This window comes from Ceratotherium simum, chromosome 8 (genome assembly GCF_057802395.1).
Source record: "Ceratotherium simum simum isolate JZ-2026a chromosome 8, ASM5780239v1, whole genome shotgun sequence".
Taxonomy (NCBI): domain Eukaryota; kingdom Metazoa; phylum Chordata; class Mammalia; order Perissodactyla; family Rhinocerotidae; genus Ceratotherium; species Ceratotherium simum.
Genome location: NC_141907.1, coordinates 2427769 through 2636240, shown reverse-complemented (window position 1 = coordinate 2636240; position 208472 = coordinate 2427769). Strand labels below are relative to the sequence as shown.

Genomic DNA, 208472 nt, shown 5'->3' with positions numbered 1-208472 from the left:
AGGTGGGCGACGCATCCTCGGCGCCCCCGCCGCGGCCGCCCAGCCTCGGGGACCCCGTCCCCTCCTCCCGACTGCCTTCGGCTGACCTTGATGCTCACCCAGACTGCATGCCACCGGGAAATCTTTTCTTTTATGGGAGGGGAGCGGATGGGAAGTGTGGGGTCCCCCGCCTGGCATAGTCACTCCTAGTCCTCCAACAGCCGGGAGAGGCCAGGCAGGCGGCACCCAGCACGACCCCGGCTGCGGTGGAGGCCCTGAGGGGACCTGTGCCCCTCCGCCTGTCCAGACACCCACCTCTGTCCCCCCAGGAGGTTAACTTTCCACTTGCCTCCAGTTGTCTTCTTCCTCAGCAATCACTATTGCTTTGGAAATTCGGTTTCCCTTAGTCACAGTGACCGGCCAGAGCATTTTCAAGAAAGAGTCCAGTGGGCATTTACTGTACCATCTAAGTGTAGGGAAAAATCAAGCCCAGGACTCCTGACCAGTTGGGCCCTGAGTTTCAGCTAGGCAGCCAGCAGCCAAACCTGGCTGGAGCCTCCTGGGGTGTGTATTAAATCATTGTGACAAATCCTCCAGCCATCACACTTCCAGCCCCTCCACTGACTGGACAATCAGAGAATCTAGCTTATGCTCCATATTCCCTCCAATGCTCCCAAAATGACAGCAAGGGCAGTTTTCTCATTACCTGGCATGCTGTCAGTAAGCATCTTCCCCTTATATTTGCAAATAAAATACCTCAACAGCGTTTTGGAATGTGGAACTGGCAGTGGCAGAGTGTGCTGTCATTGGGGTGAGCTGCTCTGCTGAGCAGAGGGCAGGACATGGTGAGCTCTGAGGCACAGGGGCCAATTGTCTCTACAAGAGCACTGCTGCGGACTGAATGTTTGTGTCCCCCCAAAATTCATATGTTGAAACCTATTCCAGGGCCGGCCCTGTGGCATAGCGATTAAGTGCGTGCGCTCCGCTGCTGGTGGCCCGGGTTCGCATCCTGGGCGTGCACTGATGCACCGCTTATCAGACCATGCTGTGACGGTGTCCCATGTAAAGTGGGGGAAGATGGGCACAGATGTTAGCCCAGGGCCAGTCTTCCTCAGCAAAGAGAGGAGGATTGGCATGGATGTTAGCTCAGGGCTGATCTTCCTCACCAAAAAATAAAAATAAAAAAATAAAAGAAACATATTCCCCAGTGTGATGGTGTCTGGAGGTGGGCCTTCTGGGAGGTGCTTAGGTCATGATGGTGGGGCTGCATGATGGGATTAGTGCCCAGTTGTCTTCACTCCCCAGCCCAGGCTGACCGTCAGCCTCTGGAGCAGTGAGAGCCATGCGCTTGCTCCTATGGCACCTGCCCAGCGGCGACACAGCATTCCCACCCACGTTTCATCTGCTGCAGTGGGTCACAGCATCACTGCTGAGTTGGGAAGGTGGGACCCTTCCATGGGACTCCTGGACTTGCTCAACCTCACCTGTGCTCTGAGCCCTCAGCTGCTTGCCCAGCGGAGAGTGCTGGATGCTGCTTATCTGTGTCAGCTCGGCTGCTATAACAGAGCCACAGGCTGGGGGCTTATTCGTCACAGTTCTGAGGGCTGGAAGCCCGAGATAAGGTGCCAGCAGATCTAGTATCCAGTGAGGGCCTTCTTCCTGGTTTGCAGATGGCCGTCTTCTCTGGGTCTCCTCACATGGCAGAGAGCAGAGAGGGGACGCAAGCTCACTTGTGCCTCTTCTTATAGGGCACTAGTCCCATCATGGGGTCCCCACCCTCATGACCTCGTCTAAAGGTCCTCTCAAAGGCCCCACTTCCTAACACCACCACCTCGCGGGTTAGGGCTTCGACACATGAACTGTGTGGGGGACAAAGTCAGTCCACACAGCGCTGCTGCAGCGTCGACTAGCTCCGTTGGTCCTGCCGGCCTCGCAGAGGGACGTCTGGCACATGTGAGCCACAGCAGCTCTGCCACACAAGCCCAGCCTAACCAGACCCCACGTCCAGACCTAGAGGAAGCACTTGCCGTGAGGTGTGGGTCCTGGCTCCCTTCCAGTCCCCGCCCAGGGCCAATGAGAGACACAAGACAGAAGGGTCCTGCAGTTCCACTCCTCACCCTTTCTCTCCCGTGTCAGGCTGCCCCAAGTAGGGTTGTTCCTCACAGTAGTCCAGAGACGTCCTACACTGCTGAGCCGAAGGCCAAGGAGCTGTGGCCGGCTCTAGGGACAGCCTTCCACTGCATTCCTCTTCCCTGCCTGGGGCAGCTCTGCCCTCCTCTTGAACCTCTCAAGCTTGGCCTCAGGCTCTGTTTTCTGGGGAACCCTGGCCAAGGTTGTTGGAACAAAGCACAACCCTTCTGGAAGGTAGATTGTCAGGAAGGGACGTCAGAACTGGATTCCTAACCCATGTGAAGACACCGTGGACCCCATGCTGGTGGTGGGTGGCATGACTGGCATGAAGCAACTCCACGGTCACCACTGAGGCTTTCATTCGTGGTCACCAGGACAAGGTGCAGGGCTGGGAGGTAAGTGGCTGCTGCAGCGGAGCAGGTGGGGCTCCTGGAAGCCGGGCGTGCTGGAACTGCCCTGACACAGTGCTGCAGAAGGAGGTGGAAAAGTCCAAGTGTTTGCCACGTGGGACCTGCGAACCCACAGCTGATGTTCCTAGGGAGGTCTCAGAAGACACTCCTTCCCCGAGACACTCAGTAGGGTACCATATGAGTCAGGGTGCTCTAGAGAAACGGAACCAATAGGATATATATGTAGGAAAAGATTTATTGCCAGGAACTGGCTCACACAAGTATGCAGGCTGAGAAGTTCCACCATCTTCTAGCTGGAGACACAGGAAAGCTGGTGGTGTCATTCCAGTCCGAGTCCAAAGGCCTGAGAACCAAGAGCACAAGGGCAGAAGATCTGTGTCCCAGCTCAAGTGATCAGGCAGGAAGGGTGAGTTCCTCCTTCCTCCACTTTCTGTTCTGTTCAGGCCCTAATAGATGGGATGGTGCCCACCCACCCTGGGGAGGGCAAACTGCTTTACTCAGTCCACAGAGTCAAAGGCTAATTCTTCTGGAAACACCCTCACAGACGCACCTCGTGATCCAGTCAAGCTGACATGTAGAATTCACCATCACAGGTACGGAGTCTACTCTGCCTGGTACAGGCCCCGTCCACGCTGCTGGCTTCATGCTTTGTCTTTATCATTAATAGCTCCCCCTTTCTCTCCAGAAGGAGTCCCATTTGGGACAATAAAGCGTATCATCACCTAGCCTAAGAAATGTTCTCTGAGGAGAGCACCAGCGTATCTGGGGACATGGTGGTGGCTGTCCTCCGCAGGCTAAGGCTGAGAGTGGAAGTGCTGCCACGGCTGATCCCTCACGTCAGCAGGGAGAGACGGTGGAGCTGCCTGAGTGAGCAGCCAGGCGGGCCCGACCCTCGGGGCCCTGTGGTGATGATGTGCCGAGGGCCGAGGGCCGAGAAGGATGGGCGGTGTACTAGGTGCTGGTCATTTTCCATACTTAAAGCAAAGGAGAGCTGGTGAGCAGAAGGCTGCGGTCAGCTGCCTGGGGGGAAAGCCACAACCTCTCCTCCATTTCCAGACCTCAGTTCAAAGGCCCAGAGCCTGACTGAGGGAGGGGGGACCCCTTTGCAGAATGCCCTGGAATGCCACTGTGAGTCTATATAGTAGGCATGCCCCTAGCCTCCCCTTCAGGGACCAGGGGCAGTTTGCCAGGGTAATTTGGTCCCTGGAAGGGGGAATGCCCAGATTTTTTGAGAAGTGTTCCTTTTAGGGTTTGAGCTTACACTGGTTCCAGGATAACCAAGCCCCATCCTGTCCTCTGCTTAGAGTCAGGGCTCACACGGAGCTTGACCAAGTCCATCTCACGGGGCATCAGTGGGTCTGCAGACCCCCGTGGGTGTTTCCCTGGCCCCCAAATGTGAAATTGGACAGATACACTACCCGACAGCTGGCCGGACCCTCCCGGCGATCCCTTGTCCTGTGGAGTCAGGGATCCTATGGGAGGAAGTCCCTGACCTGCTCCCATCCTGGCAAAACCATCCTTCAGAAGCCAGCCCACGTCCCAGATGGAACAGTTCAACAAGGACAGCCGTGCAGTCCGTGCTCCTCCCGTGTCCCAGTTGGTATACATGTCACATGCCATGTTTGGCTCCCTGCTCTGTCCAGAAATTCCCCAATTTACCTAACACTTTGTAATTAAAAAAAGGTTTTTTTCCTGCAAAAAGTAACTTCTCTGCAACTAAGAACGCTGACCTAGAAAAGAAGTCACAGAAGCCTCTTCTGGAGCTGGATCGATCCAAGGCTCCCTTTCCTCCCACAGTCAGATATCTGTGGGGGAGGAGGCTCAAAGGCCCTGGGCCGCCCTCGGGAGCCATCAGTACTGGGGGCTGGGTTACCCATGCTCCTTGAACTCACCTGCCAGTGACTGCAGGTGACCAGCCCCACAAGACACCCAGGAAGTGGCTCTCCAGCACTGAGTGCTGACTCCCCTGTCCCCACGTTGGTCACCCGCCCATCTGACATTGCCCTCTACCTGCATCTCACCAGTGGGGAATGACCACCTCGGTCTGCGAGTCCAGGCACTGGGAGCTTCCCAAAGCCCGTGCTAGGCTGCACCCCCTAGAGGACCCGTGTGGCGCCTCGAGGCCCGGATTCCCCGGCCGAGGTCTGAGTCGAAGACCTGGTTTGGCTCCTGGCTCCGAATCGTGGCTTAGCCCTGGGCAAGGCACGTGATCACGCTGCGCCTGTTTCCTCGTCTCTACAGTGGGGTAATCATAGGGCCCCTGTTGGGGGCTGTTATGAAGACTGGCTTAGCTAGATGGCGTAAACCGTGTAGAAATGCCCCTGGCACATCCTGGACAAGGTGCTAGACAAGCAGGAGCCATTGCGAGCATTTGCTCCCAGCCCAGCAAGGGCCCTCACCAGGTCACATGGCCAGTGGGCCCAGCCCAGGCCCATCCAGCACCAAAGGCAGCACTGTGGCCCCTTGCTCATCTTCCACATTGTCCCCTGGGATGCAGGCGGCAGTGCTGGTTCAAGCCGAGAGAAGAGGCCCTGGCTCCCTGGTGTGCCCTGACTCGAGGCAGGCTGAGCCCCACTTGAGTAGTGGTACGTCTACCGCACCTGCTCCATGAGCAGGAGAGAGTTCACTTAGAACTCCACGCTGCCTCCCCACTTCTCCCTCACTGCCTTCCCTTCCCCCTCACTGCCCCCCACTGCCCCCCTCACTGCCCCCTTCCCTTCACTGCCCCTCACTTCCCCCTCACTGCCCCCTTCCCCTCACTTCCCCCTCACTGCCCCCACTGCCCCCGCTGCCCCCTCACTGCCCCCTCACTGCCTTCCCTTCCCCTCACTGCCCCCCCACTGCCCCCTCACTGCCCCCGCTGCCCCCTCACTGCCCCCTCACTGCCCCCTCACACCCTCCTAACCTCCCCACACCCCCCTCACCGCCCCCTCACTGCCTGCCCCTGCCCAGCCTCTGTCTTTGATAGGCCCGAAGCCTTCCCCTTGGCTTCGCTGCAGGGCACGTACAGCACGCTCTAACATGGATCACATCGACAGGACGTCCTGAGAGCTCATCCCGCGCCGTCTCTGTCTGGCCAGTGTGGCCACTCTGCTGATCCCCCCAGCACTCTGTCCAGGCCGAGCTGCCCTCCAGCCCCCAGATGGGGACGTTCTGTCCTTGACCCAGAAAGGCCCTGGCTGAGTGATCTTCTCACTCGATCACACACACACAGACACACTCACACGCTTCTCTGGAGTCCATTCCTTCTGCCACGTGGATGTCACCAGGTCAGCTTCCCCAGCTCCTGCCCGCCTGCAGGACATCCGTGACGGGAGGTCCCACTCCGCCTCCACCTTGGCTGTCGCCTGCTCTCCCCACTCCCCGCAACTCCCACCTCTAGCCATCCTCCCAGCAACCCCGCTTCAGCCTGAGGCCCCCAGCACCTTCTTGCCCACCCGAGTCAGCCACCAGCCTGCAGTCACCACCTCCCTGGCCACCATGGAGCCAAGGCCCGTGTGCCAAGCTGCGCCAAGAGCATCACCCACGCTGGATGTGCCTGTTCCCCCCGGAGGCTGCCGTGTTAGCAGCAGCTCATTTTACAGATGGAGACTGAGGCTTGAGCAGGGGCCTGCAGGTCAGCACTAAGTGGCGGAGCTGGGATTTGACGCAGAGCCTGACGCAGCTCCACACGGCCCTTCCCCGTGCCCTGGGCCATCACCCAGAAGGCCAGCGGGCACAGACCACCAGTCCCCTCTCGGGCCTGCCTTCCCAACTTCAGTATTCAATGCCCATCTTGTTGCTAATGTGCAAGAGAGGTGCCCACTTCTCTGTTCAGTATGGCCCAACATGGCTATAAACAGAAGAGTAGTAGGCATGCTCTATACTGCAGAGTGCTGCACAGCTGCCACGTGAAACCGCAGTGAATGCGCCGCTAATTTCTGATAACTTCTGAAAACAATCATAAATAAAAATATGAGGAAAAGCAAGACAAATGGACATCAGCACTATCGGGAAACAGTATTTTATTATGCGAAAACTATGGCATTCACTCCCGAGAGGAAGGATTTAACAAACTCGTTGATTTGTCTTTTACCTTGGCCTGAGCACTTTCAATGTGGAGCATAATGAAGGAAAGAAAACAAGACTTCTTCCTCCACATAGGGGGTAGCAGGATGCAAGACATTCACTCCCATGGTAACAATGAGAAAAACCAAAGAAAAAAAATAATTATACTTTTCTATGGGGTTAGTAAACCAATAGATGCAAAGGAACTTTTATGAACTGAATTCCCGAGAAAGATGAGCTCTTCATCGAGAAGAGAGTGTGGCAGCAACATCCATGTCTGGAACAGGAGTCTGGTCCATGTATTAGCAGATTGAGGAGGAGGGATGAAGAGACACTAGCCCAGTCTTCAATGACAAGTCACTCAGCCCCAACCAGTCTACTCTCTCCCATTCAGATTAAAATTTTGCAGAGAAAGTGCGAGGAGAGGCTGGAAAGCAGAGCGAAATCACTTAGTCCTCCACGTTCTCACAGTGCTGGGAGTCCAACGCTCCGCCAGAGTTAAATCTGAGCTGAACCCAATATATCTGAGACTATAGTTGGCATCTGAGCTCAGACACTGACAGGATCAAACAGGCTGCCGCGGAATGGGAGGTGGAGGGTTGTGCTGAACACAGGTGGACTCAACATAATTAAAGCTGTGGCCCAATCCACAGTCAACTTGACTCTTGGAGGAATCTGAATGGTAAGCCCCTCAGCCAAACTGAGGAAACAGTTTACATTCTGTGGGAAATCAGCAGAACAAAATCAAAACGAAACATTACATGTCAGTCTCCACTGTTCATTTACACACAATGTCTGGGATGAAATAAAAAATTACAAGACACGTGAAGAAGCAGACAAATTTGACTTATAATCAAGAGAAAACACAATCAAAAGATGTGCACCCCAGATGATCCAGTAATTGAAATTAGCAGACATATAATGTAACAAAATACTGTGAATATGTAGAATAATTTGCAGATAAAGAGAGAGATAATAGATAAAGAGATGGGGTATTTTGGAAGAGAAATGAAAACTCTAAAATCTCAAAGGAAATTCAAGAACTGAAAATTACAATATCATAATATCTGAAATAAAAATGAGTTGGCTAAGCTTCTGGACACTCTGAAAGAAAATTTCAGTGAACATGAAGATGGATCAATATGAATAATCCAAACTAAATCACAGAGAGGAAAAAAAGATTGAATAAAATGAAAAGAGTGCTTGTGACCTTTGGGATAATGTCAAGCGATGTGACGTATGTGTAACTGGAATCCCAGAAAGATAAAATGGGGGAAATACATTTGAAGAAATAGTGGTCAAAATTTTCTCAAATTTGATTTAAAAAAAATCAATCCAGGGGCCGGCCCGGTGGCGCAAGTGGTTAAGTGCGCGTGCTCTGCTGCGGCGGTCCAGGGTTTGCCGGGTCGGATCCCAGGCGCACACTGATGCACTGCTTGTCAGGCCATGCTGTGGCAGCATCCCATATAAAGAGGAGGAAGATGGGCATGGATGTTAGCCCAGGGCCAGTCTTCCTCAGCAAAGAAAGAGGAGGATTGGCAGATGTTAGCTCAGGGCTGATCTCCTCACACACACACAAAAAATCAATCCATAGATCCCAAAACTCAACAAACCCCAAGCGGGATAAATACAAAGAAAACACACCTAGACACAAATTGTTGAAAACAAACACTAAAATCTTAGAAGCATCCAGAAAAAAAAAGATACATTATATACATTAGTACAATAATAAAAACAGCAGAGTTCTCATCAGAAACAATGGAAGCCCCCAAAACAAAAGAGCAACATCTTTAAAGGACAGGGAGGAAAAACTGTCAGCTGAGAATTCTATATTCAGTGAAAACACCCTTGAAAAATGAAGGCAGAATAAAGGCATTTTCAGATAAATGAAAGCTGAGTGAATCCATTGCCAGCATACTCACGCTGCAAGAAATGCTAAAAGAAGTTCTTTAGTCTGAAGAAACTTGGACCTACACAAAGGAACAAAGAGCACTAGAAATAGTAAATATGTGGGTAAATATGAAAGATTACATTTCCCTTTTCTTCATTACTTTAAAGAACAATTGAACATTTAAAGTAAATATAATAACAATGTACCATGAGGTTTATAACAGAAGTACATATAAATTATATGCAACAGTAGCACAAAAGACGGGAAGGAAATGGAATTATATGTTGAAAGGTCTTTACATTAGACATGAAGTAATATAATATGATTTCAAAGGAGACTGAGGTAAGTTAAGGATACATATTGGAATCCTTAGAACAACCTATAAAAATAATACAAAGAATATTGTAGTTAAAAACCCAAAGAAGGAGGGGCCAACCTGGTGGTATAGCGCACTCCGCTGCAGCGGCCCAGGGTTCAGATCCTGGGCGTGCACCGATGCACTGCTTGTCGAGCCATACTGTGGCGGCATCCCATATAAAGTGGAGGAAGATGGGCACAGATGTCAGCCCAGGGCCAGTCTTCCTCAGCAAAAAGAGGAGGACTGGCGACAGATGTTAGCTCATGGCTAATCTTCCTCACCAAAAAAAAAAAAAAAAAAAAAAAACGAAGGAGATAAAATTTAAAAATTTTAGATCAGTTAATCCAAATGAAGGCAAGAAAAGAGGAACAAAAGAGCAAATAGCAAATAGGACAAATAGAAAACAATTAGCAAGATAATAGGTAAACTTGAACCTAACTATATCAATAATTACATTAAATAGAAATGGGCTAAACACTCCAATTAAAAGGCAGAGCATGTCAGACTGGGCTTAAAATAAAACAAAACCTGCTATAGTCTGTTTAACAGAGACACACTTTAAATATAAAAACACATTTACATTGAAAGTGAAAGGACAGAAAAAGAAATAACATGGAAAAATGAGAAAGCTGGAGTGGCTATATCTTCAAATATTTGAAGCAAAAATTGTGAGACCTAGAAGAAGACAAATAATAATAGACAAAACCACAATTATAGTTGAATATTTTAACATTTTTCTATCATAAATTGATGAGAAAACCAGACAAATAATCAGTAAAGATATAAAAGATTAAGATTTGAACACCATCAAACAATCTAACCTAATTAACATGTATAGAGAACTACACCCATTAGCTACAGAATACAGATTCTTTTTAAGTGCACATGGAACATTTACCAGGAGAGAACATATGCTGGGCCATGAAATAAATCTTATTGATTTTAAAAGATTGAAGTCATACAGTGTAAGTTCTCTGACAACAGCAGAAATCAATAACAATATCTAGAAAAGCCCTCAACCTTTGACAATTAACTAGTACACTTCTAAATAATCCACAGGTCAAATCACAAGGGAAATTAGAAAAATATTTTTAACTGAATAGTAATGAAAACACAATATATCAAAAATTGTGGTATACAGCTTAAGTTCTTATAGAGATAAATTTATAATTTAAAATGCTTATACTAGAAAAGATGGCTTGAAATGAATGATCTAAGCCTCCATATTAAGAAGCTAGAAAATAGAGAAAATTAAACCTAAAGTAAATAGAAGGAAGGAAATAATAAAAATAAGAGTGGAAATTAATGAAATAGAGAACAGCCAAACACAGAAAAAAAAACAAGAGAGCCAAAAGTTGGTTTTTCAAAAAGATTAATAAATTTATCAACCCTTAGTAAGACTAATGAAAAGTAGAGGGAAAACACAAACTACTAATATCATGAATATTATTACAGAGCCCACAGATATTTAGAGGATATTAAGAGAATAGTATGAACAACTTGATCACAACAAATTTGATAATTTATATAAAATGGAAAAAGTCCTTTAAAAACACAGCAAAAATTACACAAGAGGAAACAGAAAGTCTAAATAGCCCTATATTGGTTAAAGAAATTGAATTAATAATTAATAACCTTTAAGGAGGAGTGTGCTGATGTCTACAACTTACTTGGGAATGCATCAGAAACAAAGATGGAGTGATGGATAGATAGACGGATATCTGATAAGGAAAGTATAATAAAACATTAATCTAAGAAATGGACATGATTGTCATACAATTCTCTCCATTTTTTTGAGTAGTTGAAATTTCACAATAAAATTTTAGGTAAAAAGCCAGCATTTTCCATAAAATTATTCACAAATAAAACCCCAGGACCATACAGTGTTGGAGAGAATCAAACATACAAGAAAGAAATAATACCATTCTTACACAAACTTTTTCAGAAAATAGAGAAAGATGGAATACTCTTGAACTAATTTTATGAGGCCCACACAACTCTGATACCAAAACCTAACAAGGACATCATGAGAAAAGAAAATTACAGACCCATGTCTTCATGAATGTAGGTGCAAAAATTCTTAGCAAAATATTACTCAATTGAATAACACACCATGAACAAGTATGGCTTATCCCAGGAATGCAAGGTTGGTTTAACATTTGAAAAGCAATCCTTGTAATTCACCACATTAACAAAATAAAGGAGAAAAATCTTGCAAGTATCTCAACAAATGCACAAAAAGCATTTGTCAAAATTCAATACCCGTTTATAATTAAAAACTCTAAACCAACTAAAAATAGAAGGGAACATCCTCGATTTGATAAAAGGCATCTATTAAACATCTATAGCTAACATCATACTCGTTGGTGAAAGACTATCTTCCCCTAAGATCAGGAATAGGGAAACGATGCTGCTCTCACAGCGTCTTTTCAACATTGTACTGGAGGTTCTAGCCAGAGGAATAAACAAGAAAAAGAAATAAAAGGCATACAAATTAGAGAGCAGGAAGTAAACTGCCTTTATTCACGGAAAAGACGATTGTTAGTACAGCTAGTTCTAAGGAATTTGTTTACAAAGCTATTAGACTAATAAGCAAGTTTAGCAGGGTTGCAGGCTACAGATACAAACGTCGATTATGTTTCTATATACTACCAACAAACGATTGGAAAAGTAAGATACTGAGGCTTAAATTTAATAAAGGATGCACTAGACCTCTCTAAAGGGAGAGATATACCATGTTCATAAATGCGAGATTCAATATTGACTGAGAACATGTCAGTTCTCTTCAAGTTGATCTATAGATCAACGCCATCTCAATCAAAATTTCAGCAGGCTTTTTTGGGTACAAATTGACAAGCTGATTTAAAATTTTTATGGAAATGCAAAAGATCTGGAATAAACAAAGCAATTTTAGAAAAGAACAAGGTTAGAAGATTTACACTATCTGACCTCAAGACTTTCTATGAAGCTGCAGTAATCTAGAGAATGTAAACATATCGACTAATGGAACTGAATGGAGTCTAGAAATAGACCCAGTCTTGTTTGGTGAGTTGATTTTTGACAAAGGCACCAGAAAAATTCAGTGGTGGAAGGGAAAGACTTTGAACTAGTGGTGCTGGGATAACTGGATGATCACAACCTTGAGGTCTAACTCCCGTCACACACAACGAGTCTGAGGTGGATCGAAGGCCCAGCACAATCACAGCTGCTAGAATAGGATATGGGAGAATGTCTTCCTGACCTTGGGGAGATTTCTTAGGACACGATAAGCTCCAGCCCTAAAAGAAAAGTAAGCCAGACCATTTTGATTTTATCAGAGGCAAGATCCCTGCCCACCACAGACACCACCAATTCCTCTTCCTGCTGTTGTGTCACCCCAGTTCTGGACACACTCATCACTGCCCCCCTCAAACAGCTGAAAACAAGAGCAAACTTGTGAAACGCCTGTTTTTGGGCACTGAACTGGAACTCTGAGATGAGAGCCTCCAGAGGCCCTGGTTCCCTGCCGGGGGCCGGCCCGGCCTCGGTTACACTGGGAACCCCTTGGACTGCAGACCCGCCCAGAGGAAGCCTCTTGTGGGCCCAGAATGTGGGAGGCTGGGGTGGGTGGGCTCCGTGAGCCGGGCTAGGCTGCCTTTTTCAGGGGGGAAATACGCTGAACTTGGGGTCCAAAGCCTGGGATGTAGGTCTGCCTCCACCTGATGGGGTGAGTTCCATCGCTTCCATATCTCCCTTTCCCACCTTTCGGGGTAGCCACAGAGTGTTGGGCTCAGCCTGCTCCCACGGGCGCCCCCAGGTGTCGCTTCTCCCTCGGGCCGGCTCCTACACTGAGGCCGGTATTGCTTGGGGCTCTGGGCTCCGGGCCTCAGTGGAGTATTACTATTCTTGGCTGTACCCTAAGCAGCTGCCCATTAAAATTCCATTAGTTTCTAAGGCTTGAGCTGCAGTTGATATTTCTAATTATTGTGAAATTAAAATTGTCCCTGTAATTTAAGGATAATTGCAGGAGATGCCAGCGGGCCCCCCAGGGAGCCGAACTGTTCCGGAGCAGAACTTGGAAAGTCTCTTGTGAGTTCTCTGAACAGGAAAAGACAAAGGCATTTTGGAAAATGAGGGGGGTGGGGGGTCAGGTACAGAGTTGGAATCTAAATTTCCATGTTAATGGGCTCTGGTGAACTCGGCTTGGGAGCAGCTGGGCCTCCCAGGGGAGGGGCCCGGCTCCCACACCTCAGCCAGCCTGGGCTGTGGGACCTGAGAGGAGGAGGGTAACAGCGGATTAATAAGGAGTCAAACGCTGTGGGGGATAGGAACACAAACAGGTATAAGAAGGCGGGAAAGCTCTAGAGCTGGCAGAAACCTTTGTGGAGCAAGGTGTGCGTGGAGGGAATTTTGTGGAAGTGAAATGAGGGGGGTCCATGTGCGCCCAGGTCCCCCCCTCACACATGTACACCCCCTGCACAGGTGAGGACCAGCCCGCCTCCGCCCTCCCCGTGGGAGCGAGGCCTCGCCTTGGGAGGTGCTCGCAGCTGACCGTGGCCCTGAGCCCAGCTCCCAGCTCCAGCTGGACGGAGCCCAAGAGGAGCAGGGCCGGCTGCGGACCCCACCGCAGGAGGTGCAGAGCTAGCGTGAAGCCTCAGGTCCCCCGGCTCCCCCAGGGCTCCCCCACACCCAGCGGCCCTCCTGGCCTCCCTTGCTCCAACATGGTGCGTGGGGGGCATTGGCCATGGGACCCTGGTCACCCCTGGGCTCCCCTTCCCCTGTTGGGTCCTAACCTCTCTCCACCACCCTGCTGCCTGGGGTCAGAGCCAGGACAGAGGTAAGGGGAAGATGTGCGCCCCACCTAGCCGCCAGCCTGTCCCCTCACAAGACGGGGCCATGATGCTGCTCCTGCCACCCTCACGCCCCTACCTCACTGCTGCCCCGCAGGCTGACGCCGCGTGTGGTCTGTCCAGCCTGCCCCTGCTGGTTGCTCCTCGAGGGCAGGACTGCATCAGATTTGACTCTGTCCCCAGAGGTCAGCACATGACCCCAGCAGGGGCCCCACAGCTGGTGCCCAGTGGAACTCTAGGAAATAAGGTGGCGTGTACCCGAGGACTGGACATCCCTGAAATCACTGCAGTGTGGGGACAGCCCTGCAGAGCTACCCTGAGGAGGCCTGAGTCAGCCCACATGGCAGGCCGCAGGCGGAGCCGGTCCGCTAGAAAGCAGCGTCTCCGACCAGCTTTGCTGCAGGCCCGTAGCTCTACTTGGAGCTTATCTTCCTCCTGTAGACTTTGCTCCATGTGTCAAGAGGGGCCAACACTCACTGGAGTCCGGAACGTTCTCCTTGCCCTCTCCCCTAGTGCTCCATCTTGGTCTGTGGGGGTTCTGCCTGCCAAGGTGGACAGGGTGGCAGTTTGACCACACGATTCCCACCACACGGCATGGGTCACCAGCCTTCCGGCCTGCAGTGGGTCGTCCTCACGGTCCCCCCCACCCCCATTCAACTGCTCCACTTAACCAAGCACTGTTCTAGGAGCTGCCATGCCAGCACCCCCTCCCCTTTCTGGGACTAAATTTGATACCAGCCCTGATATCAGTTCCCCTACATTAATCCCCCCATATATGGGGTAAAAAACAAAAGCGCCCTCCCCTTTCCCTGCTCACTCCTAGGCTTCCTGGCACCAGACTCCACCCTCCACCACGGAGGCAGACAGCCAGGGACGCCCACCTACGAGTCCCTTGTCTCGCCATCCTCCTCCCTGCCAGCAGCCTCACGAGGCCAAACACAGGCTGGCGGAAAAGCACCAGCCAGCAAGGCCACAGGCTCCCCCTCCCTACAAGCAGCCACACTCCTCGCAACATTTAAAACCCCTTGCCTCCCATTTTTCGGGGAGACGAGAGGAATTTGAGGGCTCACTCTTGTCTCCTGGCTGATGTCACCTGAAATAAAAATGCTTTCCTTGCCATAAGCCTGGCGTCCAGTTTTATTTGGCCCCTCTTATGTGGCGGGTAAGGAAACTGTGTTAGTGTCCAGTAACAAATTCTCTGTTAAAAACTTGAGTCTGGCTGCAGACAACAGAGGCTGGAAATAGCTGGCATGGGATGGAATTCTATTTCTCTCTCACATTAGAGAAGCCAGGCCCATGCAGCAGCTCCATGGTGCAGTCAGACCCCAGGGGCTGCTGTCTTTCTGCTTTGGCGGGCTTGCGGCTTTCATCCTCAAGAGCGCCTCATACTCCTGGAAGGCTGCTGGAGAGCCAGACATCTCCTCCATCTCCTCTGTTGCTGGGCAGAAAGCCAGAGAAAGTGTGAAAGTGGCAAGAAAACCCACGTACCTGCTTGTCCCTTTCTTAAGGAGGTTTCCCAGAATTTGCACCCAAATGCCTCAGATTTCTCACAGTGTCTTGTTATGTTAATGAGGTGACTTTTGGAAAGCAGCTAATGATGGAGATGACCAGTGGAGCCAAGCATGCGAGTAGAGGGTTGGAACTTTTGGTCCCACCTGCCTCCCCCACCTCCCGGGAGGGGAGAGCGGCTGCAGATTGCGTCCAGTCACCAACGGCCAATGATTTAATCAATCGTGCCTGTATAATGAAGCCTCCAAAAAAGCCTAAAAGGAGGAGGTTCCAGAGCTACCGGGTCGGGGAACACGTGGAGGTGCAGGGGGAGTGGCGCGCCAGAGAGGGCGTGGGAGCTCCCCACCTTTCCCCACACGCTGCCTCACTCATCTCTTCCATCCGGCCGTTCCTGAGTTATACTGTGGGAGATCAAGATTTGGCCACCCTAAAATCTGTCTCTTTACCTTGGTTGTTTTCTCTGAGGACATTTGACCTCCCCCACTAACTGCCTAAAGAATTTGACATGGTAGCTCCTTCCTGGAACAGATCTATCATGATGGCTGTAAAGATAACCTAGGGTAAATGTTACAATAGGAAAGGCACCAACAAGCCCCTCTTATCAGAAGTTCTGTCTCTCTGGCCACGTTCTCTGGATGACCCTGCGAAGAGTTGCCAGACAATCATTTACATTTATAAGAGAAATCTCCATTTGTAAAGGTATCTCCCTCTCTGTTTGGAGAAGAGAGGGGGATGAGCTCATTTCTAGTGACTTATCAATGTGGAAGGTGAGGCCTTGAGCTACATAATAAACCTTACTCTTGTTTACTGTGCTTTAGTGGTAATCTCCTGTAACTTACTCCCCCCACCCCCAAAATCCTCCTTTGTCATTGGCTGAAAATGATATTTAAGACGAGAATTTCTGCTATTGTGTTGAGAAACGCAGTGTCCCTGCTTTCTCCCATGTATACATGTTATTAAACTTGGTATTATTTTCTCCTGCTAACCTGTCTTGTTGATTATTTGGCCAGCCAGAAGAATCTTAAGGGAAAGGGCAGAGGGAGATTCTCCCTCTCCCCCGACAATACCCTTTTATAATACAGCGGTAAGTGAGTAAATAAAATGTTTGAGTTCTGTGAGCTGCTCTAGCAAATTAATCGGACCCAAAGAGGGGGTCGTGGGAATCTTAGATCTGTAGCCAGTTGGTCAGAAGCACAGGGGCAACCTGGACCCGCGATTGGTATCTGAAGTGGAGGATGGCAGTCTTGCAGGCCTGAGCCCTTCACCTGTGGGATCTGACACCGTCTCCAGGCAGGCAGTGTCCGAATTGAGTTATATTTGTGAGACGCCCAGCTGGGGTTGGAGAACTGGTTGGTGGTGTGTGTGGGGAAACCCACACATCAGAATTGGGTGCAGAATCGTACCATCGACATCCCTAACCACCCACAGCCCCTCACCTTCCGCGGCCTTCAGAGCATCCCGGCCTGTCCTTCACCTGCACCTCCCCAGTCTCACACAACCTCACCCTCGACCCTGTCTACCCCGGAACCGTACAGGGTGAAGGACCCTGGTAAACGTGGTTCCCAGCACACTGAGTATCAGTACAGCACTCCGGAACACACAGCAGCAGAAACCTACCTCGAGCCCTTTGAGGCAGCGCCTGCTGGAGAGGGGAGAGTGGAAGCTCCTGGAAGGAGAGGCCAGGCAATGAAGGCTTAGGAAGGGTGTGCCCTGGAAGACAGGGTGCTACATGGCTCTTTGGGTGGGGATGGGGAAGGAGGTGGCCCTGGGGGACGTGGAGGGCCTGGGCCACCCCTGCCTGGGGTGGGCGTTAGAAACCACAGCAGGGCTCCGCAAGGAGGCAGGAGCTCAGACCCCGGCGGCCCTCTGCTCCTGTGCCCTCCCATCCTCCTCACCTGGCTGGGGCCACCACCCCAGCTGCTTTAGGACTCCGGCTGACAAAGAGGGTACTCGTGGCCATCCCACGTGTCGCCCGTATGTTTCGCCTTCTATTGCATGTCTCCATTTTTTAAAGCTCTTTCGCCACACAACATTTTTGAAATTTTATTAATCAAATTAGACCATTTGTCCCTGTATGAGTTGTCTCCCTCAACAGGTCTCAGACCTTTATATATATTTATATATAGTCTTCCAAAATTTCTTCTGGAAGGTTTCCATCTTTAACATTTGGATCTTGAATCGTCTGAAATCAGCCTTGTAGAGGGCTGTAAGAGCTCCCTCCTCGCCTTCTCACCAGTTACGCCAGCACAGCTACTCATTGCCGAACGCGGGGTCACCGCTGCCATGTCTGTCAAATGCTACGTCCCCTGTATCTTTCCTCCACCAACCATTCGTCCTGTGGAAACTCCACGTAGCCCTGAGTGCGTGGTGCCATCCAAAGTGGCACCACCCAGCGAGCCAGCCCGTGGGCTCGGGCCTCTCTCCCTGTATCTTCTTCCCCACGAGCTGACCCCCTTCTCTTCCACGCTTTAAACGCACTGAGCTCCATGTGGAATGGCATGCATTTCTCTGCTGAGGCAGGGGGCTGGGTGTTTCCTTCACGCCCCTTCACCCCGAATGTGACACCTCAACTTCTGTCCATGCTTACTTTCCTGTTCTTTACTGTGATTGTATTAGTGTCTTCTTTCCAGTCGCATTTATTCATAAGCACTATACGATTATAGATTTGTTCTTATGATAGACGTGATTTTTCCCATTTCTAACTGGATATTAATGATATGTATAGAAAAAAGGAATTTTATATATTTATTCTATATTTTTCTCTTATTAATCTAGTAGGGTTTTTTTCCAATTATTTTATTAAGGTCATAATGGTTTATAACATTGTGTAATTTCAGGTGTTTATTATTATATATCAGTTTCTTTATAGACTACATTGTGCTCACCACCAATAGTCTAATTTTTATCCATCACTACACGTATGTGCCCCTTTACCCTTTTGCTCATTCCCCAACCCCCTTCCCCTCTGGTTACCACTCATCCGTTCTCCTTATCCATGTGCTGATCTTCCATACATGAGTGAAATCATGTGGTGTGTGTCTTTGTCTGGCTTATTTCACTTAACATAATACTTTCAAGGTCCACCCATGTTGTTGCAAATGGGCCGATTTTGTCTTTTTTATGGCTGAGTAGCATTCCATTGTATATATATACCACATCTTCTCTATCCATTCATCAGTCGACGGGCACTTGGGTTGCTCCCAGGTCTTGGCTATTGTAAATAATGCTGCAGTGAACATAGGGGTGCATAAGTCTCTTTCAATTGTTGATTTCAAGTTCCATGGATAAATACCCAGTAGAGGGACAGCTGGGTCATATGGTATTTCTATTTTTAATTTTTTGAGAAATCTCCATACTTTTTCCATAGTGGCTGCACCAGTTTGCATTCCCACCAGCAGTGTATGACGGTTCCCTTCTCTCCACATCCTCTCCAACATTTGTTATTTTTTGTCTTGTTAATTATAGCCATTCTCATGGGTGTAAGGTGATCTCTCATTGTAGTTTTGATTTGCATTTCTATAATAATTAGTGATTTTGAACATCTTTTCATATGCCTATTGTCCATCTGTTTATCTTCTTTGGAAAAGTGTCCATACCCTCTGCCCATTTTTTGATCAAGTTGTTTGTTTTGTTGTTGTTGAGTTGTATGAGTTCTTTATATATTTTGGGAATAAATCCCTTGTCGGATAAATGAATTGCAAATATTTTCTCCCAGTTGGTGTGTTGTCTGTTCATTTTCTTCTTGGTTTCCTTTGCCTTGTAGAAGCTTTTTAGTCTGATGTAGTCCCACTTGTTTATTTTTTTCTTTTGTTTCCCTTGCCTGAGTAGATATGGTATTTGAAAAGATGCTGCTAAGACTGATGTCAAAGAGTGTATTGCCTATATCTTCTTCTAGGAGTTTTATGGTTTCAGGTCTTACATTCAAGTCTTTAATGCATTTTGAGTCAATTTTTGTGTATGGTACAAGATAATGGTCTACTTTCATTCATTTGCATGTGGCTGTCCAGTTTTCCCAACAACATTTATTGAAGAGACTTTGCTTTCTCCACTGTATGTTCTTGGCTCCTTTGTTGAAGATTAGCTGTCCGTAGATGTGTGGCTTTATTTCTGGGCTTTCAATTCTGTTCCATTGATCTGTGTGTCTGTTTTTGTGCCAGTACCATGCTGTTTTGATTATAGCTTTGTAGTGTATTTTGAAGTCAAGGATTGTGATACCTCCAGCTTTGTTCTTTTTTCTCAGGATTCCTTTTGCTATTCAGGGTCTTTTTTTGTTCCATATAAATTTTAGGATTCTTTGTTCTATTTCCATGAAGAATGTCATTGGGATTCTGATTGGGATTGCATTGAATCTGTAGATTGCTTTAGGTAATACGGACATTTTAACTATGTTTATTCTTCCAATCCATGAGCATGGAATACCTTTCCATTTCTTTATATCATGTTTGGTTTCTTTCAATAATGTCTTCTAGTTTTCAGTGGATAGGTCTTTCACCTCCTTGGTTAATTTATTCCTAGATATTTTATTCTTTTTGTTGCAATTGTAAATGGGATTGTCTTCTTGAGTTCTCTTTCTGCTGGTTTGTTATTAGTGTATAGAAATGCAACTGATTCTTGTAAGCTGATTTTGTACCCTGCAACTCTGCTGTAGTTATTGATTATTTCTAATAGTTTTCTTGTGGATTCTCTAGGGTTTTCTATATATAGGATCATGTCATCCACAAACAGTCAGAGTTTCACTTCTTCCTTTCCAATTTGGATACCTTTTATTTCTTTCTCTTGCCTAATTGCTCTGGCCAAAACCTCCGGTACTATGTTGAATAGGAATGGCAAGTGTGGGCACAATTGTCTTGTTCTTGTTCCCAGAGGGATGGCTTTCAGTTTTTCACCATTGAGTATGATGCTGTCTGTGGTTTTATCATATATGACCATTACTATATTGAGGTACTTTCCTTATATACCCATTTTATTGAGAGATTTTATCATAAATGGATGTTGGATCTTGTCAAATGTTTTCTCTGCATCTATTGAGATGATCATGTGATTTTTATTACTCATCCTCTTAATGTGGTGTATCACATTGATTGATTTGCAGATGTTGAATCATCCCTGTGTCCCTGGTATAAATCCCACTTGATCATGGCGTATGATCCTTTTAATGTATTGCTGTATTCGGTTTGCCAATATTTTGTTGAGGATTTTTGCATCTATGTTCATCAGCAATATTGGCCTGTAATTTTCCTTCTTTGTGTTGTCCTTGTCTGGTTTTGGGATCAGGGTGATGTTGGCCTCATAGAATGAGTTAGGAAGTGTTCCATCTTCTTCAATTTTTTGGAATAGTTTGAGAAGGACGGGTATTAAATCTTCTTTGAATGTTGGGTAAAATTCTTCAGAGAAGCCATCTGGTCCTGGACTTTTGTTTTTTTGGAGGTTTTTGATTGCTGTTTCTATCTCTTTAGTTGTGATTGGTCTATTCAGATTCTCTATTTCTTCTTGATTGAGTTCTGGGATGTTGTATGGTCTAAGAATATATCCATTTCTTCTAGGTTGTTCAATTTGTTGGCATATAGTTTTTCATAGTATTCCCTTATAATCTTTTGTATTTCTGTGGTATCCATTGTAATTTCTCCTGTTTCATTTTTAATTTTATTTATTTGAGCCTTCTTTCTTTTTTTCTCAGTGAGTCTGGCTAAGGCTTTGTTTATCTTCTCAGAGAACCAGCTCTTAGTTTCATTGATCCTTTCTACTGTTTTTTTTTTTTTGGTCTCTATTTCATTTATTTCTGTTCTAACTTTTATTATTTCCCTCCTTATGCTGATGTTGGGCTTTGTTTATTCTTCTTTTTCTAGTTCTGTTAGGTGTAGTTTAAGATTACTTACTTGAGATTTTTCTTGTTTGTTGGGCCTGTATTACTATTCATTTCCCTCTTAGAACAATTTTTGCTGCATCCCATAAGAGTTGGTATGATGGATTTTCATTTTCATTTGTCTCTAGGTATTTTTTTATTTCTCTTTTGATTTCTTCAATGATCCATTGGTTGTGCAGTAGCATGTTGTTTAGTGTCCCCCTATTTGTGACTTTCCCAACTTTTTTCTTGTAGTTGATTTCTAGTTTCATAGCATTGTGGTTGGAAAAGATGCTTGATTTGATTTCAATCTTCTTAAATTTATTGAAGCTTGCTTTGTTTCCCAACATATGGTCTATCCTTGAGAACGTTCCATGTGCACTTGAGAAGAATGTGTATTCTGCTGTTTTTGGATGGAGTGTTCTATATAAATCTATTAAGTCCCTCTGATCTAGTTTTTCATTTTAGTCCACTATTTCCTTGTTGACTTTCTGTCTGGATGATCTATCCACTGATGTAAGTGGGGTGTCGAGGTTCTGTACTATTATTGTGTTGCTGTCAATTTCTCCCTTTAGGGCTGTTAATAGTTGCTTTATGTACTTTGGTGCTCCTGTGTTAGGTGCATATATAGTCATAAGTGTTATATCCTCTTCGTGGAACATCCCTTTTGTCATTATATACTGCCTCTCTTTGTCTCTCATTGTCTTTTTTATCTTGAAGTCTGCTTTGTCTGATATAAGTATGGCAACACCTGCTTTCTTTTGTTTGCCATTTGCTTGGAGTATCATCTTCCATCCCTTCACTCTAAGCCTGTTTGTCTTTAGAGCTGAGATGTGTTTCCTGGAGGCAGCATATTGTTGGGTTTTGTTTTTTAATCCATCCAGCCACTCTGTGTTTTTTGATTGGAGAAATTCAATCCATTTACATTTAGAGTGATTATTGCTATATGAGGGCTTAATATTGCCATGTTATCTCTTGTTTTCCAGTTGTTCTATATTTCCCTTGTTTCTCTTCCCATGTATTTCTTTTTTTTTTTAGTTTTAATTAATTAATTAAATTTTTTTTTTTCGATGAGGAAGATCAGCCCTGAGCTAACATCCATGCTAATCCTCCTCTTTTTGCTGAGGAAGTCCAGCTCTGAGCTAATATCTATTGCCAATCTTCCTCTTTTTTTTATTCCCCAAGGCCTCAGTAGATAGTTGTATGTCATAGCTGCACATCCTTATAGTTGCTGTATGTGGGACGCGGCCTCAGCATGGCCAGACAAGCGGTGCGTCGGTGCGCGCCTGGGATCCGAACCCGGGCCACCAGTAGCGGAGCGCGCGCACTTAACCGCTAAGCCAGGGGGCCGGCCCTAATTAATTAATTTTTTTATTGCAGTAACATTGGTTTGTAACATTGTATAAATTTCAGGCATACATCATTATACTTCTATTTCTGCATTGATTACATCATGTTCACCACCCAAATACTAATTACAACCCATCACCACACACATGTGCCTAATCACCCCTTTCACCCTCCTTGCTCCCCTCCTCCCCTCTGGTAACCACCAATCCAATCTCTGTCTCTATGTGTTTGTTTGTCATTGTTGTTATCTTCTACTTATGAGTGAGATCATATGGTATTTGACCTTCTCCCTCTGACTTATTTCACTTAGCATAATACCCTCAATGCCCATCCATGTTGTCACAAATCATTTCTTATGGCTGAGTAGTATTCCATTGTGTATACATACCACATCTTCTTCATCCATTCTTCCCTCTTCCCGTGTATTTCTGACTGCCATTTCAATTTGGTGGTTTTCTGTGATGGTTTTCTGTTTTATCTTTATTTATGATTTGTGTCTCTGCTCTGATTGTTTGTTTAGTGGTTACCATGAGGTTTGTATAAGAGATCTCGTAGATGAGATAGTTCATTTTCTGATGGCCTCTTATCTCCATTAGCCTGTGCAGGTTCCATCCCTTTTCTCTTCCCCTTCTGAGTTATTGTTGTCACAAATGATTCCATTTTGTGTTGTGAGTTTGTGATTAAAATGAAGTGTTTATCGTTATTTTTGATGCTTTCCTTCTCTTTATTTTTTATGTTATACTTAAGTGTTTGCTAACCAGTTCTGATAAAGAACTGCAATTTTCTGATTTTGTCTTTTTATGTCCTTGCTCAAGGCTTTGTAAACCTTTGCCTTTTTGTTTCAGGTATGAGGGCATACATTTCGTGCATGGGAGGTCTAGTGGCAATGAACTCCCTCAGCTTTTGTTTATCTGGGAAAGCTTTTATTTCTCCATCTTATCTGAAGGATAGTTTTGCTGGATAGAGTACTCTTGGCTGAAAGTTTTTGTCTTTCAGTATTTTGAATATATCATTCCAATCTCCTAGCCTGTAAAGTTTCTGCTGAGAAAGTCACTGAAGGCCTGATAGGGATTCCTTTGTAGATTATTTTCTTCTGCCTTGCTGCCCTTAATATTTTTTCTTTGTCATTGACTTTTGCCAGTTTTACTACTATTTGCCTTGGAGAAGGTCTTTTGGCATTGATGTAATTAGGAATTCTATTGGCTTCATATGCTTGTAAGTCCAGTTCCTTCCCCAGGTTTGGGAAGTTCTCAGCTATTATTTCTTTGAACAAGCTGTCTGCTCCTTTCTCCCTCTGGAATACTTATAATCCTTATGTTGTATTTCCTAATTGAGTCAGATATAACTCAAACAATTTCTTCATTTTTTTAGTCTTTGTTCTCTCTCCTCCACCTGAAGCATTTCTATATTTTTGTCCTCTCAATTACTAATTCTGTCCTCCATAACATCAGCTCTGTTTTTTAATGTTTCTAGATTTTTTTATCTCATTCATTGTGTTCTTAATCTTCAGAATTTCTGTGTTGTTTTTTTTTAGAGTTTCGGTCTCTTTTGTGAAGTATTCCTTCTGCTCATCAATTTTATTCCTGAGTTCATTAAAATGTCTTTCTGAGTTTCCTTGTAACTTGTTGAGTTTCTTTATGACAACTATTTTGAATTCTCTATCATTTAGATTGTAAATGTCTGTGACTTCAGGATTGGTTTCTGCAGACTTGTCATTTTCCTTCTGATCTGGAGTGTTAATGTAGTTCTTCTTGGTGTTTGATGAAGTGATCCTTTGACGGTGCTTAGTGGTAGTATCAGGTGGCAGATTCCACCTGCAACCACTGGGTGGGGGCAGGAGCTGTGTTTTCTGAGCCTGTCGCATCTGCTAGAAGTTGTGCCACTAGGGCTCATCTGCATTTGCCCACCAGCTGCAGCTGCTTGGCAGATCACACATGCATGTGTGGGCACACTGGTGTGGAACTGCTGCCTTGGTGGGGGACCAGCTGTGTTGGTGTGCTAGGTGGGGGGGAGGGGCTCTCTGCTTGGTGGGGGTGCTCATGCAGTGGCTGAGCTATGCCACTTGGTGTGGAGCATTCCTGCGGGCCAAGCTGCAACTCCAAAAGCAAAAGCATTCACGCACAGGCCTGTCTGCTCCCCCTCCTCCTCTTACAGTTGCACATTGGCTGCTGGGTGAGGACCTGCGACCTAGATCACTGCCACTGGGGAGAGGGAGGGGATACACACACTTCCTTCCACTGCTTCCTGGGGATCCAGTCCCCCCACCTTTAGATGTATGGCTGCATGGATCTCTCAGATGTCCTATTGTGCTTAGAGGGAATCCTCTGTTGGTTAATGAATATCCATTTGGTTGTAACTTAGGGGGGAGAGACTAAAGGAACAGGTCAATCTGCCATGATGCTCATGTCACTCTATTAGGTTTTTTTTTAAACTTTTAGATTTTCTGGTTTTATAATCATGTCATTGGCAAATAGAGATAATTGTTGCATCTCCTTCTCCAATGTTTACATGCATTACTTTGTCCTAGGCCAAGCCAAGCACAAAAATGCTGACCAACAGTGACAGCAGGTGTCCCACCACATCCCAGTTTTACTGCTTGGCTGTCACATTTCACTGTTGAGAATGACGTTTGCTGGTTGGGGTGGGTAAATAATCTTTGTCCCCCTCTCTGCAATTCCTACTATACCAGGAGCTTTTAAGGGGAATAGTTGTGTAACTCAACCAGATGACCCTTCTGCAGACATAACCTGATGGTCCCCCTTCTGACTTGGTGAATTACGCTAGTAGTTCTCTGACAGTGAGTGCCCTCACTTTCTGTAAGAAGCCCTACTTGGTCATGGTGTCTTATGTTTGCTAATATTTTATTTAGAATTTTCACTTTATTTTTGTTTGTCCTTAAAAAGCATCAGATTGGTATTAAGGCTTTGATTGGTTCATACTTGACCTGGGGCATTGTCATCTTTTTTTAGGATCTGAGATAGTTTAAATAGCATCTTAGGAAGACATTTTGACAATACCTATCCTTTCGATCCTGCAATTCTGCATGTAGGTATTTATCATATAAAAATACTTGCTAGTGATTCCTCAAAAAATTACACATAGAATTACCACATGATCGAGCAATTCCACTTCTAGGTATACACCCAAAAGAACTAAAGGCAGGGACTCAAACAGATGTTTGTACACCAATGTTCATAGCAGCATTATTCACAATAACCAAAAGGTAGGAGCAACCCAAGTGTCCAGCAATGGATGGATAAGCAAAATGTGATATATACATGCAATGGAATATTATTCAGCCATAAAAAGGAAGGAAATTCTGACACATGCTAATAAGGTGGATGAACCTTGAGGATATTATGCTCAGTGAAATAAGGCAGCCACAAAAAGACAAATATTGTATGATTCCACTTATATGAGGTTCCTAGAGTAGTCAAATCTGTAGAGACGGAAAGTAGAATGGAGGTCGCCAGGGGCTGGGGGTAAGGGGGGGCGGATAGGGACTAGTTGTTTAATGTGCACCAAGTTTCAGTTTGGAAAGATGACAACGTTCTGGAGATGGATGGTGGTGATGGTTACACAACAATGTGAATATACACAATGCCACTGAACTGTACACTTAAAAATGGTAAATTTATGCTATGTGTATTTTATCACAATAAAAAAATATGTAGAAACACCAAGGATTTAGAATACTGAAAACCATTTATAAAAAGAATAACACAGTTGAAAGGTTTATCATCCCAAATTTTGAGACTCACAGTAACCAAGATGGTACAGTGTTGACATAAGGATAGACATCATCAACGGACAAAATACAGACTCTAGATATAGATGGGCACATTTTGGGGCAATTGATTTTCAAGAAAGATTCAAAACCATTCATCAGTGAAAGGAGAGCCTTTTCTATAAACGGTGCTGTGACAACAGATCTGTGTGGAAAAACATCAATCGGGACCCCTCCCTCACCTGTGAGCTATGGAGCATAATGTGATGCCCTTTCCTCTCCTCTACAATGTTTTCTTTCCACTAGGGTTAATAACTATTTTGTCTGTTTAAAAAAAATACTGGCTAGTGTGCACAAGTGCACACAGGGCTATCACTGCACCATTGTTTAGAGAAAGCCTGGAACAATCTATCCATCGGTAGGGTACCTGTGACACTGTGTTGCTGCTGCCACACACAGAACGTGATTCTGCCAGTAAAAAGGAGGGGGCGTTCCATCTGTATTAACAAGGAGCAAACTCAGAGGTATATCATGAAAACTAAACAACAGGTTCAGTGCTGCACGTACACATGTCAGAAGGGTTGCGGGGGAGAGGCACACCTGTGCTGGCCGTTCTTCCCTGCAGACCACGTAACGCACGCACGCTGGGTTAAACAGGAAGGAGCCGTTGGAGAACAGCAGTAGCTCCCAGGGTCTCCCTGAGGGTCAGAGACTCAGGCTCAGAGGTACACTCGCCAGAAACTCTTTTCCAAAGGAGATAGTAACCTGCCAAAGATGGCGTGGCCCAGTTCCCAAACTGCAGGGCCTCCTCTGTGATCTCCCAGTACGGGCCCATCAAAGACCCGAGACATCACGTTCCGCCAGCCCGGCCAGCACCATGAGTGCCCGGACTCGCCAGGGCCAAGCAGCTGGGCAGCTCCGTCTCCTCGTGCCCCGCCCACTCTCAGCTGTGGCCCGGAAAACATCCCGACAAGGTCTAACAAGGTGTGTGTCGCTGCCCGAGTCCACGGCTCAGCACGCCCTGCGCCCTGGTCCTAGGGAGTGGCCTTCACTGTAGGGGGCCCCCCTGACACGGCCCAGGCCATTGAAGCCCCGCAAGAGCCCCGGGGCGGCAGGCCCCTCGTTCTCACGGGTTCTCTCCTCCCTCCTCTCCTGAGGTGCAGGTGGGTTTCACCATAGGGCCCAGTGGACCTGCTCCCTCCTGTTCACCTGGTCTGACCGCATGATGGCGTCACTGTGTCGATAAACGTGGCTCTCAAGGATGATGAGACGATGGAGGTCCCTGACGACAAACGGTGGTGCAGAGCGGGCTGCTGAAGAGCCTCGAAGGAAAGCAGTGAAGCTGAGCTAGTGCCCTGCAGGGCAAAACCAAGGGTTAGCCGGCGCTCTCTGCTGCGGGACAGGGGGAAGCGCCGGGTTGATGGTCACAGGGGTGTTGATTTGCTCCAGTAATTAAACCTCACCTGGGAGAGTGGCTGCAAATGGCGTCCCCACTTGGCTGAGCTGATGGGGATCACTATTGGTTTCAAAGACCCGTCTGTCTTGCACAAGCCAAACTGAGATGTGCCGAGAATCCCCACCCCTGCAGGTTTCAAAGCTTTTATTTTGGAAGGTAGGGCAGTTCCAAGGGCCAATTGGGGGATCGGGCCAGTTCTTTGGCCTAATGATAGCTTCAGGAACTGGGTAGGAACCTCAGGCCGGGTGCAGTGGGCCCACGTGAGATGGACTTGGGCTGGGACTGCGTGTGGCCCCTTCCCCCATCAGCCCCACTCTGCGTGTCTCTCTGTGGTGTTGAGTCCTGGAGATGGTTGCTAACTCAGAGCAAGCACCCGGTGGTCTGGGTGTTTCTCCAGCCCCGCCAACGCCAGGGCCTGTGCCCATCAGCGTGGGGATTCCAGGCTGTCACCTGGGACTGCACCCTCCCAGTGGAAACCAGGGAGGTCATGTCAATCCTGCTTCCCTGGTCAGGGAAGACGCTGGCTCCCACCACAACAAATTCCCACCCCAGATTTGCTCAAATGACATTTTCGCGAGGCCTCTGCTCTCAGCACATTCTAAAATACAAGCCCAGGCTCCAGATCCCCATCCTGCTTTTTTCTCCCTAAAGCACTCATCTTCTAACTACTGCATCATTGACTGACTTTGTTTATTATCTGTCTGCCACCACCCCTATCCCCCACTGTAAACCCTATGAGGACACAGATTTTCATCTGATTTACACCCAACTATACCCCTGTGCCTAAAACATAGTAGGTGGTCAATAAAATAGTTGTCAGATGAAGGGAAAAAGGGGGCCATCTTCTGGGCCCTCCTGGGGGACACAGCTCACAGGGGGTGTCTGTGATAAGAATGCGCCACCACACGGCAGTGATCCACCACACGACATGGCTCAACCTACTTACCCGATCCCCTGGGGCTGGCCGTCTGGTGGTTTCCAGGATGTGCCAATTACCGAGAGGCTGTGGTGGACATCCTTGTTCATGTCGCCTTGCACACATGTCGCATTTCTCTATGGTGGCCGTTCTCAGGCTGGGATCTGTGGGCCCCTGAGGGTCCCTGAAGCCAAAACCACTTCGTATTATTACGAGAGAAGAATATCATTTGTCATCTTCAGTGTGCTGACATTTGCACTGACGGCTGGGGAGCAGCGGGAGGTCGAACTGCTGGGTCCTTAATGCGATGCAAAGCAGGCCACGCGTGGTTGGTGCCCTGGGTTATTCACATCACAGACTTGCCGTGAAAATGCCAGCTTCACTTGAGTGTCCCTGATGAAGCAGTGCCAATGGTTAATTTTATTAAATCTTGACCTCTGAGCACATCTTTTAATATTCTGTGACAAAACGGAAAGTCACATAAACCACTTCTGTTCCATCCCTAAGTGTGACAGTTGTCTGAGGAGAAGCGTGTGTGCAGCTGTTTGAGCTGCCAGCTGAAATATATATAAAACATTTTTTTTTAATGGAACACAATTTTTACTTGAAAGGACTTACTGGGCCAGCCCCGTGGCTTAGCGGTTAAGTGTGCGCGCTCTGCTACTGGCGGCCCGGGTTTGGATCCCGGGCGTGCACCGACACACTGCTTGTCCGGTCATGCTGAGGCCACGTCCCACATACAGCCACTAGAAGGATGTGCAGCTATGACATACAACTATCTACTGGGGCTTTGGGGAGAAAAAGGAGGAGGATTGGCAGTAGATGTTAGCTCAGGGCCAGTCTTCCTCACAAAAAAAAAAAAAACAAAGGAAAGAAAGAAAGAAGGACTTACAGAAACTCTGGTTGTTCAGACTTGGGTGACTGGCAGACATTTTCTTGAAAATGAACAAAGTGAGCCTGTCCCTTCAAGGGAGACAACCGACAGTATTTGTGACCAATGATAAAATTCAAGCTTTTGTGCAAAAATTGGAATTTTGAAAAGCTGGCATCCACCACCATGAGCTTGACAACTTCTCAAAGCAAAGATGCTCCTGCTGAGATCGACTGCGATACGAACAACAGTGGTTTTTTGATACCGTCTAATGAACGGTGCCAACATTTGGAAGACCTGCATAATTTGGTGAACGAGATTTCCCACAGGCCCAACGTGTGCTGTTGCAAAAGCATGCGTGGATAAACGTGCACTAAAGCGCAGGACGGAGCATCGGATGCTGAGGAGACACAGAAGCGCAAGTTCACTGGGTGCTTTCAGCTGGCACGTTGCGACTAACCTTTAAGGAACCACTACTTGTCGAGCTGTGGTGTAGTATCGAGGAAGAACGTCCACAACGATCCGCAGATGTTAATAAAATATTCCCTTCTTTTCCAAATACCCGTGGGAGGCTGGATTTCCGAAGATGCCTGTGTTTTACAACCAAACAATGTCGCACAGCAGACTGAGTACAGGAGCCGGTGATGAGAGCCCAGCTGACTTGTCTAGCCAGAGAGTTGAGGAAACGTGACACAATGCCAATATTTTCACCAAAACTTTTTGTTTTGGAAAATGTACTTTTCATGTAATTGTTATTTATGTTAACATGAAATGGGTTTATTATTTTGACATGAGTAAATTTTTTTTAATCTTGGGTTTAAGTTATAATAAGGTAATCTAATAGGTACTAATATTGGTAGTTAGAACCCACATAGGGCCAGCCCTGGTGGCCTAGTGGTTTAAGTTCGGCATGCTCTGCTTTGCTGGCCTGGGTTCAGGGTGAATCTTCCTCAGCAAAAAAAAAAAAAAAAAAAAAAAAAGGGCTGGCCCCGTGGCTTGGTGGTTAAGTGCGCGCGCTCCGATGCTGGTGGCCCGGGGTTCGGATCCCGAGCGCGCACTGAGGCACCACTTCTCCGTCCATCCTGAGGCCGAGTCCCACATACAGCAACTAGAAGGATGTGCAGCTATGACATACAACTATCTACTGGGGCTTTGGGGGGAAAAAATAAATAAATAAAATCTTTAAAAAAAAAAAAAAAAAAAAAAGAAAAGAAAAAGAACCCACCCAAACAAAAGCTCTTTGGCAACTTCAACAATTTTAGGAGTATAACACGGTCCTGAGACCAATTTTGAGATCTGCGGCCCTGGGGCGGCACGTGTAGAAATGGGAGGCTGAGCTGGAGCGTGCATTTCTTCAGATTTATGAGATAATGCCAAATTGCCCCTTGAAATGGATGTTTACGTTCCCAACAGCAGTGTCTGTGTTTCCGTTTCCTGATAGTCTTCCCAATTTCAATACGGACAGATGGCACGCCGATCTCACGAGGATGAAATGGCAGGTCTGTGTTTTATTCTGCAGCCCCCAGGCTTCCGGAGACTGAGGTGTCTTTCTGCGTTCATTGGCCTCGGACCTTTTGCCCCATTGCTTTTCATATGAATTTAAAAATAATTTCAACCATTTGAAAACAAACAACACAATGCTACAGAGAGTATAGTTGGAATTACATTAATAAAATGATGACATTCTATTTTATTTTGGTGCATTAAGGAGTATGCTAAGTTTTGCCACATGCTCAGGTGTCATTTTAGATTTTTCACTAAAACTGAATAGTTTTCTTCATATAGATCCTATACTGTTCTGGTTAAAGTCACTCCTGGATATTCTACAGTTTTTAATCATAACTGTGAATGCAATATTTTTCCATTCTCATATTTAACAGGTTTAAGGTGGTTTAAAGAACTCTTGTTCTTTTGTATATTTGGTTTTCTCGGTATACAAAAATATTATCCGAAAATAAAGGTAATTTTCATTCCATCTCTTATTCAGCGTGTTTCATTTGTCTTAATGAGTTAGCTACAAATGTCAAAACAATGTGAAATAGTAACGGTGACAGTAAGCACATTTGTCTGGCTCCTGATTTTAGCTTTCAGTATCAGCATGTTGTTTTGCTGAATCTTATCAAATATTTTAATGTTTACTGATAGTCACTTTTTCCTCCTTAATCGACCAATAACTACAGAAGAAACAGAAAGTTGTTAAAGACACACTGTTTATGAAGGGCGCCATCCAGGTGGTTCTACGCTGAGTTCTGCCTGATGGGCAAAGAGTCTGTCCAGCCCAAGGAAGGGCACGGGCTCCAAGTCACGCGAGGACGCAGAGATAGCGTTGATCCCAAACTCTGGCAAAGAGAGCAAGGGGAAGAAAATTGACCAAATGACCTCCAATACAAATGCAGACATGCTAGAGAACATATCGTGACTGACACCGCACAGCTCCTGAAACACTAATACGTTATCACTGTGATTCTAGGAATGCAAAGACGTTTGAGGTGAAAACCCTGCTCTACAGTCTCATTTTGTCGCCTCCTGGGGGAGCTTCAGGGTGTGGCCGCCCTGACAAGTCACACGCACGGCATCTCGTCTAAGAGGCAGATGAGTGCCTGAGCTAGAAATGACCCAGGGCAAGCCCCCAGGCCCAGGTCTTCCACATGAGGCATCTCCAAGTCCCCACCTTTGCAGCGGGTTCTGGGGCTGGCTGTGGGCATCTCTTCCCAACTACGGGTTCAGTGACGTCATGTTGATGGTGATGGCTGAAACTGGCTTTGATGAGAATACTCACACAAGGAAACGGGCAAGTTCACACATCAGGGCTCTATCCCACCACTGCAGAGTCGGTTAAACATTCACCAGACACACCACTGCCTTCAGTCCCAAAGCAAAATGATTCGAGTCCACAGCACGTGTATCCCGGGGAGGTCTCCCATGTGGCTGAGGAGGGGAGTCCTGCCTGCCCTCTGGCTCACAGAACACCCGGCCTCTCCCTCCCTGCAGGCGGGCCTGGGGCTGGCCTCCTCACCACCTGGGTGACCACCTGAGCAACCATGGGTGGTCAGCATACCTGGAGGAGCCCTGGTTACTGCCTGGCTGACCTCAAGGGCCACTGGAGGGTCAGACAAGCTGGCAGCTCTCACATCAGGATGACCGAACCGTGGCAGCCTCCTGGCGGGACCCCTGCTTCCACTCCCCACCATCAGTCTCCTCAGCAGTAGCCAGAGGGAGCTTCTCTAGACCATGAGTCGAACCATGTCACCTGCTGCTAACCCACCCGTCACATCTCCTCAGAACCTTGCTGTGTGAGCAGCAACTTGATAGTCCCAGGGGAGAATCGGGCACTCCTGTGCCCAGCCTCCTTTGCAGCCAGTGACCAAGAGCCCAAGAAGCCATGAGACTCGGGAGGAATTCAGTGGAGCTTCTGGAAAGGTTTTCCTGCTGGCGCCGGGGCAGTGAGGTGAGCTTTCTCTTGCAGCCCTGGCCCTGCCACCTCCAGCCCCTCCCGCCCAATGCATCCAGATCCAGATCCAGTGTGCGGCAGCCAACAGCTTCCTGGCTGAAGCACTCCCACAGGCCTGGGGAGCCAGCCCTCCACGGCCTGGCCGGGTGCCGCACTGTTCCCGGGGCTTCTGCTGGCTGCACTGCACGGCCCAGCCTCCCCGGCAGTGTCTGGCCCCTCTTCGTCCTCCAGGCCAGCCTGGCCCTTCCCTTCCAGAACCCATCACAACCTGCTGTGATTTTCTGTCTCTATTCACTCATTTGTCTCCCTCGCTGGGGTGTAAGCCCCACGAGGCCAGGCCTTTGTCCCATCAGCACGATATCCTGGCCCGGGAAGTCAACCAGGGCGGGCACATGAGCAGGGTTGCGTTGAGGAGGCAGTCGGAACACCCGATGCTCCAGGGACGTGAATAGATGGCCGCTGGAAGGCAGGGGCTCTCTGGGGATGCTTGGGGTCGGAGGTTACCTCAGGGCGGACGTGGCAGACCCTGGAGAGGGAGAAAACGTCTGTCTCCCCTTTAGGAGACACTTTGTCATAGGCACAAACCTGCTACTAAACTATTTCCATCCGTTTTTGTTTCTGGAATAGCCCAACCTGGTGCATCCCCTCCTAGCCAGTGAAAGTGAACTCCGCTTCCAGGAAGTAATGAAAAATTACACATTTAATATCAAAAGCCGTTTCAAGTGTCATCGATAGTGACTATACTGGAGAGCAGACTCGAGGACGTTCCCACTGGGGCATCACCCGCAGTGACCCCGGAGTCCCCGGCCCTGTGTCCGAGGAAGGCTTTAATGCCGGAGACTGGGGCCTCCTGGGCTCCCAGGGCCTGAGGTCCTCAGAAAGCCCCGTGGAAGGGAGTCCTGATGCAGGAGCAGCCCCCCAGGGGCCAGGAAGGAGGCCGCCCTTCCTCCGGAACCCGGCCAGGCCTGGGCTGGGCCAGCACGCTGAGCGGGGCCCGGGCAGGCCTGCGTCACGTCGCCGGTCAGCCCGGGCCCTGGCGGCCCGCCCGGCGGCCTAGACGTTGGACTTGGCGATGATCTTCTCGAGCAGGCTCATCATGCGCTCCTGCAGCTGCAGGCTCTGCACCTGCAGGATGTGCTGCTGGTCCAGCACGCGGCGCACCTCGCGGCACGTCTCCTCCACGGCGCGGCTCAGCTTGCGCTGCTCCTCCAGCATGGCCTCCAGCAGCCGCAGCTTCCTCTTCTGGAAGTGGCAGCTCTGCACCTTGCGCTTCTTCACGGGCTGCTTGTCCGACCTGCAAGCACAGGGCCGGCGTGTGCGCGGCTGGCCACAGGGCCTGGCCAGGGCCCCACCCGACCCTCGACCACCCTGTGGGACAAGTGGGAAACTGAGGCCCAGGGGAGCGAGGCCACTTGCTCGGGGCCTTGTCGTCCACGCATGCGTGTCCCCTGACAGTGAGAGGACAATGGGGCCGCAGGCACTGCTGTCTTTTGGGACGCAGGTGACCCGCTGACCTGGGTCACAGGACAATCCAAACCTCTGTGGTCTGGAGGGGCGGGGTTCACCCTACTGTGAGAGCGCCCCCAAACCCACAGAGCTGGGCAGGCAGGGGGGCACAGGCCCAGGGGGTGATCAGTAGTGGGGAGGCCCCCCCAGGGAGAGATGAGGAAGGCTGGGTGGGAGGGGTGCTGGGCAGTGCAGCTCCTCCCGGGAAACCAGAGACCACCAGTCCCGGCCAGCCTGAGTGGATGGGGAAACTGAGGCCTAGGAGAGAGGGCCTGGGGCCTGGGCCCCCTTCAGCTTGGCAGCCTGGAATGGGGCCAGCACACTGGGGGGTGGGGAGGCAGGAGCACAGGCGCCTAGAGCAGGGACGGCCCGTAGAGGCCTGGGCCGCCTCCCCAGGACTGGAACCTCTGGCGGACAGGGAGGTGAAGGCAGTGCCGGCCCAGGGCTGTCCCATGGCTCCCTACTGTGGGGTGCTGGGCACTCCTGGTCTAACCGGCCCCCTCTGGTGTGCGGGGAGCTGCCAAATCCCACCAGACCCCAAGGCCCTGTCCATCCCCCAGCCAACCTCAGGGCAGAAGAGCAGTCCCCACATCCCGGCCCCAGTGCAATTCCCAGGGGCAGCTGTGAGTCTGGGAACTGGGCTCAACCCCCGGAAACAATTGGCCATAAATCTCAGGCTTCCCAGCTAATTCCGTCTGGCCGGCAGCAAAGGCATTTTTGTCTGGCGTCTTCGTTGAGAAATCCCACAGGGAAGGGGCGCTGGACAAACCGAGCAGCAGACCCCGACATCGGGGGTGTCAGAATTGGAGCGACCCCGCCTCACCCCACCCCTGTATGACAGACTTGAAGACCGGGGCTCAGGGGAAAGGCAGGGCCATGACTCAAATCCCCTTTTCCTATTCTCCTCCCCAGCTGGCCAACTCCTCTTCACTCTTGAAAGCCCAACCCAAATGTCCTCTCCTCTAGCTCCCATGAGCCCCACACCAGAGGGGTCTGTCTCCTGTGCGCCTGTCTGTGGGCATCTTGAGGGCAGGGTCATGTGGCCAGAGCAGGCCTGGCAGGAAGCGTGTGAGGGACAGAAGAGGGGATGGGCATGCCCACTGCAACCAGGTTATGAGGACACTCTGGAGGTTTACCCCAACACCTCCTCCCTATGCTGAGAGGACCAGCCAGCCTGGCAAGGGCAGGGGGAAGGGGAATCCCATGGCAGGGTCTGCTTGGGGGTGAAGGGCAGCCCAGATGCCAGAAGCCAGGGGGCAGGCTGGGAGGGCACACGGTGGGGCGCTCGGTCTCCCTCCACATGCTGGCCCTGCGCCGAGGCTGCTCTCTCCTGACACTCCCAGCCATCCTTGGGGAAGGTGCCGATTGATCCCCATGTTACAGAGGGAGACTGAGGCCCAGAGAGGTCAAGGAGTTTCCACACAGCCAAAAAGTGATGGAGCCAGGAGCCAGACCCAGTCTGTGCACATGACAGCCCACAGTCGATAACCACCTGCCTTCCCGTATGATGCCTCTCTGTGTGAGGCTGGCCTGATCTGAGGCCTCTCCGTCCGAGGCCTCCCCATCTGAGGTCCCCCCGGTCTGATGCCCCCTGGTCTGAGGCCTTCCTGGTCTGAGGCCCCCCAGTCTGAGGCCTCCCCATCTGAGGTCCCCCTGGTCTGATGTCCCCCTGGTCTGAGGTCTCCCTAGTCGGAGGCCCCCCCAGGTCTGAGACCCCCTGATCTGAAGCCCCCCTAGTCTGAGGCCTCCCTGCTCTGAGGCCTCCATGGTCTGAGGTCTCCCCTTCTGAGGCCACCCAGGTCTGAGGCCTCCCCGTCTGAGGCCCCCCTGCTCCAAGGCCTCCCCATCTGAGGCCCCCCTGGTCTGAGGCCTCCCTGTCTGAGGCCTCCCCATCTGAGGCCCCCTGGTCTGGAAGCCTCCCCGGTCTGAGGCCCCCTGATCTGAGGTCCCCTCAGTCTGAGGCCTCCCCGGTCTGAGGCCTCCCTGTCTGAGGTCTCCCCGGTCTGAGGCCCCCTCGGTCTGAGGCCTCCCGGTCTGAGGCCCCCCCGGTCTGAGGCCTCCCCTGGTCTGAGGCCCCCCCCGGTCCGAGGCCCCCCTGGTCTTAGGCCTCCCTGTACCTGAAGATGCTCCTACACTGCCTCACCCTTTGCAGCCAGCCAGGGATGGCAGAGAATGCCACCGCCATGAGAGCACTGCCCCTTAGCCACTCACGGCCCCCTCTCTGGATGCAGGGCTCCTGGCCCCGCTGGCGGTGGGGCAGGAGAAGGAAGAGGGCACACTACCTGAACTTAAGGGACAGTAAGCTGGAGGAGCTGTCGGAGCGATCGTCCTGGAGGCGGCCTTCGTAGGAGCACTGGTTATACGGTAAGTACAGAGGGGTGGACTTAGCAGACGGCGACAGGGACGCCTCGGTCTGGGACGTGGAGGGCCCCGGCTGCTGGCCGTCCGGCAGTTTGCCATCACAGGACTCGGGGACCTTGGCCAGAATCCTATCAATGGCTAGGTAATAGGGCCAGTCGGGCGGGACGGACTCGCTATCTGTCATGCATTTTAATTTCCTGAAACGAGAGACACAAGAGCCAAGGGTGAGAAACGGAGCTGCCCGGCCCCTGTCCCGCCCGGCCCTCGGCGAGGGGCACTCGGGACTCCAGGACGCAGGGGAGCCATGTGGCATGGGCGGGAGCCCCTCTCGGCCGGACAGGCCTCCCCAGAAAAACCGGCCAGGCTCCAGGGCCAAGGTGACAATGGGCTTAGAAAGAAGTCAGGCTCGGGACCTACTCGGCCTTGGATGTTGAAAAGGAAGCACATGCGCCAAATGTAAGCAAGGTCATCTGTAAGTGCCGGGACCTTGGGCTGATTCGTACTGTTTCTCTCCTTGCTTTTCTGTAGTATCTAAACTCCCCGCAATGAACAAACACTGCTTTTAAATACACTACCCAGCAATAATAAAATATTGAAACATAGTCAAATATATAATACAATACAACATAGGAACACAATACTGCACCATAATAAAATAAATAATGTAATGCGAACATAGAATACTGTAACATAATAAACTTATTTTTCTAAAGTGGATGCCTTGGGAGCGAGAACCGCATGGGCTTCAGTGTCTGACAGACCTGAGTCTGCAACTCACTCCACCACTTTGCTGTGTGACCTTGCACAGGTTCATCATTAACCTCTCTGAGCCTCCATTTTCACATCAGTAAAATGGGGATGATGGAAGCAAGCTCCTCACACAGCCGTAGGGAGGATTTCATAAGACAATGCCGGGTGCCTGCAAACAGCAAGCTGTCTGGATATCATTGTTGGCTGAACGTACCAGGAAGCAGCAGGGCTGGGCCTAACAGGGCCCCTCCCACGCTGCCTGGCATCCCCCATCCCCACTCAGACCCCGGGCCAAGGGTCTGCACAGTGCAGCTCTGCCCACCGTGGGCCTGAGCCCCTCCCAGGCCCAGCGTCTGGCCTCCTCCACAGACAGGCCCGGCAGGTCCCTGGGCCTAGACTGTCTTCTGGAGGTGAAGGACGGGAAGATGGGACCGCAGGAGAGCTGGGCAGCCAGGAAAGAGGCCACAAGGGGGGATGGGTGAGGCTCTCTGCCCATCAGACCCAGTGCCTCCTGAGGCCCAAGGCTCCCCCAGGCCCCCAGCCTCAGCCTGTGGCCCCCCACCTTCCTGCCCTATGCTCCTCCCGATGTGGGGAGGCCTTCAAGCTACAGAGTGCCCTGCGGCCAGATGGCTCCTGTCTCCCAACATGGGGTTCTCTGCTAGGGCATGGACACTGGGCACTCTGGTCACTGGAAACAACGAGCTGGCCATCTGAACGAGTTGCCCCCAGCAAACAGGCACAGCTGGACAGTGAGGGGGGCTGAGACTCAGGGCAGCAAGCAGAGGCCAGCCATGGCAGGAGGTGGCCTTGAGAGCAGCATCCACCAAGTGGAGGGTCCTCAGCATAAAGCCAGGGACAGGTCACACCCAGAAGAGCATGACTGCTTGTCTTCCCAGCCCCAGGACCACTGTCCAACATCCTGGAGGGGTGCGCAGATGCTGGGGGCAGGGGGTGAAAGACTGCACCGGGGGCCCCACACCAGCCCCTCTGGAGGCCCCCAGCTCTCGTTCTGCCCCATTTAAGCCAGCCCACTCCTCAGAGAAAGGAGGAAATGCCTGTCCCCAGTGTGGGAGGCCCCTGAATGCTATTCCAACAAACCACACTCCACAGAACCCAGCCACTCCCTTAGGCTTCCTTAGCCTGACAATCTTAATATACAAAGAGCTATCATGAAAAAATAAGAAAAGCCTCTGCTGTGGGGAGGCTGTCTGGGGGGCACAGATAAAGAATTAGTCAACCAGTCAAAGTGTCACACGGCCTTGTGCAAGTCTCTCTCCTGCTCTGGGCCTCAGTTTACCCCCCGGGACATGGGAGTGGTGAGGTGCTACAGTAGGTGAGTGCTTCATGAACTCTGAGGTGCTGTACACCCATGCAGACTGCAGTGGAGGGAGCGGAGGCCTCCCTGGAGGGTCTAGGCCCTTGCTCTGCCGCACCCTCATCTCCTGTGGCCTCCTTGCCCACATCCCCCACCTCCAGGAATGGAAAAGAATCCCTCCCCTGGGAGACTCTGAAGAAGGCTTTCAGGATAAATAATGAATAACCAGGCCATACAGCAGTCAGAGCCCATGAATTACTGAGTCAGACGGGAGGCTGGTAAAACAGCCAGCATCGCCCCTGCAGCCCCTCCTCACCAGACTGTGAGGGACGTGCTGCGTGAATGGGGGCTGGAGGGTCACGTACGCAGCTGCAGACAACTCAGCCCTGGCATCGTGAGCTGACGGCTTGAATTTAACATCATTTACACTAAGTGACTCTGATGCCTTTGGACCTGGAGCAGCTGCCTCGTTTCCGGCCCCCAGACCTGGCCGGGGGCCAGGGCTGTGGGTCAGAAATGGGCCTTTGGACAGGGCCGGACTCTGGACCAGCTCCTTCAGAGCCAAAAAAAGTTAAGTCGATGCAACTGAAGACAGCCTTTTGGTTGTCAAGGACCCTGCAGAGCCTTGGCCATCTCCAGGATCCAGGCAGGCTGGGAACCGCAGGCCAGGAGGGGTGGGGGGTCATCTCCTTGCCTACTGGTCTGTGGGGGGGTCCTCTTGCCCATGGAGTGTGGCTCAAGGTGCCCAAGGCAAACCGGCAGCGCCCGGTCTATACCCAGCCCTGGCCGCACCTCTGCCCCCTGCCCACAGTGGCCACCAGGAGGTGGCCAGGGCTGGGACCAGCTGGGAGCCAGCACATCCTCCGGGACAGCCCCCCACTTCTGGGAAGACTGAGGCTCTTGGGGGTAGCCCCAGGCCCAGCCCCGCCCGGCCGCCCACAGGGCTCTGTGTTCTTGGCACTGCTTTCCCCCGCAGCTCCTAGCTCCTCTTGACCTTCACCCCAGCAAAGACCCTGGCCCGCCCATGACCTTAACCCTGCCTGTGACCCTCTGCAGATAGGCCTGGGCCCCACGCATCCTGAGGTGCTGGGCATGTGGGGCCATACCTGCCTCCTTCCCTGGATGCCAGAGCTGCCCCCACACAGGGGCCCCATCTTTGGCCCTGACCCTGCAGCTCCCCTCAGTGGCCGGGACAGGGGGTCCACCGTGGGATGGGGTGGAGGCAGAGGTGGACCAGGCCTGGGTCCCCCCACTTGCTTCCACAGACAAGTTCCCTTCCATAAGCAGGACCCCCTGGGCACTCAGGCTCCACGTCAGCCCTGCATGCTCCTCTCCCCAGCCCTGAGGCCAGCGCTGTGCTGCCCTCATGGCCGAGCTCAGCAGATGTGAGAATGACAGCACATCAGGACCCGGCAGGACTTGCAGGCCTGGGAGCTGGGCTCCTTCTCGCCTCTGGCCTCAGTTTCCTTGCCTGCACAGCAGCACCCCGCCACCCTGCTGAGCAGAGCCGAGCCCAGTCTGACGGCCTCAGTCTCTCGGCTGGGGTTGGGGGTGTGTAGGCCAAGTGGGAGCCACCTGTGGGGTTCGGGGGGGCAATGCCAAAGGTGTCCTTGGGGCGGCCCTGGCCGAAGCCCAGGAAAGCAGGATTAGTCCCAGCCCTGCCCTTGCTGGGCCTCAGTTTCCCCACCTCCCCAGTGGGAGGCTGCACCAATGGCTTCTGTAGGCTCCGTCTCACCCAGGAGGGCTCTGCCCATACGAAGCCAGAGGGGACCCACAGGTGGGCCAGCCTGGCGGGGACCCCACACCCTTCCTGACTCAGCTCTGAGGACGCCAGCAGTAGCCCCCAGCAGCCTGGGCTCAGCTGTGTGCACGGGCCGGCCCGGCGGTCCTGGGGCGGGGTGCTGAGGGCCCGAGGCCTCACGGTGAGCTGCACGCCGCGGCCCGCGGCGGCCTACCTGTACTGGAAGGTCATGTTGGTGATCTTGATCTTGATCTCCTCGCCCAGCCGGCGCTCGCCGGTCATCTCCAGCAGCTTGCTGGCCATTTTCTCATATACCTTGGCGTTGCGCTTGGTCTGCTTCAGCTCGTCGAAGAACTCCTCCCAGACGAGCATGAGGCCGCGCATCTCGGCGTCGGTCCAGTTGCGGGCCCGCCGGTGCTTCTCCGTCTGAGGGGACACAAGGTAGCCGGGCACCTCGGCGGCCGCCATGCCAGAGGCACCTGCGGGGTTAAAGAGGCGCGCTCAGGCGAGGCCGCCTGTGCGCCTGGGCCGGAGGGAGCCCTGCTCCAGGAAGGCAGCTCCGCGCTCAAAATGGGGCCTACATCTGACAGGCAGGAATTTAGTTAAGAGCTTTTAAACGGGAAACGTCATTTTGATGTCACGTTTCCATAGCAACAGAGCAACTGCATAAGCTACCACAACAGAAACCTTTTAACTGAAAGCGCAGGAATCAGGGCCGTCCCGACGGCCCATCAATATTACAGCAAGCGAGCCAGGCCCAAGCAGGCGGCCTAGGCTCCCGGTCCTGCCTCCCACCTCAGCCCCGCGGCTCGGCCGCACCGGTCCAGGCCACGCAGAGCGAGGCGCCTACCCTGGGCTGACCAGCTCTAGAAGGGTGGGATCCAGGCCACAGCTCCCTTGTCAGCTCCACCCTGGTTCACACAGGCTGGGGCCCAGGGAGAGCCCAAGACAGGGAGCCCAAGGCAGAAGGGGACGGAGAGACTGAGAGAGGAGGAGAGATGGACAGACAGCAGAGAGAGGGGCAGAGACGACACAGAGAGGGGAGGCAGACACAGGAAGATACCCACAGTGACATATGCAGGCCAACACACCACTGGTGGTGCCCCCTGCACAGCGTCCCCTGGCCAACACGCTCACATTTTATGACAGGACACCTAAGTGTATAAACCCCCATGGGTGAGAGTGGAGCTCCAGCCCCCTGAGCAGACCCCTGGCTCTGCCACCGTCCACCAGCTCCTCTCCTTGCAGTGGGACTGGTTGCCAGCAGGGTGGGCTGAGGTGTGAGGACAGTTCTTAAGGCCAGAGAGCAGCTGGGAGCAGTGTGTGTGTGTCCCTCCCGCCCTGGGCAGCCCCACCACAGCCCTGACCGCCCTACATCAGCACCGTCTGTCCTCAGACCTGCTTCCTCCACCTGGCAGGGCAGGGAGCTCCTTGTATTCCCAGTGCCCCACAAGAAAGGGTTTGGTAAAGGCTTGCTGAGAAAGAAAGAAGTGCCCAGAAAGAAAGAAATGAAAAGAAGTGAAGGGACCAATCTTAAGGAACCCCCCTCCCTTCCCAGTAGATCACTAGACTTTGCCTTTGGATTTACTGGCAAACTCCTATTCATTCTTCAAAACACTATTCTGGTATCATCTCCTCTCTGAAGTCTTCCTACTCCACTTTACTCCACTTTGGTCCTTGCTTCCTTTTTCCCTCCGGCCAATTGGACCTGCCTTGAGCCAGCTTGTTTTATTTTCCATCTTCCAGCTGTGCGACCCTGGGTTAGGAACACTTTCAAAACGGATAGTAATAAGAATTTGAGCACTCTCTGAATGCTGGGCGCTGTTTTAAGCACCGTAGACATGTGACTTCTACTTCCATCCTCATGGCACTCTTGTGAGGGAGGCTGGCACTGCTGTTATTCCCATTTCACAGATGAAAAGCCTGAGGTGAGGTCACCCTGTGGGCAAGGGGCCAGGCTAGACTTTGAACCCAGGCAGGCTGGCCCGGAGCTGGGTATGACCACACACTGTGCCGCCTCGAGAAAGAGCACCTGGTGGCAGGCTCCCTGTGAAGGACACCTGTCACTCTCCTCTGCCCACAGTCCTGGGTGGGGCACACATGGGCCAATGCAAACTGCCACGTGCCTTGGTGAAGGCTCCTACCGCCAACCCTGGACAAGCTAGCTGCTGGCACCGGCTGGGGTCTTGGGCTGTGGGACCTTCACCCTCCCTCAGTGGGCCTCTGCCAGGCCTTACTGAGGCTCATCCCGATTTCGAGGGCCGGGGCCAGTGGACATGGACGCTGTCCTCTGGCAGTGGCTGGGTGGGGGGGCACCGAAAGACAAAGGTGAGCTCTGCACCGAGACAGACAGGAGGAACCGGCCCGGCTCACCAGAGAAGGCAGAAAGGCGCTGCGGGAAGGACCAGCCAGCAGAGGCAGCGAGACAGGACGGCCCAGAGCACGTGAGAGGTGGTGCGACTGTGATGGGTGTCGGGGGAGTGTGTGGCAACAAAGGTGGGCCCACCAGGGCTGGCCAGTGGACTTCAGCATGAGTGTTAGCGGGGGCAAGAGACCACAGTGGTGGAGCCCGTGGGGACTGCAGAGAGAAAGCGCCACCTAAAGGCATCAACTCAGACAGGTGGTTTATCAGCAGGAGCCCATGGCACCTGCTGGACAGGCTGTGATGCCGTGTTGAGCCCCACCCCGCTCCCCGGGCACACAGGCCCAGCCTACCCCATCAGTGATCCTGCCTGGCACCTATGGGATTCTGGTGGTGGCTGAACTCAGGGGAAGGACTTATGAAGTCCAGGCTGAAAATCACCATGGTCAGTAGAGGGACCGGACCACGGATAGAAGTCTTGGTCTGAGCTGCTCCAGGACAGGGGAGCTGACCTTGTGTCCTGAGCGAGTCCTCTGAGACCCTGTGGGTGGGGCCGAGGCCCTCAGGTGATAGGAGGAGAGGCGCCCAGGACGGGGCAGGCCGGCTGGGGCCCTCTCCTCTCTGCAGTCAGAGCTGGAAGTGCAGTGGGAGAGGGCAGCAGGGGCACGTGTAGGCACTCAGAGGGGCCTCTGCATGCCCTGCAGCAGGTTCCTGAAGGCCTGGCCCCGCTGTCAGCTTTCCATGGGAGCCCCTTCCTCCTTGGGCCTCAGAGGTCACCTGGGGACACGGGGACACCACCGCCCCAGGAAGGCTCATGACTGCTGCACTCCTCTGGCCCTGGGTTCCTGGCACAGAGCAGTCAAGTGTTTGCAGAGTAAATGAGTGACTAGGAGGACCACCTCCTCCAGGAAGCCCCCACTCCTCAGGCAAAGGATTTGACGTTCCTGATTGGCCCTAGCGCTGGGTCTCTGCCCCACCAGAGGACCTTCCACTAACCACGGCTCCAAGGGCCGAGCGGGGCTGTCTTATTGCGCCTCCCAGTACATGGGGCAGGGGTCCAAGGGAGAGGCAGCAGGAGCAGAGAGAAGCTCCTGGAGCTTCTGGAGAGGGCAGAGGCTGGCATGCTGGCCTGGCTGGGGCTGGTGAATAACCATCAGGAAAAGTGGCTGCCCCGGGGTCCCCAGCCTGGCTAACACCAGCACAGCTGGTCCCAGTGCCTCCCAGGGGCAGCTGCTGACCCGCAGTGTCACTGCCCATGCTCAGGGCCCTGGCAACCAGGCGGTTCCAGAGGAGGCGTCTACATCTCCTGCTTGCCCTCTAGCCAGCATGTCCAGGGGAGTCAGGGTAGAAAGCTGGCCTCCAACCGTCTCTTCTTAGGTTTCAGTGGGCACTGGAAGTCCCTGGAGAGGGAAGCCCTGTGGGTGCTTCCTGAAGCAGGGCCCCCACAATGAGGCCCCAATGACAGGAACGAGCTAGTCGGGGTGGGGGGGCAGGGCCCTGCACCCACTGCCCCCCGCCGGGAGGGCCCTGTGTCCTCTGTTGGGGAGGGGGCTCCATACCTTGGCACAGCTGCATGGCCTCAGTCTCTGCGGGAGGGGGAGGCAGAGTGCCAGGGGCTGGGCATCCGGCAGGACCTGCAGGGAGAAGGGGCAGTCAGGCCTCAGCAAGAGGGGGCCCAGGGGACGCCTGTGCTTAGGTGAGGCCCCGCCCTCTAGGCCTCTGACTCCCTCTGAACCAGCACTCAGTCCATGCGATACTTCTGAGCACCTGCCCTGCCCAGCCTGGCAGGCTGACACGGGAGCCCAGGGCAGAAGTGGGCATCCCCCATAGGGGCCTCCAGCACCCTCCAGGAGCATGCCGTCGTGAGCTGAGCCTATCACAGTGGGATGGAAGTTGGCAGTGGAAGAACTTGGCCTGGGCAAAGGCAGGGAAGCACACGGGGTGGGAGAGGCATGAGTCCAGGCTGGGAGGGGGCAGGGCAGGGCAGAGCCGTCGGGGGCAGGGTTGGGAGGATGGACATCTTGGCCAGAGGGGGCGATGATCCGTCTCAGGTCAGCCCAGTCCACAGCAGAAGCTCGCACAAGTCCTCGGCCAGCTGCCTAGCCCAGTGTTGAGGGCAGGGGGCCACAGGCCCAGCCTGTAGGCCCAGTGCACCGCACTAGCACCACCTGCATACATGGGGAGCCCACACCCTTAACTTTCTGCCCTCTGCCTCGGTGGGCAGGCCCCAACCCTGACCTGATGGCTCCATTGGACCCACCTACACCTCTAGTGCCCCTGGGGCCTGGGAACCCTAGGGCCCCTAGGGTACATGGCCGGGACAGGGAGGAGGCCATCTGGGGGGCCCCAGGTTTCCTGCTTGGGAGGCCAGGGGGTAAGAGCCATCCAACCAAGTGGGGTTGCTGAGGCCTGAAAGCCCATGGAAACTGCAGGAGGAGACGCTCATGGTTTCCCAAAAGAAGTCTCAGTGACTCCACAGAGCAGGTCCACCTCTGTGCCCACAAGCCCCTGGGCCCTGGCAGAACCCCTCATCCAGGGGCACTTGGGCCCACCGCCAGGCTGCCCTGAGGGCAAGATGGGGCCGGGCCCAAGACACGCACGCCCCACACCCCCAGGAGGGCTCTCAGGTCTCAGGTCAGGCACTTCCTCTGAAGAAATGGAGGTACATGCTGCAGACAAACCCACTCACACCAAGGGCTTGGCTGCTTCTTTCCAGGGGATCTGGGGTCCTTTTCTTTCTGGAAATAACAGGTAGGCCAGGTGTGCTCAGGTGCACCAGCCAGGGTCTGGCCGTCCTCGCTTGGACAGGGGCAAGGATGTAGGGCTCAGGTAGCTCTGAAGGGTGAGGCCATCGAGTTGTGTCACAGAGGAAGAGACAAATTGGGGAAGAAGTGACCCCCATCAAGTGTTTGCAGCAACTGAGGTCAGAACAGAACCCGACGTGGCCTGTCCACCAAACGCCTTCGGAGCACTTTCCCGCCGTCTGCACCTTCAGCACCTGGACCAAGTCAGGAGCCCGTGTCTGCAGGCCAAGACCACTCTGTCACCGTCCCTGTGCAGCCAAAGGGGGTCCTGTGGCAAGAGGGTAGGGGGCCCACAGCTGCCACAGACATTGGGGAAGCCCGCGTGCACAGTCACAGCGCTGCACCCCGAGGGCAAGGGCCAGGCTGCCGCGTGCTCGCCCATCTCTCTGGGCACTCACCGTGATGCCGGCTCCGGGGTTGCCCTGCTGAGGGCTGGCGAGATCACTCTCGCCCACTGATCAGAAATGATGGGACTTCAGCAAATATTTACTAAGTACTCACCCCGAGCAGCCGAAAGCCCAGGGATTTTGTCTGTAGATTGGTGGATAAAATCTCTGCATCCCAAGATTGCTACAACACTGACCGCCATGGCTCCCGAGGAGGGGCTCCCCAGAGCTAAGCAGAACGGCGCCCTGATTAGCTCAGTTGAGAAGACTTCTGGGAGGAGCTGCTATTTTGAGCGGGAAGAACTTACCAGCTCCAACAGACAGGGCAGCACCACCATACGCTGCAGCCCAGAAGCACGGGTGCCAACGGCCAATGAGGCGAAGGGGCCAGCTGGGCAATGAGGGGGGGCTCAAAAGCCAGGTTGTGGCCCCACGTGAACACTCCAGTCCCTGTTCCAGCCCTTACCACCCCTCCAGGGCCCGGGGCCAAACACAGCAGCAGAAACTCAGTGCTGAAATACACGCGGCCCTCATGTGACAAGATCACAAAGTCACTTAAGCAACATAGTTTTGCAGCCCATACCTGCTGGGCAGAAAAGACCACCGCACTATGGTCTGTGGGGTCCTCACAGGAAGCACCCAGCCAGGCCCTGGCCCCCTCCCTCACCCTCGCCACACACAGCTGGCTGGGGGCCCTCTGAGGGGTTGGGCGTTTGCTGGCGTGGCAGCCAGCTTCTGCCTCCCACTCAGGAGGGTCTAGGTTCTCCATAAGCACAGCAGGCCTCAAACAGCAGTTTATGGTTTAATTTTTTCCTTTAATTCAGATGTACAATGTTCGCAGCAGTTTAAAAAATTTAAATATACATCTCACGTCAGACCTCCTCCCTCCTCTTGGAAGTGGACAGTCAGGTCTGGGCCAGGCTCCGGGACGCCCCCATCACAGCCTTGCTGGCTCCCGGCACCATGGGGACAGCCAGTGGTGGTGAAGCGTGACCTCAAACCCCTGCTGACAGCCACTCTGCCACAGCAGGAAGCAGCAAGTAAGGACAGGGGACCCCACTTAGATCAAAGCCGAACCACCTGTGGCAGGTCCATGCAGCCACGATCTTCCAGCGCCGGTGGTCACCCCCAGTTTGCAATGAGGAAACTCTGCAGTGACTGTCCAGGGCCAGATGCTCCCAGAAGCACTCTGGAGGAGGGAGTTCCTTCAAGTGCATTAAAAAGTGACAGGTGCATTTGGGAGAGTGGCTCCTGAACCAGTTGTCACCGCCACCTGAGTGGGCCCCTCCCTACCGAGGACGTGCCCAGGCCAGCAGCACAGGGCACAGCGCAGGGCAGGCCTCTTCTTACATAAGCCATCCCAAGCTCCCCAGCGAGCCCTGGCGGCTCCAGGTTGCTTTCCCGTTCCGCCCAGCGCCCCACCAGAAGGAACGACTCCGAGTCTCACCCTGGCCAGTAGCTTCAGTGTGGGGCCCCCACTGCAGAGGGAGGGACAAGAGCCAAAGTGAGGACGTATGCTAGGAAGGACGCTTATGGTGTCAAGAGGAAACTCATTCCACTCCCACCAAATCACACAGAACCAAGTCCACTGTGGCCTCTACAAGAGAAGGAAGTGTCGCCTGTGAGCTGGCTGAGCTCAGTGACTGCTGTTTAGAGTCCATCCCAGCTGAGCCAGCAGCAGGGCTCACTTCAGCTCCGCAGAAGCTGCCCCGGGGCTCCGGAGATGACCCCAGGGAAGGGGGCGGGGTCTGTGTGCAGTCAGGGCTTTGTCTGATGCTACATGCTGGGTGTCTGGAGGTGTTCCAGTGTCAATCTTTCCTCCTGAAAGGACATATTTGCTAGCAGAGAGAAAACATAGTGAAGGACAGTTGGCAGCTGGAAAAGTCACCTGCACACCCAGTGGGGCCAGCTGGAGGGAGACCCGTTTCTGGAAAAGATGCACTTCAGTGCATCGCCACACAACTCCACCCTGGTTCATTCAAGTCCCTCCTGATATCATCCGCAGGAAAATAAAACCACCTCCGCTCACGCTCCCAAATTTGACAATCAAATTAACATTTCCAACAACATTTGGATTGATATATGATTGGTGCTTGCTGTAAACTTTTAAGAACTTGATAAAGTCTTAATCCCTTCTGCAGAGTTGATAGGGTGGACTATTTTCTCAGTGGGATTTTAATGAGCAAATGACCCCCACTCTTAGATGTCTCAGTCACACAGCCGACTCCATGTGGCAGGTCTAAGACAAGTCAGCTTCTCCCAAGAACTAACACGGCCATTCTTAGAGGCCTTGCATATTTGTGTTCTAACATATATATATAATTATAGATATGTACATATGCACATACACATACCTTCGTCCGTAGGTAAAGTCACTCATAACCTCATACCCATCTCTGGGGCGCACAGGCAAGTCTTTGGGGTGGCACTGTGGCCAAAGCGGGGCTCCAAGCACCCTCGTTAACAACTGACTGTTTTAGGTCATGTCATAAACAAGGGAAGGCCAGCTAAACTCTCAGTTGAGCCCAGTGACAGGAATCCTAAAGAGAACGGGTTCCCAATTTTACATTCACAGTGTTATTTCTCACAAGTGTAAACATCTAACCAGGAACAACATCCGGCCTGTGATGGATCTATCTCAGAGCCGCTGAAATAACCCAGGGGGCGGGGGCAGAAAGTCCTGAAAGCTTTCCCATGTTCACGAACATTCTAGTAGGCTATGGGAAAAGCCAGGAGGAGAAATGGGAGCCCGAAGTGAATGAGGGAGAATGGTGACTTTCCTGCTTCCTACTAAAATTCAGTAGCATCCCTCCCTTAAGGTCCTGCTCAGACATCTGACCCATTTCTACCTTTCACACCCTGCCTTGGTGACGCCTCTGCTGGGGGCCGGCGGGGAAAGCCAAAGGCTGCTCTGAGGAGGGGCCGCCACAGCTCCCTTGTGTGCATGGGCAGTGGGCAGGGCCTGCCCCAGCTGGCCTCAAAGTGCCTCAGCAAGAAAGGGCCGAAGGGAAGCAGCAGCTCTGGGGCAAGTGGGGGGCAGCTTGGGGGTCTCTAGGCAGCTGGCCGTGTGCATTGCGGGGAGACATCAGGCCCCCCAGACAGATGTGATGGTAACTAACCATGTGCCAAAAGGCCCCTTCTCCTTTGTAGACTCTGGAAAATAGCTTCAAAATGATGTCCGTTCACCATACGAAATACCTAAAACCCTGACTGCACTTGAGCTTATGACAAACTGACCAGCGTGCTGGTGACCAAGTGACTGGCTGCCTCTGGGGACCAAGGAGGCAGAGTGCTGGCCGGGTCCCACGGTCAGACAGCAAGCAGAGCCTCACCCATAAGTGCCCCACACACTCCTAAGCAAGGTCAACTGATGGTCTAAGCCTCGTTTGCATTCGATGGTTTGGCTACCGTGGGCCTGGAAACAGACAGCTGCTCCAGGGCCTGGGCCTGGGGAATAAGCAGTGGCTCTGAGGGGACCGTGGGCTGTCCAGTCATTGCCCTGGCCCATCTCATTCCTGCCTCTTCAGGTTGAGCCCCATCACTGGTCCAGTGGGCACAGATCTGTGCTCTCCTTGGCTGTAAGGAGGCCAAAGAGGTGCTGGGGTCTTTCTCTAGCGGTTCCCAGGACACCAAGCTTTGCTCTTGAGCAAAAGGGGCGCAAATCAGCTCATTACACCCTTGGGGCTGCTGGGCCAGGCACGCATCTGGCCCCAACATGCAGGAGGGCCACGTGGGAAGTGGACCCCAGCACCAGCCAGCTAGCTTGGGACGAGAGCAGAGGATGTCCGAGCCAGCGTCTCTGGACTCGACAGAGGCTGCTCATGGCCAGGCAGGCTTGCCTGCCCAGCTAAGGGCCAGGGAAGCCATCCTTCACTGGTGGTGGCAGAGCCTAAGGAGCTACAACGGGCATGGAGAGGCATCTCCTACACACGGGACAGCTGAGTGGGCACTTTTTCAATCCTTAGACTGGGGCTGGATAGAGAGTTCCTGATACAGACATCTGAACATTAACACTCCTCTAAATTTTGATTAAATGTGAACGCATGAAAAGGGTGCAGTGAGCCACAGAAATGTGGTCGGCGTGTTAAGGAGGACTTAGGTGTTGGGTGCGGGGAGTCACTGTGGGAGAGGGACCAGCTCCTGTCCACTTCCACGGAGGCTGGGCATGCAGCACAGACTTTGCAATGCACATACTTTACACGGGCATAGAAAGTTACCTTAAAATTAATCTCTTTACTGATAGAATTAAATTTTAAATCCTGAGAAGAAACAGAGAAAGGGAAGCATGGTGCTGGGTGTCGTGCTCCCAGCCACCCCACCCAGTGCAAACCACACGCTCAGTCCAGACACTGGGTACCACAGGCACAGCCTGCTAGGAGTGGGACCACCACCTCAGGGCTTCCTGAGCCTCGCTGTGGAGACTCGGGGAAGTGCTCTCAACAGCCTGATGGCGTCACCTTCTGCCTAGGGGACAGCAAAAGGGGCTAGTGGCCAACCTGCAAGAGCGGAGGACTTACTTCTGTCCCAGATGCAAGAGCAGCTGTAACCTGGTGACAGCGTTAGGAGGAAGATAAACACCTGGTTAACCAGCCTTTAATACTAGCTACAGCATGAAGGGTTAGCAATGCAGCTGCTCTTGCTTCCTGTGAGGACTCAGGCTCAACCCCGAATAGTACTGCATATATTCCCTGCACACAGCCTCCCTGCAAAACAGCGTGTCTGCCACACGGCCAGGATGGACACTGCCAGACTCCCCCACTGGGTGTCGTGAGGGGGGAGCCTGTGGTGCCTAGCACCACCGGTGCAGGCAGGGCCCTGGGTCCAGTGCTGCCTTGCTGCCGCCCCGTGTGGGTGCTCAGCACGTGGCGACCTTGTGGACATTCCGCAAACATGTCAACAGTTGGTGGTACGGGTTTCCTGGTGCTGCAACCACCTCGAACACAGACTGAAAGGCCCTGCGGTCCAGCTCCTCCTCTATCTGGTGTCTGTAAAAGTCCGTGGCCACCAGGCAGAAGAGGTTAACGTCCACTTGTTCCAGCTTGCCCATCCTGCTGATGACGTGTGGAAGGCTGGTGGGGGAGTTAAGGAGCAAGGCTGCAAGTGAGGGGAGAGCATCTCCTCATCCCCACCTGGGAATGCTCTCCTTGACACAGGTTGAGATACAGGCCCAGGAAGGCCTGAGACTAACCCAAGCAGCGGACAGAGCACACCTGGGCCTTGACAGCAGCAGCAGCTGCCTCCCGCCTTGGCTCTTGCCAGCGAGTCTATGATGGCTCCCAGGATGCCGCCCCTCTGCAGCAGGAAGCCCGGCTCTGCCCAATGGAGCAGGAGTGGGCCGGGCAGAGCTGTGAGGAGGCCGGAGCCCTGCATGGAGGGTGTTCCTCTCAGGAGCACTTACCTGGCCTGGCTCCCCACACAGCACTGGCAACTGGTGCTCCTGCTAGCCCTGCTCCCCCAGAGTGAGGGCAGAACCATGGCCGCCCTGCCCAGGCCCTCCCAGGCACGCCGGGCAAGGCCTGCTGTCAGCACCAGGACAGCCCTCTGCTCAGAGGCTCTGTGGTCTGTCTTGGGGGAAGGCTGCCAAAAGGGGAACTTGTTACGTAAAAGGAACTTCCCCTTTTGGCAGCCAGCATTTTTGGAGTGGGAATTGGATCTTTACTTAAGCCTTTTACTCAAGAGGATGATACAAGGCACAATGACAAAGGACAATAAGCAGCAGCAGCAGTGACATACCTAGCTGCACAGAACCCTCGAGTGGATAGGGAGGAGGTCCACAGGGACCTCTGTGTCCCCCCTGCCCTCCACTCCTCAGAGCCACACCCCGGGCCTGGCCTCCCGGGCAGTCCTAGTCGGTGCAGTGAACATGCTGTTTTCTGTTTCCTTGTCAATGTTTTACTCTCTCAGGGCTTAAGGTAAATGTCATCTTGACACCAGGGTTTTTGCAGACAGTGACAGAAGAGTTTGCAAGGACAGTGCCAAGAGGGAGCTGCTATGTTCCCCAGCCCGGCACCAGCACACAGGGAAGGATACATCGCTGAAACCCACGGGCTGGTGGAAGCGCTGACGAAGAAGCAGGAGAGACTCCACACGGCCATTGCAACCGGGGTCCTCTGCGTAAAGTTGGAGAGGGACAGCATGACCCAGTCCCGGACCATGGATGACTGCCCCGTGCTGTGCAAAGTCTGGAAAACCTGGGAAGGAGAAGAGGCCGGATCATCAGGGCCAAGGGGAGAGGCCCGAAGGAGAGGGAAACACAATTCCAACACCCGATGTTGGGTAAAGAGCTGTTGCTGGTTTTCAAAGGGGAGGAATTGGGCTTCCTGGCAAATCCACTAGGTTAACACATTCAGGCGGTAAAAGGCATCCAGTCTGGAAGGTCTGGAGTCAGCCCACCTCAGGGGCTTCCCTTGCCCCCTGTCCCCTCACCTTGTACACTACAGTAGCCATGAACTGCGGGTACGGCTGCTGGTTGGACAGAAACTCTCCGATGACTTTGTTCATGACGTCCTGGGGCGGGAAGAAGTCATCTAAAAACTGAGGAAGGATCCGCGCCACCACTCTGGCTTCACAGGGAAACCCTTTCCTGATCCTAAAAGGAGGGGACATGGATCAGAGCCTCGCCCCGCCTCCCCGCAGCTCCCTGCCCCTGCCCCCAGAAAGCCTGCTGTCTGAAACTGGGCTGATGACTCGGGGCAGCCTGATGTGGATCCAGGGCTGGGAGGTGCCGTGGACCTTCAGGGGCTTTCCAAGCGGGTCCTGGGCTGGGTTCCTAGAACATTCACTGTGAGAGCAAATAGGCGAACCCCCCGCCCCCGCAAATTTGTTGATGGCACTAATGACCTGCAGATGAAGCGTGTGGGGTCTAACAATCCAAAAATGGGTCTTAAAGTTGTGTAAAGTAATAAGCAGAAATAGTTTGGAGCTGTGACATTACAGAAGAGATTTAAAAACTCATAACAAGGACACTGTCCTCGTCACGTCTCATTTTCGTCCATGTCCAAACATCCATGAAGAACTTTTAGTGTCCCGCGTTCTGACGTTGTAGCACTACGGTCAGCTAGGACGTTTCTTTTCTAACCCAGACCCCATATGCTCCCCTGTTGATTCCTCCCTCAGCAGATCCTATAATGTGCACCAAGCAGTGTCCTTCTAGATGATAGAAGAGAGCCATCATGCATGCTACTTCCTATCAGCACACATAGCAAAGACGTATATAACTAAAAAGCACCGGAAGTGACCCAGAAACTGGTCCCAAGCCTCCTTCCAGGTGTGCCCGGACCCACCAGCTTACAGATGCCAGCTGTTGCCCAGTGTGGGTAAGGCTGCTACTCTAGACGACATCCGCAGCCGAGTTATCCTCTGTCAGCCCAGTGTCCCCCTCGTATTTGCAGAGTGGTCAAGCTGAATGCTTGCATGGCATCGCTGACATGTTTGTTTTGTCAGCACTGGCATGTGAGCTCTTGAGGACAGGGACCTGAGCGTGGGCCCGTGCCCACCACCTGGCTATGGTGCGGCTAGATGAATGTGCGAGAAATGGAAGCAACGTGGGAAACAGACCACATATGCTCGGCTTTCCAGAACACCTCATCTGGCCAGAGCGGACACAGGGAAAGTCCTGCCCAGTGTGCTCTTGTGAAAATCCCAATGGCTTCCCGTTGACTGGAGATGATAGGCCAGGCGGTGCAGATCCGGCCTCCCCAGACCACAGACACATCATGTCACCTGGACTGAGAGGCCTGGGGCAAAACTTAGCACCCTGCCCTGGAGAAAAAGCCCAACACAGCGCCTAACCCATTTTGCAGAACTGGCAAGCAGAGCCAATTCTAGACACAAGTGAACAGAGTGTGGGGAGGCAGGGGTTAATCATGGTCTCTCAGAGATGCTTCTGTTTGCTGTTTAAACACCTTCACCAAGGTCTCCCGAAGACTCTTCTTAAAGCCGTTTCTAATGCTGCTCAAAGGCTGTGCTGCTCCCATGGCCCTGGAGGGTACACATGTGAGCCTGCTTTGACTGGGGAGGAGGGGGTCCCCTCTCCCACAAAGGCAGCAGTGTCTGATGAACGTTTCTGCCACTGGTAAGGGCTCCATGCCCAGCCCTCCAGCCGTCTCCTTAATGAACCCCTCCCAAACCACCACGCTGCTGGGTACTGCCCCGCCTTCAGGAGAGAGGGGCAAGCACTGCAATGGCCTTGCAGCTGGTCAACTGCACTCTCCTCGGTGCTGGGGCCCGAGGCCCGCCCTCTCACACAGAGCCCTGAGGACGCGCGTGCATGGTCAGGGCACAAGCGGGAAGCACTGGCAGGACCACAGTGGCGGCACCGAGAGGCAGACAGATACACTCTCGTGAAGGCAGCCGCTCCCGGCGCAAGTTCCAGGGCAGTTCAAGGCAAAGGCAGCCTTCATTTCTTACCTATCAAAAAGAACAGACACACGCTCCATAGCCACGATCACTGACTCGCTGTCTGGGGTGGCAGGGCTGGGGTCTGAGGTTCTGCCCGGACTGATTTTCTCCTTCCCTGAAACAAAATTGTTTAGTAGTTACTTAATTTGGAAAACTGGACAGGCTTTATAGATAGTGCTTTGAACTCACACAGGAGTTCAATGACTTCCTAGAGATGATGTGAAACCAGGTGACATGAGCCCCTAGAGCCCCTAGCAGCCCTGGGCCCAGCCCAGGTCAGCTGCACGGGATGCAGCGGTCAGTCCACAGACCTGCTCCCCAGGCTTGGTTCTGACACCTGCACAGCGATGTGACCTTGAGCCAGTCACCCTCTGCTCTAAGCTCTGGAATCTCCCTTGAGAACTGGAGGGGGGGCCTGTGGTCTGTCTCCCACGAACAAGTGTACTTTCTCACTTGGACAGGAGACCCGTACAGTCTGGAGCTCAGTCACGTTGACTTGCCCGGCACAGGTGGGCCTGGGTCAGTCCACGGGCCCCACTCTCACCTGTGTACATGCAAGTGAGCATCAGGCCCAGGGCCGCCATGGCCCGGTGCGGGCTGTGCACGTTCACTCTGTCCACACTCAGCTTGACCAGGGATTCTGTGTCCAACCGGGAGAGCTGCTCGGAGAGCAGGAGGCGCTCCAGGCCCCTCAGGACGCAGTGGTAAATGATGGATGGAGTGGACTCCTCACTTCCAGACAGCATCACTCCACACATCTGAACAAGAAGGAAGACTTCCGAGTCAAAGAACCATTTCAGGCCTCCCATCGCTTGTGCTTCTTCACCCAAATCACAACGGACCCAATGATACCATCTCACGGGTGAAAAGGCATGGACGCCCAGTCTCGTTTCTAGAGGAAGACACCCAGCGGCCGCTCACCTGTATTACTGATGCAGAGAATTCTGGCCCTACATCCAGAGGATAGTTCTCAATCAGGTAGAAGGCAGTGGCACACATCACCAGCACGTGCTGTTGGCTGTGAATGTTCACGCAGCTGAAAACATGAGACGACAGCCAAGCTTAGCCACACAGAGCAGGCCACTCCAACCAGACAGCGTGTAGTGTCCTGGTGTCACAGTGACCTTAGTCACCATCTCCATGAGAAGGGTACCTGCCTGGGTTCCCGCTGACCCCTGCCCACAATCTGGCCAGGGTCTGACATACACTTTGAAATGTAACGTCACTCTTCTCACAGCCCATTCCAAGCCCCCCCACCCTTGGCCAGACAAAAGCCCTGGAGGAAGACAGAAGTGGGAGGCCCCGGCCAGCTCCACTCACTGGGCTACTCCTTTGAGGTTGGAGAGGAGATAGTCGCTGATGACTGGGATGAGCTGCTTTGCGGTGTCGTCCAGGAGGTCACACTCCAGCACGTAGAGAACGCCGTGCAGGGCCCCAATCTTGCTGGGCAGATGGCTGCTCCTGAGCGTGCTCTCCAGCAGCCGGCTGACTGGTTCTGCCACGGCCTTGTCCTAGAGCACAGGTATGGAAGCAGAGACTAGCTCCACGATGGAAAGGGAGAGGCCAAGAAGGGGCTGACCTCACATTACGGCAGACGCAGCATGTGGAAGAGCTCTGACCGCAGCCTGACGGCCGGGCCCTGAGAGGCCTGTACGGGCCTGGCCCTTGGCTGGCGTCCGGGAGCCTGCATGTCGGGAGGGTTCCCAGCACCCTAACAAACAGTGCGGTCTGTGCTGACGCCCCTTTCCTCCTGGGGGTCCAGAGCTGGGTACGTGCCAGGCACAGGGACCCACGGGACCAGCCCCCAAAGAAAGCCCTGGTTCTGAGCCTCTGACGGGCTTCCCTGGTGGACAGCACGCCACACGCGTTGTCACAACGTGCTGCAGGGGGAACTGAGCACAACCCCTGTGATGCCACAGGAGAAGATCCTGGAAGCTGGCACCTGTTTCCACTGGACTTCACCTAACTTGCTTTATCCCTTTGCTAACTTCATTTTGTATCTTTTCACTGTGATAAATCATAGCCATGAGTATATGTGAGCCCCTTGAGTCCTCCTAGCAAAAACTCGGGGGTGGTCTTGGGGACCCCCAACACTAGTCTATACTAACTTGGACCAGAATGTTATCAATTTCATTTAGCATCCTAAACATGATGGAGTTAAGTAGAAATCTAACACTCAGCACCACGTTCTTCACCTAAGATTCACTCTGTCAGGGAAGAGACCTTCGCAGGGCAGAGGCGGCAGCAACTGCTGCATTTTATAGGCCATCCCACCCAGGGAGGGGCGACCCTGCCAGTGGACGGCTTGTGCTGCTCCTTGCCGTCTAGCCATGAGACCCGCCACAGGGACTCTGTCCCTGCAGTCTGGCTGAGGGGTGACACTCTGCTGAGGACTTTCTCCTCCTCCTGCCCCATACCACAGAGCTGTGTGGCACCTTCTTAAGGACTGCTCCCACCCATGCTCCAGTTCCCCACCTCTGAAAACACACCACAGGATCTGCTGTGAGGGAGGCAGATTTCACAACATTGGGTAAATATCTCCGAAGGAAAAGGCAAGCTTCGGAATGCTACTGCCTGCACTACTATTTGCATGCATGCCACGACCTTCACAAAAGACGATGCCCTGCAGGAAAAGCGCCCTTCACAAAAGACTCCTCAGGACTGGGGAGTCTGTGTTCATGCGTCATCTTGCCTTAGGATCTTCTTAAAAAATGATTATTACTTATTTGATTTACTGACAACACAACATTTGCCTAGGGGAATCTGGGCCTGAGCACAAAAACACAATTACAATGAAAATGAACACAGTAGCCGAAAATTCCCACAAAAACAAAAGGACCCCTCCAAGTCTAGCTGTCTTTGCATGTCTCTCAACACCCAGAGGGTGTACACTTTGAAGAGATGTGCTCACAGAAGGAAAGCCAACGGACTCACTGTTTCTGCTCCCTAGATGGTAGCACCAGGGCTGCAGGCCACCCAGGATGGATGATACCTGCTCTGGAGCCTTGGTTCGGAAGGACAAATTCTATAGATGAGCACAGTTGGGAAAGGGGTGAGTCAGGACTCTGGGTCACAGACAAGGACTCACACCCCAGCTCTGCCATGTCCTGTGTGACCTGGAGCAAGTTGGCCAATCCCCTGGCCTCAGCCTCCTCGGTTGTAAAACGGATAAGAATGGGCCTTGCCTTCGTCAGACTGTGAAGAGGGCCGTGTACAAGTGCAGGAGGAAGGGCTCTGCAAACGCTAGTGGCTGCTGCAGTGGCGCACAGTATTATTGTCACTGTTAGGACAGCCAAAACTGAGTATGGGACGTGGGAGAGGTGGGCCAGGGCAGGCCCCACCACATCACTCACCAATGGTCCCAAATGCCCAGCACATGGCAGCCACTCAGCGTTTGTTGCATGAATGAGTCTCTATTGTCATCACAAAGATGGATTCAGGAGACGCTTGAGTAAAAAACACCACGACTACTGGCTGACACTACATGGCAAAGAGCAAACAGGTACCAGTTCTGCACACTGTGGAGTCGAGTTATTTTTCTCTAACAGCAGAGCTGACATCCTTTAATGTGCTCGACAAATGGCCGGGCCCACATATAAGTACTTTCACGTGTCAACGTAATGTCTGCTGAGGAAATGCTGTGTGGTGGTGTTCGCATAGAGAACGGGTGTGGCGCTGCACTGCTCAGTCCCGATCAACTGAGGCAGAAGAAGGAAGCACTCAGAAGCAGCAGCCGTCTGCCCTCAAGCTAAGAACAGACTACAGTATCCAGACTTTGGGGGCAGAAATGCAGGGTTACTGTGACAAACTGTCCCCAGGAAGCACAGAGGTCTGCAGTACATCAGAGAAGAGAGTGGGGGGCTGCTGTGGAGGAGGAGTCAGTCACGCTTCCACCACCCACAAACCCAAGCTCCTGTGGGGACGGGCCACCATGACAACGTGAAGGAAAAAGGGGTACAGGAGCCCCAAACCGAGGCTTGCCCACCACAACACGCTCCATGGTGACCTGTGGAAAAGCACCGACATTAACCGAATCCTCCCAACTTATGTTGGCTGTGGAAGTTCAGGATGGACCTTCCAAGGCTGAGGCTTCACCCACAACACGTGGCCAACACAAGGCTGCCTCCGCACCACCTCTCACTTACCATTCCGAGGACGGCGGCCGCCTTACAGGTGGCAGGCACCAGGTACTGAACGAGAATCTCGTCTTCTGAAGGGTGCACCCTCCGCAGCTCTGTCAGCGTCAGATACATCATCTCAAACTGGTTGCGTTCAGTGAACAAGTCTGAGACCACTAGAAGCTAGAGACACAGAACATTTGGACAGGAGGCGAGGAGTTACACCATCAGGAAAGCAAGCAACCTAGTCCAAAACACACGTTCTAACATCCGAGAGACAATAAAGTGTAGGAATCAACAGGAGCCCTGACTGGGAAAAGAAATCAAGAAACACCTGGAAACCTAAAATACAGTGTAAACATGTAACATGAAGACAAACTGGTCACTGGACGTCTTCTTAAAAATGCCTCTGCAAAGCCACACTGCAAGAGGTGGCACCTGATCTCAGTCCCGACCTGTGTGGGAACAAGCCTCCGTGGCAGGCGCCACTGAAAAGCTCTACGTGGGCTTTTTCAAATACCAGGCCCTCCCCACAGCGCAAGGGGACAGGCTCTCAAAAGCCCTGGATAGAGGAACGGGCAATCGTTTCACAAATAAACGCTTTGGCAATAATTCTTTTTGTCTCCCAAAGATGTTTAGTTCCCTACTGTTCAGTTCTTCACATTACACCTAAAAATGAATGTCAACTAGGCGTGAAGGCCCCTGTTCGTTAGCAGCATGTGGGAAGGTTGTGGTTGGCCTTCCTCAGAGGCCACAGGTGAGTGTGACCGACTCAGCCAGGAGGAGTCGGCAAATTGTCTACATCAGCAGCTCTTAAGGCGGACATGTGGGGTACCTGGGAGCCTTTCAGGGCTTCACGAGGTCAAAACTATTTCCACAAGAACACTAAGACCTTATTTGCCCTTTCACTCCTGTTCTCCTCCAACTGTGTGGTGGTGTTTTCTAGAAGTTACCTGATATTAACAGACTGAATGCAGAGCAGATATGAGAATGTGTCTGTCTTCCAATAAGCCAGACATTAAAGAGATTTGCCAAAATGTGAAATAAGGCTCTTCTCACTAATTAAAAAAAATTTGCTATTTTAAAATAAAAATTATCATTACTGTTATTTTAAATAGATTAATAAGTAACTTCTTTTTTAAATTTAAGACCTTTATTAATGGTGCTTATAATTTGTTGACTTTTTTGAAAAAGATCAAGTTGTAAACTTTATTACAAATTAAAAATGAAGTTCTTAAAAATTTCAACTTGACCAGATATGAAACAATTTAAAAACTTTTAAGGGTATTGAGAAAAACCAGGCTTTTTAGGAAAAAAAATACGTTTGTCATTATCAAAAAGAGACGTCTTTAGGTAAAAATAATAAAAGTCCCATGCTGCATAGATAATGCAGAAGCTTCTATTTATCTGGTCAAAGAGCAGAAAGCAAGCACTTAAGGTCTTCAGCTCCAACTTTTTGTTCATTTTTTCTTCTTCTTTTTTTTTTTTGGTGAGGAAGATTGGCCATGAGCTAACATCTGTTGCCAATCTTCTTTTTTTTGTTTGAGGAAGACTGTCCCTGAGCTAACATCTGTGCCAGTCTCCTCTATTTTGTATGTGGGACACCGCCACAGCATGGCTTGATGAGTGGTATGTAGGCCTGCGCCTGGGATCCAAACCTGCAAACCTCGGGCCGCCAAAGTGGAACTTAACCACTACGCCACCAGGCTGGCCCCTGTTCATTTCTTCTTGCTGGAATTTCATCCTCATTTCTTCTTGCTGGATAACTAACTAAGATGAGGCAGAAATGATAAGCTAGCATTTAATAAGTAACTATTTTTAAAACTACTCAGATTTAATTTCCAATAGTGTAAATACCAATAGATACAACCCACATAACAAACACTCTTTGGGGTCCCCATTAATTTGAAGAACGTAAACAAATCCTGAGACCAATACTTTGAGAAGGAGCTCTAAATCGGTGCTTCTCAAAGCGGGGTCCATGATCCTGGGACCGTCTGTCGCAGGCCCTGGAGGAGATACGTATGGAAAAGGAAGGGGAGCCTTTAGAACTCTGATAGCAACATGACATTTCCATGACACTTTTACTGTTCTTAAGAGATCATTCCCCCATGGATTGGAAATGTGAAAAACGGTTTCTTCACTGGTTCGAGAAATACTGCTTTATCATCCTGGATCTGTGAATCTCTACGAGGTCCTTCATAGGTTCCTATGGGGGGTGGGGGAGCATGTGCATGTGTGTGTGCACGTGTATGTGTACCTGTATGAGTACTGTGCACACACAAGGGGAAAGGGGAGGGCAAACTTACAGATCGAACCACTTCACTGATCAGGATAATGGGGGTCCTTCTGGCTGAACTGGACGGCAGGATCCAGCGACTGTACAATTCAAGCAAAAACTGCGAACAGGAGTGGATATCAACCCCAGCCCGGTGTTTCCTGCAGAGTATGCAAGATGGATAATTTTTCCCGTGCACAAGATGAGAAGTTCATTTCAAGAGGCACCCCAAAGAAATCAAATGACTAGTAAAAAATCGTAAATTGCTTTAAAACAAAGGCAGACGGGAGACCTGGAGTTGACTGGAGATGTGGGTGCCGACGAAGGTGCAGGGACATCAGCCTCCTCCTCCTCCTCCTCGTCCCACTCCTCCTCTCTCAGGGGTGTGATGTTGTTCCCCAGCCACACAGAGTGGATGGACACCTTCAACAAACACAAGGCACTTGGTTCAATGCTCGGGCCAGGCAACAGGCTCCTGGAGGTAAGGGTACAGAGCTGCAGCTGTGGCCCAGGTCCTCTGAAGTGAGCAGACTCCTGTCACTTAGCAGGGCTCATTCAGACCCACCAGCTTATGGGCAGAGGGAGAGAGGACCCACAGAGTTGGGGGCGGGGGCTAGAGCATGGCCGGAAAGCTCTGCCTTCAGGATTAACGAACTGGTATGAGGGGTGGTCAACCCCAGGCTGAGGAGGGATGAAGGAAAAAGTCTCTAAGAAAGGACACCTTAGCTCCTAAGGGACATGTGAATGAAGTCCTGGCAAAAAATGGAACCAGAACATGGGATTTCTTTTCAAAACTGGTCCTCCCTCTCTGGTAGTCATTTGTGGTAAACCCCATTTTTCTGAATTACTTAAAAAAAGCCCCCTACAAATGCAAAAGGGATGATGTGCTTATTCTGGAGATGGCAGGGTAGGCGGAATTTGGGAAGCCTGCAGGGAGAATCCACCAGGGGGGGCGGAGCGGTGCTGGGAACAGGAGTTAATCCCTCTGCCACTCTCCTGCCCACGCCCAGCCCAAACGACCACGCTCCCTCGCAACGACCACTCGGCTTCCCACGTGCCTGTTCCCGTGGAATTCCTCGAGCACTCAGCACGGAGCCTCGCACTGCCAAGTGAGGAAACAAGTGGCCGTGGGCTGCATTCCCACATAAAGCTGTTTTCCATCGTCGGTGATGCTAGTCCCAACTCCTGCTCTGCACAAACAGCCATTTCTCTCTCACATCCCACCACCCTCAGTGGAACTGGCAGCAGGCAGGCAGGCTGGAGGCAGCTGCCAGAAGGCCTGCCACAGACAGAAGATAAACTGTGAATCCCTAAAAGCAATCTTCAGACTGGAAAAGAGTAGTCCCTCTGCTCCCCTCACTCCCCACCCCGACCCCCTCTCCCCACCACCAGTGGTGGCTCAGCACAGAGGGATTTGGGAGCCGGCAGACATCCCAGATGGGGCAGGGGTGCAGTCACATCTTAGCCCCACTGTAACCTCGCTACATTCGGTTCTCAGTGGTGAGGTGTGGACGCCGACACTGAAGGAAGGATGCAGTTGGGCAAATGCCAGTGACCCCAGAACAAAGCCAAGTGCCGCCCAGCAAGCCCCAGGCTTCTCACTCACAGCCTGCCCTCAGAAACACTTCCACAGAAATGACATCGAATTCTAATGACCATTTTGACTTATCTCAGGGGTGGAAACTCCTCTGCAAAGGACAAAGAATGAGAGAGCCTGTCTGTGGCTTCTAACTCACAGAAGAATGCTGTGCGAGAGAGAGCGGGACAGAGCGGGGGACACCATTGTGGTCCTGGGGGCTCTGCTGCAAAGGCTGCCGCCTGGAGCTTATGAGGAAGCCTCAGAACTAACAATTACCCCAAATGCTCTTCTGACCAATTTCTTATGAAACAAAAGCTAAAAAGAAAATTGTTTTTCATAATTGCTTTCTAAGTAAACCAGCGACATGTTCAGAGGAAAAACTCAGCAGTGAAGAGAGCAGTCTTCAAGGTTGCCAACACTGAGTCCCCTCCTCCCAGCACTCATGTGTCATTCCCCCTCCCCCACCACTCCTGCGCCACCATCCTCACACCCCGCCTCACGGCTCCACGGCCTGCGCCACCATCCTCAAACCCCACCCTCAGAGCCCTCAACCTGTACTATCATATGCATGACTGTCCACATTTTTCTGATGAAGAAGCACAGTTCAATGTGACCTACCCAGTAAGCGGTTGACCTGGCACCCAGAGCCGGTCCATCCGCCACACTGGGCTGTGTGACCGGGCTTCCTTCTGAGCTGGAAGCTGGGACACTTGTGGCCAAATCTGTGGCCCATCAGAGCAAGAGCCATTCTCTGCATTCACTCACCCAAGCCACTCTCCTCTAACTCCGTTTGATGTGCTGGACACTTGTCCTTCTCTGTCTCATCTTTCTCATCTGAGTCTAACTCATATTATCTGGCTATATTCATACACATTGATATCATTACATACATAAAACATCTTACATCCTTCTTGGAATAAAGAACATAACTAAAAGCAACTAAAAGCAGACCTTTCTTTTATTTAAAAAAAGCTTTTAACTTTTCTTTCAGACGTTGACTGGCCAAAATCTGAAGACAGACAACAGAGACCAAGGAAAACCGAAGGAAGTTGCCCTGAACGTGAGGAGCAGGCGTGACTGACCTGACCGAGCTTATAGCTCATGTTCCCCAGCTCCCGCTCGGGGTTGATCTGCAGCAGAAGCTTGTCGTGGCTGATGAGGGCACCTGTGAAGCAACATCACCATGAGCGCCACCCTGTGCAGAGCCTGCACAGCAGCCGCCTACCCCGAGCCACTCCACCCATGCCACTGGCGGGACAGCACAGCACTGCAGAGCCCTGAGGGTCTCTGGGGTTTTCTCTGTCACTTTATAACCTCTTAAGCTGGCAGGGCCTGTGGGGCAAAGCTGGACTATCACTTTTTCTCCATAATAAAACAGTAACTCCTGAGACACTGCCTTGGTACCTGAGCCGTGCTGCTGAGCCCACCAAGAGCAGGGTGTACGGGGACGCCCCCACTCAAGCCATCTTCCTCAGAAACCCCTCACCACCTTTCATACTCTCCATGCTCCAGACCAATGACCCCCCTCCCTTCCTTCCACTGGGCATCCCCCCCACCTCCAGCTCCCCAGCTGAAAGGCCCCTAGTTAATCCTTTGCCAGATCTAGCATCAACATGCCCTCTTCCATGAGGCTTCCCCAACTGGCCCCCCAGAAGCATCTGCTCTCCTCGGAGCTTCTGGAGCCGTCTGCCTCCACCTGTCCCGGCACCTACTCTCTTCTGCCTTCCACGCTAGTTAGAGATGCCACGTCCTTCTCCTCTCTCCTATTGGCCATAAGCTCTTCCAAGGATCCATGGCCATTCAAGTTCACAGTCCTCAGTTTACTTTAATGCCCTAGTAAATGTTCGGGGGTGTATAACACACTGCACTTCCATATGGAATCTTTTCCAGGTAAAGCTTTCAAGATGATTAAACTTACAGGATCTAACAACTCCTAAAAAATCCTAGAGAATCACAAACACTCTAGGCTAAAATATTGTTTGTTCAACAAAAAAAATGTGTATTTAAAAAAACCCAAACAAACCACAAAATTCCCTTCTTTTAACCCAGGATGACAAACTCCAGTGTTCATCATAGGGCAGGCACACAACCTGCAGGCCCAGATGGAACAGGTGCACCTGACCGCCCAGGGTTCAAGGCCAGGGGAGAGGGTGGGCTTGGCACACCCAGCCTCCAGGGGCTGTCAGAGAATGCTGGCGTGGTCTTGCCACATTGGATTTCTCACAAGAAGCCAGAGATTCACCTGGTTTAGATGAACTCTGTTGATTTCTAACATCAGTGACTAACTCAGCTTTTACAATCCTGTGCAGGCTGCCAGTCTATCAGCCTCTGAGAACTCTTTCCCTTCCCACAACTTGACTGGCGAGAGACAGTGTTCCAGGTCATTGCCAGACTCTGTTTCCTCAAGACTGTTAAAATGTCCCCACTCCTCAGTGAGATTTGTACTTATGAGTTAGGGCAGCACATTTAGTACCACAGCTTCCAAATTAAACCACAATTCGGGTCTTTCTGCCCAACTGGTGTTGTGAGTTCTTGTTTGGGCCCAAGTACAAGTGGCCCCTCGCCCCACAGGTACCTGTAGTAGCCGGAGACAGGGAAGGGACAGGGTCCCATGCTTGGTATAAATGATGGGTGGCAATATTCTCTCTCTTTGAAACCATAGCTTGAATTTCCTGCTCTACAACTCCTCTGATAATGCTCAACTTCCTCCCAAACCTAAAATTCAGAACAAAAGGTTAAAGAATATTTGGTTCCTTCAAAATCTTAAAAGCGAAAAACACCAGGACCACCCCCAGCTTTGCCTAAAGGAAACACAGGCACCTACAATACCCAACAGCCCTTTGTAGGTGATTCCTGTCCACACACCCTCACGCAGGCGTGCTACTGGCTTGCTAATTCTCGCTCTGCTAAGAGTCTGCCATTAAACTCAGATGAGTCTGTGTCACTTCACGTCTCATTTTCATTGCCACTGCTCACCACGTCACTTTTGGACGTGTACCTCTCGCAAGGCAACATGCACAATTTTTGTTTTTAATTTTGGCAGCAAAGGAAAGGGCCCAGGTGAAGCTGCTGGTCCCCTTGGGTGGCGAGGAGGGGCACCTCACTGTTCCCACCACAGCCGTGCCCTGGAGACACTGGGCAACTTGGGCAAACCTGGTGTCGAGAGCCTTCAGGGGCTTGTTCCGGGGCTGCTGCTCCAAGCAGCTCACGGCTGGGTTGCCAGCCACGGGCACAGTCATCGCACTCAGCACCAGGGAGGTGATGGCCTGCACAGCCAGGACATTGATCTGTGTCCTCTCCGTGTCTTCCTGGAAGGAGAGCCCACAAGTTATCACGTCACGGGCAGCCAGACACCCATGTCCCCACTTGCACACAGAACCCAAAGGCTGTGATTCTCAGGCCACACAGCATTGCAGGAAGGAGCCCCGAGTGCCATAGAGGGACATGCCTTCCCGGCCAGGGTCCCATGTGCCTAAGTTCACCATAGCCTATACACATCTGTGACTTGAAATAAATTTCACGGGAAAATGTCTACTTTCCAAAGCAAGGTCTCCTATAGGCACAAACCTCCAAATATGAATTACTTTTTAAGAAACTGCCTTTAAATTTCCTCACTAATTATAGGAACTTTGCACAGACAACTCGTTAGCTTCTACACATGAATTTAAAGACAATCTTGATGATTTTTGACATATGTCTACTCTGTGAACTTTCAATTCTGCAAGTTCATCCCACATCTATTAGAATTAAGGACTTGTATCCCATGACTTTTAATATCTCAGGCTTTGCCTTATCAGAACATGGTTTTTACTTATTATATTAATATAATATGCATTAACACTCCAAGAAGCCTGATAAATCTTTGCAAAACAGTCAAGAGAAATGAACACAGGTACATACGCCTGGCCTTTATAATGTGCCCTTTCATTTTGATTCAACCTACACACTGCACCTGAACACTGATAAACAGAACTCAGAAATAGTTTAAGAAAGAGTATAATCTTACTGACCCTTACCATGTAATAATGCACTACGATAAAATGCACTCCAGCCACTGGCAATCTAGGACAATCAAATCTTGGAGAAATTGTTCCTGCTCAGGAACATCAGTCTAGACAAGATCTGGCTACTCTTTTAAAAATATGGTAAGAAAAAATGAGCCTACTGCCCGCCTTTTTGCCCACCACTAACGATTCAAACGCTGCCAGAACTGCCCGTGTGTCAGCCAGTGAACGGACAGCTGCACACGGCCTTACTTCTGGTGGGCTCTCCTCCTGCTCCATCACGAGTGGCTGAGTCACCAGGACACCAAGGAGGGTGGCCCATGTTTCCTCAAACTGGGTACGGCTGGTCCACCCTAGGAATGCAAATGTTACAAGAGACAGAGCGTCACTCACTCTCAAACTTTTCAACGTGATGTGGCAGTTGGGCCATACAGCTCTAACTGGAACAGGCACTGCCCCAGGGTGTCACATACAGTAGCTCCCTTAACCCTCACAACATTTCTGTGAGGTGGCAAAACGGCCAGTGCCAGTCCATCAGCGAGGACACTGAAGCACCACATGTCTGAGGCCACATGACCAATAAGTGGCACAGGCCGAGTTCAGCCCAGGCACCCTGGTGGAGAGGCGCCCTCTCGACTCCTGCTGTGTAGATGCAGTGAAGTAAAGGGACGTCCAAACAGGCTACACTTGAATGGGGTCAGAGCCACTTCTGCCCTGCTCACCAGAGGGTTCAAAAGTCTTCTAGGAGGTCAAATCATGGGACTGAGTTGCTGGATGCACAACTCTGTGCATACACGACAGACCACTGAACTGCACACTTTGAGTGGGTGAAGTGTGTGCTATGTCAATTCTATCTCAATAAAGCTGTTAAAAATACAAAAGTCAAATCAACAGTTTCTCTGACCCTGTCTAGAAGAAAAGATCAGAAAAGAATGTCATCTAGCTAGGGGCATTCAAGTGTTCAGGGAAGGCACATCTGATGGGCCATCCTCAAGTGTCATCATCAGCTGCACTCGAGGCAGTACGCGATAAATGGTTGTTTCCAAGGGTTCGCTTAATGTTCCTACTCAACGACCTGGGAGGTGGAGGAAGGAGGGTGTTGAGGAGAAAACCAATACCGAACTTCAGGATCTCCTTGGTAAACTGGACATAGAAAGAGAGTGACTGACTTAGATATGGATTAGATATAGACAGAGAGACAGATATAGATACAGACACACGTATACGACAATCTCCACAGGAAGAATAAAAGAACAAACAAAAAGTGGGCAAGAGCAAAGGCAAAGACCAGGAGAGATTGGAGACCCGCCTTGGGTCCCGCAGGTCTGACTGACTCAGACAAGTAAGAACGAGTAAGAACTGGTGTGAGGCGGGGGGAAGCCAGGAGACTGCCTACCACCATCTTTAAGGAGAGGAAAGAAGAGAAGCTCCCTAAGGCAACCGGCTTAGATTGCTGCTCAGATTTCATTTTGGACGGGGTAATGAAGCATCTGCTTGACTGAAGGGAAAAGTAGAGGCAATAAGGTATCTGCTGCCTGAACCTTCCGGGACCCAAGTAAGCACAAAATCTGAGAAGCTCGAGACAGGAGGGCACCACGGCGGGGAAGGAGGGCCGGCACGGAGTGAGGGTGCCCATGCCAGACTCACAAGACAAACGATCCAGGAAACACCCTGGCAGGCCACAGCCACTCTGGACCCACCAATTACAGGCCCCCACCAGATCACACCTCCAGCCATAAAATGGGGACAAAAGGAGGCAACTCACACTGTGCTGCAGATAGCAGAAGAGAATCCTGACAGGAAAACTACTAACACTACTATTTATTGAGATACTGTGCGCCAGGTGCATCTTTTTTAATTTCCAAATTTGTAGCAAGTCCATGAAATAGGCACGATCTCCATTTCACGGACAACAAAACTGGGGGTCCCAGAGGTGAAAATGACTCGCCCCACACAGCACAGGGCCCAGCACTGTGTTATCTAAAGTCTACTTTCTCCCACTCTACCACGCGGGCGCTGTCTCCCCAGAGCTGCTCGTTGTACATACAAGGAAGGAGGCATCAGTGATCACACAAGAAAACATCAGAGAAACTCACTACCACCACCAGCAGAGGTGCATAAGATGGAGACAACCTGCTTCACATTTTCAGTCATAAAATACCTACCCTGACTCCAAACAAGCCTGATATGTGAAAACTTGGGATTAAACTCACAAATACACGTGAACCTGGATCGAATTTTTAGTTTTGTAAATACACTACAAAATGTATTCACATGATTCTATCATGCCCTAAATCTTTTACGGAATAAAATGAGAAGACCCCACTATGGTAGCATTGGGTTTCCCCAGACAGACACGTTTATGATGTCTAGCAATTCCGAAGGAGAGCTCCAGACTACCTAGCACATTGATGCGGTAGATGAACTCTTTGAAGACTTCCTTTTCCTGGAGGAACTCCACGGGGATCTCGGGGAACGCTGTGCCAAAATCTCCTCCTGGTTTGGGTGCCCATCCAAGTTTCCACACCTGAGAGGATGAAAAAGAAATCAAGTCACCCAGTGAAGTCAGGACAGCTGTATTGCGAGGAAACCAAGAAACACCGCTCCTCTAAGCACGGCCTCCCTTCTGACCACTCACACAGACATTCTCGAAAGCAGGCGCACCATCTTCCAGGGAAAACAGCGCCAACTCCTTCGCCTGAGGATCTCCTTCCCCATCGGTGTGCCTCCCACTCCCTCGGCCGCTCCTGATACTGCCGACCCCCCCTCATGCTGGCTGCTCGTGAGGCGGGTTCTTTGGGGTCGATGTCGGCAGCCTCCAATCATCAGAGGCAGGCAGGAGTCAGGGATAGCACCTGGGCCCACAGACAGCAGCTGGCATGTCAGATGAAGGCAGGCAGCAAATGGAGTTCAACCGCACACAGAAGTATTTATTGGCAAGCAGGCACAAAAAGAGCCATGCTATTGGTGTCTGTGAACTCTGTGAAGTCCGGCTTTGTCCGTCATGCGCTCCCACAAGCACCGTGAACAGAAGGCTAACCTGAGGCAGACCCAGTGCTGCTCCAGCAGCAGGGGGAGCCCAAGCTTCCAGCCAGCCAAGCTGACACACTCGGATGAAGTGGCAGAGGATGTGGGACGCCCAGGCTGGGAGCTTGGCTCCACATTCCCGAAGCCTGCCTATGTGGGCCTCTGAGATGCAGCCAGCCAATCTCAACAGCTTCAGCACCTCTCACTTCACCTCAGGAAGACACCTTCTAAGACTCACATTACTCACCAAACCCTCCATGCGTGTCCAGAGGGAGGGTTTGTGGCGCCTGTCAGAGCCACCTCCAGAGTGCGCCTTCCTCATCAGGGCACTTCAGTGCGCTACCCTTGCTTGAGGGTCTAATCTATCAGTATATGGTCTGGGCTGGCACAATCCCGAATCTGCTCCAGACACTGTGACCTCTAGACTGTGCCTTCCGGCATCATCTCCGGGCTCCACTCCAAAGGTGCAGCTGTCTCAAGACCTACAGTGACTCCTCGTGAGCGGAGCACAGGGCTGAGCTGCCTCTGCAGCTGAGACCCAGCCCTGCACGGTGATGACAGCCTGTGTCTCCAGCGTGGCTCCTCCCGCTCTCTTCCCATTGGGCACCAGGCTTCAGAAACGCCCCAACTCCCTGTTCTATGAGGACTTCCAATACATAACCCACCAGGCTTTTCTCAGAACAAGCCCTCCATGTGGAATACCTTCACCAACGACGGCAAAACCCTCTTCTCCCCTGAGGTCTAATGACTACTGCTTCTTTGGTGCAAGCCTCTGCAGAATCTCTCGCACGCACTCATGCACACATGCACAGCACAGGGGCTGTGTTTCATTGGCAGGCACATGCCCTTTCAGGTAGAAACCAGAGCCTTTCCTCTTGGTCCTGGCTAACCTTTACCTACTGATTCCAGCCCATCATCCCATTTCATATCTCAGCAGGCTGTGGAGGAGGTGATGCAATTTCCCTGAGGAGAGGTCAGTCCGGCCTCCATCAACCCTCACCCTTGCTCACCTGAGCTCTTTGTGTTATCTGAAACAAGTGTCCTGAATAATGATGCCTACTTGAAACTGATTCTGAAGGCAATTTGAAAAGAGGACTTGTAAAAGCGGTTGTGCCAAAATGTATGGATAATTTCCAAAGGTGACCTCTTTCAAACGAAAATACTTACTTGAGGGGATATAATTTATGGTCTACCATTAAACAAATTAGTCTACTTACTGTAGAATCACATCCAACATTAAGTATCTATTAGTGGGAGATGAAATTTTATTCCTTGATGTAATGCCTCACCCCATTTTAGCAAATACAGTATTTCTACTAACAGCCACTATTATATGACATGCCTGAGGAACCAGACAAGGTGGCACGACTACATGCAACAAAAGGCTCTGGCCACCCAAGGAAGCAATGAGCAGTCAAGATATCGTCTCGTCCTCTGGGAGTCCCCAGCCCAGGGACTCGCCTTGGCATCTCGGTTATTTTGGTCTTCTGCAAAGGAATGACAAGACTCACCAGGGGAGGGACGCGCGTGTAGCTGTTGACGAGGGGTAAGCGGGCCAGGCTGATGATGATGTTCTTAAGCACCGACGTGAGAAAGGCTGGAGTGCTGCTATTCCTTTTATGACCCAAGGCCAACACCGACGGCAAAGACTCCACCATTTCTGCCACCATCCCACAGGCTGCAGTAATATACTCAGGGTCTAAACAAACACCGTGGTTAAGAGAGGAGTGTTTCCTGAAACACACCCCAAAGCCGCCACCTCTCCTGCTGATCTTCCCACCCTCCCAGTGCGGCAGGCACAGCCCTACAACAGTCACTCAAGCCAGAAACATGGGGGTCCCCTAGATTTCTAGTTGGTCACTGAAGATTTACCTCCTTCATCTCTGTCTAAACCGGCAATCCTCTCCATGTCTGCCAGGATTATCACAATCGTCTTGAAACTGGTCTCCTGCCTCCAGTCCCAGCCCTCCCGCCCACCCTGCACAATGCAGCTGGCACTGCCTAGCTCACATCTAGGAGCAATCGTGCAGCCCCTCAGCTTCAAGAATCCCTCAGGAAGCCACCCTGCATTCTGGCTTTCTCTGGTTTTCCCAGGACCTTGTGCTTGTCCCTCAGCTGGCGTGTAAAGAACCATGCTGGAATCCCTGGTTCATTGTTTCCCCAAGATCAGGGGTTCCCACGGGTGGCGGTGGGCTTCTGACAGGATGCCATGTCCCACCTGAGAACTCCTGAGGCAGAATGCTGAGGAAAACCTCATGCTCTTAAGTGAGACCCACAGCATCTCGAGTTTGGCAGAGAGTATGTGCCAAAGAGTTATTTGTTGAGTTGATAAACATTTAGGGCTGTGGATGGATATTACTCATGGTCCATGAGATTCACAGTCTAGGCAACTTCATCTAGAGAAGGAATTATTATTATTTTTTTTTAATTTTATTTATTCATTTTTTTCCCCCTAAAGCCCCAGTAGATAGTTGTATGTTATAGCTGCACATCCTTCCAGTTGCTGCATGTGGGACGTGGCCTCAGCATGGCCGGAGAAGCGGTGCGTCGGTGTGTGCCCGGGGTCGAACCCGGGCCGCCAGCAGCGGAGTGCGCACACTTAACCGCTAAGCCACGGGGCCAGCCCCTAGAGAAGGAATTCTTATTGGACATAAGGAATCAAGCCCCAAGCTAAGAAAAATGAGGCTGACTTGAATCCTATTTATTGGACAATCTTTAAGAGGTATCATCCTATTGAGGTGATAAAAAAAAGCAAGCTTCTTCCTCTGGCCAGAATGAAATTAACCGGCCTCAAAAGGGCCATGAAGAATGAGCACAATTAACCTAAACTAAATACACTCCAGCCAGTGGGCCTGCCTGCTCTGACTCAACTCCTTGAAACGCCTAAACTCTCTTCAGAGGAATGGAAATTCAAATTATAACTAAAATTATGATAACATTTGCTGAGTACTTATAACAAGCCTGGCAGCTGTTCTGGGTGCTTTACATGGATTAATTTACTTAATCCTTATACCAACCTTATAAGGTGAGTACTGTTCTTAGCCTCATTGCAGAAGCACAGGATAAAAAACTTGCTAAGGCCACTCAGCTAGAGAGTGGCCAAGCAGGGAAGTGAGTGAGTGCATATCCCTCAGGCAACAGCAAGAAATCATGAAATCACAAACTAAGGGCTGACAGAACCATAGAGTTTCGAGATAAACACTCAAAGAAGAGCTTGGCTATGTAATGAAACACCACTGCTTGTAAATGGTTATGCAATTATAAAACCTTGAGCAGGTAACTAGAAGAAAAATTACTATGCTATTTAACACTAACCACAGGAAAACTATCATTAACTGGGATTTCACAAAAGCTGGCAAAAAAAGACACAAATCATTTATACCTGCTATGAAAAAGGCATGTTTCCAACCCAACAGGGCATGGATAAGACTCTGGTATTCCAAGTAAGAGTGTTCCATAAAACAGACAGCCAAGAACTGCCAGGTGGGGCATTTGCTTCCCATCTTTGTGGGACAGGCTACAGGTTGGCATTCCAGCCAGACCCTATGGATAAAGGGCTAGGATGGCCCCAGGAGCCTGGAGGGCCCTGGTGACAACAAGGAGTCACTTGGCCAAGAAGCTTTCCTCCTAATCTGCCTCATCACCACTTTCAGAGTAAAATACCTGAATTGGGACAAAGTACATGAAAAACCACGGTGCATGCCGAAGTCTAGAATACGTTTAAATGAATGGGATGTGGATTTTTTTCTTTTTTTAAGGAAAAGCAGGAATTTTCATTTAAAAATCCACCAAAACACACGGCTGAAAAAGACACTCAGGTTACCTAATATTCATGTGGGTATTTCTACTACCTTCAAGTTCCTCAATATTTCTATTTATTCATTCATTACTCAACAAACATTGTTGATCACTTATAACAGTGAGAACACAGAGAAGGAAAACATGCTCCTTGCCCTCGAGGAGCTCAGAGCCTGAGGTGGAAGACACAGAAAGCAGTAAGTGCCGTGGAGGTCCTAAGTGCTGGATGGAAGGAGAGGAGTGCCTTCCCAGAGGAGTGGGGCAAACTCAGTGTTCCAGAAGGATAGGAGATCAGAGGGCTTCTCCAGGAGCGTGACAGCCCAGCTGAGTTAAGAACGTCAAAGAGAGTCAGACGAACAGGGGCAGGGTGTACAAGCAAAGCAAAGAGCATGGGCAAGGCTCAAATCGCCCTGAAATTTAGGGATAAGCAACAGAACGCAGCTAAATTAAAGTAAGCTTTGAAGTGTCCACACTTACCATTTTAAAAGTCTCTTTTGTGAATGAATTTCAAGCCCCCCACAGAAACCAGGTAAGAAAAAAACAGGTCTTGAGACTTACTTTGTGTGTGTGAATCTACTTCGTCCTCTCTGGCAGCCTCTGGGGTGTTCGTCCTTCTTTCTGGACTAAGAAGCTGGTCCCCAGGCTGCACCACAACTAAAATCACAACAGAACAAACACAAGAAGTTCCAAACACTTTTACCACTCCTTTTTATTCAGGTTTTCACATTCATGCAGCCTCATAATGTTTCGAAGTGACATGACAGACTATGTCAAATGAGGTCTAGATTTCCTAGAATCAATTTTAGACAATACTAGACTCAGGTATCAATCTCTGGGTTAATCTGAAATGCACAAGGATTGGGACTTGGACATTCAGATTTCTAAGACCCTCCACTGCCTGCTGGTTGCCACCTCTAACCCTGAAGGTTTTTATCAGACCGTTCATGATTCATGAAGCTAAAAGCATCACTACAACCCCCAAGGAGTCTGGCTTTGAAAAATTACTCCCCGGATCTTCATTTCCAAGTTGACTACAAATGCACAGATGAAACCAATTTAAACAATCAGACTGCAAAACACCACTCTATAATGTTTAATTTAAAAACACAAAACTTCAAAACACTCTCTAATATGCAGACTATAATGTCCAATTTTTTAAAAATTTTGCCTAATGACCCTTGTTGAGGACACTGTCCCTTGTAAAGAATAAGTCACTTTTATTTTAATATATTACTATTACAATGCAGTATAGAAACAAGCATTTCAACTATCACAGAAAACAAGTAATCTTTTGAATGTAATATTACCTTATGATCATTTAGGACTAAAAGCATGAAATAGTCAACTAAGATCAGAGATCAAAAGAACATAAAATTAGAAGTATTTTTTATGAAAGCTGGAACTCCAAAACCTAAAAAAATGACTACAAAAGGAAATTCAAGTTAAATTCTAGTGTAGACTCCAAAATACTGGAGATTAAGGCAAAGCCCATATTTTATCCACCTCTTCACTCCCAATTCCTAACTTAGCACCTGGCAAACAGGTAGTACAAAATAAACGTCTGTGACTAGATTTGCAGAGCTGATTACTGGTTCAAATGACAAAGGATAGAAACCCGTCATGGTCGTAGACTCACTGGCTTCCAGGAGGAACCGGATGCAGTGAATGAGGGAGCAGGCATGGGTCACCATCTCTGGAGAGGAGAGCACGCTCCAAAGGGCAGGCAGCTGCAGAGCCAGGCAGCAGCAGTCCAGGCCCGCCTGGAGATCCAGACTCAGCGGGATCTGCTCGTGGATCAAATGCCATGACAGGGCCTGAAGGGGAAGGTCTGTGTTAAACAAGGCTCAGACCCATGTTTTCTTCCTATCGTGGGGGCTGTCAGGGAGGCAGACAACTCCTGGCTGTCGAGAAACTGTCCAAAGCTCGAGAGGCTGGCAGGTCCCAATGACCCTGCCCTTCCAGAGGTCTCCAGTCTCTTACCTTCAAGCACCCGCTCCCCAAAGCACCCAGGGCTCCCCTCTCTGCCAGAATGCCCACCCTGATCTTGCTGCCCCTTTATCCTTCAGCTCTGTGGGCTCCTCTAGAAATCCTTCCTGGCCACAAGCCTCCAGGCCAGGCTTTTCCTCGGGGCTCCATAGCCCAGGCCTTCCCACTGCCATAGTCACAGAGGCTGAATTGGAGAGTGTGGATTGTGGAGACAGCCAGACTTGGGTTCAAATGCCAATTGGCTACTTCCTAGTGGGTGAATCTGGTCAAGTCACCGAACCTCTCTAAGCTCTGCTTTCCTCAACCGTAAAATGGGAATAACAGAGCCCTCCAGGGTTGCAGCGAGACCTGAATAAGATGATGCATGTGAAGTAGTTCATCCTGCATACAGCAGGCCCACGAGAGCTGGGAGCGATCACTGTACTCTAACCATATGTTCTCTTGCCAGCCTCCCCACTACACTGAGACCTGCAGGACAGGGGTCACAGCGATCTGACTTGGCCTGGCTCCAAGCAAGTGCTTGTTCATCCTTTCATGAATGACTGCATGAACGTCCTCCCAACATCTCTCTCTCTCTGCTGTGAAGTGGAGATGGAGTTGGTGCTGGATTAGCTGTGTCCTCGCTTAGGCTGGTCAACGTAGCTCTGACCCTCTGGCTTTTTAAGGATGCAAACCAGACTCTATTTTCTAGAAGTTGTATGGAAATGCAATGCACCCACAGTATGTACACCTTAAAAAAATTTTAATGGATGATCTGTCCTAAAATCAAAAGCATCTGAGAATCAAGGAAATAGATGAACATATAAGCTCATGATGGCTCCCCACGTTGTATTCGGGAGATCTCCAAAAGGTTTGTATTTGTCTCTCCAATCACCCTTGCTTCTCTCTGCCTGACGTTTCTCCCTGTCTAGCCCTCCTCTATGACGAACGCCCTCTCCCCTAAGCCTACTCCCCAGACACAGCAGGGCCTGGCTCTTCACAGCCTTCCTGCCTCAGCTGTGCAGCAGGGACAGGAAGTGCTGTGCTGCCAGTCTCACGAGGCAACTGTGAGGAACTGGTGTGGCAAGGGGTTCACTCAGGAGAGAAAGGGATGGACATGACACCTGACAACAAGCAGTCACTGTAGAAAGGAGGTGAAGAGCACCAGATTGGGCACAGCTCTTGGTTGACAGTGCAGTCACACTTCCCTCCGCACAGAAACACTGAGTTCCTGAGCTGCCTCTTACCTCAAGGGTCATGACCACAAACTTCACGGCGTCCCTTTCCTTCTCAGGAGGAAGAAGCAAGTGGCCAGGCAGTTTGGAGAACACCAGCAGGTACTGGGCCAGTGCCCGGGCCAGAGTGGTCAAAGCCCGATACAACACGGCATCCCCTGAAACAGAAGATCTTCGTGGGTGGACGCGACTCTAGCAGAGGCTCGTGACCTTAGAAAGGCAGTCAGGCAATTCTCTGAGAATCTGATGGAAGCGAAAGACATCGCTCCTCAGAAGCACATCTGCACACACACCCAACTGCCGTGGGCGACTCCAGGCCTCACATTCCCCTGAGGTCTATCCTAGCATTCCCCGAGGGCTCGGAGCCCGGACTATGTCAACAAATGGCAAAGCAGCAAACATAGCAAGAGACATGCATAGCCAGGGACCCCAGCGTTGTTTCTCAATTACCTCTGTAAATGCTTTCCATTTATTAGATCAACAGCATTTACTGTATCTTTACTCGGTGCAAAGCACTGTACTGGCTCTGCAGCATTTTTAAAAAACTAAAAGAAGTTTTTATTTTAATTACCAAATAGATCATTCAACTTGCTCCAGTAGGCGCTGGGCTCCACGGCCAGGAATGGTTGGAACACTTGATGGACGACAGGGAGCTGCTGAACCATGCTGGTCACACGGTCCAGGGTCACCACTCGAGCAGCTTCAAACAGGGGACTCTTCTGGCCTCCAGAAATTTCACGTGTGCCCAGGCCCAAGCATGGGGCTAACAGGCTTAAATTGAACTCCTGGGCATGAAAGGTTCAACAATGACAATTACAAGCTTTCAATTAGGAGGCAAAACACAACAGAAGAATAGACACAAATGTTTCTGAGATAACAAGATTAATTTACCATAAAAAATATTTTAAAGAATATTCTACTTCTGATATAAATAAATAAACAACTCCATTTATCATATGCTCAGTGAAATATATTTCTGGTCTCTTCTGGGTACTTTAATTTTATTTATTGTTTTTATTTATTTTTTTTGTGAGGAAGATTAGCCCTGAGCTAACATCAGATGCCAATCTTCCTCTTTTTGCTGAGGAAGACTGGCCCTGGGCTAACATCCGGGCCCATCTTCCTCTACTTTATATGGGACGCCGCCACAGCATGGCTTGACAAGCAGCGTGTTGGTGCGCACCCGGGATCCAAACCCACGCACCCCCGGCTGCCAAAGTGGAGTGCACGCACTTAACCACTACACCAACAGGCCGGCCCCGGCTACTTTCAATTTTAAAGAAATATTTTTATTTTTTATGCCTTCAGATTGGTTTGAAATCAAAAATTTAATATGACAAAATTTTAGTTGACAAAAATACAAAATCGGGCTGATGTGCCATCCAAGAAATCAGTGAAACACCAAACATTCCCAAAGTTTGAAAAAGATAAGTTATGTTCAAAAGCAGCTGAAATAAATCAAAGCAGCCAAATAAATGCCACAATTTTGGTTGGAAAAAAGGTGTTTCAATTTGTATTGTGCTTTGCCAACTTTTTAAAACCATTTAAGGATTTTTTTGGCCAATTTCAGGGGGAATATCAATCTTAATTTAGTTAATATTCAGAAAAGCATACGTCATCATCAGTGACCAAAATTGAACCGTTCTGTTACAGCCAGAACTTTAAGGCTGTTAAAAGTCCAATTAGTGAATTCGGAAAATTCAATAAATTGGTCATTAAGCAAATTGATCATTCGGCAAATCAGCTTTCACTGAATGGGTCTCAAAATGATTTTAGCAAACTGATTTTGGGCCAATTCTCCTGTTTTTTTCAATGTAGCTCTTACATTCAAACTGATGAAGAATCAGTACTTCTGTGTTGCCTCCACCTGGAGTCTCTTTTCATCCACTCCTGGCCCATTCTTTGTTGTCCCCCTCAATTCACCTTGCCATCCCCCCAGGTCTCTGCTGCTTCTTCATTCCCACTTGGCACATATCAAGGCAGTGCTAAAATGCCTCAAGGTTTAGTTGACTGCTCATCCCAGCAGGTCTGAAAACGAACCCACTATGGCTGTGGTTGGACAGTACCGAAAAGGGGGGCTCCACTCCTCACAGGGCCTGCCCAAGAGCTGAGGACAAAGACAAGGAAGCTTTGCAAAGGCCTCCTGGGCCAGCTCTGCATGGCTTACCTGCACAACACTGAGGGTGGGGATGTGGGACCTCATGACATCTAGTGAGGGGGTGAGGGACCTCACTACATGTGTTGGGGGGAGAGGAACCTCACTACTTGTGATGAGGGGAGAGGGACCTCACTACTTGTGATGGGGGAGGGTGACGTCACTACTTGTGATGGGGGAGGGGAACCTCACTACATGTGATGGGGGGAGGGGAACCTCACTACTTGTGATGAGGAGAGGGTGACCTCACTACATGTGATGGGGGAGGGGGACCTCACTACATGTAGGGAGGAGGGGGACCTCACTACAGGTGATGGGGGAGGGGGAACCTCAATACATGTGTTGGGGGAGGGGAGCCTCACTACATGTAATGCGGGAGGGGGAACCTCACTACATGTGGTGGGGAGGGGAGCCTCACTACATGTGGTGGCGGAGGGGAGCCTCACAACATGTGATGGGGAGGGGAACCTCACTACATGTGGTGGGGAGAGGGGGACTTCACTACTTGTGATGAGGGGAGGGGGAATCGCACTACTTGTGATGGGGGAGGGGGACCTTACTACATGTAGGGAGGGGGAACCTCACTACATGTGATGGGGGAGGGGGAACCTTACTACAGGTGGTGGGGGGAGGGGGACCTCACTACTTGTGGCTGGGGGAGGGGGACCTCACTACATCTAGAAAGGGGGCTTACTAAAGATCAATTTCCAGAACACCAGGAGAGAGTCAGTTAAATCATGCACGATGACACCATGCCAATACGTTTCCTCATGACCATGAGAACTAGCAATTAGAATTGATTATAATCTAAGAGAACCTATTTTCTTTAAATGCATGAAATGTTGACTTAAACACAACACGCCTCCTCTTGGATACTAATGTGGTAGAAATAATGTCTTGTCCAGTCTGCATCAGTCTTCTCTCGTCCTGTCCTGTCTGGATTAGAGTTTCTGCCACTAAGGCAGAAAGGTGAGCGGTACACATCATAAGTAGGTCGCATGACAATGAAACAAATCAAACATGAGAGCAACAGAAGAAAGACAGGGTTTTCCTGGCCTCCCGCTCTCCCCACCATACCGAGTTCATCATGAATGCACTCATGTCCCCAGGAGGAAGCCGATTCACCAGCTCTGCTCCTTCCAGCAGTGCAGCATCTGACCTAGTCCAGCACTGGGATTTGACTAGACGTATGTACCAGTCCTGGGAAGAAGAAAAAGGCAGATAATGGAATGCAACTGGGCAGGGCTTTCAAGGGGCTTCGACACTATTGGAAATGCGTTGTTTCTTTGCTCACTGCCCCTCATGTCCTGTGGCCCCAGACCAAAGGACAAGTGGCCTCCCCTGGACTTTGACTGTAGCTTTGGCAAAACTGAACTCTGGCTGGCATGGGGGTTGCTCATCAAACCACAGGAAGTGCTGCGAAGGCTGTGTCTTTGGATTTGCTGTTACCGTCTGGACACCTTCTCCTTTCCTCCTCACCTGGTGAATGTCCAACTGTCCTTCAAACTCCGCTTACGCACTGAGGGTAGCAGGCCCTTCTCTCTGTGCCCTCATCCTCGCCTGGCATTGCACCTATCATCTTCTATTGGGGTTCCTTCTATTGGGGTTTGCTCCTCTCTCCCCAGAGCCAGCACAGCAGAGGCATTGAGCAAATCAAGCCTGAGAATAGAGGCCTCAACTTTGCTATTCTATGCCTGGGCTGCTGGTTTCTGAACTCCAAGTTCATCTTTAAATTGAACTCTCTCCAGGAAAGTAGAGTATCAAGGCTCTACCAAGGCCCCAAACGGCTCCCAGCTCTGAGGTGTGAGTGGTGAGGGTGATAATAGCCAGGGCCCTTGGGGTGGTGGGGTCAATATGCAGGAGGTCAGCAGGCATAAGGAGAGGGAGACAGGCCAAAGGAGCATGCCCTTGAAGGGCTGTGCAATCATGAGTACAGGCCACGGCCCCCCATCTCCTGATTCTCCCATTAACTACCCACCACAAGTGTCCTAAAGTCAACATTTCCTCTCTCAACCCATGCCCCTGCTGGACCTCAGGCATCCTGTCAGTGAGGCGACCCTGCCCATCGCTGGCAAGCAGCAGGGCAGGCCAAGAGCCCCCGGGAGCCACGCAGAGTGCCAGGATGTCTTGCCTCCTTAGCTACCCTGTTGCACACTCTGGATCTGCTGCAGGTGGACAGAGGTACTGAGTGCCCTGAGTGGCCCTGTGCGTCTCATGCAGGCATGCTGGACACTTACTTTGTCTGGATTAACTGTCTCCAGAGCCAGGGGCCCAACCCCATCCAGCGGGTGGGATGTGACCGGAGGAGAGGGGCCACATGACCCTGGTGCAGTGGCGAGACGCAGCCTGTCCAGCAGGGAGTAGAGTCTTTGGTGTCTGGAATCCAATCACATGTGGGTTAGAGCTTCACAGGGAAGAAATACAGCTGCTGCTTACAATGAGAGGCAACATGTCTGAAACTATCTCTTCAGAGCTGCTTCTTATCACACTCAAACAAGTCCTGATGCAAACTCAGGCCCTAGTTTACTCTTAATAACCACAGTTTATGCCTCATAAGCACTTTCCAGAAATTTCAGTTATACTCAAACACTGCATCAGGTAATACACAGTATAATAGCTAATAAAAATATTCTCTATAAATGCAAACTGATCATTTATTCTAAGATCCAAGTGCAGGAAATCTCCCACTTAATCTCCCAGGAAGATACAATTTATACCAATTTATGTTAATTTCATAAAAGAATCACCTCATCTGGTACAAGATATTTATAATCTTCCTCATCTGGGCTGAATACTAAGTCTAGAGTCAAAAAATAAAAGTAGTTTGACTTCCCACCATCTGCTATGAGAATGACAACTTCATAATGCAAATTACAACACAACTCAGCCCAGCATACTGAAAAATCATCCAAAACTGTGTGCTGCCCACCAAATTATGCCCCTTCTCAATCAGACACCATCAACAAGCTACTCTTAAGATTGAAGTCACAGCTAAAGTGTGCAGCCCAGCCCTTCCCATACCAGCTCTGGAGCCCATCAAAGAGATTGCCCTGCACCGTAGTGGGACAGAAGGGGCCAGAGCTCTTCTGGGCAAATGTTATACACTTCAGTCTTTCCTATTTATACCCAATGTCCAACATATACATTTTTAAAATATGAGACAATCAGGAAAATGTGACCCACGATTAAAAAAAAAAAAGTGGTGTTATTAGTACCTCTATGTGACAAAGACTCTCTCTCCGTTGACCACACTGCAGTCAGGCTCCTCTGAGAACTCTTTGAGTAGGCCTCACCCTCGGGTTCTGTCCTTGGCCCATTTAGTCATTTTAGCAAGAGTCCTTATGAATTGTTCCACCCTTAATATCTGATCAAATTCCTCATCCCCCACCCTCTAGATCTTATCACCCTGGCCTGCCTCTGGCAACATCCTGTCTAGTTGGTTTAGCCAGAATATTCCCTTACCCCTGAAGTTTCCTCATGGTAATTTTCCATCCACTGACCCCCAGCCTGTTCCTCAGCTATAAATCTCCACTTGTCCATGCTGTATTCAGAGCTGAGCTCACTCTCTCTCCTCTACTACAAAACCCCATTGTAGGGCCAGCCCCAGTGCCCTAGTGGTGAAGCTTGGCGCGCTCCGCTTTGGCGGCCCGGGTTCAGTTCCTGGGTGCGGACCTACACCACTTGTCAGTGGCCATGCTGTGGCAGCAGCTTACATACAAAAAGAGGAAGATTGGCAATAGACGTTAGCTCAAGGTGAATCTTACTCAGCAAAAAGAGGAAAATTGGCAACAGATATTAGCTCAGGGTGAATCTTCCTCAGCAAAAAAACAAAACAAAACAAAAACAAAAACAAACCCATTGTAGTAGTTGCCCTGAATAGTCTGCCTTACCATCTTAAAAAACAAAACAAAACACTGAAGTCACAGCATAATAAATACATTTTCACACACATTTTCCCACCTGTGGAGGAAAAAAGGTAAAAGCTGCTCTTAATTTTTGCAATCATGGAAATATACTCATATAATAGATGTCATGATTTCTAATAAAGCCTTCTTTTTTTTTTTATTTTTTTTTATTTTTTGTGAGGAAGATTGGCCCTGAACTAACGTCTGCCAATCCTCCTCTCTTTGCTGAGGAAGACTGGCCCTGGGCTAACATCCGTGCCCATCTTCCTCCACTTTATATGGGACGCCACCACAGCATGGCTTGACAAGCCGTGCATCGGTGCACGCCCAAGATCCGAACCGACAAATCCTGTGTCACCGAAGCAGAGCGCACACACTTAACCGCTTGAGCCACTGGGCCGGCCCCCTAATAAAGCCTTCTAAAAGACTTTGCAAACAAAATTAGGTGATAAATAGCTACAAAAAGATAAAATTTTAAGAAGCAGAAGATATAATTCTTGCATGCCACGAACTAGGAAGCATCTTTCAGATCTGCCAACTCTTATTTAACAATTAGATTATATGCCTTGATTTTGCTAAGATACAGCTGATAACCTGTATTCCCATTCATCATCGGGCAGTGAACAGAGGCACTATGAACACTGCTACCTCTCAGCAGCCCACAAGAGCACAGGTGTCCCTCTGTAAATGTGATAGAGGTCAGACTGCCAGTGGTCCTTTCTCCTTATAAACTCATCTATAAAGCACGTCAATCTCTCATCCTGTGAGTTTATTCCGTTACAAATCTAAGTCTTTATATCCAAAAGCAAGGAACACCTGGTTCCAGCATTACCTCTGAGCTAACCCACTGCTCTGAAGGTATTCCTGGATTCTGTTGAGTTCTTCCACTGGCAGCTGGGCCATGTTGCTCTAAAGTAGACAAGAACACATCAGTGGATTTATAGCACATAAGGGATCAAAATAACCTCATGCTCATTTACAAAGGATAAACTGACATGGACGGCTTATCGTAGCAAAGGCAGGCTAAAAGAAAGCACAAGAAGCACTTGTATCAGACATACAAGGAATGACCAGTTTATACAAGTTATACATGTTTCTCTCAGTGGCCACATGAAGAATGTGCCTATAGAGGAAGAAAATAGCCAATTGTTTTGCTTGCCTTGCTTAGTTTTCAATAAAAATTAATTCAAGTGTTTTTTTCAGTACCTGTAAATTTGCAGCCAAAAGCATTTCTACCCGGCGACAAGCAAGGGTGTCAACCATGCGAGCCAGCACACGGAGCGGAGTACACAAAAGCTTGTCCACATACAGCATCAGCACGGCACCCGACTGGCTGAGGTGGATCCCTTCTAAGCACTGAAGAGTTTTCTTCAGAGTGGTGGGCTGACATTTGAGAGAAGGAAAGAAACAAGAGCAGAGTATTTTGCCAATTAGAAATCAGCAGTTTTAAAATTCCAATACTCCATTTCTCAGGCAAGAGAAAACTGTGACTGGCAACAATTGGCACTCAGAAGACTTACAGTTGAAAGATTTTCACAACGAGACTGAATTGCCTGGATGAAAAGGCCACTGGCAGCAGAATTCCGATGGACCGCACTAATAAAATCCTGCACAGGAGGCTCATGGGATAGACTGATCAGATCTTGAATATGATTCACGATGAGCCACGTTAAGTGCTCTGAATCATGTAGGTTCTGACACTGAGGAAAAAGACAATGAAAGACACATTTTCAAGTAGACAAGGAGAAAACAGACATTAATGCCAGAGAAAGGGCCAATAGGGTAGGAAGGGGAAGACAGATTCCAAATTATAATCCTCAGTGAAAACATCTAGTGTTTGACCAATAAAGGAGGAATAAAACTCACTTTACAAAGCCTGTCACCTCCAACCACGCACTGTGGCTGAGGCTGTTGGAAGTCACACCACACTGGGGAAATGCAACCCAGCAGTCCGGCTCCAAAGGGCACCAGCCAATGGTCAAAGGATAGAGGAGGAGAGGCGCGCAGCCCAGGACTGTGGGAGAGTCACTAGGCACCTGCCACGGGCCTGTCTGCCTGGTGCGACCTAAGGGCAGCAGGAAGGCAGGAGTAGCACGGCGCTGCCCTCATAGGTGACCGTCCCGAAGCCGGAATGCATGAGAACAAGCGACACTCCAAGCATCACTCTGGCCTACTGAGCAGTGTTCTCCAGTTACTCCTTTCCCGATTTTGTGACAGGTCAGTGAAAAAAAAAACTCACTAAACTGTCAGTTTTGACAGAATTCCTGAGTCCAAAATATGAATGGATCCCACATATTAAACGGACCTTAAGTGAAGAAATTTCACTTAACGTTTATAAGGAAATAAGAAATACCCATTTTTAAACACACATGTTGCCTTTGCATCTTAATTCATAATCCTTCAAGACAGAAATTATAAAATGTGATCAATTCTTTCACATCTGGTTAATGAGTAATATTTTCCACATGGGGTAATCTGACAATATTAACATAAAATTAATATCTTTCTTACATTTCTGTGAAAATCAGCATTATATAATTATATTAAATTATTTCTCAAAAATGAAACAAGATTGAAAAACTATTTCAACATCAAGAACGTAAAGCAAAAAATGAATATGAATAAAGTGCTATCACAACAAAAAATGATAACATCTGGTTCCGTTGAAGAAGTCTGCTTCCTTTTCCAATTCAGAATGTTTAACAAATCATTATGTTGTACACCTTAAACTTACACAATGTTATATGTCAACTGTATCTCAATAAAACTGAAAAAACAAATGAAAGTAAAAAAACCACCAAAATGTTTAACAATGTTTTGCCAGGTGATAGCAGTATGTATATGATACCATGTTTGTACCAGAGAAATGCATATATTTTTATATCAGTATAGAAAAAGTACTAAATACTGGATAAAATGGAACAACATGTTTCTTTGAGTAATACAATTACAGGAGATTTTATTTTCTTCTGTTTACTTACTTGGTTTTTGTCAATTTTCTGTTAAACATGTGATGCTAGTTTTATGGTCAAAAACTTCACAAAAGCTATTTTCTTAAAAAGAATGGCATTCAAACAGGCATCTATTTTAAAATGTAGCAATGAACACCTAATACCTTTCCAGAGATTAATTTTAAAACATTTAAAATCAGAACCTCACTCCAATCGACACTCTTCGCTTGCTTTTATTATTATTATTCCACTGCTTCTCTCGATATAACAATGCCAGCACTATGAACAGCCCAGAGCAGTCACTCGACTCATGCTGAACAAGCTGAAGGAAATCTTCTACAAACTTAAAAATCTAGTAATCAGTTGGCCAAGTCTGGTTTCTAATCATATAAACATATGTCAGAGCAGGATTAAACATTAGTTTTGGTTTTCCCATTTTCACAGAGTGGCAGGAAGGTGGGAAGTCAATCTGGCTTTCAGACGGTCTATAGAAGCATCCCCTACACGAGGTGTTTCCAGTCCCCCCACCCGCTCCATCACTCGCTTTTACAAACTTACAACATAATCGCAGAAGAGAATGAGAGCTCCTCTTCGTACTATTTCTCTATTGCACATTCCAAGTTTGGCAGCCAAATCGGAATCCTCCTCCACTCCAGACATCTGGGGACAGAGGGACTTTGTGCTGGACAGACTGCGTCGTCTAGAAGGAGCAACACATGCACTGGCGTTTCTGACGGCAGCAAACTTATTTTCAAAATATTATAGATGACTATGTTTAGTTCTAGTCCTAAAACAGTCAGTTTATATATTGCCACATCAGAACGATATGTGTCTAATGTATACGCTTAGTTATCTATTCCTGAGCTACGAGAATGAACATACGGAAAACTAAAGAAAAGAGGATTTAGCAGACAGAAAATTAAAATGCTTGAATGAAAAGCAAAATTCACCATGAAGCTAGCGGCACATTCATTGAGCACTCTTTTTTTTTTTAATTTTTTTTTTTTTTTTTTTTTTTGGTGAGGAAGATCAGCCCTGAGCTAAGATCCATGCTAATCCTCCTCTTTTTGCTGAGGAAGACTGGCTCTGAGCTAACATCCACTGCCAATCCTCCTCCTTTTTTTCCCCAAAGCCCCAGTAGATAGTTGTATGTCATAGTTGCAGACCCTTCTAGTTGCTGTATGTGGGACGCGGCCTCACCATGGCCGGAGAAGCGGTGCGTCGGTGCACGCCCGGGATCCAAACCCCGGGCGGCCAGCAGCGGAGCGCGCGCACTTAACCGCTAAGCCACGGGCCGGCCCTCATTGAGCACTCTTATTTCAGAACTCTTACTGGTGATGTTTGATAAGGTACCAATTGCTTTTGGGATTCCCAGTTTTAGTCTGCCATGAAAGCTGCCAATTGCCAGGAAGAAAGTCTCTACACTTTCATATTTTACTATTCAATCACCAACAAAACGTTACAACTCTACATGTGGCCACAGTGTATACGCTATTATGGAAACCTTGTTTAAAAGCATTTCTGCAAAATTAATTCCCCACTAGTGAAGTGAATATTTCACTTCATATTTACTTCTTCTGACTTTGACTTTTTTCTTTCTCAGTAAATGGGAATTATAAACCTGAGACTCTTGATTCTACCCACAACACTTAAAACACAACTGTTGCCACACTCGCAAACTGTCCCTCTGACTCCAAGGTCTGACCTAGGACAATACCCTCCCCTTGACAGCAAAGAGCTTGTGCATATCTGCTCAGGCTTAGTGGAGACAGAGGTCACGTCAGGGCAAGAACATTCTGAAATGTGTCAACTTTTCCTGTAACTCCTCAAGATTTAGAAGAGAACTGGTATAAAAAATTCTACAGCTTAAAAAAAATTTTTTAACTATCATTTCTCTGTTTCAACTGGTGAATGGATAAGCCAACTGTGGTACATCCATATAATGGAATACTACTCAGCAATCACAGGAACAAACTACTAATACAACATCCTGAAGGAAATTTAAATATACTGTGCTAAGTGAAAGAAGCCAGGCTCAAAGGCTACATACTGTATGATTCCATTTATATGGCATCCTGCAATAGGCTAAATACTAGGGACAGAACATGGATCCGTGGTTCCTGGGGTGTGGGAAACAGTGAGGAGTGACTGCAAAGGGACACCACGAGGGAACTCTTTTGAAGTGATGGTACTGTTGTACATCGCAATTGTGGTGGTGGTGGTGGTGGTGGTGGTTACGACTATATTTGGTACAAGAAGAGTGCATTTTACTGTACTGTAAATTATACGTCAACTAAAAAACTAACAGAAAACCTTCCCTTTCTCAGTCAGCCCTCCTGCCAGCCCCAATGTGACTGACATTCAAGCTGTAATTTTGCGTTTGCAATAGTATGGCTGTAGAGGCAAGAGCCTCTGAGAGAGAAGGGGCAGAGTTTCCAATTCAGATATTAGCAGTAGACATAAAGAAGGTCCAATGTCAACCCAAACTGAGTCCCAACTGTTGCAGCAGGGCAAGCCCCCAAAACCTCAGGACAGGAGCTGCCAGATACTCATGGAGAACAAACGTCCCAAATCCAGGATGACTGCCCATGCAGGCCTCAGAACAGATGCAGGGGAAGTGATCGCCACACCACACCCCCAATGCCATAGCACGTGCAGGACCCTAACAGTCCACCAAAAGGTGGGACAGATCAAAAGCAAATCATAAGCCTATGATGACAAAGTCTGGAAAATAAAAAGCAGACAAGAGCAGACCCCACTGTGGTGGCCATGGCGCTTCCTGGAGCAGTGTAGCCAGGAGCTGGGCTCCTCTGAGAGCCAGCCCGCACTGAGCCCAGTAGGGATCTTCTGTAACAATTTGATAGAGCAGTTCTCTATCGGCTGAGTCTACAAATAAAAAATAACAGCTTGTAGTTTGTATTTCACACTTCTGATAATTCATTTTTATTATCTTTTGGAAATAAAAAGACACTCACCGTCCACAACACAGCTGGACAAACACCTTCCTAGAACAGGGGTTTTTAAGCAGGAACAGCTTTGCCCCCATGGGTGTTTTGGACATTTATGGGGGTGTTTTTCCTTCTAACATAGGGAGATTTTAAGCACTTGGGCACTAAAATACTTTATTACACACTGTCTTCCTTTAATTTTTACCTTTATATTACCATTAAGACATTATATTTTTATGAAATTTAAGTATAGATAGGTTATAGAATCCATTAATTTTATTTCAGGATAACAGAGAGGGACAATACAAAATGTTATAAAAAGGGGAATGGAGTCAGACAGTCCTAAGAAAAACTGTCATAGAGTCAACCATCTGCATTTATGAAAACCTGTACCTTGCCCTCACACAGCTCAATGGGAACACCTGCCAAATTCCAGACTATATTTGCTGCTGGTTCATTTCTTTTAAACACTGACCGTCTAGTCAAGCTAGACGGTCTGTTTCTGTTATTTCCAATTCCAGGGATACAATTCCCAGATCCAGAGGTTTCTGATATAACATCAGAGTAAACAAAGGCACACATATCAGAAAAGGAGTGGGCAGTCTGAACAGGGGCGTCCCAGAACTGATTGAGAGTAACTTGGTAGGTTCAACTCCTACCAACACAAAAAGAACTAAAACACATACAGAAAGGCATAGATGGAGCACAGTGGATCAGAAGAACAGGGACTCTTCCCACACACCCGGCTGGCAGGAAGCTACCCTGGCCACGGGAGACGCTCCACTTACAACGTTCCTGGAGCAAAAGGGGCAACTCTGACACTAATCAGCTTTCAAAGTTGTTTGGATTTTTCAAGCATTTAAGTCTAATGACTAAATCTCTTTTATCTTCTCTGATTTAAAAAGTTAAGTGAAATGTTTGCAATTCATAACACCACTGCAGTTTCTGTGTCTTAAATGCTATCAAGTGGTAAAGTCCATCTTTTCCCCCCGCTACTAAACACCAAATAGGAAAGTTACCCTAGGTAAAACATTCCAAGAGCAATTAAGGAAGAGACATATGTGGACCCCAAGAGAAACACAGACAGAAGGCCAGCACTGTACTGGAGGGCCTGGTCAGTGGCAGAAACAGAAACAAGGGGCATATGGATGGAAAGAAAGAAGTAAAAGTTCTTTATCCATAGATGACATGCTCACATACATAGAAAACCCTAAGGAACTCACAAAAAGGCTACTGGAACTACTAAGTGAGTTTAGCAAGGTCTTATAATATGAGGTCAATATACAAAATCCGAGTGCATTTCTATATATTTAGCAACACACCATGGGAAAATGAAATACTTTTAAAAGTACCATTTAAAATAGCATTCCAGGGCCAGCGCAGTGACACAGCGGTTAAGTCACGTGCTCTGCTTTGGCGGCCCAGGGTACATGGGTTTGGATCCCGGACCCGAACTGATGCACCGCTTGTCAAGCCATGCTGTGGCCGAGTCCCATATAAAGTAGAGGAAGATGGGCATGGATGTTAGCCCAGGGCCAATCTTACTCAGCAAACAGAGGAGGATTGGCATCAGATGCTAGCTCAGGACTAATCTTCCTCACCCACACACACAAAAAAATAGCATTCCAATATATGAAATACTTAGGGACAAATTTACAAAATATGTGTAATACTTGCACACTAAAAACTACAAGATTTTATTGTGGCAAATTAAAGAAGACCTAAATAAATGGGGAGAGAGATCATGTCAAAGACAGGAAAACTCAGTATCAGTAAGACCGCAAATCTTGCCAAATTAATCTACAGATTCACTGCAATCCCAATCATAATCCCAGCAGGCTTTTTTGTAGACATTTACAACCTGATTCTAAAATATACAGATATAAGGGCCGGCCCCGTGGCTTAGCGGTTAAGTGCGCGCGCTCCGCTGCTGGTGGCCCGGGGTTCGGATCCCAGGCGCGCACCAATGCACTGCTTCTCCGGCCATGCTGAGGCCGAGTCCCACATACAGCAACTGGAAGGATGTGCAACTATGACATACAACTATCTACTGGGGCTTTGGGGGGAAAAATAAATAAAGTTAAAAAAATATATATATATAGATATGGACATGCAAAGAACGTAAAAGAGCCAAAACTATTTTGAAAATAAAGAACAAAGTCAGGAAACTTACATTGCCTGAGATTTGCTATGCAGCTAAAGTAATTAAGCATTAATGGTATTGGGGCTGGCCCCGTGGCTTAGCGGTTAAGTGCGCGCGCTCCGCTGCTGGCGGCCCGGGTTCGGATCCTGGGCGCGCACCAACACACCGCTTCTCTGGCCATGCTGAGGCCGCGTCCCACATACAGCAACTAGAAGGATGTGCAGCTATGACATACAACTATCTACTGGGGCTTTGGGGGGAAAATAAATAAATAAATAAATCTTTAAGCTTTAGTGGTATTGACACGATGATAGATAGATATACAGGTCGATGGAAATGAACAGTGAGTCCAGAAATAGGCTCACATATATATTCAATTGATTTTTGAGAAAAGTGCCAAGGTAACTCAATAGAGAAAGGACAGCCTTTTTAACAAATAATGCTGAAAGAACTATCATTGGGGGGGAAATGACTCTTTATCCTTGTGTTTTGTCATACACAAAAATTAACACAAAATGGTAAAAAGTAAAGCTATGCAAGTTCCAGAAGAAACCACAGGAGAAAATCGTCATGATCTTAGGGTAGCCAAAGATTTCTTAGATTGGACAGAAAAAGAATGAAATAGAAGAGAAAATATTGACAAACTGGATTTCACAAAAATTTAAAACTTCTGCTCTTTGAAAGAAACCATTAAGAAAATAAAAAGGCAAGCCAAAGAATGAGAGAAAACATTTACACCATATCTGACAAAGGACTTACATCCAGAACATATAAAGAATTTATAACTCAATAACAAGACAATGAATGGCCAAATTTTAAAAAATGGTAAAAATATTTGAATATCTACTTCACAATAGAAGATAGGCAAATGGCCAATAAGCACGTGAAAACATGGTCAACATTATTAGTATGAGAGAAATGCAAATTAAAACCACAACAAAGCACCACTATACTCCCACCAGATGGCTAAAACTAAAAGCACTCGTAATACCAAGTGCTGGTGAGGATCTGGAGCAACTAGACCTCTCACACACTATCTTTTTTGTAGGACCTCTCTGGAAAACAGTTCAGCAGTTTCTTTTAGAGTTAAACATATCCTTACCATATAACTCCACACTTCCATTCCTAAGTATTAACCAAGGGAAATCACAGACTTCATTATGTCTTAATTCTGGTATATTCATTTGTCAAAAGTCATCTAACTGGACAGTTAAATCAAGTGCAGTTTATTGTATATAAATTTTACTGTATAAAAGATTTAATTAGTATTAAAACACTAATAAGAATTTTAAAATAAACTAGAAAATAAAAAAGTAGAAAAAAATATTAACAATTATGTGATACTTCACTATACATATCAGACTATTAAAATGATGGAAATTACTAGTTCATTAAGAGCTGGGCAATGGGGAAACTGAGTAGTCACAAAATAGATCTTATCCTTGAATCTAATAATATCTTTTGTGGAAATATATTCCAAAAATATACCAGAAAAGAGCAAGAACAAAGATTTGTGTGTGAGTGAGTGAGAGAGAGAGAGAGAGAGAGAGAGGGGTACTCCATATATAGCTGTAAAAACGTTTAGAAACAGCCTACTTGCCCAATCAAGGGAGAAAGCGAGTCTGGTAAAATTGTGCTAAAGCAACAAAATGCAGTTATCGTTAGGAAGGACGCTGTGAGCTGTAACATGTTAAAAGAGTTGAGTCGGGGGATCGCGTGCGCACGCAGATGTGTTATTAACTTGTGATGCTGGGCAAGTTATTGATCTTCTCTTGGAAAGGAAGTTTCCTCATCTATGGTGTGTGTGTATTACTGGAGGTTTTAATAACTTATTATGATAAAAAGCCCTCAGAACAATATCTGGCACTTAGTGTTATATAAGTGGTAGCAATCTACATGTAAAATATAGATTATTATTATTGTTTCCATTATTATGAGGGTAATTAAATCACTAACTCATGTTAGTGCTGGGAATACAACCGGGGCTCTCATGGGGCTTATGGTCTAGAAGGAAAGACAGACGTTAATCAAATGACCACACAAATAAATGGCAGATTACAGCCTTGACACTTGCCACAAAGGAGAGACAAAGACTCAGGTAGAGCAGATAGTGAGACTTAACAGAACCAAGAGAAGTCAGGAAGGCTTCCCTGAGGAGGTGATGACTGAGTGAAGAATGGAGAAGCAATGGATTTCCCATCTCTACTAATACATGGAGGGAAATCAAGAAACTGTATGTTCTACTCCAAAAAGCTAGCAAAAACTAAATCAATATAATAAAGCCAAAGTCTGTGCCCTAGATCCCATCCACTCTTGCCAACTCCAGGATAACCCTCTCTTCTATAAGGGATCACTGTGATGAGAAAACAACCAACCTGCGTTGCTGCCTGGGCGTCTCAGAGTATGACAACCTGCTCGCACCAAGTCCAGACATTCACAGAAGGACCTGGGCTTAGGTCCTCCAGTTCCCATTTTGCTTTTCCTGGGGCATCTTTTAAAATGACCACTTAGACCACGAAAACTTAGTGACCTCCGCCCCAACCACCTTGTAAGTAATAGGTGCTTGCTATCCTGCTTTGTGTCTCCCGCTGGCTCGTCACCTGCTTGTTGCACCCCCCTCCCCGGCCCCCTTCTGGGATCTGTAAGTAATAAATCTTGTGACTCTGCTTCCTCTGTGTGTGTGTACTGAAACTGCACCTTCAACCAAACGACATCATGGGTGTCATTTCCCCAAAGTGGGAGCTCATCTACCTGCCAACCCCGTGTGGATGGCTTGTGTGCCTCATTCATCAGGTTGTAATGTGCATGTTCTTCATTCAATCCACCAGCTCAGGCTTCTCAACACCATCACCTATGCCGTGATTCTTCTCATCCAGAAACTCGCATGATCCCATTTCCCACGTCTCTATTTCTCCCTAGAGCAAAACTCCTCCTAAGAATTGTCTAGAGCTGCTGTCTAAAATGTCTTTTTCCGTGATCTTTTTTCCTTCATTTTGAAAACTTTCAAACCAATAGAAAAGCTGAAAGAATAATTCAGTGCCAGCCATACAGTCTCCACCTAGATTCAACTAATATGTTGCCACCTTTGTGCTCATGCACGCACTCTATACATACACACTCTACATACTCTACACATGCACTCTACACATGTACTCTACCCAAACGCACACTCTACATACATGCATGCACACACTCTACACATATGTACACAAAGACTCTACATACACACACTTTTTTCTGGCTGCACCCTTGAGAGTAATCTGCAGGTCAAGACACTCCACCCATAAATACCTCAGCAGGTGTCCCCTAAGTACTACTCATAACCACAATACAACAGGTTACATAGAGCTCACAGTCAAATCTCTCCCATTATCCCAATAATACGCTTTCTAGCTCTTTTATCCCCCGGAGCAGGAACACAATCAAGGATCATAAAATTGCATTTGTCTGTCATGTCTCTTTTGTTTTTTTCATCTAAGTCAACAGTTCTTTGTCTTTCATGACACTGCCTGACATTTCTGGAGAGTCCAGGTGAGTTCATCCATGGAAGGCCCCTCCATTTGGGTGAGACTGACTGCTTCCTCATCACACTGGGGTCGACCCCCTCACTTCCTCTTGAACCTGCTCTAGGTCAGCTTCTGCCCTCACCATTCACCATCCATCAAAAGGAGGAAGAGGAGGAGAGAAGAGGGGAGAGGAGGAAGGGAGAAGAGGAGGAGAAAAGAGGAACAAGGGAGGAAGACGAGGAGAGAACAGGGAAGGGGGAAGGGGAGGAGAAGAGGGAAGAGGAGTGGAGGAGGAAGAGGTGAGGGAGGAGAAAAAGGAAGGAGGAGGAGGAAGAGGAGGGGGAGGAGAGGGAGGAGTAAAGAGGAGGGGGAGGAGGAGGTGAGATTCACTGGTGCAGGTGCCTGTTTGGGTGGGATGCCTTCTCACCTCTGTCTGCCCACCCAACATCTGCTAGCACTCACAGCTAACTCAAGTCCCACCCCACCAAGCCTTGCCCAGTATGACTCAACCCTGGGTATCCATGGAGTCTCCCGGGGTGCCTGTGAAAACACAAGAGCCCAAGAAACCAATTCCTAAAATGCCCAGCCATCAGGTCTGGCAGTGGGCTGGAACAGTTTTGGTCCTTGGAACAAGCCCCATGGTGGCTCTGGGGCACACTCCTCAAGAACTCAGGGTCTTGTTGCTCAGAGCATGCTCCATGGACAAGGGTGTTGGCAGCACCTGGGAGCCTGGCAGAAATGCAGGGTCTCAGGCCTCACTAGGGATTTCCTGAATCAGAATCTGATTTTAATAAGCTCCCAGCTGATTTAAAGGCACACTGAAGAATCACTGAAGTAGAGACATTGATTTTCTGTTCCTGACTCTTACAGTACTTAGTATGATAGGCTGCCAGTGTTCTCTAAGTATTTCAAACGTTTTCACTGGTCTGTTTTCCCCAACTCAACTGTAAACACTGTGAGGGCAGGAAACAGTTATTATTTTTCCTTTGCATATCCCACAACAGAAAGCACAGGGCAGATAACACCTGATAACGTTGGATTTTCCAGCTGAAAGCAACAGCCTGGCCCAAATGGGACCCACGGCCTCACACAGCTCAGTCTTTCCACACCGAGCAGAGAGGAGCTGACCTCAACCCTTGCCGTCTCTTCTTTCCAGAGCTCTCTCTCCTCGCCAAGGGGCCTTGAGCCTTCCAGAAACTCAGGACTCAGCTGGGGGGAGGCGGGTATCAAAGCTTTTATTTCCACACATGTACAAATGTCTGAACTAGTGAGTGCCTAGAAATTGAGGCTGAAACCTAAAAACTTTTTGCAAAAAGAGGGCCACCCACAATCAGATACTTAGTATTTTTGAATGATAAAAAATAAGGTATTTCCAAGCAGTTTTGAAATGTTGCTAAATAATTACTTCATTATCTAAGAATGACCAGAACCACGTTTAACTTATAACAAGTTAAGACATTGCAACATGTCTGGCTCTGGAACCAATTTAAGGACGAGAACCTAGCAGGAGGGACACCGCACGACCAGAATGACCCACAAGATGGAAGAGTATCAAAGAACTTGTCAAAGCACGTTTGAAAAGCAGCGGCTATTCTGGATGCCTTTAGTCAGCCCACATTTTTTCCCTATAGTATAGTGTCCATGAAAGAAAGATTAATACGCAGAATCTTTAGAAAGCTCATGAAAATGGGGCGAAGCCTCAAGCTGCTGAGTGTCTCAGCACACAGCCCCAGGCTGGCCTCCTGGGCCACCCAGAGAGCACGGGGACGTACTTGGGGGTCTGCTGCACTTCTGCCCACCAGCGGTAGTCGGTGTGGCTGACGAGCAGCAGGATCTGACACCAGAGCAGCACCAGGGCCGGGTGTGTGGGGACCATGGAGCGCACCCACGCGTTCAAGCTCTCCAGGCCATAGAAACTGCTGTCAGTGCTGTCAGCAGTGAAGAGTCTAGAGGCAGCTGCTGTGATTCTCCGGAACATTCCTAGAAACAAACAGAGTAAAACTGATTAAGGGGAAATCTCTTTGCTGCTCATGCTCCAACATTTTGTGGCTATGAGAAGATTTTACATAAAAAAGATACATGCACGGCTCTTTCCTACACTTACATATTCAAAGCCTGTGGCACTTGGAAAATTCTGACTTTTCTAGGCAAAGTAACAGATATTCTGCTTATTTAATGGAGCAGCCAAGGAAGCTAATGTTCTCACTCACCCACGTCTTTCCCCCACTGAGGTTACCAGATTCTCCAGGAGCTCGGAGTCAAGGGCCTCCCTTGTGCTGTGACAGTGGACAAAGCTACACTGAGAAGTAAACGGCCAACATTCGTCACCGCGGGTCACTGCACCCAGGACAGCAGGGCCTCCACAGGACAGAGCCATAGCCACGCGAGTGGGAAGAGCAGGGCCCTTACCACACCCTACTCCTCCCTTACTAAACAGCTCCTTAGCTTGTTAAGAACTCAGAGGCAGAAACTACTAGAGGTCATGCGGACCACGAAGAAGTGCCCAGAGAAAGAAGGCAGTCAGTCCCCAGTTCATGCTCTGCAAGCTACTGAGAGCCAAGGGCCAGGCAGCCTTAGCGCCCCCACGAGGCATTCTGGAGCGGGACAGCCATGCCGTCAGCCACCCACACTCAGCACAGGCACACTATCGGCAGACCCAGATGGACTCTGCCCTCAAGTCTCTCCACAGCATCCTTTTCAGGGCCTAGAAAAATCCCCTCTGGGAATTAATGATACCATTCTATCCCCTTCTTTGAGCAGGCACAAAGCTCAACATGCTTCTCTCTTCACCCTGCGATGGCTTCACATGGGCTGGCCCTCACCCCAAGGACACACAGACACACACACTGCAAAACACAGCAGGGGAGGCAGCAAGACACGGCATGGATGGGAGCTGGCCAAGGGCTCCCTGTCCCGCATATCCTGGCCTCCTGGCATCACTCACTGCTGGACAGTCAAAATCTTATTTCTGTTTCTTATTTAAGTTTCAACATATCCCAAATGTAAAAGGGTCCTAACACAGGCAAAACCAGACTACAGAATTCTTCCTCACTGCTTCATGACTGGTTACACCTATGACCTGAGACAAAGGACGAGACCTAACAAAAACAGGCCTTCAGGAAAAAAATCCCAATGAGAAGATTTCAAATGCTCGTCCTGTCTCTGGCTGCTGCACGGTGAGCACCCCCCACCTCCAGTCCACCCAGCCCTGGCCTGGTCATTCTCTGTGCCCCTCCATTACTGCATGGGCTCCTTGTGGGGTCAATGGACAGAGAGGTACTACCCGGCAGGAATACTGGAGCCAGGGCAGGAGCATGGGGAATGAGAGACCATGAATGTGGGGTTTTACTGAACAGGCAGCAGGAAACCACAGTCAGAGCTGGTTCCAGGTGACTGAGCATCAGCGCAGGCTCTGAAATCAGACCGTGGCTCTACCATTTACTACTTGGTGACTCTGGCCATACATTACTTGGGGTCTCAGTTTCCTCCTCTGTAAAATGGAATTAAGAGCAGTAGCTGCTCACAGGGCTGCAACAAGGATGGAATCGTAAAACCCAAGGGAGAGGCTCAGCAGGGTGCCAGGCAGAGCAAAGACCACTACCTGGGGCTGCTGTTGGTGTTGGAAGGCTGTTAGGAAAGTTCACATGGCCTTTGGCGGTGTCGCAATAAACAGAGAGGAAGAACTCAACGGGAGAGTCTAGGAAGTTAGATGGCTCACTGGGGTGGGGGAAGAAGTTGACAGCGACGCTGGGGTTTGAACACGTCTGATGATAAATGCTGATCAAATGAGCAAGAAGAGGCAACTGGAGAAAAACAGCTATGCCAGGTGATGAGTTCAATTTTGAGCATAAATTTGAGGTGTTTGCAAGACACCAAGTCACATGTCTGGGAGGACGGGAATGAGAGACTGAGGCTGACAAGACAGTAGAGTGACAGGACTACAAAGATAGTTACGAGAGTTATCTCTGCAGCAAAAACTGAGGTATGTCACAAAGGGGACAATCCTACTGAGAGAGAGAGGAGAGCGAGACAGAGAGACACAGAGGGAGAGAGAGACACATAGACAGAGGGAGACAGAGGGGGAGAGAGGAGAGCAGAGAAGAGGTCAAGGATAAAAACCAGGGCCAAGGGGCTGGCCTGGTGGCGTAGTGGTTAAGTTTGCATGCTCCGCTTCGGCAGTTCAGGGTTCATGGGTTTGGATCCCAGGTGCGGACCTACACAGCACTCATCAAGCCATGCCGTAGCAGTGCCCCACATACAAAATGGAGGAGGACTGGCACAGATGTTAGCTCAGAGCCAATCTTCCTCATCAAAAAAAACCCACCAGGGCCAAGAAGACTCAATGGAGAAAAGACAGTCTCTTCAATAAACAGTGCTGGGAAAACTGGATATTCACACACAGAAGAATGAAACCAGACACCTATCTAGAGCCTCTTTTTGTGAGACGCCACTCACAAAAACTAACTTGAAATGGATTAAAGATTTAAGCATAAGACCTGAAACCATAAATCTCCTAGAAGAAAACAGAGGGGAAAAGTTCCTTGACATGGGTCTTGACAATGATTTTTTTTGGATCTGACACTAACAACACAGGCAACAAAATAAAAAATCAACAAGTGGGACTATATCAAACTAAAAAGCTTCTGCACAGCAAAAAAAAAAACCATGAAGAAAATGAAAAGGCAACCTACCGAATGGGAAAAAATATTAGCAAGTCATATATCTGATAAGGTGTTAATATCTCAAATATATAAATAATTCATACAACTCAATAGCAAAAAAACAATCTGATTAAAAAATGGGCAGAGGATCTGAATAGATATTTTTCCAAAGAAGAAATACAGATGGCCAACAGGTACATGAAAAGGTGCTCAACATCACTAATCATCACAGAAATGCAAATCAAAACCACAATGAGCTATCACCTCACACCTGTCAGAATGGCTTTATCAAAAAGACAAGAAATAACAAGTGTTAGCAAGGTTGTGGAGAAAAGGGAACCCCGGTGCACTGTTGGTGGGAATGTAAATTGGTGCAGCCACTGATGGAGTTTCCTCAAAAAATTAAAAATATAACTGCCATATGATCCAGCAATTCAACTTCTGAGTATTTATCCAAAGAAAACGAAAACACCAACTCGAAAAGTTATCTGCACCTGTATGTTCATAGCAGAATTATTTATAGTACCCAAGACATGGAAATAATCTAGGCGGTTATTTATCTATCAATGGATAAATGGATAAAGAAAATGGTGTGTGTACACACACACAATAGAATATTATTTGGTCATAAAAAAGAAGGAAATCCTGCCATTTGAGACAACATGGATGGACCTTGAAGGCATCAGGCTAAGTGAAATAAGTCAGAGAAAAACAAATACTGTATGATCTCACTTATATGTGGAATCTAAAAAGCCAAACTCATGGATACAGAAAGTAGAATGGTGGTTGCCAGAGGTGAGTGGGGAGGTGGAGAGGTGGGGGAATTGGGTGAAAGTGATCAAAAGGAGGTTGAACTTCCAGTTATAAGATAAAGTCCCGGGAATGTAATGTACAGCACACTGACTATAGTTAACACTGCTGTGTTCTATATTTAAAAGCTGCTAAGAGAAAAGATCTTAAAAGTTCTCATCACAAGGAAAAATAAAATCTGTAATTACATGAGGAGATGGATGTTAACTGAACTTAGTGTGGTGATCATTTCACAACATATACATATATCAAAACAATATGTTGTACACCTTAACTTATACAATGTTATGTGTCAATTGTATGTCAATAAAACTAGGCGGAACAGGATAGAAACTAGGAACACATACAATTAAGAGCCTGAAAAGAGAAGACCATAAAAGTGAAGTCAAGCAATGACGGGGTTTCATAAAGAAGAGGGTTGTTCCACAGACTCAGGCAGGGGATCCGGGAAGATGAAGACTCAGGAAAGAACACAGGTGGCCTTTGAGGAGGCATTTCTGGTAACAAGATCAAGAGGCAAACTGCTGTGGACGGAGAAAAGAGAGGGAAAGCAAAGCGCTAGAAGAACAAGAATAAACTCCTGAAACACTGATTTTGAAAAGCTGGGTGGTAAACAAGAGAGGGAGGACAATTAAGGAAGCAGCAGAGCAAAGAAAGGGTTTACTTGTTTTTAATTGTAGGCTGGGTTATCAGCGCCGCTGTAGGTGAGAAGGAAAGACAAATACACATCTTGCTACATGCAGTGTGCAACAGATACTGGACGAGTGGATGAGGGAAAATTTCAAGACACAAACTAGAAGGATGTGATTATGGGAAGAGCAGACGCAAGAGCGGATGGGAAAAAGGACCAATGGTTCTATGTCTCTGTCAGAGGATGAGACGTTAGAAGGATGCCAACCCTGAGGTGGCAGGAAGAAAAACTGGACAAACATAGTGGGAGGCCCCGTTTTCTCTCTGCAGAGCTGGGGTTAGATCCTGCAGGAGAAGTGGCATTGGAGATGATGGAGGATGTATAAAGGCTGGTAAAGGCTCTAAAAAACCCCTCCACCCAGCCAGTGTCCCCTTGGCAGATGGCTCATTCTGCAGCTGTGTCACCTGCCTTGTCCTCCTCTGACTTCCATCACCCTAGAACCTCCTGGTTTTCATCCCTGTGGCTCTATCAGAGGTAGCAAACTGCCCACCAAAAGCTGTGCACCCCCCACCCCCACCCCACCCCCATACAGAGTTGCTGCTGGGAAGCAGTTATTTCTGCTGACCATTTCCCAGCCCACTGTATGGGGTGGGGGCTGCGACGAGTCCTCACCAGAGAAAGTCAAGCAAAAGGGATGTACGTCACTTTCAGTCCAAGGCAATAAAGCCTTGTCTACCTTCCCTCTCCTGTTCCCCAACTGGACAGGCCAAGGGTGCTGACGCTCGGGGACAGCAGAACCCCAGGAAGGAGACCCACCGGGAACCAGGAACACCCTCCTGCAGCGTCAGAGAAACAACAACAAACTTCTACTGTGTTAAGCCACTGAAATGCTGATTTTGTTACAGTAGCTACTGTGACCGTAACTAACACAAGGGAGGAGTGAGCACTTGACTGCGATTAGAAGATGCTGTTAGTGAGGCCCCCTTCCCAGTCTCACGAGCACCAGTCTCACGAGCAGTGATGATCAGCTGAGACAGAGAGAAAGAAGGCAGAGCCCATGGCACTGAGAGTGTCCGGATGTGACTGGGAGGCAAAGGAGGCCAGAAGAGTCTAATGACCTGGGAGAAGAGAAAGGGGCCAGGGGTCCAGACACAGTGACGAAGTGCAGAACAGCATGCCAAGGCAGGAAGACAGACAGAAGGTTGTGCACAAAGACTCTCCTAGCCCTGTCCTTTTGGAGCTAAAAAAGAAGTACTGAAAGGAATAAGGGAAGCAGGAGTCGAAGACAGAGAGTACCATCTTCAAGCAGGCAGGATGAAGTGGGCAGAGCTCAGGCTCTGGGGACCGCGGCCAGGATTTTCACCCCAACCCCACCACCAAGGAGCTCATGCATTACTGATCTCTCTGTGTCTCCATTTCTTCAGCTAGAATATGGGTATAATCGGACTTCACACAGTGCCTGGGCCCACAGGAAGTGCTCTGCAAATGTGAGCTGCTACATTACCATCATCCACTGACCATCCAAGAAGCAGCATGGTATAATGGGCAAGAAAAAATACTCGGGTTTTCATTCTTTGTTTTACTCTATGACTTTTGAGAACCTAAAGTGTCTCACCAGTAAAAAGGGGGAAATATTTCATAGAGTTGTTCTAAGGATTAATGGGGATGATACACATAAAAGGTACCACCTACCCATAAGAGAATACCATTATTTCCAGCATTATAACCATTAGCAGCTCTGATCCTTGCCCAAGCATGAATCTGAACCAATGTCAATTCTATTACTGTAGAAAGAACCATTCTCTCTTTCTTCCAGCATTCCTACTTTGGCCCATATATAAAGTGGGAACACTGACCCTTTTGCAAGTATTGGGAAGAGAGCTCTGCCCAACCTTCCAGCTCTGCCTATAAGAAAGGAAATGAGCATGCAGTGGCACCATTCTGCCTGCTCCCGCTTCCAGGAGGGTCAGGAATGGCGCTATCACCCACTGCCGGCCTCCATCAGGTGTCTGGATGGCAGCGGGGAAGGGCCCACGATGTGGACTTGGAAAACAGGGAACAGTTAGGAAGCCTTATCGCGGCCACAGGCCAGGGAGCTTCAATCCAGCCATGCCTGCAACAAAGCAACAAATACTCTCAGCCCACACCTCAGGCTCCACCATCTGCGTGGAGAGGAAAGGGTATTGGTCACCTAGATCTTGTAAAACGGAGGAGAGGTATCTTTCTTGGCGATTCTGTTTATGTTGGATTAAAACTGAAATAGGCAAACGACTTTGGGAATCATACCCCCTCCCCCAACAAGAGGGGTAACAGAAAACTAGAGGTGAAGGCCATTATTCTGACTAGTCCTCATTTTGAGAAATGGAAAAATTCAAAGTTCTCAATTTTCTGTGGAGTGAAATTCATTGCCTTTGTTTAAGCAACGCATAAATAAAAATTACCAACTTTATATACTAAATGCACCTTATTTATACAAAAGTACAAGATGATTTACTCCAACTCTATCTCAAAACCAACCAAACACAGTAATTCTGCCCCCTAGTGTCTTTAAAAGAAACATAGTCAGAATAAACGAGAAAGAGATAGAAATAGACATTTAAGCACATGCGTACCATACACACCTCTTATTTACAAATATTGAACCAATTGAACAATGTCCAAAGACACTAGCAGCAAAACCCATGTGCCCCAATACCTAGCCCTGGGCTCTTCAGTAGAGCGTGTTGCCTCACAACATACCTGTCCTGTCTAATACAGTAGCCACACCATGTATGGCTGTTCAAATTTAAGTTAACTAAAATTAAATCAAATAAAAAGTAGCTCCTCAATCACACTACCACATTTCAAGTGCCCAACAGCCACATGTAGCTAGAGGCAACTGAATTGGTGCAGACACACAACATTCCCACATCACATTGCAGGAAGCTCTACTGGACAGTGCTGCAACAGACTATAAAAATATTTCCCTTGATTTTTGAGAAAAGGAAGAACAAGAAGTTAGAGCAATGGGTTAGTGAACACCTTGAACGGCACAGAAACTGACGTGCATAAAGATACACAACATATCACTCTTATCCAAAGAAGGTAGAAAGCAGTCCTTAGAGAGGAACAGGTGGCCTTCTAGTGTCAGATCCAAACCAATCAATGGCCAAATATTAAAATGATCAACATACTAAAAATGACCTATTATTCATAAGGCATAATTACTTTCTCAACTTTAAACTTATTATAGGGGGTCAGTGAGGCATAAACAAAAGATCCTCAAAAAGAAAATTCTTTCAATGTTAGTAAATATGGCAGCTTGAAACTACAGTCCATTACCAAAATTAAATTCTGGCCATGCCCGTGCCAAGGCATTAGCAATTACATGAAGTAGCCATGAAGACATGTCTTTCTCCATGACTCCTGGGCCATGTGAGACTACGTCCCTGCTTGCCTCCCAGTCCCCCTCCTACCCCTCACCCCTCATATTCTCCGCTGTTCTCTTGGCCAGAACACTTCTCTCTGAAAGGCTAGCTCCTCACCGTTTAGGTCTTAGCTTAACAGTAGCCCCTCAGAAACCTGCCTCTACCTACCTACCCTGTTTTGTCTGTCACTGCACTATTTGTTTCCTTCTTAGGAGATATCAAGACTTGTGATTACATGTCTGTGTACTGTCTTAGCGCTAGACAGTGAGCTCCACAAAGGCAAGGAAAACATCAGCTTTACTGACCACTGCATACCCAGAGCCCAGCAGGGTGGTGGGCTGACTTGGTAACATCTTTGTCGAATGAATACAGGCTCAAAATGCTAACTCTCTTTTGCTCTAAGGGCACGTACTTTGTGTATGTGTGTTTTAATTTGTATTAAAGTAATATATAGACATGATTTAAAAACCCAGTAGTAGGGGCCAGCCCCGTGGCGTAGTGGTTAAGTTCGCGCACTCCACTTCAGTGGCCTGGGGTTCGCAGGTTTGGATCCCAGGCGCGGACCTATGCACCACTTATCAAGCCATGCTGTGGCTGTGTCCCGTATAAAATAGAGGAAGATGGGCACGGATATTAGCCCAGGGCCAATCTTCCTCAGCAAAAAGAAGAGGATTGGCAACAGATGTTAGCTCAAGGCTAACCTTCCCCCCCACACACAAAAAACAATAACAGAGAGAGGCGTCTGAATTTAAAAGTGCCCTGCCCCACCCCTCTTAAGGTAACTACTTGTTATCATTCTGTTTTTAGTTCTGGTAGTTATCTCTAAAATTCTCCTTGATATGCTTTTATCACTTGTAGCAGACCATCAATTATTTTGTCTGCTCCTCTTTCTTTACTGCTGGGAAGTAACTCTCCCTCTCAAAGGAATGCTATCCAATCTCCCACCTGGCCTAGCTTGGCCACAGCACACAGGGGCTCATGGGCCACTCACAGGACTCATGCAGGGGCTGAGACCACTGGCGGCCAGAGGCCATCCTTTCTGCCATGGTGAAGGAGACCACAAGAGAACGAAGCCAACACAGGATCAGAGCTGAGACATGGAAATACACGATGCAGCAATGGAATTAAACCATCGGAGGCAGTCATACCTAAAGAGAGCAACCACCCCCACACTCCAGCAGCTCAAATCAGTTTCTTTTCTTCCACTAGTTTAGGACAGAGTCCTATCCCTGTAAGTGAAACTGCTGAACACAACAATCACGTCATGACTTACAGGCTCTACCCTATTAGAGAAGAGACTTAGCTCACCTGTGCTAACAATTTAAGTTACATCTTTAGTTCTATTTGGTTACCTTTGCGGCATCCATTTTTTGTCCTGTCAACTTTAGATATTACTGCATCACCTCAACAATGCAAGATGAGAGTATTAGTGCCCCTTCCACCCCTCCACCTCCTTCTCTACCTTCCACGTTCCAAATTAAGTTGGTTTTCCTTTTATATTTGTCAGAACTGAAAACATTTCCATTCTGTTCTGAAACCATAATTAAGTAAATAAGTCTTCAATGTTTTATTCATACACTGATTCTAAAAATGAAAAATCAAACAGCATTTACATTATGACTATATGAATATAGTTCCTAACAAAGCCAAGAAGCCTAGAAAGATGACAGCTCTTTCTATGGGTCCTTGGTCATTACCCTTGAGCCACTTACAGGAGAATGGGTTTCCATCAGATCAACTGTTGAAAATCATGCCATGTTTTGGTTTGCTTCATATTTAGACCATGACTTTCTAGCTGCTTGTTTTTCCTAGAGATTAGAACTGCCTTTCATTTTGTTTGCTGAGAGAAGAAAGATATGCCTGTACCCTATAACTGAAGTCTTCCAGCTTCTCACTTTATCTAAAGCAAGGCATTCTTCTTGAAACACTCATTCCTCTTGGAAAACACTAACTGTCCTAATATGGACTGGTTGCTTCCTATTCTTGCTGCACGGCTTTCATCTGGTGACTTCTCTCTTGGGTTTATTGTCTTTTAATCCACAATCATATTTAGAGGTAACCAAAACATCTTGGCCTTCCAAATCTTTAAAACGGGAGGAAGCCCTCAGGTTTACTCTTTTCACCAACAAAACATTTTCAAATGCACACCGAGTAGAGCAGACCTTGCACTGGACAGCACAGTTCCTACACTCTGAGTGTACAGTGCAGGACAGGGAATATACAGATACTCTATGAAGACTAGTCTGATGCACCTACCAGACTTGAAGATGTGGATCAGACACATCAGCAGCGTGCCTAGTTCTTGGCAATAGAAAGTATGTTGCTGTTCACTCATTTCCACTTTTAGCTGTTTTGTAACAATGTCCTCTAAAAGAATGCCAACTAGTTGTAGCAGGAACCTTCAAAGAAAGGGAAAAGGGTGATGGTGAATTAGGTGACTATTACAAAAAAGTTTTGTGAGGTATATATGTAAAAATATATACAGTAGATATAGGTAGAGTAAAAATGTAAGTAAAGGGCCGGTCCCGTGGCTCAGCGGTTAAGTGCGCGTGCTTCGCTACTGGCGGCCCAGGTTCACATCCCGGGCACGCACCGAGGCACCACTTCTCCGGCCATGCTGAGGCTGCGTCCCACATACAACAACTAGAAGGATGTGCAACTATGACATACAACTATCTACTGGGGCTTTGGGGAAAAAAAAAGGAGGAGGATTGGCAACAGATGTTAGCTCAGAGCCAGTCTTCCTCAGCAAAAAGAGGAGGATTAGCATGGATGTTAGCTCAGGGCTGATATTCCTCACAAAAAATAAAAAATAAAAATAAGTAAAGTAAAATAAACAAAGTGAAATGTTTAATACCATCTCTTTGGATTAAGTCCTTTACCTCTCTGCATGTTACTTTCTTCACTTATGAGATGGCAATAATCACACCACCTTCAAAGGACTGTTAGGAGGATAAAGCAAATGTAGTGTTTCTTTAAAGCTTTGTAAACCATAAAGCGTGCTGATTTCATGGAAATCAGGAATTTCATGTATTGTCCATTTTAGCCACCTGCTTAAATGTAACAGAGGGAGCCAACATGTCGAACCTGCAAACAAAAGTGAGCCATGCAGGTTTACTGGATTTATCTCCACAAACATGCAGGCATCTCCACTGATGACCAGCGAAGGGAGCGCTAAACTGATGTTAACGGTGGATCTGGCTGGAAGGAGCACATGTGCAGAAACTGCACTTACAGGACATCCTCTAAGCAGCTCTAACTTAGTGAGCACCCTGAATCCAGCAAAGATGGATACACACTTGTCTAGGCAGCAAGCATTTACAGTGCCTGAATCGGGACTGTTGCCCTCAAGAAGATTCCAAACAGTTCACGAGAAGAGTCATGATTTGATACATGTTTACCGGGGAACACAGTGGGAGCGGTCCACCCTGGCAGGGAGAAGCATTTTGTTACTGTCTGTTTAGAATGGCCAGCACACGGTGAGAATAAAAATAAGACTGACCTTTAGTAGGTTTTCTCAGGTTTTTAAATTTCTCTGTAGGCAACACACACCCTTACTGCCTGTACTCAGGGCAGGTCGCCCCACCCCCACCACCCTGGTCACCGCTGCGTGGCTTTAACGAGGATACAAGAAAAGATGTGACAGAGCCATAAGAGAGGCATGACCCAGGGGCCACAGGTGAGGCAGAATGGGTAAAGAAAACACACCAACACAGACTTCTTCACCTAACTCACAGAGGTGAGCAAGAGAAGGAGTTACTCCAGACTTACCGATGACCAAACACCACACGACTTCCAGAAGGATAGGGACCAGCCAAAGGCTCAGACATAGAGCATACCTTGAAAATGTTTCTTCTGGCAAATTCCTCATTTGTCTTCCTTCACTGTGTTCTTCCGGTGTTGAGTTACTGTCTCCATCTCTTAACCTATTAATTATTGGACAGGAGATTAAATACGGGGAGAAGGAGAGCTCCTGAATACGAGAGAGAACAATGTCTTCAGTTGACTGGGAAATCAGGACTCTCAAAATGGCTAGGATTCCCGATATCCACAGTTGAACAGTGCTCACAGATGCCTAAAAGAAAGAAAATAAATGAGTTACAGCTAAAGAAAAAAGAGGATTAAATTTTTCCTGATTGCCAGTTTCATGAATGAAAATTATCCCTATTATACCATTCTGCCAATAAATCTCTCTATTAATGGTTCTCAAAGTGTGGTCCCAGACCAGGAGCATCAATAGCATCTGGGGACCTATGTAAAATGCAAATTCTCAGGCTCCACCCTGGCCCAGCAGAGCCCCCAGGTGACTTGGACAAACCCTGCTCTGCAGGGTTGTGGCTCCAAGACACCATCATGAGGCGAGATACTCACCATTGTATCTGGAGTGACAAACATACTTCGTAAAAGCATGTCCACAGGGCGGAGGGAGGAAGGGGCCAAGATCTCAAATAAAGTGTTCAACACTCCAAGGGCCTCATGAGAATCAATGTACATCTGTTGCAATTAAACATCACAAATGTTTTGCCGTAAGCCAATAAAAATGCCAACAGTTATATTTCAATCTAGTATCTCAAGGTCAAATGACCCTGACCATCCCATCATTACCACCTCGCATTTAAATGCGTTTTAACTTTAGTAAGTGAACCAAGCAAATATTTTTTAGAACAACACTGTAACAGCTATGTTTTTTCCACAAGGGAAATCCCTTCATTTAGATTTTTATTATATAAACAATATGCTTTCTGTACAAAATTCAAATATATAAAAGTATGGAAAAAATCAAATGGAATTGCACCACCCTGATACAATCACCATCAACATTTTGGGAACCAGCCTCTCATGCATCTCTGTATACATGTATGTTTTACCCAAATGGGGTATCAGACACACTATGCCTTTTTTTCTTTGCTTTACCTGCACCCCATCCCTACTCCACCAATTAGTAACAAATGTTAACAAACTGGTATATTTCTTTCTTAACTTTCTCCACATTCCTACAACCATACATCCACACACATGTAGAGGATATACGTATTTTAAGTTGTTTTGAAAAATCATATTATAAATGTTTCTGCGTTTTTTCCTTAAAAATACAATGGAGAACTCCCAAGGCAACAGGTTTTAAAATCTAACATTATTTTTAATGGATGCAAAATATTTCAAATTAAGTCTCCACCACAATGTATTCAACCCCTCCCCAATCGATGGGCACTGTTTCCAACTTTTGTCACTACTAACGACTGTGTCTATACATAGTAAAAATCTCTGCAAACAGATGTGATTTTCAAGGTGCAGATCTCAACACCATACAGCGCTCAGCCATACCCTAACAGTAACAATCTGCACCCACCAACTCTGCTTCTCTCCAAGTTCTCTGGGGAACCCACCATGCCCACAGCCGGGACCCACCGGTTATGCAGCCAACCCCACCCTGTGTCTGGTGTCTGCTCAGGGACATCACGACTGCAATTTCTGTCCTGCACCAGCCACTTCTCCTCTTCTTTTGCCCTTGGTGTATACACAGGCCCTCCCCTCTCCCAACTCAACCCTCTACCGACCCCTCTTTCCTCCTCCAGCTGCCGCCCCACATCTATTCCCTCTTATTTATTTATTTTTTTGAGGAAGATTAGCCCTGAGCTGACATCTGTTGCCAATCCTCCTCTTTTTGCTGAGGAAGACTGGCCCTGGGCTAACATCCGTGCCCATCTTCCTCCACTTTATATGGGACGCCACCACAGCATGGCTTGATAAGCGGTGCGTAGGTCTGCCGAAGCGGAGGACGTGAACTTAACTGCTACACCACTGGGACGGCCCCTATTCCCTCTGAGAGTAAGTCTCCTTCGATTCCTCTCACTAACACACTTCAGCCTGGCTTCTGCTCCCTCGGCTCCACCAAACTGCTCCCAGTGACATCCGTGCTGCCAAAGGCAGGTTAGCTCCCAGGGCTCATTTACTTGGCCCATCAGCAGCTCACAGCTGATCCCTCCCTCTTCCACGAAACGCCTTTTTTGCTTGGCTTGAAGAACACCACACCTGCCTGTTCTTCCTTCTCCCGCACTGGCTGTTCCTTCCCCATCTCCTCCGTGGGCTCCCCTGCACCCCTCTAGCCTCTAAGCTGGGGCTGCCCTGGGCTCAGAGCTCAGCCTTCTCCTCCTCCCCAGCTACATGGGGTCTCACGGTGACCTTGTCCGGTCTCAGATGTTTACCTCCTGCCCAACTCTCTCTGGACAACCCCAGACTCATATATCTAAAGGCCTGCTTCAGCCTCCCCATGGTGCCTACTGGGTATCCCAATGGAACAAGCCCAGACCAGGCTCTGATCTCCTCTGGAAACCCGCTCCTCCCACAGTGTCCCCCACCTTGAAGAGAGCACAACCTCACCTTACCCTGAAATCACCTGCAGGCCTCTCCTCTCACATCCCACATCTAAGCCATCAGCAAAGCTTACTAGTTCTACTTTTAAATTCTATCCAGCAGATGACCACTTCTCATCACTTCACTCCACCCCCCCGGTCCACACCACCCCCGTGCCTCCCTGCTCTGCCCTCATCGGCCCCCCAAATCTAGTCTCAACTCTCAAATCACACCATGCCACTCCTTTGTACCAAACCCTCTGAAGGCTTCCCAAAGTCCTCCACACTGGCCAGAAAGATCCTATATGACCCCTCTCTTACCCAGGCCCCTTCCCCTCTCCCCATTGATGCTCCCTCCACCCACATCAGCCTCTTGCTGTTCCTCAATCCTAACAGTGATGTTCCCACCTCAGAATCTGCACTGCTGTTTTCTGTCTGGAAAGCTCTTTTCCCGGGTATCTACTAGGCTCATCCTTTACTTCCTTCAAGTTCACTCACACATCAATAAACTTACCAATGCAATCCCACCGTGACACACCCAGCTCTCTTCTCTCCTTCATTTTCTAAACAGTACTTATCATCTGACATTTTATACACTTTACTAGTTTATTTTTCCGTTGTCTGTCTCCTCCACCCTCCATCCCAACAAAACTTTCACTCCAAGAGGGCAGGGTTTTTTATTGGCTCTGTTCACTGGTGTATCTCTGCTAGTACCTGGAATAGTGGCTGGCACTATTTCTGAATGTAACATGTACCTGTGCTTAGCTACCTGGCAGGTTTTCACACAATTTCACAGTGGCAGAAATTAAGTTGAGCATTTAGCATGCATTCGGCCTCTAACCTCCACCTTCCTCAGATTGCATCCATGATAAGCAAGAAAATGAAATAAAGCTTATAGAGTAGTACTCTGAAACTATTTATCTACAGGCATGGAATCCATGACTACATTAAAACACCAAATCCACCAATTTATTAAAACTGCCATCTGTCAATCTCACCAGAAGCCAAGACTCCTCTCCCTCTGTCTAAGTGGCCCCAGGATAACAAGCCCGTTACAAAATCAGGATGAGGCTGAAGTTATGAAGACAGTAACTACAATGCAGTGTGCCTACAGCTTTCCACCGAATGCCAAGAACCACGAACACTGTGTATTATCCAGAGTACTTGCTTCCCTAGCCAGGATGATCAAGATGAACAAACAGGTATCTGCTGACTGCATCCAAAGCGCTTAAGACCCAGAGTTTTGCCAGCAGCTGGTGAGGTTTCCTGGAGGGGCCACCTTCAGCATGCCCCTGCTGCCCTATGAAGCCCCCACCCAGGTTACAAAGGTGTTGCTGCAGCAGGTACAGAGCATCCTGTCCTCTGACACCTGGGTGGCAGACACGGTTCAGAAACGAGGTGATTATTGGGCTCCACCCTAAATGGCATAGCCAGACCATTTCCTTTCACTGAATCTCTGGAAACAACCAATCGCATCATTTGATTACAGAAATTCTGATTAAACGATGGATAACTGCTAAATTACTTTATAAATAATAAGGAAAAACAAACACCCACAGATCAAACAAAAACGTCTGATTGACCAGAATGAGGGAAGCAGTGTTGTAAAACAGGAGAGAATACGAGCTCTGGAGCCAGACTGGCCTAATCCTAGTCCCAGTACTTTCCAGCTGTGCACCTTTGGGTAACACAGACAACATCTCTGAGCCCCGCGTTCCGCACTTGTAAAGCAAGAGACAATAGCAACCTGAGAGGGTCACTGAGAGAATAAATGAAAAATCCCTTGGCCCATGACCGGCACTGATAACTATCATAAAATGAATCTATTATGATTTAATGAAAAGCCAATCAACCAGTGCCCACCTCCTACAAGGATCTTCACCCACTTACAAATGTGTTGCAATGGCTCCACAACAACAACAACACAAGGCAGGGTGACAAACCTGTTGCTTGGCTAACATCGGGAGGATGATGTCGGCTATCTGTCGAGACAGCCGTTTCCATTTGTCTTCGTTCTCCTTGTGGCACTGCTGCAGGACTAGAATAAACATCTCCAATACCTGCAAGGAGTGTACGGGCACAGTCATTAAGGCTCCCGGCCGAGTCTCCTGTCCATCACCACACACTCCATCTCACACTGATCCCAGCTCAGCTGAAAGACTCCAGGATCCAAACCAACAGGGTCTCCAGTGAGGGCCTGACGAACTGGGTGCAACCCTGGCCCTGGGACATGTGAGATGTGGGGAAACCAGAAGAAGATGCAAGGGGCACGGAAGCAAACTCCTCAAGGGTACGGTCAAGCTGCACACTACTCAGGATGACTCGCTATCATTATTATTTCTATGGAAATTACAAGACTTCACAATCAGAGAAAAGGCACAAAAAGAAAATCACACTCATATTAACCTTTGGCTAAACACAAACACAGCCTGGACTAAACTATTCTGCAGATGCCTCACGACTTTTGTATACATTAATTTCAGGTCTGCGTTCTTTGCAAAGATAATCCCCCACTGAGCAGTACTTACTGTCAGAAGAGTCATATGTGGTTGAGCACGAGTTCATTAGTGCTCATTTCTAAACAGAGATATATCTAAAGGCCTGTGCTTGTAAATCAAGTTTTATTGGCACACCGTCATACCCTTTGGTGAACATACTGACTAGGACTGCTTTTGTCCACAACAGCAGACGTGAGAAGTTGCAGACACCACATCGCCTGCAAGGCTTTAAAATATTTACCTTCTCGTTTAGAGAAAAAGTTGCCGACCTGGTCTATAAAATATAACTACTATAAAGAAAGAGACATACCAATTTAAGCCCACTCTCTCTACAGCCTGCCCAACTGTCCCTCCCCACAGCTACCTTCTTGGGCAGAGCTTCTACTACACGAGGGAAATCTGCACTTAATTCCGACTCCCCTTAACTAAGACAAGCCAACCCTCTCTGTTCTCTCCTAAACCAGGCCGAGAACTCTTGGAAAGCCACTCTCTAGGCCTCCCATCAACACAGCATGTGTGCCAAGAGTCAGCTGCTAGTTTTCAAACCTCTTTACGGTAGCTGTACTTTTTATTGTAATTATGAGATTTAATTAAACATTAAGCACTTAATTAAATATTATCCAGATTAACCAAAATGAGAATGCACAAAGAAAGTGTTTCTATGAGAAAAGCTTGTGATTTTATAAAGATTCAAAGACAAATAGCTAAAAAGAATCATCAAAATAAGTGCAGGCTGGGCAACTGCACCAGCAAAAAGAGAGGAGTCATTGAAAAGCCACGTTTCTGCACTCAGGCTGCCTCAAACTATCTGAAATTCTCGCTCCACCTTCAGGAAAACAAAGCCAGAAATCAGCTCAAAGAAAAAGACCTGGGCCCTACATCAAAATAGTGGTAAATAAATGTATAAATAACAGCTTTAAGTTATTTCAAATTTGAGCTCTTTTAAATTATTTTTTAGAATTCTACCATTTTGATCAATGTTGTCAATTAATTGATTTTTGGTCCTCATTTTGGAAAAGAGGGCCTCCACCATATTTACTCCCTTGAAAGATCTTGTGACTGTCAGCTGGGTGTAGCTGTACTGCTTTACAGACAGACCCCACCTAACCTTCCATCTCCCAGGCGTCTCCCCAGCCTGAGAGCCCAGGGCTGGCACAAAGCAACACTCATGATGAACCAACAGCAGGGCCTCGTGACACTTCCTTCTGTCCTCGCAGGGACAATGAAGTATCAGTGACCATTCCACGTCTCCTCTCACCTGATGGTACTGGATGAGCCTCAGTAACATCGACACCACCACCTCTTTTTGGGTTTCAAGCTCTTTTCCTGCATCAGCTTTATTGGTTCCTCTTAATACAAAGAGGTCGTGGACAATGGGCTGCAGAGCTGGTATGGCTGTGGGTGCAAAAGGGCATGCTAAGAAGGTAGTATGTAACACTTGCATCTGGAAGACAGAGCTTAACATCTCCAAAATATTTTCAAGAAATAAAGAAAACCCTAATCCATACTAGGTTTATGATAAGGGATAAATTAAGGTTATCAATGGCTGTGGAATTATCAGTATACCTTCATGGAAGGCCACGGTCTTCCTCTGATACTTACTGATAATTTTGTGAAATCTTACAAAACAAAATAAAATCAGGGTTTCTGTAATGTGACATCACTTCTGACAAAAAGAGACACAAATTCAAAGTCAAATTCAAAATAATAAAACCTTCCAACTAAGTAAAATAGCAACATTCTATTCTCATACATAACGGACTTACAGATTTACCTGAACAGATGACAAATGCTTCTTCAACAGAAAACATTTAGTCAAAGTATTATCAGATTTCTACGCTGTTTTAAGTAATAAGGTAAAGGGTTTTCCCCACAAGTCTTGTCTTTATCCAAAACAGCAAAGTACAGTCATGCGTCACTTAATGATGGGCATATGTTCTGAGAACTGCATCATTAGGCAATTTTGTCGTTGTGCAAACATCATAGAGTGTACTTACACAAACCTAGATGGTACAGCCTACTACACACCTAGGCTTCACGGTACTAATCTCATGGGACCACCATCATATATGCAGTCCATCATTGACTAAAATGTTATGTGGTACATGACTGTAAATTCTGTGGTCTAATACCACCACATGAATAAACTAAGAAATGCCTTTCATTGGGAAGGGTTCAGCCCAATCATGTCCCCAAGATTAATGACTGGCACGCTGTCTCACCCTAGTGACACGCACCACAGGAATAATCACCCTCAGTGACATGCATCATGGGCACACTCGTCCTCAGTGACAGGCACACAGGCACATACCCTCAGTGACATGCACCATGGGCACACTCGCCCTCAGTGACATGCACCAAGAGTACACTCTCACCCCGGTGACATGTACACACAGCACACTTGCTGACTTTTCCACAGATGACCTAGCTTTCTACCAGAAAGTAGGGCTTGGCTGCCCATCAATTTTCTATCCAAAGATCCTCTAATCCATGAAACCTTATTCATCCCTCTGTTTGACATTTTCACTTTCAACCACATCCAGTGACCCTAAAGTCCATTTATGTAGAAACATGTACTTTCACTGAGGCATGAACTTCAGCCCTTGTGAGGCCGTGGCAAAGGTGACTCTAGCTGGTGTGGAAGTTGAGACGGCACCAAGCCCCAATCTTTCAACACAGCTCGGTTATCTGCTCTATTGCAAGTACCCTGAAAGGAGAACCCTATGTGCGGCAGCACTGTTCTCACATCTGGGGTTTGCAAAGGTCTTAGGAGGCATCCCTGAAAAAAAAAAACGCCTACAGATTCCTGACAATGGAGCCAGAGAGGAGTCAAGAGGAAAATGCTGGAAGATCAGTTTAAAAAGTTCAAAGAAAGATTTACAGCTCATTCTTAAAACCACACGAAGTCATTCCACAGGTTGGAAGGAGGCTGCCTGAACAGCTGACCATTTTCTGTGGTCCTCATTTAAGCTCCTATAAAATAACCAGGCAAAACTGAAGGTCCTGAATCAAGGCCAAACTATAACTTCTAATACCACTGGATAATAAATCAAGTATCCTTACATAAGTTGGATTTTTAAATTTTCGTGTTTTGTATGGATAGACAAGAGTATTTATGTCAGACTCTATCTGTAACTTAGATCATCTTATTGTTCCTTATATTTTTACCTAAGTAGATTATAAACTCCTGAGAGTAAAGAATGTGCTCTCTTCTTTTTTTAACCTCTCTAACCAATGTATGCACACACACACATGCACACGCACAGATCCCACAGAACACAGAGCAGTTGTGCACACGGTGGGAAGCTGATGTACTAAGACTAACACTGTCAAGCACATCATGATTACTGAGGACCACAGTGAAAGACAGGTCCCGTTACCATGTGTCACAGCCTTCCTCCCACTGGCCATGATGCCATCACAGAGCTGAATGATTTTAGGAATTCCAATGATCTGTTTTGAATGATAGCGTTCATAAGATAGTAATACCAGGAAGAAAAAGATGTTCGGAATAATTGCCTCTGATTCCCTAGAAACAAAAACATCCATTTAGATACTTTCTTTTAAAATTAAGATACATAACCAATATAAACAACATGAAATTACTCATGATTCAAAGTTGAGAGAGATCAAGTGAGAGAAAGGGAGAGAGTGAGGCGGGGAGAGAGTGCACATTAAGCTAAAGGAGCCTTAGTGATCTAATTTAGTCCCAACATCATCACGCTTTCCGGTCTATCAAGGACGTCCACCCCGCCCACTTGGAGAGGTTGGGCAGTTGGCAGGGCTAAGGCAGAGCTCGAGAAAGCACCCAACAGCACTGGATACCCAGAGGTACAATCTTAGTTCTCCTTCTGCCCCTTCACTCCACAGTTGAAGAAATTGAGACTAAAAGGGGAAAAAGTAACTTGCCTCCAGTCACAGTCAACATGTGGCTTAACTAGAATAAGGAACGGTCTGCAGACCCAAAGGGCGCTCAGAACACTTTCCTTCTGCACAACATTTCCCTAACTATTCATTCAGTAGTTGAGAAACTAAAGAATTTTAATTTTCAATCATTATATACCTATAGCTGGCATAGGAGGAAATATTAAAACCTTACTTTCTAGCAAGGAAACACTGCAATTAATACAAGTGAAGTGCATAATAATTATTTACTAAGATAACCATATCTAAAAAATGTTTTCTCTAAGATTTACAAAAATTAGTGTTCCATCAGATGAGATTTCTTTTAGCAATTATCATAATTAAATGCTTTGAAACACGAAATGAAAACTGACAACATATGTGATTATCAGATGCAAAACTACTTCTAAGCAAGTCTTCAGATACTTATTAACTTTTAAAAGAAACAAAAATGCACAGCATGTTAATCAGGTTTCCATTAAAAAAAATACCTAGCAAAAACGCCTAACAATCCTTTAAAGTAAATGTTCATTTAAATAATCTAAAACTACACGTAAGTACGTGACAAAGACAAGAAATTTAAAATAATGAAATGCTATTACCTGAACTGGCCCACTTCAATGTATTCAAACTGCTTCAGCACAAATCCAATAAACACCTATAGGCAGGAAAATAAAACCTTCACATCAATAATTAAAATGTGCAAACTAGTTTACTTTTCTTTCCAGTTATTTCTGTAAATTTTTAACAAGTTTCCTGACAGTAGATAAATTTGTTTGTATACAAGAACTCAAATGTATTCTGTCAGACTAGATAATTTCAGGACGCTTCCAGAAATCCCTTTAAACACACTCACTGAACCCTGAGGTGAGACCTCTTTGGAAAAACAAATAATAAATTCCAGGAGACATCAGGCAGTACCCTCTAGACACATCTGGGGGACTCGTTTGTTCCAGTGCATGGCAAACCAAGCAGCACAGATTTCCTGAAACTGGTTTAGTACTAAAATGCCCAAATTAGTCAATCTTCTCCCTCCCACACCCTGACATTCAAAGGAGCCCGATACTGAGGGGGTGCTGAGTGGTGAGAGACGGCCTTGACGAGCACAGGCAGTATGTTAGGACAGGATAGAGCCAGTTTTACATCAAACTCTGTTCCAAGCATTCATCTGCTTTCTCCAACCTGAAGCATGGAACTTTCATCTCCACTCCACTGTTTTCTTTTAGCCCCTGGGCATGATACAGACACACAGCAGGTACTCAATAAATCACACCTGAATTGAGTTCAACAGTCTACCTGTTCTAGTTTTCCATCCTTGTTCATAAAAACTGTCACTATACTGAATCCTAAGAACTGGGGAGAAACGGCATGAGTGATAAAAGCAAATTAGAACAAAGGTGAGGCGAGAGCATCCACAGCAAGAAAAACCTAATGTTGCCAATAGGAGGTTGCTGGGAATTGCTTTGTTGGAATGAGGTGGAAAGTGCTGGGACCCAGAAGAAGCACAAGCTACAGATGAATTCAACCATCTGCAGAGACAAGCATGCGGGGAGAACGCTGAGGCTATCTTCTCTCAACGTTTAAGTACGGAGTGGAGAGTTTAGAAAGACAGAAGAAAGCAACAAAAATTATTCCATTTTTGAGAAAAGGCTCTATGTAGAATGACTAAAGAAAGAATTTGATAAAAGTCAAGTCTATCTGACGATTCTATGCTAGAGTGGGGAGTTGTTTGTTTTCTTTGTCTACTAAAGATAGCCCCAAAAGAGACCTGTCTACAACTATCAAATGAGAAAACCAGTTACTACCTATGATGAGTCAGAACTGGGGAAATGTGAGGAAAACGTGGACTGCAGTCTTTGATGTGTTCTCGAATCAATGGCTCTGGTTTCCCCTTGGAGCTGAGGCTTCTTCCCAGGAAGCCCCGGAAGCCCCCTCATTCCATACGCTCCTGTCACGCACCCCATGCGCCTGCCTCCTTCTCCAGCCCACCGCTTCGGGCAAGGGCTTCTCCTCACCCAGCCTTCTGCCTTGTGTCAGAGGAAAGAAAATAACATCCCCCAGTGAGTGTCTTCCCCAAAGGAGGAAAAGGACCTTTCGGACAATTTTCTTCTGATAACTGGAGCAAAAGAAATATGAGTGAAAATGTCCAGCCAAGGCAAAGCGCCCCCTTCAAGCCCTCTTTCATCAGAAGTTAAACCCCCTCAATACCACTTGTGGGGAAATCAGCATCTTAAACGTGTTTCCTTCTTTCTCCTGGGGAAACAGATCCTTTAAGGTGAGTGACGGTGCTGACAGTATCTATAGACACATTTATGTCTAGAAGGAAATGGAAAATTGTAGTATTTCCTAACTCAAAAAATTTCTTACCTCACATAGGAAAGTAGCCCAAGATCACAGTCCAAAAATGACAGTCACATTTTGATGACTTAAAGGCAACTTTATCTGTAGTGAATTTACCTGCCTTTAAGAGAATATGCATCACAAAGCTGTACAACTCCCCAGAGCGGCAACCCCATGAGGAGGGTGGGCAGCTGAGAGTCCCACCTGATGAAAGTGAGTGCAAATACTTGTGCCAGGGTCAGACAGCCACCCACGAGGGACTCCAGGAGCACAGGTACCAGTTACTGTCTCGTTAGATCACATTCCTTTTTAAAGAGGTGAGCTAACCTTAGATTGCTTGAAAGTGAAAATCATAACTGATAATCTGTTTAAAATAGGTCTCTGGATTTTGCAAAAATGTCCTCCAAAACAATAAATCTTAATTACATCTCACAATTTAAATTGAAATTACCATGGAGCAGGGGAAGGTGAGGGAATGGGAAAAACCTTTGGCAAATTTGTAAAGGCTAACCCTAACACAGCCTAATACAGACTGAGGAGGGCTCGGGTGAGGATGCCAACGCTTGCTGAGGCCTGTATGTGCCAGGCATTCTGCATCAACTAGTGCATGAAACAGATTAGACGCAGCAACGGTGGGGAAAAAACAAACTGTACATTTCTTTAAGGTAGATTTCAGTGTCTTTTTAAGATAATTTTTATTAAATTAAGAACAGGTAAGGTAGATGAAAGATAAAAGTGACAAACCTGATCTGAATCCAGAAGACAGTAATTAACTCGTAACTGAACCAGCTGTGCCAATAAATCCAAAACCTGCTTCTGTAACTGCACAGACGTTGTTGTTGTGTACTGTTTTAAAGCTTTTATAACAAGAGGTTCAAATAAACGAATGTGATTATGAATAGCATTCTACAAGAAAAAAAGAAAGAAAGAATCCATGAGTGAGTCTTCAACTAAAAGCTTCAAGCAACCAACCTGAAAAGTCTCAAGCTCGATTTTCCTTCAAGTATTAAAGCAGCCACGCGTTCACCTGCTGGCTTCCGTTTACCTTGTCTGCACGGTTCTTTGTGACACTTGTGAGGTTTGTCTTCAGTTGGGTAGACACTTTCTGGAGTACATCAAACCACCTGCCGGATAGAAAAAAAAGGCGAGCAAAGAATACCCTTAAATACTCTCCTGTGTACTCAACTATACCCCAGGTCAAACTAATGCATCTTCACAGAATCAGAACACTTCAAAGTCAGAAAGAACTTTCATGGCCACTCAATGTAGCGGCATCATGCTCTTCTTTTAATGAAGAGAATTACAGTAAACTGAGAGTTTACAGTTGACTGACAGCCGTCAAGTCTTGTCACCTGGAGCAGGCTACTCAACACAGAGCTTTCCTCTGCTACAGGAAACTCACCACTCAGCCCAGTCTGTAGTGGGGCTAGAAAGGTGACAGTCATTGGACAGATTCAGTGATTTAGAAAATATCACTTGATTTTCTTAGAAAAAAGTGTCTTTAAATATTTACATCAATTACACACTTCTCTTTTTAAGAAATACATACAAAATTAAATGACAGTAATACACACATTCACACTTGCTTGTTTTTTTTTTTTATACCCCTATGAGTGAACAAAGCATTTAAAGAGCCTTGTTCCTGAGACCTGGATATTCAGTAAGCGCGTCATCAACATAAAGCCCAGAATATGGGCATTTTCCTTGGTTCCTGATTCCACCATTTTAACTGCACCTGTTTTATCACTATATCTATCAAAGGAAAAACAAGGAATTCTATTGTTACCATACCGAGCAATACTTCAAACATCTGCTAATAATTAAGGTAATTTAAGAAACAACTACTGTATTCCAGGCATCAAACACATAACCATAAATTTACATGAAGAGACTTTTAGCCATAAAGTTACAAAATACAAAGTAATATTATCCAAGACTCTTCTATGCCCCCCAAATACCTTTACATACCAGCACCACTGTGCCATGTGGAAGCTGGTCTTTCCCCTTAGTTATAGACCCAAAAAGTGCCACCTACACAAACCACCTCACTATAAAGGAAAAAGTCGTTTATGAGCACGGGGAAATAATAACGTGCTTCAAATACATGAGGACATTACATATGGCCGTTCTGGCTTGTTGAGACCATTTGGCAGTGAGAGCTGGCTGCTTCACAGGGAGCCCACTTGGTATTCCTCTTCCTCCAGCTCAGCCACTCTGAGATGGTATAATCTCCCAGATCCCATCTCACTCACTGGACCACACACTTCTTTGAAAGCAGGGCCATGCCTTCAGCATCTTTGCAGCAACCAAATTTTCTAGAATTCTTTGAACACAGTAGACGACTATTAGAAGATGTTGGCTAATTTATTTTTATGTTTTATAAATTATTCACTGCTTGCTCCTTCGTGTTTCTACCAAAGATGGGTTCCGGACACTACTGCCACAGCCAGGACAGGCGCACTGTTACCCTGAGGTGTCGTGGTCCTGCTCTGCCTGCACCATGTTCCTCAGGCTGGCGTCAGCTAAGGCCTGGGTGAAGTGGGTGTACGGAGCCATGAAGCAGTAGTGGTACAAGCCTGGCCTCACGCTGGAAGAGCCAAGGCGCTGTGCTCGGCCTTGGGACTTGCTGGGGTTAGAAGATAAGCCATCAAACTGGGAGGCCAAGTTTGTCCCAAAGAGAGTCTTCAACAACTAGAGGGAAAGAAGTGAAGCCATCAACATTTGACTTAATGTAGCATGAGCAACACTTTAAGAATCTCCCACACAAATATCAAATCCATCTATAAATAACTAGATATGTTAGCAAAAATTCATTGTGAAATTCTTGTTGAGAAGCACTATTAATCTTATGAGACTGCTGTTGTGAAGTGCTGTTTATACCTTAAACAAGAACCCTTGTAGTTTTAAGTCTCTCTGTGATTTTAAATGAGACTGAGTATTCTTCACAAAAACCTGGAGGGATACTAAGACAACAGTTAAGTAATGAGAGTTCAGCAGAACTTCTAATATCCTCTGCCCTCCACGGTGAGGAGGCCTCCTCCTCCAGAAGAGTGAGGGAAAAGAATCCCTTTGGCCCAATAAGGAGTGAGCAAAGGACTGACAGATGGGGCTGCTGGACACACCACCAGCACCACCTTCTAAATGACAAGTAGCACTATATCATCCTGTCTGAAGTAAAGGGCTTAAAAGAAAAGCACAGGAAACTACTTTGTTACCTGTTGAACACACACAGTCGCCATCATTGGTTCTCGACTGAAGCATGATTTCAGGTATCCCAAAATCTCTTCAACACACTGGGAAAGAGTACGTAGTAAGACATTAAAGTAACTGACTCACAGAAGACTTACTATTGTTGTGAATCCTAGACAGAAATCACAGACAAAAGACAGCTTCCATTTAAATTGTGTATATTAGTAAACATCAGAGGAAAATGAGAGGAAGGTTTTCAATTTATCATTGTGAACAGAGAAAGTCAATAAAAAGTATTGAAACCTAAGTAGCTATATTTCAACCATTCTTCCATGCATTTATATATTCATTCATTCCTTGTCTCAAGCTTCAGCAATCATTCATCACGTGTCTACCATCCACTCAGCATCCAGCCCTGTTCTCAGTGCAGGAATTCAGAGGGTACAAAGGAGTCGAAAGTCCTGCATCTTGGAGCCCCTGCAGATGTTCAGCTGAATGTAATACATAATACATTATGTGTGATTTACTACAAAAAGTCCTAGAAGTGTCTTACAGCAATCTGCAAAAATGACCAAAATGACTGCCTTCACTTGACTATTCTCACAAATTACTTCTACCATCCTCAAAAATGAGATCTAAGGGGTCTGATATCCTCTTTAAGAATCAAGAAGGACGAAGACACGAACTCTCAGGACACCACCAGTCCAGGCATTCCATATCAACACACACCTCCTCACTACCTCCCTAGTCACCAGCCACTGCTCTCATCAGCTTGGCTGAAAATCACACCAACTAGACTTAAGCTGTCTCTCACTTCATTTGTTTGATATAATTTCCCGTACTAAAAAGCAATAAACTTTCGATGGTTTCAAATACTCAAGGATCATATATTTTTAAAATACTGATTTACTCTAAAATTAGAGTCTAAACGTTCAAGGTGGTACTTTGCAGGGTTGAATTTGTCATGTCACTTTTTGTTTTCACTAGCTCATAGCAGATATCTAATATATGCTAACTGAAAGAATTACAACTAGAGCCTCTCAAATCACAAATTTGTCTAACAAAGGACGCTCTCTCTTAACAAACATGTATGGATGGTTGGTACGCACCAGAAACTGCAACAGGCACTGAAAATAGCTGAGAGAAGAATGCTGTTAGTGGCCTTCTGAGAGTATACAGGGTAACAGAGAAACATGTCCCTGGCACAAATGTTAACATATATTATGGAGAGACTTCCACTCCTGGCCAAAACGAGGTAAGAGGGACCAGATTTACCCTCCACCCAATCTACAAAAAGAACCCAGATACAATATATGAAACCACGGTTCCAAGACACTGAACATCAGGGACTGAAGAAGAGTGACCCCATGAGATGTGAAACAAATGAGGTGAGCCCTACGACTGCCCCAGCTCACTGCCCTAAGACTTTCCAGGTCATGGCACAAGGAAGATGGACAGAGCAGAGCCCAGGGGACACCACAAGTTGAGGTGGAGCTGAGAGCCCAGGGAAACTGAGACAGTGAGGGTTCACAGGACAGAGAAACAGAGAGGAGAGACCTGCGCAGAGAAAACCCTGGAGATCTGGGGAAGGACCCCTGAGTATTCAGCAGGGAACTGATCAATAAGCGTGTGTGAGGAAACTACCCACAGGCAGGGAAAAATCATCAGAAAGGGTTAGAAGGAGCAATGCTTGTGCTCACACAGGGCTGGTAAAGGTTACTGTTCTCAACAGCCAGACTGGGTAGAGTACCCAGGAAGTTCTTGCCTCAGTGGTGGGAATAATTAGCCCTAAACTAGGCACTGCTCCAACCATCTAACATCATAAAAAAAAGACTCAAGAGTAAACTATTTCCATATAACTTAACTGTATCTCAGAATAAAGCTCAAGAAAATTTACAGGGGGGCACAGTGGTTAAGTTTGGCGCTCCGCTTCGGTAGCCTGGGGTTCACAGGTTCAGATCCCAAGTGCGGACCTCCACACTGCTCATCAAGCCATGCTGTGGCGGCATCCCATATGCAAAATGGAGGAAGATGGGCACGGATGTTAGCTCAGGGACAGTCTTCCTCAAGCAAAAAGAGGAAGATTGGCAACAGATGTTAGATAAGGGCCAATCTTCCTCACACACAAAAAAGATTTACAGGAATACAAAAACGCCTAGCACCCAACAAAGTAAAATTCACAAGGTCTAACATCTGATCAAAGATTATAAGGCATACAAATAGGCAGGAATACATGATGCATAATAAGGAGTATAATCAATCAATCAAAAACCACTCAGAACGACAGGATTTTAAAATTAGCAGAAAGGACATTAAAAGTTATTACAACTGTATTCTATGTGCTCAAAAAGTTAATTAGAGATATAGGAGATAAAAAGATTCAAATCAGACTTTTAAAGATAAAAAGTACAATGTTGGTGATGAAATATACACTGGATAGGATTAATATCAGATTAGACACTGCAGAAGAAAAGATTAGAGAACTTGAAGACATAGCAATGCAGACCATACAAAATGAAATACAGAGATAAAACAATCAAAAAATTGAAGAGCACATCAGTGAGCTATGGGACAACTTTAAGCAACCAAATATGCAGGTAATTAGAGTCCCCTTAGGAGAGAAGAAAAAGGAGTGGGCAGGGGCAAAAAAAATATTTGAAGAAATAATGGCCAAAAATTTCCCAAACTTCAAAAAAACTATAAAACCACAGATCTAAGAAGTTCAACAAACCCAGGTACAAGAAACATAAGGAAAGATACATCAAAATCAAATCATTCAAAACCAGTAAAATCTTCAAAGAAGCCAGAGGAAACATATGATATGGGAGTGATAAGGAGTTACTCGCAAAAATGTATACGAAATAATGCCCCCAAAATACTTCCACACAATAAATTTCAATTATGTAAAAATTGAGTATGGAATAAACAAGGTCTAAAAGAGCAGAAAAATAAGACAAGTATCTGTCAAGAATGTGAAATTATGATTATGTTTCATTTCTAATGTTGGTATTTAGAAAAACAAACAAAACTATTCTACTTTTTATTCCAAAATCTGTCTTTGCCTTTATCTGTAATACCCAGTTAGGCTCACAGAAATCTGAGGAAAACTTGCTCCCACATTTTGCCAGGCCGCACTCACCTCTTCCAAGCTCTAAGTGTGGCTCAGACCCTTGGTGCTGATGCCAGCACATGTCCAGAATTATGCACAGTGGCAAAGCTGCTTCTTGAGGAACACGGAGGCTCCCACTGCCTCAATCATAACAAAATCACAAATAGCAGGGTGTGGATCTAAAACCTGATCTGGCCACCTGAGCATCTGGACATCTTTCCACCCGGCCCAGCAATGCCATGCAGCAGGAAGGGATCTCAAACCTTGCCGTGCACTGTGATCAGCTAAGGAGACTCCTCACAAACAGCAAGTGGCCAAGTACAAAGAAGGACCGTGAGAGATTCTACCCCATGTACCTTCATCCAAAACACTAGGAATGAAGATTCAGCAGTTAAGCAGGAGAGGCTTCTGAAGTACGAACAAAGGGATCTAAGGAAAGCCAAAATTGGAGCTAAAATGGGCCTTTGCCACAAAACAGCAAAACAGATGAACTCAGAAAAATAGGAAATGAGAAGTGAGCAAAACCACCTTTATCTACAAAGACCCAGGTAACAGGATAAGATGCGGCATAATCTAGTTACTTTTGTCCCAGATATAAAGATTTTCAGAGATGAAGTTACTATACATACCTTTTAAAAAAAGAAACATAACCACACCCCCAATTTCAGGAATATGAAGACCACCTAACGTCAATCTTCCTTAGATTGTGAACTGTTAGTTTTTTACTTTCATATATTTGAATAAATGTAGCTTTTGATAAATTTACTGAATGCAACTAAAAAACAACTACTTCTACGTATGTGTGATAGTCACAATAAAAAGGTAAAAAAAAAGAAACCGCATACAAAAAAATCAAAACATATAAAAACAAGTTACAAGGTCATCTGAAGTACAAGAAAAAAGAAAATTTTACTATTTTAAAAATCCCATTTAGATGTTTTTTATTTCAGTATACCTAACATCCGAATTTAAAACATGTTATACTATTTTGCTAAAATGAGTTATACATAGAGGCCACAGGCCACTGAAGACCTCTTAGTAAGAGCAGTGATTTTTTTTTTTTCTTTTTTGATGAGCAAGATCAGCCCTGAACTAACATCTATTGCCAATCTTCCTCTTTTTCCTTGAGGAAGATTGTCGCTGAGCTAATATCTGTGCCCATCTTCCTCTATTTTGTATGTGGGACGCCGCCACAGCATGGCTTGAGGAACGGTGTGTAGGTCCACGCCCGGGATCCAAACCTGAGAACCCCAGGCCGCCGAAGCAGAGCGTGCAAACTTAACCACTATGCCACCGGGCAGGCCCCAAGAGCAGTGATTTAGAGGCAAAATTGGTAGATCTGAAAGGCTGTGGGATTTAAATCCCAGCTCTGCCACTAACTTATCTGGCCCTGAGAAAGTCACATCTTTCAGCTTCAATTCATGGAGTAAAATAGGCTAATGGCAGCTCCCTTATAGCATGGCTGCAGGATAAATGAGACACTATATATGAGAAGTGCCTCAGAAACTGACTTTTAACAAGAACACCTACTGTTCATTCAACAAATGTGCAGCGAATGCCTACTATCTCCCAGCCACTACTATGGGCAAGAAAAGTCAAAGAAGTAAAATGAGGAAAGAGTATGTTGGATGACGCTATGGTCAGAGAGAGAAATGAACAGGGGAAGAGAATGTGGTGTATGGAGAGACGCAATCTTAGATAGAATGGCCAGGCAGGTCTCACCGAGAAGGTGATGTTACTAAAAGCTTGGACAAGTTTCACTTTGAGGGGACAATAATTGAGTATTAGTGGAGTAGAACACCAGATAGCCTTGAAAACAACAAGTGCATGCAGTAAACTGACACATGGAATAAGCACAAGCAATAACTGAGAGAAGAAATATAAAATAATGTGTATAATGACTAAAACTAGATAAGTTTCTGTGCATATCAAGATAAGAAAAAGATTTAAAGAAATGAAAACAAATGAACTTCATCAGACAATGTATTTCACTCAAGAGAGACACATGTTTAAAGGCAGGGCTATCTGTAACTCACTTTGAAATTCATTAGAAAACAAGATATCCCAGTAGCTGGATATACACACAATAAAGCAAATCCAGTGAAACCTTAACTGTGGAACCTGGGTCGTGAACACACGATAAGGCGTTTACCACACAATTCTTTTAACTCTCCTCTATGTTTGAACATTTCCTTATAAAATGGGGGTGGTGGAGGGAGATTACTGGACTTGGAACCAAAGAACGTGAGTGCCAACCCCAGCTTTGCTGCTTCCTAAGGCACCAAAGCAGCAAGTCATACACCCTCACTAAGTCTGTTTTTGCTCTTTCCACTTGCAAAGGTCAAATAAGAAAAAAAAGGACTCAGTGTAGTTTTAAATCCACCAATTTTCTAGAATAAACTGGGTCTAAGCTAATGTACATTTAAAAAACTGAAAAGAGAATACAAACAGAACTCCCCCCAACTTGAGGCTAAGACAAGAATCAGATTCAGGTGCTATGACATAAGCAGTGGGGGGTCATGAAAGCTTCTCCCCAAGCTGTTCCCTGGGCAGCGGAGTTCCATCCCCAGAGGCACTCCACTCAATGAGAAGAGATGAAACACAAACCTTCCCGATGTCCTGCAGTGTTGCCAACTCTAGGATCTGAGAGAGAACGTCCAAGGCAGAGCGCAGAAACCCCCCAAACTTTTCAGTGCTGTTCTGAAGATCCAAGGTGACCTTGGGAAGGCGGAGGGAGAGAACACGATTACTGGCACCGTCAAACACTGGTTATTTAAAACAAAGACACTTTGTCTGCTGCGGTGAGATGTGTTCCGCTATGCAGCCCCACACGCTCACCATCTGGGGTGTTTCTGTTTGTTTGTTTGTTTTCTTTTAGCACTAGGAAAATGCCTTGGAAAGGAAATTACTCTTCCAGATAGCTATATAAAAGCTGTTAGCTTTCAAAGGCACCTTCCAACTTATACTGACACTACTGAAAGAAATAATTCATAACCTTCTATCATAATGAAAACAAAAATTTAAATGTCCATCATAACTGGTATCTGATAAGCAGCATATCAAAAAATACAAAATACACGTCCTATTCCATATACATTAGGATCCCTGAGGAAAATCATTATCAAATGCAGACACAGTCTTTCAGTCTGGCTACAACAAAATATTAAATTAGTCTTAAGAAGTATTAAATTAAGAATCTAAAGGATTCAGCTTAATTAAGTTATGCAGCAATTCCTCAATTAAAAGACTGAGAGAATAGGTCAGGTCCAAAGATATAATACATAAGAACAAGGGTGAGGAGGAGAGATTGACTAGGAAAATATAAACTGACAAAAAACCTGTAAAAACACTACAATACACAGAAAGACATTTGCTCAGTGAAATAAAATCCAACCACCCACCATGAAAGAGAAAACAGTTTTTGGCCAAAGGCAGAGGAAAGCAGGCAAGAGACAGACACAGAAAATGAAAACGTAAGTGACCTAATAAATACCGTGACCACTCTATGTCAACCTGTGACCACTCTTATGTCAAGCTGAGGGTGTTTTCAATAGGCCAAAAAGGAAGGAAAAAAAAAATCCAGGAGTGAGATCACTGCAGACCCAAGGATGGGTGGTTCCATGATACCACGACCCAAGGGAAACAGGAGGGAGGGGGTTCAACTCAAGCAGGCACTGCCATCCTCTTCGTCCTCCACCACAGGAACGGAGCGTGGGGGGAGGTGGTCAAGGGAGAGTGTGGACAGGGAAGGCCTTTCTTGAACAACCAACAGAGTTCGTGAGGTGAATTAAGATCAAAGGGCTCTAAGGAGAGCAAAGCAGGATTTGGAGACCAAAGAAATAAACCAGGGAGAGCAAGGGCTGACAGGGGAGCCTGAGGGCCAAGTAAACAATCGGGAGTGGCAAGCTTAGTGGCTCAGCAAAGGGAACAAAGGAGAGGGAGAGGTCACTCCAAACACACATAAACCAAGCTAACCAGGGGGTACAATGGGGCTCAGGAGGCAAGAATCTGAGATACTAGGGAGGCCAAAATCAAAGGGGTACATCTGAGAGTTCAGGACATTCAAGAAGGAAAATGATAAAGAAGGAGCAAATGCTGGGAGCACTGGGAGGGGTCCCAGATTGGGGACGAGATGGGCGAAAAGAGGTGGAAAAGAAAGACCTTCTCTGTGCAGGATTTGAAACGTACCCTCCTCTACTTTGGGGCTGACATGAGAAACATTCAGCTAAACAGAGCCTCCAAATCTTCTGTAAAATGTGGTTGAAGATTTTTATCTTTCAAAATTGTTAATATCCTTCAGAAAAGAAGCCAGATAAAGTTTATAAATCGTTTTCCAAAAAATTGAGAAGTATCTATTAGTAACAAAAAAAGATGACTGTCTGGGCACACATTTATCAAGAAATGTGCAAGATCTATGTGAAATAATCTTTAAAAATTCTTTTTAAATTCTTTGAATTTCAGGTGCATCTGAGGTACATAGTTTTCAATAAACAAAAAAGCATCCCACACTCTGGACAAACGGACTTAACACCTAAGATAGCAATTCTCTCTAAACTAATCTACAAATTTAACATAATCCCAGTGGAAATACTCTCAGGACTCTTTGGAATTAGATTATCTTATTCTAGTGTTCACACGAAAAAATAAACAAAAAAGAATATCCGGAAAATTCTAAAGAAGAATGGGGGAATTGATCTCCTCAAAAACATGTTATGAAGCTACAATAACCAGGAAGTATGCTTCTAATAGATGAACAGATCGATGTAACAAAATAGTAAATGAAACTACAGAACCATGAGAATTTAGTATTTGATAAAGGTAGTATTTCAAACCAATTAGTGCAGAAAAAACGGATTATTCAGGAAATAGTGTCAGGGACAACTGGTTAGGCAGCTGGAAAAAATTAAGTTAGATCCATACTTCATATCTAACAAATAGCAGATAGAAAATTTTAAATTTTATTTATTTATTTATTTTCCCCAAAGCCCCAGTAGATAGTTGTATGTCATAGCTGCACATGCTTCTAGTTGCTGTATGTGGGACGCGGCCTCAGCATGGCCGGAGAAGCGGTGCGTCGGCGCGCGCCCGGGATCCCCGGCCCGCTAGCAGCGGAGCGCGTGCACTTAACCGCTAAGCCACGGGGCTGGTCCGAAAATTTTAAACTTAAAAAAATGAAAGAAAAAAAATGAAAAGCCCTAAAAGAAACCATGGAAAATTTTTCCTTTATAATCTCAGAATGAGAAAGTCCTAAGTATGAAACATACCTGTGCAAAGAAGAGTCAACATAGCAGACTGCTCTCCTTCCAGAAACCTGCTTGCAAGGCTGGCCCTGGGGGTGTCTGGGAATCTGGCGTAAACCGTTCTCTATACTGATATCACACTTCCCTAACTGAAGAGGGTGGCTCGCTGTGCCTGGATTACTTGAATAACAACATGTCTTATGCTGAACACCTGCTTTCCTCTTCGAGTCTGCAGTTTGGTCTGTGTTAGGCAAGGGAGCCTCCGCGGTCAGCATGCTGCTGCACTTTCACTGCTGGGGGACGAGGGTGCTCTGTGTGGCCCTCATGGAGGGAAAGCGCATAGGAAGCCTGCACATGGATCCCTCTGACTCCGCCTGTGTCACTGTCCCTTATGGTCTGGCTGTGTGTTCTTACGACACTGCTGTAAAAAAAACTCTAGCTGTGGGTACACTACATGTGAGTCCCATGAGTCTTTCCAGCGAATCTCTGAACGTGGGGGTGGTCTTGGGAAACCCAGACGCAGCACGAATAACCCATAAAGCGATCATTTCTCCAATGAAAATTCTAAATTTTTGTGTGATAGAAGCTACCATAAACAAAGCTGAAAGACAAACATGAAAAAACTAACTCGAACCCACATCCCAAAGGCCTAAATGACTTATTTATATGTATGGATATGCATGTATACAAGCTACAGATCTTACATCAACAATCCACTAGAAATTTGTGTATGTGTGTATTTTTACAAAAGAAGCAGTACCTTGTAGTTAGCGTGAGTAGCTTTCAGGACATCGTGCAATTTGAGGTATGAAGGAAGATGATAGAAACTTCCCAGTGATGAGGATTTATTTGCTGGAACAGGCCCTGAGGTATCTGATTGTCGAGAGGCTTTAAAAACACACACACACAAAATAAACTTTTAGATCAAAAGAAAACATGTGCCAAGTTTAAGAGATTACTAGCAATGATGAGTTTAAAGTATTCTAGTAGAATAAAATCCAAATATTTCCTCTTTTTGATTAGTTAGAAGCAACAAAGCAATTGACTAACAAACATAAGTAGAATCTGAATACCTCCCCAAAAATAATAAAATAAAAGAAGAAGAAAAGCAGTATGATGCTATTATGTGTTTTGGTCTGGTTGCCTGTTTGTGAATCAGAGGAACAACTAATTCCATGACCTGCGGCCAATCACACAAGCGCTCAGGGCCCAAGGCTCCCAGTCCAGGGTCATGGGCCCCTTAAGCAATCAAACAGGGATGACGTGTGAAAATGCCCTGAAAACTGTGAAGGACACACACATTACCATTAAACTGATATTAAATATTAAAATACCAAGCACTATATAAAACTATCCTACTCAAGTTGTAAAGATTTTTGACTTGGAATTTATTTATTGATTTATTTAATTTAATTTATCAGATTTATTTATTTATTTATTTAATCTATTTATTTATTTAATCTATCAGAAAGATGATCAGTCCCATACTGGTAACTTTGCCTTGGTACAGTTCTGAAGCTTTTAAGCTGGTAAATCTTCCTGCAGTACTACAGCCAATCCTTAGAAAACAGCATCTTTTAAAAACGTCTTAACATAAATGCTTTATAAGCAAAATGAATGGGAGAGTCAGGACCGGCCCCAGGCACTATCAGATGGTGCACAAATGGGTTTGGCGGGAGCACAAGGACAGACGGGTGGGCGTCTGGGATATGAGAGGTGGCCAGTCACCTCCCTCTTTGCCTGGGCCTCCCTGTGCCCACCAAAAGCAGCAGAGACTGCATAAACTGCAGAGTCACACTGTAACTCTGGCCCCTTCTGTTCTGAGACTTGCCCAGGTATAGAAGCCCCCCCGAAGCGTCTGTGAATTTTTCAGGTTCCCCTCACTCAGATGATTTTATCTCCACTTTAACTCTCGTTTAGAGCTTCCAAATGTAAATTTTCCATTTCCTACTTCAGAATTCTTCACATATATCAGAATCGACTATTTCACTGCACTACCTCTATTCCTAGCCATTCCTACCACCTCTTTTACTGAAAATCAGGAATCCTTTCCATCCCTCCTCTCAGTGAGAAGAGAAGGGAGAAAGCACAAGGGAATAAGAACAGCAGGTGAAGCTCCTTGCTATGGGCCAGATGCCTGCAGACTATCATGTCCGCATATTAGCAAGTGACACTTAGAGATGCTTAAGACCAAACTGTGGTCTGTATACATTTAGTAATTAATATTTAACATCTGAAATCACACTGGGGAAACTATTTCTCTGGCTTCATTGCTGTGTATTTTATTTCCAAAAATACCAAGTTATTAGGTTAACCTTGATGTGAATGTAAGCTTAAGTCCTAAATTTCTATAATATAGATGGTGCCCCCAAATCTCCTCCCTCTCTCCCCCTCCCCAGTCATCGCTTCACACCTGGACTGGCTTCATTGCCTTTCTTGGGACTCAGTGGTACAGAAGTCTGCTCTCCCGGTTCCTTCTCCTTTCCCTTTCGTCGGATTGGACTTAGAGAAGGGGGGTTTGTTAAAGATGGCAAGGCTGCCTAAAACAGAAAACAAGAAACTGTGAAGGAACTATAACTAATACAGAAACTGAAAACTAGTTTATGGTTTTACTGTTTATTGAAAAGAACCAACCAACACAACTCATTACTTTCTCTGAATCCACATTTACAGAGCTCAGATAGTGTACATATATCATCTACTTTAACCCACACAACAATCACATATGGTAGGTATTGACCCAGAGCTGCCTAACAGGTACGCTGTGAACAATTAGGGCTGAAAGGAGCCCACAGGGAGTCAGGTGGGACCTGACACCAGTGGAGCCCCCCGGCACATCAGCTCCAACAGCAAGCAACCAGGGCATTCTGTGGGAGCCATGACATGAAAAAGGGTATGAAGCAACGTCTTCAACTCCATTTTCCAAATGAGGAAACAGGCTCAGAGATGAAGTGGCTTATTCAAGGTCACAGCAAATAAGCAGCAGAGCCAGGAGTCAACACACCCAGACTATCCATGAAGCGCACACTCTCTCCAAAACTCAAGAGAGAAGGCAGAAGGCACAGGCTCCCACAGTTCCGTAGAAGGCAGGCGGCATGGGGGCAGACTGAAAAGGATGACAGAGACGTGGACTTCAGGTCCTAGCTCTGCTACTCATTCACTCCCCAGTCTTAGAGAAATCACCTTACATCTCGGAGCCTTGTCTGCAAAATGGATGTAATGGGATAAACGACTGCACTCAGGAGAATGGAGTGGAAGACAGCAGGGAAGGACTACAGCGAGACCAGGAAAGAGGCTGCTGCAGCAAGAAAACATGCTGAGGAAAAGGAGCCAGTCATGAAAGACATTGATCATATAGTTCCATTTATATGAAATGCCAGACTAGGCAGATCTATAGACACAGAAAGTAGGCTATTGGTTGCCTGGAGTTGGGGGACATTGGAGGGTTGGGGGGTGATAGCTAAAGGGTACAGCATTCCTTTTGGAGTTCTAAAACTGATTCTGGTGATGGCCAAACAACTCTGTGGGCATACAAAAACAAACTGAATCACATGCTTTAAATGGGTGAATTGTATGATATGTGAATTATGCTGTAGTTGTATATGTCAATAATGCTGTTTCAAAAAAAAAAGATACTGCTGCAGTACTCTAAATGAGATACTCCATCAGTTTGGACCAGAACAGTGGCACTGAACACAAAGAAAAGTATGTGTATATATAAGTATGTGTACCTATATGTGTGTGTATGCATCTGTACGTGTGTGTGCACATATACGTGTGTATACGTGTATAGGTACATGTAAATATATATGTGCATATAAGTATATGGGTTTTTTGCAATATATTGAGTAGGGAAAACAGAGGACTTGGTGAGCGAAAATGAAAATTGGGATAACTCCTATTTTCCTAGCTTGACAGAATACAAAGTGAGAAAACCAGGAGCAGGCACAGACTGAGCAGGAGGCTGAGAAATTGAGTTTCAGATCGTGTCTGCAATATCTGTGAATCATCCAGATAGAAGTATCCCATGGCAGTTGGCCACACTGGACTGGTGCTCCAAAGGCAGGTCTGGAGTCTCTGACATCTAGATACTGAAGACACGAGAGCAGACCTGACTACCTCGAGCTGCCCTGTCCAATTCTGGAGCCACTATCTACACATGGCTATTTAAATTTCAATTTAATGACAAAGAAAATTAGAAGTTCAGTTCCTTAGTTTTGCTCACCACATTTCAAGTGCTTAGTAGCCACATGTGGTTAGTGGCTACTGTTCGGGCTTTCCATGGTTACAGAGAGTTGTATTGGATGGCACTGGCCCAGAGAGTATGAAGAGAGAGGCCAACCTAGGACAGAGCCTGGAAAGCATTAATGGTGGGCAGAAAGACTAAACCAGGAAAGTGCCTGGGAAAAAGAAGGGGGTCAGAGAGAAACAAGAGACAATCTGGAAGCCAACCAGAGCAAATGTGGACTGAGTGGCGGTACTCAGCGGGGAAGTGAGATAGGACCTGAGAAGTCCCCATAAGATTCAAAGACTGATCTCGGCAGGAAGAGCTGCTATGGAGAGTGTTGGCAGAAATCAGACCGGCAGGGGTTAAAGAACGGATGGCCGGAACAGTGGACAGAGAACAGGGCAAAGAGGCCTCACAAAGAAGGCCAGGGTCAGAGTGGTGGGAAGCACTAGAGTGCTAAGCAGGGAGACAGGACTCCTCAGAGAAGTCTGTCACGAGGGGAGACTGGATGGTAACTAAAGGAAAGCGTGAAGTTAGAGAAGAGTTTTTTCAGATGGAAGAGACCTGAGAGGGAAGACACAGAAAACAGAGAGAGTAAGCAGATATAAGTGACCTGATCGATCTTAAGATCATCATGCAAGTAGTTTACCATTGGCTTTGAAGTTGACTTCACTGAACCGTACTTCACAGAAAAGCAAAACTGTTTGCCAACATTTCAGGAGATAGCAATTGAGTTACCTAAGCCAGCAACTTCAATTCTGAGCTTTCTTGGCTAATGCTGAAAGCCTAAGAATAAAGCCAGCTTTTTCCCTCTTAGAGGTAACAAAAATTGAAGATGATACCAAAAAGGCTAAAAATTGGATGATCACAATTTGGTGTTAAATTTAGCATCACAATATGACCAATTCTGTTCATTTAAAGCCAAAGAGAATAAGGAAGAGACGGAAGGTAAACAAAGGCGTGTTTAGAAGCCCTCGGAGTCATTCAGATGGTATTAAAACAGCTGCCCGAGTAACAAGTTACCTTTATTGCTGGTCCAGGAGCCACATCATCCAAGACATGTGCGCAGATATTAATCACCTTCAGCAGGTGGGAGAAGAGCTGTTCGACCATGGGTACCAGGGTCCGGTCCCCCAGAGCTGGCCAGACCTCTTCCTGTTTGGTGGCTGCTGGGTTGGCCTCTTCTTCACAGGTCCATGAACTTCTCAGAGATTTGGGGGCACTGGCTGTGACAGGGAGACATGTGTTACCTCTCCACCTCCACAGTGAGGGGAAAAGAAATTGCTTAGGGAACATAAGTCATTCAGACCCATCTACGTTGAGAGTCTGCAGGACATCTCCATCTGAGGGTCAACTGATACCTCAAATTCAACAGGAAATTGACATTCCCCCCTAATCTTGTTCCGACTTTCCATGAATGCCACCACCATACACCCACCCAGGATGTGACAAGCATCCTAGGCCTCTTCTTGATCTTTATAACCAAAGTTCGATTGGTGATCAAAGTCTACTGATTGTGCCTCCTTCACTCTCTTTCAATCTGTCTCATCCCCTACAATTTCACAGCCATTATCGTGTTCCAACTCTATCTCTTGCCTTAACTACGATTAACCACCTGAGTTTCCCTACCTTCTCCTCCAATCCACATTCAAGTCAGCTGAAGTCTTTCTAAAATACTAATCTGATTGTTAGTCCTCCTTAATGGAGCCTGATAACACTTCACACCCATCAATTTCAATGGGCCCCTGCTTCCTCACCAGCCACATTCTCCATCCTAGTCCTCACCCTCACTTGACATCCAAAATCACTTACATTTCTCAAATGTCACACAATTTTTCATGTCTCCAAGCCTTCACATGTGTTGTGCCCTCCATCTGGTGTGCCCTTTCCTGCCAGCTCATAAATCTTGTTTTCCATCCCAATCCCCAAAGGAGAGTGATACGGCCACTCTGCCTGCCACTGTCCTTTAGTTTACATATGTCCCCACCAATCTATATTTGACTTGAGAATGGAGCCCACACGTCATACTTTCTTATAGCCCTGGTGCCTGAGACAGTTAGCGCCTGGCACATGGTGCCCACTACAAGGAAATTAGAAATAAGTTTACCTAGAGCTAACTGAGGGGCTGGACTGACAAAGAGCTCCTTTAAAATACCTGGTACAGAACAGCTGCCTACAGTACACATTTATGCATGTCGGTAATGTCTGAAATTCTGACTAAAGGAACAAGCTGTGATCTCATATTTTTCCTTCATGTGCTCACCACCCCCACCCCTCAAAAGGAAATGAAAAGCTAAAGCCCTGGAGTCCCTGTTTCAACTCAGTACCAGTACCTGCAAGCAAGTTTCCGGCTAAAATCAAAGCATCTTGATGGGCTGAGAGATCCAAGGGGAACCAAGCTGATGACAGCAAGCTAAGGATCATCGCGGCCATCCCGACAGTACAGCTCTTTCGAGACTCATCTGAGGTGCTCAGGGGGGGCACTCTGGAGGCACACATTTGCAAGGTCAAATTACAGAAAAATTTTAAAGCAAACAGTCTTGCTTTCTCTTACGAACCAAGAGGTAGGCATGTCACTGTACATTTTATACCAGCTCATAAAGCAATCTCACTATGTTAACTAAAATCTTTCCTATAAACCACAGCTTCATAAAAATCACTTGAGAAATGACATCAGGTAGCAGATCTGATTAAAAGTATTAGAACTGTTTATTTTGATGACTTTTTAACTTTCTTTAAATTTTGACTTAGCACATTGTACTCCAATGCCAAAGTTGCTTGGAAGTCAAGTCTAGTGCTGGATCTATGACTAGAAACTGTACTAGCTCAGTGATTGCTGATAGAGGAAAGCAATCATTCTAGACCAGAGAACACAATCCACTTCAAGCAAATGTTAGTGGGCCATTCGGTGACACACACAAGAAATCTGCTGATTTACTTCCAAATGTGATGGTGAGTCGCCAAAATTTTTCTTGGTAATGGTACACATAATGAAAGCTTACTCCTTAATGCTGTAGAAGACTCAAAATTATTTCACAGATGCTATCAGGGCCATCTACTGGAAGAAAACTGTTTTTAAATAAAAACTGTTAATCTAAGTACAGTGATTCCTAAATGACACTCCTGTAGTTCCTCACGGTTTTGTACACTAGGTCACATTTGATTTCAAACAAAAAATGTTTCTAAATTTTTAACACACAGTGAATAATTTTAGAGAATCAAGACAATTAGAAAAGTCTTCTGTCAGCATATGCAAAGTTCTTTACATGAACCTGCACACCACACCCTCAAATCCTCCAAAATGCTTAAGAGTACGCACTTGACATCCACGAGAATTACAATGAGAATGACATTTCCCAATAGCTCCTATCACTGGGTTCCCACACAACTGACAGGGCAGAAGCAAGTAATCTGTCGGATATTTTTCCGAAAGGTCAAATTGGTAAAAGACTTAACAAGAAAGAAAAAAAGGATCCCAATACCTATGTCTGTATCACGTAACTATAGATACTCATACGCCGAGGAAAATACATACCCACAGTGCCAACCTAAGCTCCAAATGCAGACTGGAAAGGCAGTAGAAAGAAGACACAGAGCTTCACAGCACCCACACTAAGGAAGAGAGGAACAGTAAAATCACACCCACACACCAAAAAGTTTATAAATCAAATCTTTACCTTTTATAAAAAGTACAAACAATGAAAATAAAATTGAGATCTGTGCCTAATGAGAGGCTACCTGTCCCATCAGGGTACAGATTCACACCTGAAAAGATGCAGCTGGACAAGGGAAACACAAGTTTTAAGGGAGAGTCGGTTATATCCCAGTGAGGACAGGCCAGCAGTGGGGGGCTCCTTCTGCCCAGAACTGTAACTGTCCCGTGCTGCCCTGTTGGCCTGGAGTGCCCTCCCTCCTCTCCCTGGTCTGCTCCTGCGCTCAAGCCGACGAACGTCCATCTCCCTGACGAGACCACAAGAACCACAAGGGCAGGGATCCGCTTTGTTTTTACATCCCAAGCCAAGAACAGTGCCTGACACATGTAGGTCACAGTAAAAAGAAATAAATAAAGTTTATGATACTTTGAACAAATCAGAGGAAGACCAAACTACAGAGCCCAAACAATATTTAGGTTTGAAAGGCTCCTATATGCTTATGAAGACAGCCTAATCATAATTGTCTGAGTTTTCTACAACACGCAAGCATTTCTTCTGTCACATAAAATAAATGACAAGGTTAACATGATAATCAGCAAATTAACACTACTTCTGTATAATATTCTTTTTTTCTGATTATGAAAGTTATACTTGTTCATTTTAGAAAATTTGTGAATATCTGAAAAATATAAAGAAGAAAACAAAAATCATTCATAATTCTAAAATTCATTTTGGTAATTTTCTGCCAATCATTTTCCTGAGTATATGAGAAATGTATATATGTGAATATTACTTTTCATAACTGAGATCTGACTACACACAAGCGTACAGTTTTGTGTTGTGCATTTTTACACTCAATATTATAATCCAGATTATATTTCTCCATATCATTAAAAATTCTTCAAAGCATAATAATTAATAGGTGCATAACAAATATACTACCATATATACAGAATTTAGTCATAATCAGAATTTAATCATTCTTGGATTCTTGGACATCATGGTTCCTTTCTAATTTCAGCATCATAAATAATGATACAGATAATTACATTATACAAAAAGATGTGTTGGTGTTTCTCTGAGTCTTTCCCCTTAGTATATATTACATAGTCAGTGAGTCAAGTATAACAGAGATATTTTAAACTTCGCCTAATTACCAATAGAGATTATGGCAGTTTTTATTTTCATTTTTATGTCTTCCTGTATTGGCTGAATTTTTTTTTAAGTGAGCATGTATTACTTTAATATTCAGAAAAACACAGTTTTTTACATTCCTATTGGAATAAACCAAGATTTTGTTCATAGAAGCATAATTTCTTAGTAAGCCCCTCTTATAAGACTCCAATATAAGCATTTTACCGTTAAGAACTGACCATCCAAACTACTGAAAATTAATTTCATTAAGATCAACCCAAAGAGACTTACCGTGAGTGCTCGCGTGGTTGATGTGATTAGTTCATGAGAAACTGCGGCAACAACTCTTGAGAGGTTATTTTCCATAGTGACATCTGTTATGCTTGGTAGTAAGTTATAGCCTCTATATATTCTAATAAGAAAAATATGGAGACTTAAAATCTACTATTAAAGCTTATAATATTTTCAAAATTCAAATAGCAGCTAAAAGTTTAAGATTCAAGGCTACAAGAAGTTAAAGCAGTCTTGACTTTTAAGTCAAAGAAAGACTGGAAATAAATATGGTCATTATTCTGGAAAAATGGCTGAAATGATCCCCTCCCATCCTCCCAGTCTGACCCAAACACCTTCACTGCAGCACTGGAGCAATGCTCTCCTCATACCCTTGCCTGCAATCTCTCTACACCTCCAAAGCCACCCATTTTTCAAACTTTAAAAGAAATCCTTCATGAAGCTACTCCTGATTCCAAGACAAAAGAAGTCCTTTCTCCACTATAGGACTGCCAGGGCACTTTTTCCATATTCCATTCATGGCACCTATCAGTTTCAATCCCTCCTTGTAGTTACACACAAATTCTAACTCCCCACTATATAAATGAGGCCCAAGCAGGATTCATGTTTGATTCAGTCTTGTGTCCCTCAGCGTCCTGTCCACAGAGGCATTCAACAACAAAACTAAAGAGAATATTACTTTACCTTCTCACATAAATTCTAAAACAGCAGGTAGCTAAGCTGCAAATATAGATGCACAATCAGTAGCTATGTTTATCATCCAAGAACCAAAGAAGCGTAAACAAATGCCAAGAGGATAGCCTAAGTTTGGAACTCGGAAAACTTTCGAAGTAGTAGTTAGGAACCAATTTTAATGAAATATTATACTCATCTCTATTGGCATCTATACACTAATTTTCTGAAATGACATTTAGAAATAGCAATTTACTCAAAGCTTGTCAAATTCCTGATAATGAAATACTCTTACACTACTTCTGCTTATCGTAAAGGAATATTTATCTTGAATCTTTTCAAAGAGAGAAAATGCCAGTTTAGAGGTTAAAAAGAAAATCTGCTGAGAAGAAAATACGAAGGTGAACAAGCAATTATTTCCACGTGGGGGGCCAGCCCCGTGGCTTAGCGGTTAAGTGCGTGCGCTCCACTACTGACGGCCTGGGTTCGGATCCCGGGCGCGCACCGAGGCACTGCTTGTCCGGCCATGCTGAGGCCGCGTCCCACATACAGCAACTAGAAGATGTGCAGCTATGACGTACAACTATCTACTGGGGCTTTGGGGACAGAAAGGGAAAAAAAAAGGAGGATTGGCAATAGGTGTTAGCTCAAGGCTAGTCTTCCTCAGCAAAAGGAGGAGGATTGGCATGGATGTTAGCTCAGGGCTGATCTTCCTCACAAAAAAAAAAAAAATTTCCACGTCGTTTTTTTTAAGCAGTCTTTACATGAGAAGACGTGATATTCATTTAGGAATAAAGACTTCAAAATTTGACAAGCTGAGTTCCAAATTCAGAACAAAAGCATCAAGTGAACATTTGAGCTGAGAAGCCATTTAATCCAAGTTTTTTTAAAAACTGCCACTCAGCAAAAAGGAGAGTTATCATATAAAACTAATTTTTAAAATAACATTTAAAACACAGAGCTAAGAAAACACAACAGGGAGAGGAGTCAAGATGGCGGCGTAAGCAGACTCGGAACTCACCTCCTCCCGTGGACACAGCCAATTTACAACTACTCGTGGAAAAATTACCTGAGACAGAACTGAAAACTGGATGAGAGGAACTCCTGCAACAACGGACAATCCTAACTGAGGTGGAAGAGGCAGAGACTCCCTTCTGGAGAGGAAACGCCGCCTTCACAAGCCGCCAGCTTCACGGCCGCCGGGAGCAGCGCACAGGTACGCAGCCTCCCTGGAGGCGCGAGGCCCTGAGCCGGGAGCGCCCCCGCAGCGGGCATACTGTGGACCCAGCACAATCGAGACCAGCGGCATAATATCTGACTGTGCCTGCTACTAAAACACTGGGGAGCACCCCCAGAAAACCCGGTTCACAAAGAAACTAAAACTGGCTCTTAAAGGGCCCGCGCGCAAACTCACCCGTTTCAGGAAGCACCCTAAAATCACCAGAAAGAAAGGTGTACAGTGCTTTGGTGACAAGAGACTCACCTAATAGGCCCTGAGTGCATCTCGGTGAGGGGTGAGACCTCTCCAGGGACTGGGACATTGGCGGCGGCCATTGTAGTGGCCTGGTGTGGGCGTGCTGACACAGACACCATTGGAGTTCTCCCTGGGGCCTGCTAGCCCAGGGTCTGCCCCACCCGCTAGAGCACCGATTTAATCCAGCTCAGCCAGGGCAGGCAGCCCACCCTAGAGACCGGCCCCACCCAACAACAAGCCCTCAGGCAACCTGTGGGCCTACATAGATTGGTGACTGGATTCTCTGCAGCCTGGCAACTGAGGCGACTTGAGCAGAGCAGGGTGGGCACAAGGAGTGGGTGGAGAGTGTGGGGCGGTGGCAGAGTGTGTGGGGCTCCCGCTGTGGAGAGACTGGGTCCGCTTGGGGAGGTCGGGGCACTCACACGGGGCAGGACTGTGTTGACTGTGTGTGTGGACCTGTGGGCGGCAGGGCTTCTCAGCCGCAGAAGACTTGTACTTCTCAAAGACCCACATAGGAGGTTTGCTCCACCTTCCAAAACCTGAAACAATTGGGTGCTCCTGTGCCTGAGGCCAGCCCCACCCAGCTGCAATCCTCAGAGAGCTGACAAGAGACCTAATAGGCTAGAGGCTTACAGCAATTGTAAGGCCCTGAGCCTAACAACCTGCCACGGTGGGGGCCTACTCACTTAAAAGAAATACTGCAACACAAATGTGGTATTAGAACTTGCAGCCAACTGTGCTGGGGATCCCCACACCTGATAAAGAGACTGAAGGGCCCACAACAACTCCAAGCAGCTGAGCATTACAACAGCTGGCCAGGAGCATAACTCAGCCTCCCTGGGCGCCTACAGGGAGAGCAAACAGGCCACAGCAGAAGGATACACGTAGCCCACATAGGGGTCACCCCTGGAACATTGAGAACTGAGGGAAGCACACTGGAAGCCTCCTAAGCCATCACTTACATAAGGTCACCTATCCAAGAGCAGGAGACGTAGCTGACCTACCTAATACGTAGACACAAGCACAGGGAAAGAGGCAAAATGAAGAGGCAAAAGAATACATTCCAAGTAAGGGAACAGGACAAAACCCCAGAAAAGGAACTAAGTGAAACAGAAATGAACAACCTACCCAACAGAGAGTTCAAACTAAGAGTGTTAAGGATGCTCACTGATCTGGGGAGAATAGATGAACTCAGTGAGAATGTCAACAAAGAAATGGAAGACATAAAAAAGAACCAATCAGAAATGAAGAATACAATACTGGAAATGAAAAATTCATTAGAGGGACTCAAAAGCAGAGTAGAGGATACAGAAGAACGGATCTGTGAGCTGGACGAAAGACTAGAAGAAATTACCCGAGGTGAACAGGTAAAAGAGAAAAGAATTAAAAAGACTGAGGACAGTCTAAGGGACCTCTGCGACAACATCAAGCGCACTAACATCTGTGTTATAGGTGTCCCGGAAGGAGAAGAGCGAGACAAGGGGGCAGAGAATCTATTTCAAGAAATAATAGATGAAAACTTCCCTAACCTAAGGAAGGAAACAGACATCCAGGTACAGGAAGCACAGAGAGCCCCAAACAAGATAAACCCAAAGAGGCCCACAACAAGACAAATCATAATCAAAATGTCCAGAATTAAAGATAAAGAGAGAATCCTAAAAGCCGCAAGAGAATGTCAAGTTACATACAAAGGAAACCCCATAAGGCTATCAACTGACTTCTCTGCAGAAACCTTACAGGCTAGAAGAGAATGGCACGATATATTTAAAGTGCTAAAAGGAAAAAACTTACAGCCAAGAATACTCTACCCAGCAAGGTTATCATTCAAAATGGAAGGAGAGATCAAAATTTTCCCAGATAAGCAAAAATTAAAGGAGTTTGTCACCAAGAAACCAGTGCTACAAGAAATGTTAAAGGGACTGATTTAAGGGGAAAAGAAAAGACCACAAATAGGAAAAATTATCTATTTCCATGATTAGAACGTAATGGATACAAATGCACAACAAAGAGGTTAGATATGATATCAAAAACATGAGGGAGGAGGGGAGTTAAAGAGTACAGCTTTCAGACAGAGGTCAAACTAAAGTGACCATCAATTCTGTATAGAAGAAGAAAGGAACAGAGAAGGACTACTAAAACACTGAGAAAAAAAAAAGTTAAAAAATGGCAGTAAGTACATACTTATCAATAGCTACTTTAAACGTCAATGGACTAAATGATCCAATTAAAAGGCATAGGGTGGCTGACTGGATGAAAAAACAAGACCCATATATATGCTGCATACAAAAGACACACTTCAGACCTAAAGACACTCACAAACTGAAAGTGAAGGGATGGAAAAAGATACTCCACGCAAATGGCAATGAAAAGAAAGCTGGGGTAGCAGTACTCATATTATCAGACAAAATAGACTTTAAAACAAAAACTGTAAAAAGAGACAAAGAAGGGCATTACATAATGATCAAGGGAACAATCCAACAAGAGGATATAACACTTGTAAATATCTATGCACCCAATGTAGGTGCACCTAAATATATAAAGCAATTATTAACAGACATAAAAACAGAAATAGACAGTAACACAATAATAGTAGGGGACTTTAACACTCCACTTACACCAATGGATAGATCATCCAAACAGAAGATCAATAAGGAAACATTGGCCTTAAACGACACACTACAACAGATGGACCTAGTAGATATATACAGAGCATTCCATCCAAAAACCGAAGAATACACGTTCTTTTCAAAGGCACATGGAACATTCTCCAGGACTGATCACATATTAGGCCACAAAACAAGTCTCCATAAATTTAAGAAGATTGAAATAATACCAAGCATCTTTTCTGACCACAACGGTATGAAACTAGAAATCAACTATAGGAAGAAAATCAGAAAAGCCACAAATACGTGGAGATTAAACAAAATGCTACTGAACGACGACTGGGTTAACGAAGAAATCAAAGAAGAAATCAAAAAATACCTGGAGACAAATGAAAATGAAAATACAACATGCCAGAATTTATGGGATACAGCAAAAGCGGTTCTAAGAGGGAAGTTTATAGCAATACAGGCCTATCTCAACAAACAAGAAAAATCTCAAATAAACAATCTAACAATGCACCTAAAGGAACTGGAAAAAGAAGAACAAACAAAGCTCAAAATCAGTAGAAGAAGGGAAATCATAAAAATCAGAGCAGAAATAAATGAAATAGAGACCAAAAAACAATAGAAAAAATTAATAAAACCAAGAGCTGGTTCTTTGAAAAGATCAACAAAATTGACAAACCTTTAGCTAGACTCACCAAGAAAAAAAGAGAGAAAGCACAAATAAGTAAAATCAGAAATGAAAGAGGAGAGGTTACAACAGACACCTCAGAAATACAAAAGATTATAAGAGAATACTATGAAAAGCTATATGCCAACCAATTCGACAATCTGGAAGAAATGGATAAATTCTTAGAATCATACAACCTTCCAAAACTGGATCAAGAAGAAGTAGAGAATTTGAATAGACCAATCACCAGTCAGGAGATCGAAACAGTAATCACAAACCTCCCCAAAAATAAAAGTCCAGGACCAGACGGCTTCCCTGGTGAATTCTACCAAACATTCAAAGAAGACTTAATACCTATCCTTCTCAAACTCTTCCAAAAATTGAGGAGGGGGAGAAGCTCCCTAACTCATTCTACGAAGCTGACATTACCCTGATACCAAAACCAGACAAGGACAACACAAAAAAAGAAAATTACAAGCCAATATCACTGATGAACATCGATGCAAAAATCCTCAATAAAATACTAGCAAATCGCATACAACAATACGTTAAAAAGATTATACACCATGATCAAGTGGGATTTATTCCAGGGATGCAGGGATGGTTTAACATTCGCAAATCAATCAACGTAATACACCACATTAATAAAATGAAGAATAAAAATCACATGATCACCTCAATAGATGCAGAGAAAGCATTTGACAAGATACAGCATCCATTTATGATAAAAACTCTGAATAAAATGGGTATAGAAGGAAAGTACCTCAACATAATAAAGACCATATATGAGAAACCCACAGCTAATATCATCCTCAATGGTGAAAAACTGAAAGCCATCCCTCTAAGAACAGGAACCAGACAAGGATGCCCACTGTCACCACTCCTATTTAACATAGTACTGGAAGTCCTAGCCAGAGCAATCAGGCAAGAGAAAGAAATAAAAGGGATCCAAATTGGAAAGGAAGAAGTGAAACTGTCACTATTTGCAGATGACATGATTTTATATATAGAAAACCCTAAAGAATCCACCAGAAAACTTTTAGAAGTAATAAACGAATATGGTAAAGTTGCAGGATACAAAATCAACATACAAAAATCAGTTGCATTTCTGTACACTAACAACGAAGTAGCAGAAAGAGAAATTAAGAATACCATCCCATTTACAATTGCAACAAAAAGAATCAAATACCTAGGAATAAACTTAACCAAAGAGGTGAAAGATCTATACACTGAAAACTATAAAACATTTCTGAAAGAAACTGAAGACACAAAGAAATGGAAAGATATTCCGTGCTCTTGGATTGGAAGAATTAACATAGTTAAGATGTCCACACTTCCTAAAGCCATCTATAGATTCAATGCAATCCCTATCAAAGTTCCAACAACATTTTTCACAGAAATAGAACAAAGAATCCTAAAATTTATATGGAACAACAAAAGACCCCAAATAGCTAAAGGAATCCTGAGAAAAAAGAACAAAGCTGGAGGTATCACACTCCGATTTCAAAATATACTACAAAGCTGTAGTAACCAAAACAGCATGGTACTGGCACAAAAACAGACACACAGATCAATGGAATAGAATCGAAAGCCCAGAAATAAACCCACACATCTATGGACAGCTAATCTTTGACAAAGGAGCCAAGAACATACAATGGGGAAAAGAAAGTCTCTTCAACAAATGGTGTTGGGAAAACTGGATAGCCATATGCAAAAAAATGAAAGTAGACCCTTACCTTACACCATACACAAAAATTAACTCCAAATGGATTAAAGACTTGAATGTAAGACCTGAAACTGTGAAACTTCTAGAAGAAAACATAGGCAGTACACTCTTCGACATCAGTCTTAGCAACATCTTCTCAAACACCATGTCTGACCAGGCAAGAGAAACAATAGAAAAAATAAACAAATGGGACTACATCAAACTAAAAAGCTTCTGCACAGCAAAGGAAACCATCAACAAAACGAAAAGACAACCTAACAATTGGGAGAAGATATTTGCAAACCATACTTCTGATAAGGGCTTAATCTCCAAAATATATAAAGAACTCATGCATCTTACCAACAAAAACTACCAACCCAATTAAAAATGGGCAAAGGACCTGAACAGACATTTCTCCAAAGAAGATATACAGATGGCCAACAGACACATGAAAAGATGTTCAAAATCATTAACTATCAGGGAAATGCAAATCAAAACTACAATGAGATATCACCTGACGCCCGTCAGAATGGCTATAATTAACAAGACAGGAAACAACATGTGTTGGAGAGGATGTGGAGAGAAGGGAACTCTCATACACTGCTGGTGGGAGTGCAAACTGGTGCAGCCACTATGGAAAACAGTATGGAGATTCCTCAAAAATCAAGGATAGAACTACCATATGATCCAGCCATCCCACTGCTGGGTATTTATCCAAAGAACTTGAAAACACCAAATTGGAAAGGTACATGCACCCATGTGTTCATTGCAGCGTTATTCACAATAGCCAAGACTTGGAAGCAACCTAAGTGCCCATCAAGGGACGAATGGATAAAGAAGCTGTGGTATATATACACAATGGAATACTACTCAGCCATAAGAAATGATGAAATCCAGCCATTTGTGACATCATGGATGGACATTGAGGGTATAATGCAAAGTGAAATAAGTCACAGGGAGAAGGTCAAATACCGCATGATTTCCTTCATTAAGTAGTAGATAATAACAACAATAAACAAACACATAGGGACAGAGATTGGATTGGTGGTTACCAGAGGGGAAGGGGGGAGGGAGGACGGTGAAAGGGATAATTCGGTACATGTGTGTGGTGATGGGTTGTAATTAGTATTTTCGTGGTGAACATGATGTAATCTATGCAGAAATAGAAGTACAATGATGTACACTTGAAATTTTTACAATGTTATAAACCAATGTTACTGCAATAAACAAAAAATTAAAAAAAAAAAATCCTAAAAAAAAAAAAAAAAAAAAAAAGAAAGCACAACAGTCTTCTTATCCCTTCTACAGCCTTCTTGGCAAACTAAAATTCTAAAGAAAATTATAACTTCATGAAAGCATTTCTGTTCTAATTACTTTTATAGTCTATGTGGCTCATCTGAGAATCAGATGAGAGTGGGCTATGTATAGCCATTTGAAACTGTATTTCAAAGCTTCTCACAATAAATGTGAGTAACAATAACTGCAAATCACTGAACTAGTGATAACTAGTGGATAACTCTAAATAACACTTACACTGTTTAATAGCCTGCTCACCTAAAAATTAATGGGCATGACATACTCGTGCTCTTCATAGCTAACACAAACAAAGTAAAAAAAATCTAACAGACAAGTTTGTAGATAAGACATAGCATTGGAGTCATACAGAAAAATACACTCGTCAGTAGGTGGTTTGTAACGAACGAATGAAAAGATCTATGATGTCATTACTGTGTGACCACGGCAGAGCTTAAAGAAGAGGGGTGGTAAATCTTAAAAAAGAGAAATATCCTATCAAAGGAAGACGACCTACTCAAACATTCTCACATACACCTTTTTTTCTAGAAAATATAATGTTTTAGATTAAACCCCTAAGACAACGTCATGACATCGATAGGTTAGCGTACCTGGTTATCGTGCTGACGGAGAAGTGAGATGGAGGCTGCGTCTCATGCATGAGAAGTTTCAGGTAAACACTGCTTTGATCTCTTGCCACAGCCACTACTGGATCAGCTTGTGCTTGGTCACATTTATAAAACAGCTTTGGGACAAGCCTAACATAAAAGTGAGGTTTATTTATTTAAGAAAGGATATGAAACTCACCTGTGATTCACCACCCTTTTCTGTCAAGGTAGTTAAGCCTAAAACACCGCCTACCCACAGAACACCACTTCCCTCTTTCAGAGGTGACATTCTTCAAGCACATTAGAGTGGGGGGTCTCTGATCACAGGACCACTCATCCAGACACCCACTCTGAAAAAACTGGGTGCTGCACTTTCTTTTTGTCTATCATAGAATTAAGTACCCTTCTCTACACATAATTCAATGCTTTGATTAAAAAACCATCTTGAGGGGCTGGCCCTGTGGCATAGTGGTTAAGTCTGGTGCACTCCACTTTGGCAGCCCGGATTCGTGGGTTTGGATCCTGGGCGCGGACCTACACCACTCATCAAGCCATGCTGTGGTGGTGACCCACACACAAAACAGAGGAAGACTGGCACAGATGTTAGCTCAGAGACAATCTTCCTCAAGCAAAAAAAAAGAAAAGAGGAAGACTAGCAACAGATGTTAGCTCAGAGCGAATCTTCCTCACACACACAAAAAAACCAACCTTGAAAGTTCTCTTTCTAATCATCTTGATCAACATCAACATGTGTGTTAAGCCACTGTCCACAGAACGTACTGAGCAGAGAGCAGATCTGAATGCCAGAGGCTGTCCCCTACTCATTTTCAGTTTTGTCTGCAAAACAATCCCATACGTTCCTAGACAGCAAAGCTCCAGCTGAGATACCTCACAAATCTAAACTGAATGCAAAGGCAAAATATGGGGAACATTTCCTAAAGGAACCAAAGGACTCATTTCTGCAATCAACATTCAGTGCACATTTTGCGTGAGTATACTCATACACTTACAGCTGGGGTGTATAACTTTTAGAAACAATCAACTATTTATTACATTGGTTTACAAACCTCAATATTTTTAATTAAAATCTCTTTCCTCCATGGAGACTTGCTCATCAGTATAATTTTTTTCTAGGGTATAATAAACTGCTATCACTTGCAGAAAATGGTAAAGATCCAAAGTCTTTGATTAGGCAAGTCATACAGACCCAGTTAAGTACATGAAAAGGTACACCTCGCAAGTAATCATAGAAATGCAAATGACAACACTGCAAACTGAATGGCTACAGACCAAGACGTAACTTTGGTTTTCTTTAATAGTTTGATTACAAAGATTTTTGTTTCCTTTCCCATATTTTTCCTAAATTTTGTTCAGGAAACATGTATTACTTTTAAAACAAGATAAAAGTTATTTTAAAAAAAAACAGCAATTTCTCCCTAAACAACTGACATATATTTAACTTTTTTTGAAATATCAGTTTTGGCGAGAAGAATCAGGCACAATCATATTCTGGTAGTGGGAGTATAAACTGGTATGTTTCTGGAGAACAATTTCACAAGCACCAAAACCCATACAAAATGCACTTCTAGGTATCTACCCAAGAAAAATGAAAACATATGTCCACACACAGTCTTGTAGGCAAATGTTCAAGCAGCACGATTCACAGTAGCCAAAAAAGGGGAAATAATATCAATCATCTGGTGAATGGATAAATAAAACATGGTATTATCCATAAAATGGATAAAAGGAACAAGCTACTGGTATGTGCCACAGCATGGATAAACCTAAAAAACTAAGTGAAAGAACCAGATGCAAATTACAACAATGGTATGATCCCATTTATATAAAATGTCCAGAAAAGACAAATCTCTACAGACAGGAGGTAGATTAGTAGATTAACTCCCATTGGGGGTGGGAACCGAGTTATTGCAAATGGGCAGAAGGGATCTATCTTTTCAGGATGATGGAAATGTTCTAAAATTGGATGTGGTGATGGTTACACATCTTTGTAAGTTTACTAAAAATCATTTAATTGTACACTTAAAATGGGTAAATTTTAAGGGATATAAAATTATACCTCAATGAAGCTATTAGAAATTTAAAAACAAAAAAAAAACATCAAAAAGCTTGGCCTAGTAACTCAACTTCCAGGAAGTAATTCTAAGAAAAAAAAAGATACATAAACATGTATGTATAGTGAAATTTACCAGAGTATTATTCATTATTTAAATCAAAGTAAACTTAATATCCAACCAAATAATATTTATATAAAAATCTATCACAACTAGATAGCAAAAAAAGGCTACTAAAATTTCTTTTTTTTTAAACAATATTTATAGCCTTTATTTATCTCACACTATATGAAATGTCACGCACTTCAGTATGGAAATATCAATATATCTGAATACAAGGTGCTGCCCCAGATAACACTGGTGGTTAAAATTTCTTTTTTAGAAGAATATTTGATAACAGGAAGATGTTAATAATATATTAAGTGGAAATTACTAGATTACAAACTTGCATGTATATTTTGTCCCAATTTTGAAAAAGAAATTCACCGTACACAGGATATAGAGCAAAATGTTAACAGTGATTATCTCCAGTGGTACAACTGAAGATGATTTTTATTTTCTTCTCAGTGCTATTCTCTATATTCCAAAAATTTGACAATGAAAGTGCATTACTTTTACAATAGGAGATTAGTATTTTGTTGTTGTTTTGTCATTTTAGACTCTTATGGTAGTGAATAAGTGAATAATATCTTTTTTGATAGTTTAAGAGTAGCTGAAACAGTGAGCCCAAAAGATTTAGGGATACTGCCCTATACCCTCTGAATTTTTCCCTCTCTTCCTATTCCCATACCATTTAGTACTTCAACAAAAAAGTGAATAACGGGCCGGCTCCATGGCTTAGCGGTTAAGGGCATGCGCTCTGATGCTGGCGGCCCGGGTTCGGATCCCGGGCGCGCCCCAAGGCACCACTTCTCCGTCCAACGCGAGGCCGAGTCCCACGTACAGCAACTAGAAGGATGTGAACCTACGACATACAACTGTCTACTGGGGCTTTGGGGGGAAAAAAATGAATAAATAAAATCTTTAAAAAAAAAAAAAAAAGTGAATAACGAGATAAAATATTTGGTAAATACCTCATTAATGTAGCTGCCGCAACATGTCGTACCCTAGGGTCTTCATCCCCAAGCAGATAGATGACAACATCATTGAGCACTCGTTCTTGCAGTTTTAAAAGCTTTAGAGAGAAGGATAATAAAAATAGATATTACCTCTGTATTTAACTAAATTTCAGGTAAGATATTCTGGAAAGCCAGTGAGAAAGAACTCAAGATCACTAGTCTTAAATTCACACATACAATCACAACCTTCATGATATAAACTGCGAAATAAATATAAAACAGAATGCATTCAGGGAAATTCTATGCCACTAGGAAAGTGCAATTCCTGGAAGTTAAAACACAGCCTCACAAAAGTGAACTGCTTACCCCTGTATAATGATGAGCCCCTCTGTGTATGTTTTCTGCTTTTGCCTCCAAAAAGCTCACCAACCTAACAAAAGAACATATTTAACAATGAAATAATTTATACTCACAAACACCCACTGATGGCCTGCAAGACTCTGACAGACAGACCGATGAAGAAGGCCAGCTCCAGAGCAGGTTAAGCCAACTGCTGTGGAAGGCTCTGAGAGGCAGCACTTACTTAACACGACAGAAAAACTAATGATCTAAACAAGTAGAATTTACATTCCTCTCAGACTTCCAGACTCAGTAACATAGTACTCAGGAAACTGTTTCTCTTCAAAATAAACACCTATCATTTTGAAAGACTGCAAGTGCCCCACAAAATCAGCTCCAACACCTATCGCAGAAGGTGGGAGAGCCAAGACTTCCACACCTTCCTGCAGACTGGTTCTGTGGCCCCGGGCAAGTTCCTCACCCACCCTTGCTCAGAGGCCCTCTCTGTGAGGTGGAAGTGAGAACTATCCCTACTTCACAGAGGTGTTCTAAGGAGGAAAGAAAATAACCCACCGAGGGCACCTAGCACTGAGCCTGGCACGTAACAAGCACTCTATAAATGATGCCTTAAAAAAACAAAAATCTGGTTATATAATAAAAGAAAATTTCCCTTCTAAAAGAAAGCATTGAAAGAAAACATCTCGAAGCAAAATTTACTCTTAGAAAATGAAAAACTGCATGACATCAAAAGTTATTTTTAAATTGTAACAAAACACAAATCAACTATCTGACCTAAGGTCAGTATAATGATGAATACATTCTTTTTTTTTTTTTTTTTATAATTTTATTTATTTATTTTTTCCCCCAAAGCCCCAGTAGATAGTTGTATGTCATAGCTGCACATCCTTCTAGTTGCTGTATGTGGGACGCAGCCTCAGCATGGCCGGAGAAGCGGTGCGTCGGTGCGCGCCAGGATCCGAACCCGGGCCGCCGGCAGCGGAACACGAGCACTTAACCTCTAAGCCACGGGGCCGGCCCAATACATTCTTTTTTAAACAAGCAGAATTGACATAAGCTACATTATTTTAAAAGTGTGAGCTCTTTTATTCCCACCATTAAGGACACTTAAATGACTAAGACTACCAGAAAAATCCAATCCTCCGCCTATATTTAAAACTTCCAAACATAGGGCAAAGTTGAGAAGGCGAAAGTCACTATCAGCTGTCTAAAGCCCTAAGGTTTCTGATGCACAGGTTCCTTGATAACCATCACTACTTGTATTGATTGATCCTTTCAGTTGATCCAGGCCTTTCAATTCTTAGTTCAAACTTCTGAGCAGCTTTGGTTCATTGACCTAATGAACCTGATTCACTTACCTAAAGTCGATCTCTGCAAGAGTTTCCAAAAGCTCTGTCCTCACCAGCCAATAGGAACTATTCCTCAGGGTCAGCACATCGGTGATCAACTGTAATCCGAATTCACTATAGCTGCTGCTACAAAGACTCATGACACAGTGCTGAAAAACAAGCCCACCGCAGATGGCGGCTGGTTTAGCCTCACGCGGTAGCTGCATCTGGATGGTTTTATGACATCACTCTCATATGGACCTGACTTGCCTTTTTTAAACTGCAACAGGGATGCTGCACTCTTTCCACATCTCAAAAATATTTATAATATATACTTTATCTCAATAAACTCAAGTTGAAAAGTAAATGTGTCCCTTTCACATAACTTTGTTTCTTTCTTCCTCTCATTTCCACCTTTGTCATGGCCTCTGTGCCCAGGCGGCAACTTCATGAACATTTAACAGTAGTGAAGAGGGAGACTGTGTAACATAGCACCACTGCCACTTCTGAAACAAATCTCAGGCCCAGGGAAGGGACACAGGGCCCATGGCCTTTTTGATGTTACTGTGTACTTCACTATACAAGGGGACAGCCAGGGCTCTTGTGGCGACAACACCCTTCCCTGCACACTCTGAGCATACACGTGGGCATTTCCACACACAGGATGAATCGTGCTGACTCTGGGCCAGCAACTTCACCGTGCTGCCAACACACTTCCCTCTGCTCCAGGAAAGACAGATCGACTAAAACTTGGCAAACATTTGGAACTATGGAACAATTCTGGCCAGGCCATGAAATTTTAAAACGGGAAGGTTTCTGACAAATTTGACAACGGTATAGTTCTTGTTTTGATTTTTACTGGTTAATTTTTACTGTTGTTGACTGGTCAGTTGTGATTTACAAACCAGCTGATACATAAAGGTTCGACATGCTACCATGTAAAGGACTGAGGCTATTCCACCTATACAAAAATCAGAGGTGATTAAATAACCTCTACAGCTCACTTAAACTCGCAGAATTCTATGCGCCTAAGAGAGTTGTTTTTCAATTCAACAGGTTTTACACTTAATGTTAAGCAAGGTACATTTCTAAATAAACCTTCGGGAAAAGGTATATTTCAAACAAATATTCTGAGAATTAAAACTTAAACTAAAGTCTATTAAACCCTAACTCCACTGGCAAGGTTTTCCTTCTAAAGCTGAGTGGTAGACACATACTGTAACAATATGTAAACATACCGTTTATAGCTTTAGAATGTCTGGAAATATTTAATATTAAACTCCAATTTTAATTGTAACAATGGTAAACTCCCCACTAATCAAAGAAATGATTTCCACTAATGATTATGCTCACCCTCACAGCTGTGCAAGCCAACTTGCAAGTAACAGAAGATTCATCCTTCAAAGTTTTCTGCAGCAAAGGAATGCAGTCCACCAGAGAAAATGTATTTCCTGATCAGAAGAGCAAGCAACAAATGCCTTCATGTAAACTCGAATTTGGGAATTCTATCTAGAAAAGACACCACTGAAAACTCAGCTGTTACCTGTCAGAGTTCTAACAGTGGCCACCCAGTCTCCCACGTGGAAGCGGGACCTGCTGAGGATGGAGTAGACAAGTGTCCCACAGAGAATGGCTGTGGCTCCTCTGACCTGTGGATCTCCATGGTCGATGTAGTTCAAGACGTCTGAGACATACTGCTCCTCTGCAGAGACAAATTGCCCATCCACTGTACAAGTCCCTACCATCAACTTTTAACTAAAAATAAAAGCTTAATTCTCAGGGGAAAAAAAAGGGGGCAAGGGGGTAATCCAAATCTAGAAAAGACTTGAATATAATAACCATGAGTGGTAAAAAACATTTTGGGGTTTGAAGTGGTAAAAAACATTTTGGGGTTTGAAGATTCCAGATTCATCATATCCCTGATATCACTTCAACACAACAGATTTTCTGGATTATAATTCCAGTCTGTCAGCCAATAATCAAAATTCCAAGACTTCATTTCAAGAAAAGATTAGAGAAACTCAAACTAGTCCACACCTACCTAACAGAAATTCAAAAGCACAAGCTTGTCTCCTCACCCAAAGAAAAATAGGCGGTTGGAGGATGATTTTAGAAGTGTGATTCTTCCCCACCATTTACTCCATAATGAGACTACGTCCTGGAATATGTGCCATAGGAGACTGGATCTGCTGCCACCTCAGCCGGTCTCAGTTCCCGCTTGTCTCTGAGTGTGAACATCTGGCCTGGCTGAGTACGACCCAAAGCAATTTTGATTCTATGCAATTTGTGCTTTTGGTATAAATCCAATGGACATGTAAACTGGCTCTTATGTTCCCAGATTTCTATAGATTTGTGTGTTTCAACTAAACATCACATCTACAGGGAGTCCAAGAAGCTAAAACCATTACTATTTACGTGTTTTATGGAGAGCTACAACACAGTTCAAATGCCACAAATTAACTCAAAAAACTTATTGCTCTAAAACGAAAACAGCCAAGATGGTTTGAAATAGTTTTCAAAATAATGATTCAACATGAGGAATAAGACGTAAACTTTTAACATACCATGGTATCCCGTGGTGTCAAGAGGTACTTGATAAAGTTTGCTGAAGAAAGATTCAGGATGAAGGGCCACAGCAGCTCCCAAACAGCTGAGGGCCAGCGCCTTCACACTGACCCTCACATCCCTATCCGGAACCAAGGCTGCAAAGAAACCACGTGGGTCACCTTCAGCTTAAAAGCAGCAAACATTTAGTTTCCAAAGAAAGAAAACTAGACCCACTAAACCAGCTCCCCCATCTTTCCCTCCCTTCTCCCGCCAGCCAGTGAAAACCAGAGCCCAACCCCAGATTCTACTCCATCTGCTCAATAACGAGGCACAAAATTGGTCACCAAGTTGACCTCTGACACCTAAAGTTATTTTCTTCAACTCTGCCTGCCTTTCTATACTCACCATTTTTTTCCCCAGTTAGCAAAAATGAAGCAGATAAAAGGCGGACACAATGGACAACAGGAGCAGAATCGTCATCAGTAGATTGTCCTATGTCTCCTTTGATCCGACAAGGCTAGAAGAGAGAAACTGACACTTGTTTGTCTTATTATCAAAGAACCAATACATTCGCTCCTTAGTTCATTCAACAAATAGTTCCAGAACAGCAATGACACTGGGTGCTGGGGATACAGAGACATCTATCTTTGCCCATAGACACGCCTGTCCTCAAAGACCACAGTGCAGCAGAATCACACTGGTCAGAGGAAGTTATGACACAGGGTCACGTGGGCTGTGGCAGGGATGAGCTTAGTGTGCAGGGAGGGAGCACCAGATGGGAAGGCAGCTGAGACTCGTCATTCAGGAGAGGCTGCTCAGGGAAGCACAGCATGAGCCATCATCTACAGGACAAGGGGAAGCTACCCAGGCAGAGGAAAGAGCCTGGGGAAAGCCCAAAACTGAGAGGGAGTAGGCCTGGTGAGAGGGGACCCGGAAGGAACTGCCGAGATTGCAACATGATTGAACATCTATGGCAGACCTAAGTACAAAACACTATTTCTTGCCCTCAAGAAATTTAAAATTAACTGGGAAGACAGGACACTTAGATGCAAAAGGTAAGCAATATAGAGATATTTTAAAAACCGTTCAATGGACAACACAACAACAACAAAACCCATACAACCTGATTAAAAAATGGGCAGAGAACTTGAACAGACATTTCTCCAAAGAAGATATAGGAATGGCCAATAAGCAACATGAAAAGATGCCCAACATCACTAATCATTAGGGAAATGCAAGTTAAAACCACAAGGAGACACCGCCTCACACCCAGATAGCTACTATTGAAAAAACAGAAAATAAGTGTTGGCGAGGATGTGGACAATACGGAACCCTTGTGCACTGCTGGTGGGAATGTAAAATAGTGCAGCTGCTGTGGAGAACAGTATGGCAATTCCTCAAAAAATTAAAAACAGAATCACCATATGATCCTGAAATTCCACATCTGTGTATATACCCACAAGAATTGAAATCAAGGTCTTAAAGACATATTTGTACACCAGTGTTCATAGCAGCATTATTCACAATAGCCAAAAGGTAGAAGTAAACCAAGTGTCCATCAACAGATGAACAGACAAACAAAATGTGGTATACAGATATATTAGAATATTATTCAGACTTAAAAAGGAAGGAAATTCTGACACACGCTATAATATACATGAACCTTGAGGATATTCTGCTGAGTAAAATACGCCAATCGCAAAAGGACAAATATTGTATGATTCCACTTACAGGAGGCCCCTAGAGTAGTCAAATCCATAGAGACAGAAAGTAGGATGGGGGTTGTCAGGGGCTGGGGGAGAAGGAATGAGGAATTAGTGTTTAATGGGGACAGAGTTTCAGTTTGGGAAGATGAAAAAGTTCTGGAGATGGATGGTGGTGATGTTGCACAGCAACATGAATATACTTATGCCACTGAACTGCACACTTAAAAAAGGCTACCATGGTAAATTTTATGTTACATGTATTTTACCACAAAAACAAATAAACAAACAAATAAATCCATTCAATGGAACAAAGACAACAATGTTGCAAGGCCAAGGACCACTATCAAATGAATGGTCCAAGAAATCAGGTGAGATAGCAATCGGTATAAGACAGACTTGTCTGGGAAGGACTCTCAAAGGAGGCAGAACTTCGGGCAACTCTCAAGCATTTGGGCGGTACTTGAAAAGGCAGAGAAAAGCAGACCTGGGAAGAAGTCAATATTTAAAGGGCAAGAGCTGAGCAAAAGCTCAGAGATGGGAAAGCTAGAAAGCATGGCAGACAGACAGTAGCCAGAGTGATTTTAAACACTCATATGAGCTCAGAATGCTGAGCAGTCTCATGTCTAAACATCTCACCTTGTTTTCTTGATCTCCTGGTTCAGCAGCTTCATCTCTTGAGACAAATTTATCTATACTGCTGTCAGAGGGCTGCCTGCTGTGGCCCATGCTTTTCAATAAATGTGCTTGTTGAAGGGCTTCAAAAACAGAGAAATCGAGATTAAGTGACAAGTTTCCAATTAAAACACAAATACCCATATTTACACAAAGTCAACTTGAAAGTACAGGATTTAGATAAAAAAAAAAGATGATTATTCCTCAATTGCTCTTTCTCATTTGCTATTTACAACTCAGAAAACAAAGATATCAAAAGATTTCTTCTTGGTAGTTAAGGTAAAACTAAGATGTCAGGGTTGAAAACAAGACCATTCCATAGTACATCACCTGAAGTCAACACACCGATTGAAGAGTTTCTGAAAGCATCCGAGTCTTCATCGGGAAGAATACCTGTGGCTTCCTCATCCTCGTCCTGCGGCTGTCCAATGTGCATCCCTGAATACTGACTGTCAGCACCATCTAACACCTAAACAGTTGGAGAGGGGCTGTGAGAGTTCTGAGTGTGACCGCCCAGGGACAAGGCCTCCAACACGGAAAGGCAAAGGCAAAAGCCACAAATAACACGAACCACAACTCACATCCTAACACAAAGGTCATTTCCTCACATGCAGACATGTATGTGTATAAATTACCAAGAGTTTATTGATCACACATTACTACTACATTATGAAGAGTTTTTATAACTCTAAAAATTCCAAAGAAATTCCAACCTAGAAATTTCTCTTTTTCATATTAAAAAAATCCAAACGAAAATCTTTGTCTTCATAAGAAAATTTTACAGTAAGTCAAAAATGAGGGGGCCGGCCCTGTGGCGTAGCAGTTAAGTGCACGCGCTCCGCTGCTGGCGGCGCAGGTTTGGATCCTGGGCGCGCACCGACGCACTGCTTGTCAGGCCGTGCTGTGGCAGCGTCCCACATAAAGTGGAGGAAGGTGGGCACGCATGTTAGCTCAGGGCCAGGCTTCCTCAGCAAAAAGAGGAGGACTGGCAGATGTTAGCTCAGGGCTGATCTTCCTCACTAAAAAAAAAAAAAGAGGAAAATCTTTCAGACAAAAATCTAACAATATAATAGGTTATCTCCTAAACTGCCAGGACTGAACCAACTCAGTTTTGGACACACTATTTCATATATTTAGCCATAATCTTGGGTTATTATTCCACATTGCAAAATTTTTCACAACCACTTCAAATCCCATGTAATTTACCCAAAAAAACTGAGTGATGGACCCTCAATATGCTAGTCAATTATTGTTGAAATAAATTCTCTACCATTTTTAAAAATCATTCCAAATCCTTACAATTAAATTTAAAAAAATTAAGCTACATGATCAACAACAATCAAGAAACAAATGATTTCTTCCATTCTCCACCCTCCAGATTAGTTTACAAAAAAACCCTAAACTTAGTTAAAAAAAAATACACAACACATTAAAATGAAAAGTTACAACCATATAAAAAACAACGGTTTTGGAATGCCTTACTACACACCAGGCAGGATCAGAAGCATTTTACATGTATTATCACCCTTAGCCTTCCTAAGTCTTACAACACAAGTACTGTTATCATTCTCATTTTACGGATAAGAAAACTGAGGCAAGAAGGGACATAACTGCTCCAGGCTACACAGCTAGTAAAGGGCAGAGCCAGAATTCTCACCCTGGTAGCCTCCCCCTGAGCCAAGCCCCTTAACTACCACACTGAGCTGTCTCATGAGGAAGTTCCCTACCCCCTTCACTTTGCTTATTTTTCTCTATGGCATTTATCACCATCTGCCCATGTATTTCTTTACTTGTTGATTGATTATTGGCTTATCACCCCACACACATGCACACACTCTAGAATAGGGGTAGGTAAACTACAACCTGTGGGCCAAACCTGGCCCACCAGCTGTTTTTGTAAATACAGTTTTACGGGAACACAGTCATGCTCACTCATTTACATATCGTCTATGGCTCTTTTGCACTACAACAGCAGAGGTAAGTGTGCAACAGACGCCGTATGGCTCACACAGCCAAAGATATTTACTCTCCGGCCCTATCAGGAAAGTGTGATGACACCTACTCTAGAATACTAGCTTCGTGTGAGTAGTTTTGTACGTTGTGCCCTCTACTTCATCCCCAGCTTGTAGAACAATACCCAGAACATAATAGGTGCCGATACATTTGTTCAGCAAACAATTAATGACTAGAAAAAAGGACATGGAAGCACCTCTTAAACTAGAAAGAACTATACCAATGTGAGAACTATCCAGGGAAGACGTTTAGTTGCCTATAGGCCAGCGAGGCCTGTGTGGGCCCCACTCCCAGCACTATTACACAGTAAATATCTGCTGACACACTCCCAAGGAAGGAAATTTTCATAATCTCCTATGGTCATTCATTCCTATTTCTAACAAATCTGTCCAGAAATTGTCTACTATAAAGAGGCCAGATATCCCATGGAAACTGGTGCAATAAACAAACAATAGAAACTCCCTCTGGGCCGGCTCCGTGGCTTAGCGGTTAAGTGCGCGCGCTCTGATGCTGGCGGCCCGGGTTCGGATCCCGGGCGCGCCCCGAGGCACCACTTCTCCGTCCAACGTGAGGCCGAGTCCCACGTACAGCAACTAGAAGGATGTGAACCTATGACATACAACTATCTACTGGGGCTTTGGGGGGAAAAACTGAATAAATAAAATCTTTAAAAAAAAAAAAAAAAAAAAAAAAAGAAACTCCCTCTGCACACTTGACACGCTACTGAGCCCAGAGCTTCCCCACATTCTCTTCTCCCTGCACACTGTTCACCCTTTCCTTACTGAAACAGTTTCCCACTGTTTCAATTATTTGTCCTATCCTCTTCCAGGTCTTCTAGTTAAAAACCCTAACCATGAGCCCACTTCTCCAATCGAGTAAGTATAAATCCACAAACAGCCATTAGAAACCACATCCATGTGACAATCTGACAACTGCAAAGAGGATATGCAAGTGCTTTACATCAGGACTGGTAATTCAATGTTTCTGTATTTGTTCAAGTGAAAAAAAAAAACCAAAACCATGTTCTTAACAAATATATTCAATAGTAGCAAAACACCTAATAGTATAAATTGCTCAAATAAAATTGGGGTATAAAACTCAGTATAGGGCTGGCCCCATGGCGTAGTGGTTAAGTGCGCGCGCTCCGCTACTGGCGGCCCGGGTTCGGATCCGGGCACGCACCGACGCACCGCTTCTCCGGCCATGCTGAGGCTGCATCCCACATACAGCAACTAGAAGGATGTGCAACTATGACATACAACTATCTACTGGGGCTTTGGGGAAAAAAAGGAGGAGGATTGGCAATAGACATTAGCTCAGAGCCGGTCTTCCTCAGCAAAAAGAGGAGGATTGGCATGGATGTTAGCTCAAGGCTGATCTTCCTTACAAAAAAAAAAAACTCAGTATACACTTGTACCAAACTTTTTGATTAGACTATCCTTGAGGTGTTTCTTGTCCACTAACTCAGAGATCAGAGGTACTTAAGTCCATGCTCTATAAGAGGGGATATGCTGTAAAAGTTTTTGAAAAGGCAAAAAGTGTTAAAATAATGCACAGTATTAATGTTATTAATCACATTGTTAACAACAGGCTCCTCGTGGATTTTTTAAATAATGATTTAATCTGCACCCAACAAGGTCTTAAAGAACTTAAAAAGTGCTCAATTTTAGCAGAGTTCATATCATCAACTGATTTTTGACCTCCATGTTCAATACAAATGACTCTTGGCCATTTCCTTCAGTGAAGGTCTCAGATGGGGTCGAGCTCTCCACTCATGATGTGAGCTGGTAACCTCTGCACTATTATTAGCAGGTCAGATAGGAAGAAATGAATAAGTAGGAGGGTCCAGGTCTGGGCCTCCAGGGAAGAGCTGGGACACATGACAGGCCTCTCTGCAGAAACCAGGGACCCCTCTCTGCCCACTTACAATTTCAGAACTGTCTGAAGGGGTCACAGCTGAATCAGGCCCTTCGGTGGTGGTCTGGGAGCTGTCACTGATGGGTGAGGAGGCCTGGGTCCCATCGTTCAGGTCCATGGCAGGGTCAGATGGGACAGCACTGATCTGGCTGGAGCTGTGGCTCAAGATGTCCTCCTCGTCCCCATCGGTGGCAGCGCTTGTCAAGTCACAGCCGGTCAGATCCACTGAGTCTGGCTGCAGCGTATGCTGTGACCGGGGCTGTTCGGTGATGATGTCGTGACCCACAGAGTCGGCGGCTGAGCTAGCAGAGCCAGGAGTGGAAAGCCCCGAAGAGGCAGCCAGTTCACCACCAATTTCACCCTTCACTGAGGCTGAAGACAAAGAAACACTCATTCCTCAATGGGAGGGAAAAACATTCAATAGAGAATCAAATGTTTGCAAAATACCCCCAAATGCACTGTCGCCAAATGTTTTAACAGCAAAAAATCCTGAAATACAGTGAAAATATGAACAACGAAATTTCAAAAGCAAGACAAAGGGGCATCCTTCAAACATTACTAAAACTGCCTTTTCCTGTATTATTTATTTACCTTTTACTATATTATTACATATTAATAAAATAAGGATCATCAGCAGGTATTTTTTAAATAATATGAATATTCTCAAAAGGTATTTCACTGCAAAAACTGAAGTATGGCCAGTAACATTACTGGTTCTTAAGCAACTGCTCTAGCCTTAGTTTGGAGCCACAGAGAGAGACTGCTGCAAATCACAGGGTCCGGTCTGGGGTCCAGCTGGGCGCTCACAAATGCCGGGGTGCTCGAGGCAGCAGTGCTCAAATGACGGTAAATTCACCGTCTCTTTGAGGTGGGCTTCCTTCTTCCAAGACCCTATTCAAGACCTCTAAGCCAGTCCTATTCTCCTGTAGCATAAATTTGCACCACATTTTCCTAGTCTAGTTTTTAAATTCCCATTTAAAAACAAAAAACACTACATACAAACCATTTAACAAAAAGATCAACATTAAGCTGTTAGCAATGGTCACTCCTGGAGGCCACTGGGTCAGTGAGCACTTGAGCTTTATAATGTTCTGGATTGATGTAATTTTTTTGTTGTTTTAAATTTTGTTATTTTTGTAATCAGGAAAAAATCAATTTCTAGTTTGTAAAATAAAGAAAGAAATAATCGCCACTGGAATTATTCAGAATTTCCTTCCAAAATATTTTAGCCTCATTTTCAGTTATCTAAAAATATTCTTTTCAACCAGATTATACAACCCAAACCACCCTCCTTTAATCCATTTATTAACATCTTAGTCAATACTCATCTTTTATAAGGTGACTAGAGAATCTAATTAGGTAACTATCTGTAAACAAGCATAGATTCTTTCCAGTTAAATTATCCACGACAATTTTTAATCCCATTCTCCCCATCACAACCCATCCAATCATGAGACACTTTACCCACCATCCCCTAGTCAAAAAGACTTATGTGCAGGGAATATAAACCTAATTTTAAAACAGCCCAAACTAAGGAAAACAGCAAATATTTGATGCAAGAAAAGACACACCTGTTTCAAAGTAAACCTTATAAAAGAAGCCTGGATTATCCACCATTTGAGCAAGCTGGCTTCACTGCTACCCGCCAGGAGGTGCATCCACTGAGGTGCAGGGGAGGGGGAGAGGAGGCCAGTGGACAGGAGGAAGGTGGATACCACCGACACTCCTGAGAGCTACCTGCAAAGGCTGGGCTACTGCTGTCAGATCTTGACTCAGGGTCCTCCTCCAAGGCTGCTGCTTCTCCAAAGAGCACTTTCCCTAGGAAATGATGGCAGCGAGATTCCCTTAAGCTTGCTAAAAGGAAGGACTTCGAAAATCAAATAAATGCACATTCTAAGCAGAAAATCATAAGCATATTTAACTCACCCCCCATACAGTTTATCATTATATGTTAAGCATTTTTACACCTCTAGGGTGCTAAACACAAAGAATGCAGCGATATTGTATTTAGAGTATTACTAAAATCAATAAACCTATATGGAAAAAAGATTAAAAGCAATGATTCTCAAACTGTATCACCAAGTATTTTAATAATACATATTTATTGATTTAGATTACTATTAATATTAAATAATTTATATTACTATTTAATCTTAAAAATGGTGAGTTATGGCTGGAACTAAGTCTATTAGCCCTTGGGCTATTCATGTCACATCTCCAATGACACCTCAGAATTTATATATAAAATTTTTATATCTAAAGGTCACTTTTATTTTTTTATCTTTTAATTTTCTAGATTTTATGGCTGACAATCAGAACTCAAGCACTGTATGATCTAAGAGAATGGAATAATATTTCATCTTCTGCCAAGTTCCAAAAATATATTTTATAGTTCCTGGTTTCCAAATTATATTAATAAGAAAAAGAGAAAATTCTTAACATGATTTAACTGGACTCATTAAATCGTTATGTCACATACAAATGTCATTAAATGACACTATCAAAATAATTATTGGCAATTTCTAACTTCTCTGCTCTTCAAAGAATAGGTCATAGGTGTACTAACTTCCATAAATCTACACTGATGTGACATTAAAGGCAAAAAAGAAAAAGAAAAGGAAACCCAAAATCTAGATGAAACCAACATAGTGATTTGGCTTATCTACTAAATAATAGGGTCCTTTACTACAGAAAAAGTGATTTACCTTGAGAAAACAAATAAAATTCCAACCTGTAAATTCATGTGTTAATGAAAGCAGTCTCCTTCTTGCAATTAGTGGTTTGCAAATCGGTTCCACGGAGCCCTCCCCAAGGGAGGGCAAGGGCCAGCTGCTGTCAGAGAAGGGACCCCAGGCCACCACTCCCCTCACCCTGACCCTGATCCTACATCCAACAACTCTGCTTTTATCTCTCTTATATAGTGGCAGATTCCACTTGAAAAAAAGAATTTTGCAGCTACAACAAAAAAGTTTGAAAACCACAGCTCTAAAAGAAAAAAAAAAGAAAAAAAAAAAACCACTGGAAAAATAAAAAAGAGATTGAGGATATCTCCCATGTCCTAGCTAGAAGATGACAAAACAAATCATCTTAACCATGTGAATCAGTCATCTTTTTCATCATCACTGGGAAAAGCAACTAAGAAACAAACAAGGCAAGTATCACACTAACTTAGCCACAGGCCTGAAAATCTTTCCTAATTTGAGAAGAGAGAGACTAACTTTCCCTTGAATCCTTTTGGCTTTCAAACAATCGCAGTGTTTCACCAAAATCTCAAACTTGGTCAAGTATTCCACACTACGATGGCCCAAAAATTATTGATTACAAGTTCTTCCAGGAAACGTTTACTTAATTCAGTCAAGGCTTGAATATTATTCTTGTTAAGACCCCATTCAATACTGCAAATAATATTAAGCTTTAGGCTCTCAATTAAACACTCAAATCATGACACACAAAAAAGATTAGTCTCTTAAGATTCCAAACAGAAAACAACAGCAATTCTTTCCTATGGAAATCTAGACTGGAAAAGAAAATGGTTGGTGTTGCAAAGTGATAATGTGTAAAAAAAACTATCAGATTTAATCAGAAACACTTTAATTTAATTAAAATAAATTAATTGCATCAGAACATTTTGGCACATACAAAGCTAAATATGGCTGAAAAATGATAACCAGGCCCAAATTAACAAAATACTTAAACATTTAACATTATTCCTGACTAATACTAAACAAAATTCATTGGGAAGATAAGTTACCTTCATAAAATATAACACATTCCCTAAAGCAGGAGTAGGCAAACTACAGCTCAGCTGTTTCTGTAAATAGTTTTACTGGAACTTGGCCACATCCATTAACTTACTATTGTCTATGGCTGCCTTCCTGCCACAGGACAAAGCTGAATAGCTGCAAGAGACAGTAAGGCCCACAAGGCTAATACATACAACCATCTGGCCAGTTACAGAAAAAATTTGTTGACCCCTGACCTAAAGCATTAGACATTTAGGACAAAGCAATTCTGATACACAAGCAATTTTTAAAAGCCACCCTACAGAACTATTCAGGCCTAGTTATCAGATTCCAGCAACATGTACACTACATACAATCACTCTGTTGAGAAGAGGTATAGGCGCAGTCGATTGCATTACAGAAATGCAAAAAAAGCAGTAGGATTCAACATAAGACTTTGATTTCTAAAATAATCACCTTTTTGTTTTCTTGAAAGGACAGGGCTGCATGAAGAACCCCCTCCAGCTGTAAATCACAGAAAATCACAGATGAAAGCAAGGCAATAAGCTGCTAAAGTTTAGAAGGAATTCGAAAATCTTCAAAAAGCTTGATTCAACTTTAAAACTAGAGAATACGTGAACATATTTCCATAGGCAGTGCTCAAACACCACACTGCAACACTTTAATTTCAAAAACATGAAAATTATGTTAACACTGAAACATATACTTCTAAAGATACGACCTAAAATGTCAAAAGAACTAAAATAAAGTGCATTTAAGAAGCCAAATTAAAAACATTAGAACTCTCAGATTATCTGGTCAACTGATAATCAAGTATAAATTTTCATTAGAAACAATCACTAGAAATGAGTATTTCCAGCAATTACTTGTAAGGCGTGCATTCTACAGAGAAAGAGATTATCAGTACAAAGGACAGTGGACAGGCATACTAACATTTTCTGTTCATGCTTCAGCCAAACATTTATGTTCAAATGAGGCAGCAATGAGACTTCCAGTCAAACTCTCCAGTTTGTCGATGCTTTGAGTAGAGGCCATACCACACACACGCTGCACTCAATCGACCACACACCGCAGGGCCTAGGAGAGGCCTCCTCTTAGCCAGACCCAGGTCTAGAGGCTGTCATTCAGGGATCGCCATCTATTCCAGCTCCCAAGGGGCAACTCCCCGTCAGACAGGGCCCACTGAGGCTGGAAGAAACCCAGTGGTCACTGTGTAGGGCAGCATCCCCTGGCAGGAGCAGGGCCCAATCCTCAAGAGCACAGAGGAGAAGAAAGAGCGGATGGGGCAGAGAAGGTGCCGAGAGAGGAGGAAGGGAAGGGGTTTTCTAAAGTCAAAAGGACCCAGAGGACAGAAAGGAACTCTAAAATCCCTACAAAGACTTGAAAACCCCATCACTGGCAAAGAGGTCCTCCTAGAAATACTTTTCCTAATGTTCTCATTTCATGAGAGACGAAATGCCATGTGGAGGCAGCCAAGTCACATAGAGTCAGGAGGCCGAGCTTTAAATGTTGGCCTCATTTTGCCACCTAACCTTTCTACACTTAGTCATTCTGTCTGTAGCATAATGTCAGTACCTGCATTGTAAGATCTTGTAAAGAACTGAGATGTAAGTTGCTCAGCACAGTGCTGGGCCCACAATTCAACAGAGTGTACTAGTATTAGTGCAGGGTTAACTGTAAGAATCGGCCTTCCTAATAACCTACCTATAAGTTCCACAATACTTCCACTACGGCTTCGGCAACGAGGCTCATCTTTAGCCACCGTGAGCCGCCCGAGGCCGCCTGCCGTGGTCAGAGCTTGCAGGAGCTCCGGAGGGGGGGTTCTGAAGAGCTGCTGCAGGAGTTCTAATGCGCCAGTCACCACATTGTGGTCTTGGTGCTGAGTGTAATGCAAGGTCAACTCGTAAACCTAGAAACAGATAAACAAGTGTTATTGGCACAGTTTTTAAAATATGTCCTAGGTTTCACTTTTCTTGTTTTTGATAGTCTTATGTTGGCAAAACTTGTGCCTTAATTTCTTCCCCCTAAAAATGTCTCTATCATTTCTCCCAGCGGGATCATTAGCTTCCATGTTGTTTTCGAAATTCCCATGATTTCTTTCAAATTAACTCCTTAAAAATAAATAGAGCACTTCCACAAAAGTAGAAGCGTGCTAATTAAGATCTCCATCTCCCTAACCAGGTGAGCAGTAAAGCTCGATATACACTGAGAGTGCAGTTAGTCTGACACATATTAATAAGCAAGAAACACTGGTATGAGTGCCACTCAGAAAGAATTGCCAAAAATTTTGAAGGCATTATGTCAAAATTTTATTAGTGCTTTTAATACAACATCATATCATATACACACAACGAATTTATTCTTTTTTCCTTTAATTAGAGTTGCCAGATAAAATATCAGAAGAGCACCAGGTTAAATGCAAATTTCAGATAAACAACAAATAATTTTGTAGTATAACTATGTCCCATGTGATTTGGGGCATACTTACATCACAACATTATTCATGATTTAGCTGACATTCAAACTTAATTGGCACCTGGTATTTTTACTTGGTAAGTCGGGCAGCCCTTTAATATCATAAAAATAATATACATGTTCAAAAAAAAACAGTATAGAAGTATATAAAAAAGACAGTAAAATAATATACATGTTAAAAAAAAAACAGTATAGAAGTATATAAAAAAGACAGTAAAAGTCTCAGAGGTAGCTACTTTTAATCATTTGTTTGAGTTCTTCTGATGGTAACCTCCATAACTCTAGATCACAGGTCTCCAGACTGCAGTCCACAGGCCACCTCTGGCCACCACCTGTTTCTGTACATGGAGTTTTCCTGGGACACAGCCACACCTGTGTAGTGTTGGTGGCTGCTCTCCTGCTCCAGCAGAGGAGGTGAGTAGTTGGCCCATTACAGAAAAGCCTACTGCCCTGCTGTTATGAGAGGTTCGGGGATTCGATCGGAGACGTAAAAGACACTTTCCACTCCAAACAGATGGACTGGAGGTATATTTTATTATATAGAGGATAGTAAAGGTGACAGTCTGCAAACAGATCCAAATAGGTCAAATATTAAGAGGGAAAAAAACATCAGCCCGACTGGAAAGGGAAAACACCCACATCGGCTGAAGAGAAATGACACAAATCAACCAGAAAGAGAAACACCAGGTTAACCAAAAAGAGAACACATCAAATCAATTACTTCATATCAAATCAATTACTTCACATCAAATCAGTTACTCACAACATCCACGCCCCACTGCTGGGAGAGCCCTGTCAATCGACGCGGCTGGGCAAGGATCACACGTCCTGGGCAAGGTGTCCCTTCCACAGGTGGAACTCTCACCAGGGCTCAGTTTCCAGCAGTTTTTATACCATCAATAATTTTCAGAGTAAGCAATTACAGAGTTTGCAGAGCAAGCATTTAGTGTTTCCATGCACAAATGGTTATCAGTGGTGTACGTGCACTGAGCCCCCTGGCTAACGTCCCAGCCCAGTAGTTGTGTACGTGCATTGTTCTCTTTGGTTATCGTCTCAGCCCGGCACAGATGGCCAGTCCATTCCGGGCTACGATGCTCCAAGAGCTTTGAAATGTTACAACTTGCAACTCTCTCCATGGGAGAAACGCCAGTTCCCGGGAAAAGGCCAGTTCCCACCACACAGAAAGCAGCTTTGTATTTCTTTTTTTTTGTGCTGGTGGCTGTAGGTCAATGGAGCGGCCAAACATGGCTGTACTCATGTCAAGACACCTGCTCTAGATCATCAGCTTGATTTCTGAAGCCATCTATATAGAACAAAGGATCTCTTGACTCCTTACTATGTAAAATGAGGAAATCAGTACCCTACACTCCCTTCACTTCATCTGCCTCTTCCCAAATTCTGTTAGCAACATCATTACTTTCATATTATTAAGATTTACAATATTCACATCCTACTGTGAAACTATTTAAATCTTATGTGCTTTGCCTAGAAGTTGAGCCTAAAAACTGAACAAAGAAAACCAGTATGTACCTTACCATGTGTATATAAACATTATTCAATGCAAAATCTATTAATGTGACTAGACCCAAAAAGAAAGAAATATTCCATTATAACCAGTCCTGTGTCACTTGAAAGAAAATGTCCCAGGGTAATAATTAAATAGATTCTCTGTTATCATAATCTACTACTTGCTTAAAATTATTCTACATTTTAATTTGTTTCATAATTGGATCATAAGTTGCTTTTATAAATCCTCCTGGTTTTCATGGAGTTGCTAATTGCCTTTTATCCCCTCCTTGTTAATATACACACACGCCTTCCCTCTTTCCCAGCTTCTGAATCCTGACATCTGTGGCCGGAAGCTCCTTGAAGCTCCTCTGACCTCCTGTTTCTTTTTTTTTTTTTAAAGATTTTATTTATTCAGTTTTTTCCCCCCAAAGCCCCAGTAGACAGTTGCATGCCACAGGTTCACATCCTTCCAGTTGCTGTACGTGGGACTCGGCCTCGCGTTGGACGGAGAAGTGGTGCCTCGGGGCGCTCCCAGGATCCGAACCCGGGCCGCCAGCATCAGAGCGCGCGCACCCAACCGCCAAGCCACGGAGCCGGCCCAGACCTCCTGTTTCTAATTGGAATGGCATGCTGCACAACAATCATCTTGGAATGGCTTCTACCACATTCCTGGGTTAGGTGCTTTGTTTCTTGAATTTTAGGGCTTCCTTTTTTTTCTAATCTTATTTCTCATTTTGCTGGAATACATCTTCAAATAATTTTTTCAAAAAGCATACATGAAAAGCAAACTGAGTTCTTGCATATCTACAAGTATCTGTTATTTCGCCCATACTCCTTAATAGTTTAGCCAGGCCCTGGATTATTTTAAATTCTTTTTAAATATAGTTAGCCAAACTACAGTAGCTGAGTTGAACTTCTTAGTCAAAATAACTTAATTCAGAATGGTTATTAGTCAAAGGAAAATGGATTAAGATACGTTTTAGAGATAATCTTTTCTAGCTTGCTAAATTGACAAGGTGCTATATCATTTAGTCATTTTGGAGAAAAGCCACTACTAAGAAAATCAGTAGTTAATTAAGCACCACATCCCATACCCCTGTACTCCGTCCTCCCAGGATGATTGTTACCCTAGTTTAAAATAGTTCTCGATAGCCCTCCAGCCTTATCTATCACCAGCACCCCTGTTAAACTGAGAGAAAGCCTGGAGACCTTTACAGAGTGCTGTGCACTCTCACTCCTTGGGCTTGGCAAAGGTTGTAGTTTCTGTCTATAAAACTCTCCTCCCAATTCCCTGTGCCTGATCAAATCCTCCTCACCCATAAGCATCAGCTCATAACTGAGCCTCCCGAGCACGCCTCCTTGCCCTTTGTCATGCAGGGGCCCCCCACTATGTGCTCCCACAGCACCCTGCAACCCCACCTTACATGCTGTTTAGTGAGTGTTTGCTCACTTCTCCCACTAGACCCATGGTCTCTAAACCTTTTTGACTAAGCAGGCTTTTTTTTTAAAACATCAGGAAAAAATTCTGAGTATGCAGTCCCAATACTTATATAATATTTATTTATCTTAAAATATTATGTAAGTACTACTGAACTCAGATATTATGTACATTATAAAATATGCACTAAATCTGAAAAGCCTCTAGCTCCAGTTATCAATTTACAGGAAATACAGAGAACAAAGAAACATGCTAATTTACACAACGGAGAGGCAAGTAATAAATCAGACTGCCAGGAGTTCCACAGGACAGACAATCTGTCTTCCACACATGAACTCTCAGGGAAAAATAGGGATGGAAGGGAACCATCAGATCAAAGAGACTCCCAATCCTTATCAACCAATCTTATTTGGATACCGATTGCAAAAGAGTAGAGAAAAAACTCGACAATGGATGAGTGGGTATCTGATGTTAAGGAAATGTTCATTTTTTTCAGGTGTGACATTAGCATTGTCATTAAGTTTTAAAAACAAGGGGGCTGGCCTGGTTGCACAGTGGTTAAGTTCACGCACTCCGCTTCAGTGGCCTGGGGTTCACAGTTTTGAATCCCAGGCACAGATGTACGCACCACTCATCAAGCCATGTGTGGCAGCGTCCCACATAGAAAATAGAGGAAGATGGGCACAGATGTTAGCTTAGGGCTAATCTTCCTCAGCAAAAAGAGGAGGATTGGCAACAGATGTTAGCTCAGAGCCAATCTTTCTCACCAAAAAACATACCCAAAAAACAAAGAGTCCTCATCTATAGGGATACATACTGAAATACACAGATGAAATAATAGGATGGTTAGGATTTGCTTCAAAATAATACAAAAGAGGGAGAAAGAAGTGGGATTATAAGTGAAACATGATTGGCCTTGAGTTGGTAATTATTGACACAGGTGATAATTACTGAAGGGGGTTCACTAAGCTATTCTGTCTACTTTTATATATGTCTGGAAATCTCCATAATAAAAAGTAAACAAACAAACAAGGTAAGGATGAAATAAACTATGTTTTAAATGTATTTATTACCACTATAATGCCTTTTTTACTCAGTAAATCATTGAGTAATGATTTTTTGTGAGGGCAATATACTTAAGAGTCATATCTCATGAGACTGTATCTTGTAAGAGAGCCGAAGGGCAGCTGGCCAGGGTAGAACTGCTGGCCTGACATTTTCTTAGAGCCTACTTCTCAGTTATTTATCATTAACCAGTACTCACAGGTCCTGTCCACATGCCAGGAAGGATTCTAATAAGCACTTTACAAATAGTACCTAACTCAATGCTTAAATCATCAGTAATATCTTTAATTCATGATTTCTATGCAGAAATCATTTTAAGCCACTTACAATTTTGTACCCTACAAAATCTAGGTGAAGGACACAACTCATAAATCCAGTTGACCCAAATACCTGTACACTACAATATCACCAATATACTGAAAGCAGACAACTGAGTCAAGGCACCTCTCTCGAGACAGCGGGTTGTGTGCCTCAACTCCTGTATGTGGCATGTGACCATCCAACTTACAGGAAGGGTAAGGGCTTCAATAGCATCCAGTACATTAAATATGGTATAAACCCTAACATAACATTTTAAGTAAAGTTCACAAAACCCAATTCCTTAAAATGCGGCTACATTGTTACAAGGTTGACGAAATAACCTGGGTGAACATGCTGCACAGAACTGATGTCAACTGCCAATCACATTACAGTCATGCGTCACCTAACGACAGAGATTTGTCCTGAGAAATGCATCGTTAGGCGAGTTCGTCATTGTGCGAACACCACAGAGTATCCTCACACAAACCTAGATGGCAGAACCTTCTACACACCTAGGCTACATGGTACTAATCTTACAGGACCGTATATGCGGTCTGTCATTGACCGAAATGTCATTATGCAGCACATGATTGTGCATTAGAATTATTGCAGGGTTTCTCTGTATTGGAAAGAGAGGTTTTAACATTTTGTTCCTCCACCCTAACGGACCGTGTTCCCACCTCCCTGGCTGTGTAGACTAGTACACCAGACCACAGGTTCCGGGGGGGGAGCAGAAACTGCATCTGAAATGCTCACCATTGTATCCCCAGCACCTGTCCCAGTGCCTAACACATAGTATGTGCTCAATAAATATTTACTGAGCAGATGAACAAATTTCATGAGCCCTGGTTTTAGCTACGAGGTAACAGTGTTCTCTGTGCCAGGCAAGGGTCTAAGGGGTTTCTGTAACACCCTCAGTAACCTTATGAGAGATTACCTTCATTTTACTTGGACATCACTGCCATATGGAGGTCACATAACTAGGGGTCACAATCTAGGACCTGAACCAAGTGTTCCAGCTCTTAACCCTTGGTTTTGCCACTTCTCTTCCAAATTTTTTAATTCACTGAATGTCAGTCTTTTATGTATAGGTACTGAGTAAACCATGGCTCCTACCTGGACAAGCTGCTCTGTTGAGGGAGAGACTTCCATTTCTTTCCGTGTCACCCCAAAGCTGCCTTTCAGGCTCGTGTCCTTGACCTGCTGCTGCAGCAAAGGCACCAAATACCGCAACGTGAGCAGCACCCCAAGAATCAAGAGGGTGGAGTGTTCATCCTCGACAGGAACTAGCAAACCTACACAGGCGGCAACAAGATTTCTTAACATCTGATTCACTGCTTGGAGATTCATGGCTTAATTTCTTAAGAAGAAGAGATCCACAATATGGATCCACATCCATATTATGAGGCTGGCAATGAGGGATAAAGATGGCACAAACATTACTGTGAAAAAATATACAGTGTATCTCATCATTTGGCCGAAATCTAGGAGTAACATTAATGAAAACCTCTAAAACCTTAGCCTAGCAAGGCCCTTTACAGTGGGTTTTATTACATCTGAAAGTCAGGCAGTTCTTTCATATCAAATGTCCATATGCTCCCTTTAGTACTTGCTAATAGTTCCACAATTACCCCAAATACAGAAGAAACTGCTAGCAGACCTACACCCATACAGAGAACATGCAGAGACCTTCAGGTCTCAGGGACTCACTCAGAGCCACTAAGTACAGCTATGTAGTTTTGCTGCATGGAGGGCCAGGCCCAGGAAGGAGGGTGGGGCTGCACACTGGCCCACACCCACTGCCCAGCTAGCTGTCCTTGGGCACGGCCGTGTCTGCACTTCTGCACAGAGGAGGAGGAGACTTTTCCTAATCCCCACACGGACCCCACATGGGCTTGTGGCAGCCCCAACCCAGTTCCCATTTACCAGTCAGCCAGTGCCAAAGGGCCTGGTCCAGAAGCCAAGGGACTGTCTGATTTTAAAGAATTTCAGAGCATTCAAGTAAATGCTAGAGACTCTACCGCACCATGGGGAAAATCACTAATAGGCCTGCATCTTACCTAAGAGCACATTTAGTAGCCAGCTATAAAAATACTGCGTCCTTCTTGAGTGCTGGCAGATGCTCACTGCCGAGCCAGCCGCTGTCCGCCGAATAGTAGGGGAGCTTGACTTCAGATTCGCTATGAAAGCCTTTAATAGAACCTACAGAAGCAAAAATTCCAGTAGATAGATGATGAAGCTCCTATGAAGCTTATCACGTATTTCAAAAACTTAACTTGCTCCAAATTCTTGTACAGTATAAATTATAAATAATTTGAGACTTTCCTATAGCTGAATGGAAGCATCCAAATTTGGGATATTCCAGAGCAGTGTGCAAATATGTAGTCTATTTTTTTCCTTATAAGCTGCAAGTAGGGACTTGATTAGCATCTGCGTCCTCTATGCAAGAGTGAAAGCCTTAGCTTCTAGAAAAGGTGTACCCACAGTATGTATTTGGGGACAGGGCCAGTAAATGACACTATGTAGAACAAAGGCAGTAAAAAAAAAAAAAACAACAAATAATGAAGGCAGGGAGAAAAGAGTATTAGCCAACTACAGCAATGTCCTGGCCTAAGAGACAGCTTGCAACTTAACTGGACTGTGACAGCATACTACTCACAAGTGTTTTCCTAAGAAATTAGAGAATAAGACTTTGCCACTGGACTTCCAGGATAAAGGAGGTGGTGCTATAATTCTAACTATGGCCATTTAAGTCTTAACAAAAATATCGCGAGAATGAAAAGGGGTGACCATCTAGCTGCGTGAGTTTGGTGACTATGTTACTTAAGAACATCCATTTTCCATTATTCTAAACTATGCTCTGAGCAACAATTTGGTTTCAGTCACTGTTTGGCGTGTGCTGAGTATTACTAACCAAGTCAGGGACTTCGTTAGGGGCCACCACTGGAGTTATGACTGTAGGCAAACGAGCAGCAAATTAACAGACTGGTTGGTATCTGACTTATAAATAAGCTTCTCCTTAACAGCTTGGTTAGCATAAATTGGTTCTCAGAGGCTCATCAACTCAGCAAATTTACAGATTAAATCCCTGGAACCAGGGAGGCGAAGGACCAGACCCCCGGCCACAGGACACCCCCAGTGCCTCCAGTTCCTCCCCTGAGACACCACTCAGACAACCCACTCAACTTATCTCTGACAAACTTTTTTAGCTCCAAGAAAAGATACCGGCATCTTAAAGAACTCCTTAAAGTGAAAACACACACATATACATCATTGAAATAGTAAATTAATAGTAGTCAAAACTTATAAGCACAATGAAAGTTAAGCGTTATTATGAAGTCAGCCCCTGGTGAACTTAAAAAGTTTGGAAAAATATACAATAAAATTGAATCTGAGAGCTCAAGGGGGCCTTCTCAGATCCAAATCCCACAATCCCAAGAATGTCTTGTAGAAGGCAGCTGGCAGGAGGTACCTAGAACATGCTTATAAGGTCTTCTCATAATGAGGAATAAGTGTGCTAGATTTTAGGGCAGACAGCTCCACTTCTCAAAACACATGTGACATATTTTTAAGAGTACTTCAAAAGGGAAAAGATGCAAAAATCATTCAACCTTAGAGTCAAGAGCACTTTAGGTGATGGAAATGGAAATTAAAATGTGATGCCAGAACATACTCATCAGAATGGCTAAACTCAAAAGGACTGACAATCCTGACATTAGCGAGGATGCAGAGTTGCTGGACTTCTCACGCACCACTGATGACGGTACGGCCACTTTGGAAAGCTACTTGTCAGTATCAACCAAAGTTGAGATACACATCCTATAACCCAGCAACTCCACTTCCAGGTATCCACAACAGAAAGGTGTACCTGTGCTCCAAAAGACACGTACAAGAATGGACACAGCAGCATCCTTTGCAATAGCCAAAGACTACAAACATTCTAGTGTCCAGCTACAGTAAAACGATGCACTGTGGCATACTCATACAATGGAATGCTATGCAGCTATGAAAACTGCACGAACTACTAATAAACACAAACACATGAAAAAAATCTCACAAACTTAACATTGAGCAAAAAAAAAAAAACAGAAAGGAAACATACTATACAGTTCAACATACGTAAAATTTAAAAACAGACTCTCCACGGCATTAGAAGCCAGGTCAGTGATTACCTTTGGGGAGTAAGGGGGGAGCAGTGACAAGGAGAGAGCATGAGGGGCTCCTGGGATGCTGGTAATATTCTATTCTAGACCCGGGTGGTGGTTACAGGGTAAGTTCACTTTGTGATGATTCACTTTATGATGATTCACTTATGATTTATGTACTGTCCTGTACATCCATTACAGGTCAGTAAAATAAAAATCTCGGGAGTCTCAGTTTCTGACAGGTAACTGGAGGATGAGAATACACCAGCGGTTAGGAGACTTCCAATCAAACATGCTGGATTGGACATGTGAATCTCTGCTACCCAGACACTCCACCAAAATCACGTGCACAAGTTTTAAAAAACATAAGCTTACAAGGACAAAAAGAAGAGGACAGGGACCCAGCAGACTAGAAGTGTCAACAAATTTTGGAAGCTAGAAAGTAAACAAGTGGTAACTGACTAACAGTAACTGAAGTTCACAGGCAAGCTTTTTTTGGGAGTTGGGGGAGAACATCTGAAGGCCACCAACAAAAGGCAAGCTCACTCAAACCACAGAACTCCAAGAAAAGCTCAGGCTTGGGAGGCACCAGAGACATCTGAAAGTGGAGTGACTGTAGGTACGAAGCAGCTGCTTGTCTAACTGCTCCTTGTGCAAACTGCCAATCACTGAACCCCCAGTCTCCCCTCCCACCCAGGCAGCCCAGGACATAGGCTTCTCCTGCAAAGACTGGGGGACAATCTCCAGAGATGCTGGCATAGCTGAGGACAGACACGAAGCACAGAGAGAATACAGAGAAATTAAGAAAAAGTTTGCATTCTAACCAGTAAGGCTGTTAGCCCCTTTCCACCCCAGGGACCCAGGACAAATGCAACCAGGCTTATGCCCCCAAGCAGGAGAATGGGGAATTTTTCTCTAGGGATACTGACTGGCTCAAGAGGAAAAGACTTACTGATACCGACATTTAAAGATCCACAGTGGAAAAGCAGGCTCACCATCCATCACCTCAGGAAGCTCACCGGGGGACAAACCATGCCACACATTTGCTTTTAATAAGCTTTTAGGGTCTCATTCAAATGTACATGACAACTGCTGACATAAAAGAGAAAGACCAGAACAAACAGAACAGAGGAAATCAGAAGAAACAGACAACGCAGAGGTCAAAGGAAGTTGTCAAGAAAACATAATCAATATCCTCAGAAAGATTAAGAGTGCATTCATGAAACAAGAAGAGGATGCCAGAAAACAAGAGCATTCTGAACACAAGAAAGAGCTCTTAGAAATTAAAAACACAGCAGCAGGAACAAAAATTCAATAGAAGGGTTTGAGATGGAGATCTAGAACATACAGGGGAAAAAAAAAAGAAAACAGAAATAACAGATAATACAAATGTGCATCAGTCCAGGAAGACCAATATCTAACTAACAAATTTCAGAAAGAGAGAACAGAGAAAAATAAAGAGTGGGAGCTGGTCAAAGAAACATAAGGACATTTCCCAAAACTGAAGGATAGAAGGTTCCAAATTAAAAGGCTACCAGGCACCCAGCACTCCATCCCACACAAAACAATGAAAAGTTTCTAAAGAACAGATTCAGAGGCTAAGGAATCAGGTCTTCTCAAAAACCACCCTGAACACTATAAGACAATGGGGCAAAGCCTTTACATTCCTGAAGATGATTTCCACCCCAGAACTCTATATCCAGCCAAGTGTGAGGGAGGACTAGAAGCATTTTTACAAATGCAAAATCTCAAACAATTTACCTCCTATTCATGCTTTCTCAGGAAGCTATTAGAGGATGTGTTCCATCAAAACAAGGGAGTAAGCCTAGAAAGATAAAGATATGGCATCCAGGAATTAGGCATCCAACAGGAGAGCAGCAAAAGGAATTACCAGGATGACATCAAAGGAAAGTCCTAAGATACAACTGTGCAACCGACCTAAAGAGCATCCTGCCCAGACTGGAGCAGACAGCTGCAGAATTCTAAGACGGATGACTCTGCTGGAGGAAATGGATCCAATAAATTATCTGTCGTGTGGAGAATTGTACTGAGACATTTTACAAAGCTATTGGAAGGTGCAAGAAGACATAAATGGCCAAAGAATAACAAGCAAATGAAAAAGAGGCAATTATTAACTCAAAAAACCCAAAAAGTTGTACAAATAAATATAATCATAGCACAGAACATAACTAGCTGCAACTATTAGGCATAATAATGTACACACTGAATACTGATATAACTATAGTAAAAAGATGGGAGAAGGGTCAGAGATAAATTCATCTCTTCTATAGTAAAAAAATCAAAAGATCCAAAACTAGCAGTATAAGCATGTTAGTTAGAAACGTGGAGGGAAATAGCAAAAGAAACACTAACACAGGACTGATCCACAAAAAGGAGGAGATCAAGAATCTGTAATACTCAGGGTCACAATTTCTGGACATTATAAACAAAATACTAAAGTGGGTTTAAAGGTTGCTTACTGGGGTGAGAACAAACAGGAAGCCCAGTGGTCCCCGACAGCTGCAGGGCACTCATACCCACAAGGCATTATCAGTGAGCCTTCTCCTACCTGCAGTCCTGAGACAGCTGACTTTTCTCAACTAGGTTAAGAAGTCAATCTACACACCAAAAATCAATCTGGAAAAATGCCTTTGGAATCTGCATCTATAAACCATCTCCCTATTCAACTTTTCACCCCACAAGAAGAAAGCAGGAAGTGGAAAGAAGCTCTTGGTGTGCTACAAAATAACTTAAAAGATTTTAATCTAAATTATGAAGCACAACATAACTCAAGAAGTACTCTCAAATGACTGCCTGTCCAAAAACCCTTACTCCCCACAAGACTCTTTCCCATGTTTGTGACTTAAAGTAACAATCATACCTTAATTTCATTGTCGTTTGCAAAATTGCCAAAAGAAGCCATAATTTTGGGTATAGCTGCAGCCAAGGTCTCCTGAACAGATTCCTCAGGTCTCTTGCTTGTTCGAGTTAGGCAAGGCAAAAGGTTTACCAAGTAAGGCCTGCATATGTGAGAGGAACATGAATTAAAATGAATTTAATGAGAAATATAAGCAATTAGTTTAGTACCCATTAGGGAAAAGCCAGTTTTTATATGCTATACAGTTCTTAATGGAAAGTGGACAAACCTCAGCTAAAACAACAGGAGAAATGCAGAAGTTCAAATGTTAGGAGACATTCATACTTTATTTCTCCTATAATCACGGAGGACTCCCAAAGGCTTGTTTTGAAAATTATTTGCAGTAAGTTATAACAGTTATTAAAATACTCATTTTAAATTAGAAAATAATAGATAATATAAGAAAATCCTATTTAAGAAATAAAAGTTAAGAAATGAGACCAAGGCTTTCTTGAAAATAGAGCATTAAAAAAAGTTTTTAAACTGTTCAAACTAAATAAGCCCTTAGAGATAAGACTTAGCCCCTAGACCGAAAAAGCAGAACGTTTAAGACTGGAGAAAAGCGAGTCACGGGACAGAAGCAGAAACCACAAGAATTCCCTAACAAACGCCTGGTGAATGTGGCAGGTGCCCTCTAGTGGCAGAGACAGGCAACAAGCTGGTCTAGACCCGGGACTATGTTACGGAGACTAGGCCGGCCTCCCTAAAGAGATGACATTTTGCCAAGACCTGAGGGAAAAAAATAAACCAGCCATCAAGAGGAAGAGAAACCTGACTTTTACAAGAAGTAAATTCAGGCCAGTGAGTCAAGAGAAAGTGTCTGAGGTCACAGGGGCCACTGGGGGCAAGATCTCCCTGGGCCTTGGTAAGGAGTCTGGGTTTTACCTGAACAGCTCTGGGAAATGAGTAAGAAGTTTAAGTAAGGGAATGACAAAACCCAATCGTATTTTTTTTTTTTTTTTTTGTGAGGAGACCAGCCCTGTGCTAACATCTGCCAATCCTCCTCTTTTTCTGCTGAGGAAGACTGGCCCTGGGCTAACATCCGTGCCCATCTTCCTCCACTTTATATGGAACGCCGCCACAGCATGGCTTGCCAAGCAGTGCATCGGTGCGCCCCCGGGATCCAAACCAGCGAACCCCAGGCCGCCACAGTGGAGCACGCGCACTTAACCACTTGTGCCACCGGGCTGGCCCCTCAATCGTATTTTTTAAAGTCAACTTTGGCTGCTATGTGGAGAACTCGGGATGTGATGCCTTAGAAAGATTACAAATTTTTCAAAATAGGGATAGTAAAAGAAAAAGCTATATAAAAGGAAATTTCCTTATTGATTGTATCTCTACAGCCATATAAGATTCTTACTACACTCAAACTCAGTGCAATAAATCACTGTCTCATACTAATACCCAGGGTTTTGGCCATTCCACCAATTCCTCAGGGATAGAGCCAAGGGTCTGTGGATATCAGCACATTTTGCCGGTTAGGAGAGAAGGAGGAGTTGAAAATTGTGGTCTTTCTTTTGTTTTTCAATCCATTAAGATAGAACTGTTTCAACTAGTCAAAATTTTATTCATAGTTTAACATTCATATTTTTAACCCATGTAATAGACAGAGGCATATTTTTCTATGATTCCTAGAAGCAATAATGAGGTTGGTACTCAACCTTCAACCATCTGACAAGTGTCTTGTCAGCAACTACCACGTGCAGACACTGTTATCAGCATTGGGCTGCAGGAGAGGACAGACAAGGAAGACCCCTGCTTTCCTGGGGCACACATCTCCTAAGTCTCTTGGGGGAGGGTGGGATAGAAAATGAACAAACACACTGATAAAGTGTGCAAGAATACTTCTGAAAGAAATAGGTACAATGAAGGGAAAATAAACAGGACAACATCAACTGCAGTTTGGAGGGGGCAGAGGTAGGCAACTTGAGACAGAGTGGACAGACAGGAAAGACTTCTGAAGAAGTGACATTGGAGCTGAGAGATGTAAAGAATCTCTAAGAGCTGGTCATCCACCAAAAAAATACTAATAATAATCCAGAGTGTACAACTTACCTGCATTTCTGAGGCCGAACCAGGTGAGCCAGCTCAGCAAACCTCCACAGGGCAGCACGCAGGCTCCGAGGAGCACCGTTCTGAGTGGATTTAATGAGCGGTGTGTTACATTTAAAAGTCACGGACACTAGCTACCAAGAGGACTTCATATACACAAAAGCATTTTTTTCATTGTTAATTTCTATTTTCAGAGAAAAGACCACTTAAATGTATAACTACTTCAGAAATTTTAAGGTCTAGTAGATTTCAGTGATAAAGACATAAAAAAATTACCATTTTGAATTCCCATCTCATCTAATAAATAATAAAGAGTAAACTTGTGAAGAAAAGTGAAACAATAAAGTCTACTTTACCAAACAGCATTTCCTTCTAACATTTTTATTTATTAAATAAAAGATAAAATTTCACATATACTGCTCAATACAGTGCAACAGTACCATTTTTTTAATAATGGAAAATAAAGGCCTACCTTTTTAATTTCCTTATAGAGTTCTAACTGTAACCTCGGAAGATTAGAATCCATCAAAGCCTACAACAAAATACAAGAGATATGTTCATGGAAGACACATTCCATTAGCAGTTCTAAACAAAGCTAAAAGACAACTAAAATTCCAATTTGGGGGCAAAGTACAATATAACAGCAACTAAACTAAGAACCTATTCATTAAGAAAGGAGCATATATATGCAGAAGTTACTGAATAAACTAGATACAAGGTCATTCACTTGAATAAAAAATACAATCAAAAGAATTTAACTTTTATTACAATCAAATACTACACAACACCAAAATTAAATGGTAGATGGTTCAAATCCACTCTAAAGTTCTTATATTAAATCTTTAATATTCAATGAGCAAAGGAAGAACCTGAAAAGGTTTCCTTCTTCATTAAAGTACACTCTGTTGGATGATCCAACATTAGCAATGCCCTCCAGTCTGCGGTGCCAGGGGAGCGGTGGGTGTACTTATAAGACCAGAGCCCCTCACTCTGGTGTGGGAATACACCTCTTGATGCAGAAGCCCACATCCTTTCTGAAGGTGTGGTCCTCCCTTGATGCACGGATGCTCCTAGCCCCACAGCCTCAGTGACCCTCTGAACCCACTGCCAGCTAGGAGCCTCATGCTCCTCACAGCACATTTCTTGCCCCCTCCTTGCTTACTTATGGGCCAAACCAAAATCAATGGCCCCATGGCCAACTTCAACCCAGTAAGAATGGCTGATGGCAACCACCACCAGCAGCACAAAGTCCATGTTAGACAGGGCTTCTCAAGACAGAAGGGAGAGGAAAGATTTCTATGGCCCACTCTCGCCTGTAGGAACCCTCTCTTCTGAAATCATATTGCCAATGGCTCGTCCACCAAGAAGAGAGGAAAGATATAACCAAGACTCAATCGCAAAGCCCTCTTTCTTTCACGTGATATACAGCCATCTGATGTCTACAAACAAGCTAGTCTTAGTAAAACTCATGTGGGGTCACCTACTGGTTCAGTGAGCTTGAAAATCAAAAGCAAAGTCACACTTTGGGAGGTTCTGAGGTATGATAATATCTCAGAAATTTTTAAATCCTAATTCTGCTGTTTCAGTTTGTACTAAAAACCCTTAATGGAGCAAACCAAAATGGACAAACATATGTTAAAACACTACTTTGCAAATAAAACCAGAAGGCATATCAAAGTTTTATTTCTTTTTATAAACTAATAGCAAACATTTTATAACAAGAGAAAACTAAACCTCAAACGCCTAACAATAGCACAGAATCAGCTCTCACAGTCACTGGGTGATGGTAATATACCATCTGATCCCTCCCTGCTCCTGAACCCACCTCCACACTGAAGCAGACACACACGCCCAATCCAGCCCCCGACAGCCCACCTCTGCCTCCTTACTGGCATTCCCAACGCCACCGTCCTAGTTCTAGACCCCACTCTCTTCCCTGGACTACTCAGCCTCCTCAGGGATTCTCAGCACAAGGGTCTGTCTCCACTCCAAGGCAGGCTACACGTTGTCACCATGTTACTCTCCCGAAATTAAGCACTCCTCTGACCACATCAAAAATCTTCAACAACTCCTCATTCTCTACCAAATAAAGTACAAACCCCTCAACACCTCCCATTCTCTGGTAGCACACCCAGCAACACACACTGGGGCCACCCTCCTCTGTGAGCCTGCAGAGGCTTCCTGGCCCCCCTAGAGGCAGGATGCTGCAGTGGTTAAGAAGGTCCTGAATCTCCTCACTCTCCTACTAGCCACTGCCTTGAGGAAGCCTTCTCTGCTTCCCTCGGCAGAAATCACCTCAGCCTCCCGACTGCCACGATGTGTTGTTGTCAACACCTCTCAGAACTCAGAGTTTATACCACGTATTAAGTTATTTCTGTGTAAACATGCTTCCCCACCTGAGACTGTAAAATACTTGAGGGCAGGAGCATGCTGTCATGCTGAATCAGATCCCCAGTACATTTTCCTACATAAATGAAAAGCAAAATGTGCTCCATTTTCTTGGGCCATATAGAGTCTGGTCCTTACCATAAACATATAAGAATATTCATTAGAAAACTAAAGTCTGGGACCCGACGCCTAAGGGACTATTCCTGTGTTCCTGCCCATCCTTGACACCCTGGCCTAGGGCCATCCACATTCTCCCAAACCAGTCCTTACTCTGCCACAATGAGAGGAAATCTGGCCAGGCCCTGATCCCACTCCCATCCTGCTGAACCTAAGACTAGAGCATTTGAGGAAGCAGAAATCTGAGCAAAGCCAAACCCCATTATGCCCAACTTTAAGCAGAAAGGGGAGGTTAAGCGAGACAGACCTTGTCCTATGTTCAGGGGTATAAGATGAGAAGTTGGAATCTCTGCACTGGGAGACTAGAAACAAAAAAGAGGAAAAAGGAAAGAAGTAGGGAGATGGCCAGGAAGAGAACCCAGGACCTAAAGTTATGACCCAACTCCCAAACATACACCAAGCTATTCTGCCCAGCAGTTTTTGGAAACAGGTCTCTGAAGAAGACAGGCTTAAAAATGGAACAATGCCTATGTGTAAGATGACCAACATCAGAGCAGTTTGGGGTCACTTTGTTCTCTCTGCCCTCCTTCATCCCCTTCTTGCCATGAACCAAGGCAACATGTGGTGCTGTCTTTAGGTTTTCTGATTCTAAGGGTCAACATTCAAGAACTGAAGTATCAGAAAAAGCCCAGCCTGGTCCTGCCAATGGGAATAATAAAAGCAACAAGGATATTTAGGCCTGGATAGAAGTAAGTGTAACTGAAAAATATCTACAAATATGCTGCGGGACCCCATGCACACGTGAGTGTCACCAATGGACCACCAGGCCTGGAGAACAAGGTCAAACGGCCACTGGCCATTACAGCATGGTGGGAGGCAGGATGCAAGCAAAAGCATGAAACGCAGGTGGAGGAAGACCAGGTGCCTACCTTGAGATGAAAGACGAATCTCCCAAAGGCTGCTTCTGACTGAGGACGCTAGAGTCCTATGGCCACAGAGAAGCCAGCGTCCTGAGCACGAAAGCACAGCTTGTCAAGAAACGACGTGCTGCCAGATGGGAAGGACTCTTTGAGCAACAAGAGACTACGGAATCCACAGGACAGAAAATGGAGAGCAACCGGTGCTCAATCTCTTTGGGTGAGAATGTAAGAATCTCATTACCAGTAAGAATGCTTCTCACCACTTTGGGGACCAGTAAGTGGCCAGGATGATGCCAAGCAGGTCTCAAACATTACTGCATTTGACCCTCACACATGCACATACTCACACACAATAACAAAACCTTGTCTGATTTCCTTTATAGGTAAGGCTCATAGAATTAAATACAGTCCCCAAAGTTGTTCAGCTAGTAGGGGGCAGACGCCAAGATTCAAATTCAGGTCTTTTTCACTCCAAAACCTACGTATGCTCTATCTGCCTAGCAATGAGGTCTCAATCGCCTTAAACACAGGACTAAAGGGGTGATCATCTGCCTGAAGAAGGCTAGACCCACCAAGGAAAAAGGAAGGATAATTTCTTGGCCAACGTAAAATGCAACCACTCTCCAGAGAAAGCCCTTGGGAAGACTCCAAAGAATAATTTTGTTTTTCAAGATCCTAATAAGAAGGGAAATATTCAACTAACCTATGTTAGCTTGGAGTTCTTGGTTCATCTAGGCAAGTAAGTATTACTAGGAAGAGGGCCTTCAAGGAAAATGAAGATGCAGCCTCTTCTCAAAGCCTTATCAAAATTTCAGAGGTGGAACATAAAGCAGTGGGGAAAAATAAAAAAACTGGAAAGATTCAATAAATAAGGATCCCTGCAGAGAAGAGAACAAGGTGCATTTTCTCGTTAACCATTATCAAGAAATAGTTTTTGCAGAAAGTGTCAAGAACTATGTCAGAGAACCTTCCTTAGCACTGGTTAGCCTACGGTGGGAACAACAGCTAAATTTAGACACGCAATTCAAAAGGCTTGTTCATAAACTCAAAGGTGGCCTAGAAGAAGTTGACCAGGATGGGTTGGGGAAGCAAAGTAGGAGAAGGGCAGAAGGAGAAAAACAAGGCTAGCTTTTCAATACATTAAGAATTATGGAAGGACTTGATCCTCAGTGGCAGCAGAAAACAGAAACAGAACAACAGATGAAAGCTATGGTGATCTCGGGCACAAACTCTACATCAGGAAGCAATAACAGAAGACAGGTGTCCCCTTCTCTCTCCTTACCTCACCTATCATCCAAGTGCCTTTGGCTTTCTGGCTTTACCATCCTTTTCTGGGAACTCCTTTCTCCCTAGTCATGTCACACTAACTCTAGCTAATCTACTACAGAAGTCACATCTTCACCTGCAAATAGTACTGCCTGACCCAGGTCTTAAGAGGAGCAGGGAAAGGAAATGAAGGAAAGGAGGCTAGAGACACCAAAGATGGATTCCACTCACTCATACCCCTGACTTCTCAGAGCCTTAGGGTCTCTCTGGGCTTTGCCCAATCAAAAGTTGGTGCCTGTAGTAACATTCTCCCCAAGAGCAGCCAGTGGCCACCATCAGTGTTCATCCCTGACCTACACACGGCACAGGCGCAAGGGTAAACACAGTTCCTTCTGATTCAGCAGGTATGGCAAGCACACTGGCAGATACCAGAGGACCTCCAAACCACACACCACAAATGAAAAAAGTGCAGACATCCTAAAGGACTTTGCTACTTAAAACAAAGGAACACTGCATTATGGTTTCTTCTCTGAGCCTATAACAACTACAGCTTGGAGAACACTGTCCACAGGGTTCTTACTTTTATGACTTTGTTGAGGCATTCGTCAGCCACCATCCTGACATCTGACTCCGCGTCATCACTGCATAGCAGAAAAAGTTCCATAGCGATGCCCAGAAGTTTCTGAAATTCTGGAGAATTTCTAAGTAAAAAAAGAAGAGATTGTCACAGCCAAGAGGAGCCTAAGAAGACATGAAAACTAAATGTAATGAGCTATCTGGTATCCAAATGGGATTCTGGAACCCAGAAAGGACATTACATAAAAATTAAGGTTAATAGTATATCAACATTGATTCATTAATTTTGAAAAATGAACCACAGTAATGTAAGATACTAATAAGTGGGATAACTGGATATGAGGTATACAGGAACTCTTTATACTATCTTTGTAATTTTTCTGTAAATCCAAAACTACAGTAGTCCCTCCTTATCCATGGAGGATATGTTCCAAGACCCCCATGATGCCTGAAACTGCAGATGGTCCTGAACTCTATATAAACTATGTTTTTTCCTATACATACCTATGATAAAGTTTAATTTACAAATTGGGCACAGAGATTAACAATAACTAATAATAAAAGAGAACAGTTATAAAAATATACCGTAATAAAAGTTACCATAGATCTTAGCAACCTCAGCATACGATTTTTGTCATTGCTTATTAAGTCAAGAACTTTTACCTTTTCACTTAAAGGAAGCATTTTATGGTTTCTCTTTGGCATATCCGAATTGCCAGCATCACTACTCTCACACATTGGGGTCATCATTAAGTAAAATAAACGTGACTTGATACAAGCACTGTGATACAGCGACAGTCAATCTGATAACCTAGACAGCTACTAAGTGACGAACGGGCACGTAGCTCATACAGCATGGATCCGCTGGACAAAAGGATGGTTCACGTCCTGAGTGGGACGGAGTGGGACAGGGCAAGATTTCATCATGCTACTCAGAACGGCATGCAATTTAAAACTTATGAATTGTTTATTTCTGGAATTTTCCATTTAATATCTTCGGACTGTGACTGACCATAGGAAATCTAAACCATAGACAGCGAAACCATGGATAAGGGGAAGACTACTGTATTCTAAAATTTAAAAGTTTATTTAAACAAAAAAGAAGAGTCTGAACTTGCCAAGACAAATCTCATCTTTTTTAAGTTTTAATTAAAAAGTCTGAAAAAGACACTGCTTTATGTGTATTTTAACTCAATTAAAAAAAAAGACACCACTTCAGATACTCAAACCCCAGATAGGCCCCCTGCCAGCAGGTTACTTTTACGAATACTTAAAATATTCTTGGAACCTTGAAAATCAGTATACCAATATAACTCTTACTCCTTTTTAATCTTGCTTTCAATACGCTCCAAAGTATAATCATATTTCACTGTAGACTCAACATGATCACAGTCAGGCTCTGTTTTTATTGCTCTATCACAGTCTCACAAAAACTGGAGGTGATGCAATATTTGTAAATGATTTTAAATTGAGAGAGCCTGTTTAGACTGACATGATCCAATTGGCTAAACACAGCCAAGATGGAGAGAAGCTGATGGGCCACATACACAGAACTGGTTTCACAGCATTGTGAAATATCGCAAGGCAATAATACCCCTGAATAATGCTGCTATTTTTCAAACATCAAAATCAGATTGCTATTTCATGATCTCAATCTAAAATGCTCTGAAATGGAAGTCTTCCTCAGCCTTCCTCTCCATGTCATAATTCCTACCGATAGTTGGAAGAGCCACGAGCCCAAGAGAAAGCAAAGGACCACACCAGCAATGGTCAACAAATACAAGCAAGAAACAAAGCACGCCACTCCGCAATATTGCAGACCTCATCTACGTGGAGTACAGCTGTGGATAAAGGACTAAGCAGGAAAGGTCCCTGAGATGCTAGCAGAGCATTCAAACACTGCTCAAGGCAGTGCTGTCTACAGAAATATAATGTGAGCTACCTGTATGATTTTAGACTTTCTAATAGACATGTCAAAAATAAAAAGAAACAGGTAAAATTAATTTTAATATTTCATTTAACACAATATATCCAAAATATTATTTCAACATGTAGTCAAAAAGAAATTATTGAGATATATAACAATCCTTTTTACAGCATATCTCAATTCAGACATAAAATTTTCATCAGAAATACTTGATCTGTATTTAGACTTCATAAAATTCACAGTTGAAAAAGTAGGTTCACTTGCACCTAGTAGATAAATAAGTTCTGGATATCTAATGCACAACATAGTGATTACAGTCAACAATACTATATCACAAACTTCAAAGTTACTACGAGACTAGATCTTAACTGTTTTCAACACAAAAAAGAAATGACAATTATGTGACTTGATAAAGGTGTTAGCTAATGCTACTGCAGTAATCATACTGCAACATATAAATGTATCAAACTAACACGTTGTACACCTCAAACGTACACTTTATGTCAATTATATCTCAACTTTCAAAAAAGAAAAAAGGTAGGTGTATATACCATTTCCAATCATGCTTAAAAGTTCTCCAATAACTAAACCAAACATTGATTTCTTTAAATTTTAATTTAATAAAATAGATATAAGGCTAATCAGGTTATCTATTTCTTCTTGAGAGAGCTTTAAGTTTGTCTTTCAAGAAACTTGTCCATTTCATCTAAGTTGTCAAATTCATTGGCATCAAGTTGTTGACAATATAATCAACCTATACAAACTATATATACAACCTATACTGCTATCATCTCCCTCATTCCAGATATCAATAATTTGTGACTTCACTCTTTCTTTCCTGATCAATCTTATTAATTTTACTGATGTTCTCAAAGAACCTGCTTTTGGTTTTATTGATTTTCTATATACTTCTGTTTTACTGACTTCCGTTCTTATCTTTATTACGTCCACTCTTCTGCTCAATTTGGGTTTCATTTGCTCTTCTTTTTCAAGGTTCCTAAAGTGAAAGCTGAGGTCATTGATTTGAGACCTTTCTTCTTGTCTAAAATAGGTATGTAGTGCTATAAATTTCCCTTTAATATGGTATAGCAGCATACCAGTTTCGAAATCCTTTGTTTTTATTTTCAATCAATTCAAAATACTTTCAAATTTCCCTTTTGACCTCTTCTTTGACCCATGGGTAATGCGGAAATGTGTTGTTTTCCACATATTTGGGGCTTTTCCAGATTATCTTTCTGTAACAGATTCCAATCTAAATACGTTGAGGTCAGAGAGCATACTTTGTATGATTTGAGTCCTTTTACATTTAGAGACTTGTCTTATGGCCCAGCATACAGTCTATCTTGGCAAGTCCTGTTAGCACTTGAGAAGAGTATGTCCTCTGCTGTTCTGGGTGGAGTGTCTACAACTGTCAATCAGGACACGGGGGTATATAGTTTCTCAAGTCTTCTAGATTCAGATTTTCTGTTTACGTGTTCTAAGAATTTTTGAGAGAGGCTGTTGAAATCTCTGACGATAACTGTGGATTTGTCTATTTCTCCTTGCAGTTCTATCAGGTTTTGCTTCACGTATTTTTGAAGCTCTGTACTTAGCTACATCAACATGCAGGATTGTTACGTCCATTGATGAACTGATGCCTTTATCATTATGAAATGACCGTCCTATTCCTGGCAATAGCCTTTGATTAGAAATCCATTTTGTCTGATATTAGCATAACCAATCTAGCATTCATCTCATTAGTGTTAGCACGGCGAACTTCTTTCCATTCTTTTACTTTTAACCTATTTGTGCCTTCATACTTAAGATGGGTTTCTTGTAGGCAGCATAGACTGGGTCCTGCTTTTTCATCCAATCTGAAGACTCTTTTACATTTGATGTCATTACTGATATAACTATTTTTTTAAATCTACCATTGTACTATTTCTTTCCTATTTGTCCTACATGCTCTTTATTTGCCTTTTTCCCTATTTCTACCTTCTTTTGGGTTGAGTATTTTTATGATTCCATTTTATCTCCTTTTTGGTTTATTAGCTATAACTGTTGTGCTTTTAATTGTTGCTTTATTCCTTATAGTAAATATCTTTAATTTATCACAATCTACCGATATTATACCACTTCACATATAGCATAAGAAACTAACAACAGTATTGTATTAGTCTCCTGTGGCTGCATAACAATTTACTAGAAACTGGGTGGCTTAAAAACACAGTAATTTATTCTCTCACAGTCATGGAGGCCAGAAGTCCAAAATCAGTGTCGCTGAGACAAAATCAAGGTATTGGCAGTGCTGTGCTCCCTCCAGAGACTCTAAGGGAGAACGGCTCCTCGCCTCCTCCAGCTCTGATTACTGCCAGCATTCCTTGGCTTGTGGTCGCATCACTCCAATCTTCAAGGCCAGCCATCTTCAAATCTGTCTTTGTTCCATCTTCACATCACCTCCTCTACGTATGTGTGCATAAAATCCCCCTCTGCCTCCCTTTTATAAGGATACATGTGACTTCATTTAGGGTCCTCCTGCATAACCCAGGATAATCTATCTCAAGATCCTTAACTTAATCACATCTGTAAAGACCCCTTTCCCTTAGAAAGTAACATTTACACAGGATTCCAGGGATTAAGACCTGATATCTACGGGGAGGAAGCATTATTCTGCCTACCACAAGTATATTTCCATTTCTGCTCTTGGTGCCTTCATGCTATTATTGTCATACATTTTACTTCTACATGTTATAAACCCCAATATACACTGTTACTATTTTTTCTGTAAATAACCAATTAAATTTTTAAAAGATTAAAAATAAGGGGGAAAGTCTTACACTTACCCACTCTAGTAACCATTTCCATAGCTCTCCGATCCTTTGTGTAGATCCAGATTTCTATCTGGTGTCATTTCCCTCTTACCCAAAACACTTTCTTTAATGTTTCTTAAGGTGGTTGCCCGCTGAACACAAATTATTTCAGCCTGTGTAGGTCTGAAAAAGTCTTTATTTCACCTTTGTTTTTGAGAGAGAGATTTTTACCAGGTATAGAATTCTAGGGTTTGTTTCCTTTCAGTGCTTCACAGATGGTGTTCCACTGACTTCTGGCATACACTGTTTCCAATGAAACATCCACTGTCACTCTTATCTTTGTTCAACTTAGGTCTTTTTTATGTCTTATCTCAACATATTCAATCTTTTCTCTAGCTCCTCAAACACATGAAATGCAGTTATAGTAACTGTTTTAATGTTTCTGTGAACAAATTTTGCCACATGTGCAACTTCGGGGTCAGCTTCAGCTGATTTCTCTCACTATGAATCATATTTTCCTGCTTCTTTGCATTCCTGATAATTTTTGACTGGATGCCAGACCTTGTAACTTTTATCTTATTGGGTGCTATATACTTTTGAATTCCTATAAATATTCTTGAACTTTGCTCTGGGATGCAATTATGTTACTTTGAAAGAGTATGATCACCTTGCATTTTGCTTTTAAGCTTTATTATGCAGGATCAGAATAACATCTCATTCTAGGGCTAAGTCAGGCCTATTGTTAAGGCAAACCCTTCTGAGTACTCCACCCAACGCCCCATGAAGGATGAGGTTCCCACTCTGGCTGGTGTGAACAGCAACTCTTCTAGGGTCGTTTCCCAACAAGTATGTGTGTATCAATACTCAGTTAAGACTTGAGGGCCACTCTGCAGGTCTCCAGAGATCGCCTTGTGCAGCTCTCTCCTCTCCAGGTACCCACCATGGGCTCTAGCAACCATGGTCTCTTGGGGCTATCAGCTGTGTCTCCTCAACTCAGCAACCACTGGGCTCTGCCTGGGTTTCCCCTCCTCATGTCGTGGCCAAGAAACTCCCTCCAGGCAGTAATCTGGGGAAATTATAGGGCTCCCACATTAGTTTTCCATTTTTCCAGGATTGCTATTGTTCTTTTCCTGATGCCCAGTGCCTTGAAAACCACTGTTATATGTATTTTAACCTTTAAGTGAAAAGGTGAAAGTTCTCAACTTAAATAAGAAAAAAAAATTGTAAGCTGAGGTTACTAAGACCTATGATAGGTATGAAGCTTCTATCCATGAAATCGTGAAGAAGGAAAAAGAAATTCATGCTAGTTTTGCTGTCGCACCACAAACTGCAAAAGTTACACCCACAGTGCGCGGTAAGTGCTTAGTATGGGAAAAAACATAGTATATATAGGATCCGGTACTATCTGCAGTTTCTGACACCCACTGGTGGTCTTGGAACATATTCCCATCAGATAAAGGGGAACTACTGTACTGATGTAAAAACTACTAACAGCTACTATTTTGATTTAAGATGGCAAACTGAACCACAAATCAATCTTAAGATATCTCAACATACTTTACTAATATGTGAATCTAAGCCATAACATTCCATCAAGTCCATTGAGAATTACCAAGAAACAAAATAAGTATAAAGCATGAAGACTCAGACTGGAAAAGATCTTGTTTTCTGGATACATAAGCTTTCAAAATGAAAAGCTATTCCTTGAGACATGGATGGTGAAGATCAGATGAACGGAGCTGTGCTACAGCATAGGGCACCAAATGTCTGTCAGGTACTTATAGTCATTTCACACAAAAGTAGTGATACTTTATAGGACAATGTACATCACAACAGATGTATTTCTTGCTTTCAGGTAGCTCATGAATCCATCTATGTAGTTCTTTGCAGTGTTTCACGTGTATCACTTGATCCCACAAGAACTCCATAAAATGGGGTTTACATTTCATAATTGAGGCAACAGAGGCCCCAAGAAGTTAAACTTATCTAAAATCACCTGGCTTTAAAGGAGTAGAGATGGAATTCAAACTTTTTTTCCTACTTTTACCATAGTATTGTTTTCTACAATAGCATGTTAACTTAGAATTTTTATATTTTTATTTTCAGCACATATATTCTCATGTTTTTCATTTTCTTCCCACAACATTTCTACAAATTAGATAGAAAGAAATCATGCACCTTTCACATATGATGGAAGGAGTTCAATTAAAATGAAATATTATATGTGGAATCACTTTGAAAGTATAAAATACAAATGCAAGGTGCCATTAAAAATAAGTGGATCACCAAGTTTCTATCAGTACTAAAATCAAGATTATTATTCTCGGGCTGGCCCCGTGGCTTAGCGGTTAAGTGCGCGTGCTCCGCTGCTGGCGGCCCGGGTTCGGATCCCGGGCGCGCACCGATGCACCGCTTCTCTGGCCATGCTGAGGCAGCGTCCCACATACAGCAACTAGAAGGATGTGCAGCTATGACATACAACTATCTGCTGGGGCTTTGGAGGGAAAATAAATAAATAAAAAATTAAAAAAAAAAAAAAAGATTATTATTCTCAGGGCTTTTCTGAACAGATTATAAAGAGTTCTTTCCAGCTTCCAGAAGGAGAATAGCATGAATTATTTATTCCGAGAGAGAAATGCAAGGAGCGAAGTATTTCACATATGCCCATCTGTGTAACAGAATTGAGAAATCAGGTACATCTGTCTCCTACTCAGCCATTATAAACAGGCCTAAAATATTTACCATCCACAGCTACTACTAGGAACAATGGTCAGAAAGACAGACAGTCAAAAGTGAGGAGAATTAGCAAAGAAGCTAAAAAAGAAGGTGCCATTAGTTCACCCAGAAGAAAGATGACCAAGGGAAGCAGACTTACAGTCAACTGCCCACGACCCCACTAACCCCAGAGCCCAGAGGAGCTGGGGCACGGGCACTCCTACAGGGTGAAAAGACAGCTGCACGGAGCCAAAGAAAACGGAATATGAGAGACAACAACTGGACAGGCTCAGGTTGTTCCAATTACTACAATCATGTACAAATAACAAACAAAAGATGATTTTTAAATGATTATAGTTACCAAGAGTGCTAATTAAATATAAACATGTTGTTCAATTAACATGATGGTTACAACTGTCTTATGTAAGATTACAAAAAGGAAACATTACTCATTATAGTGTCCTTGATACATACAGCCAGAAGTATGGGAAAAGGGTCATTTAAAGGTTTTAAGACAACTGAGGAGGGCCGGCCCCGTGGCTTAGCGGTTAAGTGTGCGCGCTCCGCTACTGGCGGCCCGGGTTCAGATCCCGGGCGCGCACTGATGCACCGCTTGTCCGGCCATGCTGAGGCCGCGTCCCACGTACAGCAACTGGAAGGATGTGCAACTATGACGTACAACTATCTACTGGGGCTTTGGGGGGGTGGGGGGGAAGGAGGAGGATTGGCAGTAGATGTTAGCTCAGAGCCGGTCTTCCTCAGCAAAAAGGAGGATTAGCATGGATGTTAGATCAGAGCTGATCTTCCTCACAAAAAAAAAAAAAAAGAAGAAGACAACTGAGGAGACAAAGAATATTCTAGCCCATTAAGAATGAAAATAATAGGGGCAGGCCCAGTGGCACAAGTGGTTAAGTGTGCGCGCTCCGCTGCGGTGGCCCGGGGTTCGCTGGTTCGGATCCCAGGTGCGCAGTGATGCACTACTTGTCAAGCCGTGCTGTGGCGCCGGTCCATATAAAGTGGAGGAAGATGGGCACGGATGTTAGCCCAGGGCAAGTCTTCCTCAACAAAAAGAGGAGGATTGGCAGATGTTAGCTCAGGGCTGATCTTCCTCAAAAAAAAAAAACGAATGAAAATAATCAAGTTTTTATTTTCACTAGAAAGTTCAAAGTGCAGTTACCTGAGAGACTGTGCCACTATGTTTTCACATATCGTCAGACAGTGATTCACACGGTCTTTCTTGGTGGCTGAGAGTTCTTTCTTTCTAAAAGAAAAAAAAAAGAAGGAAAGGAAGTGAACATGTGCTGAATTATCCACTCCATTTATTTCTACACATCATTCATTCATTCAATAAGCACTTCTTGACTACTAGGAATAAACCATACACTCTGTGCCGGGGGGAAGGGTGGGGCTCAGGTCAGGGAGGCGCAGATGAGCTCAACCGAGGGTTTCCTAAACTACACTGCTCCATAGAAAAGTCAGATGATGTTACTAAAGCACCTTATTCTTCCCATTTTAGAGAGGAGAAATCACAGTGCAAACAGTGACCTGCCCAAGATCACACGATGGAGGGGGTACACAATTCAATGAAATACATAATGTAACACATACTCCATATACCAACCTGTCTCCACTTCTCAAAATCACATTGTTAATTGACTACAGTCAGCACACCACACAGACTACATGCTGTTGATTAGGTATAAAATAAAGTATAGACAATGGCTAATCACTTCTATATCCCCAAATAGCTAGAAATAAGCCTCCTGCTCAGAGCCTTTCTCAAAAGCCTCCTACTAAGACTTCTCAGCCAAACAAAAGGAGATAAATAGCCTGGTCAGGAAGATCAGATTAAAGATGCTTGCTTCCCACCCAAACCTATAGCTTCAGATGTCTTCAGGGTAGGCACCATCGAAATAACGTAGAGAGGGATGCCAAGAGGAAGCCAAAAAACAAAGCAGGCTTAAGAACTACACCCAAAAAAGAACGTGACTGTGGTTGTTACCAGTACATAATACCAACTGGAAACAACTAACCTCAAGACTACCAAGTTTTTGAGTGAATTCTCTTACCAAAGAAATTTAAAAAAAAAAAAAATCTAACCTATAAACACCTGTGACTATTTAATCCCTAATGCAACCTAGCCACTCCCCCCAAATTCAGACCCTGGCTCCAAAAAGTGCACCTGAAGGAACAGGCTATCACAACTGTGCAAATCCAATGAAGACATACTCTCCAAAAGGCACCTCAGATGTGGCCAGGGCAGAAAACTGGCAAGAAAGAACCTCCAAAGGGGGAAGTCAGCGGCCAAGAAGAACAGACAAGGGATCCCAAGCAGAGAAAAGAACCAGGGCCTGAGTGAGAAGCCTAGTCCATGGCAAGTGGAGAGGGGCTTCCTGATGACTGTCCAGTAAGAGCCCATCATTCTGTGGGCTGGTGAATGTGTGCTCCCCCAACCCCAGGCTCTTTCCTCAATGGGACTTTTACTAACAAGTTATATTGCACACTACTAGTCATCCACTAAAATGCCATTCTTCCCCTCTCGGACACATGCTTGCTGGTTAGAAGTTCCATTGCCTAGCCTCCCTGCAGCTAGGGACAGACACACAACTTAGCACTCATAGATGAAATGGGAATGGCAGTGGTATATGGACTGGCTGCCTTGCTGGCTCACCCTGGGTATCTCCCCTTTTAGTTCCCTCCAGTTGGAACAAACACACCCAACACCCAGTTTTTGATTACACAGATAAAGACAACAAGAAGGCTGCAGAGCAGCAGGATGAAAGGAGCCTGGGTCCTAAGTGACCACAAGAAGCAGAGATCCCCCACTCCCATCCTGATGAGCCACCGACTTCAAAAGTGCTATGACTGAAACAACCCATATGTCCTTCACCTGGTGGATGGATAAACAAACTGCTATAGCCAGACATAGGGTTTCAGTGAGCACATCTCTCAGTAGAGCCACCAGGGTACCAAAAGAGAGCAGAGTCAACACTTCACACTAATTACCCACATGCCTGATGGAACATTTATCTATCCTCTCAGAAGTGACAGATACAAATAGGAGTTTTAAAAAGAACTCTGTCTCTTTCCTCCTATATGGGATAAACCAAAAGAATACAGTTAGCCATAAATAATACTCACTGCCTTACTTCATTAAGATCTATTTGTGCTGTTCCCATGCCAGAACTTGAGCAAAAGTTTATGAAACAAAGACTGTCAAAGACAGAATATCAATCTCAACCCAAGGAAATAAAAATACATTCTTCTGTGGTCTGTTTCGGTCTAGCTCCTCCTCTGAGCTCCTGGTGGGGAAAGCCTGTCTTATTCACAGGGCCCCTTCCCCAGGCCCTGCCCACAGCACCTCTATCGCACTTAGGGAACAGTTGTTCCTGCAATTATCTCTCCAGGGATGACAGACTAAGAGCAAGGACTGTAGCGTACCTCTATTATTAGCATTCAGCACAACACCTACACTTGACAGTGCTTCACAGCCGATAAAGGAATGGATAAATAAATGTTTTCTGTAGGGGAATAGGCCAAATACACATTAAAACTGACTGAAAAGTTCTTGAGTCAGTCTCACAAATAGAATTCAGAAGATAAACATTACTTTAAACCTGAGTTTCTAGAACCAAGAAATGAAATAAAAGTAGAAACAGCAAAGCTTAAAAAAGAAAATTGTGGAGCAATCCTCACCAACATACTTGAACTCAAACACTATGTGGGAATTCCAGCCATAGCCTGTGGAATCCCTCCAGCTATAATCAAGACAATCAATCACAGGTCTTTTAACAGCACCTTCGATAACTCTTACTCTCAAGACTTTACTATCAAAAAGAGGACAGTATACTTTCTATAACAGGCAGCACATACTTTAAGCTTCTCTTCTTACCTCATTCACAATCATCCAGCAATCCAAATCCTTTTGAGGAAAAAAAAATCTGCCAAAATATATTTAAATTTTAATCCTTTCCACACTCAATAGATAGCCCTAGCATTACAAAATTCTGCAGGTAGACAGACAGTCAATGTCTTCAATGGTTGTTAGTCTTACTATTAAAATTCAAACAATAATTAGTAAGTACCTATTTTGTATGAGAAGCATAACAACAAACCACCTGACTGCTACCAAAATACTTTGGTTTTGCTCCACTTTTCTTAAACCCACTGTTATTTCTAACATGGCTAAACGTGTGTAATTGACACATTATCATTAAAGAACTACACAATTTTACTACGTCAGAGTCAAACTCTAAAAATACCAGCTTAAATACGAGGGCAAGTGTAACCAAAATCTTGTAAAAACTATCCCCTCTTTATCACACTGAAGAATACCCACGTTTTCAAGTGTGAGCATCAGACTTGACCCTCAGACACCCCAAGGAAGAGACACTAACCAAAACTATCAGAAAATTTTTAAAAAAACAAAAACCTTCCAGTACTACCCACTCAAAGATGTTAAGGGCAGCAACGTAATTAGTAAGTAAAACAAGCCACTACTAGCCAGCGTCAACCTCCAAACCTGGTTTAACAAGGTCCACTACAATCTGGCCTCAGGCTACTTTCCACCTTCCATCTTTGGTCAGTATTTCTGAACCTTCAGAGAACTCTGGTCACTTGAAATAACTCAGTTGTTTTGGTCATGCATCTTCAAACTCAGTTCTTATACGTTCTATGGTCCCTGCTTGAAATACCTCCTTTCTATCTTATTTCGTCCAGTAAGCAAACTTGGAAGTTTAAAAAAACTACACCCATTTCATTTCCCCATGGAATTTAACTAGACTGATGAACTGATAAGTCAGACTGACTTGTTCTACATGAAAAGTGAGGATGGAAATTAAGGTGACAATGGAGCCGCCCTGCGCTGGGCAGGAACTGGACCAACAGAGTGAGAACAGTCCTGACTCTTCACGTGTTTTTTGGTAAACGTAGTCATTTTAAGTTCACCTTCAAAATGAAAACAAACCTCAGTCGCCCCCTCTAGTTGTGCAATGAAGCAATTAGCATGTAAACACACATTTGTAAGGAGGATCACATAAACATCAAGGACTCCACAGCAGATTACATTCGCGTTAAAACAACTATCAAAGAACTAATTCTAAAAATAGGAACTCAAGCACTCTCATCTCAATTCTTGTTTTTAGAATTACGCTATTTTAAGACTATGCATGAAAAACGTGATTCCAGGTTGAGGGTGGGCAAGGGAGAGGCTTGGACTACCCAGAGAATTGAAAACAATCTTGCACTTGTCTTGCTAATCGTACTTATAAGCACTTTCATACACACATTTCAAGTCGGTGCCTGTACACCCACAGTGAGTAGACCTGAGGTCTAGAGGCTGTATGGCCTGTAGGAGCAGGGCTGGAAACAGCCAGGCAGGGATCCAGGTCCTCTGATTCCTCATCAGCTGCTCTTGAACTTTTGCCAAGTACTATACTAATGTGAGAGTATTCCTAGAAAATTAGGACTCTTTCAGAAAAATTTTTTAAGAAGAAATGGCACACCAAGTGTCATTTTGGAATTATGTTTCATACATAATTTAAAAATAAAAGTGCTGCTTGATTAGGGGAACCAAAGCCTAATATTGCCCCACATTATAGTCTATATCATAGAAAAGGAAAGCCTTTCTCACTAGTGATCTAACTGAATACAGTCACAACTACTAAAAGAAAAAGATGCAATCCACAAACCAATCTGATACACTAAGTGCACAAAGTCTGACACAAAAGGCCTCATGTTGTATGATTCCATTCATAAGAAATGTCAGAATAGGCAAATCCATAGAGACAGAAACAGATGAGCGGGGCCGGCCCCGTGGCTTGGTGGTTGAGTGCGCGCGCTCCAATGCTGGTGGCCCGGGTTCGGATCCTGGGCGCGCACCGAGGCGCCGCTTCTGCGTCCATCCTGAGGCCGAGTCCCACATGCAGCAACTAGAAGGATGTGCAGCTATGACATACAACTATCTACTGGGGCTTTGGGGGGAAAAAATAAATAAATAAAATCTTTAAAAAAAAAAAAAAAAAGAAACAGATGAGCGGTTGCCAGGGGGTAGGGGAGGGAAAATAGGAAGTGACTGCTAATGGGGAGGGGTTTCTTTCTTTCTAGGGTGATGAAACGTTCTGGAAATTAGATAGTGGTGATCGTTGCGCAACCTTGTGATATATTGTACACTTTGAAACAGTGAATTTTATGACATGTGAATCATAATCTCAATTTCTTAAAAATCTGTCTGAAAATCCTGCCAGCTCTTCCTCCAAAGAGATGGCGAGTCTGACCACTTCTCAGCACCACCACTGGGCTGCTCCCAGCCGGGCACAAGCCCCCAGCACCTCTAGCTTTGATTACTTCACTACCTCCCAACTGTCTCCCTCTTTCATTCATGCTCCCTGTCCACCAGGGCAGACTTTTTTTTTTCAATTGAAGTTTTTATTGAGATAATTGTGGATTCACAGGCAATTGTAAGAAATAATAGAGATCCAGTGTATACTTCACCCAGTTTCCCACAATAGTAACATTTTGCAAAACTATACTATAATATCATAACCAGAACATTGACACTGACACAATCCACTGATCTTATTTAGATTTCCAGTTTTACTTTTACTCATCTGTGCGTGTGTGCGCGCCCGGGATTTAGTTCTATACAATTGTATCAGATGTGTAAGTTTGTGTATCCAACACCAAAGTCAAGATACAGAACACTTCCATCACCATGAGGATCCCTGTCATAGCACACTCAGAACCACCCCATCTCCTTCCTCCCCGCTCTCCAGACCCCCACCCACCAGCCTGTCCCTAACCCTGGCAACCACTCATCTATTCTCCATTCCTAAAACTGTGTCATTTCAGAAATGTTATATAAATAGAATCACACAGTAGGTAACCTTTTGGGATTGACTGTTTACACTAGCATAATTTCTCTGAGATTCATCTAAGTTGTGCATGTATCAGGAGTTTGTTCCTTTTTATTGCTGAGTTGTTTAACCTTTCATTTAACCTGTTATTAATTTAACCTGCTGAAGGACATCTAAGCTGATTCCAGTTTCCACCTATTATGAATAAAGCTGCTACAAACACTTGCATACAGGTTTCTATGTGAACATAAGTTCTCATTTCTCTGGGATAAATGCCCAGGCGAGCGACTGCCAGGTCATATAGTAATTGTACGTTCACTTCTATAAGCAACTGCCAAACTGTTTCCCAGAGTAGCCGGACCATTTCATAGTCCCACCAGCAACGATTAAGTGACCCAGTTTCATCTGCACCAGCACTTCGTGTTGTCAAAGTCATCTTTTAGAAACATAAATTAGATCACTTGTTTGACCACACAAGTGTGCACCTGGTCAGAGTAAATTCCAAAGTCCTTAGATTGGGTACAGGCCCCACAGGGTTGACCCTCGTCTCTGATCTCCCACCCCTCTAACCTCATCTCCTATTTCTGGCTTTCATTTTGCTTCAGCCACTGGCCTCCTTATTATTCCTCAAATATGGAAAGCACTCCTGCTTTTCTGTTCCCTCTACCTGGACCTCTTTTCTTCCAGATATCACTACGGCTTGCTCCCTCCGTTCCAGTGTCATCTTCTCAGCACACTTCACACCCTAAATAAAATTGCACATGCCCTCTCCTCCTTATTCTGCTTTGTTTTTCTCCCTAGTATTTATCACTATTGTCTTGCTCTCTCCTGTAATGCCAGCGCCCAGGGCCTGGCACACAATAGGCACTTGGTCAAAAGGAATCTTTCCAGGTCATCGAGTCCAATCCCCACTAAAGCCCCCATTCCCAGTAGCTGGGAGCTCTTAATGCCACCGCAGCTCACTTGTCAGTGTTACAACCTACTCTGCAGCTACACAAATGCTCAAGGGCCCTAGGTAGAGAAGTTATACAGACTGCCTCAGCTACACCTGGACATATATAAGCAACATAAGTCTTCCCTCCCAAATGCTGACAGCATTACCGACCACAACAAAGGCAAGGCCTGAGCATCTACAGTGGAGCTCCTCAAGCTTTAACGTGCATACAAATTGCTCACAGAACTTGCTAAAATGCAGAGTCTGATTTGGTAGGTCTAAGGTCGGGGAGAGATTCTGTACTTCTGATAAACCCCCAACGTGATACCAAACTGCTGGCCCTGAGACTCCACTTTGAGCAGCAAGGATCTATGGCATATCTTGTCTCTAACACATATTCTAGCACCCGAGCTGATTCAATTTAACACAAGATTAAGTAGTGTCTTATATCTTTATCTTTATCCATATCTTTAAACAGTGTCTTATATTTTATTTTTCCTTATTGTCTGAATAAGACTAAATGTGCTGAGGGTAGATCCACTCCAAGGTAGTTCACCAAGTGCTTGCAGGGACTGGAGGTAATACGGGTGGGGCTCTTAGGGCGGAAAGAATATGTCAGCAGCCGGTTTGAAAGCCAGGACCATGTAAGATCTTCGCCTTTACATCTCCAAAAGTCCTCTTTTAAAAAGAACTTCTACACTATTATGTAGCAGTTAATAAGAATTATATGTACAGCTATGGGACAATGTCTATTATTACTGTTATTGCTAAGTGAAAAAATATAGTGTGATCTCAGTCACACAAACAAAAAAAAAAAGGACACCTTTAAATGCTTGTATGTGCATTAAAAAATCAAAGCGGCAGCAACCGAAATTTAATAATTGTTATTTTTAGGGAACGAGACTGGGAGAAGGGCTTTGTTTTTCATCTTCTGTGCTGTTTGCAGATGTTTTTACAATGTATATGTGTAACTTGTATAATTTTTTAAACTAGTTAATAAAAAGGAACCAAAACACATGCTTCCCAAAAGTGATCCTATCATATTTAATCTACGATTGGGCAAACTACAGCCTGCCTGTATTTGGCCAGCCTGCAAGCGAAAAAATGTTTTTACATTTTTAAATGGTTGGCCAAAAAAGAAAATCAAAGAATAATATTTCATGATGTGAAAATTGCATGAAATTCAAATTTCAATGTCATTAATAAAATTTTATTGGAACACAGCCATACTCATTTATCTATATATTGCCTCTGGTTGCTTTTATTCTACAAAGGCAGAGTTGAGTAGTTGTGACAGAGACGTTGTGCCCACAAAACCTGAAATATTTACTAGCTAACCATTTACATAAAAAGTTTCCCAATGTTCATGGATTGGAAGACTTAATATTGTTAAGATGCCAATACTCCCGAAATTGATCTACAGATCCAATGCAATCCCCATCAGAATCCCAGCTGGCTTCTTTGTAGAAAATGACAATCTAATCTTACAATTCATATGGAAACAGAAGGGTCCCAGAATAGCCAAAACTATCCTAAAGAAGAACAAAGCTGGAGGACTCACATTTCACGATTTGAAACTGTGATACAAGACTAGAGTAATCAAGACTATCTAGTACTGGTAGAGGATAGACATATAAACCAATGGAAGAGAATTGAGAGTCCAGAAATAAATCCATACATTTATGGGCTATTAATTTTCAACAAGGGTGCCAAGACAATTCAATGGGTGAAGGACAGTCTTTTCAATAAATGATGCTGGGACAGATGGATATCTACGTGCAAAAGAATGAAGCTGAACCCTTACCTTACACTATACATAAAAATTTACTCAAGATGGATCAGACCTAAATGTAAGAGCCAAAACTCTACAATTCTTAGAAGAAAACATAGGAGTAATAAACTTCTGTGACCTTGAATTAGGTAACATTTTTGTATATATAACACCTAAAGCACAGCAACTAAAGACAAAATAGAAAACTGGACTTCACCAAAATTAAAAACTTGTGCTTCAAAGGAAACTAGCAAGAAAGTGAAGAGACAAACCACAGAAAGGGAGAATGTTTTTACAAATCATATATCTGATAAGGGTCTAAAATCCAGAATATATAAAGAACTGTTACAATTCAACAACAAAAAGACAAATAACTCAACTGAAAAATGGGCAAGAATGAGGACAAGGGCTTAAAAGCTAAGTGTAAGAAAGAGGCTGGGTCCCTAATCTTATTGCTGAACTTCCTCAAACAGACTTACTTTTGTCTTATAATAAACTCTTATCTGTTTGAGCAATTGCAGCAGGGTTTTCTGTTATTTGCTGCTGAATACAATCCTAACTGATAACACCAACTATAGCTACAATATGTTATGCTTAGCAGACAGAGATGAACAAGTCCTGTTGGTTCTACCTTCAAAATTCAGTCACTTCTTACCTTGCTATGCCAATATCCAGACAGAATCCACCAACATCTCTCGCTTGTTCACGGCCACAGCTTCCTAACTGGTTTCCTGCTTCTGCCCACGCTCCCCTTCATTCTGTTCTCAGCCAGTGTTCATTTTTAAATGGAACTCGAATCTTGCCACTCCTCTGACCAAACCCTCCAATGACTTCCCCTCACACTTAGAATAAATGCCAATGTGTTTATTCCATTTGCAAAGAAGGGCCTATTAATCTGGGTGGTACTTCCTCTCCATCTCTGACCTCACCTCCTACAAAGAGTGTCCCTCTCCCTAATTCAACCAGCCAAACTGACCTCCTTGTGATTCCTCAAACAGGGGCGCCTCGGACCTGTTCCCCTTGCCTGGAATGCCCCTCCTCTATACACCCTCATGGCTGTAACGTTGACTCTCTTCAGGTATTTACTCCAAAGCCACCATCTCCGTGGATCTTCCCTGGACACCTTATCTAAAACGTCAACACCTTATCAACTCTGACATTGCCTGGCCCCCATTCCCTGCTTTGCTGTTCCTCCTTCATTTACCACCATCTAACATACTGGTATCTATCTTGTTTGTTGTCTATGTCCCTCACTAAAATGAAAGCTTCACGAGGGCAGAGCCTGCACATATTAGATGTTCAACAAATATTTACTGACGAGTGAATAACTAAAGTCAGGGGAAAACTAGGTCGGAATCTGAAGGAGAATGAGAAAGTGCCAAAGACAAATGTCAACTGACTCATAATCACAGTTAGGACCCTCCCAAGCTCTGGCACTCCGCTGCATGCCAGTCCCACCAGAAGCCCTGCACTCTATATGCTGAGCCGAGAGCAGGCACTCAGATACTTCAGCTGAAGCCCACACATGGCTATAACACTACACTTTCACACAACAGAGAGCAAGAGCCATAAAAATAGAACAGATACTATCTAAATTGCTTTTGGCCAATCTTACTTTGGGGAACGGATTTTTCAGCTGAAGCATCTGAACAGAAATGCCAAGATCCAAACATGTAAGCAGTGAGTTTGTTACTCAAAATTAATGAATATCTATTTTCTCAACAGCAAAGTACATAAAAATATATTTGTGTATTTTATTTAAAGTCACTATAATTAAGCCTAATGCAGTTTATTTCAGAGCATGCTAAGAACTTTTAAAAGTTACTATTCTGAAATACTTTTGTTTTTAAATAATTTAAAATCTATCTTCACTTATGCATAGATTATATCCAGAAGGAGACAAAAGGGGGAAGTATAACAGTGCTTGCCTCTGGGAACAGAGTTAGGTACTCAGGAGAAAGGAGTGGGAGAGAGAGATTTTAATTATTACCTTTTTGTAATTTTGGAATTTGTATCATGTTAATGTATTACTTATGCAAAAATAATAGATTAAATTTTTAAAATAAGTCCATCATACATTACCATAAACTAAAGTAATGAAACAAAATCGATCTACTTTGTCAAGCTGGCTTTAGAAAGAAACTTCTTTATACCCATATTTTGAAGATGAGCAAATTCAGGTTCTCTCAAATCAGCATAAGAAACAGAAGGCATATTTTTAGATTGACCAAGTGTTTGAACAAGCCACCAGTGACAACAGTTAGCTCTTCCTTCCCACAGAGCCCTGCTTAGTGCTTCCCCTTGTAATCTACACAAAATCCATGCAATGTGTGAACTTCCATGACATCCACCTCCTGCAGACGCAGTACAATAAAAGTCTGGAATGGGTTATGATTATAAATTACCTGCTGTAAAGATAAGTCCAATTGCTAAAAAAAAAAAAAAAAAAAAAACTCTACGTATCCAAACAGGTTTTTCCTCTTACAAGAAAAATTAATTTATTTCTGAATTTTACTCCAACAGATAAGCCAACATTACTCCTCAAATTCTCATTTTTTAATTAAACTCTCAGGACACAGCAAAGATCGTATCAGAAACACAAAGAACAAGAAAACATTACTAAAAATGAATCAGTTTTAATAGAGTGAGTTTCTTAAAGGGGCTGCTTCTTGAAAACCATCCTCATTAAATGCCATCTTGTACATCCCCAGATCAGAAATAAAATGCCCTGAGATGAGAGAAAGGCCTAATCTCTGCTGAACACTCAGCACACCAAGACTTCAGGGAAAAGTACTTGGGTCCTCTTAGAAGGTGCTATTCATGGTTTTTTCTGTTTCAAAAATTCTCCCAGGCACAAGCCACAGAGACCCCTAGCTCCCAAACAATGCCAGAATGTCAGCAATGAAGGAAACAGACGTCCCCGGGGTCTGCAGACACCCACGTTCCAGCAAGCTGGACTACAGTACTGCACTGGTGAAATGCACATCCTTCACCCTCCAGCAATTAACCTCCCCCTCAGCCATGGGTCGTTTTTATTTCCAACTGAAAATAGGCAAAAAACTTCAATCAACTCTTCCTAATATCTAAGTCAATTTTGTTATTTCTCACTTGTTAATAATAACCGTCCAAGTAGCTCACCACTTAATGCACTTGGCAACCACAACTCATTCACGTGCCCGCATACCAGCTTGAGCTTAGACAAGCGGGTCTCTTCCCGATGCTTAAAATCCTGTTGCTACCACTGGCATTCCCGAACTAAATGAAATGTCTTGCGAATGTGGAAATACAGCCTCAAGTCACAGGCTGTTTAAAGGGCCCCTGGAAAAAGAATCTCCATTGGGCCGCGTCCGCACGCCCCCGCCCTCCCAGCCCCACATCCTAAAGGCATGATGTCATGCACTATCCCCACATCACTCCAGCTCCAATTCCTGGCTCCTCGCGAAGCGTCCTGCGCCCCCAGCCCTCCTCCCTCTCAACTAAGAGAGGGAAAGGAAGAAGCTCAGAGGAAGCCAAACGAGACGCGCTCTCGGCTCTTCCAACTTCTGCTCACAACACAGCCCCAGTTTCTTGCAAACATAAAGCAGCATGTTCCTTCCCCAACTTCGCCTGCCGGGGAAGGCAGAGGACAGGGGCCGAGACCGCCTCGGTGCCGTCAGGAGGGCCAGCGAGGCAGTGCCTGCCCGAGAAGGAACGAGACCCGTGAGGCGCCGGGGAAGGACACGGGACCGGCTCTCGCAGCGGGAGGGGCGTGCCCAGCGTGTGCCCTCCCTGCGCTCGGGGCCGCGGGGTGGCCGTGTCGCCGCGGGGCCGGGTCTGCAGGGCCGCCGCTGCCCCCGGCGGTCGCCGGGTGGGGAGTGCAGGGGCCCGCACTCACGGTCGGTGCAGCGGCTCCTCGGCCGCGGCCGGGACGGGCGGCGGCAGCGGCGGCGGCTGCGGCTGCGACGGCGGCGGCTGAGGCGGCGGCGGCTGCGCCTGCGGCGGCGGCTGAGGGGGCTGAGGCGGCGGGGTATGCTGCTGCTGCTGCTGCTGCTGCTGCTGCTGGAAGGACTTGAGGGACTCGAAGGCCTTCATCAACTTCTCCAGGGTTGCCATGGCGGCCTCCCGCCCCACGGGGACAGCCTCCGGAGCCCCCGGGCCCGCTGGCGGCGCCGCTCAGCAGCGCGGCAATGAATGAGACCCAGGGCCGCAAGCAGGAGAGGAACCCAAGCGCTCGGCCATCTTGGACCCGTCCCGGCAGCACCCGCGGTCGTGCGTCCCGCGACGACTCGCCGGCGGGGCGGGGCCAGGCCGGACCGGCGGGATTGACAGCCAGAGGCGGCAGCCTCCACCAATGGCCGGACGCGGCGCCGGCCCGCCTCCCGAAGCCGCCGCGGACGCTGAAATCACAGCGTTCCTCCCTGGCGAGAGCACGGGGCGCGGCGGA

General features: G+C 45.3%; 2 protein-coding genes across 6 annotated transcripts; both read right to left on the bottom strand.

Moving 5' to 3' along the window:
- Positions 1-30960: 30960 nt before the first annotated feature.
- Positions 30961-40932, bottom strand: MSANTD1 (Myb/SANT DNA binding domain containing 1). Its single transcript, XM_014788838.2, has 3 exons — positions 40654-40932; positions 36555-36830; positions 30961-34060 (listed from the first exon to the last, which is right to left on the bottom strand). Exons 1-3 carry the CDS (start codon positions 40905-40907, stop codon positions 33820-33822), a joined length of 771 nt encoding a protein of 256 aa, XP_014644324.1. The 5' UTR covers positions 40908-40932; the 3' UTR covers positions 30961-33819.
- A 9272-nt stretch (positions 40933-50204) lies between these two features.
- HTT (huntingtin) lies at positions 50205-208271 on the bottom strand. Of its 5 annotated transcripts, none has more exons than XM_087434841.1 (67): positions 207924-208271; positions 195668-195751; positions 187064-187184; positions 182265-182324; positions 181796-181875; positions 179705-179843; positions 174739-174880; positions 173795-173973; positions 167596-167800; positions 166348-166395; positions 163886-163966; positions 162159-162520; positions 158549-158687; positions 158183-158301; positions 156246-156357; positions 155858-155995; positions 154837-154995; positions 154647-154744; positions 153324-153463; positions 151975-152038; positions 151624-151724; positions 148482-148628; positions 139451-139571; positions 137908-137984; positions 136706-136857; positions 135396-135598; positions 132558-132684; positions 130905-131032; positions 127512-127622; positions 121822-121899; positions 121074-121297; positions 119652-119730; positions 119351-119512; positions 116869-116924; positions 115744-115892; positions 113622-113758; positions 111809-111925; positions 107884-108006; positions 107352-107587; positions 105769-105911; positions 95776-95983; positions 85965-86106; positions 83976-84155; positions 83662-83838; positions 83288-83364; positions 80788-80926; positions 79628-79750; positions 76967-77180; positions 76408-76553; positions 74832-75009; positions 73754-73849; positions 70909-71096; positions 68771-68897; positions 66623-66723; positions 65520-65674; positions 64942-65081; positions 63449-63531; positions 61080-61210; positions 60819-60948; positions 58537-58692; positions 55712-55902; positions 55313-55427; positions 54936-55149; positions 54401-54506; positions 52418-52580; positions 52022-52182; positions 50205-51060 (listed from the first exon to the last, which is right to left on the bottom strand). In XM_087434841.1, exons 1-67 carry the CDS (start codon positions 208139-208141, stop codon positions 50847-50849), a joined length of 9414 nt encoding a protein of 3137 aa, XP_087290967.1. In that variant the 5' UTR covers positions 208142-208271; the 3' UTR covers positions 50205-50846. The 5 variants fall into 5 exon arrangements, with proteins under 5 accessions (XP_087290967.1, XP_004432391.3, XP_087290969.1 ...); XM_004432334.3 differs by having other exon boundaries at positions 158564-158687; XM_087434843.1 differs by having other exon boundaries at positions 158612-158687.
- Positions 208272-208472: the final 201 nt, after the last annotated feature.

Bases quoted from the DNA above. Each gene is read 5' to 3' on its own strand.
- MSANTD1 (XM_014788838.2), bottom strand. From the start codon at position 40,907: ATGGCGGCCGCCGAGGTGCCCGGCTACCTTGTGTCCCCTCAGACGGAG. The intron at 36,831-40,653 runs GTAGGCCGCCGC...CTCTCGTTTCAG, and splicing joins AACATGACCTTCCAGTACAG to GAAATTAAAATGCATGACAG. The intron at 34,061-36,554 runs GTAGTGTGCCCT...CTGTGCTTGCAG, and splicing joins TTACTGTCCCTTAAGTTCAG to GTCGGACAAGCAGCCCGTGA.
- HTT (XM_087434841.1), bottom strand. From the start codon at position 208,141: ATGGCAACCCTGGAGAAGTTGATGAAGGCCTTCGAGTCCCTCAAGTCC. The intron at 162,521-163,885 runs GTAGCTCTCAGG...CTTTGTCTTCAG, and splicing joins CAGTAGCCCAGCCTTTGCAG to CCTCAGTGAAGGGTGAAATT. The intron at 51,061-52,021 runs GTATCCTTCCCT...CTCCCCCACCAG, and splicing joins AGCCCGTGGGTTTCAGCGAT to CCTTCCACACGTCATCAGCA.